Source organism: Gymnogyps californianus, chromosome 3 (assembly GCF_018139145.2).
Source record: "Gymnogyps californianus isolate 813 chromosome 3, ASM1813914v2, whole genome shotgun sequence".
Taxonomy (NCBI): Eukaryota; Metazoa; Chordata; class Aves; order Accipitriformes; family Cathartidae; genus Gymnogyps; species Gymnogyps californianus.
This window is the reverse complement of record NC_059473.1, coordinates 75,578,258-75,832,779: the sequence shown is the minus strand read 5'-3', so window position 1 is coordinate 75,832,779 and position 254,522 is coordinate 75,578,258. Positions and strand designations below refer to the sequence as shown.

Sequence of the window (254,522 nt, the reverse complement as noted above, 5' to 3'; positions counted from 1 at the left end):
ATCATATTGTTGTCATACCTTATATGCAGTGGCTTGAACTTTTCACTGTCTTATAAATAAAAATAGTAAGCAAAACTGGGGACTAGATAGTGCAAAGCCTGATAGGAAAATTCAGGATTCAGGAGACTGTACAAAAAAGTAGAAAAGACTGGGAAAATGAGAGCAGAGCAGAAGGGGAGCAAAAGAATAAGCTCTGAGGAAAGAGTCAATACCAGTAAATGTATATCCTCCTCTCAAGAAAAAAAAGAGTAAAGCACAGATGGAAACGGGAGGGTGTGTTCCTCCAAAGCCACTATAGGAAAGCAAGACAATTGTTCCTTTTTTGTTCTTCACCGTGTTTTAATACTACTTCTATATAGAGTCATGCATTATGACTGTTGAGGGAAAGGTATACCTAGAATTTAGATAGGCTCTTGAAAGCAAGCATATGCCATAGAAAGTGTCATGAACCACAGAGATAGGAAATAAATGATGGCGGTCATTTCTAGAGAATTCGTGGGCGTTCTGAAAGCCAGGGATCAAATTCAGACTTGATCCCCCAATTTAGTTAAATAAGCTACAATTGTTACCAGCAGGTTTGTTTGCTTGTGAGTCAAATTTCAGTCTTACCTTTGCCCTTTTGTTTCAGTGGAAGACCAGCATGTACATATGAACACAGAACTATTTTGTTTTCTGTAATGATCAAACCCAAATGTTATTTTACCTTTGCCAGCTTTGTGTAGGGTGATGTGCCATCTTGCATATTTATTTTCCTGGAGTGATTCCCAGAAGTATGCTATGCTTTTTCTTGCTCATGTCTCACTAGCTTTATTTATGAGTTGTGTACACCAGGTTTTCAGTCCCTGGGGACAGGCCTACACAGGAAATCTGTGGGTGATATTTAATACATACAAGTATGAGACGAGTAAAAAAGCAGCTACTGAATGGTACTCCAAATTGATCTGATTCAAGATTTCAGACTAGATTGTGGGTAGGTTAGTGTCCGTGGTTTAAACTACAAACACCTTTATCTGTTTTGTCATATAGAAGGAGGAGACATGGTAAAGATTAGTAAGTTGGAAGAAATGTTACTTAACGCTCACTGATGCTCTTCAGCTGCTATTTGAAGTCTCACAATAGACCTTTGTAATGGGATTATGTGGTGCTAGATGAGTGAAAAATGAAGTACCATAGCCTGATTTTCTGTTTGGAATACCTAGCTCCAGTATGCCTCATGTTTTCAAAAGTCTCCTGTAGTTCTTGGGGAATTCGAGGGGTTCAGTTTCTTAAAACCGGGCACACAGAGCTTGCAACACACAGATGTAACATAAAAACCATACTGGCTTTTTTCCTTTTTAGTTGCTTCCTAGAATGAAATGATTTTTACCTGAATTGTTTTAAATGTGAAGTGGGGGAGAAAAATCCTTTCATGTCCAACATCCATACCTAATCTGAAATACCAAACTTGCAAGTAGAATTGAAGGGAATGCTTTGGGGGAGTATATTCAGTTCAAAATACCAACACATGATTAAGGACAATGAGCCAACATTTCCAGGAGTCTTCCATGTCAAGTAGAAACAAAATCATTTAAAGAGCAAATTTTCACTTGGTTTACAGAATTAAAATTCTGTTGTTCCCTTATGACTGAGTCTAATAGCAGTATTGTTATTGTTATTGATTCTTACTGATTGCATAGAAAGTATGTTTTAAAGATACCTTTTTTCTCACTATTAAATGCATGAATTCCCTTTGGCTGTAAAATAAATCAAGATAAGGCCCTCTTTCTCACATGCCATCACAACTGATGAGAGCTGATTGGTATCATATTATCCCTTCAATTACACCTGTGCAATTCGATTAATTGAAAAATAACATGACCTGGGGAAACTTAATGGCTAGTAGTGGTGCATAGGAAAACTGATATACAAAGCTGGATGTACATTTTAAACTGCAGTTGTATTTAAGGTTGGCTGCTTGAAAAAAACACAAACAGTTTTTACCATCCCTTAGGACTTCCATGAGATGCCATAACCGCTGGACCGTTCCTCAAAGCAGAACTGATGGATAAGTATTCTGATGGGTCAAGCCAGGGAGCAAGGCATCCCCTCCGCCTCTCTGATGCTCTGATTCATTTGACAAGTCACTTTGATATTCATGTATGCGTTCTTCATCTGGCAAATGTTTCATCCCTAGGTCTCTTTATAACAGCTGCACTAGGTGTGATGAGTCTGTCATCCCACGTAGCACGTTAGTATGTCAATATTGTACTTCAAGGATGCTCCTAAGCATGCCTCTGGGCCATCTCTAGTGTCCGTGCAAACTGCAAGCACAGGATCTCACTTGCAAGGTTGTCTGCATGTCTGTGCGTGTCTAGTGGTTTAATACATTGATAGTCAGTGAGGTGGTTTAACACGCTGCTCCGTACAATGGACAGGCGATGTGGGGCCGTTCGTGCGTAGGAGAAGCAGTTGGAGGGGGGAGCACAGTGAGATGCCAGCCGTAACCAAGATCATTCTCCAAAGCGCTGTGCAAAAGCAGCCTTGTGGCCATACAGGCTTTCTAGTGATGATGCACAGGTGATTGCACTTCTTCTGTGCCAGGCTGGACACTCTTGCCTTGTGCAGTACGGCTGCTGAGCAGGAGGGAAATGCAAGGGCTGTAAGTGCGGTGGAGGAATTAGCACTGCCAGTTTGGTTCCACCGCGTGCCATTGACAGATGTCAGACCTACTGGTGATGTGCAGGACAGACCTGCTGAGGTGACATGCTGTTTACCACCCTTTACCCTCTTGTTTCTCCTGATACCTGAACTCCCAAAGCAAGTCACTTTAAGGTGATTCTCCCAGTGACCCTAAAGAGCTGATTACTCAGTGAGATGATATGGAGTGAGGTAGCCTGAGGACAGGTGTTACTGGGGGCTGGCTTTGCAGCTTCTGCCATCTCAGCTACAACTTTGTAAGGTCTGGAATCTGGACTGGGGGAAACCCAGTGTCAGTAAGTAGCTAAAAGGAAGGGCATTATCCATGCCCCCACTGCCCCTTTGCTGAATTAAGGGTCCCAAGTAAAACCAGTTACCTCACTTAGAGCCCAGCGCTTGTGTATCTCTCCACATGCTGGCTGACAGCAGTACCATACTCAGCTGACACGGTTGCCCCCTCTGCCCTGACACCTGAAAGTGCCAGCGGAGCTCCTAGCCCTTTTCTGCATAGCAGAGACTTTACAGATATTTTAATCAGGTATTGGACCACCCCAACATGCGTGTCCTGGTGCAAACAGCTGTTGCCCATGGTAGCAGGAGCACGTAGTTATTGCTGGTCAGGGAGCAGAGGCTGTTGGGGTCTTTCCCTCATCTCAGTCCCAGGACCTAAAGAAGACTTTCTTGAAGGCACCCCATCCATCACACGTGCTGCAGCTGACACCTGGGTCAGGGATATACAGCACTGGCCTTAGAGAAGCAGTGCCGTAATTTATGCTGACTGACGGGGCAGGAACAAGTACATCCCATGCTTTGTCCCTGAGCCAGGATGCCTTTTTCAGAGGCACTGTAGCTTGTTATGTGGAGACAACTTGGGAGAGTGGGATAAAGACGAGAGGCTGTGCTGCTGAGAAGGAGAAACAACGAGCCACTAACTGGGGGTGAGGAGAGAGCATAGCAGGTGCTGGTATCTTACCCTGGTCATTGGTTCTACAGGTATTGGCCAAAACTGCAAGGCATACTCTTGAACATGGCCTGCTGTTTGACCTCTCTCACTTGCCAATGAAATGAGGTTTACCCTGTGGTGATTCAGGTTGACTTAGATTTATATTTTTTAAACAAATCGAACTAGCATATGTTACTTGTGAGTTTATGCTCAGTTTTTGTTTGGTTGGGTGGTTTTTTTGTTCGTTTGTATTATTTTGTTTTCTTTAATAAGAAAGAAATCACTCAGAAGCATGACTAGACTTGCTCGCAAGTGGTTACATTTAGCTGTAATCTGCCTGGTGAGTTGTAGGAGGAAAATTGCACTAGTTTGAACTGGATTTAGTAGCAAAGATTTTTTAATTTGGGGCAGCAGAGAAAAAATTGTATAACACTGTTGTGCTGTCCTGAGTAGGAGAAGAAGCCAGTGAATTGCATGATTTTTCCGTCTTTGTAATCAGTTTGTTATGCAGAGAGCAATGCCGTGGGATTCAGCATTTTATCTGCTGGGTTTCCCCTGGCAGCATCTGAAGAAGTTCATTATAAGTGTTTATCACATGATCCACTTAATCAAACCACTGAAACTCGGAGAATAAGTCATTCTAACAAGACCCTTCAGAGCTGCCTTATAAGCTACTTACTGATATACTCTTCCTTGGTGAGCGTACAATGAGTTTCCTTGTATCCCGGTCTATGATACAGGAAGTTCATTATCCCCAGTCCAAATTCAGACGTAAAGAAAGGAAGCAGGGCTTACAAAGAAGCGACAGATAATTTGCAAAGGATTTTAGTTAGCCGCTCGAATCCCAGATAGAGTCAGACTGTAAGCTCTTCGTAAGAACAGCCTTCTGGTTTTCAGCGTTAGGCACAGAGCAGCTATCTACGTAGCTGGCTCTAATGTTGTAAAATAGACGACACGTGAGAAATTACTCGTTTCTTTTGATTAGAGGTTAGCTAATGGAAGCATGTGAGAAAAAACAGAAATCAGAACTGAAACCATGCTTTTAGCTGGGCGATAGCACATATGCTGCATAATAGTAGCAGAGCCGATATCTGGGCTGATGCAAAATGCCTTGAAAGCCTGCTAAATCCCAGCGTGCACTAGGGCTCGAGATACCGAGACTTGTCTGACAAGCTAGGAGCTCGCAGACATGCTGTTTGCAACCTGTGTTTGTACACTGTACATCTGGTAGGATAAAATGCATTTCCCTGTGATGTACCTAGGAACTGTTCTGGTCATAGGGAGCAGGTAGGTCGAGGGCTGCTCTGCTTCCTTGAAGGCATCTGTTTTACTGAGCTCTGTCACAAGCAATGTGACACCAGATTTTCTGGCACTCACTGATGCTGCTTCACAGACAGTATCTTGTAAAGGCTTGCCTTCCTGCTATCTGCTGAAGACCAGTTTGGGTACCACCACAGATGGAGGCTTGGACCAACCTTAATGTAGAAATGCCCTGGATAATTTTCCCAAGCACCACCCTGTCTCCATATGACAGCACTGCTCGGCTACACCTCTTCTTTCACCTCCCAAGCTCGTGTGAAGGCAGCACAGGGTCACATCAGACCGAATGTTGATTTTGTGCAGGGACGCACAAGCTGAGCCTGATGTGGGTCTCCAGATGAACCTTTTTTTGTACTGGAAGCTTCCACTGGGACAAGGAGAATCAGGCAGTTCAAGACAAGCTACTCGGTAAGACATCAAAAACAGGAAAGTGTGCAGGACTGAGAAATATGGGCAACAGGAACAAAAAACCCCGAGCTGGTTTGATGGGGATGATGCTTTTTCCCTAGCATAGCTCCAGTGAAGCAGATCACAAAATTCATGCCATTGTCCGGGCACCGCTTTGAGGGAACGGCGAAACCCGTCTCTCCAATGCTGAAGTCCGTCCAGCCCAGAGCTTTAAAATTCAACCTGTTAACTACTCCTGGGAGTAATTAACTCCAGCCTGGAGTGAGCAATGAGTCTGGACTGCATCGATCAACAGATGTGAGGGTTTGAGATGTGCAGTTTTCATACGTTGTGTTAGAGGAAACCTCTTTGTTTTCCATGCACTTTGTACCTGGCTGTCTTGTCTTGATGCAGCTGTCGGTCTCTTGACTGCTGATATACCGATATACCAAATTGACGTCAGTATGGCTGTGTCCTCAGGAGGGACTGTGCTGCTTTAGTAGGTTGGTTTCCAACTAATAAGTTAAAACAGGACACAAAAGCCTGGAGGAAAATACTGTTTTGCTGTCTTTTCCCTCTTCATTTTAAAAATAGTAAATGCTAAATTATTTTACCTCTTTTAAAATAAAGCATGAAGCCAAAAAAGATGAATCTATGCTAGCTGGTTAGTTTTGCTACTTCATTCAATTTTATTACAGTATAGTTCCCTTCCTCTTTCTCACTTCTTTATTGTACTCCCTGTCTGTCATGTTGGTTTCTGTTGTGCCTGTTTAAAGAGCTCCCCTTCATCTCTCTTTTGGGACAGTCTTACTGCTGGCTTTCTGCTGTTTCAGCTTCTACACAGCCGGTGCTTCAAGCAAAAAGTGTCTCTCTTGTAAGGCTGGGAGGAGAATGGACCCATAAAAATAAATATTGTTTGTATGCATGTAGTACTTCAATCAGTAAGTCTCCAATAACTTTACTAAGTGGCCAGTTTGCTATCATCTTGGCTTCTTAGGTAAGGAGACTGGAGCAGAGTGAGTTGATAATTTTCTGCTGTCTGGAACAATGCAGTAGTAAAGTGGAGAATAAAACTTCTGTTTTCCAAATGATTTTTCAGTGCCTGACCCACTGCCCTGTACACAGGGAAAGCCAGTACCGAGCATCTCGAATCATTGTTAGTAGGGATATATTTAGTCTACTGTAAAGAGAAATGGTCAGTTGTCCGCTGCGTGCTGTTAATTTGGCATTCAGGAACCGCTAATGCCCGTATCGATGCTGAGGCTGGATCTCAGTGTCTCTGCACGACCTGCTTGGAGGGTGTCGTGGTTTAACCCCAGTCAGCAACTCAGCACCACGCAGCCGTTTCCCCCTCCCCCTCCCAGTGGGGTGAGGAGGACGAAAGCAAAGGAAAAAAAAGTAAAACTCGTGGGTTGAGATAAGAACAGTTTAATAACTAAAGTAAAATATAATACTAACAATAGTAATAATGAAATATAATAATAATAGTAATGAAAAGAAATGCAACAAAAAAAAAGGGGGGGGGGGAAGGAAAAAAAACCAGTGATGCACAATGCAATTGCTCACCACCCGCTGACCGATGCTCAGTTAGTTTCCGAACCGCGATCTGCGCCTCCCGGCCAACTCCCCCCTGTTTATATACTGGGCATGACGTTCCATGGTATGGAATACCCCTTTGGCTAGTTCAGGTCAGCTGCCCTGGCTGTGCTCCCTCCCAGCTTCTTGCACACCTGCTTGCTGGCAGAGCACGGGAGACTGAAAAGTCCTTGGCTTAAGATAAGCGCTACTTAGCAACAACTAAAACATCAGAGTGTTATCAACATCATTCTCACACTAAATCCAAAACACAGCACTGTACCAGCTACTATAAAGAAAGTTAACTCTGTCCCAGCCGAAACCAGGACAGAGGGAAGATCTGGGAGGAAGACTATGATGGGTGTTTTGTGCATCTGGCTGCGTGCATTCACACTTGTGAGGGAGATGCACACAACGCCCACTGAGAATTGAAGTGATGCTGCCAGATACTAACCTGACTGGGTTTGGTCAGTGCCACCAAGCTGGGCTCAATTCTCTCTCCCAGTTTAGGGATGAAAGACTCTTTAATGCACTCGCTGCTCCTGGGCCATTCAGCTCAATCCCCAGTAGCGTTATCTGTTTAGAAGTCTTTCTCACTAAATTGCTTCCTTTGAAGACTGCAGGCTTTTTAACAGTGGACTGCAGCACCTGCTGCTTGCTGGAAATCCCGAGGCTGGCACATGAGAGCATTGCAGTGCTGAATGTGCCAGTCACAAAGCATCACATTTAGCAGATTTTCACTGGAGGTAGCTGACGAAAAACAGAACAGGCATGTTGTAAGGACTGTCAGCCCAAGTAAAGGAAGGTAGCTTTGAAGAAAGCCTCCAAGATAGTATTTCCAGAATACACTCCTTTACGAAAAAAGTGGAAAATCCAAAGAATGGAATTCAGCCAGAATGAGCTCACTGCAGGTGGTGCTGGTCATGATTTTTTTAAATCAATTTTAATTATTAACAATTTTAATCATTGTTTTTTGTCCAGTGTCTGCCATTACGGTACCTTTTTCTGCAGCCCCAGAAAACCCACACTTTTGTGGTTCTTCGGGGCTTTCCCACAGCATGCATTTCCCCCCCACCTCAGGAGACTGGTGACGTCCAACAGAGAGGACTTCATCTGCCCAACCTGCAAACTAGGTGCTGGGCAGTCGCCTACTCCCTGGCAGGATTTGGGCCACCCCTTTCCCCTCCCACAACAGCCAGTCCTGCAGGGATTTATACCCACTGGGTGCATCCATGTTTCACCTGAGATTCCCTGGATCCGTCCATTAGCCCCACGGGCTCGGCGGCTGCAGAAGTTGCTGCGAAGCTTCCCTGACCCGAGGGTTAGGTGGGCAAGTAGGTGCTTGCCTTCTCCCCCTCTGGAAATCGGAGAAGTCCCTGATACCTTTCAATGAAGAACAAATGTTTAAAAAAAACCCTGCCTTTGCTTTTGGTGGCATTTCTTCCGGTTTGCACAGATCTGCACAACACCGTGCAGTGCCCAGAGCCACGATGGAGGATACGTGCATTTATATTTGACTGGTCCCATTTACACCAGCAAGCCCTTGAAATATAGCCTAGCTGGCAGATCTGGTCAGGCTTGGAAACTTAGTTTTAGATGTTTTTTTGTTTGTTTACAAGTGATCTTGGCCACAGACAGGGACACACAGCTGGTGGTCTGTGCACAGCTCCGTGATCAGGCTGAGGCAGGGCTCCGAGCCTGCAAAGGCTGGAGTGGGGCTGAGCTCTTCCAGCTTACTCCTGGCTTAATTTGGAGCCAGCGTTGGAGAGGCTGCTACTCTGCTGCCTCCTCCTGCGGGCTGGCATCTCGGGGCCTGGTTTGGCTTTGCCTGCACGGGCAGCAGCATCCAGTGCCCGTCTATGGCTGTGGCTCAGAGCAGGCGCAGGATGGATGCCTCTGCTCGCTCCAGACGTGCTTCAAAGCTCACAAAAGTGGCTTTTGTGAGATGTTTGTGTGCCAGTGCGGTTCGTGCTGGCTGCGGGGACCCGTGTGAGCAGCTATTGGCACAGCTCAAGCAGAAATGACACAGTGGAGATTTCTAATGATACTGATGTGCTGCATGCCAGCCTTGAACTTCAGAAGACCCGTGTCAGGGAGCGGGGAGAAGGAGCAGCGCCAGCCCATCGGTACTGCAAACCCGGTATTAAGGGAGTGCTTTCCTGCAGCAATGTCGTGATAAAGGGTGGTGGAGGGGCAGACTGCTGAAAGCCGTGACCTTCCAGGCAGGACCTGTTTCCCAAATGCGTTAAACAGTGGCAGACTCCCGCAGGTGTGGGCATGGGGGAACCTGTTAAATTAAAGCCAAAGTGTAACACCAGAGATGTTTGCTTTGGAAGATAACGTGCACCTGTTCTGCACACCGAGGGTGACGAAACTCTGAGAGACGTATTTTCCTTCGTTACCACAGTAGACCTTTTGCACTGCGAGGCCACATAGCTCCCCCTTCTCCCCCTCCATTACCTTTTAAGATCAGGTATCTTCCTCTGCTTTACCAGCGTCTCCAATCCGACAACCCAGGAGCATGATAAATGGTGGCAATTGCTCCTCTTCCTCCATCAGTACATCTCATTGTGGAGCTCCCCTGACCACACCGCCAAAGTTTGCTGCCCAGGCTGATACTGTTACGAAGATGCCCAGGTCTCCAGTACCTGCAGCCCTGTCGCTGGCTGGAGACAAGGGAAGGACACGCTCCTAGCAAGGTGCCCTTCAGGGGGGCTGCTCTAATGAGCCAGCTTCGTTATCTGCCTTGCTGCTGGTCCCAGAGAGGCTGCAGGGACGTCTGCTGCTTTATTTTCCTAAATGGCACCAAATGATGGCAGTTAAGAGCCTACTAGGAGAAAATGAGCTCTTAGGGCAGCATTTCATGTCTTGCGTGCAAGGCTTTATTGGATTAACTTTGTACGAGAACCGCCGTACACTTCCCTCACTGGAGAGGCCGATCTAGCTTAACTGTGGGATAAAAACTTTACAACGATATTTTTATCACACAGGTGACTTGCATAAAAAAATCTTTACGTGCATTAATGTCATCTGAGCTTTGGCAAGCCCACAAAGCAGGCTCTTTTTCAATGATCTCTGTCTCTGTGTTAATGCTGCACTCATTCCAGCACTAAGTATGTAACTCTCTTGCTTTGCTTCTTATTTTCCATGTTAGGGACAGTGTATTTCCTCTCCCACACACCTTGCAAATGTACAGGCGCTGTGAGAGAAACCCCCAGCGCTACTGTCGCCGTTCAAGCGATGCCTTTGGCCTCTGTGGGCACCTGCCAGCCTGCGGGAGGGAGACTTGCATACTTTCAGCTACTTCCCCATTATTTACACATGAAGTTAATAACTGACTCAAGAGTTCATCTACAAATATGTTTTTAGGGCTGCTCTTGGTAAATTTTTCCCCTCTTGGCCACAAAGCTCTTGTTTTCTGTAATTTCCTTCCTATATTTTCCCTTAACCCTAATCCATTTTAACATTAACGTGTTAGTTTTGAAACAGCTGGTGTATTCTCCCTTACCTGCTGATTATTTCTTTTTTTCACTGTCCTCTATCCCTACTTTTGTTGTTTGCAAAAAACGGCTTTTCTCCTCCCTCTCCCTCTTCACAGCTCCCACCATCTGTCTCTCTACAAATACAAAGCTTTAGGGGAAATGATTCACTAGGCTGCTAGCTCATTACTCACACTCTCCCCATCATGGTTTCTGTCCTTGTAGGATGCTCTAACTAATGTAAAGATCAATGAATCCTGGGAATTGTTATTCAATTAAAAAAAAAATAATGCCCCAGCAGTTAAATAGATTGGGCTCTTTGTACTTCCTAAACACCACTGCTTAGTTTTTCTTCCTCGCTCTGCTAGCATTGGTTTTCAGAAAAGGATCATTGAAACAGAAGAATAGAAATGATCACTGGACCATTTAATGCAACCTTGTGTATCACATGATGCAGGAGTTACTTAATGAAATTCCCTGGCCCAAACCAAGCAAATCTGCGGTAAATCTAGAGCACATATTTTAGGATGACAGCCAAAATGATGAAAGGAATTTACTACCCAGCCTCGCTAATCATTTTGAATGCTTAACTGCGCTCCCTAATATGCTGCTTTGCAAGCAGCAAAACTGACACAGCCTCATGCCCTACAGATTTCTCCCCTCCAGCCTTACCCAGGCTGCGCACCCTGAAAGCCCTCCCAGCCCCCTGCCAGCCCCATCCAGGGGCAGGGTGGCCAGCTCCGACGCCTGTGAGCACTGGCTGGCCAGCTGCCCACCTCTGGGAAGAGACCTCCACAGGCCTGAACCCCCACTGCCTCTCCCTCCACAGCATGCAGGTTTGGGGCTAGCTCTTTGCTCAGGTAATTGTTTCCATGAAACTCGTAGGCACTTAATATCTTTGAGCTTCTCCCTATTAAATGTGGTAGAAATTGGCTAAGGGGCTCAGAAGCCATTTGAGACAGACTAGTTCACAGTGTTAAAACACTTCAGATATCTTAAAATACCAGAGACAGCCATATTGAGTTGGCAGATATGCCGTAGCATTTCAGGATGCTTGCTCAACCTGGACACTGAGCTCAGTACTGTAGGGCACTCCAAGTGACCCTAAATGTTGATGTTTGGGTACCCACATCCCACTCCTTTTGTCTTCACTTTGTTGACCTTTTAAGAAGGACTTCTGTCATGATTTTAGGCTTGTCACCATATACTAGAAAGTTATTTTCTTATTTGGAAGCTTAGTTTTTCATTTTATCACATGGAAAATGGACCTCCCCTCCCCACACGCAAGTAGGTAACAAGAAGTACCACTACCTAACACAATTTTATTGTGCCTTGTCAGGAAGCTGCTGGCATGGCAGGTATTAGCCTATTATTTCAGTTGTTGAGCTTCCCTTTAGAAACTGGAGTTGAAAGAAGCACAGCAAATACCACAGTCAAAATTATAAGGTTTGACAACACTGGATACAGCCTTCTCCCAGTTCTCTTAAATGGCTGCAACTCTTCATGCAAAAGCCTTCTAAAGGAAAATCTGAGTATATCTGCAATGTGGTTCTTCAATTGTTTGTCACTGAAGTACCACAAAGCACGTCCTGTATCAACACACCACACTGGCACCACCTTCATGGAAAGCTAATTAAATAGTTCGGGTAATGTAACAGGAGTATCAGTTTCTGGGCTAATTTACTTTTCGGCCTACCAAACACATGTACTTTTTTATAAAGCTGTGTTTGTGTCATTCTATAACAAATAATAAAGCTGAGGAGGATCTTGGAAAGAGCCTGCATTGAGCAGGCATGAAGTGCTCTGTGTCAGAGCAGGACATTCTTGTACGACTACTCTAGAGAATAAAGGCTGCAGAATTTTAAGTCAACTGGGTCCACGGTTACCTCAGTAAGGCTAAGGCAGTTTTAAAAGAAGAACCCTCACCAAAGTTGTACTTATGTGCTCTGTAAAAAAAAAGTTCAAATTTTAGCAGATGTGATGTTGTTGAGCCTTCCTGGTTGCCAACACCCCGTGGCTCTCCAACATCTTTGATTATTTTATGGTTCCATACCGCATACAAGTTGTAGGAGTCAATGTTATTTCTCTTAACAATCACCGGCTTTCCAAATGTCCTTTGACACGCTCTGTTTTCAGTAAGGGCTGAAGAGCAGTAATGAAGCTAAAGGCCTGCTATAAAAAATACTGTAGCGTTCCATGGTACTGACAGCACACACGTAGTCATGCGTTTAGCTCTCCTTTTGTGGACTATTGCTGCAACACGCTGAAGGTGTTAGGGGCCGAGCTGTAAGGAAATGGAACTCCAGAGATTTCAGATCTGAGAGTCCTCTAATTGAAGACAGTTTCTTTATGCAAGACAGTCTAAGGAAAACTTGCGTTACCCAACAGTCACCATTCCTCCGTTGTTCCCAGCAATAATAAAAGCTGACACAATATATAAGGTTGCCTTACAAAAGGCAAATATATTTAATAGTGTATATACAAATTAACTGTTCGATAATGCTATACAAGGCAGGAATATCTTTAAAGAAACCCTGAGCAAAAAGGAGGATGTAATTTTTATTTTACACTTACTGCAACATTATTTCTGGTATTTGTTTGCTATATTGACTAATAAAGGAGTATGTTAAAAACAGATGTTGAAATAAAATTGGGCATTCTTTCCATTTGCAGCTTATTTAAAAAACTAGAGAAAAAAGTTCTGCCCTATCAGCTTCAGAAATAGATGTTTAACATGGTAGAGAACAAGCCGAGCCTGAGTTACCCAAGACAACCAATTCCTTTAGCAGAAAGAGTGTCTTCTGTCATCAGACAGAGCCATCTGGAAGAGCGTTGGCTCCCTGCCAAGAACAACCCTGTAACAACTGCTTGTCGTGCGCTTTAAGTAACAACGTTCATAATGGCACAACCTGGAGCGTTGGTAAAGGTCCTACTGGAGGAGCAACATACTCCTCCTCCCTCAGTAACCGCAAAAGGATGTTCTTCTTATTCTTTGGCCAGTTATAAATGTGAGTGTTCTGCAGCCAGGTAGGCACGTGTTCCTGAAAAACAAGGAAAAAAGTGTGAAATCCCATAAATCCTCCTGAATCTGTACCAGAACCTTGCAGATTCCATCAGACCCTGCCAAGCAAGATTTCATTTTGTCTGTTCTAGGCACTTCCCGTAACAACAAGAAATTTTACTTTTGGCTTCGGAATTGTATTTGGGTTCCTAAATAAATGAACTTCGTGTGATCTCACAGCTTGCCTGTCTCTCTTTCTTTTCTGCCATCACGTTGGCTAATTTCACCACATTTCAACAGGAGTCTGATCTCAATGACAGGCATCTAAAGGCTTGTGAAAATAAACACTGAGAAGAGAAGGGAGACATTTCAGTGCCCCTACCAGGGAAAGGCGGCCACCTTAGTAGCTGCTGAAGGATCCACACAACATGTTCAACCTTGAGATGAGAATCAATAGGGAAAGAGCAGGACCCCAGGGGAGCATTTCTCATCCTGGTAGCCTTCTCCCCCCTCCCCTTGCACCTTCCTTCACCAAGCATGGTGTCCTCTGACCACCTCCTGAGCAGGAGGTTGAGGCCAATGCTGAGCTCAAGGAAAGGCTAATGCATCTCCAGATTAGCAGGGTCAAACCTCCACCACTCCCTGCATCCTGGGAAGGATGCAGCCTTTCAGAGGGGTTGGCTAATGCCCATTAACATAATGAAGCTGGGACCACCATGGCCCTGGACAGTGACAGCGCACTGATGGAGAGGAGCCTGCTCAGACTTCATGTTCCCATGTCTTCACAGCCTTGGGAGGTTTCCATATGGACAGCCTGGATGTGTAGGGGTGAAGGGCTATTATCATACCACTAATTAAAAGAGGATCAAAGACTGATCCTTGACCAAAACCAGCTCATGTCCACTGGAGATGGAGATTACTTTTTGGAGAGCTGTTGTTGGAGACACCAGAACACAGCCAAAGTGAGACAGCAGATAAGCAACATGAGCAGTCAAGACATCCAGCACTTGCTCCCTGGACCTCTTATTTAGCAGGGCAGTATTTTCCCAAGGTGGCCCCTGTTAGGAGCAGCACAGTTCCTGTCAAGCCAGTGGAGCTAGCTCCAAGAGGACAGAGTAAAAAGCTGCTGGCGTGCTCCACGTCTCTGGCGCCTCGCCAGGGGATGCCCTGGCATGGGCAGCACATGTCCTGCCTGCCAGCAAACAACCTAGCTGCAGTCCAAATCTTTCACTCCCAAGCCTCGTGCTTCTCAAATTGGCTGTCTTTTCCTTGGCCTGTACAGCTGTAGGAATGAGGCTGCATCGTTTCCACTGCTCAGGGAGCCATTTGTGGTAATTGATGCAACCACTTTGTTAGATCTATAGGATTTATGTATAAGAAGGAGGTAAGTCACATAGGCACCTACAGACACATTAGTCTGACCTCACCTAGGCTTCTGAACAAGCAGCTTGGTGAGTGGCAGAGGTATCTATCAAGCCTGGCCTTCCTCTTTCTCCAGTGGCCGAGAAAGTATAGGATTTGGTCAATGATCTCCCCAAAGTGGAGGTTTTAAAATGTTGCTGTTCCAGGTGGACACCTCACTGCCCAACAAGGGTAAGATCCCGCAGCGTTCCCTTTGGTAGGAGCATAAATAAGATTTCTTGCCTCCACCTGCAAGTCTGATTTTGCATAGGAATGGACTTTAATCTTTGTGAACTTTACTCCTTTGACAAAGCTGTTTGAAATTGGCCAAGAGATTCAAATGTTACTGGGAGAAAGACAGACAACTATGTTTGCGTGCACGTGCACACCCTTATGACGTAAAATTTGTTTCTTCACTAAATCTTGTTAAGAGCTATAGAAAAAAATGCAATGAAATACAGCAAGGGTTTACCAAATGAGCCCTCTCTCCATCTTTGATAAGAAACTACATTTTTTGGAGGAAGGAAATGCAGTAGTTGTAGTCAGTCTGGACTTCAGTAAAGCATTTGATATAGGTCCACATGGGAAATCATTAGTTAAGCTTGAAAAGATGGAAATTAGTGTGAGAAATGTAGGTAAGAAACCAGCAAGTGGGGATATAATGAGAGAGGCACTATACATCCAGAGACAGGCTCTGCGCTTTTCTTCCAGAACTGCTCCTGCGGACAATTTCATTTAATATCCTCTATAATGAACTCAGTGCAAAAAGCACCTGCACGCTCATCAACTCTGGCAATAATTTTAACGTGAGGGAGGTGTGTAGGGGTAAAGGGGTAACTATAGCTGCTATTTTGATCTAGAAGGAGAGCAGAGAAAATGAGAAGGGGGCTTTTCCTTGCCACGTGACACCAGCTGTCATTGCGGGTAGGAGTAATGGGAAAATGGTTACCGCCCTTTTCATTTTTTTTACTCGTCTGTGTAGCTGTAAGCCGAGAGGAAATTCTCTCTACGCCATAGAGAGAGTATTTGGTAACTCTGAGGATCAAACCAGTAGGAAGAGGGCAGAGCGTATTAGTGCAGAGGGCAGGCCTGTGCGTTCAGGGCCGTGTCGGCGGAGCATGGTTTGAGCTCTCCTGACTTCCCTGGCACCGACCCTGCTCACCTCACCCCTCCGGCTGCCTCCGCTCTGCCAGAGGGAGCCTCCAGCATGGGGCAATCATGGCTTAATGCTTTGGTCATCGGGTGACCAGATCAGGAGGACACATTTCTGTGGACTGGTTCGATGCAAGCCTTGAACCAGCAAGACCCAGGTTTCCTTTAGCAGTGTATGATGGGAAGCTGGAAATGCCGGTTCCACCTTAACTGTGTGTTGTCCTTTTACCCCTCATTATTCAGTTTCCTAATGAACACTCTTTGGATCACACAGATCCCTTCCTGTTGGAGGTTGACTTTCACATACCAGCAGTGCTTTATGATGTGCTTCGTATGAGATTAACTCATCTAATAGCCATGTTCCCAGATGAAACCTTCCAAATCTTGCCTTCCTGCTCTTTTCCACTGCCAGGTACAGTAGTACTTGAACATGTAAAGGACAGTATAAAAAAGACAAGTAATTTGCCTGCCAACATCATCCAATTGTACATGTACATGGCATTTTTCAGGTACCTCACTTCCTCTGACTGCCCACAGACTTCATTACTGCAGCTCGTTCAGGCTTTGGTGCTTTCCTTCCACCCATGATGTCCTCAGTTATATTATCATTAACTAGTTAGATGAATGTCGATGACGTACCAAAGAAATGTGTGGAGAAAGAGAGCAAAGCTTAACGGCAATAGAAAATGCTGATCTGCATAATTTAGATGAGAAAGACACCTCTCGAAAAACTGAAGGGTGATGTGGACTACAGAGGATGGGCAGGAAGGCTGCCTGGAGCGTGATGCTTTGATAGGAGCAGCTGAATAAACCAACCCTGGAAATTCCTTATAGATCACTGTCCGAGAGAACTGCTGCTATATGCTAAATAGTCTTCTGATACATAAAGTTCAGCCAAAATTAACATAAGTTTATTGTTCTTGCGTCTGCCTCAAAGCCCAAAGGCAGCTATAGTGCCTGCTGGGCCGCTTTTCTCTGCAACCGTTAAGGTGCCAAGTGGCTGCAGGCTGTATGGTCTGTTTGCGTGGCAGGCACTCAAGGAGTCCCCAAGGTTAGGAGCAGTCCTGCCCTTTTTCCCCCAGATCAAGCTGCAAAGACTGACTGAAAATGCTGACCAGTTCCCTGCCTTCGGTCTGCCCAGTTCCCACCAGTGCCGTCTCCTGGCTTTTCACACTTAAGGCAAGTACTGGACTGAGATCATTCAGGAAGGGAGCTGAATGACATGAAATAGCAGAGGTACCATTCATTCCAAAGGACCTCACATATTTTACAAACCTAGGGACATATTTTCAAATTTCTGAGCTTATATTAAATCAGTGCCTAAATAAAGAACTTCGTTACACTAAAATCCACAAGTGCAGTGGGACTTCACAGCCCTACAACCATTGATAACATTGTTTTGACTGATGTTCCAAAATTTGGGCACCCGAAGAAATATAAAGAACCTTTCCATACTTTTCCAAAATGCAGCTGTACCTAGGGCTAACATGACAGCTACCCCACAGTGCGCACAGCATTTAGCGACAAAAAGTGAACACGAATACAATACATCCATTCTACGTTTGGGGAAGAATGCAATTTCTCAACTATAACTGAAGCCATTTAACTTTTCTGGCCTTGTAAAAATCCAAGAGATTCTCTCAGAGTGAAGAAGAAGAGACAGGAATCTGTTGCATTACTTATTTCTTATTGTCAAATGAATCTTCAAAACTAATAAGGAAGGCAGATGAAATTGCAAGTCCTAAAAAACCTTATAGTTTGCCTTTGATGAGCCCATGAAAGTTCAAGCAATGGCCTAGTACTTTAATATTTATTATCCTCTTTATTTTTATATTCTCAACCCACCCTCTTCCAGATCCTCACTTCACATCAGTCATAAATCTCTCCCATCTCACTCATCGGCATTACATCTGGACAAAATTATAAAAGGGTTAATATAAAAAGCATGCTTGCTGGATAGATTGTCTCTCTCCATTTAAATTCTTTCAATGCTCAAGACAATTTGAGTTTTAGTTGTACATTCATCATCAGAAATACATTTATGCACTGATTTATATTGTGGATGAAATGTTTTTTATTTGTATGTACATAAAACTATAAACTTTTCATGTAAAATGTAGCTTTGGAATATTACTAGTGGGACACTAAGAACCAAGAAATTGAGGGTTCGGGTTTTAAGATTTCATCTGGTGCACTGTGATCAAAATAATACGTGCTTAATCATGTGACAAGTATATATGCATGTATGTATGTTACCTTTTTGGCATTTGGAAAAAGCACAGGGATGAATCTGAAGTTCATACTCCCTTGTTGTATAAACTCGATCTGCATCTAGAATAGAACAAATTGCCAGATTTATTGTAACGACACATTAATTTTTCTTTGCATGCGTCTGAATCCTATGCGTAAAAACATTTGTTGCTTACTTAAACTGCTCTTCTGTTACGTGATTTGATCTATTGCTGGTGGACTCGGTATCGTTTTGTTTGGCCACTTAATCTGATTCTTCATTACTACAGAAAGGATACAGGAAAGATCTGTCAACATTTCTTGAGCATTAAGTTCTGTGGTGTGAAATAATTGTGGGTTTAGCTGCAGTTGCAATCCTATGAAATCCATCTAGAACCGATGAAGCTTGACTTGACTAAGGCCCCTGTTCAGTCTCCAACAGGGTGAAAGATTTCAGCCGGAGGCTACCTCTGTGTCCAAGCTAGGACCCAGCCTGTTCCCCAAGTCCCAGCTCTGCATCTGAGCTGGGACCCAGCCTGTCCCCTCTGTCCCCTGACACAGGCATCCCAGGGGTGGTAAGGACAGCAAAGTACTACTGAGAGCTCATCTGTTGATGACAGCTTCTGAGAAGTTTGACTGCAGGATCAAACTGGGAAGTCATATGGGTTATGGGGTGAGAAAGGCAGCAAACTGCGAACTGAGGGAGAAAGGATGAGTTTCACAGCTCTGTGGGCTCCTCTGGGCTAGATGTCCATCCTGTGACAGACTGCGGAGATGGGCGTCTGTGACCCCCACGGGTCCCCTGCCACCCCGCATCCCCCAGGAGCCCCCCTTTGCAGCTCTGGCCTTCGCTCTGCAATTCTACCTATCAGACAGCTTTACCGCTGCCCGAAAAAAGACCTCAGTTACAGGATGGCCGAAGTGATAGCGGCTGATTTATAGGGAGGAAGGTCAGGCACTGTTAGATAAGATTGTGCTCAGGGCAATACGACAGGGCAACACGACAGGGCAACAAGGGCTCAAGAAGGTGAAGGAGGGAAAAAACCATCGAACAATAAAGAATATGGAGAAATAAGATGAGCATGTTTAATAGGATTTTTCTTCCTTGAACCTCTTAGCAGATGTTAATGAGCATACGGAGCTGATGAGAGGGAGGATTAATGAATTCCAAAGGGGGGTGTTTAACTATGGGGATTAGGGAAAACAAAGCAAAGAACCTGCCATTTGGAGACAGATTTGTCTTTTGAGAAGAAGAGACAGAGCCTTTGTAAAACAGCAAATGCATGTCCTTGCTTACCATCCTGTGGATGTATTTAGTATGTAAGCCATGTTCATCCCTGTCCAGCTGGGATTCAGCCCCCTCCACATCCTGTTTGTATTTTGGACTGATTGCTATGATTATCATCACCGTCTTCTGTTAGGGAGAAAAGCACTTTTATGAAATTGGGAAATGCAGCGTGTTTGGTAGAGGCAGATCGGAAATCTGCCAGTTTGTGTTTTAAGTGATCTTTATGTTCTTGGCAAACATTAGAGGATCTCATTCATTCTGGCAGGAAACACAGGAGAACTCGTACACTCGTTCTCCTCATTATTTCTCGAGATCTCATAATATAGAAAATCTAAATGTCAAGAGATATATTAGCAGCTACCAGTTTACAGTTGGAATCCCTGTAATAAAAAGCTACTTTTTATCAGTGTAGAGTGTCTACGTACTTACACAGAAAAGTTTTATCTTCAAATTCAGACCTAAATGTTTTCCAACAGCGTATGTAAAAGTGCATCTATTTAACCATCTCTGGCTTTTTATACATAAAGCCACTGAAGGCAGTTGTCTGTGGAAGCTACCTCTAGGGCTCTCGGCAACAGAAATGACAACTTTTCTTGCTGATCTTAGCGGCAAAGTGTGCAGAGAGGTGGCTGTGCAGAAAGGTGGGCTGTTGTGGACGGCCTGGGCACGTTTAGGGGTACCTAGCAGCTCTGTCCCACCTTGCCGCAGTGGGCCAAAGGCAATGCTCCTCGCCTTGCCGGGACAGCCCGGATCCTGCCTGTGACCTGTTTAGTCCCAGGCCCCACTGAGCTCAGGTTTCCACAGAGGGGCCATCCTTCATATCTGGGAAACGTCTCTCCTCCTTAATGGTGGGCCAGTGAAGAGGCTCAGCAGATGAAAGCCTCCTACTTTTGTTTACCTAGGGCCTGTCTTTCATCCCTGCCACATCAGGCTGTGTAAGGCTTCCAAGTCTGTGGCTCATAGTCAGCCTGGCACCTAATTAACTCTTTCCTTCTGCGCAATATCAAGGGAATTTGCCCCACCAGAGGGTCAAATACGGTAAGGAGCCATTATCGCTTACACTGACTTAACATACTCCAGAATTACTTTTGCTTGTGCCTGACATGCATGTAAGCACTTACAGATGTTGAGAGTCTGCAGACACATGCCCAGTTGCACACATCCCCCTGCTTGTGTCCAAGCAGTCCCTTCTTCCTCACATGTGTAAGGGTTTTGAAGTTAGAAACTGCCTCTACAGTCAATGGAGGAAAACGAACATTTCTGGGGTGGGCAGTCAGAGAAGGATCCTCATGTGGAGGCAGGGAATTGCTCTCTGCACATACTGGTCTCTCCTGCTGACTGTGCAGGAGTCCCAAAGGAGATCTGCCAGTTTGTATTTTAAGTGATAATGATGTTCTTGGCAAAAGCAAATTCACCATGGCTTCTAGTTTCAGTACCTCCATTACACACGGTGAGCCCAAGCCTAATTTGTCCTGACGAAAGCCCCAAAAGGCATGACTGCATTGCCACAGCAGAGGCCCCAAGCTGGGTCTGCATGCAGTAGTACCATGCCTGCGTGGTAGTGCACTTGAGCTAAGGTGTCCTGCTGGACATCTTTAGGAAACCTGTGTAGTGCTGTCCCAGATGGTTGAGCTTCCTTGCTCAGGTGGGCGAGAGCCCACCACTTTGTCATCCTGTTCCCAAGCCATGGAGATCTGCCCAGAGTGAGTCAGAGGCCCAGTGGCTACCCACGAATCAAAGGAAGCCACCCCATGATGGCATGTGTTGAGTGACAGAATCGCTAGTTTGTGTCCAGCTGTGGGGGTATAATGGGACCAGTTGGCTTGATCCTAAAGGAGATGTGCACTCGCTGCTCAGCTGAACTTCAGAGGAAGTTGTTGCTGCGGGGGACTGCACTGGCAGCAACATAAATCTCTATTTTACTGCTTAGATAGATACAAAGTGTTGACAGCAAATCTATCATTCGACTAACAGAATACCAATTTCCAGTTTACATATAGGATGGTTTATCCAGAAGAACCCTTCAGTGTTTTAGATAGCAACGTAAAAGCTTCAGGTGAGAAGCAGGATGAACATTAGCCACTACTATGCAGCCTGGGATGAAATACAGATAGCATTTTAAACAAGCATAGCTAAAAGACACTATTTAAAAATGAGATGGAGGAACAGCTTGTCCAATGGCAGCTTCAGGCTGAATGTAACAGCCAGCACTGGAATTTGGCAGGACTGCCAGGATTAGCACTTCATTTCTTAAAGAAAGACCTTTGGGACCATAAGATACAGAAGCAAGTGAGATTTGCTTATGCTCTCTCTGCAAGGCCTCTGCCATTTCTGTAGGGGCAGGGAAGACGACAGTAGGGTCTTGCATTTTGATTCTGCTCCTGTTGCTATTAGAATAATTCAACCATTTTCCTCAGGTCACCTCTGCCATGAACAAGGTTAAATTGCCTTTACATACATCACCTAGGTAGCGCTCCATCCACTTAATGATGTCAATACCTCGTACCGTGTCCTCAAATATATCAATCTGCAAGAGAATGAAAGTCTGTGGTAAGCATCCTTTCACCTTTCTGCCCCATTTGGTGGCACTGAAAAGGCGCCTGCTCTTTTCCCTAGTTTCTAACATGCATGCCTGATTCCCTTAGGAAAGAGACGTGTGCATGCACAACTTCTCCCCTTTCCCTGCAGTCCAGAGTCGAGCTGGACAGGCACCCCAGGCAGGTGGAGGGGGGCCACTGCAGGCACACTGCTGGGCTCCCACTCAGCCGGCCATTCGATCGACCGGCCACCCTGCCCTGCCACGTCCCAATGCCCAGGCGTTTTTTGCTCAATGGAACAAGAAACAACCGCTGCCGGTGAACGTTAGATATGCGAAGTTTGCAAAATGGCTTTTTTGCCTCTCTAAACACCTCATGAAGGCGGATGGCTGCCCACCTTCTCTAGCTGTACAGCGGCAAATGTCCACTATTTTCTGGCTGCAAGGGTATATACTGACTGTCAAGTTTTAGCTTCATATTGAACTAAATTTTCAGGGTGTGTGGTGGGAAGACAGCCAGGTCACTGATACTGGGTGCAGTAACCCAGACTTCAGCGACAGCAGAGAGGTGGAGGACTTCATAGGACTGAATATGACCAACACCGCTCACTTCCCTGCACGCTCAGTAAGCCCAGAAACTGGCAATCAATGACTGTGACCAATGCAGTAAGTATTAACTTCTCCAAGCTTTTTATAGAAGAGTCATATTCTGCTCTCAAGTCTTTCTTTTTCCCTTTTTGAAAGAAGAGAGCATGTTTGTTTCCCTGCTTTGGGGTCATTTTGCTATATTTATTATTCTGCAGCAGGCTCCAAGAATTGCCTGTCCAGCAAAGGTGCTATTAATGAGCCTTCTACTCCATACCTCTATGGTGCCCAAAGCTTTCTTATGAATTGGTCATAGTACAGAACTGCTGGAGAGAAGTGTAATTGCAGTCTCTGGAAAAAAATCTTTGATTCGTGAAAATAAATAAGTGTGTGCAAAGCCTCCCACTGAGTCTCATTAAGTTTAATGATAGCCATTTGCTTAAATGCTTTCCTGAATTGAAGCCAAAGAGTGAAGGTTGAGGGGTCAGATAGCATATGCACTTGAAATAAGAAAATATGAATCAAGGTTTTGATGAACACTGAATCCTCGAGCCTCTGTGGATGGTTCCCTCAGAGAGGGCCGTTATGATGAAGCAAACTCACGAGAAGTTAAATGAAAATCTGGAAGGCTTATGGGATTAGACAGTAGGACACAGACCTTTTCAGGCCAGTGATTTTAGAATCCCTTTTAGAAGTATAACAAAGCAAATGAAACCATGAGATGGGCTGTTTCATTAAGCTGTGTGAAATACACTGATTTTAGATCAATTTTAACAGAAAGGTATTCACATCTGAAGAACCAACGATGTAATAGCATCACAGAAAAAAAGCTGGGATGGGATGAACATGAAAATTGACCTTTTTTAATATTGATATTACAGATCAAATATGAGACAATGTTAATGGAATAGCTCACAAAACCTCATACTATTGCCCATCTGGTATCAGGTGTCATGAAATGAAATTTTCCAGGGTCATTATTAAAACACATTTCAAAGCATAAAATTCAGTTAAAATATGAGCAAATGAAAAGGCACATAATTTAAGTTACAACTTTTAAAGCCAAGGCTAGTTCATTCTATTTGTATCTTCTTTAACCTACAAAATGCAATGATAAAGAGAAAAACATTTAAATGGACAGTGTATTGCCTCTGCTTTTTAAAAAAAAGTCTCTTTTCTTCCCTGGTTGAAAGTCATTTTCTCTGGAAGGAATACTTACAGCAGTTTGAAATCCATTTACAAGCAGGAAGTTCACAAATTTCATAACCTCCACCGCTGTGTCCACCGAATAGGTTATAAAGACCTTGCCTAGGAGAGAGAGTCCATATGAATATGTGATGCATTCAAATACACCATTCGGAGGGTGACACTTTCACAGCCCTCCTTTTCCACCGCGCTGCAGGTTCTGCCCACCTACGTCTCTTTGGATTATTTACAAAATGGATGCGGGATAGCGCAGTGGCTTGGTGTTGAACTCAACCCCCTGTACAGAAACCTTGCTCTAGATTGAAGCTCCTACTGCCGTGCCGCTGGCGAGCGCCCCTGTGGAAGCTGCAGAGGGTAACATCACTCTGCTGCTCTCCCTGCCCTGCTGCCAGGGCTGCTTCTTCCCCAGCCCTTTGGCACACGTGAGGCTGGGCCCTCACCCAGAGCTCGTGCCACCTGCACCGGCTGCAACCGGCACAGCTTTCCTCCAGACCTCATTGATCTGACCGAGAGCCAGAGGAGCCCTTATGCATGCCATACTGCCTCACCTTATAGCAGCATTAACCCCCTGTGCAGGCAGGATGGATGGCTGATGACAGCAATGTTTTCAGCTGTCCTTGCCATCGTGGAAGGAGTTTTCGTACTAACTAAAGAATCATGGATTTGCAGGTCAGGGTAAACCAGCTGGCTAATCTAATCCAGCTGTGCGTGTATCACAAATGACACAATTTTATCCAGTAATTCCTGTATCTAGGACACACTAACTGATAAAGTAGGGTCTATCCAAGAGTGGTATCCGGTGTCATAACTCAATCCTACCGGCCAGAGAGATGCAACTCTCTGGACTTGAAAGGTGACGTGTAAAATGAAGAACAAAGGAAAAATCAAAACCTCAGGAGAGATGTGGAGGGTTCTTAGCAATGGTATATCTCACCTGCTAGCCAGCACGGCATTAAGAAGGAAGCCAGTTTTCTGAAACCTGACTTTTCTGTAAGAGTTGAAGGGTGAAAGCATTTCAGGGGCTGGTGGCCGGGGAAGCACCTCAGCCAGCACCTGTGCTGCCCTCAGCCCTCAGTGTGGGCTCCGGGCCCAAAGTTCTCTCCGCTCACCAGGTCAGGGAGAAACTGAGGTTGAGACTCGACATATTTGTCTGGTTTGGGACAGGCAGAAATGCTTTATCCGTAGGGCTTTGTTTGTTATTAGTGTTTTACTGTAAGCCTCAGTGCCTCCTGCCTCAAAGGGACATCCTGTTTAGCAAGAAGTCATGAAAGCAATCTAAATGGTATTCATTTTTTGTAAACAAAATAACAAGCAATTAATGACAACTATGTTTTCAGGATTCAAGGCTATAATTCCATCCCACCAAACATAAATGCTCACACCCTACAGATGTGATGACACTCAGTATTTTCTTTTCTTATTGTCTTTGTCTCTTAATGTCGTTCCCCCTGCCTTCTCCCCCCCGGAGCTTTCCCACCTAAAGCTGTCAGGCTCCGCTGTAAAATCTTGCACAGAACAAATTTGCTAACCACTTACGCAACTCCTCCGGCAAATTGCTGGTTCTCAGAGTTCCCTTTGCTGCAGGGTTACTGAGAGGTCTCGGGATGGCAGCTGGAGATGGAAAATTGTCAGAAGGACAACAGCATGCTTCATCTGGGCCACATGCCTTGGGGGGCAGCTGACCATTAGGTAGCTGGTTGTATAGCTGGTTTCTACAAAGAAAAGCAAGTGAGGATTTAAAAAATATTTCTTTTCAGGCAAAATTCAGATTTTTTTTTCTTTTAATAACACACTAAGAACTTTATCTGCGTTTTAGCTAGGAAAAGTTCCTGTAGAAATGCTTGGCTTGGCATTTCTACTTAGTTATTACAGCACCTTTTGAACGGATACCTTGGTGACAGTCTACCAGAAGCAGCAGTTTATTGCAGAAGCAACATTATCCACAGGAAGTAAATGCACGTCATAGCTGAAAGCTGTTCAGTTTGCAATTAGCAGAAGCAAAGGCTGTTTCTAAGCAAGAAATAATGCCATGTCGTGGATGTTGTTACGCACGTACGGGACCAGAGTGGTACTTGGGTAACCTCTTCCCATTATCTAAAGGGTGCTTCATGGCACCTCAGATGCTCTCAGGATGTCCTGTGCAGCACAGCAGGCGCAGCACAAGGTGGGGATTGGGAAAAATGGGGATGGGGGTACAAGGGCACTCCACCTCCAGCTCTGGCACAGCTTGGAGGGTCGCCAGTTTTGGACAAAACTAAGTTTTGCTAAAGGGAACAAAGTTAATTTCTTGACCAGCAACAGCAGACCCAATGAGGGTTTCTCATGTCAGGGATCTGCGCTCCAGACCTGCAAACACCTTGCCTAACGTCTTCTCCATTGTAACAAGTAGAGAGAAAGGGATGATTTTAGGAACCTTAGCAGTTCTTGTCCTACTACACTTTGACTTCACAGTTTAAGTCAATAGGAAGGGAAATCTATAGAGATTTTTATGTGAGGTGTGCTTTGAATCTGCTGGGTTGAATCTGTTGGACGAGTGTCAGGTTTCTCTGAGAGCTTTTCCCCACAGAGCAGTGATGTTTAGTCAATCAAGCCCACTCTCTTTTTTTTTCTTTGCCTTCCTTAAATGAATGATGACAGGCTGGTCACAGCATGTTTTCTGTTGTCACATTAAGATTTGGTTTATTCATTTCAGTACAGATGTTTTCTGTTACAAAATACTCTATAGGCAAATATTACCAACATATAACTGCCGTTCCTGGAATCAGCATGCAAACACCAGCCACGCAGCCGCAGGACAGACCCCGCATATTCTGGATTTCTTTTAGCAGAAGAAAGGACCAAGAAAAGCAACATGTACCTCATCAACGGCCACAAAAAATTACCCTGTGGCTAATTTACAGATCTTCCCAAAACTTCACCTTATCTAACAAATGCACCAAAAATTAGGAGTCTGTTTTTAAATTTTACTACTGCAAAGGATACCCACTATTCCTCAGTATTTTTACATTTTCATACAAACTCTTCAGTGCAATTATCTCTGCTGCAGGTACTGCCTTATCTTGCTGTCACCTTTCTGTCATAGCCCCTAACTTTTCACAGGCCAGAGCAGTGCGGTATTTCAGTCGTCTGCCCTCTTTTGTCCCGCCTGTTCTCCCAGTTTTCTGCCAAGAGCATGTTACGTGAGTGGACATTTTCAAACACAGATGCCTGTAAGTTTAGCACCTCTAAAACTATTGTGGCACTTCTTAAATAAAAAGTCTGACTTCAGATGTTCTCAATACCTGAAGCTTCAATTTGTCTTCAGGTAGCAGAGTCTGGAGAAAACCCTGCATGGATAATATTTCCCATCTGTTAATGACATACTTATAAGGAGGGAGATATAAGGCCTGGTAAATTAATATTTGAAAACCAGTCAAAAAGCCCTGGATGAAAAGTGCTAGACATGTAGTGTTTTATTACTACATGAAAAATCATAGAACAGGCTGCAAACTGCAATGTAGAGATATATCAGAGACAAGATTTTCTCCCTTTTTCTCTGCACTACAGAAGAGATAAGAAGGAAATCACTGGAAGCCAATGATTGAGGCGTCCCAGGCTGCTACAGCGTAAAGCTGAGGACCGCAGTGAGCCGCCGAATTGACCTTTGCTCTTGAGCAGGAGAGCTCTAAGGTTTCAACTGAGATATTTTTCAACCCCTCATCCCTTTAACCTTCAAGCATTTATCTTCCTTAATGCGTACATTTCAGGGTGCGCTGTAACAACATATCAGGTATCCGGCTTTGAAGTTCTGTAGGGTAAGGTCAGGCCCCTCTTGGATGTAAAATAGCAAATAAAGAAAACTACTCAGCATCTCGCATGTACCCCTGCAGCCCAGGCACGCTAACATTACAAGGCTTCAGAATTATTGGTTGAAAGCCTACAAAATCAGATCAGAGGAGCTTCCACCGCACACAACCCACCCCTCCCGAGGCGTACTTACGGGAATCGAGGAGGACCAGGGGAGGAGCCTGTCCTCTGGGGTGGTCGGTCTCCGGTGCCCTTGGGAGCACGAAGGTTTGAGTAATTTGGGATGACTTGTTGGGCTGGGCGGATAACTCTCATGCAAGGTCCAGGAACAGGAGGAAGCGGTTGCGATGTATGTGCAAAATGTTGGTAAGGAGCTCTGCCATCTGGGAGGGTGAGAAAATAAAGGCAGCAACTATCATTTCAGCCAATACATTTTTGCCTCAGTTTGTGTTTATCCCTTTCCAGGCATGTTCTCCTTCATCTCTCGGGGAAACCGAGCAGTTTGGAGGCATTTGCAGGTATCTCGGTCTGAAAGAAGCCAGACTAAGGAACATTTTACAGTCTGAAGTTTCCTATTTCCCATTCACATACTGCACGGTTCAGATCCCCGCCCTGGGTTGGGCTGTTGGGACAACTGACAATTAAACATTCAGGGCTACTTTGTCCCCCATGCCTCAGTGTTTTTTGTTTGTTTTTTTTTTTAATTTCTTTGTGGCAATAACTTGTGAAAATGAATCATCCCAACGTTCTCATGAAAGCAGATGCAAAATCCTGGAACAAATCAGTTTGCAACACTAAGGCTAAACAGACTGTGATTACTGTAAATTAAAAGAGAAAAAATAATCTCTTGGTTTGTTACTTCACCTTGTATGAATTTGCTGCCTAAGTGACCTTTTAAGGCCTTGCTGCTGCTCCTGGTGCCATCCAGGAGGCTGCAGGGGAAGCCCAAAGTGACAATTTTGCTCAAGTAATTCTGAATAACCTTACTGTTGTTGGCCGTGCACACGTAATGCTGTTTAATAACTAACGTACAGTGGAACTGTTGGCATAAACTGCAAGAGAAAGCATAGTAAGCTGCTTGTTTCCCAAACGGGGAAAACGATTTTTTTTTTTTTTTTTTTTTTTTTAAGTCTTTCTGCTTGCAGTTTTCATTAGGCAGCAGCTCTGCGCACTTTCAAGCTGCTGTGCGCAGATCAAAGTCCAGCCTGGCAGGGCTTATTAGCGCTGCATGATTATGGTGTTATGAGCTGGTTCTGAAAGCTGCAGTACTCAAACACTTCCCCGCCCCTCCCCCCCGACTGTTTTTTAAAATCCTTTTAGCTATTTTGGGGTCATGCTTTCGTTTTCCTAGCAGCCATGAGGACTAAATTTTTTTTTAAAAGGGGAGGGAAAAAAAGAAAACAAAGCTTTGATGAAATAGTCCAATTCCAGGAGCCAATACTTTAAAAAAACCCCAACCAACCCCACAATTGCAAAGAGATTCCTGATGAAATTGTGAGTCGGCAACATCGTATTTGTTGAGATTGTTTTAGGAAATTTTCCTGCTCCCCCTCTGAACTATTTATTTGCAACAGGACAGGGTGAAAGAGCCTGGGAGAACAAAACTGAAAGTAAATGTGGTCTTCTCATGGGTTCCTCATGACCAGCTCTAGGGAAGGTGGCAGGGCTCTGGGAGATTCAGTTTGGTTTACAGGTTTTTAGGCCAATGTTTCACCAGCTTGCTTTGGATCTATCTGATGCTACAGTATTTTAATGGATGCAACCACTGCTGTTCAGAAGCACAGCATGGCCAAGCGTGTGTGCCTGCGCACACCAACAGCTCTCATATACAACTATCTGAAATAATGGTCCCTGGGCACATAGCATTGCTGCGAGGATTTCTTTGACTTCAGAAGCAGTTTTGCTGTTGTATCTCAAATAGCAGGTGTCCGGAGCCAGCTTAGAGCCTACAGGCACAATTGCTATTCCCCGGGAGAGGCGTGTTGCAACACACAAACTGCAGAGCTTTGTTGTGGGTTGCCACTGCCCAACAATTATCTGAAACGCAAGGAGCCGTCAGGAGGTAATTTATGCTGTACCGGGCACGTGAGAAACAGGAGTACAGTTGCCAGCTTCTTGGTCCTGACCAAATCTGCTCCAGCCTTCTGAGTTTATTTTATTCTTTTTGCCCTCTGGATATGGTTGAAACGGTAGTGATTTTTCTAAAGAAAGCCTTTCAGAGTTCCTGCTTTAAAACAAAATGGCCTCATTCAGTAAATGTCCTACTTCTCACCATGCCCGCATGTGGAGGAGGTAAAGGGAGGTAAATAGTGAGGGGTGTTGTGCAACCAGCTCTTTGTCTGCTTAAAGCTGAACTGAAAGGAGAAGGTACGAAAAGAAAACCAGAGGATGTTTTGCAAATGTTCAGCTGTAGACATTGATGAAAGTCCATCTGTAGCCCCTTCCCCCTTACAAAGTCCCAAGATCAGAGGTGAAAACTGAGGCTTTGATACCCTCTCTCTTTCATATACCTAATTGTAGCACATTGCTGGAATGACAAAACTCCTTAAACAGTTGTCATATAAGTGCCGTGGAGTCAACAGAAGGTTTAAAAAAAAAGGGTTATATCAGAACAGGCCTACAGCTTTTTATTACAAAGCCAGCCCAAAAGGGGTCGGGGTCTCATAAGTCTAATGTAATATAAATTATATTAAAACAATGATACTGCTGTTGAACGTTCAAAGCTCACTTCATAACAGATAAAAATCTCAGAGACTGAAAAGGAATACTAATTAATAGCAGGCTGTAAACTGCGTCGTAGTCTCCAAGAGCCAAAACACCCATATTGACGGAGTCACGTCAGCGTTCAGTGATACAATCACCAGCAGCTGAGAGGGCTCCATTTTAAGTAATGAGCTTTCATTTCAGCTGGCAACAGAAAAAAATGAGGATGATGGATGTCACGCTCTTTTCACATAGAAATAAAACACATGGGTGAGTTTGGTCATAATGCTGGGAGATACTATGTTTACAGAGATCAAGGGTAACCTCCCATCCTCATTCTGGCAGGAAATCCTCAACTTTGGGGATCCAAGTGGGGGCAAAGAAATCTATGAAAACACCAGGAATTAAGTTGGTATACGAGGCTGCTGAATGACTGATGCAAGGAGGAAGGAAATGACTAGAATATGAAATAACAGCAGGGAGAAGGCTGGGTATGCTCAGCGTGACCGACAAAGGCTAGTTTCTAGGCAAAATCATTAGCCTTCATTTGATGAGTAACTGTGACCTCTTTAACTTTTTATCTGGCTCAGAGGTTCTGCATCAAAGAGTCTGTCTGCATAACCCGAAAATCTGGAAATATAAAATGGACTGCAAATAGGTGTTTAAAAAGGTTAATAATTGCACGCCGTGCCTTGCCATTAAGTACAGTAGGAAAACACCAGCTTGGTGAACGACGGCTGTGATACACCCGGAAAATCTCCCGTGGGGTGAGCAGTGCTACTCACGTGGGCCCTGGGGGTGCTGCTCTGCCAGGCAGCGGTGCCCGAAGCAGTTGTGGGCTTGTGAGGAGGCGTTGGGATGGGGTAAGTGCTGGCACATAGGGCACTGCTGGTGCTCAGGTCCAAAAAACTCTCTGGAGATCAGTGGTCCTGGGAGGTCCTGGGGGTTCAGGACGGACACCAGCGGTAATGGGGGCTCCAGGTGCCTGATGCCCATGACGTCTCGTGACTGGGAGTTGTACCCCGTGTCCACGGTCCCCAGCTCTGCAGGGGGTCTGTTTCCTGAGGGTTGCTGTGACCATGAACTCCCTTGGCTGCTCTCCTCCAGCGAGTCCTCGGGAGCATCAGGCACGCTCTGCTCTGATTTACCGGAGTTGTGCCCAGTGTCAGCTGAAAGCTGCGATCTTGGCTGCATGCCTGGTTTGTCCGTAGCTACAAGAGGCATCTTGGAGGGAACTACTCCAGCTATTGATTCACCGGGGGAACAGAAGCGTCCGTCTCCATCAGGATCAGTATATTTTGACCACAAGCTGCTGTCTGGCTCCATGGACGGTGCTAACTGATGGTGTGCTGGTGCTCTGCAGAGGCATGATGGATCAGCCACAGGCTGAGGTGTTCGAGCGACACATGGTCTCTGGGACTCCTCATCCTCCCTATCCTCTCCAGAAGGCTGCAAAGCCTTTTCCAAGACATGTTCAGGAAATGGGGACCATGGCATGGATTCATCCACTTCGACTGGTATGCTTCGACCCACAAAAGTGCCTGAAAAAGTGGCAGAAGAAGTACTGTAGATGGACAGCCATACAGACAAATGCCTGTTATCAGTCATCACTCAATGACTGTGAGCTGGAATACTGAAGAGCAATATGTATTCTTTATATTCTTTATATCTTTATGTTTTTTAAAAAGACAGGCAGAAAACAGCACGAAAAGTCTGGCTGAATTTTGGCAAAGCAGGAAAGTAGAGAGTTAGCTGGATTGTGACTAGGACAGAGTTATAATTTGGACTAACCTGACACAGAGGCCATTTCCAAGTTTTGTAGTCGCAGCGGAAACGAGAGTCAGCTGCCTTACTGCGAGGCCAGGATTTTCCAGCAAACTGGAAAACAAGAGAAAGGACTCTTGTGAACATGGTACAATTTCACACAGGCAATAATCCTAAAATAACTCTATCTCAGAGACTGGAAAAGAAATACCGGTTAGAGTTCTGGAAATCGCATTGCGCAAAACAGACGCTTTTATGGGATTTCTGGAACTTACTGTTCCTGCTGAGACTGGAGCAGGGAAAAGCACATGAACTGTCTCTCAGAGGTAATTTCTGCACCTGACAAAAGAGCAGGCTGCTTAGTTCTGGAGGTTTGGCTCAGGCATATTCCAGGGAATACAATCACTTGCAATTATTTTACTCCGGACCTTCTAATAATAGCTTCACACTAATGCCTCGGATCTAAAAATTCACCACACACCTAGCTGAGTAATTTCAACTCCAAAGCTTGTTTCCAAGTGTTGCTGCTTATTTTATCAAACCACTTCATCCAGCCTGTTATCACATGGCTGTTGTTATTTCAAATTGTTGAAAATTAAAAGACAGTTTAGAGACGTTAGTTACTGTTTGGATTTTTTTCCCTTCCTTCGGAATTGGCTTGGGCCCAAACATCAAAATTATTGCTTCCTTTTGGGGGTGCTGTCAGTAAATTTGGTCCAGCCAAGCGATCCCTGATGATGGACGCCTCTGCTCCACCTTCACTCAGAATGACAGCAGCGGTGATGGGTGAACACTGAGTGGGCTTTGGGAAGTGCAGCCATCTTCATCCTCTTATACAGGGGTGCAGATTAGCTTGCTCCCAGCAAATTTTATCTGTTACTGTGGAGTACAGAGAAACAAGCCTGGTGCTCATCATTTCCCCAGCCATTTTCCTTCTATCACATTGGAGAAGCTAAAATACCAAGTAGGAGAGTTATCAATCAGAGAAGAATGGACTAAGCACTCAAGCAACAGGACTGACAACGTTTCGCAACAGAAGCTGGCTTGAAAGCCTGGTAAAGAAAGTCAAAATCACAACATGTTTGAGGAGCTTTTAGTGATCCAAGGATTTCTCCCAACTTCAGTCACAGCAGCTTGTACAGAAAGGTCAAATGAAGAACATATTCAAATGACCACAGTATTAAAAACAGTTGAACAGGATCACAGAGCGGTATAAGGCAGCGTCCCAACCTTTACCCTGGCTCCCACAGAGATTCTGTAAAAGCAAATGCTGTGCCCTGTGCTGTAGGGCAAGAGTGAGGCTTTACATTCATGCTGATCAGATCAAATGACATATATTTCCCCTGAAAGTACCTCTGGCATAGAAAATTCTGGGTGTAACATTTGCTGGGAAGTAGGATAAAAACTGTGCTTTGCTGCTGGGCTGCAATGTAAATTCTCCTCCTCTGTGTTACTTAAAACCCATCTATGCAGAAGATTTACCATATATTCATACATATCCTATGTTATAATAAGCACGTCCACAGGGAGAGTTATCCTGGGATAATTACAGTGGGATAATTACGCTGGTACATTTTCCCATGTAGGCAAGTCCTCAGAGCAGCTATTAGTTGCACCAACAGAGTGAACACGCTGCTGCTCTGACAGCTGCAGCCCCCTGCGTGAGAGCGCCGGGTCGGGTGCCAAACCAGCTCCTTCCCATACAAGCACCCAGGCTTGAAATCCTGACAGTCAGCTTACCACCATCACACATCTCTCCCTGCGGTTTACATCCCTTTTCCTCTATACCACGTCACTGACGCCGGCCCTGCTCGCTGAGTCACGGTTCTCTGACAGTCATAACTGATGTGATGGGAAAGGGAAAACCTCGAGCTCTCATAATCAGCACAGGACCGTGACTGGGACTTGCGCTGCGCTATCCTGTGCGGCGGTGGCAAAACATGCTTTACCTGGGACCTTTGGTCAGATGGCAGTTTAAATGATGACTGCCCTGTGGTGGTGACTCACCAGGACAGTACAGCGCAAAGTCAGATTTACACGAATCAGGGTGTACAGCTGCCGAGTGGTCCCCTGCCAGACTTAGAGAAGCGCCTGTGAAGGTTAGGTGTGAAACTCCCTGCAAGGCATCTGCCTTTTGCTCATCTCAACAGCTTTGTAAACCTGACCCTTGGATCATTTGGCCTCAAAGTGCCTGCTCAGACATGCTTCTACTTGTGGATGTCTCTGTCCGTTTGCTCGTAAGCTGAATGACGCGCACTCGAGCAGCACAAATCATATTGCAAACTCTTATTCCCCCCACTGAACATCTCCAGTGAACTGGTTCCTTGTGCAAAATTCACCCCGGTGTTCACAAAGCACAAGCTCAGCTGTGGGGTACCGGGGTACAGCTCCACCTCCTTAGCCACACGCGTTGTCTGAGCATCCCTCCCATTAGATATAATCCTTAGCAAACACCCAAACATGGCTTTTCAGAAACAAATTAGCAATGCCTCATACACTAAGATGCTTCTTTGATGGTCTCTGAAGTAGTCAGATCAAAATGGTAGAAAATGCTTTGAATTCAGATCCTCTATATTCAACAGCCTTTATTTTAACACCGTGACAAGAAGAACAGATTTCTGCAGAGAAACCGAGAACTCAGTCCAGAGCTTAGTGAAGCAAATGGGAATCTCTCTATTGATTTCAGTAGGTTTTGGATTGGATGTCAGATGGGATTTAAAAGTTACTAAATTCCTTTGGAGGCTACAACCTCCAAAGTTTTTGGTCTTTTTTTTTAGTTGCATTGCTAACATCTGTCTATCTGTGAAATGGATCATGCATAGACTGTGTGAACCTAATGAAAGGCACAACATGGGCAGAAAAAATTCAGACTTGTTCTCTTCAAGTTTGTTATCTAGTGTATTTACTCTGCCTTTTGAAGGAGGGATATTAAGACTTTATTGAATTGTATTTCAAATGATCAGCTACCAAACTCTTCAAATGGCTTACTTCAGAATAGTTAAAAAATGTCTTTCGTATTAGTTTAGCCCTCTGAAAGGATAAATGCCTCTTTATCTCTCAAATCAACTTAATATTTAAATGACAGCCTTATTTCCTTCCTATGTAACATGAGCTAAACATGAAAATTACTCCAAATATCTGAGTAAAAAGAATTTGGTCAGACAGAAGAGAAACCTGATTCCATCACTTGTGTTTTTACCTGCAAAAGCTTCTAGTTTTTTTAAATGTGATTTTGCTCAAACCCTGCTGCAGGATAGCTGAGCAGCAAAAGCTGAGCTTTGATACCCACGCACAGCCCCTGCTCCCGCGGGGCCGAGGTAGGAGGCACCAAGGGGCTGAGGGCTTTGGTGTTAAAACAGACACATCATTAAAAAGGAGAAAAAGTGACTTCATCCTCCTCCTCCCTCAGTAGCTCTGGTTGGAGAGAGAAGCTGTTACAACAGCAGAGCTCTGTCTGTAGAGATGGCCCCGAGGATAAATTAACCCCAGGACATGCTGAACACTTTTTGAGCAATGCTGGCAATGGTATGTGGACGGGAATTCCCAAGAGAAATCCCCACGTTGCTGGAAATGTTACAGATGATTCAGAAACGTCCTCCTCCAACAGCAGTGCTTCAGGACCTTGTTTCTGCGCTGCTGAAGATCCTCAGCTTTTGGAAAAAGACCCAACGCTGAGCCCATTATCCTGGTATTTTATGTTGCTTCGTGCTGCAGAGTTTCATTAGGTTTCCTTTGACTTTTCTAGTTAGCTTATCCTGCAAGTATAGTTACGCATAGGACAGAAAAATCACTCGCTTAGGTCTCCCGTGTTGAAGAATTAGGGTAAAGGAATGCTTCAGCATATTGAAATACCCTCAGAAACCTGTAGCCTGATCCCTTTTCTGGCATGGAGACCGCTGGAGAGCATAGATCGTGCCCAATCTCATTTCCAAAGACACTGCAACTTCAAGTCAGATAATGATATTGCCAGAAAGCTTTGAGAATTTAATATCCCCCCTGCACCTATGACTATGCAGGAGATTACTGATAACCAGCTGGAGCTGTTGCATATATTCCTGCTTGTAATAAAGTGAAGAGGCCCCTCCTAAGGGGTCAGAGTAGCCAGGCCTGGATTGCTCTCAAAAATGTCGAGGGAACTCCTTAAACCACCCTTTCTCCTTCTCTTCCTTCCTCTGCTCATACACCCAGTTCTGCAATGTGCATTAATTCAGCAAATAACCTTCCTGGGTGGGTGCTCAGTGACCCTAGCTCCTGGGAAGAAACCCCATCCCAGCTCCCCTGTGAGGCTTCCCAGACCTGCAGAGGTTCTCCCACTGCTCCTGCCAGGGAGCCGGGAGGGAGACTGCCCAGCCCTCCTGCTCACGGCCGGCCACTGCTGGCGATGGCCGCTCCTGGGAAGCTGCAGGGAGAGCATAAATGAAGGGGAACAAGTTCTTCTGCAGGTCGGTGGAGATAGGCCTGAGCACCCAGGTTTGAAGCAAGGGCCAGACTCCCCCAAAAAACATCCGACGGAGGCAAGGGTTTGGCCAGGGAGAGGAAGGGTGTTGGGCTCGGGCTCATCTGTGCAGTTTTCTTGTGGCTGACTGCGAAATCAGTCAGGTATTTCATCTGTTTCCCAGCACAAAGACTTGTCAGGATGCGCTGTCCCAAAACACACACTAACCGTCTATCTGCTTTTGATTAGAAATCTTCTGTCATGAAGAAACAAAAGAGAGACTCTGCAATGCGAGCATAGCTGCGCTCCCCGTCACTTCCAGAGAGGGGGGAAATATCTTTGCTCTTTGGATCAAAGTTATGTATGTCTACATTGTTAAAAAAGAAAATATTAGGATGAGAAAGAAACCTCACCTTCCTTGGTGCACAACACACAAGGGAAGGGGTTTTTATTCACCAGTCATGGCATTTCTCAAATGGCACGGGTATAGATTAAGGCAAAGCTGAGATCACAAGGGGTGGGGATGGACAGGAATTTCTTGATTTCCAAATAATTCCTGTGTACTTTGGCTCAATCCTTTAAGCTCCCTGGTGCTGCTGATAGCCATCTGCAGGATGGGAGTAAACGGATGCAGAATTTGCAAGCTGCCGTGAGGAGGCACACATTGAGATTGCAACAAATGCTGTTGCCATAGGGTCAGATAAGTGTAAGTGTGTAAGTATGCTTGCCTTAAGTGCAGCTTTCTCTACAGAAACACTACACGCAACTTTCCTCAAAAAACCCCAGAGACAAATCCTTTTAGGAAGAGCAAGTGCAAATGTGGGAACTGTTTTGGGTCTATAACCTAAATAAACACAGCCAAGGAAATCCAAGCTCCAGAGTTTCACACTTCACCATGAAGAATTTTGGCTGCTGTCATCACGGACGCTTACCCTCTCCCTTGGGTATCCTCCACAGTGAAGACTAAGGCAACGTGTCACATTCCTAGCTCAGATTTTAAGACCTCTAGGGCAAGTAATGCTTATTTTCACGACTTCCGGAAAAAGTAGAAAAAGAATATGAAAACAACGTTCCTCTTCCACACTGACTATATGGTTGCTCTTACATATTTTCTGCAGCCATGACATGAAAGTCTACATACGCCAGGAGAACAGGAGGACATACTTCCAACCCTCCTTCAATGGCAAACATCACGTTCCCTTTTGCAGCACTAATGTTGCTTCACTGGGCAATCCATGGTGCAAAGGCTAGTGTAGACCTGATATTTTTCGCTTCTTTAATGTAGACTTTGATATGTATGTAATAGGAATGCTAGGCAATAAGTAGTAAGAAACTAGAAGTGCAACACCCTCAAGCAGGATCCAAACAGGCATCTCACATATAGGCAGCATTCCCTGCCAGATTTCTCATATTTGTGAAATATGAAAATGTCTGCAATGATCTTAGGTATCCTTAAAAATGTGTTTGTTATCCAGAGATTACTTCCCACCCATTTCTGATGCTGATAAAACTCCCATAGGCACTGAATAACCCCCAAACTGGGATATCCCACGGCCCTGGGACATCTAAAAATCCTGGCACAAAATTGGGGCTAGCTGAGTGGGGTTGGACAGGGGGACCACCCCGAGAGGCGTAAATCTCTCCAGCCTGCTTCCCTATAGCTTTGTGCCTTACATTGGAGCCTCCAGTTCCTAATAAGGGAGAATCTCTGGCATTTCACGGGGCTGACGTATCCCTCGTCCCTAACCGCTCTCCCCGCGCCGCAGCGTGAGGGCTGCGGGGTGTGTGGGTGGTGGGAGGGCACGGGGAAGCCTGGGGGACCTGATGCATCTCCCTCAGCTGGCGTGAGAACAGTCTCGCTCACTTGCTTTCATGAAACATGCAGAAATGTATATATCTTTCAGACGTGTACCCTCTGTCAAACTTCAAAAGCCACTGCTGGGGGTGGAGGGCACTGACAGACACGAACACCATAATTGCACATGCCTTCTTTCCTGCCTTAGAAAGACAAAAAGAAAACCCAACGCCATAAAAAAAAAATACAGCATGCCTCAAGACATTGCTGGTGCTCAGCAAGAGCAAGCCCGACCTCAGAGGCTGACGACATCGCAGGCAGCAGCACAATCGGCAGACACTCGCCAGCAGCCGGCGGCATTGGTGAACACTCGCCGGGGCACCGGCCCTGCTGCCTGCACCCCTTGCACCCCCATCTTCGGTGTGAACCGCTGCGGGGCTCACAGCCCTGTCCAGTGGTGGCGGGGCATTGCCGCCCGCCTGAGACGGCATGGACGCGGCCAGGCCAGGCCTTGAACCTGCCCGGGGCTTGCAGGAAGTAGGAATTTCTGGTCTGGTGGCCCCCGGCGGCGGTCGAGGACCAGTGAGCCCAGATCTGCTGTTCCCGTTGCCCAGCCAACACTAGCCCTACACAACCTGCATCCTGAAACAATCAGTTACTGTGTGAAATGGGAGCGGGTTTTATACGGCTGAATTTATTCTAATTAAAAAGAAATACTACCGGCTCGCTCCCACTGTTTCCATACCAACGCCATGGAGAATGGTGCAAATGGGGTCTACAATCCTGTTCTCTTCACGCTTTCCAGCCACCTCTCCCTTGCCAGGTCTGTCGACCTGTCCTATGCAGCCTTGAGCAGCGCTGCGGGGGGAGAGGAAAGGAGAGGGAGAGGGAGAGGGAGAGGGAGAGGGAGAGGGAGAGGGCCATCGGCCAACAAACCACCTTGAGCTTGCACAGCCGTGCAGGGCGGGAGCGGGATCAGGCCTGGCTGCCAGGCATTGCCAGGCAGCTACGTAAATAGACAGGACAACATTTCGACACCAGGCGTGTCCGTTCCCAGTGTTTACCCCAAAACCCTCCTGATTTAAAAAAAAAAAAACCAACAAAACTGCAGTGAAATGGCTGAAACATGTTGCAACCATCTGTGAAACTCAGGCTATCATTACACGAGAGGAGGAGGGGAAAGGGAGCGAGACAACAATTTGAGGGAAAAAAACCCCCACCGAGAGCCAGAAGTGGGTCAACAGCTAATTACAAACAGGGACCGAGAAAGGCAGCATCTCTAACACTTCTTACCTTGTGGGCGAGGGAGGCTCGCACTGAGCTGACCGAGGAAAGCGAGAGGGCTGGCGTGCCTCCTGCGCACCCCGTCGCTCTCTTGGCGTGCCCGGGTCTCCTTCCTCGGCCGGCCGGGCGTTTTTTTTCTCCTCCTTTTACGACACCCTCCCTGCCTCTCCCAGGTAAGCGGCAGAACTGGCTCTGCAGCAGGAAGTGGAAAAGGCAGGCACGGCACGGCTCGGCACAACGCGGCGGTGGGAGAGCCTCCGCAGGGGAGTGACACTTTGAAGCTTAAAACTCTCTCGAAATGCCTGCGTGCGGCTCGCTCCCTCTCTCGTAGGAAGCCAGGCTGCCTCTGCGTAAGCCCCGCACATAAATAACTGTAGGGGAAACCCGGTGTGATTCCTAAGCAGTGTGCCTCGCTGGGAAAGTCATCCTTTGCTTTTAGTCCTTGGTCGCTTACTGTCAATGCCGAATGTTAAACCAACTGTGATTCAGACTACTGAAGACAATCACATGACGGGTGTAAGAACTATATAAAGAACAAAAAAAGGATTTCTCGTCTGGTTTTTTTCTTTTAGACTTCTAGATTCTTCCAGGTTTCTCTCTACACCCTCAAGGAGCAGAAACTTGCTTTTCCTACAAGCTGAAACCCTTACGTATTCACACAGCTCCTGAAAGCCGAGTAATGCCGGTGCTGATGGCACGGCGCAGTGGGGTCCGAAGAGCCCCGGTAAGCCATGCCGGCTGCTTCGTCGGCGCAGTGCCAGGCTCCACAGCAGTGGTCCTGGTGCGCCGCTGGACACAGCTGCGTGTCCCAGCCTACACCGCTTTCCTGACCTCCCACTCAGTGCCTCTCCCTGCCAAGAAGCTCTTCCTGATCTTTAGCCTACATTTGCTTAGTTTAACCCTAGGAGGAGCCTGACTTGGCTGCAAATTGTGCACGGCTCTTCATCCTCCAGGCGTTCATGGGCTGCTGCCACAGGCTGACTTAACACCTGATCAGCCAGCCTGCACACACAGGGACGTCTAAACCACCCCCAAGCTCCTCGCACAGGCAGTGCCACCGCTTCTCCTTCCTGCGCCCTTCCCATGGCACTGGGGGCGGAGGAGGGAGCTGCCTGCCCGGCATTCCTCCCCTGGGACGGGCCCTCTCCAGGCACCCGCTGCTCCACCAGCCCCTCTTTATGGTCGCTCGGTGAAGCCATGACCCAGGCATTTATTTCCTCTTGTCAGGGAATGACTGCCCACATTTCTGGAGGGAAAATTCAAGCGGCTGGGGGCAGCACGTGCCCCCAAGCCGAGCACTAAATACGATTGTATCGGTGGCAGCGCAGTGACGCGCCGCAGCCTGAGCTTGCCTTCCTCCTGGAGAAACCTCACGTCAGCCTGGTCCTCTGGCTGGCAGTCCTGGCTCCCTCCTTTTCTCCTTCCTCCCTCCTCTGCCGAGGTGCAGGCCAGCAGGACACCAAGCCTCCCTTTTGGGGCATCCCAAAGTTGTCCTTCACTGCTCCGAGACTGCCCAGGCAACGCCTGCTCTGCCAGCGGGTCCCAGCCAGACCCAGACATGACGGGCGGTCGATGCTTGTGGCCAGAGTGGCTGCATTACAACCGCAGCCATTTGAGTCAGCTCAAGGTTTAATTCCTCGGGTTTGGACTCAAGCGTGGCAGCTCTGCTACACAGCTGGTTTGTGCCATGAACAAACAGGGCTGCCTGAGCCCCGAGTCGTGCCAAACCCGGCTCCGGCAGCTGCCCCGCTCGCCGGCCTCCCCACCAGCCTCCTGCCCAGGAGCGGTGATGGCCCCACTGCAGCCTGTGTGCCATGGTGGGGAAGGGTGGTGAGGGGCCCAAGGCCACTCAGGAGCCAAAATCGGGGCCTTGGTGAACATAGGCAGGATGGGAGCGGGGAGGGACAGCTGCTCTGAGGAGTGCCTGACCTTCCTGGGGCTTACGCGAAGGACTTGTGTAGTGTTTGTAGTGCATTGACCAGCTCCCCAGGGAGTGTGGGCAGCCACGGCTGGGCATGGGGACTTGGCGGGCAGAGTCTCCCATGGGGATATTGCATCAGTACCCGTATTTGTGGGTTTTTTTTCTAAAGGCCTCTGCCTGTGCAGCCATCAAACACCTCTCCCTTCACTCAGTGGAGCAGCCTCCCTTGCCAACAACAGTTATGGAGAGTCTTCTTCCGTTCTCCACTGGTCATGCTGTGGACACGGGGCTGCAACACCCAGCAAACAACAGTGGCCACCTGCCTCCCCTGTAGACAGCTGCCAGCTGGCCAGAGGAGGGTGGTTGTGGCTGTGACCCACACCAGCCTGCCCCAGCAGAGCTTGGCCAGGGTTCCTGTCTGGTGGCGTGCCCGGGGGCCGACATGCGTTTGAAGCATACGGGATGTGGCTGGACAGAGAAGTCGCAAAGCCTCAGGCTGTTCATTTTCACACAGAATCACACACACAATCACAGAATGGTTGAGGCTGGAAGGGACCTCTGGAGGTCATCTGGTCCACCCCCACTGCTCAAGCAGGGCCACCTAGAGACGGTGTCCCAGGACCATAAACAGATGGCTTTTGAATATCTCCAAGGATGGAGACTCCATAGCCTCCCTGGGCAACCTGTGCCAGTGCTCAGTCATCCTCACAGTAAAAAAGTGTTTCCTGATGTTCAGAGGGAACCTCCTGTGTTTCAGTTTGTGCCCATTGCCTCTGGTCCTGTCACTGAAAAGAGCCTGGCTCCACCCTCTTTGCACCCTTCCTTCAGATATTTATATACATTGATGAGACACCTCCTGAGCCTTCTCTTCTCCAGGCTGAACAGTCCCAGCTCTCTCAGCCTTTCCTCATATGTCAGATGCTCCAGTCCCTTCATCATCTTTGTGGTCCTTCACTGGGCTCTCTCCAGTAGCTCCAGAGATATTTTACTCGGCCACCTAGAAATGCGCCTGGGAATTAATGCTAGCTCACTCAGCATTCAGTCTCCCGGGGTTATTTCCATCCTGACCACTTGTACATATCTTAATTTGAAGTGGTATTTGTGGCCCAAAGAAAGGAGCGCAGAGCAGCCTGGCTCCTAAGGACGTGATGCCTGGGGAATGCGCTGTGAAATCTGGCCCTTGTGTGAGTGCTTCCAGGTCCATAAATCACACCTATGGACCTAATGGTGTCTGCAGCTGCAGCCAAAGGACCAGTCTCTGTCCCCTCTTTAACTTGCCAAACCCCAGAAACCAGCAGGTACTTGGAGCAGTTCCTCTCACTTGAGCTTTACGTACTTTCCTAGAAGCCTGAGAAAGAGGGGAAAAAAAAAAAAGCTTGAAAGACACTCTCTGCTAACTGTGTTAACAGCACTGTCTGCTGAGTGGGTTTCAAAGCAAAGATGAGGTCCAGCCCAAACCTAAGTACCTTCCCACAAAGTTGTAGAAACTGCTATCAATTAACTCCTTTTTGGATTAGGAAACTTAGAGAACAGATATCCAAGTTTATTTCAGCATTTCAAAAGCCTCCCCCATTCCTAAAACTGAGGCCATCCTAATTGCTTTCTGAACTCCTGTTTTATATTTCTGAAGTCTTCCTACTGACTTCGCTGAAAGCCAGATCAAACTCTGAACTCTTTAAAGTCAGTATCTCATCTGTACATTATTTACAAGCAGAATGTGATGCGTCGTATTGGGCCCATCGTAGAAAGTACAGATTAATATTCAAGTGTAGGATGAGTGTTTTCATTGGCAAGGCAACTAACATGGAACTTTTTTATAAAAAGTGGTTCCTAGTCCTTCAGGAGTTGTAATATTTCTTTTTTGATTAGGAAGGTAATGTCAATATCGAGTGCTATTCTTGTATTTCCTACAGCATCTATATATTCAGAGAACTAAATCATAAATGGTTTTGCTTGTGAATGATTAACTGTTCAAATAAAACACTGTCACATTGCTCCACTTTTAACATTGGTGCTGTGAATTAACCTGGAGACACTGCAATGAGCATTTAATCCCATCTGCCTCAGCGTAACGCACACAACACTCTTGCTCCCGTTCTCTGCCGTTGGCTCGCCCCTCGCTGCTTTTGCACTGCGAGGGAAACTGAGGCTTTCTTCCATGTCTTGCTGTTTAGATTGCTAGGCACATGCCTACAAAAACATTTTCCACTTTTTTTTTTTTTAAGGCTCTTGCTTTGGCATTTTTCAGTCACGCCCTGGAGAGACACGTGAAAGGAAAGAAAACAGTACCTGGATGTTAGCTTGTGCAATGCTTCTAATTAAACCTTGCATAATGACAAAACCCCTCCTGCCATTTGTTAAGATTTTCCCCACAGCGTTATACATCCTCTTAATTAAGAGCAGAAGCTAAGTAATACCTATTTTATTCCCCCTTGCTTCCAATTAGTCATCCATTGATCGTTACCCACTCAACATTTGACAATTAACAGAGCCCCCACTCTCCGCAGGACCGGAGTCCTTCAGAAATGACACGTCTAGAATAACGTGAGGGGAGCTGCGTGGGCGAGTAATGGGGTGAGAGGTGGGGGGAAGGGGAGGAGAAGGCCACCCAAGTGGAACAAAAGACGTGTAACATATGCAAATGTTCAGTATGCGGTATGTGTTTTATACACTGGATATATATGAGGTCATATACAAAGCTCAGCTGGCGGCCACGCTGCTTTTGGGAGGCATGGGAATTTGAGGGAACACTTGAGCTCTTGTATGATCAAACGTACCTAGTCCTCTGTCTTTAAGATGCAAAGCAGTTCCTGATTTGGCTCTTTGCCTCTGCTTTTTTAGGAGAGCAGGAGTTAGCATCCGCTTCTCCATTGTCACCAGGACTGTGGGCTGTATCAACACAGTCCCCGCCAAGTCACCCCAAGACCCAGCTGCAGCCACACGCAGTCATGCCCGAGCTGCTGCCGACGGCCAGGAGCACGGCAACTCTGGGAGCCAGAGGGACCTCCAGGGAAGCTGCAGGCCCCTTCTGCATCGCCGCTTCCCTCCGGGAGCCTGGCGCAGTGGCAGGGATGGCCCCGGCCCCGCGCAGTGCCCACTGCATGGGACCACTGCATCCCTTGCCCAACACTGGTACTTCCTGTACCAGTAGCATCTTCTAGCTGGGGAAATCCAACAGCGTAGTGGGGCTGGAAGGCAGCCCAGAGCCTGAACTGCAGCAGTGAATAAAGCGTAGGGGACGCCAGGGCTTTTGGGCAGGCCTCCGGCATGAGGGTGAGCCCCAGGGTCAGTGAGTAAGGCTTACAACACGGCCAGAAAGCTTCCCTGCATGCTTTTTTCTTTTTTCTTTTTCTAGATGAAAATCCATCCATTACAGGGCTCAGGGATTTTGTGTGAAGCTGTGACAATAAGTAGCTGAGCAAACTTCACAAGACTCTGGGTGCGGGTCTCGGCAACAAATACTGATGCACAAAAAAGCAAACCAGAGCCCTCGGCAAGCTCTAGCCCGGCTGTAGAGGAAGGAGGATAATCTCATTTCTTTGCTCTTTGCCCTTTTAGCTATTCACAGAGCTTAATGCCGAGTTATTCCCAACAATGAGCCGAACAATCAAACTTCCATCTGGCCTGGTCAGGCAGATGCAACACTTGCCCTCCAGTCACAGGCACACCAGTCCTGCGATTTTTTTCCCATCTTGAACATACACTATTTATCCCTACCCTGTAACAGAGAAGATGATACTTACACTTGGTAACAGAAACTGCAGTTCATGCTTACCAGCCTGCTCTAATCTGATCACCTAAATCCCTGGGTGCAGCAAAACACAGGCACTGCAAGCACAGCTGGTGCTGCAACCTTTGGATCTCCCTCTACACGACATGACGCACAGTCTACCAGCTAATGACCTGTTTTTCCTGGGAGGGCACTCTTCTCCCCTTTCGGCCCTCCTGCATACTCACACTGCAGGCCCCAAACTGCAGCCATGCCCTTGGGAGAAATGTTTTCTCTCCCCGACTTTGAAATCAGCTGCAGGTTGCTCTTTGCAGTAGCCAGAGACCCACAGCATCACCGGGCTGCCGCAGCAGCGCTTGCTGCTACCACCTCTCTCCTGGCCTGGGAATAGGGATTATAACTGATCACGTAGTGGGAACCATGGGGAAAAAAACAAAAAAAAGAAAAAAATAAAAGAGAAGCTCTTTTGTTGTTAACACCAGTCTGTCCTCTAATCTACTCATGTCCTGGTCTTACATTTTTCTTAAGCATTCAGCTGCAGGGGAAGGATACAAGGAGACAGATTGACGCTTGTGTACGTATAGATGTTTTTGTGTGCGAATTGCATTTTGAGATATATATACACACACACCTAAGAACACTGGCTGTATTAAAAGTCAACAGAAAATATCTCACAGACTTAAGTGAAGCTAGCATTTCCCCTCTAACATTCAAAATGAACCTCACTAACCTGGTTTTAGCTGTCAGAAGTTCTCCTGACAAATTCAGAAGTGCTGAGAGGGAGAGACTAACACCCTATGCCAGTGGCATCCTGGCAAGGGGCCTCTTTCCCTTTTCTGCTGAAAGGACACGGGTTCCGGTTTGGTCTGTGCAGGAAAATCTGAAATTGAAATGCCCCCTTCTTCAGTTAAGATGGCAGGGAATGTGGCCCCAATTGACAGGAGCCCCTTCAGCGATAAAATTTCCCTGTGTATGAGTCACAGGAAATTATAATCACTGCTTACCGAGATTGCAGAACACAATGAGATTTCTGAGCTACAAACAGACTTCAATTATTCTTGAAAGACAGACAGACCCTCAAACTGACACAATTGGAGAAAATAAATATCCTTTTGTCTGCACTGCTGGTGGTAATTTCCCATTAGACAGGAAAAGACTTCTTTGATGAATGAATATTGTCTACACATTAGAAGAGGAGCTACTGTATATCTCCTAATAGCTCTTGCATGCTTGGGCTCAGCCTCATGTGAGGCCCTTAAACCCCTTGGGTACAATGTGGTAGCATTCATTAGTGTACTGCATTTTTTATTGCAGCATTTGAGAAAAGGATGGTGCATATTAAAATAAACTTGAGCAACTACCCACTCACCTTGAAGTTATGTGGCAAGGTCAAATACATTTAGCAATCTGCCTTCTCGGTCTGCAGGTAGTCCTTTACAGTCTAGAGGCTTCAGGAGAAACACTTGCACTGGAGACAGATCTTCCATTTGTGATTATTCTTGTAATTTTAGCAGTTAATCACTTCTCTATTTTGTATTTACTTTGCTTTTCTACAGTTGTAACTAAATCAAAACCATAGTGTCACAAAGAACTAAGTCGAGCACTGTTTGCAGAAGCTGAAGAATATCATGTTAGTGCCTTTGACAAACTTTGGACCTTTTCAAAGACCCACCAAGTCTCACATCACTTCCTTCCCACAGAAATATGTTAACAGGCATTAATCGTACTAACCGTCCCTTTCGTGGCAGTGTTGCATTTCCGCCTGTCATTTTTCCTGGGACTGGTATTGGATTAGGCTTGGCCTAGAGATGCCCGGGTCACCCCAAGGAGTCCTTTCAGCTGCTGGTAGGTCACCTTCTCTGGAACTTCGCCATCACACCATGGATCGGTTGGGAGTCAGGTGGGCTGGTGGGGGGAGCATTTGGCCAACTGTTTTTATCTGGATGGGATTTATTTAGCCTTACATTAAAAAAATTATTGGAGGGAACAGGGGATTCTACTCTCATAATTCTACTTTAACACAGTCACCACACAGCTATTTGTGGTGTATACACAGTGCTTAAGAAAAGGGTTTTATTAATTTATAGCAAAAATGCTAACAACCTTGTTTAAATTTTTGCTAACGTTTTTATTTGAGAGATTAAAAAACCCAAACAACAAAACTCCCAACATTAAGAAAAAGAAGCAGAAGAGCTACCGATGAGAAATGGTCTGGATTTGCCACTCAACAGCGGCACCAGTCTGCACACAAGCCAGCTGCAGGCAGAGATGTGGCAGAGACCAACATGGTACTCATAGACGGAATGCAATACAAGAAACAGCAAACCCAAGAATCAGAAATAAAGGCCATAAAACCCCAACAACGCCCCGTCTGAGTCTTACTTCCAACGAGAAACATAGGCAAAACTAATGTTTTAGGCTCATCCCGCATTACAGATGGAAACTGCACTTAAGTTTGTGGCACAGCAAAGGCTGCTAAGGAACTTGGCAGAATGGCCATGCTTTGCCACCGAGCGCTGGGCTGAGTACGTGACATTTTGGCTTCGCCAGCCCGCTGAGTTACTACGGAGTCCTCAGTTCAGTGGATGACGTTTTAAGGCAGGGGGGTAGCTGTGGGAAAAAAGAGGACCATGACTTGCTTTGTAAGTACTAAGAGGAAGCTAAAAGTCCAACAAGAATTATGGCCTCTCCAGTACTCCACAGCTACAGGTACAGCAACATTAAATATATCATGTACATAACATTACTTATAGACTCTACATGTAAAACGTTAACCAATTTATCATGGAAATCTGGTAACAAGCAACATTGCCATATAAATTCACACTTCAAGAAAGGCTAAGTGTGGAAGCCTCCTTTGCAAGAGGATTTTCAGTCAATGGTTTGTATAGAAAATATTAAAACAATGATGACAATTTGTTCTCTGAATCTCAATTCATTACTGGGTTAGTTTTCAGGAACGGAAAAAGGTTCTCTTTAGAAAATGTGTGAATATTCAGAATATGAATTCACAATCTAAGTATTAAATAATTAAAAAAAAAAAAGTTTCAACTGTCAGGAAGTCTTACTTGGCCACAATATTTTAAAGCAATAACAGCAATACAAGGCATAGAAAATGTTTTCCTACACCACTTGTAAATGTAAAAGTATTCACGTTAAATGCAACAGAACTATTAAAGAATAAACTGCTTGTAGAACAGAGAAATGAGAGACGAGCTATGCATTTAACCATCTTCCTTACAGTTGAACTCCAGCTGTTTAAAAACATATTGACTTCATAATTTGAAAATGATGTCCCATAGGTAACTGGTCTGCATACTCCTATGAAATATGATGCCCCAAATGGCATGACACCCCTTCTTGAAAAGTTTTTATCTCATCTCCACCATTATCTCCACAGTTTAAACAAAAGAACAACTATCCAAATGTAAAATGCTCTTTTTTTTAATTACTAAATTAAGAAAGTTAAACAGTTTTAAAATGTAAACTTGCAAATAAACCATAACAAAATGTAATTAAGACTTTAAAATTTGTAACTCAGTATTAAAAACTCAATAGAAATAGAAAGGAATTTTTTTTTTTTTTTTGGTTAAACGTAAGTAATTCAAGGCTGGTACAGACAACTGAAAAGGTAATACTTTGTTCTGTGCATCCCCCATGAAATGTAAAGAAGTGCATAGTAATTCCACTGGAGAACTTGCAGACATAGAGAAAGTAATTTCATTAGCAGTACAGGACATTTAACACACTTATTTTACAATGGAAAAATGTTACACGTAAAACAGAAAAAACCTAGTTGCATGACCAACAGTTTAGCAGGTGGACATGGCTAAAATGCTGTGATTTTAAGACCATCTGAATGTGGTTACACTGTTTAATAAATCTTTTTGAAACATTGCAGTATACATGTTTTGATACAGGAAGTCCTTGCAGTTTCAATTTTCCAGTTCAAACGGTGATGGTGTAGTTTTCTTGCTTTAAATATGTTCGTTTTAATTTCAAGAACAAATCATCACACACTTGTCAAACATTGGAAACATTACTGTAAATACAGCACATGATTCCTGAAAGAGCAAAGTTACAACCATCTACAGGTACATAATCATAAACAAAAAGTGCAATCCAATTTAAAAAAATCATGCTTGGCAAAAGCCAAAAATTAGATCACTGGCTTTCAGAATCCCACCAGTGTTTTCATGTCTGCAGTAAAATTATCGCTTTCTGGGTACTGCTGCAGCAGGATTCATTCAATTCCAAATGAGTTTCCTCTGCAATAGCACCCATATACTGTATGTACAGGTATGTATATATATTATATATATTTTATATATAAAAAAGCAAAAAACCAAACACCTGTCCTGATTTTTTTTTTTTTTTGTTAAAACATGGAAAAAAATGTTTTAGACAAAGAGGCCACTTCTGGAAAATAATACTTTTAGTTGAATCAGGAGAAGACTAGTTAAAATCACATAGGTTTTGCGTTTTAAAAAAAGGAAAGCACTAGGATCAGTTATTGGCACTGAGTTACTATTTACAATGAACAGACGTTTTGCAGTTTACATAACATCAATACAATGCAGTTTTGGAGTCTTTGATTAAGAAAAAACAAGTGTTTTTCTCCTTTTCATCCAGGACATTCAGATTATTAGGACAAGTGGTCATAGGCAAGGGCTGCAGAAGTTCCCAGCTCCAGCCCCCCGCTGTGCACGGCGGTGCTGGAAGATGCTGCGCTCTGGAGAAGCCAATCACGGAGTTGTAAGCTGAAGGGCAGGTGGGGCAGGGCTGAGAAACGCCTGGTAATTCACGACAGTGTCTGGAGATCGGGGATTTACAGGTTGTCGCCGGGCTGGTACTGGGGTTCTGTTGCAGTGAAGTAGTCTTCAAGGAAACCCTGCAAATATTCGAAAGTTGGACGCTCCTCTGGGTCTTTTTTCCAGCAGTGGATCATAAGCTCGTGCAAGGAGATGGGACAGTCCTGAGGACATGGCATCCGATAACCACGTTCTACTTGCTCCAAGACTTCACGGTTATTCATGCCTGTAAAGGGCAGACAAATCCACACTGTTAAATTACAGGAAAATTAACCCGACTATAACTGTATCTACAATGCACAGGGTTTTCTCGATCATACCGATTTCTTTTGGTTCAGACAAGCGAAACAAAACCACCCCAATGTCCTGTTTCAGCTCTTCATCTACTGCAAGGTAACCTGGATTATTTTCTCTCTCAGTAGAGGGTTTTAGGATCCAGTGATGAGTAAAACGCTGCTCCCATCGTTACCCTCTTGGCTTACTCACAATGGGCAGGGTTTGGTGCTTTCCCTCTCCAACAACAGCAGCCGTGAAATATATTATGTGAAGTGGTTAAGGAAAATAAATGCATTACAACAAATACTATTCAAAATTCTAGAAATTAAGATGAATTTTTGAAACCCTCACACTGAGCGTGGGCCTTGAAGTGCTCTGTGAGGTCATGCTGCAGAGACTTCAAGACAAACTCTGCTACTTTGGGCTACAAGGGATGTCCAGCAGCATTACCTTCAATGTCAGTTCAGAAGCTTACTGCTGATGATGATCTGCACTCCCTCAAACACCATATTCCACTGTTCCATCCCAACCCAGAAGAGAACAAAGTTGCTCAGAAGACAAGTCAAACGCCAAGCAAAACAGCTCCACTGCAGAACCATAGCTCTCTCTCAAAAAGGGCAAAAAGTTATATTACCATCATGCTTGTCTCTAAGAGGCAAGCCAGGCCCTTTGCTACCTTGTCTCTTCTATGCAACCCCTTCAACTCTTGATTCCTCTGCTGAAGTGCTTTTCACTATACATTAATTGCAATCAACCTCAACTTTAGTTTAAATATCTCTTCCAGTAATTCCTTTGGCTTTTTAACAGTACCAAAGGTAAGACTGGCACCGCAGGCATGCAGAAGTATTTCAGAGAAAGTGTGCACACTGACTGCAAGCTTTGTGGCTTGCCAATCAGCAAGCCCTGCCCCAGTCCTCTGCTGAAAAATATCTGCAGGCTTCACTCCCCTGACCTAGTGTGTCCTGCCAAGCAGTTCTGCAGGAGAACTAATAGGGACACGTAATTTCCTCCATGACCAAATCTAGAAACCAGCACCTTGATGTTGTTCTTTCTATCGGCTTATCCTCCCCCTGGCTTCCATGACACCATCCTTCCCTGGGTCTCCTCCACTCTGTTCTTTCAGGGTGTTCTCTTGAAGAATTTTCTTGTCCCACCTTCAGGACCCAGGGGATCGTCTCTACCTCGTATTTTTGGTAAACTTATTTGTGAGAAATAATTCAACCACCTTCTTCAATACAGATTCATTTGTCTACTCTACACCTTGACTAGTGAGAATAATATCCTTACACTGCATAGCATTTAGGCTGGTAACTTAGCTGTATCCTTGGATTTGGTCTTTACTCTGTGTCCTCTTGTCCTGGCTGTGTTTAATTCTTAAAGATGTTTCGAAAGAAGCATCTGCAAAATACAGCCTTTTCTGACCATCCACATCTAGATTCTCCTCTCATGTTAGGATTACAAAACATCTTTTCCTCTTATCTTGACAGGGTAATTTCCTCCTGCTGATATCCATTTGCAGTGCCTCTGCAAGGATCATTTTCCTAGCCTGTTACTGTAACCACCCCTTGCATGGTCTTGCCACTTGCTCCTTGCTGCTTACTATGTAAAATACGAGCTGCTTGTCTTCACTTTCCAAGCCTCTCACAGGCTGCCCCACTAGCATTTAGGCTCTCATTTGGCCATGTCCTGGTTGATTCACAGTTCTGGTTAGCTTATTGCAGCACCTTCAATTTTCAAACAAGCACTGAAGTGCTGTTTCTTATGCTGCCTGTTGTGCATGGAGGAACCTCCCTAGAAAACTGCCTCATCCTCCTACAAACCTCTCCTTACCGTTCCCTTTAGCAGTGATAATTGCAAAAAGAAAGGTTAGATTACTGATTTACACTATTTCCTAACCTGCAGACCAACACTTTAGCACTGGTTTCTTGTGTTTGATTTATCAACTGCATCCACCACTGTATTTTTGGTGTTAGACGTTTCTGAGTAGGAGCAAACACTTTGTATGGCACCTAAAGTGGTCCGTGGTTAGGGGTCCACAGAATGATGAAAACAGAGTAATAATGGTCCTCTGCAGACATCAGATTCTGCATAGAGTTAACCCTAACCCTAACCCTAAGGTTCTCCTGTGTATGGTCATACATAACCTACTGTATGTAGGTTATAGGTGTATATATATAGGTCATATACATACGTATATATAGTCAACATACCTGTTGACTCCAAACTGATGTTGTTAGGTCACACAGGCTCACAACAAACCAGAAAAGCTTGCCACACACTGAACAAACATTTGGGTGTTCCTCATTATCCAACAAGAACATTTTCAAACATATTTTACTTTTTTATTAAATTACAAAACAACGCTAGTGATCTGTTAGTCATCACCAACCCAAAGGCAGCATCAACCCAAACCTTCTGGGCCTTGCTGTTTTCAAGATGCTACAAGAAAAAAATGGGCATTTTGCTTATGTTATGTTCTCAATATTAGTTTTTTTAATTTGTCTTTTGAACAAAAATCTGCACCCTTTTTTCATATCCTTGTCTTTGAATCAGCTGAATTACCTCATGTTTTGGGATAAGAACTTCTGCTGTGCTTTGCTTCCCTTACATATTAAAGGCTATGAAAATAAGTGTTACCAGTAACTCATCTATTGTATACACCTAAACCACAAACAAACTGCATTCTTTGTTTTTATTTTGGCAGTACTCCTTTAAGTACAACATGGGTGGAAGCAACAGCAGCAGAAAAGCTCCTTCCCAACTGATTTGTTATTCTAAGATATCAAATGTTTGGTATTTTTATCCAGTGCATTACTCAGTGCTGCAAAGCACACTCTGAAACTTGATAACAAACTGTACGTTGGAAGAAAAACCCTGAGGAGAGAGAGGGAGGAGGAAAAACATAAACAGCTCTTCACTTCCCTTTTTAAAAAAAAAAAAGGTAGAAAAAAGAACATGAAAGAGACATTGCTGTCTGAAATCATAGTAATTTTTTGTCCCTGGAAAGTCAGTCAAGCTAGGTTTTCTCATCATGGTATAATCCAGGAAAATGCCCTTTTTTTCCTTTCTCCTTTCCCCTCCCTCCCAGTAAAACCCAGATATGAAACTAAACCAAGTAATCCTCATGTTCCTTATTGGAATTCATACATCCAGCAAGGGCTGCAGCACCTAGGATTTGCCAAAGAAATTCTGTCGGTTTTGATGTGTGCTGCTAATTTAAAAAAGGAGTTTCAAATACTTTTTTTTTCAAAATCGATTGGATTATTAGTCAGACTCATAAAAATAGCAGTGTTTCAGGTATACTTTTTACCTCTGAAAAGGTCTGTTTATGTTTACAAACCTATTATCTAGATTCGCTTATCTTATCCTAGAAGTTTTAGTGTTTCTCTTTTGATAGCAGGAGCCTGTTGTATCTGCACTTCTAACACCACAGAGAGAATATTTGAGCAGTCTGTACAACTCCTCTCTCCTAATGAATACCCGAGAGTTTCAACTCTTTTAGTAAATAATAAATGAAATTCTGCTTGCAGTATGCTTCTAGACCCCTTAAAAGTTTATCCTAAAATCCTTAAATCTGTAGAATAAAATACTCAGCAATATTCTTCTGTAGACTACTTCATCTGCTTGAAAAATGAGTTTGTGCTCATGATGTTTCTAGAATTACCATTTGGACCAAGAAGGAAACATCCAATTTCCCAAAGATGGCTTCTCCATTAGCTTTTTATTCCCTGAGAAGACCAAAAATGAAATAACCTCCCACCATCCAGCTTTATTAGTGAAGCCTCCAATAATCTTAGGATGCCACAGGATATGGCCACTTCAATGCTCAATACAAAAAAAAGCTACTGCCCATATGGACTGGGGACAGAAACACAATGCTGCTTGACTTTTACTAGAAAAGCTGCAGTTACTGTGACATAAAAGAGGATGTAAAGTTTCCAGTTGTGGCTAAAGAAAACACTGGAAAGTGCTTTGGAGTGCTCTGAGGAGCTTGATTAGATGGAGCACAGCAGATGTGCAAATAGCACAGATCTGGGCAACGCCGCTCTTCCAGAAGACAGGAAACATTACTGTAACTAGGCAGCATCCCCACATCCAAAGCTAATAAGCTATATAGATTACTTCGGGCGACGTGAAGTCCAGTGAGGCCAGTGATTGTTTTAAGCCACTTTATTCTTGCTTTCTTCTGTTGGACTGAGAATTATGCTCCTTCAAGACCCACTGTACGCTTTTAGGCCAATGATCAAACTAATACAGACACAAATGCTTAAAGCAGGACTCTTAGAACAACAGCTCAGCTGCTGTCCATCCCCAGAAATGCTGTATTTCAGATTCTCCAAGAACGCAGAGCTGTGCCTCTGCTCATGTTCAAAGGTTCCTCAGATGTGGACATGTTGGCCCTTCTCTAGTGCAGTTGAGAAGATAAAACTGTGTAGTCCTCCAGAGGGGCTGGATCACGTTGGCACTCAGAGCATGCTCTCAAAAGAAGGAGGTACAATGGAGACAGGTTGATTTTTGGGTTTTGTTCAGTTTGATCTAGAAGCAGAATTTCTAACTTCCATGGACAGCCCCAAAGAAAAGCCAAAGGTGACGGCACAGGGGTGGGATATAGGACTTAGGCAAGGAGATTATTCCATATGCAGGCATGATAGTGCACTGAAGGGAATAGGAAAGCTGCTCCTACAGGAAGACAACCTTTGAAGCATAATGCTGTTCTTACTGAGTACAATATGAACCTCGTTATTTCTGTGCAAAAGTAGTAACAAGTTTTAAAAATCTGGAATTCATGCCACTTCATTCAGAAATTAAGGCCTGAAAACTCCCAACAACTCCTCATCCTCAAAAGACCCACAAAGCTAGGCTATGAATATCTGTTGGGGTTTTTTGTTTGTTTGTTTGTTTTTTGTTTGTTTGTTTTTAAATAAGTTGTTATTTGCTTGGTATAAGAGATGCAACTTTGAGCTACAGCATTTGTGAGTGGAGCTTTCTTGCTTACAAAGAAACCCACCTGAGCTTATCTGTGCTATGTGCTGAGTACACATCTCTCTCAACTCCTTATCTACCATCCATGATGATGGTACACACACATACGCCAGCTCACTGATGTGTACTCAGCCCCAGCCTTGGGCAGCGTACCATGCGCTCTCTGGCACATGTGGCCCAGCTTCCCCCAGGGATGAGGAGGCTGAACACGGCTCCCCAGGGACTGCAGAGCTGCTTGGAGCCCAAACTCAAAGACCTGCCTGGCCAGAGGCAGCAGTGTGGATAGCATCGTGGTGGCTGTCACACTAGACATAAAATGTAAATGCCCTTGATGTGACAAGTGCAGCAGAAAGCAGAAGGGGCAAGTTCAGAGGTGCTTGTTTAGTGCAGCTGAGATTTTTGACTATCCAAAAGGCAACACGTTAAAAAAAACCAAATTCTTTGACTACTGCTAGAGAAATGCAGCCTCCTACTCTTAAACTCCATTAAAAAAACCAAAACTAAGATCCAAGGGGAATTTGTGAAAGGGGAAAGAAACAGACACTGAAAAAGGTCGACTAAGCAGACTGTTTTTTAAACTTGGCTCCTCTTCTGCCCATATCTAGTTTTTATTTCCCCACTGTAATAGTGGAAATAGAAACTGAATGCCCAGAAAGACTGTGAAAATTGCTTATTTCAATCTGCTGCCTTGTGAAAAGCATGGGAAAGCATTAACGAAGGCTAGGAAAAGCACTAATAAATTAGTTATCATAGTGGTCCATTACATCCATTGACAGAGAAACAGACTTGGTTGAAGGATGAAGATGAAGACACCTGTCAAAAAGTCAGTCTTGCTTGTGGGAGCTATAGGGTCTGGGGCAAGCCTTGATTATGAACTCTACTCTGATCTTCATCTCTGCCAGCAAAATCTTTACTGCTTACATGTCCCACCACTGCTCCAGCCTCTCTTCCAAAATGGAGCATCAGGACAGGAACTGGTTGAAATCTGGGGGACAATGAATGCCAAGTCCCATTCCACACAGTCTGTTCCCCTCCTATATACTGCCTGCCTTCTCCTTCTGTCCTCCTTGTTGTGCTTCTCCCTCCTACACAAGCTTAAAACAATGCCTGCTTCTCCAAGGCACGAGGTACAGTGCCCTGCGGGCATGGTTACCACCACAGGACTGGGGTGTGTGCTATAAATAACCTCTCCAGGCACTAAGATCCTGTCAAGCAAGAGAGCAATCCCTTTGTCTGAGGGCCCCTCCCCGCTCCCCCCAGCCTGCTACAAGCTGTAAGCAGGAACATCAGGACAACATGCCCACAACTGTTTCAGAAACTGGGTATTACAGCAGAGTGGCAGCTCCGTGACCCTCTTTGTTTCAAGGCTGACCCTTGCCAGAGCTTGCAAATCCACATGCCTTGGGTGCCAAAGTGGTTGGCAGTGCCTACAAACTGCATTCTGTCACCTATAGGTTGTCTACTTGGGTGAGGAGGGCTGAGTCTTGCCTCTCAAGAGGCAAGTTCGACCTGTGGTTGAACTCCCATCTTTTCCTCCTCGTGCAAGCCATGCCATGATGGCAGGAAAAGCCCTGTGCGTGCATCTGAACCCTACTCCCTGCCCCAGACAGGGACCTGAATTCACGAAGCTTTATCCTTCCAGGACGTCCTTCCTCTCCCCAGCATGAAGCAGGAGATGGATGATCCTTTCTATGTCAGGGGAAAATAGAGTCTTTTCTGAGGAGCTCAGGAGGTCTTTGTCACCTTGGGAAGTCTGAGCCCTCTTTTCAACCCACATGCAAAGACAGACCCTTCTGAGAAGGCCCCAGCTCCCCTCCACCATTGCCTCAGCCTATGAAAGCTTTCCCAGTTAGGGTCTGGGGAATGAGACCGAATTGAAATCTCTATAGACTTTGGAAACTCAAATTTAAAATAGAGGCTGCCCTTAGGCAAAACTGACAGAGAGCGGAGTGATGGTGACCATGAGAATGGTTAAGGCCTCCTGGCTGAGCAGGGTGGGAGTCCTGGTGGGGAGGAAGGGCCCTGGCGTAGAGCTCGGGCAGTGCATAACCGAGGCAGTACATGACCTTCCAGAAAATAGCTGACTCTGTGATATGTAACACACAAAAGTTGCTTCCAGCTACTTCATGTCTTCCTAGCGCGGGTCCGGGAGAGTGAGCCAGAAGGACTTTCAGTGTGTGAGGGCTTTATGTAGTGAGGGATGAAGGGGGAGCACGGCGCTGAAAGAGAGGAGACGCTGCTAGTTGTCTTTGATGTGCTCAAACTGCCACGTAATAAAACTGTCCGCATTTTCAGGACACAGACCATGTCTGAGATTTCTGTCATGGGTCCTACAAGAAGTTATATATTGCAAGCACTCAAATGCACATCCAGTGGCCTCTTTCTCCTTCAGAGAGGGAAAGGAACACTTGGGAAGTGCAGACATCCTCTGCTGCCATGGCCAACACTGTTGTCAGTTACAAACTTGTGAGTTAACACGGGGCTTAGATGGTCACTTTTGCCCGGAATAATATTTTTCCTGTGTGTGTGTGTGTGTCTGTGCTCATGCACGTGATAAGAGAGAAGGCTAGTCACTAAGCATCTCTGCCCCACCAATGTGGAGCTCAGGGAAAAAAATTCACCTTAACTCTGCCCTGGCTGGAGAGAGCCCCTGTGCACCCACTCTGCTGGTAGTGACTAGGAATTTCCTCTTCCTGCAACCCAGCGAGGAGCATTGCCCACCCTCTGGGAGCAACACCGTATCAGCTAAGTCTTACGCATCTTCTTTCTGTCTTCGACCTTTGCACACCGTGTCATGTCTGCCTTTAACCCTCAATAAACCCACGGAAATCACGGCTCTCCCACACCACTGCCAGTAATCTTCGTGGCAAGAAGACCTTTGTGCCAGCTACTGAGACAGCCACTCCGTGTGGTGGCAACACCCGCTTTTCTTTTAACTGCATGAGGAAGTGCTGGGCAGAGGGACTCGTCCATCCCACAGAAACACATCATCTTGCTTTCTGCTACCTCATTCTGTTGTCACAGTCACAGCTTTGCTAAGCTGCTCCCTGTTAATCATGCGAAAATTCACTGCTGATCATGAGAAGGCTTCCAGTCCCCATATTCTGTTCCCAAATATCAGCTATTGGCTGCTAGGCGCTAGCAAAGTTGAAATTCCTGGTAAAACTCTGGGAGTTTAGTTTTGCTGAGTTCAGCCTTCTGAAGTGGTGTAAGATAGCACAGGATAAACTGAACTCCACCTTGACGTTTCTCCTGCGCAATTTGATGTATGGATCTGACTGCTTGATCACGGCACAGATTGGAAAATTGAAACTGCTTTAGGGCACTTTCCATCAAAACAGCTGCAGCACACACAGCCATACGGGCGAGTATTTAGAGATTTTTTTTTTTATAAAAAGAATAAAGATGCAGCTAGATGTCCTGTTGTTAGTATCTGTGCTGATAAGAAAATGAACGGATTAAATTCTTTTCCATGTAATGCACTGCTTTCACCTCACCCCTTTCCTCTTCACCTGAATGCCTGCAATCTTCAGGGGGGCAACAGAATGAAAAGCTCTTTCTGCATAGGCAGATCCAATCACCCCTCCTACAAATCTTAATCCATCGGATACTTGGCAGGGTTTCAACAAAGAGCCATGGGGCCTCTGGTTCCCCCGTGCAGAGAATCTGGCCCTGCTGTGACCCTGCCATGAGCTCTGGCCTGCACATTACAGAATTATTTTCTTTCCTTTCCATCCATCTTGAAAGCAACGATTGAAATTTAAGAGTTTATAAAAAAGAAATTTGGTAATACCAGACATTCAGACAGTCATCAAACCTTGCAGAGAACCAGACTGACAGAATAAACGGAGTAATGCCACTCTGGGAGTTTAACTGTTGCTATCTTAAAGTGAATGCAATACTGTGGAGAGCTATTTGCTCCACAGTATAGTAATTTTACATTGCTTTCATTATTTGGCTAGAAAGTATATTAATTGAATTGAGAACAATTAAAAAAATTAGAAATTAATATGTTGGATTTTCTGTCCTCTTATCATTTTTATCATGACCATCACGCAGCAGCTTTCAGAGTTAGGACCGTTTTCAAGCATACACAGAACTTATGCATGATAACTGTCCTCCTTCGAGGCCAGTGAAAATAAATAAACATGTCAATTTAAGCACACAGTTCATTCCCACTCCTTTCCCCAGGTGAAGCAGGGTTCAGACTGTTTTCTTACCTGGGTATGGCACTCTCCCTTTTGTTACCAGCTCTGTCAGTAGGATCCCAAAAGACCACACATCCGACTTTATTGTGAACCTTCCATACAATGCCGCTTCTGGCGCAGTCCATTTAATGGGAAACTTTGCACCTAATGAAAGAATAAATAAGTCTTAATCAGAATAGAGACAGAATCAAAGTACCAGTTCGCAGGTGACTGTTGTGTTCTGCAACACGTGCAGGTGGACAGAGCTGCAGGCAAGTGTTAACAAACAGCTCCATGGAGTACAGTCAGAAAGGACAGGCGGATGGAACATGTAGGGCAGAAGGAAAGACTTAGCAGGGAAGGGGTGGGTTTGTCCCACATCCCAAGAGAAGGCTAAGACATTTTAATTCAGGTTTGAAGTTTTATAAAAGAAAAAAAAAAGTTTTAAAAACCAATAAGCCCAATATAATAGAAATTCTTTCTCCCAAAATGTTTTAAATTAACATTTCCCTGTGATATTTGCAAGTCAAACACAGTTAGCACGTATGAATAGAAGTGAGATTTATTGGAAATGTACCTCCCAGTTTCCCTGCTCAAGCTGAGCAAAATGCAAAACAAACAAACATGGTAAAAACATAAATTAAAAACAAACCTAATATTTCATTAGAAACATGCAAGGACTTAAAAATAATACTGCCATTCGAGTTGCTTGGAGTGCAATGATGTCAAGGCACAACTTTGGGCTGTGATTTAGAACTTGACAGTGTACTTTAAGCTCCTGGCACTGAAAAGCCTGTAGTGTCTTAAATACGTGCAGTTCTAATATGCTCATCCATCATCAGAGCTTGTAGGAGCCAGTTGTGGTAAGGATGGTAAGACAACAAGCCTTTAAACACTGATTTATTTGCTTTTCCAATCATTTGCTGTTTTCTTAGGGAAAATATTTTCAGTATGACTTTAAAGAAAAGTCTTGTGGTAATAATTAACTCATAGTATGTATGAAAAAATATGCAGACATTTCCCTGGTGCCTTGTATTAACATACAGGCAAAAGAGTTGCATTGCTTATTGCTGATCCCTAGTGACAAACACTCTTGAATTTGGAAACAGACTGACTTTGACTTCTCACCACCCTCTCATAAAAGTTCCCTTAGCTTTCAGGAGGAGTATACATGAAGTGTAACAACGTGGACAAATCACTCTCACCGAGTGAAGTTATGGCACTATTTACAGTTCCCTGCCGGCGCTCTTCTGCCATCACATCCCGTGCTTGATGCCCCGTATCTTCTGCTATACGCTGCAATCTGACTTGACTCACAGTACAAAGTAAACATGGTAATTCTCATCTCCTTACTTAGTAAAACATCAGGTGTGCTAAAATTTTTCCTGCTCTACAGGTAAGTGATCCTAAGAGAGAACATTACTCAGAAACAAATAAATTTTTCTAGGGAAAACTGCAGTTGCTCAAGTAAGTCCTGCTAAATTAAAAGATGCAAGACAAAGTTTCAAATCCCTAATGCCTGAAGTCAGGAACTTAAGTCTAGTTAAGCATCAGCACATCAGTGATTACATTTGCAAAGGTGCCAGAGGATTTTTGGATGTCTACTCACTCTCAAAAAAGTCTGCCTATTCTGTATTTTCCTTAGTTGATATGCAGGCAGGAGCTAAAATTTGGGTGCTTGGCTTTGGTCTCAATCTCCCTAACTTACACTTCTTCATGGGACCAATCTTAGTTTACAAGACTCAAAATTTACAGAACTTCATCTTCTCTTAAAAACCGCCTTGGCCGTGATGTCCGAGATCTCTGCAGCAGCAGCCTGCCATCACTTGAGCCTCTATCCTGGAAGCTGGCCCTGCTTCAGCAGCACCAGCAGCCACGTGGGGTTGGCAAACAGCTCCCCCAGCCACCGGCAGATCCTGGGGCTATACACCCCTTGCCGATCCCTGGAAAAACTGCAAGCTGTGTATATCTGGTGGTCGGGTTCTCTAGGCCTACAGTGCATGGCTTTAGATGGGCTTATGCAGGCATGCCATGAATATGAGGGCTAATGTCCCTCTGCTCTCTCATACGTGCAGCTGCGATAGTACACACACACCATGCCAGCTGAATGAATAGCTCCAGGCTGGTCAGCAGCCTGAAGGCTTGGATGTTGGCTGGTGGTATGTGAGATAGCCAAGCATGAGGGTTTGCTCGTTTGCATGTTGCACACATTTTATTCAACAAATTTTTTTTTTTCTTTAATCAGCTGTGTTTTTCTGAGAAGCTGAGCCAAACATGGTCTAATTGCCTTGTGCTTCATACTCAGATCCAAAGGTAGCAACCACCTACAACTCATCTTTGGAGGAAAGAAATCTCTTCAGACTCCTTTGCGGCCAACTCCCCTGGTATTTTTGCCTTCCTCATCTACTGCTGGTGTGGCACTGGGAGGTGAGTACATAGTGTGTTGAGGGACCATGGGAAGATGAGAAGCAAGGTAAGCAGGCGAGAAGGAGGGACAATTCCAGCACATCCCTTTTCCTGAGAGCTAGAGCAGTACAAACCCCATTGGACTGTGATGAGCACTGCTGGAGAAGACAAATGGTCTGTGCTGTGGATTTTCTGATGACAGGATAGCTACTCATTACAGTTCTATGTTGCCCCTGCTGTGGGTGATTCTCTGGCTAAAACAACTCATAAAAAAATCACGTGTTCTGCATTTTGTGCAGTATTTCCTGAACTTGGGTTTGAAGTGATAGATGGGAAGGAGGAAAAGGCAACGTTGGCAGAGGCTGCTAGCAGAGCCCTGCCTCATGGTTTTCTGGCCCTGCAATGCATGCTGGAGGCTAGATGGTCCAAGAGAGCCTGCAACCCAGTATGGCAGAGCCATAAGTAATGGGAGAGCAGAGACCAGTGAGATCATACCAGCTGCAGGTGCAATGCATGCACTGCCATAACACAAAGAGATCACACACAGCTTGTGTGGGGGGGGGGGGGGGGCGTGTGTCTAACAGGGATCCCCCCAAGGTGCTGCCTCCCATCTGATGTCTGGCACTGGAGACACAGGCAGTGCACTTCTGTGAAAACACAAAAATCCCCAAACATGTTGACCACCGCTCCGAAGCCTCCCGATTGCTACTGCTATACGAAGCGTTCTCACAGGCCAGATGCTGTGCATGGCTCCTGAGCGACACAGAGTCTCCACGCTTACTCTCTTCCCAACACACCAATTAAACCCACCCAGGCCTCAGCAGCTTATTAAACAAGCTGACTTTGTGCTGCAAACAAATTACAGCATCAGATCGTCAGATAAAATGTGTATTACTGACAAGCATGTTAATAAATCTGATAAGCCAAATTACCCCAGCTGACAAGGCAGCCTATCTCCTACTTTGAAGGCAGATTTTACATCAGTGGGGGGGATTTCTCTTTTTTTTGCTGGAACCTGTTTTATTACAAACTAGCAGGTCAGTAACTCCATGCATACAAACCAACTGCGCACCACATTCATTAGGTCAGGATAGCCTGTCTTTGCCCCAAAGCGAGGTACTAATCTGCAGCTTTTATCTCTGTCCCTTTTTGGAAACATTTCAGCCTGAGGAAAGCCTTTTTTTGGTTCCTGCACTGCTCGCAACCACATCAAGCCAAAGCTGCTCATACAATTTACTGTTAGGGCAGCCAGCCCTGCCTCCTACCTCTGAGGATTTTTGTGAGGCTCAGCCCTGTTCTTGGGACCTCTGCCTGGCTCTGCCCAGGCATTCAGACAGGTTATCTCCCAGGAGGATTTCCTTGGGAAAAATCAATCCATGGTCCTGCTTTAATTCTTTGTCCTCTATAAGCAGGTCATGTGATGAGAAGGAGCGGAGGCGGCTGGGATAATTGAGTGACCTTGACGTACAACTCTCAGCATGGTTTCTTCTGAGGGGAGTGAAAATCCCTCAGAGCTTTGTTTTTCCAGATCTAAATCTCGACAAAGCAGAAACCTCTGAAATTCATGCCCCAGAGCCACTGCCAGCTTGATAATGATCCTGTTTCTGGAAACGTTACAAAGCTGCTACCTCTCGTACCTTAAAACCAAATCCAATGCAGCACCCCACGCTCTAAGACCCAAAAACCAGAGGAACTCTTGGGTTAGCGACCAGAGAACACAGTGCAGCACCGAATTGCTCCTGGGGCTGGAAAGGGAAAGCCGCAAAAGGTAAAAACGATGTGCTGAAGCAAGCATGTGACAGGAAACGAGTCAGCGCTGGTAGGCGATGATGAATGCTGTGTGGGAGGGACTGCGCAATTACATTTTTTGTGCTGTGAAAACGAACATGAAATTACAAGCCTGGCAAAATATCAGCAATCAGAAGCAGGCTCCGCAGGCTGACCCTTCCCCGGGAAGCGGGGGACAAGGGGCGGAACTGCTGGTCTAAACACCCCTCTCACCCTCTGCCTGCGTGCCCCCCTTCCCCTTGCCCTTCCTCTTGACCTGGCCACGCTCCTTGCAGAGCAGATGGTATCTCTGTAGGAGCATATCAGTGATTCCCTTCCGGGACCCTGGGGGCTGGCTGTTGAGAAGCAAGAGTCCTTCCTCCTGTCCACTCCACAGGTGGCCCAGGGAACGGCAGGTAAAGAGCAAGAAGAAAGCCCTGGACGTTACAGCCCGCAGTGCAGTCAGTTGCGAACAAGAGACATCTGATTAGCTGGTGAGCTGGGAGCCAAGTCTCTACAAAAGGACTGGGGAAAGCCTGGAAGGGGGAAAAAAAATCCCTGCTCATTTCTAGGAAATCAAAATAAGAAACATCACTTGTTTTTAAGCAGGGCAGGAAGGAGATATTTCTAAGTGTTAAGGAGGCAAAAATGATCTGAGAGTTTACAAACACGTACTAGAGCTCCCAAAATAGCTCTGACTTGTCTGGAAGGCATCAGAAAGATCCTTATTGTTTCATGTGTGCTTGGAGCGGCACTGCTGCAACTGCTGCCAGTGTATGCAGTAGAAACATGGCCTGGAAAATCACTCTGCTCTTTTTTTTTATTAAGGCACTTTTAAATTTGTATCAGCTGCTACTGCTTAGAATAGTAACAACTCTTCCCCAGCAACTCTGTGGAGCACTCGGCACTCTCCACAAAAATGCCATGTGCTTGGCCAAAACTCTGCATAGCTGCGAACCAGATCAGTGTAAGGGTAGCAGAACTGCATGGGAAATCCTGTGTTGGAGGTGATGGGAAGTTTTTCTCTGTCCTGTAGGATACCAGGAGTTTTAAGTCTTGCCTTACAGGACTCACGCAAGCATCATCACCGATGGAAGGAAACAAGACTGAATGCCTGACACTGTCGGGGGGGGGGGGGAGATGTTGCAACAGCAACAGCCAAAAGAAGCAAGCCCCAATGGTGCAGGCTGCAATACAGTCCACCAGTGTAGCCTTTAAAATGGGCGTCACTTTAACAGGCATGTTTTTCCCCTTTGATTACTCACTTCCTCTAAAAGCAAGAGGAGCCAAATGCTCATTACAAGCCAAGAACTTTTTTTTGTATTATTTAATGGCAGTGTATAGCTGCTAGTCACACATTTTAAATCATTAGTGGCATAACCATCTCTTTCCTTCCTGACGATTGCTGAGAAATGGCAGTGCAGACAACCAACCGCTTTTTATTTATCTCTCATAAATCAGGAGCAGTCAGGCCTCCTTTGTTCAAACCAAAAAGAAAATAAACCGGTCAGTAAAACGTTTCCACCAGGCTGAGTAATACCCATACAGGTTCAGGAATCCTGCACTCTAGCCCGCTGGGGCTCAAAGCATCCCCATCTGTTTCCTTTCAAAATATTTAATCGGAGACAAAAGTGACAGTGGGGGAAGGGAGTAGGAGATCAAGCAAGGCTGGAGAAAACCACCTCTTCCCCACGCCGACAATGAGCTCTGTACTAACACACTTAAGCCAAGAGAAGGACGACTGCTGAGGAGAGAGTGACCAGAGGCTTTAATCTTCAGATTTTGCAAGGCAAAACATTTCCTTTCTCCCACAGGAGCTGCCAGTCTGGAGCGCTCCCCGTCCCCCTCCCCTCTGCTGGCCAGGCTCTCCTCCAGTGTCAAAATTCCCACTGAAGCAGTAGTCAGCTAGATAAACAGAGCAGTCTCCAGATGCATCCCCTTGGAGGCTGAAGTAATAGGTCATGGGAAACAAGCAGAGGCAACCATTTCCTTCTGATACTGTGGTCTCCACCAAGCAATGCTTAAACTGAAGTTTAACTAAACAAACCAGGACTGAATCCCACTTGAAGAAAAATTTCAGTGGCACATTACAAACTACGTTTCTTCCTCAATAAATTAAAGGTCCTAGGCTCACCCTGGCTGCCCAGCTGGCTTGGAAGGCAGGTTAATTGCAATGAAATGTAAATGGAGAGTGTGCTGCTTGGTCAAAAATGCACCCCTCCCGAGAACAAGCTACTACTTAAGAAAGGGTCAAAAAAACATTAGTGAAAGTAGGAAAACCTTTCTACAAGATGCCTGTGATTACAGCTCTTTGGGTCTCTCTTTTAAGGAATTCTGTAGCTCTAAAGGACTTAAGCCTGACCCTGAGGTCAGGAGAAGGAAGTATTGTCCATTGCCCTGAAGTATGGGAAGGATGGGTGACTTCTGCATACTTGCACCATGAGATGAAGCCAGGCAAACACGATTCAGATCTCTGGATCATCAGTGATGCAGGTTAAAAGCCAAACTACTTCTCCCTTCTCCGCCACTTTTTCCACAATACAAGTGATTTCTGCTGTGGAAGAAGGGCAGGAGATACCCACGACTATGCTCCCTCTCCCTGCCAGTCCCAGCATTATGCTTTTCTCAGTTCAAAGTTTTCCCACCCAAAATCCAACAATTTTTATTGTCTTAAAAAATCTAAGCTTCTCCTCAACATCAGTCAGGCAGGTTTTCATGGCTTTCTAACATGTGAAGAGGGCAAAACTATTCTGAGAGATTTAAACCAGGAAGCAAACAGGTCATCAGAGGATTTCCTAGGAATCAGGAGCCTGAAGAGATCTGGCGAGAAGTAGGTCACATACTTGTCTATTAAACCAAATAATTAGTCATGTTAAACTATATGTTGGGTGGTTTCCAAAGGGAACAAAAGACATGGCAGTAAACCAGACAGAAACGGAGATAATATAGGACACTGTTTCAAAGCCATTTTGCAGACTGGATCTGGCTGCCTTGTTCAAGGAAAACTCTTCTCGTTTTACACAGGGGAAGGGCAAGCAGGCAGCCTTCTGTCTACCAGAGCCTGCAGACACTCTTGTTACTCTGGAGAGAATGACACGAGGCTATTTTTTCTAGCAAGGAGCAATTTCCTCCCTCAGGCTGAAATCAATAGTGGTTAACTCTCTGCATTAGTACCTACCACGGGTTCTTCAAGGACCCCCCCAAAATAATCAGGCCTCGCCAACCGAATGTGAAGCAGGCAACTTTTAGGGTGGACACAGGCTGTGGTCCACATCCCTGCGACTAGGTACTGCTGACAGCAGTTCAGAGAGGTGTGAATGGCATAAGAGCTGCTGCTCCCAGGCCAAGACAAGGCATGCTGGAAACTCTCTGGCTCCTTCTGTCAACACTTGAAAGTCACAGAAAGATGTTAGCTCTTTCCTAAGAATTAATGGCAAAATCCATGCTGAAACAGGGACTTCTGGTCAAGAGAAAAAACTCACAACACGAAGGAGTTAATGCAGGTTATGAAGTACTTAACCGACCTGTGCTTTCTGATGACATACAACAGGGTTTAATGGAACACTCCTTGGCTTTGGCACTGAAACGGATGGAGTGATATTTACCGACACATATTGAGCAAGCACTACCAATATACTGCCAACAGAAAGAGAACAAAACTGTAGCTCTGCAAACTTGGACCGACATCTGACAACTAAGCATGACTTGTAAAGAATGACTAACTACAAAAAGCCTGTGTCATGGCTCAGTCTGAATACACACATGCTTTTTAAAAAAAGCTACAACACTCTTTGATACATTTTTATAGTCTATCAGTGGTCGGCTGTGCCCAGCACTCTGTGTGGCACTGGAAGACGGCTTTCCTATTTGGAACTTTTTAAGTTCCCAAAGAAAACATAGTGCTCAGAGAGACAGCTCCATTGCATAGAGACACAATTCTTTGACCTGTTTGAAATAAAGAAAATAAGAACAGCACAGCAATGTTGATAGCGGTTAGCAAATACTAGAAGGCACACTATGAAAGAAATAGCTTACATCGGCTTTTCTGGATTACCCCATTCAGGCTTTCAAGGCTGGTAAGTAAAGTATCCTCTTTGTTATGGCACCATGACGATCTTGTCTTTACCGGCACTTTACCCATCTGTGCTCTCACTCATCTTTGTTTCATTTTGGTCAGTTTTTAAAGGGAAGACAACTAAATAAGACGTTCTCTTTAGGACATGCATTCAGCAGTGAAGATCCGGGCTAGGAGTTAATATGAGTTCAGGATTTACTGAAAGTGACCCCAAAGCATATGAGAGCGAGCTTTTTAAAGCCATGTTCCACTCTTCCCCTGTCACAAGAATGACACTCAGTGCTATGCCCGCTGCTGTATCTACCTTGTCTGGCCGTATATTCATTGTCTTCAATCAGTCTTGCCAATCCGAAGTCGGCAATCTTGCATATTAGGCCATTCCCCACCAGAATGTTTGCAGACCGCAGATCTCTGTGTATGTAATTCATTCGCTCGATGTACGCCATTCCCGCAGCCACCTGCGAGAAGCATGAAACACAGTCGGTGCATTTTAAAATGAACTCAGACATACACGGGCTATAAAATATATACACCTAAGTGCTCAATACTCTGAAGACAGACCTGGGCTGCCATGTCCACCAAATTCGGTAACTTCAAAGCTCTTCCTTCTCCATCTTTTAAGAAATCTAGCAAACTCCCTGCAAATGCAAAGTTGACACAATACAGAGATGTTAGGGAAACAATGACTATTCATGAGGATGGAGATGCAGCAATATGTACAATATTAAAGACAGCAATGTTTCGAGTTCAAGTGGACAGCTTCAAAAAAACCCACTATATCTTAGAACTCTCCTATTATACTTGTTTCACTCTTCTTTAAGGTTGGCTTGCAGAAGAATATGTCACTAGTCCAAAGAGAGTTGCAGGGAAAAGAAACAACATTGTTATAAATTTTCCTGACCATTACTGAGAAAGCTGATCGATCTTAATTTTTCCAGAGCTCTTTGAAACTACATACCTGCTGCTCTCTAAAGGCCTCAGCTAGCTGCAAAGCATCAGCTCAGTTCCAAGCCACACAAGCTATGGAAAAAGTCAGATCCCAGCTCAACCTGCTCCAAAAGAAAGGTCAGCCTGGAGCCTGGTAAGCCCAAAGGGGCTAGCATTAACAGAGGCTGATTTTCCTTAGAAATTAGTAGTGCTCCTTCTCTAGGTAACCCATAACTAAACGTAGCACGAACCACTAATTTTAGAAGATCACTACGCAAAACTAGAGAAGACAAAGCAGAGATCAAATGAAAGCAATTTTAGCAAAAGCAGTAAGGACATAGCTCCCCTGTGCAAGGGAAAGCAAGGAGGTTCCCTGTAGCTTTTAAAAAACAGCCTAGGATGCTATAGCTCCTTTCCCAATCTTGTATTCAGAGAAGTGTGGCAGTCTCCTTTAAATAAGGTCAGTGAATTGGTTTAATAAATAAGGGGAAAAGACTAGGCGTTTCTCCCTTGATAAATCATCAGCCTCAAGCTCAGATCCAAAGATGTAAAATGTTACAGTAAAAACTAGTAAAGTAAGCCAAAATAAACCACGTACTTCAGAAGGATTTTGAGAAGTCTTTTTTTTAAAGGGGAAAAAGCACATGCTTGTCACTGAGACATATGATTAAAGTGTGAGTTAGTCAGGGCTTGGATGCCTCTGAGAAGGGAGGTGGGCAGGCACCTGCCAGGAAAATAAAAATCAACTCCAAATAGACTGAAAAAATGCACTTAAAATTTCAGAGTGTATCCTCCAATGTACAATGAAACTTCCCTGTGAGAACTTATGTTTCCTATTTGGTTCATTTGCTTTTCCAAAACAAGCAGATTTTTTGCTCTGCTCTCAGCACCCTTGCTGGAGATCTGACAGCGAAAAGTTTTCCTTTTCTCATTTTACTACATCGTTACCAGTTAAGTAGCTCAAAGAAAAAGAGAAGGGAGAAGGGGGAAAGGGAAGGGGAAAGAGGAGGGAAAGAATCATGTGTGCAAATCATGTATTAAAATGATAAATGGGGTGGACTGAAAATTAAGCTGTGATCTGAGAACGAGGTGCATGTGACAGAACTCAGGATTGCTAAACGAAGAAATGGAAATCTTAGGCTGACAAGTAAACACTGAAAGAAGATGCCATATGAGCTCTCTGGCGCCAGGCAAAGCTAAGATCTTGGGAAGCAGCGTGTAATATCATTCAAACCTAGAAAATGCAAATCTCCACTTGTCAGGGAAGTTCAGATGCTGATGCAGTTGGAAGCACTTAGGCTGCACCAACTTCTCCCTCCTTCACCTAGTGCAAATTTTCTTTGTACATCTAGTGGATTTCAGGTTTTGGGCCCAGTTCAGAGTGGAATTCATAATTCTTCTGAAGCCAGAGGTGAATTTAGTTTCCTGTTCCCTCTCGCCTTCCTCACATGCTGTTCATGCATCACACTGCACCTCCCTCTGTATCCCCAAGGAGCATCAACAAAGAAAAAATATTGTTATCAAGGGCAGCATCTCTGGCTTCACCTTTGCTCATGTACTCCGTAACAATATAGATAGGTTCTTCAGATACCACAGCATAAAGTTGGACCAATTTGTCATGTTTTAGCTTCTTCATGATTTGGGCTTCCTCTAAGAAGGATTCTGGAGACATAGTGCCAGGCTTCAGGGTCTTGATAGCCACTTTAGTATTTCCATTCCACGTACCTACAAGCACAGATACTTAGTTAGAATAAACATCTTCTGCTCCTTTTTCTGCCCGATGCCTAACGTAACCAAGGAATAAACTAGCAAGGACACTTAATATAATTATTTTTTTAAAGTGTGGTTTCCCATGTTGCCTTATCATTATATTCCTCCCACGCCTCCCTCATATTTTAGTCTTTTTCTATTATACTGAAAAATAATACTCTCATTGACACTGGGGCCCAATCACCGTTGTCCTACTTAGACAATGCTTCCACTGATGTTCACAGAAACCTTCTCTGAGTAAGAAACGCGAGACTGATGAAACCCATCTTCATGTATACCCTTGCTAACAAGTAATTGCTACAGACAACAACACAGCTCCAGTCACAGATTTGGACAACAAAACTGGTTAAACCCAGAACTTTCCATTTGCAAGACATTTTAACTTTTTTTTTGTGTTCTGAGTCAGAGGAAAAAAACTATTCTAAGAAAAAATCCCAAGAAACAAGTTCTGAATTGATTTCGTTTTAGAAACACGGGCGTGTTTCCAAACTGAAATGCATCTTTTTCCTTCCCCTCCTCATCCCCAGAAGCCCAGCAGCTGCTGATTGAAAATGAGGTGGTTCCTGCCCACTTCACTTTGTTCTTTACTTGTGGTCAGCACTGAAATGGACAAGTTGCATCATTTTCCAGCCATCATCTACCAAGCCTTCTGTAACACCTGAAAGCCTGCACAAGGACCTGGAGAGAGCTGGGGAAGGCTGACCCAGGGCCTCCCAAAAGAGGTGGGGCTTCACTTGGGTATTTGCAAGGGGGAAAAGGAGGAATGGAAAGGAAAAAAAAAACCAAAACACCTACCTATGTTAACAGTTCTTTTGGGGGATGGGGGACTGGGGAAGGGAAAGGAAGGAAAATTAAAATGGGCAGAAATATCACTTTCCTAGTGCCTTCTGGTTGTCCCTTGCCCACACTTGCCAGAACCCTGCTCCAGAGCCAGGGCTGAAATGGCTTTGAATGGGACCTGTGATCTGTTGATAGGGAGCTGCTGTGTGATAAGGCAGAACGATACTAAATGACTTCAGGAATTAATCACATTGGGTAAAAATTACTCCTCTGCTTAAGCATGAAGATAGCAGAAGGCCTACAAAGTACATGAAGGCTCAGACTCAGATCTAGTTTCTATAAATTAAGATGTCATCAAAAAAGGTAACGTGTAAAATAAGCCTGGTTTGTCTTTGTTAAAAGCACATTAACAGTTACCAGGGCTCAGCTGCTGCATGGGAACTGGTTAAGCCAAAATAACTTCATCATGAGCTTTTGCAACCTGCCAGAGCACAAAATGAGTCGGATTGATTTTTGTGCAAGTGGTCAGGTCCCAGCTGCCACCTCGCCTAGCTGAGGACAGGGGAGGAGTGGCGAGGGAGCCACTGCCCATGTCGTCCCTCACTTACAGGGCAATCCTCGCAGCAACACACAACGCTGAGGGGGGCCGTGAGGCACATATTAGCCAGAAGTGCGCAGTGCAAGTTCGGTTTTCACTACGCCTTGGTTTTCTTCTGCCAGCTCAGTGCCAGGTGCTGTCACCTCTACCGGTGGTAATGTCTTGAGTTACTACCACTGCTACCCCAGAGTGTTTGAGGACTCTTGAGGTCTTAGTTTCACTCAGTCCTTCAAATCAGAGCTGAAGCAGGACTTTGCTTTAGTGGCACTCCCGTGTAAGCTGAAAAGGATGTGGTTTTGCCTCCTAATTTCCAGCAGGGTGGCCAAAATCTTTTCTCATGGGTGAAAGGGAGCGTGTTTTATCTGGAGCCACTGAGGCTCTGGACTGCAGCGTGCCATCAGTCACAGCCACTTTGCAGAGGTACCGCAAATTATATGAACCAGGAATGAAACCCTAGTTTCACAGGCACCAGGGTTTCTGTCACTGGCATTAATAAACTAGGATTTTACCTAGCGCGTTAACAGGATTAACTGTGTATTATCTGTTTGCATTGCCTTAATAAAAATCCCAGGACTTGTTCTATTACCATGAAGTGTTTTCAGCAGTTCTATTTTTAAATACTTTATGAATTTTTCCAGTTAAAAAAATAAAATCAAACAAAAAGGTTAACTTATCCTCTCAGCCCAGATTTCAGTTTAGACTGTTAAATTTTCTTGTTGTGGTTTGGTATGTTTCTCTCTAATAGAAAATTAGCATAGACTTCCCTCTGAATTCCTCCCATATGTAGTTAGTTACTACTTAATGCATTTTTTATTAATTTTTACTGTGTTAATCTATTCCAATTTGGTAGTGCTTCAGGGCTGTTAACATATTTTTACTATACATTACTTTAAGAAGCATAATGCATAATGTCATAATTGTAATAATAATTTTTACATTTCTGACAGATATTTGGGACTGGTACTTGGCACTTTATTTCTCATAGCTAGTTTGTTTTTTTTTTTTTAAATTGCATTTGCTCCTTTAGCTTATTGTATCAGTTTAAGATCTACAGCACACAAAGCTGACCACTAAATATCAACATCAACTTGAAACTCTTACGTGCATTCAAGATGGAGAACAAGAAGGTGAAACTGCAGTTATCTGGGGATACTAACAGAAAACATAGGTAGCTTTCTTTGCAACAGATCAACTGTAATTCTGTGAAATTCTATAAATTTCTATATTTCTAGTCTATAAATTCTATAAATTTCACAGACGTGCTGCCATGCCCCTTGCTGTAGTCTTGCAATGGAAAACAGCTGCAAGAACCCAGGAGAGCCCGCTGGTTATTTTGCATGTGCATACTTTTGTGTCACTGCAACAAAAAGAGCGGCCAAACTGCTCCACCAAATTTTTCTGAAGAAACAACATATAGCGATTCTTTATTTGAATTGGCCATTTTAAAGAGGCTACACAGAATGCAATTTGGCACAAAAATTGAGCCCACCTCTCATTAAATGGCCACTATATTGTGTTTCAATGCTACGGCCATACTAAGATTTATGTATATTTTAAATTGCTATTGTTTTATAGTCATTAAAAGAATGAGGCCTATAGAGTGGGGGCAGTAAGTACAGTTGGCAAGTGTGCAGGAAACAATGTCAGTGGATTTGGAAAATGCCAGTATTTCTGGACTTCAAAGTAGGAGTTCAGCTGGGCTGGGCAAGTCTTGCCTCTATTGTCCCTGGCCTCTATATCGAGTTACGGGGTTCTGCTGCAGATACAAATTTCAAAACAGACTTAAAGAAGTGGATGCATGGGAAAGCTAGCTTGACAATATCAGTTTGCTGATACTTGTCATTATTTTTAAACCGGGAGAGCAGAAGGAAGCATTTTCAGGGTCTGATCCCATCAGTGCCAAAACACACGAGGAAAGAAAAATGTCTACTTACCAGATTAATTTCTGGTTAGCCATTCTGCCTTACAAGTTTAGCATCATTCCTATTTTAATACCTAGCAATTGTGGAGTCACCCAAATAAACCCAATGCAATTAATTAAGTTTAATGCCCTAGCCTCTCATACCAGTGTGTGCAAATGAAAGGAAGTTTCCCCGTGGATTACTGTATTTAGGTCTGACTGTTTTATGCGATATAGACTAACATTTCATACTATTCTGATCTTTTAGCTTTAAGATCTCTACTTGAAATGTTTATTTCTGCCAAGAGGGCCTTAAAAGATCCATCCAAAGCAAAATATATTCTCTGCCTTACCACGCCACACTTCAGCGAAACACCCCTGACCAAGCTTCTGTTCCAGAAATAATGAATCACGTGCAACTTCCCATGCATCTTTAGCCAATCCAACAGTTTGTGGGGTATTATTCGTAGCAATCACAGTTAAGTTAAAACACAAACCATCAGCTTTCTCTATAGGAGAGGAAATTAATAAAAAAACACACTTATAATCCAAAATTATGCATGCATTGAGAAAGATGGAAGGTGACTTGTCTCTCAGTGCTGCATTAAAGTTCATTTGCAAACACTGATTTTTGGATACTGAAGGTGAGGACTTTTTTGTTAGCTTGCAGAAAAAGGCTCCTTGATATAATTAATAGATTACTATGTGAGCCTTGATTTATTATTAAGACAGTGGTAATATGTCAAAATCAAAACCTTCCAAGGAAACATGGAATTTCAGTTTTCTTTTGCCATCAATTACAGTGAAAGTTGAAGAATAAAGAATTTCAAAGTCAAAGACATGATCTCAAAGACATTTTCCCTAGCACTTTGAGCTTTGCTTTTTTTTTTCTTGTGGGTCCCAGTGTCCTACATTTTCACCTTCCATCTTGTAATCCCCACACAGAGAGCTATTTTAGAATAATTGTTTTGCTCCATACCCATCCATACTTCCCCAAACTGCCCATTTCCCAGTCTCTTGATCAACTGTAGGGATTCTCGTGGAATTTCCCAGACATCTTTGGTTTTGACAGACAGATCAGTAAGCCTTGGCATTCCTTTATGACAGGGGACTACTAAGCGGCAGCAAAGACCTGCAGCTCTCTCTGATGGAGCCAGAAGTGAAGCCAACAGCAAAGGAGAGGAAAGAAAAAAAAGTGTGACATGAAACAAAAACAGTAAGCATAAAAACAATGCTACTCACAACAGCTGTTAGTTGCATACCACAAAGCATCCTGGAAGATTAGAAATTGAACACTGAAACATATTCATTTGAGACAGAACAGGAAATATTTTAGTCTCTGCTTCCACAGCCTGAAATGGAAGGTGACCGCCAATGGTTTCTCTTGTGGACTCAGGATTTCCCTTCTTCCACAATGCTGCATTAAGATAACTTCACGAGTAACTATAGGTATACTATAGTACAGTATAACTTTTTAAAAATCATCTGTAAGTCACAAACTGGATTGTTTCTGTACTGAGTAAAAGAAACACAGAGAAGATTAACTTTTTCTGAAAATCACAGCAAGGAAAATTTGGTGGACTTTTTTGCTAATTTTTTTCTAGGTACCCTGGGAAAAGGTATTTTCTATATTCTACTCTGTGAAAAGGTATTTTTGTAGGTGTCCTGTAAAAGACTTTTTCTGCCATTCTTTCTAGAGCAAATCTTTATTAGCGTATGCAGCCAGTCCTACATCGTTTGGGGCACATTCATTACACCTATCTCCTGCAAAGCTTCACAGAAGACTGAAGTCACAAGATATTTTAGCAGGAGTAAAAACAATGATATATACAAAAATATATCTATACACACATATATTGTTGTGTAGTATACTATGCTGCACAAAGCAGACCACAATATGAAGCTTGCACAGCGTCTTGTATCTTAAAACAGGTGCAGGAACCATGCTGATCTTTACGGAGTCGTTTGGGCATCTTTGAGCTCTCCCTAGAAGTAAATCTAGGCACTCACAAGGCGTTGTGCTAATCTACCTCCCACAATCCAGACTGCAGAGCACGCGGTTAGAGGCAGCTTTGATGTTTCGAGTCAGCTGGGGCTGGCATGGAATGAGGGCTCCTGTGTTCACGTGGGTCTGGGAGACCGCAGGTGAAACCTCTGGAGTGTGGGTCTGTACCATGCCCTCCTGAGCTACCCTACCGGGATCCTACTGATCATGCCTCTGTGTTGCACAGAAATGGCTGTTTCCACATCTATTTGTTTCTGCATCTGTGCACGGAAAATGTACTACCGAAATAATTTGACCACATAAAACTAAAAGTTGACGTATGCCAGCTGGTATAGTGGGGTTGAAAATTACCTTCCTTAGATGTGAGTTTTTATACATTATTTAGCTTAGTTTAATGTAGAGTCACCAGAAACAACAAGAAATTCTCCCAGGCAGCATACAACCATCAGAAATTGGGCGGAGAAGACAGCCAGATGTCTAGTATGAATAGCATAAGAATACAGCAGACAGAATACAAAGAATACAGAAAAAACACCCCACAGAGAAGTTGATTTCCCAAGTAAAAACTATGAAAAGTTTTTGAGCAGTGAGCATTTGGGGTCATCTGTTAATATTATGAAAAGTTAAAGTAAGGAAAAAATAAAAAGCAAAATAATTCAAAATACAAATTTCTGCTTCAAAAATGACCACGTTGAGAAGCATGGCAGTCTTCTACGTAAGAACCAGTTGTCCTATGCAAAGGTTTGGGGGGCTTCAAAGTTGTATCTGTTGTACACCAATCGTCAGTGACAGCACGATGCACTTCTGGGTTGAATAGTGCATGCCACATTTTAATCACAGGAATTTAAAAAAAAAAAAGAGCTTGGTGGGTGGGCACAAACAATGTGCACAAAGAAACACCCACCTTGCCATATTTATTTTTAAAATTAGACCGCTATAATTTAAATGTTAATACTTTGCACATTGAACAGAAATCCAGTGGGAAAATTTGAGTCAGGTAATATATGCAAACCTTTTGGTCATTGCTTTAGGTGACTGAATTCCACAATGCAATTCCCTGTTTGCTTTATTAGCGATAGTGTCCTGCAAAACGGTACATATTAGCACTTGCTGATGCACAGGGAAGTCATGCTTTGAGATGTGCAAGTCAAATTCAGTAATTCTGTTTTCTTAGAAGAGGGAGAGCAGGCAAAACCGTTACCTCAGTAGAGTGCTAGCTTTTAAAAGCTCTGCTGCTGTACACTGTGAACGGCACTCAAAGCCATTTATAAGTGTAATGGGAAAGGGGTAATGGAAGATGCATTACAACAAGCAAGAGACATAGCTCAAATGACTCTTTAGGGCGTCTTACATATACCTCAGCTCAGCAGCAAACACTTTTGTTTTAAAATACTTCAGAGTGCTGTGTATTATCTGAAAAATTACCTGAATAATGTTGAACCAGCTGCTGAAGAGTTTCAAACTGTGCCCGAGTTGTGATATAATATCCACCATTGTCAAGTTTACGAATCTTATAATGTTTGACATGATCTCCTTTCATATCATCCCAGTCTCGAATAGACAGGGAATAGGCACCTGTTCCAAGCAAAGGAGAAATAAAAAATTGTAAGTAGCTTTTAGACACAAAGATTCTGGTTTGCTGGTCAGTTGTTATAAAGTGAAAGAGAAATTGCTTCAAAAAAATGCTTACTGGACCTTGAAAAAGAACAAGTGAATCTAACACAATGAAGTAAGTATCACAGAAAGCTTGTGATGTTCACCCCATGTCCCTTTCACACTTTTCTAGAAAGAAATCAGGACTTCTGTGTAAATGAAAACTCATATTTTAACATTTACTGCTTCAGGCTGTTAAATTGACTTTTCCTATTCTAAGTGTCAGGTTACACTGCAAATACTATACTTTAGGTAAATGCCAGTGGGTGGTAAATATCAAGATTTTCATAGGAAGCACTGGAGATAATGACTTTACATATGTGTAGTGTTGTTACCCAGATGGATCCCAAACTTCTTTATAAACATTAAACAACCAAATTAACATATTTTGTATGTCACAGTTGTTGGAAGGTGGTACTACACCAAGACTGTGCACCAGGAGATCTGCAAGAACTGCATGTTTCACTTTCCAAATCCATGCTGGAGCTTTAGAGCTTACTGGTGGGATTCAGATGCCCAAACACAGGGGTCAAGTGCCACGTGAGATGCCCCAGGACATCCTGCTTGGCAGTCTTCCCACAGGCTGTCACATTTGTCCAATCCACGTGGATGCCCTGCAGGCATTTCAAATTGAGGGGCTGCATTTAGTTTTAGGTGTAGCGGTGGCTGTCTGCAGGTGGGCTATAGGCTTGATTTAGATGCCCATACATGAGCTTCCGGTGCTACTACGGCAGCTGAATCCCAGCCTAGTTTCCATGAGTGTTACAGCACTGTAGATGTCGATGGCGTACTGCAGGTTTGAAGCACTAGGTGTCTGCTGTCGTGGGCAGTTGAACTGAACCCCAGCTTCCCGCCGACTGTAAAGGGAGCTTTGGCCACCTACATGGGGACCTGCGCATTCAGGTGTCTTAATCTGAAGCAGAGTCCTATTCTACACACAGTGATACCCACATGTTGGTTCTCTACAGTATCAAAAGCAAAGCCACATTTTACAGCATAATGCAGTTTCTGAGCAAAAGCATGGCCATTTCAACGGCAGTGGAGAAGACAAGTCTTCACTCATGGCTCAGACAAATGTTGTGTTTACTCAAAGGTAATTCAGGCATTAAAAGGAAAAAACCTGGAGGTAACTGGCAGCTGCAGAGATCTCAGGAAGGCCCTCCTTCCGGAGCCTGGGCTGCTTTCACTGGTAACCATGTTAGCTAAGGACAGGAAAGGAAAACGACCAGCAGACAATTTTGGACAACGTGAAAGGTGGAGTGATTTCCTTACAGGTCTGATAGCAAACAGCACCAACTGCTGCTTATCCCAAGTCAGAGTACTTTTCAACAGACCTGGCAGGTTCACATCCTCCAGAACCACCTCCAGCTAAGCGAAATGGTTTAAAGAACACCCACAGTTATGCGGCTGAGATTCCTGGTGTAAGACATCTTTCCTGGATGTCTCCCCAGGAAGAAGTTTCCCCAACCACATTAACCTGCAACAGGTCGCACTGGCAGGCAGCTCACCGCCAAGGGAGCTGCAGTGAACAAAACGTCTCCACCCTGACCCCAAGGACTTCTCAAGTTCCCCGTTGTTTGTCCTCTAAATAGGAGGAAAAGAGCCAGCAGTTACACAGATGATTCTGGTTTATGCGAATGGGAGACACCCTGAGAGGAGTGACAGGGTTTTTATTTCTAAGTGTAGAAAAATACTGTTTGTTTAGGATATTTTTCTGAGGAGGTTCTCCCACTGAGTAAGTACATCTCTCTCAGCTAGGAGTTCAAAGCTTTGTGGGGATTTGCAAGCACATCTTGTGCATGCTTTGTACCACCACTCTGGGTTGTACACTGTCAGCCTACTTTCAAAATTTTCCAGACAGTGTTCTCCACCTCCGCATTTGTGAGTTTTGATCCACTGGCAGCAGCTGTATTTTCTTTAGTCACGCTCCCTGCCTATCTGGTCACTCTTTTAGATTCTTTAGGAAAATGTAAACAATCTGTGGCTCCAGGTCTGCAATCAGAGCTGTGTGGGTGGCCCTCTGTGGACCCCCGCTGACCTCAGATCAAGTTGCAGGACTGGAGCTTTAGTTCAAGTCTGGACAAAAACAAGAACCAAGATGGATTTCATTATTCATTTATTTAGGCTGTTGGTTATTTATACTATTCATTATTATCTGATGATAAATTCAAATATAAGAGATATACATAATAAAAATTTGGGTAGAAATACGACATTACAATATATCATACTAATGATTTTTAAAAAAAACCAAACCTAAAACCAGACAGCCTTGGAGGGTGGAGATTGAAACCAGGTGAAGGATTATACAGACAAGAGCTGATGAAGTACCTGGGTAGTCAGGCATTGAAAAAATGAAAAGCCAGCTCCATATGATTTATTTTGGAAGTAAGAAGAGAGGGCAACCATGATCAAGGGAGGTTAAATTCATGCTGAAGTCATCCATGATGATACTTTTAACGTGATACTGATTAATTTTATTATTGTTATTATTTAAAGCAGAAGGGACGATTCTAGGGCACAAAACAATTCCTGCCTCAAGCCCAAGATGACTAGCTGGGGTAAGGCATTTAGAGAAGACTTATGGAAGAATGCACCATTCGAGCCCTCCCAGCTGACTTTTTTCTCTTTCATGAACAACAAGCTCCCTCTGTTTTCTTCTAACATACTGAAACACCACAAGGATGAGAAGGGAAATAGGCATTTTTGACAAAAACCATGCATGTTTGTTTTTTTCCAATGGCTTTGATGCAAACTTAGCCTGAAGATGTAGAAAGCCTTAAATTCAAATGCAGAGAAATTAAGCTTGCTGCTGTAAGCCCATCCATGATGGATTACTCCATTTCCCCAATGCTTTTGTGTCTCACAAGAAGCTCTAGAAAATAGCCCTAACTTAGCTAAGTAAACAGCCCTGCAAAACATATCCCCTATCACTGTATAAAAAACGGTCAAAACAGATTAAACTGATAATGTGGTTTAGAGAAACAGTGTTGTGTTTGTTTTTAGAATCCCTGGATGCCTATATGAGTGAGTTTTTAAACTCGGCACAGAGTGGAATGAAGTCCTGCTCCTCGCACACATCACAACAACTGTTGTTGAAAACGAACAAGTGGAGGCTATTTGCAGAAAAAGAGCAAGTTAGAGCCTGTCTTGCTCCTGGTGAGAATGCCTCACTGCTACATAAGGTATGGTGAAGCTGCGGGGTGACAAGATGGGAAATTAGCTGTCTGAAACAACAACATGTCTATTCAGATTTTGCATCAGAAGATCATTTTGTCTTCAGAGTTACAGGCGAAGGAAGAATCCAGTGACTGCAGGAGTCAAAAATGTAAAACTTACAATTTGAGATGACAGAACGCAGCATCTGAAGATAGGTCAGGTAAAGAGGAGCGGGAAGTAGTGCTTCTCTTCTTTAAACCCCTTTACCAGCCATGACTCCAACCACTTTGTATGCTAACTCTAGCTGACAGAGCGTGCTCTGATTAAAGCACTGACAAGTCAGTGCTTTAATTATATGAACGATCATTAGACTTCAGACTTACATGGAATTAACTCTAGTGACTTATGCTTCCCACAGCTATTGTTTTGGATTGCTGGTTAATTGAGAAATGGCCAGGTTTGTTTTCACTTAGTTGCAGGTTTTCTCCTCAATAGTTGTATGAGTTAGAGAGATCTTTTCATACATGTGAAGCTTTGAAGAAGACACTGACAGGCCTTATGAACAAAATGTAACAGCAAAGATAGCACCCACCAAGAAAACTGGAACTCCTCCAATATTTTTAGAGGGAAGGAAGAGAATACCTCCTTCCGCTTGACTTCAACAGAATGGATACAGTTGAATCCTTTATGAATGTATTAATTAGAAATATATTCAATTCTTTTCACTGTTAATCTATGAATTTAAAACTGCTACATCTTCCCCCCCCGCCAAGGATCCACCATTTCAAAGGGGAAAGGCCAAATATCCCCTAATCATCCTAAAATAATACCAGTACCTCCCTCCCCCCAAAAATCTTGTCTTAACATCTTCCAGGCAAGAAGGTTCAAATATTGTGCTTGTTCAGAAGTAAGCAGTAATTTTCACCAAACTAGACTGGAGATTCCCAGCGTCTGTTCACAGTAAGGTAGCTGGCTGTGCCTGGACCCGGATATGGACACCAGGAGGTCTGCCTCCTGTAGCCCCATACCTGCTGTTCTGAGGGGCCACTCTCCGCCCAACTCCATTGCAATAGTAGTATCCTCAACACACGTGTTGAGAGAGACAGTGCGATGTTCAGAGTGTGACAGCAGAGCAGAGCACCCTGCCTGTGCATGATTCACACTGCAGATACCATGGGTTGAGCATGGCATGAGTTGCACTTGGGTTGTTTTCTGCTTTGAACACTCACTTTAAGACCTGGGATGTCCAGACATCTAATTCCCTAGCACACATATATGCAAGATGACACTTATCTCTACCTTCATACCACTGAAAACAGTATTTCACAAACTTAGCACAATTTTTCTCGTATATCTTCTCATTTGTAGTCAGAATAGCTTTGGCCAGCCTACCTTTGGTAGTTTCGCTTTCCCGGATCAGGAAGGTACCTCTGGGGTTTCCAAATGACAACAGCTGCCTCTCGGCATCTTTTCGGCCAAGTTTGCCAAAGTACCACCTTAGGGAAACATCAGAAATAGTAAGACAAATGCTACATAGGATTGCTAGGTAGTGTCACGGAGCTTAGACATGGAGGATTATTTGCGGAAACTATGGTTGCTCAAGTATGTTCAACCATTTTTGTCATACTGTCTCTTTTATTGTGGTGGGAAGCTAAAGTGACAAACTGTGTAGTAGATGTTGTATACATTGTGCAGTAGCACTTTGCATTAAGCCTGTAATCAGTAGATGCTGAGAATGCTTGTTTAGTGTCTTAAGACAAAGGCCAGACTTTGACAAACAGAGAGCAAGACTTGGCGGGGGGAAGTAATAGACAAGCAAAAGGGCAGAAAAATGCGTCACTGCTGAAAAGCAGTATTTTTACAGATGTTGCTATAAACTACATATTTGACTTACATAGTGATGTATTAGTATTGAATATTTTTGTTGCAGCACAACTATAAAACCTCAGTAAAAGGACCAGATGCAACCACTTTACTGTGGTTGTATAAGGCTTTCAGAGTTTCAGTACCTTTTTCCTTTTTTTGGGGGGGTTTCACAATCAACCAAGTACAATCTGAAGTACAGACTACAGTAGTACCTGCTCAGCTATATAAGCTCCTCCAGTGTATCTTTTATACTGGAAATAATACAGATACACACAGCACTCCATTTTTTGCATAGATATGTTGCCATTATGCTGCCTGCTGTAGGCGTTGTAGGCATCCTACCTATTGATAGGTATTTGTTGATACAACGTGCCCTCTTTAATAGACAATTTGCACACTAATTGACTCCAAATATTTTTACAAGTTGGTTCAAGAAAAGCAAGGGCACCTTTCGCTTAAAGCTTGAAATTAGTTGACACTCAAATAAAGGAAGCAGACCTATGTTCCTTTAGGTTTTCTTCCTTTGTTTTGACATTGAAAAAGCACTGAGCTTGTGATTCTTTTGTTACTAATTACCTAATTATTTATCAGTGCAGTTAAGAACTGAAATAAAAATAATGTAAGTCATTTGAAAAATAGCTGCAATCAATCAAAACCAACTCCTCAAACCTCCTTAAAATACAGCACTAATGGGTCTTTACAATGAAAAGAAAACATACTCCTCTGCTTGGATGGAATCGACTGGAGCCACATAATTACTGGGAATGTAACCAGTTTCGCCTGTTGTCAAGGACCGGGCCTCCCACCAGTCTCCTTCCCTGCAGAAACAGAGGTGAGGAGAAGTGAGAGTGAGACACAGCTGTAAAGACAATGATCTGACTTTGCTAACAGCACCCACAGCTGCGTGGCATAAGAAGCCACAGCAACTCATCTCTTTATCACTGGCGTGCTTCGGAGAGAGCTGTTTGCATCTAAACCCCAAAAATATATGTATTTCTTTACACCTATTATTATTTCAGCAGTGATTAGTAATGTAGCCTTCCAAACATAGCCTAATGGCATAAACAGGCATAACAACCCAGTGAAATCAGGTTTGGTGAGGGCTGGATTTGGACTAGAATATTGAAAACTATCTCCATAGCAATTATTCTAATACAGACCCTTGAGAGAGCTTATAGAAAAACTGCCAAACTGAACACTGTCACATCCACTGCTAATTTTAAACTTCTATGGGGATAATTAATCTGAAACCCAAAGGCATCAAAAAGCCATCTATCAACACGGAGTTTCAGATGGCCCTTAAGGACCACACTTCATTGTCCAGATTCCCTCTCCTGGCCACCTAGAGGAGGTATCTGAAGTAGCAAAGGACTTAGTTGCATTTTCAAGTACTTACAAAAAAACATTCTTCTACAACATTTAAATACAAAGAGGTCCATGCAAGACCATCTTATGGCAGTGTTCCACAGGCTTAGCATCAATTTTTGTCGTACACTGGTGCACACAGTGGGACATGGTACTGCCCTTCAGACAATGCACGTTGCTGTAGAATGCGCAGCTTTAAAAGAAGTTTATTTCTCAGCTTTTCACAGGATGCAGCATTGGGATTTAGCAATTTGTATTGCATTATCAGCACCAGATTTAACGATATTTAACTCCTACTGCTACTAATAAGCATTCTCTTTTCTATTTCTGGACTGCTTAGAAACTCTTTCTCAGTTCCCCTCTCTGTAAAACAGATTTGTTCACTAAATAAAACACTGTTATCAAATGTGGCCAGAGAATTCAGCCTCTTCTGTAAGCAAGCAGTTACAGACAACACATTGTCTAAGCTATTACTAGCAGGAAATGTTGTGTCAAGGTGAGCTCTTACTTTAAATTTTCGACTCCACTTTCTTTAACAGTTTGAAGGAGCAACAACTCTATGGAAAACAACTAGAAAATAGCTGTCATTAGTCAAAAAGGAGGCATTTCCAATTCTACTCTTCAAAAAAGTGAAGAACAAGTAGCTTTTCTAGAGGCTGGCAGCTGACACTATTTTAACATACCTTGTGTGCATTAGTATGTCAGGCAAATGGCCCTATCTGTTTGCGTCCCTAATTTTACCAGCTGAAGTGCTAACCCTTCCCCCATATGTTGCTGTAGAATATTTCTGAGAGATTATGTCATACTGTGGCTGATAAATTGTACCATTACATTTCTTCTCCTTACTGTACAGAGAGTCCACTAGGTGGAGGTATTTTATCATATCTAGGGAGGAAAAAATGCAGTCCCGCAGATGATCACAATATCAGGAACAACCCCCTCTGCTTTGACAGAGAAGCTTAAATCTCTCAAAGCACTGCCAGAAAGGAGGAGGAATGCAGACTTTTTTCACAGCTCTTAATTTTAGACACCCAACTGAGGTGGGAGGAGGCTAGTCAATGGGGCTAGCCAGGGTGTGCGGGAGTGGCGGTGGGGATGCAGGGGATGGCCAAGCGTTTCTGAGCCCCCAAGTGAGGGTCTGCTCTGAACCACCCCTGCAGATACCTCTTTCCCCGAGACTGCCCTTGGTATCATTTCTGACTTCAAATCACAGGGATATCCTCTGTACGCCATTTCAGGTATTGCTGTCCTGAACTTTTAATCCAAAGCACAAATCAAATTTCATTTGTTGAGAGCTAAAAAAAAATCCAAACCCCTCAAAAAATTCCAGACAAACTAGTTTTGTGCACATATATGCTTTCTGGTTGCAAGCAGCATTGGCAGACTCTTAAAAAAATGGGCTTCTTTCATATAATTTCTCATATAAGTGAAGAGAGGAAGCATTCTCACAGAAAAGCTGCTTTCTGGAGATTCCCAGCCTGGCTGTCGCTACTCCAGGAGTGTGGTTAGGTCCGTGTTTATAAGCAGACAGGGCTGACTACAATGGGAACTGAGCTTCTATAATCCTACAGGAAAATCAGTGGATGCTTTGGTTTTTTTCTCTTAGAAAACCTTCCTCCAGGCAGTAATCACCTGCATCAAAATGCATGTACTGCAACCGCCCACATGAGCGGGAATCTTGCTGTCCCACCGACTCCAAGTATGATTGCTCCATAAGTCCTGGTGAGCACCCCCTGATTTCATCAACTGGCATGTGTAAGGAATTTATAATGCATGGAATTTCTTCTTGTTTCAAGTTATGGCATAGTTTGTGCAAGGTTAGGAAAGCAGCAGGCAATATGAACAAAAATGGATGATAGGTTAAAAAAGGGTTTTTTTCCAAGTGCTAATTTAGAAGTAGAGAGGTTTTTAAACTGCTGCTCCCTCTACAAGTCGTAACTGAAGTTTCTGTGCTTTCATCTATATCAAAGCTCTTCAGCTTCATGGCTTCATGAAATATTGCACACAATTACCTGTTTTTTTTTTTTGTTTTTTTTTTTTTTAACTTTAATGCACATTGACCCAACTCCAACCCTGGAGTTGTTCTATTAAAATTAACAGGAGTTGCACCAGGGATGAATTTGCCTCACTGTCACATGGTGTAAGAAAAAAAGGTGAGAGCAGTACCACAAAGCCTCTAGAAAGTGACATACTTGGTTGTTAACCCATTTTTACCTCTACATGATAGCAATACTGAACATAACACAGAGCCTTCAACTTTATGTTCTTAGCCAAGAATTACAAGATGTTCAGATATAGGTCAGTAGCACAGTAAGTTTTAGATGTTATTTTTAAATTGCTAAGGGATTTTTTCTATGGGCAGTTAATAAAACTAATTTTAAGTTGATGATTTCCAGGATGGAAGTGTGGTTTTCATGCCAAACACAACTGTACAATGGTGCATTCTCACTTAACAGAACTTCCTAGCATGTTCTGACTGTATCACCTACCTTTAAAAGGAAAAAAAAAATGCTTTTAAACTCGGCATGCAAGTCTGGGTAATGTCTCTTTTGTGAATCAGTTTTTAGCTCGTTTCTGTGTAGAGATACTTGCAGCAGATTGCAAAAAGTGTTAGTACATGCCTTGCAGAACTTCTGTGACTACTGGTAAAGTACAAAGCTGGTACTCTCGGTTCTGAATGTGAGTTTACTGTGAAATGTAAGCAGTGAATCACACAATCTAACGCTTATTTTTGAAGTAAAGCTGCATGTGGTTGAAAGTTTTTTTTTCCAATAATGAAGCACTTTGCAAAAGTGCACTAAATGCAAAGACAAGTAAGTAAGCATAGAGTAAACCCCCTACATATTGTAAATAGCCAACATTAGATTTAATTAATAACATAAGCAGACAAATATAATTGTCAACATTATAAGTTTAAAAATATTAAAAAGAATATTCCCAAGCCTAAAACTTACGAGCTGTTAAGTATTTGAAATTTTTCTCCTTTGTGAAAACTCAAGTCATCTTCTGTTCTTGCTTCATAGTCATAAAGCGCCACAAAAAGAGTTACACCTAAAGAAGAAGATAGGTGAGTTATACTCTGTCACAAAAAAGGGAGGGAAAAGAGCCTCAAGAGATGAGGTGGCTAAGCCAAATGTAAGCTACTCCGGTTGCTGAGGAGCAAAATAAACTGAAGCCTCCTACTTTTTGGACAACCATTCTAATCCCTCTGCTTTTATGCAGCCAGTGGGCACGCCACCTCCTTCACTCTGTACAGTCATCCGTACTCTTGGTTTGGTAGCCACACAGAGCGTAGGAACCCACACTGAGGGCAAAGGGGGTTTGAAGAGAGATTTTAGACATAGCCATGCCAAGTATTTCCTGTTAACTACTTGAGGTGGCTCAGACCACACTTTCCGTTCCCTGACAGAGGGATGAGGCAGGCAGTCAGCCAAATTGGGCATGTATACATAATTTCTCACCCCCCAAGTGAACTAGCACCTGCAAGTTAGCAAAGGTAGGGCTGAAGACCCAGCTCCACCCCTACTTCAGTTCTTTGCACTATTTCATGAAATAACTCTTCCCAAAAGCAGCATGCTGAGACAGCTGTGCCTCTGCTGTAATTATGTGATTGATACTCACTAAGAGCACTGAAAGAAGACTTTGAAACTCACCTGTTCCTCCTCGTGTACGCAGCGTCCCTGTATGAGAGGAGGAATTGACTCCACCAAACACAGTCAGTCCTTGGCCTCCTGTGGCATGGAAGTTGTTGTAGTTTGGGATTGAAGTCACACCAAAGCTAGGATAGTGCTGCGGAGTGGGATCTGTCCCATAGCGGTAGCCTGAGCTTTGAGTTAAACTGCCATCCCTCTCATCAGTCAGTTTTGTTGCTTCTTTATCCTTACATTGCACACAGCCCATTATCTAAAATCCTAGGAGAGGAAGGAAAGGACAGGTCTTCATACGTTGATGCTCACCAGATCTCCCCCAAACCCACATATGACGAGGATCAAATTAAGTTCACCACTCAAAAGTTAAGTACTTTGAAAAAACCCCACAGTGGTTTGAATATAAACAGCAACACGTTGGGGAAAAGCTCACACAAAATCTTCCTCGCAGTGGTTTCCCATCGAGGCCTGGGGAAGGAGGTCCTGCCTGCTCTCAGGGTAGTGGCAGCAATCTGCCCAGCCCTGCCAGGCAACGGCTTGCATGGAGGCAGCGAAAGGATGAAACCCCTCTCGCTCACCCTTCGCCAGGAGAACACGACTGGCAGGAAAAGGACTCAGCCAAAAAGTGCAGCTGGAGGTGTTCAAGTCTGCCCCCCAAAACACAGAGCGAGGCACTTAGCTCACGGTTCATGTTCGACCTTGCCAATTACACAAGAGCTGACTTCACCTAAAGGCAATACAACCTTTTTCCATTGCTGGAGCTCTGCGTGACAGGCAGAAAAGCAGACACAATGAGCCGATAGTTATTACAGCACAGGAAAGTAGGAGGGAGCTATCAGACGGCACAACTAAAACAAAAGGAAGCACCCTTTTATGCAGTACCGAACTGAAGAGTAAAACCTGCTGGTAGCAGAAGGTGGGGCTGCCAAATGTACACGAGATAAGGAACTAGAGAAAGTTCCGGAAGAATTAACATGTCAAATGCAGAGCATCTCAAAGTCCGGATCCTGGACAGGAGGAAACTGAGAGGGTACGGCTTGGAAAAGGTTGCTCTAAGTTTTTTAATTCTTGTAACCTCTTGTTCAGCACCCTCATGGGGCACTACCAGGGCCTGGGTTAATCTCTCTTGATTTTAGGTGCCTACCTCTCTCTAGGTGGAGGGAGACAGAGGGTGATTCACCACATCTTAGAAGCAGCCCTGCAAGGTTAGTCGTGTTAGCTGGTATTGCTTTTCATCTGCGAGCTCTAACATCTTATAATCCATGTGCGGGTGTTAACTGAACTCTTTCCTATTGACTCGAGCTGAATCTAGACACAAAACCTGAATTTCTGAAGCTGGGCATGATGAATCTAGGGAATCAGATACTCGTCTGGATGCACCCTTGATCTGAACCAGTACGGTGACTCTTACATTTAACTTGGCACACAAACAACGTACTCTAAACACTGGGGCTGCAAGAAGAGCAGTGACAACAGAAAAATCTTTTAAAAATTAGACTTACTAGACATACTTTGTCCAGAATATATAAATAGACAGGGAGAAAATGCAGAGAACTGAAAAAAAGGAAAGTATAGCAAAGCACATTTTTCCCCCCCATATTTCTTTTCACATTTCAGCCAATATCCGTCACTTAGGGTAAATAAAACGCCTATCCTTTTTCAAATTTCCTCATTTTTCTGTAGCTGCCAGGCTGGCTATTTTGTATGCCTTACCCCAACATCAACACAGGAAATTGGTTTTGACAAACTCATGGGATTCAGAAAAAGCATATTCCTCTGCTGCTAATGCTTGAAAAATTATGCAGCAGCTCCCTGCTTGTCTGTGACAGTCCACAGTCTGGATGCCTGCTTCCTAAATCTAACCTGCCTAATTAAAAAAAACCTTCTGTTGAAGGGTATTTTCTACAATTTGAAGATACTTCCAGTTATTCTACAAGCCTGTTCAGAGAAACAAGCACCATTTTAATATATTTCCCTGAGCTGTATTGCCTGCAGTTAGTACAGGTCTACTGTCTCTTGCTCTTAGCTTAACTTAAAGGTGCCCTTTTTGCATTTCTTTATTTCCTTCAAGACACCACATCTACTCAGCAGAGTTCCCTCACCAAAACGTTTAAGGTTCTTCACACAAACAGAAACAAGGACTCCTGACTCCGCACTTGCTGCAACGGGTGGCATGAGCTGGGATCCCTCAAGAAACTAAAGCGATAACAGGTCGAAGGAAAGGGGTTTGCAGTCTGGAGGCTGCAACCGTGCTGGCCTCCAGCCTCTGCTTGCCCTGGTAGCTGGGTCGGTGCTGGAGGTGCGGGGTACCGTACTGGGGCTCGAGGCTGTCCATCCCCAAGACCAGCAGTGACTCCAGGTGAGCCCACAGGGACCGCAATGGGTGCAGAGGTGCCCCAGCCAGCTTCGTGTCAGCTGTGAAAAACTGCTTGCAGAGATATCTCTGCTGCTTTTACATGTTCCAACAGCAGGACAGTCTGGTTCTGGAGACCCTCTGTTTGGAGACGTCACTCAGAGGTGAGATTTTCCCGGCTCCTCTCAGAGCCAAGGAGCCCCACGAGCAATGCCAGGGAGTGAAGCAGGACCACAGGGAGAGCGAGGGCCCCACGGGGCCACGGCTCATCTCACTGCTATCAGCACGGGCAGAGCCCAGGGAGGCTTCGGGTGGGAGGGATGAGTCTGGGACTCACTGCTTGGATCCTGCTATGTCCCTCTGAAAGCGTGCCTCCGGTGCATGGAGAGCAAAACACAGGCAGCGAGCAAACGCTGCATGGGAGATGCCACGAGGGAAATCCCAGCTCGAGAGAAAGGGCAGAGAGAGGTGCTGGCCATCGGAACAGGGAAGAGCGAGCCATTAAAGCAGACTGGTTAAAAGGTGCAAGTGCTGGAACATACACTTATTCACCTCAAAACAGTTAAGTGATATGCAGGCTTTACTATTAAAAGAAGAATCTCAGCAGCCTTTTTGTTGGCTTGCAAACTTACCTCCCTGTGAAACTCTATTGCCCCCTCCCTTTCCCCTCCCAGCTCTGTTTCTCCTCTTATTTTTTCCCATGTGTTTTCATGGGAAAAAGTGGAAAAGAAAATGAAAGAATGAAAGAAAAAAAAAGATAGGAAACATGAAATCTGGGAAAGCGGTGGGGGGAAAGGGGTTTTTTTGCTGCACATTCACAAACGTTCAGCTGAGCAGGGAGAAAAATCTCCACTGAAATCTGGGAAGATTTCACATACCAATTTACAAGTGCTGACAAGAGAGCCCTACATGCTTCATTTACACATTGATGAGGAAAAAGTTAAAACGACGAATCAGCTGCAAAAGTAAAACTGTTCAAAGTATTAATTCTGAAAAAAGTGAATAAATATACCAGGAGGTGGTATACATATGTACTGGTAGTTTCAGAAAAATAATGGTCTGGGGTTTTCTTTTTACAAGGAATGATATGAATACAAAACCAGCGAATTATCAGTTTCTTGATTTTTGTTTAGTTTTTGCTCCCTTTATCTCTTTGCTGGCAACGGCAGCACACAGGGAAGGAGAATTTGATGCAAAGTGAATGACTGACAAAAAGGGCTTTTTCTTTCACTTGCCCTCTCCCACTTTGTCACAGTGTCTAGACAATCCGAGTATAAAGACTGCTTGATTGTAGCCTCTTGTAAAATATGACAGAGGGTGTTACATGCACGCATCTTTTCAAGCCAAGTCCTTAAAAGTTGTCTGTTCCTGACTCAAAGAAACCAGCATCATGGGGAACTGGCTAAATGTGAGAGAATACATGTATGCATGTACATGCTTAAAGTGATTTCAGCTAACTCAGGGGTTTCATAGACAATAAATATAACCTCCATGCAGCATTGGCCTTTGTGTCAATGAATGGATTCCAAAAACTAATCTTCTTCAGTATCACAGAGCAGGCTTTTAATATCTGAAAGTCTCATCTCCCTGCATGTCAGCATTTGGAGCTGTGGAAGGCTGGAGTTATTCAGCCAGCTCTGAGATCACCAAACAAAATCTGGAGCTGTTTTACACTAAACTCTCTAGAGACGAGCACACAACATTGTTCATCCAACATGCTGCGCAACTTACAGTAAAGGAAGAAGATTTTATTCATTTCCATTAGGAAAGGCAGCATTTCTCAGATGTGTGAGTTATGGGTCACGCAGCATTATCATAATTTGACCCTGGTATTGTTAAAAGGTACATAACTAGCCTAATTAAAACGAACTTTTCTAATGCAAGCAAGCTGAATTTGTTTATTTTAAAGTTGTGTTTTTATGGGCAATATAAAACATGTGTTTTCATGAAAACATAAAACATTTGTGTAGTTTTTGAGATTTCCGTAGAGACAAATGAAAATAACCATTATGTTATTTGTCTCCTTTCTTGTCCTTCTTATATTTCTTGGACTCCAACATTTACATTGCAAGCAATCCAACATCAGCCTAACCAGAATAGTAGTCTCCTCGCACATGGTGGAAACATTATTCAACGAAGATATAAAATTAATGATATCATTATTAATTATTTATATAGTCATAGCACCTTAATTACTTTCAGTTAGGAAACAGATGAAGGCTAAGGAGATGTTATTAACACTATTATTATTATCGTAAATCACCCTCCTTCAGTTTTTCTGTTGGTTCTCGATACAAAATGGAAGCCAAGACTGAAACACCCGCCAAAGCCAGACATCCACTCCATTAACAGAAACAAAAGCAGTGCTCTGTTAGCTAATCAAAGCCTAGGAAAAGTTCAGGAGTACCAGGAAAAGTCCATTTTTCATACTTCTATTTTAAAAGTAAAAGCTCCAACACGTGATATTTGAAAAGCAAAAAGTATTGATAAGCCTTTGCTTAGTCTAGCTTCTGCAGTTGTAAGCCATCAGGAAAAGACGGATGGGAGGAAGACTGGTGTACATTCATTCCTTCAGAGTATCAGAAGTTTTTCCATAAGATTTTGCAACTTGCAGCTGAAACTCTGAATTATGGTACCTCTTCAGAACCTGCTTTTTTGAGTGTTGTAGGAGAAAGTGGGTCTTTAAAATGTTTGAGAGGGGTACAGGGAGATGCAGGGAAACACCTGTCTATTCTGCACCCTCCTATCCATGCCATGGCCTGTGTCCTCCAACGCCTTGCGTAGGAAAGGAGACCACCATGGGAGAGGGCTCCAACCTGCTGAAGAGACATGGAGCAGGTTCAGACCCAGCAGTGCATATTCTCCTTCCTCTTGGTTTTCTCTGGAATGAAATTTGATGGTATATTTTTAGGAGAACTTCTTTCAGTGGATGGCATGAAAGGGAAAGCCTGGATGACTGGTAACTGTCAACTGTCTTTTTCTGACCAAATCTTACAAATCTTGTCTGCAAAGCACCAGCAGGAAAGCTGAGTTAAGAAACAGTTATGTTAAAAGGGAATCAAAAGAACAAAATCCTTGGCTTTTATTCAGTCTCTGTGGTGAACATGCTTGTTAATCAAACCAAGGGTTGCATCCAGCATGGCTGTGAAAAATATGTTCTCTAAGGGATATCTTCTTGGTATTTTATGTTTTGCTGAAAGCACCACAGAAGTATCAGTCTGTGACATCAAATAAGCCAAATTTCATGAGCTACAGTAGGATTTAATATTCAAAATGCCACATTCTGAGTTACCATGAAGATGCAAGGACAGAAAAGGCTTTCCAACAATAAGAACTACAAGAATTTTTAAAAGAGACTTTAGTTTTCTGTGGAATGCCTCCTGAAGGCCAGATAGGGGGAATAATCAACACAGAAATTTACCCTGAAGTTGGAATGTCTTACTTTCCATGCCACCGTTAGCAGCTCCCTAGAGAGAAACTTAAGGAGTACATATTTTGAAAAACAAGCCTGAGACACATTAAAACCCCCAATTTTCAGAAAAGTCTTACGCACCCACTTTGACTATTACAAGTCATTAGGAAGGCATTCCAAGTTGGGCAACAAGTAGGCACTTAAAACTAGTCCTATGTAGGTCAGTAATTCTCATGCTGTCTGCTTGCTGACCTCTCTTTGACTTACATCTATGCTGATGGGAGCATTTTGGATTTCCAGAATTAATTCTGTGTCAGTTTCAAGCCAACTCAAATTAAACAGATGGAATAAAATAGCAACACTTGTTGCATTATTTTTGTTTTTGTCTATTAACTCCGGGACCTTTTGGAGGACTGCCTTCATTCTAGCTTGACCACTGATTCCACAATTTTTAGGAATCATAAAGCAGGTCCGAAAGATACAACAAATACTTTAAAATAATTTGAACTCTTAGGTGTTATTCATTATTTCTCAGGCTTGTGGGTTGCAGGTTACTATATATATACATATAATTTTTATACTACTGGCCCAATCTAGAAAGAATAGAATTTTACTGCAATGGGATAGATCTGGTTCAGCCTTGAAAGAGGCTGGAGACTGGGGATTTGTATAGAATGCCTGCAAATCTACGTGTGCACCACACCTGTCATATTGCATTAAAAAATGTAAATCAGAGAAGATGCAGTACTACCACTGGATGTCCTGTGACTATTAAAGATATGTAGAAAATCTCACATACACAATGTGGTATTTCTGAACAAAAGGCCAGAAACACCAGGGCAAAACTTCAAGTCAAGTATGTATCAGGATCAATGACTGCATTGAAACAGCATTTTTACGAGAAAAACAGCACTGAAAAATGGCTGGGCTGCGTTCATTTGATTTTTGAAGAGTGTCCTTTAACACTTCACTCCCAGATTCTGCTTTAGTGGGCTGAGCAGAAAAATCTCAGCAGTTTAATTGCTTGTTTGTCTGCAGCAGTCAAAAGTCAGGCCACTGCCCAGTGTCAATGGACATCCATGGCTGGAGGAGTAGGAAGAGCAGTCTTAGATGAGCTCCTGCTGCCATACTGCTCTGGCTCAAAGCAAATGCCTTTTACAGTGCTGGAGTGCTCTTACTATTGCTTCTTGTCAGCATAAAGTTGCTTTGGAAGTCTTCTACAATGGTGGCAGAAGGGATTCAGGAAAAGGAGCAGCTTCTGCTGCCATAAGAGCAGACCCTGAAAGGAGCTTTGAAATGCCATATTCTGCCCTGCTGTCCCTCCCCATTTACTGAGTGACTGAGGATGCGGCCCTGGAAACGACAGCTTCCTGACGCTACAGACAATGTTTAAGTTGTAACACGTCTGCAAAGTATAGCACTGTGCTTGCCTTCGCTCTTTTTCCCCTTTGGGACCTGAACTAAAAGTCAGTTATGAAAGATGAAGATTTGGGCTTTTTCTTGCCTGTTTAATTTCAGCCAGCCTCGGAGGCCAGGACTGGCGAAGGGAAGTTGCATGTTGAAGGCTTTCATTGAACTACAACCAGATCCTTGGCTTCTGCCAGATGTTGTGAGCACAGCTGTCCATGGGGCAGGGTGGGTGGCCACTGAATGCCAGGAAGAAAGAGCAGTGAATGTCTTGACAAACAGATCCATCGTCCTGCTGGTGGGGTATGGTCCCTCTCCGGCAAGAGATTTATTACAATCTAGGCAATCTATTTATTATCTATATAGCTGTACAATCTATTTATTACAAGCTAGAGAGGAAAAAGGAAGTCAGTGTTCCAGCCAGGCAGGAGGGACAATAACCATGTCCACGTGTGGTGCTTGTTTGAGGGACAGTTGTGGCGGTGGGACCAGCCGATAGTTGGCTGGTGGGGAGGTCACCTGGCAAGGCCACAAGAAGATGCATTAGCACAATGCGGCTGTTCGAGCAGCTGTAATCAAAAGCTCCCCAATGCAACCGATGCAAGAAGAGGAGACAAACCCTCCAAACTGCCCACAAAAGGACACATTGCCACCCTTTCGGTTTTCTGCAGCTTCTTTGCCAGCCAAGTCTGTGAATGTCATGGCCTCATCTTTTTCAAAAAACAGTGAGTTTTTTCCACTCTCTGTGATACATCCCTTTCAGCAAAACCAAACCAGAACAAAACATAAGAAGCAATTAAAGCAGAGTCTCACCCTGCAATCTCTTAAAGTAATGGTAACTGAGTTATGCCTTGTACTGTCTCAGGGCTTTTATTGCTTTAAAAAAACAGATGCCCTAGAAAAACGCAGCACAGGAGGATCGGTTCTGAGGAGAGGTTCTTCTGTGTTTTTTTCTTTTCCCACCAACATCCAAACTTTACTTGTAATCTAAAAGAAAGAAGCTTACGCATAGCTAACTTGAGAAGGAAAGCCTGCAGGTTTTACGTTCATAAACTGAAGAGCAAGTCAGACTCAAAACTGCACTTAGGATTTCTTTCTTCTTTTTTTTGTGCTTAAAATGAGTTAAAGGAAGCTTTGAAATTAACAGCTAAAGGCGGCAGCTACACACAGTAAACACACTGCTTACTCTACAGTTAAACCCTCCAAAGGATGGGTCTATCCTTGGTTCCGAGTAACACATGAGAACACCATGTAAATTCAACAGCGTGATTTCAAGCTACATTTGTCCTTCATCAGTCTGCTTATGGTAGCTCTATTCACGAGCAGAGAGAAATGGATGGATGGTCTGCAGAAGCATTTTGAGTTAATGCGCCTAAATTTTAAAGTGCCTTTTAAGTATATAAATTAGAAAACCTGTATGGAGAGAACAACTGCTGCAAATGCCAGAATAATTTTATCTTGGAAAGAGAAGTGAAACAGTGTCTCCACTGATTTCCTCTTTCTTTTCCCCCGTTAAGAGAACAGAAAGATGATTGCAGGTTGATTCACACTGTTCTGATTTTTTTTCTTTCAATTCTTATTTTTAGAATCTATCAGGGATTAATGGGCGTTCATCTGATCCACGGTATGGGAGCAGCATGGAGCAGAATGCAAAATGTGAATCAGGATGGGCAGAGAAGGAAGGGGGGAAAGGGAGCGGTATAGAAGTTCTGCCTGTTTGCTTCTTTGGAATATGTAAGAGGCATAGAGAAAGATTTTCTCTCAAAAAACCCCATTGCTCCCTTCCCACCCCCCTTTGCCTATGCACAAACGAAACTAACCTCTTCTCCGCCTTGTCTGATTTCTGTTTTGTGACTGAAGAACTCAGAGGATGTGACAGCAAGGAAATGGGAGCAAGCTGAGTCTCAAATCAGGAGATGATTTACTTTGAGACCATTCCAGACGCCATTCCCTCCCGAAGGGGCTCTCATTTTACCTAGGTTGCTACTGCTAATATTTTAGAAGTGTTATTTAAATTCCTTTTTTGTCCAGTTACATTGGGGAAAAAAATACTCTCCTTCCTAAATAGGAGTAAAAATTTGCCTCTGGCCAGCTCACAAAGAGATCCCCAGTCTTCTCATCATCACTGCAGCTGGCTTCAGCTACAACAGCAAAGATGCTTACAGGTAGAGATCCCAGACAAAGTGACAACCACATGGTGACAAAGGCCAGTGAGCAACCAGAGTGCTGAAGGTACTGACTACATCAGTAACAGGAAGACATGAAAACGCTGCCTACGCTTACACACACAAAAAAAGGTGCTACTAGTGAGACCTGTTTTCTCAAACCCAGCTGTTGCCACTGTGGTTTCAGTGTATGACAGCTTACTTCTGTGTGACAGCTTAGGTACGTATACTGGGTCTGGATGGGGTTAAGTTTCTTCACAGCAGCCTGAACCCTGCTGTGCTTTAGATTTGTGACCAAAGCAAGGTTGCTAACGCACCCATGTTTTAGTTATTGCTGAGCAGTGCTTGCACAGCGTCAAGACCTTCTTTGTTTCTTACTCTGCCCCTGCAGTGAGTAGGCTGGGGGTGGGCAAGAGGTTGGGAGGGGACACAGCCGGGACAGCTGACCCCAACCGACCAAAGGGATATGCCACACCATATGATGTTGTGCTCAGCAATAAAAGCTGAGTTTTTTGAAAGTAGCCATTGCTTGGAGATTGGCTGAGCATCAGTCTGCTGGTGGGAGGTAGTGAGTGAGTGCCTTTGCATCACTTGTTTTCTGTTTATTTCCTTCGCTTATTAAACTGTTTTTATCTCAACCCATGAGTTCTCTTGCTTTTGCCCTTCCGATTCTCTCCCCCATCCTGCTGGGGGGCAGTAAGCAAGTGGCTGGGTGCGGGCTTAGCTGTTGGCCAGGGTCAACCCACCAAAGTGGGTCATATGTAAGTGATGTTCTTGGTCTGGAAAATAACTTCAGAGGCACACAGGTTAAGCCATGTTAACCGGACAGGCAAGAATTGAGATACTGCCTGGAGATGAATTTATCAGGATTACAAAGATGATACATTACCATCTAGTCCATTTTTAGCACAGATTTTGAAATCTGGAAAATAAGAGAGTGGGAGGCTGAGATGGTAGTGAAAAACACCCTGGACAATGGGATGTGGAAGGAGACAGGTCCTAACTTGCATGCCCTCTTACAGAAGAGTGACAGTGTTGATGCATACAGTCCAGCCATAAGGCCACTAAGACCAGCGATTCTCAACTCTGTTTTGCCAACTACTCTACAAACTGCAGCTCCCCATATTCTACAATCCTGTGCTGCTGCAGGCTGCATCTGTGCCACCGGGGATGTCTTCTAGGAAGTCTACGGTCAGTCTCTCCTTCCTTTTAACCACGCACAGCCCCTAGTTCCAAAAAGCTGAGAAATGCCCCTAGAAACAGAGATAACCTACACAAACCTCGATGGGGCAACCAGCAGAGCAGGAGATGAGTAACAGGAGGGGAATCGAGGCAGAAGCCACAAGAATGGGAGGAAAAAGAGAAGCTACTGTCCCCTTCCTTGGCTTCTGCTGAGGACCAGTGACCCACAGCGAAGTCCCTCTGCCTCCAAAGGTGGATCAATGCTGCTCAGCTCGGAGTGGACCCTGCAGTATCACAAAGCTCAACGAGGTTGCCTAAATCCCACTGTTACCTCAGGGAACTCTAGGAGGTAGTACTGAAACTGACACACATGGACCTATGCCCCAAAAGGCCTGCTCCTCTCTGTCTCTGTCTGTCTTTCTGTCTCCCTCTCCCTCTGTCTCTTGAAAAGATACCAGCATTCAAGATAGCAGCAGCAGCAACAGAGGAACACAAAACAACAATGCTGGACAGATGCCTTCTCTCCTCAATGTATTGTCCTCTTTGTCTTTGCATCAGTGTATATGGTTGTAGGACTGATGAGTTTTCATTTTTGGTGATTAATCTCGCAGCCTGCCCTGACTCTTAGGTGGCTGCACTGCTTGAATTGGAACATCACAGTCTGGAGGAGAATGAGCCAACAAGAAACATGGGAGAACATCACAGGTGCTTCAAGAGTCGGGACTTGGAGTTTAAAAAAGGGGTGATGGTGGGGAAAATCATGAGGGAAGGTCCCTTCTGTTAGCCAGAGAAGATGGGGCTTAAAAAGAGATCAGATGCCAGCTAATGGCCATGAAAAATAGATTTTGCTAGTGAGCATTTTCCAAAGGAAGCCAGCAAACAGCTAGAGAGCCCTTCCACATTGATCAAAATACCTAAGTATCACTAAGCATATGGTTGATCTATTTTTAAGCTTTATGTCCACATCTGAGAGAAAGTAGAAGAGATAATTTGATTTCATCATGAATCTGACGTCATTACACATACTGCTCAGGCTATGCTCTGCAAGGGACAATCATGGGTAGTGACTTTAAGCTACAGGTCCATAATTTGGTCCTTCAGCTTAAAGCTACTGCAGTCTCCTCAGCGCAGCTATAGGAGGTCCTACTTTAATCCTTCATGGCCTAAGCAGGAAGCCACATTGAAATAAGGGACTAAATGGAAGCTGTGGATATTTAGGCTAGGTGTCAGGGAAGAAAATCCTTTCTATTGGCAAGGACAGCAAAACAACCTGGAATAGATTGCCTAAGGCAATGTGAAGGCTAGACAAGTATCTGCCAGGCATAGCACTGCCTCTGGGCAGGAGAATGGGTGAGTCTCTTTCGGTCCAGTTTTCTATTACTCAATGAGTGACCAAAACAGCAGACACACACACTTTTTAACAGCCCCTCCCCTCAAGCCAGAGGAAGTGTGATTTCTTTATTTCTCTTGCTCCCTCATTCATTCTTTCTCAAGGTTTGTACGCTTAGGAGAAGAAACTGTACTTTAAATCTGACCTGTGAATGAAGGTACATTTGCAAAGCTCTAAAAACCCACCTGAAGATCCTGTTAGTCACACAGAACAGAGTGCGGAAGTTTGCCCAAGTGGACATTTGCTCAACCTAGCACACAGGATTATCAACAATGGTGTTCCTCGACTGGTGATCCAGAGAGCACTGGGGCCCATAAATCATCAGGTGGTCCACAAGCCCATAGCACATGTATGACCAAGCAAATACACATCCACTGGATGCTGCGGCAACATTTTGCTGGTGGTGTTTGAGCTCCCCCTCACACTGCCTGCACGCCCTCCCCAGTTTGGTTCTCCGAGCAAAAGCAGTTGAAAAGCACTGACCCGAAGTGCCCCTGAGGACAGCTCCAGCCATCCTCAACAGCAGAATGAAAAGAGCAGTGCATAAAGAAGAGGCAGTCAACAGAGGTTTCTCTGTTTCTTTGTATTTAAGACACAAAAGAGAAGTGGAGGATTGGATGGTAATCTGGAGCAGACAGGCAGGGTTTCACTGGAGGTGACCGTTTTGTGATACACCTCGTGGACTACAAAACTGTTGACAATTCAGGAGATCTGGAGATCCTGTCTGGACTTCCTCCCTGTTTCCTAGCAGAAGAAGACAAAAAACTGAAGGCTGCCGAAGTTAACAACTAGGTGAACAGCACAGGGGACAGACATCAGATTTGTGGATCATATTGTAAAGGGAAAGTGACCTCTTGATAGGGAATGAATGCACACTCTGTAAGCCATGCTAGCTGGGCGAGTCAGGTCAAACAAGCAACCAAAAGCACATTCAGCACAAACCCATGATATCAGGAACAACATTAACCAAAGCAGAGGCTGTAAGAAGATGACCCTTTTCAGTTGCCTATATGCTAATTACAAGCGTCTGAAAAAAGGGATAAATCCTCTGCCTGCAGAGTAGCAATGCAAAATAATACTCCTGAAAAATAATAGCTACATTTAGATTATTGGAATATTAAAAGAAAGAGTTGTAGCCAATTTAAGAAGTCCAAATGGAAGAGGGGAGTTGACAGGCCCTATATGTCACAAATGACGTCTGTCTGAGTGACTGACAACTCGGAAGTAAGTAATCTTGGATATCTATGAATCAAGATACACCCAAGGTAGGGTATTAGTTGGTATCTGTTACAGACCATTGGAATCACTGCAGAGCACAGGATGACAGGCTTCTTCAACACCAATATACAACGAGTATAAAAAAACCCCGTGTTATTTATGCTGGAGATCTTATGTCACTAGCACTAAAACACACCTGTACTTTCCAAAAAGCTACGAATGACAAGTTACTAACTCCTAATTTAAAGGAAGGATCAGCCTTCTTAACCCTGTGAACTAAAGCTCTTGCCAATTAGCTCAACGAGTCTTATGCAATATAGGCCTTGCAGCATCAAAGGGAATGGAGAATTCAGGAGCTGTTCACAGCACGATGACCACAACGGAAGAGCTTGTGGGATGCAGCTAAACTCCACCGCACATAGCTAAACCCCACAGTGGTCACCCTACCACACCACGTGCAGCAGGACCTGTTGACTTGCTCCCTGCCCCAGCCAGGGACAGCAACAGGCAGGAGCTGCAGTGCCAGCACAAGCACAACTTACCCCTGGTGATATGATGTAGCTACACCTGAACTGCCTGTGAGTCATATGCGGTTTAGCAGAGGAGCCAGACAATCCCTGCTCTAGACTTCGTCTCAGTAGGGAGGAAGTGATCACAAACCAGAAGGTTACTGGTTGTTTAGACTGAAAAGGACCGACACTTTCTGTGCAAATAACTAACGTTGTCTGCGATCAAATCCAGACTAGTAAAATTTTATGCAATATATGAACTTACGCTCTTCATATATACATAAATTAAAATCACAGTGCATGCTTTCTGAGAGGCAATTTCACAAAACTATAGCGAATGGGAGTCAAATCAGGCTGAAGACAGAACGTACAGAAAGTTGCTGACATCTGCGGATGGTTTAAGACATTTCCTAAATGCCTACAATGTTACAACCATCAACAGAAGACTGGGCTAGATAAAAATAACACACAATGAAAAAACCCAACAGCTGGGTTTACCAGGGAAGTGAAAAAACATATAAAATGTTATATACAAAAACAACACATGAAGGGGGAAAGGGGAAAAGATAATAACAAGTAAAAAAGCTAAAATAAAGATTATATAGAGGAAGCAAGAGGATACTAGAAAAAATTAAGGCAGATAGAATCAGGTATATAATTTTTTATTTTTCTAAGGAGATTATGAAAGACGAATCCTGAACAATGAAAGTGGTAGAATTGTTCATAACAATATGACAGCGGCAGAAGTTATTCAATAAATACTTCTGATTAGCACGGAGGTAAAAGGCCGGACGATCTGTTTATGATGATGATGAAATAACTTCCCAGCACAGCAGCCCCTGGAGAGGGGACGTTAAGCAGCAGATAGATTGTAGGTGTTTCAGATTAGTTGCTAGAAATAAACTTGTCTCAGAAGGTTTTAGAGAGCTAGCCTTGGAGCTGCGACTGCTGCATCTAAAGCAGTTCTAGGCCCCTGGGGAAGGACCAGGGGCAGGAGGAAAGCTCATGTTGGGCCACTGTTTAAGAAGGGTAAAAAGTGATTACAGGCCAGTTGGCTGAGTTTCCAGTATTTTGCATAAGATAGAACAACCAATATAGGACTCAATTAATAAAATCTTAAAAAAAAAAAGCTCTATAATTAAAGTCAATCAACTTGGCTTTAAGGAGAACAGGTCCTGTCAAACTAATCTGATGTCGGTTCTTGCAAAAATTACGAGTTCACTTGACGAAGGCAGTGTTGTTGACAGTATTACAAGTCTAAGTCATTTGACTTGTTCTGTAGAACATCTTTATGAAGTAACTGAATGCTTTGAAGCTTGTATGGAGTGTCTCCATTTGTACATGGAGAGCAGAACTCCATAGGTGGACAGCACTGTATGAGGTCAGCCAAAAATCTCAAATGTATTTTTTACTGAAGTCACTTCTGAGTCCACAATCATATTAAATGTATCAAAAAGTTGATAAATGAAGGAGGCCAAAGTATAACTGTAAATGGAAAACTATTTATTAGCAAACAGATGGGTTTCTATTGGGTTTCCACAGGTATTGGTGATCATCCCTTCACTATTTCATAGCCTTATCAGTGACCTGGATTAAAGTTAAGTCATTATAGTTAGATATGAGACTGGGGACAGCAAAAACAGACAACGAAAGTACAAGCCTGACACAGAGCAACTGGGGTCTGTAGAAAGATGGGATAAACCAGTTTAGGTGTTAATATGGCCAAGTGCAGAATCACCTTATTAGAATAAAGAATACAGGCCGTACTTACAGGATGAGAGGGAGAGAGAGGACTCTATCCTACGAAGCAGAGACTGAATATGAGACCGGGGGTCCTGGGAGGCAATCAGCTCGACATGAATTCCCCACGCAAGGCTGTGGCCAAAAGGGCTAATGCGAGCCTCAGCTGTACAAACAAATGAAAATCAAAGGATGAGTAGGTAGGTTACACTGACGCTGTATTTGGCTCTCATTCCTCTGCTCTGCGAATAATGTATCAGGTTCTGCTGCTCCATTTTTCAAATAAAGCGTTGGAAAAATTGGAAAAGTGTTCAGGGGAGAGAGATTAAAGAACTGAAAACACTGGGTAGCAGAAGGCTTTGTTATAAACAAAAAGCTTAAAGGGAATTTTGTTATTTTGTTCACAGTATAGGAGTATTCATACAGGGAATAAATCTGATAACAGCGGACTCTAATCTAGCAAAGGTGGAAAACGCATTGGAACTGGAAACTAATCCAATCCACACTGTGAACAGGCAATTTTGTTTTGCTTTTTGAGCAATGAGCTGTTATGAGCAATTAACCAGTAATTAACCCTTTACACCACAGGGTGTGATGTACTGTCCATCTCTGCAAAGTTGTGAAAATAACCGTGCTTGATTTAAAAAGGATGCACACCCATGCAGCTTGGGTTATTAGGCACGAAGCAGGAGCTCCTGCAGGTGAGATCTACTGCCTGCATAAAGCTGGAGGTCAGGTGAGTGGTCACTGCATCAGACAGTGCTTTGTGTTTCCATTAAGAAACAGTCCCTCCCCTCTCAGGGTAGTAATCCTGGCAGCCCTCCTGCTCATGGCCTACAAAATATCTCCAGGGGAAACCGCAAACTTTTGGGGCTGACGTGCCATCTAAGTACCGATGACACCCAACTGTCTGTCTTCTGCAGGATCTGCAGGCAGCCGTCTCTGAATTCCCAGCACCTGGCTCCACACAAAACCTCAAAAAAGCTCCTCACACTGAGATGCCAAGAAAACAACTTTTAGGAACCGATGGGGGTTATTACAGCTCTGCCACTGAGAGAGTACCTGCGACTCCTTGCTTCAGCAATTCACTTCATCTGCTGCCTGCTGCTGGGGTCTCGTCCCAGGGATCTGCCTGGGATCCCATTCCAGGATCCTGCAGCCACAGAAGGTGACCTCAGAGAATTAGGCTGAGGGACGGAGTCCTCCATACCTGACAGATATTTCCTCTCCCAACTTCACCCTTTTGGGATGAACTGATGCACTAGCTATCTTCTTCAGGAAAACAAGTTAGTGCCTTTAAGCAGGGTGAGCGGACGTGAGTACCGCTCTCGCAGGCACCTCCCAGCTCACTTGGGATAGCCACATGTCTTCTCCTTCCCCTTCATCCTGCTGAGGGAACTGGGTGCTGCCAGGAAAGCTTTTGGCTCTGCGTCCCAAGGATGGGGTCTGACAGGTGGGCTCCTAAGGACCACGCACTCACCAGGGGGCCCTGGCTACTGAATTTGCTTCATCCCACAGCCTGCCAATATTTAAGTTTGGTGGTTTTTAAGGATGCAGTGCAAGCTTTTGTCCATGCTGTCTGTCTTAACCTGGGCCTTTGGCCAGAAAGTATTAATCCTGTCAACGTGCAGGAGTGGGGAAGGCTGGGGAGTGTTTGATTTGTGCCAGTTGCTGGCATCAGCTCATTTTAAGCTTCTGGAATGAACCCACTTATGACTGAATGTTGCAGTGTAAATTCTGCAAATAAAACAGATAAAATAATCTCAATTACTTGAACTCAGCATTGGTTCACATATACCACTGCAGAGATTTAGAAGGCATTATTTCATACAAACATTTAATTATATTTAATTATGATTCTACAGATATTTTTCTGTTCAACAGGTGGGGAAAAACCATGTTTTTCAAACTTTCAGTCACTTTCAGTAAGTGATGCCCACTAAAACACAGCATACATAGCATAGTGAAATCCCAGTGCTATGTTACAAACCTAAAAGAAACATCCCATCTTAAGTAAACTATTGTAGTACAAAACTTCTGCAGAGTGAACTAAAGCAAGAAAGCTTGTGAAAATTTTAGGGAGGAAAAAGGCCTGTCCAAGTGTGGTGCATATATATATGTGCACATGCATTCACACAAACCCCACCATCTGGTCTCTGCTATACCTGGTATTCCTATCAACAGATCTCAAGACTCAAAACTGTGATTGGCAACTCTTTAGTCACTACAAAAGCAAAAGTTTTGGGAAAGCTGATCAAGAGCGAGGTTTCAGAGCTACTAATAAAATATGAATCAGAGCCTGCTAAAGTACAGTTTGAATTCTGCATTTTCGCATCTCAATATCTGTCCTCCTGGATGCATTTTTCTCCCTCTTCCTCTGACACAACGCCAGCTACATCCTACAGCATTAGGATGTTCTGTGAAGCACATGTGCAACTATGTTTTTAAGCCCTGTAAAGGCTTGCTTACATCAAAAGATGTACCGTTACAAAGATCACATAGGCTAGACTCCACAAATTTATTTTTACAGATGAGGTAAGTGTGGTAATCTTCCTAAATGTAAATGATAGAAACTACATAGAAGCAAACAGCTTTAATACATGGATTTAAAAAATCTTTTTGAAATATTAAGAAATAAGTCAGATGCGAGGCTTGTCCTTTTACTCCAGACACACAGAGAAAGAATTAAATGGGAGAATGTGAGACTAACCATCCCATCTGCCTTTGTAAGTCACCCAGACCAGACGGAGAAATGCTATGGAAGTTAATGCAATGAACCCCCGAAGTGTCACTTTCGCAAATCTCAAGAGGCATCATTGACCTGAGGCTGGCTGCAGTTTCTGCCCCAATTCCAGTTTAATGTATTCCAGTTTGACCCTCAAGCGACAGTGCTGCTGGAGAACACGCTAAGAAACAAATCCAGGCAATTGCTTTGACATAATTCTTTTGGACGCAGGCAGATCGAATGTGCTGATGTCAACAGAGACCAGAAAAGAGTTCTACCCAATCTCCTTTCCTCACTGAAGAAAACAATAAGAGAAAACAAAGCACAACCCCAAACCTAGCCAAACACATGCCCACTTCTCAGGAGCAAAACTAATACATGCTGTCTAAGAAAGGAAGAATCTAGACAAATGTTTCTAAAGTATCATTTGGATGTATACACAGCATTTCATTTATAGCTTAAATTTACATGACTTGTATATATAATTGGCTCTTTGCACATAACATACACGAAACATCTGTTCTGTAGACGATATTAATGTAAAACCCCAGGAACAGTGTAATTCAGTCCTTTATGGCCATAGCACATTCAAAAGAGTTCCTAACATAGTTCCCTCACCTTAAGCAAACTGCTCTTCTTCCCTTTCTCCCATTCTTCTAAAATTTAGGGGACTGCACAGACCTGCTTTCAATGTAATTGTCAGGATGAAACCTTCCTGCCTTGCCACTCACTTAAATGCCCAAGCTCTAGCAACTTAGAGGCTGCATAGTTTGATGTCAGAGAACATTGAGGCAAGACTGATTTTTCTGCACAGGGACAGCAAGAATGGAAGCTTGGGATATTTCTTCCTTGGGAAGGATGAATTATGGTAGGAAACCAGATCAAGGAAGCCACGATGACTATCTTGAGAGTAAAAGATTAAGTTAAAGATTTTCTTCTCTACCTGGTTGCTGTTGCTCCTGAAATAACTTCTGTATAAAAGGAAAAGAGAAAAAAAATCACACATCAATGGCACAGTTTTTCAGAACTCGTAAGGGAAAATACCAGGCTTGAACACGGCTTGTGCCTTATCTTTATACAATGAAAACAGAACAAAGAAACAGATCCCAAGCTCATTCCCTCCTCCCTTTTTTACCTCCTCTCTTAAGAAAGGCTTCCACCTCTGCTACTCACAATTTTCCTTTTCTCCCATTCCTCCAGCTCCCTGTCAGTCCATGCAGACAGACTATCTGTAATGGTATCATGCAAAAGCCAGAGGAGATCTCAAGGTTTCCCCTTTCTGTGTGCCTAGAGTGCTTCCAAGAAGAGAAAGTCTTGTGAAGAAATGGATTCTCACTTCTCTTTTCTGCAGCTACTTGTGTCGGTCACTCTACCACAATAAAAGTCTGTATCTGCTATCTGACCACAATGGAGAGACAGATAAAAATTACCATGTTGAATGTCCATAAGAAGCATGGTCTCTGAGAGAAGAGTGATCCTGTGTTACAGCCACTGAAACTAATTGATCTAGAACATCAAACTACCTCTACACAAAGAAAAAACAGACTTTTGTCCTTCTTTGTCTACCACCCTTTATGTGATCTGCTCGCAAAACGTGGCCACAAAGTGTGGTCCACACTTTGGCTGATCATCAGAGGCTGCAGAACCTTTTCAGCTATGTTGGAACCTGCGTAAATGGTGTAATGTTCAGGGAATAAGGGTTTTAAGACCACCAATCATCAGGAATTATCAAACACTTTAGTCCCTGGAGTGGGTGGTGTCCTCCCCTTGCGTAATCATCCAGAAAGAATACTTTGGAATCGCTGCTCTAGGGAGTCAGAGGACAAAGACTGATCAAAAATACGACTGGAAGTCCTAAAGAATTCCTTGAATTTCTCATGCTGTTGTGTTTTATTTTTTAAAGCATTTGTCGAGATGCAAAAGTATGGTTGAAACATTTTTCTAATACTGGGAATGAGAAGAAGGCTTTAACCAAAATAAAAGTCTACTATCTACCTTGACTCCTGTAAGGTCTTTGACATGGTCCCATACAACATCCTTCTCTCTAAATTGGAGAGATATGGATTTGATGGATGGACTATTTGATGGATAAGGAATTGTCTGGATAGCCATATCCAAAGAGTTGCAGTCAACGGCTCAATGTCCAAATGGAGATCAGCAACAAGTGGTGTCCCTCAGGGGTCCGTACTGGGACTGGTACTGTTCAATACCTTTATTAATGTCATAGGCAGTGGGATTGAGTGCACCCTCAGCAAGTTTGCAGATAACACCAAGCTGAGCGGTGCAGCTGATACACTTGAGGGAAGGGATGCCATCCAGAGGGACTCTGACAGGCTCAAGGAGTGGGCCTCTGTGAACCTCATGAAGTTCAACAAGGCCAAGTGCAAGGTCGTGCACTTGGGTCAGGGCAATCTTCAGTATCTGTACAGACTGAGGGATGAAGGAACTGAGAGCAGCCCTGTGGAGAAGGACTTGGAGGTACTGGTGGATGAAAAATTGGACATGAGCCAGCAATGTACGCTTGCAGCCCAGAAAGCCAATCGTATCCTGGGCTGCATCAAAAGAAGTGTGGCCAGGTGATTCTCCTCCTCTACTCCATTCTCATGAGACCCCATCTGGTGTACTGCATCCAGTTCTGGGGTCCTCAGTACAAGACCTTGGACCTGTTGGAGCGGGTCCAGAGGAGGGCCACGAAATGATCATAGGGCTGGAACACCTCTCCTATGAAGAAAGGCGTAGTTGGGGTTGTTCAGCCTGGAGAAGAGAAGGCTCTGGGGAGACCTTATTGCGGCCTTTCAATACTTAAAGGGGGCTTTCTCTGAGAAAGATGAAGAGAGACAATTTACCAGGGCCTGTAGTGACAGGACAAGGGGCAACATTTTTAAACTGAAAGAGGGTGGATTTAGATTGGACATAGGAAGAAATTTTTTATGATGAGGGTGGTGAGACACTGGAACAGGTTGCCCAGAGAAGTTGCAGATGTCCCATTGCTGGGAATGTTTAACGTCAGGTTGGATGGGGCTTTGAGTAACCTGGTCTAGTGGAAGATGTCCCTGCCCAGGGCAGGAGCGTTGGACTAGATGGTCTTTAAAGGTCCTTCCAACCCAAACCATTCTATGATTGATGATTCTGTTATTAAATTGGATTCCCTCCTCTGTGGCTGCTGTCACAGTACAGAGATGGTGCAGTTAGCGCAGCTGGGACTTAACAGTGCTGTAAGACAACTTGTGGAATAGGGTTACAAACCTGTATTACTGTAGACAGAGATAAATAAAGCACCTGCACTCTAGGATTAAGGCACATGAAAAAGAGAGGATAAGATACCCTCACGACTTTGTCTAAATGAATACATGATACAAAACAAAAAGCAAGAACCAAATGCACCCATATCTTTACACTGCCATTTGTATGAAGAGTCAGCATTTATTATTTCTTCCATACTGCAAAGCTACAGTTGTTATGACAATCACAGCAGTTATTATGTAGTTCACGCTCACTATCTTTTCAGAGCATGAGAGATCCGATCATCTGCAGGCTTCGAACACTTCCCTCTAAATATGCTCATCTAACATGACTCCAGTTTTCAGCGACAGCAGGTTATCAGTTGTTTGGCTAGTGCAGGCTGTAACAATATTTTTACAACAGGAAATGTGTATTCCATACGTAAGAAGACTACACTTACAAGAAATAATGCAGGAAAGGAAAGTGATCTAATTTCTGTTCTGCTTCCTTCCTTCTGCAGAGTGCTACATTGAGATGTTTGTTCCAATACACAGATACTAGTTCAAGGCCAAGATTTTATTCACCCTGATCCTACAAAACAAGTCTGCAGCTAAACTGCAATTCAAACACCTCAAGCTGTTGTACTGCATTCACATTCATGTAAGTGATTCAGGTAAGTGGGCTTAAAATTTCTGTTTTCAAGGTTATTGAGCCTGTCTTATCCATGGCTGGATATTTGTGTGTCAATGCCATAGTTTTAAAACTCCTGTGAATTAAGAGCACTTCCCGAAGACGCAAACAGTACAGCAAGCAGGAAGCATCAATTTTGAAGGGTCTTTTGTTGTGGTCCTGAACCTCAGTATTGCAGATTGCAAGAAAATGGCCATTGTGCTGCATTTAGGGAAACAGCACACCACCTTCACGAAGCGCTGCACCCACCCATGGATGTTACCCAGCTACCACTGCTAAACAAAGAAACCTGACTGACTGCTATGCTTCACTTCTCTGCTTTTGCAAAACCAATTTTTAATTTAGGAAGTGTGAGGTAGCCTTTTAAGAGGAAACTTTCAAGCACTCTCTTATACTTATCCTATTTATTACTGTGACTGACGATACATCTATATAATAAATTATAAATGGCCACATGCAACTGCCTCCTGCCTGCAAGCTAAAAGCTGGCAAGCAACTCTGTACTGCTACAGGGCCAAATCTGCATCAGGCAGGTTGCTGAATTTGGGGAGTTTTGAGCACCAGCGGATTCGCAAGCTGACCGGTCAGTGCCAACTGTTCATTGCCGAAGTTCTTGGGAAGGGATAAACAGACGGGTCAGGAAAGGACAGTACTCTGAACTGGATTGCATAGCTGTAGAAATAACATCCAGAGTTCATTTTTCTCTATCTTCCATGCTAGAACAGCATGGAAGATAGAGAACCATTAAAAACCATTAAACCATTAAAACCCTCCCCACTATATCCTGCATTTTTGGTGAGATAACAGGACTAAGTCTTTCAAATTTATGTGTTAGAGAAGTAGGGGAGTTAAAAATATAAATAAAATCAAGGGATACTTCAAAAAGTTATGTTTGTTTTGTTTATGATGTCAGTAGTGTACTCTTCTAGCAAGGCAATATTGACTCTGAAATGCAGAAGATTTCCCTAAGGCTGGGCTGGAGCTTCTGCTTTTTGTTTGCATTTGGGCACTTAACCATCTTCAGTGAAGATTTTCTTGAGCGTGAAAAATGAGGCTACATGTTTTCTTTTGTATATATTTTTTCAGAGCAGTTTTTCAGATGCCAGGAGCATAAATGTAAGCAAAAGAAAACAGTCCCAACTTTGTCAGCTTCCCAGCACTATATTTTGTATGCTGGTGCTTTTGTCTTCTTGCAAGTTCAGCATGGCTTTAATGGCAGCACCCTGGATTCCCCCTACCCCCAACAAGTGATACATATTAGTACATCTGTTTTCTCTGTAAAGTCTTTTTGCATTCTTTGCAGGGCACAGGAAGGATGTGGGCTCCTTTTCACATTCAAATGAGGCAAATTAGCCTTTGCCTGGTTCCTACAGTATAATGCTTATTTTACATTTAAGCGTGAGAAAAGGGGAGGAAATAAAACCCAACACGTTAGGTGGGTTACATGTTTCATTTTGGTACAAGCCTCACTTAGCCTTCTTTTGCAAACTGCTTTCCACAGGACATAATTTCAGGATGAGGTTCAAAAGTTTAATCATGTAAAATGACTGAATAGTTTGCACAAAGAAATAGCAGCCACAGATACATTAAACATGAGAAAAGGCTGAAAATGCCAACCTGAATCAGCAGGACTCAAGAAATCCAGGAGATTCCTGAAGTGCATTGATGGTAACTTCCTAACACAGGTGATTGAGCCGACAATGGGAAATGCTGTGCTGGACCTTATACTTGCAAACAAGGATCAGGAGATGTGCAGATCAGGGGCAGCATGGGCTGCACTGACCATGAGATAGTGGACAGTCTTTTTTCCAAAAAGCCAGATCACAACCCCCACAAAGAGCAGACTTTGGCCTCTTCAGGGATCTGCTTAGAAGAATCCTGTGGGATGCAGCCCTGGAGAAAAAAGGGGTCCAGGAAAGCTGGTTGATTTTCAAGGATCACCTCCTGAGAGCTCCAGAACGGTCCATCTCAATATTAAGGGAGTCAACCACAGGCAGCAGGAGGCCCACATGGATGAACAAGGAGCTCCTGACTAAACTCAAACATGAAATGGAAGTGCACAAGAGATGGAAGCAGGGTCAGATAAAGTTAGGAAAGCCAAAGCCCACCTGGAGTTGAATCCAGTGAGGGTTGTCAAAAGCAGTAAGAAGGGTTTCCACAGGTATATCAGCAGCAAAAAGGGCCTGCTGCTGAATGGGGCATTAGTGATGTACCCCAGAAGTCAATACTCGGGCCAATACTGTCTAACCTGCTCATTAGTGATCTACATGACATCCTCAGAAGGTTTGGGAAGAGTGGTTGATATCCCAGATGGTTGTGCTGCCATTCACAGGTACCTTGACAGGCTGGAGAAATGAGTCAACAGGAACCTCATGAAGCTCACCAAAGGGAAATGGGAAGCCCTGTGTTTGGGGAGGAATAACCCCATGCTGGGGGTACATGCTGAGGGCTGACCAGCCTAGAAGGCAGCTCCGCAGGAGAAAATCTGGGTGTTCCAGTGGACACTAAGTTGAACATGAGCCAGCAATGCTCCCTTATGGCAAAGGTGGCCATCAGCATCCTGGCCTGCAATAGAAACAGCCCTTCCAGCAGGCTGAGGAAGGTGATCCTTCTGCTTTACTCAGCACTGGTAAGACATGTCTGGAGTGCTGGATTCAATTTGGGGATCCCTGAAAATTTGGGGTTCCCCAGTACAGAAGAGACATGGACTTATTCGAGCAGATCCAGCAAAGGGCCACAAAGATGGTTAAGAGTTTGAAGTATCCCTCCTATGAGGAAAGGCTGAGAGAGCTGGGACTCTTCAGCCTGGAGAAGAGAAGGCTCAGGAGGATCTTATTAATGTGTATAAATACCTCATGGGAGGCAGCAAAGGAGATGAGGCAAGACCTCTCAGTGGTGCCCAGTGACAGGCAATGGGCACAAATTAAAATACAGGAAATGCCATTTAAACATAAGAAAAAAACCCTTTTTTACCGTGAGTGTGTTGAACACTGGCACAGGTTGCCCAGAGAGGCTGTGGAGTCTCCATTGCTGGAGATACTCAAACCCCAGCTGGACATGACTCAGAGATACCAACTTCAAGTTGACCCTGCTTTGAGCAGAAGGTTGGAGTAGATGATCTCCAGAAGCCCTTTCTAACCCCAGCGATTTGTGATTCTGCCAGGTCATATGTAAACCTGCTGCACTTATTAAAATCCTCCTCTCGCTCCGTTTAGAAACTAGAGACGAATGCAACAATTCAGTAACGTAACAAAAGCACGGTACACATTTTGCAGGGAAATGGTGTGGTTCAAATTCCTAATTTTTTAGAACCTGTGCTCTAATCCAAGTGGTAAAGCTAAGAGATGGGATGCAAGAAAAACCGAACAACTGCTTGGTAAACTGTGGTTTACCACAGGCAGTTAGCACTAGGTGGAAATTCAGTGCACACTCTTTACGCTACAGCAACTTCTTGCACGCTTAATGCATGCTATACATGAGGTAACATACTCCATATACAGGGAACTGTTATGAAGTAGTCGGGTGCTGTAAATTTACACTCAGCTTTACTGATGGCAACCTCCCAGGGCAAAAAAGCCCTTAGTTCTGATGACAGTCATGTGCCAGGTTTGACTGGTTTTACCAAGAGACCTGGAAGAAGTTTTGACACACCTGCTAATGCATGGAAGTGCTTTATCCGGCTTGGTTGCCATCCTCATCCACGGTTCTGGGATGCACCAGTCTTGCAGCAACTGATGGGCTGTGTCCTTGGTCTGGGGACCTGCAAGGCCCATGTCCCAAATCCCTGTTCTGCTCACAAACTACCCCTTGAACTAAGTTACTTGTTTTTTCTTGGTTTTCCCCCTGTTCTGACCTGAGTCACCGCACAATGACCTCTTTTCTCAGCCTGCATGAGCACAGTCCTGCCATGGCCTCCCACTCACCCCTGTGGGAGCCCTGAAGCCTGCTCTGGCTGCAACAGGGAGGCCATGGAGGAGCAGCAAGAATTCCTACTCCCTCAGAGCTGACACTGGTTTTCCAGACACCTGGCTGCCCAAAGCACACAAGCGCCTACTGTTCTCACCCACCTCTCTCTGCCCTCCAAAGCCAAAGGCATCCAAATTGATTAGTCTTGTGGCATACAACAGAACGGCGACACCATTATGTGTGTTGGCCTGAACTCCCTTTCTCCTTCTAGCTCTCTCCTTAAAACAGCAGTGCAAAGCTCCAGCTCAGAGACCTGGCGTAAAGATAATCTGGTCTGGATTTAGATCCAGACTTCCCCCAAAGCCTGAGCTCGCTCAGTGTCACAGTCTGGCTGTCCTCATGTGGTAGGAGCAACGAGGCTGCTCGATTGGACCCTGATGCCTTTAACACTGGTTTACTTCGAAGTGTTGTGCCAAAGGGGTATGTGGAGGGGCCTGAATAATTCAGGAAGTTCTCAAAAACAATGCAAGTGAAAATATATTTTAGGCATCTTAGGAACAGCCAGTTTCTCTCTACTGAGGCACCCTGAGCACTTTTAATCCATAATTTCCATTGTAGCCTGTTAAAATAATGAGATTTATTATTCCTGTCACGTGTCCTTTCTGAAGACGCTGGGAGGGTGTGGGAGAGGGAAGAGAGAAAATTAGTTATCAGTCACCACTTGCCAAGAGTAGATTAAGCACTCAAGAGTTATACATTCATGTATAAATGACTCAAGGGAGTTTCATTTATTCCTTTTCTCCTAGCTTATAGTTTTTTCCTCCTGTCCTGCAGCCCTTGTTCTCCTGTTGTTGTCGGTCACAACCCGCCTGCAGTGGACAAGTTGGAGAGTGGTAAACAATTCTGGATTATTCCACTTTCATCATGAGATTTCATTTGGACTCCCTTTCCCAGACCTCAGAGCACGCCTGCTTTCTGGGAGCAGAACAGAGAACAAGAATAGAGTTAATCTTTAGCAATGTGATAAAAATCACTCTCTCACACAGACAACTGGAGAAGGATTTCAAAAGAGCTGTTGTGCCAAGCACCTGATAGCAAAACCTGAAATGGAAGCCAACCCACACCTTCCTGCTCATAGACACAGCTCGCTCATTTTCTCCCCAGCACTCCCTCTTCTCTACTAATTCTACCTGGAACTAAAACGCAAGTCACCACTGAGCATACTCTCACACCAAAATGCACTGTGCTTTGAGAGGCCACTATTTCCATAACAAAAACACAAGCACTGCCGCATTGCAAGTGGGGTCACCTCATCTCTCTTTCTTTTTTTTTTTTTTTTTAACAAATATAGTTAGTAAAAGCACATTAAGCAATCAGACTGGGGAGATGGGATAGGGGAACAGGACACATGGAGATTTGATGGCTTCGGTGCAATCTAAGACACCTCGGAGTGGGCAGGTGAGCTGAGCAGCTGGGAAGGGAGGAGAGGAGGGGGCAGCAGAAGTTGCAGAAAGGGCTAGCAGCTTGCACTCTTAATGCCAGAATGCCAGCTGGCAGCTACATGTTGCTGGTTGCGTGTGGGCTGTGAATATAACAGAGGAGATGAGCCTTTAGGGGAGGAGCTGTCTGATAAATCATTAATGAATGAAAATATGAAGTAATCTGTCTGCCTAGGAGGCAGAATCGTCTAATGATGAGGATGATGGACTAGGAAGCCGGAGATGAGGTTCCTATCTCACTCACAAGACTGCTGGCACACCAGCTCCTTTTGCTATGCATAAAAAGATACACCCGCTTCCTTACACTGAAGGACTGCTTTCTTAAAATCAACACTGAAACCCCATGATCTAGGTGAAAACATGATAATAAAATTTACAGCACCCTTTGTGAAAACTGCACTCCCGGCTTCTCTTTTGTCGCGGGCAGCACACAAAGAACCAATATCCCTTCTCAGAGACAGCTTTCACTAAAACAGATTTTTTATCAAAGCCATAACAAAACCTAGTACAACCTTTCACCAGCGCCAGCGGCATTTAATTTTAAATCGATTAACTACATACACAGTACTAATTACCCATGGGTATTTTTTTAGCAATCAGACTATTGGTTGGAAATGTAAGGGTATGTCTGTGTGTGGATAGGGACACTCTGCTTTCTCTGTGCTTTCCGAAATGAAGAGGAAAAAGCTCAAGAAATGATGTTGAAAGGTGCACTTGTGTTTATGGGGATAGCTGCAGGGGCACCAGACACAGGCGGCTGGAAAGCGATGAGGTTGTCAGGGGAAGGGGCAGGAGGTTAGCGCGGTTTCTTTTGCACAAAGACCTAGCAGGATGTGTCACGCAGCACAGAATCAATACGGACCCTGCATGAAAAAGTAATCGTCGGTTTTGTACAGTTCTCAGGCTTATTTGGAAAGATCCTCACAAACGTGATTCTTGATTTGTGTGAAGTCTTTAACTATTCTCTTTCCTCTATCTTAAAACCCCTAAATGTTCAGGGATTAAAATAGTTTTAAAATAAACACCTAAGACAGACATGGCACAAATCAATGTGAATCTGTCTAATGTTGGCACATTTGTGGGATAAGAGATACAAGTGCTTTATCATTCAATGTACTTAAAACATGATTTTACAGAGCGAACGATGCGTAGACTGCAACAGAAACCATAAATAGAAGACACATATGGCCTTGACAGAAACTATGTATATAGAAACTTAACCAAACACTTGAGCAGTTCTGTGGCATTTAATGGCGTACCTATTTGTGGCACTGAAGTCCAGTTTAATTATCCTGCCAAACGCCCCTGAGCCACAACAAGGTTATTACAGTTTACCAAAGGACCTGCTCAGGCAATTTTACAAGGAAATTGCCTGTGCCTAATCTAATTGCTAAGAAGTAGCTAAAATTACGTTGGACCTGGAAAGACAAACAAAGAAGCAGGAAGCTCCAAAAGGCTCAAGAAGCTTCATGAGGCTGTTCCTGTAAATCACAGCGGCGGCGATTTGAGGATGAGCTCCCTGGAGAGGCTCCCAGTCACAGTCAGACACTGTTTTCCACCCAGAACAAACATAACGCAGGTGAGATGACTTACAGCACACAAAAGTATGATTTCTCACATACATAAGCCTTCTACTGGTTACTGAATACATTTACATAATAAGTGGGGTTTGTAAATTATCCACTGATGATGTCATACAGATTTAAATAATCTGCAGTGTTGGTCTCTGCTATTTGCAAGCCATATCTGACACTTTAACAGCCTTTGCAAAAGATTTAACTGGGCTCCATTGAAGAATCCTATTTTTCAAGCTTTTGTTTAATCATAAGATGAGCAACACCTAGAAAATTTAATGAATGGATTGGGATGGCTTAGATGTTTCCAGAGCCTTGCAGGAAAACAGCATGCAACATCAGAAGGAATTACTTCTGTAAATTACAGAAGGTTTAATTGGAGATTGCTGGACATGTTAAGCTACAGTCAAGCTTGTTAACACGGTAAATTCGGCATTACCTGCCGAATGACCACAGAAGTACCTTTGGTGAGTCACTTGCTAGTTTATTTCTTGCCTAACAGACCAAGAACAGATTACTGATGGCACTGTTACCAACAGCTATTTCGACACTTTGCGTGGACTGCCACGATTTCAACTTGCATACTGCCTGCTATTTTGCTCATGTGTACTGGGTTTAAAAAAAAAAGGGGGGGGCAAAAAAAAAAGCTCCCTTCACACTCCCTCACGCCACTGACACAGATGAGCCTCGGACAGATGACCTGGACTCAAACTGGTTAAATACAAGAAAGGGCAAGTCGCGAGCAGACAAAGCAAGCTCCAAGGGGATTTCTCTCACAGTTTTCTGATGCTTCAACCAACTCTGACTTGCAGAGCATATTAAATTTGCTGCTCTCCCTGTCCAATATCATTAGAGAACTGTCCATCAAAGAACAGATTTCTACCAGAGCTGGTTATCAACTTGAAGAAACTATACAACTAATTGCCAGCTGTGCCTAGGGTGTCTTCCTCCTCCACCATGGAACTGAAAAGGGTTTTCTATTTTTTTTTTTCTTTTTTTTTTTCTTTTCGTGTTTTAAATAATAAGGAAAGTTCTTGTCTGGGTGACAAGTAGAAGCATCTCCAACCCAGGGGAGCCTACAGCTACACCATAAAGCTCCTGGAATTTATCCCAGACATAAGAGATCCAAAAGAAAAAGAAGATAGCAAGACATTGACTATATTCATGGGTAGCTTCAAAAAGAGGAGAAATATTCTGGGAAAAAAATACCATGAGAATTGCTGGTTACAGTGGAAGTGAAGCAGCAGAGATAATTTGACACAAAAATTCTCTACACAGCAGCACTCTTACAGCTCCTGCTGAAGCAGGATCGTGGCCTGGAATGGTACTGGTCTCTCATAGTATTGAGGAAGAGTTTTCTTAGAGAAGAAGAGGTGGTTAAAAGTCACGGCTTAGGAATTTTTTATTTCTTTAATCAGCAGTACAAATAGGGAAATATTTAATACAGCAATAGAAACTTTTCATGTTAAGCAACAGAAATATTTAATACAGCAATTAAAAGTCCCTTGCAATACACGTGACTTTCAATGATGTCTCAAATATATGCCTCAAAGGAAAAACATAATTTTCCTTTGATTCCTGGAAACTTAAAGGTGCTGTAAAAGGGGTCTTGCAACACCAGAGTAACAGGTCTGTGTTTCCCACAAAATTTAAAACTCAGGTCTCACATACATTCACCCAAATCACACATGCATAAAAGCACGGGTAAAAGCAGATGCAAGTTTGGGGACCTAAACCGGATGGGAAAAGCAACGTAACAAAACCGATTGAGCATGAGCTCTTCTCAAAGACCCCGGCTATGCACAGCAAGCAGCTCGAGTGCTCTGGTCTCTCTGCCTGGAAACAGAGCTCCTTTCTCAGAGCTCTGCCCAACATCCACCTTCTGAAATGCCTTCAATGTGGGCTGCTTTCTACATACTATGCAACACACAGTCCTTTTGCACACTGCTGCAAGAGATGTTAGATGAAGGGTGCTACATCTTCTACTGAGCGTAAGCCACGTGAAACGGCTCAGAGCAAGACAGGAGCCACAGTTACGTGCAACATTCACTGTTGTTGATAATAGTCAATGGCATATTCCACACACAAAACCAGACAAGTTTCTGCAAATAACTGTTTCTGGATAACATCTACACCACATGCAGAGGATGACACACACATGGAAGGCACATGCCACACTAACACTGAAATGATGAATACTTTAGTATCAACATGCAAGAATTCTGTTTTACACTAGCAATGCAGTTTGTGTCTTCGGCATGCTCTTACTTCCTCGGGGTGAGCAAAAGGCTGCTGCAAGCAGCCCCTTAATTCAACACAAGCTTTTCTTCTGCTTTGTCAGCTTTGAATAGTGCTCTCTCTCTCATCTGAAACACTTGGCTTATAAACAGTCTAATCCAAAAAAGAAAACGAAGATATATGCTGTCATTTACAACTGTGCATGCTAATCCCCCAACAACATCTAATGACATACAGGAAAGCTGGTGGTTAGACTCAAACTAAGCCTCCCTGTGTAATTACAGTCTGTTAGAGGGCAAAACTCAAGAGCAAAGCATTTAAAAAAGCAAATGGAATGATCTTGGGCTCCTGCAAAGGCATTTAGCAGATACCAAAATGGACATAAAGGATATTTTAAAAATAGGACTGTGGATGTTGCATAGTCTTCCCAGCCAAAAAATATGCCACTTCACTCATATACAAATTTGTTTCTCTGTGTTTTGACACATTTGGCATAATCACCATGGTAGAAAACAATGAAAAGTCTACAACATCTATCAGCTGTCAGTCTCTATGTTTTCTATATGTCTGCAGATGTATTTGGAGATATCCTGCTCTATAGATAGAGCAGAATTTCATGTAATGGATCTTCCATCAGCCTCTGTCTTACAAGAATAAAGACATGTAGTGGCCTAAATATTTCTCATCAAAAAATGTAAATGGAAAGAAATGGGGGGAAAAGGGGATTATGTTTGATAGTAAATGGCATGCAGAGAGAGACTAATGCCCTAATATTGCAGAATGAGCAGAGGTGGAAAAAAATGGACAAAAACTCCTAAGTGTCATGCACAACCAACAAATACCATAGCAAAATGAGGACTTTCCTAAACTGATGATTCAGTCCAATTACAGCTAACCAGACTCAGCACCCATCACAGCAATGGGTGCTGGTGCACTGATGCAACCACTAGCTTTAAGCATACTGTGCTATAATTTGGTGGAAGTTCCCACTGAAAAAAAGACAAACTTTTAACTTTTGATAAGCAGCAAAAGAGGACAAGAAATGACCTGAAATCCTGTTTGCAAAGTGTGCAGTTGAAGTTTCTTTCCACAGAGTTGTCTTTCTAACTAGCATCTTAACTGCATGAATGGGAAGGTTTGTTAACCAGGGACCAAAGTAGTTAATGTTTCAGATCACATCTAAGTTCTATGTATATTTTTAACTAATAATTTTACAAAGAATCTAAAAAGTCTCGTGCTATTTCTATTTTTATCCTTCTGCCTGTAAAGCCACTTGCTTTAGTTATCATGATTTTTGCGTAAAATAAAATACAAGGCAAGAAATGCAGTTTGATTTAAAAAAGCGCAAAACTTATGTCAGTAAATCAATACGGTCTGAAAGGTTGTTACAGGATTAGATACCACCTTGTAAGACTAGAAAGGCAGGATTCTCAGCACTCAGCACAGCATTCAAAACCCTAGCAGACTGAGGTAGTAGATTTTATATTTCTCACTCCTGCTGTTGCAAGACATGATCAAGGATGCACACAATCTTCAAGGCTTTTCAAGCTTTTGCCAGAGGGAAAATTTCAAAGCAGACTTCTCCCTGTCTCATAATACTAAATGGGCTGGGCAGGAATGACATTTACACAGTTGAATCTTTTATTATTTTCTCTTCCCTAAAAACAATAGGAGCAATGTGACTTGCTATATTAGATCTATTCCTATAGGTGGGTGGAGAACAGGTATAAAGGTCACAAGGACAAAACACTATTTATTAGAAGGCTGTATAAACCTCTGTTAGCTCTGACGTTTTCAGGGTGATACCTTCAGCATGAACACAAACTTCTCATGAATTTAAGCTCACCGGATATTTTCTAAAAATCACCATCAGTGATTTCCCCGATAACGTGTCTCGGGAAGAGCTGACTCTCCCAGCCCAGTGGAGGCTGTGTGGGACCCCTTGGAGCCCATGAATGCTGTTCACCGTTGCTAGCAGGGCTGCTGCAGGACAATGCAGAAGCGCTCCCCAACAGAGCTTTCCACCTCAGCTGACGGAGAGTGACACGTCAAGCAGGAATCTCCCCCACCACTGAGCACTGGTCTTCGAGATCTGCCCATCTTCATTTTTATTTTGAAATGGGTATTGTGATACAGCACTGCAGGCATTCTCAAAACACGCACTAATGCATGATCTTCACACTAGTTTCTGTTCTTGGTTTTTCTGGATTGCGTCCCAGGCTTTCTTTTATCTTTGAGCTTAGCAAACTGATTAATATAAATAACTCAATGTCCAAAAATATTCAGCTTTGGTAATCTGCAATGAGATCTCTCCTCTTCTTCATGCTCCTTTATATGCAGTTTCATTATGTTCGTGCCAGATGAGCATTTAAGCGAGAGGGAGACGTAATGAGAGATGAAGAACTAGAGCAGTGTGCTTACGCTATGAGGTGGAAACAGACACTTATGCCTAGAGATCCATACCAAACTCTTATTGAAGAGATAACTTGCCTATATGCAAAGTATTTAGTGCCCAACATAAAGTTTCACAAAAGGCACAGAGAAATCTCCTAAACGAATCTCATAATTAAATCTTCTGCATCCTATATCACACACACATGTATTCTGTCCTCCATTTAGTTTCAGCAGCCTCTGCTGTGCTTGGCTGCTAAAATAATCTCCCAAATGATTGTAGCTTTAAAATCTATTAAATCCATGAAGTATTGATGAGGCAGAATTAATGTCGAGAGAGTTACATTAACCGCCTCCCTCCCCCTGTATTTCATAAAAGAAACTCTAGAAGTAAAGCAGTGCCATGGCTGTACTACAAAATACAGCACGCTCAGGCCAGGAAAATCTACATCTGTCCACACACCTTAAACTCTACCTATAGATGTATTTATCACTACAACACGCATTCATTTATTAAGAGTCTTATCCACAGAAACGGCCTTATCTGATGCCCAGAAATCATGCTCTCTGTTCTTTTTAATCTCAGGTATGATCTGTGTCTTACACACAGCACATCATGCAAACCAGGCATCGGGTAAGAGCCCTGCCTCTCTCTGTGGCGTTCCTCACTCCCTGCGCTGCGGGGCTCATTAGCTGCGCGTTGAGAGCATTACCTACTAAGACCCTGTTGCTGTCTGATTATAAACTTGGCACAAACAGTCCCCAAGTTTGGCAATATTCTCCATGCTGGATGTTCGCTGGGAGATTTTTTTTTCCTTGCTTTGTTGCTGTTTTGGATTTTTGGCATGACTTCAGCCAAAATTTTTCAAGCTAATTCTGAAACAAGGCATGGGAAACTGGGGTGATTTGTTCATGTTAAAAGCTTCTGGTCACCCCTTGAACAGCTCGAGAGGTTTTGTGATTTAGACCATAAACTTGCAAGGTGTCAAGGCAAAATCTTTGTATTTTGATCTCTGCAGAAAACTCCCTAACATGACTAAATTACTAACCTCTGAAAAAATAAATCTCCATTTGCATGAGCTCACTAAGGAGGTGATGCTTCCTAGCAACTAAATTCCCTCGAGATCCCACCTACAATGCCCCAGGATCCTGCTACCAGCTGTGTGGGACCTGCCTGCTCCAAGCTGCACTTACACTTTATTGTTAAATGATCAGAGCTGGACGTGAAACCAGGTGCAAGGCTGTTCCGTCTCTAAATCTGAACTCATAATGGGTTGGATGGTAGTGGCCCCTGCAGTGTATCACATGCGTGTTTTTATTCAGTTCTCTAGAGGGGAGGAAGGGGAACAGAAGGTATGAGAACATGCCAGTGTGATGGAACAGGAGTTTTTGTATCAACTGCACAGTGACAAAAAACCCCCAATGCACATACAGAAAAGAGCAAAGTTGATGTAACCCTCCCTAAAGCAACATCTGAATTTTCAAATTTAATGCTTTTCTTTCAACAGAGCACTTGGAGGGCTTGTTATCTAGATTTAAAAAAAACAACCAATTTACCACTTGCAAAATCCTATCATGGATCTCCAAGCTGCTGTAACATCATGATCCACTGCAAACATCTCTGCCATTGAGCCAGCTAAGAAAGCTGGGAGGTACAGCTGCCTGTAGTGCTCTGCTCCATCTGCTGTCTTAACTGTCCTTCCCTATTTCTTCTCCAGTGGCAAGTGGGACATCCAGATGGATGGCCCACAGACCAGCTCTCTTTTGCTCAGCAATTCCAATAAGTGGATCACCTCAACTGCGGGGGGGGGGGGAGGAAAAAAGAAAAGCTATACTAGATGGATTACTGGTGACATGTAGGAAAACACTTGGGAAAACGACAGAGACTGAGACACAAAGATCTCTTCTGCAGGAGACTGGAACATAACCTCCCTGTGTAGGATTATCTGATATAATAAACTGAACACAAGCATAACAATGCTTCACATCTCTTAAGACAGCAGGCTAAATCCAACCTGGTCAGGACTGGAGACATGCAGTTCTGGGCAGGGGACAAGCCACAATCCTTAGAAATCTTATCAACCAGATTTAACATTTACCACACCCAGCAGCACCAACATGCACACCTTTCACACAGACTAGACTGGAAGAAAAGAAACAGACTAAAATTGAAGGAATTACAAGCATAGCATAGCAAATCTTGGTAAACCCCAAGATATTTTAAAATGCTTAACCATTTCCGCACGCTTTCCTTCCTAAGGATGCATGATAATCTTCAGCCCATAGAAAGAGATAATGAAGATACGCAACAGAAGCACATTACGAGGTGCATCAGTGCCCAAATTAATGGCTCTGGAAAACTAAAAGCTACTAGAAATAGGACCAAAATGCACCAGGTCAGCCCTAATTACAGAGAACAGCTAATGATTCTGGCAAAGCCTCTTGTGGGCATGGCAGAATACAGGTAATAAAGCAAAAGTTACAGCGGGTTATTTTTGCAGTGAGAGCGCATATTCCAAGCTCTTTGCAGATAATACATAGTTGCTCTATAATACTTTATGTCAGAAACCTGACAAGTGTGAAGAATCACCAAGAGAAATTCAATAGCATTTTTGGTAGACATCAAGGATGTAAATAATTGTAGCATACAAATCGGACACCCAGGAATGCACAGGGCATCACAATCTTTCTAAAGGCAAACAAATCTAATATGCATAAAGATACTGAAAATTTGTTTTTATATAATTTCTTAAAATCAAAGCAGGCACTACCTGCTAATTTTCTGTTTAAAATAAAGAGAGAAGAAAAATCTGATTGTCCTTAATGGGAAAAAAACCAAAACAAAATACCAGATGAGTGTCTTAGCAGCTTAAATCCAAATTTTCCATGATATATCTAAGCAACTAGAAATAGCTGAAACCATTGTTTAAGATGTGCAGTTGCTTCTAATCTACAGAGAAGTGTGCAGATAGAAGCACAGCATCTCAGATTTCATCTGAAACATCAAAAAGCCCCAAACTTGGGGAGGTATCCCTGCCTAAATTCAGAGTGAAAAGAGCAGTGGACTTCCAAGCCCCGAGGTATACATTCAGCTTCAAGGCCTGTGTTTGAAGCATTCACAGCTTTCCTGGGAAGAGGAAATCTATAGGAAAAGGATGAGCACACAGTGGCACACCTGGCGCAGGAAGATGCAGGTCAGGTTTACGATGCAGCAGCTCCTCTATTCACTTCACAGCTTGATCCTCCTCTGACCTTGATGGCTGTAACCAACTACAGGGTCTAGATGGACAGGGACAGAACACCATACTGTACAGCGTAAGTCATGCTTAGAAATATAAAAAACTCTTATGAAAGGCAAGACTTTCAAGGGGAGTCTGGACTGGCAAAAAGCAGTCTGACTAGGGAAAAAAATAAAACACAGATCACTCCAAGGTTTTCTGTCCTACATCAGCCATGCTTCTTGGGACTCCTTGCAGTCATGTAAGTATTTGATGTGGAGGGATGGCCGTTCCATGACTGCCTGCTGAACGCTGTGCTCAACGCAAGACAGGTTGAACCTGTAGTGCCATGCAAATATCTGCTCTGACATCCACGAGGCTGCTTTACAGAAATCTCATCAAAAGAGGTCTCTTCTCATGCTGCTCAGAAAGATATTATCAGCTTAGCTGAGAGAGTTTTAAATTCAGCCAAGATTTCCCTCCCAGCATTCAAGTATACTTCTCTAATCAGCTCCTAAAACCACTATGAATTTTTGATCTGGAGGATGCATGACCTTTTCTAGGACTTTGATACAAGATGAATAAATAACCGCTGAGCCTCTGAGCTCAGCTGCTACGTGAAGATAAATTCAAAACGTTCTCTTGATGTCCAGTCCTTCTTGGATTCAGTGGGTTAGGGACAGAGACTGGGCAAAACTGTTTCCTTGTCTTACCTTTTTTATAATTATTTTTAAACTCTCTGGGGATTTGGAATGCCATAGGCAAACCTACAGTGGGGTCAGAGATATTTCAGAGATCCTGACAGTTGAGAAACTCAAGGTTCCTGATTATTCTACCTCAAAACAAGATTTTGCAAACAGTTTGAAGTGGGAAGAGGGGAAGGAACAGCTGTGAAAACAAGCAAAATTTGCGGAGTCTGTTTACATATTATAATGGCTCCAGGAAAACAATATTAAATTCTAGGGCAAAATCCTGGAGCATAGAGTGGTACAAACCCAGCTCCAGACTGGCTTGAAGAAATTCTAGGATGTTTACAATCCAGCAGTGAGAAGTGTCTCTCTTCACTGGCTTATATGTCTAAGCAAGTCAGGAAAACAGGTAGTTTTCAGGAGCATCAGTTTGTCAGCTAACCTTCTCCCAAGCTTTGAGACTCAACCAAGTCAAGCAGCCAAGCTCTCCAAGTCTGAACATGAACTATAGGTTGAGAAACATCGCCCAAGTAGAACCTCTGTGAACCAGACTGTGAGTTTTTTTCCCCCCATTAACAAGTTTACTGCAGCTGTGTGACACCACGTTTCCTTGGAGCCACAGGAAGCAGCTTCTGTCATTTTGGGGTCTTCTCCAAGACTCCTCTCTCACAGGCAGAGAAGATGCAAAGTCCGCACTGATTGACAGTGAGCAACAACAACGAGAAGCAACAAGGAAACACTTTTTCACTCTGAGGATGGTCAGACATGGGAACAGGTGCCCAGAGAGGCTGTGGAGTTTCCAGCCTTGGCATCCAGTTGAATTTTGAAAATCAAGGCCCTGAGCAACCTGACCTAATAGGACCTGTTTCAAGTGGGGATTTGGACAAGATGAACATCTGGCAGTTTCTTCCAACCAAAATTATTCTATGATTCTAAGAAACATGCTTCTGTCTTTTTCCTCTTGCTGCTCTTGAACTATGCTCTTTTATTAAGGCCAGCCATGGAAACTAGGCTGGTCTCAGCTGATGCATCTTTGAAGGGAAATTAAAACACAACAATCTGACTACTGGGTCTGCTGATAAACTTTTTTTCCTTGGTGTAACACGGCATCACTGTTTCTGAATTATGACTCTACTCCTTGACCTGTGAGCACCATAGCTTTGTCACACCCCACACAAAGATCAGCCAATCTGTAAGGACACTAGACAACTTTTAGGATCAAAGTATCATTACTACCACCAAAAAGAAAACTATATATAGATCTTATCCTCTTTTGCAGTAACAAAAGTCAGCACAAAATCTCATGATGAGACTAATGAGCTCATGTTCTGGTCTGTGGCTCATCTTTGGCCCTACAACTAAATTCTAGTTAAATAACTGTTGTTTGTATTTCCCAGCATATGGATATAGGTGCAAGCTTACCACATGCACAATTGTCAGAAAAGCCAAACTGAAGAGAGAAAACTGCTTAAAAGAATGAACTGCAATAGGGTTTACCCAGGTACCATTGTACAGGACTTTTCATGCGTTTGGCCAACTTTGTAATTGGCCAACTTTCTGATCTTGGTTATCTTATCTTTTCTTATCTCTAAGAGTATACATTCTGCAGAAGGCTAAGCGATCTACATTTAAACATCTGCTAGCTAATCCAGATCTTTCTGTATGATGTAACAACATCTGTTTTTTTTAAATGGCAGAAAAGAACAAGTGTTCTCACAGAGCCAGTCTTTGATTTTCAGTTTTCTACCCTGCAGGCTATCCGACTCTGAAGTCTTCTGCCAGTGGAGAATAAGCCAGTTTTCATCTGCAATCTGCACATGCTGGCTGAAGAAAAGATACCAGTCCAATACCCTGCTTGGCCAAGGGAAAGAAGGGACACAATCTTCTGCTGGCACTTTTTTCCCAAGGGTGACGGTGATCGATTGGCACCAGCCAGAACTGTATATATTGACAGTCTCCTAGAGGGAAAAGCAAGATGAGCCTAAAAAGTGCTCAGGTCTGCTGCTTTTTTTGCAGGTTGGAAGAGTTTTGTCTGGATTACTTCCCTCTAGTTGGGGCATGTCACTAATTACCTCCCGTGCTTCTCTGCCTCCTTTTCGTCACAACGGCACAGCTCAGCAGCACAGACACATCACACATGACATGCCATATTCCCATAGCACTGTAGGACCAGAAGTCTGTAGGAAGCTGGTGCCTCTGGAAGTGTTGCACACACAACAACCAGAGAAGCAGCAAAGCTTGTCATGTGGGATGGAAAGGAGGCATAGGAAAACTGGTACAGCACACAGGAGCACTATCTCCTTATCTCCCAGGCATAAGCAAATCATCCTAGCTCCATGTGGTGGCTAGAGGCAAGTGTGCCAGTCAGACGTTCTGGGAATGGATGGAAAGATTTCAGAGTGATCGGACATCCCCACCACTTCGGGAGGTACGTGCTCCCTCTACATTACTTTTGCTCCTGATTTTTTATACCACTAGCATGCTTTTTTGTTCCCCTTGTTTTTAAATTATGCCTTTGTGTTTCTTCTACTCTAGGTTTTAGCTCAACCACTCTTCAACAGAATATAACAGCTACAAACACAATAAGCAGATGCCACTGGAGCAAATGAAACTACATTCCTCGCCCTGAGGCCTAGCATGCTGTTTTCTGTCAATGCTTCTCATACTGCGAGTCTCCATACCAGAGGAAGAAAAAACCATATAATCAACTATGTCTCTGTATTTCCTGTCAGCTAAAAAAATTAAAACTGAAAAAAGCTAAAACAATCTTTCTGAAATTCTCATTGAAAACCAAAATCGATCAAAACAGCACCACTTACCAGAATTTCCCCCCCAAACAGAGCAAGTTTACATTCACCACATCTCCTCAAAAATGGCTCGAAAACATGCCCTGTAAAATAAGAGAGAAAGAAAAAATTAGTGACTGGAACACCACAAATTATGTTACACTTCTTTCTCACTCTGCTAGCATTTTTCACCAAACTTCCACCATTTTTCCTGTTTTAGGGAAGGAGGTAATTGGATTTGAACCTTCACAATTAATTATTAAATTCCACCAGTATTATGCAAAATATTAAAATAATTGCAGGACTCCCTCAGACTGCTCAGACACATCACTGTCACTGACGTGACAGCTATTCAGACTTCAGGGAGACGAGGTCAACAACATGAAATGCACAGCACCATACAGTAAGTGTGCCAATTATTTTAGATCCAGCCCTAAAAAACTGGTCAACCCAGTATCTCTTAGTGATTTTGCTTTAACGAACTGTTTTTGAAATATGATGCATGTAAGGGTCTTGACAGCCTCCTTGTTTGAAAACTACACAAAGAAAAAAAAGGGTTTGTGCCACACTATGTTTTTAGACTATATTAATTACTTGGCGTTCTCTAGAAGAACAGGGGGAGAAGTAAGTCAACGCAATATCCAGTTTGACAAACACTAGGTCCAGTTTGAAGGAGATGGAGAGCAGAAGTGACAAATGCCATCATTTTGCCAGCCCTGAGTAAATTTCAAATGACAGCTACTCCTTGTTTTTCCTTGAGGCGAAATCTTTGAAAGAACAACTCACGAAGAACAGACTAACAATGATGTTAAAACATTTAGTCTGTAAACTCCTAGAAGATGGAGGAGCTATGATTCTGCTGGTGTTCAGGTTTGGGAGCAGTAACTGTACAGCAAATGGTGAAGGACACATGTTTCAGTGCCCAGGTGTCCACACCAGTGAAGCCAGACTGAATTTGAACTGCTTTAAACTCCCATTCCCCCCCAAGTACATGGCTGAATTTTCCACGAGAGAGGCATCAGTGAAATTACTGCTGGATGAGTAACTTTACAGCTATATACAGATGACTTGGAGCCCTGCATTATTGATCACGGCAACCTGCCTCTGCTGCAGAAGCAGCAGATCTTTGCACCTGCACCTCTCCTGAAGGATGCTGTAGGCATCCACAGGAAAGGAAGGGGGAATGGCTTCTTAGGTCAAATTACTTTTACTGGTCATCATTACATGAAAAGTAGCTACGAAAATAAAATTTCTATTAAAGAATCACCAAATAAATCTTCCTTAAAACATGGCAACTGGATTACGCTGCTCTAAATCCCGATTAGCAAGCAGACCTCTGATCTCATAAGGCTGAGACTTCATTTTGGGTGGAGAGTTCAGGGTGGAGAGAGAAGGAAAAAAAAATATCATTACAAATCAGAGGGGGCTGTTGTGAAAGATTTTAGGAACAGACATTTTTAATCACAAAACTACAAACCAAAGCATCTTCTCCCCTGCTTGCTTTCTTTGTTTAGTGGTTGAGAAAAAAACCTGGGCGTATCAAGGAATAAAGGAAACAACCCAACACCTCCTCCTGCCCCAACACCTTTTGTACAGCTTGGCAGAATTTGTGAAAACACTGAAAAAAAGATGGGTCTTAACTGCTTTGCTCAGGTTCGGGGAAGGTGGTTATTATTCCAGTGCCATCCATTTCCCTCCCTAGCTTCCAGGCATTTGGCCTGGATAGAAAAAATCAAGTCAAGAAACTCTACTTCTGCCTCCGAACTAATTGGATAACATCTGCATGCAGAAAAGTTAGGAGCTTAAGAGACAAGCCAGGTCCAAAACAATCCAATAGCACCTCGACTCCGGATTAGCTCATTATTTTCTTCTACACCAAGAGACTGATTTAATAATTTCCCCAGAGAAGTGACAAATAAGGGAAACTCTGTACTCCATGCTGCCAGTGCCATGAATACTTGAAAGACAGGGGCCGGCACTGCTGCCAAAAGGGGCCGAGCCCCCCCTGGCACTGGTGCGGAGCTTCTGGACGCGGCCCCAGCAGCGCTCCCTCCCTCCCTCACCCCAGCACAAATGCCTGAGCAGCAAACTGGGCTGGGGAAGCAACCGGGACTAAAATGAACTGGGTGAATTCTCTAGCCCAGTTTGCAAAGTAACTGCAAAAAACCATGCCTGTGCTGGCGCTAAGGAAAAAGGGAGGAAAGGATGGACAGACAGATGTAGGATCTGGGGAATGGCAGGTCTGCTTACTTGGCTGCAGTGCTAGTTTCAACCAACACTAGAACTCCACTGTTACGGTACTGGATTGCAGGCAGCTGCCTTAATACATGCTAAAGGAATCTAGTTTAAGCCCTCCGTGAAACAACAAAAACTAGTAAGAGGGCTCGAGTAAAAGGGGGGTCTAGTTAAATCTGAGGCAGAGATACGACTTACCGCGTCTCTAGCCCTGCAAGATCTTTTGAAGTTTGGGGGTGGCAGGTAAAAAGCTTGAAACTTTTCCAGGGGATGGTTTTTGCTTGATTTTAGAAGATGATGCAAAACGCGCCCCACCTCTCTGGCTACAAAGGAGATGAGGTATTTGGGGGTAGAGCGGGGCAGGCACAGAGAAGGGAAGCGAACGTTTTTTGCTGCATAATTGGGGGCAAGGGCTGGACGTGGCTTGCAGAGAAAACCAAAGATTATTCACTCTTTCTTTGTATTCAGTCTGGGGTCTGTACAGAACTCAGTTTTAGCCTTAATGATTTTCATTCTACCTAAGTATGTAAGAGGAATATTCCTTTTTCTTGAAGGCTTTGGATAATGTTACTTATCTCCAAATTCTGACCAGCACTTTTCAGAAAAGCTTTGCTGACTTTGGAGAACACAGCATAGGAAATGCAAATAAATTAATATAGGCTTCGGGGCACACCAATTTTGGCTTCTTTTGCAATTAGTATAATAAATAGAAGAGGTGACAAAAGGTTTGTCTGACCAGAATTACTAATGGAAAAGAGCTTGCCTTCCCAAGTTTCTGTGCTTGGGAAAAATGAAAACCTGGAGGTAGCCATCTGACTGTTTAGTGAAAGGTGCACTTCTTTCGGATAAGTCTATTTTCACAAATAGTTCTTTTAACAGAAGGCATTTACCATAAAAGGTTTTGATTTGCTTCTGTTATGAAGAGTTGGCTATAAGTGTACAAAGGTATACCCTAACATCCAACAGGCTGCTGGCACCAACTGAATGGCATACAGGAAAAGTTTAAGTTTATTTGTTACCCAAGCCAGGGGAAGAGTGGGGAAGGAAGAGAAGTTGCAGGTGAAGGAAAAGTGTTGAGAATGAAAACCTTTTCTGAAAAAATTCACATTGAACTCCCCTTCTGCTTGCCATCTAAAATCAGAATGAGGATGTTTTAGAGTACGATCAATTGAATAGTATCAGATTTAAGCAACATCAGCTTCCCGTAAGTAGCTGCAACATGCTACCCATCCCAGGACAAAACATTTGCAACAGGGTCACCCCAAACTGTGACACACACATCACTGCCAATATGGAAGCAGTGTCCAAATGACAGCTGTCCAAACATCTCCTGCTAAATGGTAAGACACGGTAAAATACTTAGCACACCAACAGACATGAAAAGTTGCTCTGAAGCTCAAAAAGACTTGATTTGAAACTTTAAAGAAAAACAAAACACTCTTGGGAGATAATCAGGCTTATTATCTGCCACGAACAGCCTTTTCCTGTAAGCAGCACCACCTTCAACAAATTGGAATTTTTTACCAAAAACTATACCCTCCCCAGTGTTGCACATACACCAGCAGTGTTTTTATGTAGCCTTGTTTAAAAATCACTTTCTTTTTGTAAAGAAAAAAGTATTTTGTGAAACAGAATGTGGTGAGTAGCATAACGACACGTCATTCGTGTGTTCTGTTTCATGACATTGTCTGCTTCATGAGACAACCCCTGCTTATTCTCATCAGCTTCCAGATACGTTTTTGTCAGTTCGTACTGGGATCAGAATTAAGTTTATTACCACCGGCAAAAGAGAAATCACTGTCAGGAGACATAGTAACTACTGTTTTTTCAAGCCTGCACTCCCAAATCCATTAACATCCACCAACTTCAAGGATCTTTGGATCAAGTCCACTGTGAACAATCCTAGACAAGAACCCACAACACCGCCTTATTTTTCATTAAAGCAAAAATTGTTCAGTGACAATTTACCCACCATTTGAAACAGATAAAAACATTTTTTAAGGCATAAAAACAGTTACATGGAGGATTCTGGTCGGGTACATGTTGCAGTTGTTGCAGTTCATGCAAGCTTCACCCCGCTGGAGGAAGTGGCTGGCTGAAGTGGTCTTAAATGCTTTTCAAATGCTGGTAGATGCAATTCAGTTTATGATACTCAAACACAGAAGAAAATCTACATAACGATAAGCATCTGTCAGTTTTCTATTAGTAACATGCTTCTGCTGCTGTTTTTTCAAACCTCACGTAGAAGCAGGCATCCCTGGTTCTTGGGCTGCTATTTTACTTGACAAAAATTGGGAAGAAGAAGGTTTTTCAGGCTGGAGAACAGTTTACAAATGAACATATCTGGGTCAGGATGTGTAATCTGTAAATGAGCTGGATCCACTTTGTAGAGAAAGTGTTAGTTTGCAGAGCAATAGCCTTCCTTTTTCATATGTTCTAATGTCATTTGTGCTTATTTTACGATAAATCATATTACATAGAATTTGGGCCATGAATTAGTCCAGAAAGTATTTTTCAGTAGTAGGTTACTACGGCCTTACAGTAACAGAGTCTTGAGTCACCCTTTTTAGACAGGTTGAGGACTCTGTTACCCAGGAGGCTGCTGACACTGGTGTTTGAACAAAGGTACAGAGGCGTGCATGTTCAGTTTTGCCTAGGGTGCAGCATTTTCCACCTATTCCCACCACCTTAAGATTCCTAATTCTACTAAAAACCAAAAAAGAATGTAAAAAAAAAACCTTCTAAAAGCAACGTTGAACACAAGAACAAAAACAATCTCCTGCAGGCTGACTTTATATGGCCCGTTTATAAAGGAACTGCACATCTTCACTTAAATAAAGCAATCTTTTACTGTGCAATGCCAGATTACATATAAAGACCCCTTATCCTGTGAACATCTGAAAGCTTTCCAACAATAAAACGTTTAAAGTTTAAGGGAAGCTTATAGGCTTGCTCTTAGACAGAGACAGAAGCCTCCCTGTTAGCCTGAAACTACCCCTTGCTAAGTGAGGGTCCCAGATAACAGGCGCATGATATGAAAAAGCCCGGTCATCAACAGCGGGGGGAGAGCTGAGCAGCAGAAAGAGCGAGCTCCCACAGGAAGCAACTTTTGCAACAAGGACAGACACAACTCTGGACACCAACAGAGGGAAAAAAACCCAGCAACACCATTAGAAGACTCTACTAAGACTAAACACTACCATTCTGGTGGTTCCTCCTCCCATGCAACAGTGCCAAAACTTGGAAAGAGGACAGTGGCTACAGGACAAGCACTCTGCATTTTTTCATGTGAAACTCACTGGATTTCTAAAACAGTTACTTGAAAGCTTCATGCAGTTGCAGGGTGTAAATAAGGATAACTAGGTCCCTCTCTTAAAGGAGTCCCAAAGGAGATTAGTGGCTTCAAAACAAAAATGTTTGTCTGCACCATCAAACTTGCAGCTGTCTAAAAACACATCTTTCAAACTGCTGCCCTTTCCGTTTGGAGCAGGAGGAACTCAGATGCAAAGTCACTGTTGCAGAAGCAACAAGTCCTAAGAAACAGGAAACACAGGAGAAAAACATCAGGAAAACACAGAGGCTTTGCTTGAACTTTTTCTACTCTTATAAAATGGAGCTATGAAGAGAAAAAACCCACAAACTGTGTTAAAGATCATAAGCTGAACTGCTTCTTTTCTTTGCCACTTTAATCTCCTCACACATTGGATCTATTGACTTATCTTTAGCAGACGTGCTGCTGGCAGCTGGTCCCCATGTCCTGTGTGTCCTGTGGCTTCCAGCCCTGCCGAAGCATGCTGCTTGCTCTCCTTCTCCCTGGGATGCTTCACTCCCACAGGCAGTTTAAGCCCCTCGATAGTGCCAGCTCAGTATCGGTGATATTACTACCTTTTTCCTCTCTCAACTTTCAAGCAGGATAAACTAAACTAAATCTTCCTTACATTCACAGCCACTTTTCCAGGCATCAACTTGCTTTGTAACACAGCAGAGAGCTGAAAGCATAAAGGAGCTGGGATCTGAAAACATCAAGGCACCATCTAACCAAGCACTCCAGCATGGAAAGTGCCAATACAGGTAGAGCGTGCGGATGCGTACAGAAAGGTAGCAGAGGCAGATGCAACGAATCAGAAGATGCCAGAAGCATTAAGAAACACTCGGTCGGACAGCTAGCTGTTATGGGGAGCAAGTGGAGCACAACACTGCGAGGGTACCAGCGACAGAAAGGCAAACGTGATGGCACTCACGGCCCATTCCAAAATCCTGCCTCTTGAAATTGTTCTGAGAAGATCCCACAATTTGTGGCATCCGTTGCCACCCGCACTGCCTGGGAGAGAAGCAAGTGTATATCTCTCTGTAAGCTGAAAGCCAGCGTGCAAACTGCATACCTTGGCCGCCCTGCGGGAACTGCCTGCCCCTGTGTCAGGCGGCCGTCCGCAATCACGAGGGCTGAGCAATCAATAGGGGAAGCTATTAGCAAGCTCAATACAGAGCATGCACTTAGACTGAGAACGTTACTCATATATGAGGAGCATGTGATTGGAGCAACATACCTTAGTTCTCAAAACAGTAGAAAAATGACTTCATTAATTGCGGGAAGAGTGCTTGCACTTCTCTTTGCAGAAAAATGAGAAGTACTACGCCCCAAGCAATTTTTTTAAAAATAAATGAATGGAGCCCATAGTCCTAAAAATAGATTGCACTCTGCAACCCTCTGAGCTGGCTCCTAGGAACGCTGCTGGGCACCCCTGGAGCTGAGGGAGGGCACGGGCAGCCAGCAAGGCAGGGACGTGGTGGCTGGAGCCAGCGCTGCGTCCCTCTCCTGCACCCTCAGCCTACACATCCTTACCTGTCTAATATCCCAGTGGCATCAGTGAATCGCTTCTACAGCCAGAAATAAGCACTCACATCATTATGAAAGTTAAAAAAGATAGCAAGGAAAAAAAAGCAAGCATAATGTAAGATTTTAGAAGCTTTTGTTTTAATAATTGATTTTGCAGTTTGTCTCAAAGAAGAATGTTTTTCTTCTGAAGATACAAGGTTGACCCTAAAGCACCTTTAGCAGAAACTGGCTAAACAGCATATTTACAAACCCTCCACAGAAGCAGTAAAGGCCATTTAGAAGTGCAATTACATTGCAATGTAAATATAGGTTTTTATTTACAAAAAATTGCTTTTATAAACAACTGCTTTTATAAACAATTTTTCTCCTCCCCTTTAAGAGAGAATCTTACGTATGCAATAAACATTTTTGTGCTTTAATCAGTGTCCAGGGCTTTAATTAAGGGCATTATATCCATGATATACAATGAAAATGAACACATACATATACTATATATAGAATATATATGCTAATGTTGCAACACTATAGTACCTATAATGTCAGCCATTCCCATTGTGCAAGAAATCATAAATACACACATGGGAAGAAACGGTCTCAACTCACGGCCAATTTACTTCCAGGCTTTAAACCTTTAAAGAATTCAGCACATACCCTATAGTCTTAGGACAAACTGGGGGTGAAAAGGGAACAGTGCATTACTAAGAACTTCTTGTAGTTCTGTCAATTCATAGATTTAGCTAATTTTGAGTATGTCAAATAATATTTATATCTTGTACATGTAATATTTCAATGGATTAATCACTCCATATTTTGTACACTTGGTTTTCCTAACTACTGTAATTCCAAAGTTGTCCGAGAGTGAAACGAAAAGTGTGGCCTGGTCTGCGCCCCACGAGCTGGGGGGCTGGGGGTGGAAGGCAGAAGCTACGCCACCTACACATGGTCACATTTCCTGATGTGAAATACAAAAATGTTGAAAAGAGGCTGAAACTTTGCGAGAGTGAGCTATTTGTAAACCTATTTCTGTATCAAAGAAAGCCCGTGAAGCGAAAAGTAAACAGTGTAAGAAAAGAATATAGTAACACAATTAAAACACAAACAATGAAAATGCTGCACTGTAAAGTAATTATTAACTACTACGAGCTGAAAATAAACTGTTTCCTTTTTGCCATGTTCACTTTAATCTTCTGAGAGGCAGGAAGGGGGAAGACAGGAGGAGGCAGCAGTTTCAGACTTGTGGAGCTTATCAAATCCCAGATCGGATGATTAGAGCAAAGCCAAGAAGAAAACATCCTCTCTCCCTACCTCTCTCCCTCCCCAGAAAGGAAGCACAGCCTTTAGGACCAATCTGCAATGTTTGTTTGTTGCTCTTTAAAGGATTGCTCTGGAGAGCATTTTTCTTAAGCTGTTTTTCTCTCTTTCTGGAAGTTTCAAAATAAACAAGAGTACTGGAAATGGAAGAACAGAAAACATGACATTCTGTTTTGGTTTTTTTTTTTTAGTGAGACAAATAGAGCAAATAAATAAGCTCCTTGGTTGTCATACAACAGAAAGTGGAAGGGAATAAGAACTTTAAATCTGAGAAGCATCATTGTAAAACCTAGGAAAAATCACTGGTGGGCTGAGGGCGGGGAAAAGTGAAAAAAAGAGGGCTGTCGCTCATGCTACTACATTGATTATTTATTTACTTATTTTAATGATGAGATTTCATGTTGGTGAGTTCTATATCCAGGAAAGAAAAAAAAAGAACAACACAAAAAAGTCACTGTGTTTTGACAGTTTACTTTCCAAAAAAACCCCTGCTCTCTAGTGGCTTCCAAAAAAGACTCTCCCATAACGAAAAACAGGAAATTAAATTCTCAGGACAACACACTAGAAGTACAAACGAAAAGATTTTACAGTGACATAATGCTTCGGCCTCAAGCGCGGGATCAAGTCTTTATTATTTCACACTGCCCTTAATAAATACATCAGGTCTCCCCTTAGAAAGCGAGTGTCCCAATGTGAACCAGAATAAACACAAGGTTCATGTAATTATTATTCATGTAATTATTACATGAATATGCACATTAATTATGCGACATTAATATAAACCTCTTTGCAATACAAAAGCCACACGAATGTATTTATTTTGCTGAAATATTCTATGGATTTAAAATATCATTACTCTTCAGTATAACCCCCCCTCCTACTTTTTTGTCTTTTGTTTTTCAAGATTAAGCAAATGCCTCAGCAGTAGAACTAATGAAACTAGATTTCCAGCTTGTTTGGGCTCGTGATGCTAAATTTACAGTGCGAGTCCCTCCTGGGCTGCATCCCAGTGCTCCTGGCTCCCCCACGCCCCCGGGGTGCCCGGTACCTGGCCAGATTTGCTGGGCAAGCCTTGCTGCAGCCGCCGGCCAGCCGCTCCGGGGGAGCCTGCGGCACCCTGCCCCTGCCGCCCCGCACTCAGCCTGTCTCCTCGCAGCAGCTAATGCATTAGAGAAAGGACCAGGAAGCCCGATGCTGCCCCCGAAGCCCCCTCCCTGGATGGAGACAGTCTGCAAAGTTATAAAGAGGAGGACTGGCGTGCAGACACACCGAGTTAACAGCCTAACCCCCACTTCCTCAGGAAACTAGGCTAAAAAATCTGGGTTTTCTCTTGCTATGCCCCCTCCCCCTGCCCCCAACTATGCAGATGCAGTATTAAAAAAACCGAGTAGCATAGACGTAAGGCTTAAGGGCTACACTACATCCCCAAACAGCATCTGGATTACTGTCTCAGGCATGTTTCAGAAGTGTCATTGGCTTCCTGTTTAATATTCGTGTTTTATTGCTGCACAAAGTCAGCCTCCGCTCAAAGAGCAATATATTACTCTCACATCCTCCAAGCAGATCCTTAATGAGGATATTCTGGTTTCTTGATATTCAGAAACCTTCTGTTGGTATCAGCAGAAGTTCAGCATACGCTTGAACGCACAGCACGCAGAGAAGGAGAAGTCAGCTCTCCCTATTAAAACTGAGCCAGAGGATTAAAAGGGACCTTGAATGACCATCTAGGCTGCTTCCCCACTCGAGGCAGGATCAACTGCACTTATGTTTTTCTTTTTATTAGGCCACCTGACCCAGCTGGGGGAAAACAGATATGCTTTGGGGTCCAAGTCCCTTCCTTAGCCTGAAATCTCACCCCTGTGTCGCCCTGGTCCAGCCCTCTGCCATGCCAGTTGGTCTAGTAAGAGATCCCTGCACGCAAACCCTGCCTTCCTTGCATTGCCATGGTTACAACGCTGCTATTACCATGCATGTCGAGCCTATTTTTAAAAGCCTGCAATGACAGAAGATGCTGGTTAAGGCCTTAATCTCCATAAGGTCTAAAATTCCTCCAACGAGTGCTTACTATTTGTACAAGAGAACTGCTGCACTCCGAAAGCAAAAGATGGGTGGTGAACTGCCTGATGCAGGGACTCTGTATCACCTGCATCCCAGGAAAAAAAAAAAAAAGAAAGAAAAAGAGTATTTTAAAGGAGAGTCCTAAAGGACAAGAAGAAAGTAGTCCTGCCAACATTAACAGGGTGGGTTAGGTCAGCAGAAAACCCATAACTGCTTGTTATGGGTTGCTTGAAAGAAACTCACGCGCACTGGAGAGACCAGCATCACAGGCAGCAGGAGGAGCCCCCTTGGAACTGTCTGACAGATAGAAAGTAGAGAGGGAGCGAAAGGCTTTGGTGATGAAGATGAGCACCTTGTGCTGAATAAAGAGGGAGGCAGTAAAGGAACACACATAGCAGGTTATGCTGCTAAAAAATAAGGAAGCTGAAAAAATTCATTTTGCAAAGACATTCTGGACAGATAGAATTATAATTTGAAGAGGCCAGAGAAAAGGATGTTGCATTCATTCAAGACATCAAATGAGCGCTTAGGTGTGAATTTCAGCGGTGTGGTCTGGACAGCACAGGGCATTTCTTAAGAGAAACTATGCAGGAAGAATCTGCTGATCTCGGAGTAAGGACAGAGGGAACTGGGACATGAACAGATTTTGGCCTGACTGATGGCAACAGAGGTGGGAGATAATCGGGAGAGCTGCAGGTGGAGGGAGGAAGGGATATATCAATGGATATCTGTTTAGCCATGCTGAATGAGACTTGATGGCTTGGTATCCACAAAGAAGTGAAGAAAGACTAACTGAGGTTATAGCTCGGACAAGGGGAGAGAGGACTAGTTTTATGTTCCAGTCCTAAGAATCATATATATGCATATCTACATATCTATGACTCTATGATGATTTTTTAATATATATATTTGTATATAAATACATATTTACATATATACATGTAATAGTTCTGTCTGTAGGCAAAGGAATCTGAAATAAAGTTGTAGTCAGAAGAATAGGAGAAGAGAAAGAACATAGCCCTGCACTCCCCGCCAAAAACAGAAGTGGAAAAAAGCCTTTCCCCTTATCTCTTTTTCACAGCATGACAGGTAACAAAGCATGTAGTAGCAAAATGCTTGCCTGTTAACCCCCTGGAAAGTTTAAGCAGTCAAAAAAAATTTTAAAATTATTGTTGTAGCCAGCTTCTGCATCCTGCAGCTCGACAAATCCTTCCATGCTTGGAGGGTGGGCATCCCATGCACTCACACACCTCATGGGATGTGTGAGCAGCTGCCGGCCCTGTCAGCAGTCACTTAGCTGATAAAACACCCCTTACAATACTGGGGATGCGTATTTTGGTCCAGTGATGGATGCGTGTGTAGCCATGTGTCAAATCCGCCAGCACACTGAGTGCTGGAAACAAATGGCACTTTCAGAGCAGTGCATCTGGGTCACTGCCTGCTCTTGCTGTGCCTGCGAGGACCTTGGGGAAGAAGAGCGGAGCAGGGAAGAGCAGGCTGCAGATTTGAGGAGCTGTGCTGGCAGATCTTATCTAGGCCACTGGCCGTAAACTGGATACCCTCACCTTGGAACAAGAAAAGTGGATTTTTGGTACTGTAAGGGTAAGTCTTTTGCACCCCTAAGTGATGAGGTGGCACTGGTTTATTTTCTCTCTACTCTCAGTTTTGCAGGTGTAATCAGGATCATAAAAGCACATTCAACCTCCCCCCCCGCCCCCAGTAAAATAGACTGTAAATCGCTGAGAAATAACACACAGAAAGCACTCACAGGCTCCACTTTTTAGTGCTGTAACTAGTTTGGACTCGCACATTTAGGAAATGTCACATTTGATTTTGACCTAGAATCAAGTTCACTCTGCCTCGCTCAAACACAAGACGCGCCATTCATGCAGCGCCTGGAGTGCAGCCTCCAGCTGCAGAATATGGGTTACCAGAAGCAGGAGACATCTGAGAAGGAGCATTCAGAGCAGCACGTGTGCCGCTTTCAGCTGCGAACGCATTCGATTATGAACTCTGCAAAATGTATGAATGGTACAGGCTGATGGTACAATCCCTGGAAGTACATATCCATAACAATCCTATGGAAAAAAAAAGAGGGATGCCTGAGAGCCACGAAGAGGCAAGACTTTTTTTTCTTTTTCTTTTGAGTATGCAAACAAGCTAATTAATTTCCCCTCCAAAAACCATTCGCACAATCTGGGAGCGGCTGCAAGGGCCAGTTGAGAAGATTTCAACAGTAAACATCATCAGCAACAGCTAATCAATAGTCATATTTTAAAACCACACTGTACATGCCAAAAATGTCAAGTTCACTTCTCTTGCATATACTCTTACATCTAATGGCAAAGTGTCAACAGAATTTGGAACTACGACAGTCCCACAAAGCCACTGGCACTGCAGCTGGACAGCCTATGCAGAAATGCTACCTGCCACATCAACATGCCCTTCTCGCCATGCACCGCACTACTCACCTTGGATGACAACCAGTTTATTTGGTCTGCTTCCTCTCCCCATGTTACATACGTGCCCATCCACTGCTTACTCCACTTTTAACCCACCTACACGGACATACAGCTATAGCAAGTACTTTGAAGCACCTCATGCACGAACGGGTATCAAGAAAGGGAATTGTATTTGACCTTGTCATACATGTGTATGGGGAATGAAAACAGTACAGTCTCCACAAGCAGACAGATGCATTTAAAAAAAGGACAGAAAGTAGGAGAGAGCATGCTTCCTCATAAACACGTGTGTTTTATCAACTGCCTGAACTCCAAATCACTTCCCTTTTCCAGACAGACACCTCTGGGTCACATCTTTCAGCTCTGTTAAAATTTCAACAGCTCACTGGCTGCCATTTCATGCAAAGAGGGGGAAGGGACATGGACTGAGCATCAGATAGTCAAATGCAGAAACGTGTTTAAATGGAAGCAGAAAATCTTCTCCCAAGGAGAGGGCTTCTAGTACCAGGACTGTGTAAGAGGAAGAAAATAAAAAGCTGCAGTTGTGCAGAGTGACAGATGCGTATCATACAGCTGGGACCGTTTATGTCCGTAGAGTTTCCACTGCGCTAGCAGTAACGGAAGACTTTTTCCTCCTGGGCAAGCTCTTTCTCACTCTAGGATTCACAGCGGAGCAATTACAAGCTTCCTAAAAACCCCGTGAAGCTTTCAAGGCTTGCAGTAGCTACAGCTTCTGACCCAGACTGACTGCAAGTGTTAGTAGAGAGCAGGGTGGTAGAAAACATTGCAGCCTAGTTGAAGGTTTAAACACCGGTGAGTGTGGACTTCAGCAAGTTCTGCCCTACTTGCCTTAAAAATGTCCGGCGGTCCTTTTGCTATCAATGATGTAAAAAATTAAAGCCATAACAGGTCTGTTTATGAAGGCTGACTCCCTCACTCTGTCAATGTCACCCTGCAAGGGTCAGGCTTACCTCTCATTTTGAGAGGGGAAGTGCCGGGATCCAAACAAGCACGTACAAAGTGACAAGGGCATACAAAGCATTTTGTAGGCTTGGAACAAAACCCTGTTTGTAGGATTCACTTAGTGAAAGAATTTATGTTAACAGAGCAAGCTATTTATAGCAACTCTCCATAGAAATGAACTGTCTCTTGGTTCCTGTCCTCGTGAAATGCAGCTTTCTAACCAGAGAAACCCTCTCTTTACTCTAAAAGCATGGGCGAAGGGGGGCACGGGGAGAAGGAAGCTGCTCCCCAACATACACCCTGCCACCTCCAGTTATACTGGAGATAAGGTCTCCCTGTGCTGTCGGCACAAAAGGTCACTCATGGTTTGAGCCCCTGCACACTCACACCACTCTTCCCCAGCCCCCTTGGCTGGACAGCCGCGGTGAAAGAGCTGCCTGTGCCATGGCCCATCGCTTGCAGCTCTGAGCTGTGCCCGTCCTGCCGACAGATGCACATAACCGAGATGGACTGCTCTTCCCAGGCTCCTCAAGCCACACATGTTTAATTACAGGCTCTCAGCCAACATTAATCTGAGTATACCTAAGGAAGACAACAGTTCCTTGAAACAGCACAGGGACAAACCAGGAGGGAGAGATCCTGCTCTCTCCCCAGCCAGCCCTTCAGAAGATCCCAAACCAGCGCATGTTCACATATCCTCATGTTTTGTACACTCTCTGAAATAAAAGTATATGTACTTTAATCCTGATCACACGCAGCCAGCCAGCTAGAAACCTACACCCCTGTATACACACCTCATCAGGTTCACAGAATCATCACACAAAATCTCACCTACTTGTTACAAATGACCCAGATCCATGGTCTGCTTACTATCCAAGCTTAATTATTTCTACAAGTTTGCTCAGACAAGAAGCTGAGCAAACTGCAGGCACATGACTTTTCCTAATAAAACAAAAAGCTGTTTTGGGAAAAAAGCAAAACAGAGCAGATGCTGTTTCAAAGTACAAAAAAGTAAATAAACAAATCAGAAACTAAACCACACACATGCAAACAGACAAACCCATAATTTCTTTTGTTTAAATATTTCCACAAATAAGATGCAGTTAATTCTCTACAACCGTATCTGGGAGAGTTCTGCTGCTGGGCTTTTAAATCTCGAGACCAGAGCTACTTCACCAATAAACTGTACCACACTGTTCAGAGATTACAGTTTAGACCTGACTAGTCTGGAAGAAAAGAAAGAAAAAAAAAAAAAAAGATTTTTGATCTACAAAAAGTTTTTACTTTTTGGCAAAAGCTTTATTTCAGACTAAAATAATCTCACTTTTTCCAGCTGGGACCCTACATATCCTCACTGTCTCCTGCCCTTTCCAAACTCTAGACAAAACACAGACCCTCACTGCATACCCTTGCCCCTAAATCTCATCCATCAACAGCTTTGCAATAAAATCCCTCATAGATGGTTCCCTCATACTGCTTCTTTCCAGTATCTCACACCGACACTCTTTGTTGGTTAAAAAAAAGGCATATCTTAAATCTAATGCTTGTACCAATAAACCTAAATTAGACTAATGGGAACCCTGAACTGACAATAAAGCTCTAAAAGCTATAGGATATACATATATCATGAGACTTTATTAAACTATAAATCTGTTGATTACAATCTTATTTTCTAAAGACAGAATTATCTTAAGCCAATTTGTTGCCCAACATAATAGCATTTGGTGTCTATAATGAAAATTAGATAATATCGAGGTAAATTTGTTTATAATTTTAGATTAACAGAATTAGACACAGTAAAGTGTTCACATAGATGAAATAATGAAATGCAATACGTTTTCCTGTTATTTTCATGACATAATATCTGGTACTCTCCAAGTCATAAGCAAGAGTCTTGCTTCACAGTACTTGAAATATTACTTGAAAAGAGGAATTTCTCCTTCTGTATTCCACAAAGAGTTAGATTAAGCTGATATATGACATCACTTATTGTAAAGGTGTAGATCCAATATGAATTGGGAGTGCTGATGAAGAAAAACCCTGAGCTGTTCCTATCCCCTAGATGCAGAGGCTGTTCTGCTGCAATTCCTCACTACCTCAGTTCAACTGATTTCCCTGTTGGTTACATTGCACTGATCGCTGGGTCCTGGAGACACTGGCATTTAAAATCAATCACTCCAAAACGTTTTGTTTTAAATTCTGAAAAAGCGGTGGGTGAGCCACACCGGAGAGCGAGCGCAAGCAGGAACTTCAGAGGTTGGCTATGTCGCCCCAGAAGACCTGTCTTGAACCACAGCCTGGAGGGAAAAGCAGAGAGCACCCAAAGTTTTTACACCCTTGCACTTAATATAAGTAGAAAGGTACACACACTAAAATGTGAGCTGTCTGACAACTCAAACTTGGAGTCCTTCAGACTCACAGATCATTGACTCGGAAACTTTGCACCAACTTATTCATTGATGACTGACCAAATCACAAACTGTATGAAAAATATCATGCAAGCTTCTACACAGCCTTTTCACCACCCCCATCTCCTTTCCCAGCAATGGCTGTGTGATACGGTTGTGTTCACATTGTCCCTAGCTCTTGGTCACAGCTGCATTCAGATTCCTTCAGGAGGAAATGGATGACATTTGCTCTGCCTCAAGCCACAGTTTCTACGTTCGGGCTGTTTGGGAGGCTTGGGAGGAGATGAAGCAACAGTAGTGTGCAACCAAAGCTGCTTCGAAGCTCTTGCCCTGCCCTGCTCAGCCCTTCCATTCTGAATCTGTTTCTTTACAGTGGCTGGAAATCAACTGCAAAATAAGAAAGTTTTCCTTCTGGCAACTGGTATTTTTAATTCTCTCTCTGTCCACTGTCATAGGCAAGGAAGGAAAGGAAAGGAAAGGAAAGGGAGATCCCACTAGCTTCAGTTATTTATTTAGATTTGCTGCAAATAGTCAGAGGTCTCAGTAGCCCTGTTACCCAAAAGGTAAACAGCAATAGTGACGCACTCCAAGAAAGCATCCCTCAAGCCTACTCCGAACAACAAAAATAACTACTGCCAGCACCAACTGTCATGTGTCAAAACTCAGTGCTATTCTTGGAGCAGATGCAGGCTCAGGAATTTTTTCTTTCTTTCTTTTTTTTTTTTAAAGCAAAGTAATTTCAAACCAGTCCAACCAACACATGTGATGTGCATGATGGTCTTGGCAGCCGCTAATTTTCTAAATGAAAGTTACTGGCAGTTTATCAGTCTTAACAGTTCAAGACAGGCAGTTTGACAATGTTAACGGACGCTGCTGAACCAAAATACAGTTCCCACGGGCCCTCTCGTGCACACTTTTTCCTTCCTGCCAGTTGGAGAATTTCAAGTGCTCTGCTATGATCTGGCAAATCCTCACCCTGGCCCTGCACTGCTCCTCAGATCACTGCCAGCGGGGCTCCATTACATCTCCATAGCATACACCATTAAAAAAAAATATTCATTTTTACAATGTATTAATTGTGCCCCCTCTGCCACATGACTGCAAATAGCTCTGGCAAACAACTGCACCTCAATGAATAAAAAGTTTGTTTGACCAAAGAGTAATTGGAGTTGCTTGGCACTGAAGATGAATACAGCAATGCTCCAGCTGACACATCTTGCACAGACAGTCTTATCAGGTCTCCTGTACTTGTATATACAAAACACAGCAAATAACCTTTCTTGAAGCTTTGGACTTAAAAGAGCAAGATTTCTGGGCAAACTGAAATACCACCCTCTTTAGACTCTGAATGACTGAATTTATCTACTAGGCCTTTACATTCAGGAAGCCACAGTAAAGTGTCTTCACAGATGAACTTCGACAAGTTCTACTTTTTCCTGTAGCACATTCAGAATTTTTATTAAACACTTCCGTAGGCACAAAATAAACTGACATTAAATGAATACTAGCAAGGAAAAAAAAAAGATAGCTTTTATACTTTTTTTTTTTAAAAACCTGAAAACTGATCTTCCACACTGCATTAAAAAGCTGTAACTCTAGTCTTGGTTGAGTTGAGCAAGTTAAATCACAGGTACTAAAACTCTGGAATGTCAGAGTGCTATACCCACTTTCAGCCAAACCTTCGGTGCTCCTAATGTTTTTTGCTTCTGCTAAGCCCACTTCATGCCGTTAAGTGTTCACATGATGCAAATAGTCATCAGCTATGTGTGGGTTTTGCCTCTTGCAGGTTTTTACACCCTCTGTCTTTTAGAGTTTCTAACAATAATCTCTCTGTGCCAGCAATTTCAAAGTTTCTGCCACAGAGGAGAAATGTGCTTTTTGTCATCATTCTGCATCCAGAACTCACCATTCTCATTGCCAGGGATTTTATGGAGTAGGATCTTCACAGAGGCGAAGCCAGATGCTTTACATCAAAAGGACCAACACCACTAAGGACTCCTAGCGCGGAAGCTTTGCGTTTGTCTGATCATCCTTCCTGCCAACATCAATGGGAAAATTCCCACTCATTTCTATAGGAGCAGGCTCCCACAGACAGGGAAAAAACACAAAGCACGTACAGCTGCTTCCTACTGTCAGTAAAATGGAAGAGGTTCCTTTTCAGGGGGTAGCAGAATCCACCACAAAAGCTGCATTCAGAAAATCACAAGTATTCTCTTCTAACATAAAAGAAGACACCTTAGTGAAAATATATTGCAGGCCTTCGGCAAGGTAAAATAAACCATTTAACCTTTTTGTTTGAAAACCTCAGACAGGAACTGCAGCCTTTCACTTCACCTTAACGCTACCATAGTGGTCTGAATCCCCAGGCAAAGCAAACTCTTGAAAGAGAAAGAAAGTGAGCCCAAAACCCTGAACAAAAGCAAACTCCAGCATATACTAGAAAAGTAAACCCAGATGCTAAAGAGGGCTTTAAACTAAAGTTGCCAGGGAAGGAGAACCTCAATCCATCCCACTCCTACCAGTTTGACACCAGTGCCAGCAATAGATGCCCAGAGCCTGGAGAGGGATCACAGGTCAGCAGGAGAGCACCTGAAGAGCAGCACAAAGGAATTCCAGCCACTCCAGCCAGTAAGTCAGCTTCATCAGGGGCCCAACTTAAATGCCTCTATGTAAACACATGTAGCATGGGGAATAAACAAGAGGAGTTAGAGACGTGCACACGCCTGCAGGGCTACGATCTTATTGGCATCACGGAGGCCTGGTGGGATGGCTCCTATGACTGGAGTGTTGGAATGGAAGGATACAGGCTCCTTAGGAAGGACAGGCAGGGGAGACGAGGAGGGGGTGTCGCCCTCTATGTCTAGATTTTTATTGATTGACTGATTTTTCTCACAGATACCAATGGTGTTATGAAATTAAATGGTCCCCTTGTGAGTCAGAACATTTTAGATATTGAAGGGAATGCAATTTTTTAAAAAAATTGAATAAAGAGGATTTTTTCGGTCACCCCCTTCCTCTTCCAACACTTCAGTAGAAACATTAGTTACAAAAACCCAAGCAGCGGGAGAGGAACTAAAGAGGACACACACTGGAAGGCAAGTTGATAGTGGATCAAATGTTCATCCCTGTGTAGGAACCTCAGAAGAAATTTTAAACTGTGGAGAAAGAGGTATGGGGTAAAAACCTACTAGTGGCAGAAGGAAGTCCTTAATAGAAGGTGAAGGAAGTGTAATTTCAGTGTAGGTCAACGCCAGGTGATGCTGCCCAGTTAGTGGAGGGAACTTCCAAGATGGTGAAGAAGGTGGGGGGCAGGTGCGGGGGGAAGCATCTCCACACAAAAATCCCCACCAACGCTCCTCCCTCGCACAGCGACACAAGCAGCTTACCACTGGTAGTATCTGCTCTACAAGTGGTTCAGCAGAGATCTGCACAATGCTCCCCTGGTGGGGACCAGGGCAGGGAGGCACCGCTGGCAGCAGGTGTGAAAACCAGCAGGTCAAATATGTATGTGAGTTCTGGAAATACCAAAGCCAGTCTCTTCTCTGGGAAACATGGTGGGACTTTTGACAGAGTCCCTCCAGCGCTGCACACCTCATAACTAAGACTCCAGCAGCTGTATCTTAGGATATCTGTGTGTACATGCACATGCCCTGAATGGTCACAAGGCAGAACCTCACCCAGCAAGAAATACCCAGACTCTGGTCAGGCAATACGGGAAGGCAGAGCCCCCGTAGGTTGGTAAGAGTGCTTTGACAAGCAATTGCTTGAAGATGAACTTACAGCATCATCTACTTCATGCCACCGTTTTCTTCCAGGTAAGTACTCATTCCTGCTACGAAACCGCTACTCGCTTCTTCAGAGGAGTAAGTGGTTTCTGAGGAGGGAGCAGCTGGCACATCCCTCTGGAGTACATCCCTCTGGAGGGGTGAATGCTGATGCAGGCTGTCAGCTGCAAGTCCCCTTTGCAAACACTAGTGACCAGTGCTAGCAATGCCTCTCGCCTTACTGCTCTGCGGAGGCAGGTGACTGCACGAGGCTTTGAGAGGAAGCCCGTGTTGCTGAGGACGCAGACTGTGGCCTCACCTCCTCTTCCACCCCCCAGGCTTCTGGGCAATGAGTAGGGAGAACTTCACCTCGGGGTAGTAAAAAGCAGTCTAACAATTTCATGGCTTCCCTTTAATTTGTGCACTCTTCTGCTCTCATCTCTATGCTTTCACACAGAAAGATAGTTTGTAGCTTTCTCAGCTGTGACAAACTGTGAAGATGAGCATGGCGACTGTCGTTAAAAGATTTAGGGACAAACCCAAAAAAGGTATTTGGGAATCTGGCTTTTAAATCCTATTCAATGTAAGTTTAAATCCTTAAGCTTTGGCTTTAGCCCTACAACTTCAACAGGGAAGCCAACAACATTTTGAGTAATCACGTTCTTTCAACTTTGCGTTCTTACTTTCATGAAAGAAAGTGTTGCATGTTCTTTCTTTTCACGAAAGAAAAGAGCTTCCAGTTTCAAAAGCTTTACTGGATTGCTGTTTCATGGGAGATTTCTATTGACACTAAGATCCCACTGAAAGCACCTGAGGATCTCCTTGTTCCTAACAGAAAATGGTGTCTCAAAAAGGAAAATACTCCATTAAGTATCCAAGGAATCTTGTAGTCCACGTGTTTGCCCAGCTCTCAAGACCAATATTGGAAAAGGGCAAATAATTTGGGATTTCACACATGTGCTTTTCCTCAGGCACACGTGACAATAAAAACTCAAGGCTTCAGTCTGCTATAAGGCTACATGGCAGAATTAAAACAACGACAAAAAAACCAAACCCCAAACTATTCACTGTATATATCCTGGGGAAACAGCACTTACAAAATTTAAAATTGCTGGTCTAATGCTTCCTCAGAGCCTCAAATGGAAAAGTTATGAATCTCCTAATAAAATCCCACTTAAAAAGTTGGTATGAAATGACTCTACTCCATGCTAGCAAAGCATACCCAGTCTATGAAGCACTTTGATGTCTATGCAAATAAGGAATTGAACATTATACAAAACAGCTCTAAACCACTAGAAGAAGTAGGCTTCTAAAAGAAAATTATTTTTTTCATTTTTAAAAAAGTGATTAGTTATCCCAGGCATACAACTTGGCATTTGGATGAGGCTGGATTTTTCCAGGCAGTTTTATCAAATAGCCCCAAGAAGCACAGGTCATTTTGTGATGGCAGCACCTTTGGGTGCCCCATAAACAGTTAGAGATCAAAATCATAAGCATCCTTATTTCTTAGGAAGCCTGATGCAGAAAAAGGTAGTTGGAGAAGAATGAAATCTTAAAAGCCCATCTGAACGTCCCACGAGACACACACTTGTACAGTCAGAGTAAGAATCTAATTTGCTCTCAGATTAGTCACACACTGAATGTGTCCCTACCAGTACCCAATTTGGCTTGCCTTGCAAAGTGTACCTCAAGTGCGGGACAGTGATCTGTGTTGTCAAGGCACTGCACGCCAAACGGCCCTCCTCCTTCGCACCTGAGCAGCAGATTCTTGAGCAGCACTGCAAAAGGCACCACTGCACAGAAGGAAAGCCAAAGACATGAAGCAATTACCTCTTTTTCCTCAAGGCCACATGATTCTCAAGATAGCTACTGTTATTGCACCATCAATTATAAGCTCCTACGCAGGAGGTTAATGGCAGCTAACTCCCTTCACGCTTACCAGTGAGAACCATTTCACAGAAACAGACAATCTTTACAATTTCTCCACCAGTTTCCTTTTACAGTTTAAAAATCGGTAGGCAGTATTAACTCCTATCTGCAGATTTGTCTTCACACAGCTCTGCCTATAAACAGCCAGCTCATTCTCTTCAGCAATCACATTTTTTTCTAGTTACGAGTTGCTGCTCTCATCTCTTGCTCTGCAGTCACTCCAGAAGAAGTAAGATAGAGATATATGATTAATTCAAGATATTGACCGTGTGCCATGAGATCAGAGCTTTTATTCTAGTGCTTCCTCTTCACCTCTACCCCCTCCAAGTCCACCATTACATGTAGTTACCATGACTTGCTCAACAGCCAGTAGTAGAGCTGTGCGTAGGATGGCAACTCTACAGAAATGATCTCTGATGTGCTTCTCTTTTCTTCCAGTAAAGTGAATACAAGTGATTTCTTTGGAACATTTGTTCATGGTTTGCACAGTGGACATTGCACCACAAGTCAGCTTTAGGATTTTCTACAGGAAATAAGTCATCTGCAACTGGAAAGTCACATGCTTACATCTGAAACAGTGCTACAGTTATGCCAATGGATAGCCAAGAGGCAACTCTGCACAAGTGATACTGTGTGGGAAGGAGACAGTTTAGTGTTTGGTAGGGGTGACAGAGTGACACCTTGTAGACTAAAGTCTCCCACTTGAGCACAGAAGAGTTACAGTGAATGCCACCATGCAGGAAGGAGCATCTTTAAGCATGAGTAGGTATTGCCCAGAATATTACTATTGCAACACATCAGCTGAACTTCACAGGACTGAGCATACTGATGTCAGCTTGAACTTAACAGTCAATACAGGCACATGCAAAACCATGTTCACCACCACTTCTACTAAACCATGCGATGACACAGTATTATTTCCAGGTAGGGACAAGACTTTGGTTACTGTAACAGCTCTGTGTCTGGCTTTTGCTAAGGTAGTTGATCAGTATCCTGTGGTACTTCACGTTCATCAGAAGTTGGCTAGATTATTAATAGACTCATGTAATACAAGCTGCAGAGTCATTTATTTTCAAGATGGAAAATACACAAGGAATCGTCTCATAAATAAAGTTTTTGGTGGTTTTGTTTTGTTGGGTTTTTGGGGTTTTTTTTTTACTTATTCTGATTATGGGATACTGATCTCTGAGTCTTTATGCAATTTTTATTATACTTAATAGTATTCAAGTAAATGGAAAAGGGCATTCATGATTGGACGTTTTAAGGAAAGAACATATCAGGATGTGTAGGACTGTCAATATCAGAGCAAAGAATGGTGGCAAAGTTGGGCTAGCTTTAAATTTGCTTCCTTTTTCCTAGCTCCAAATGAGGCTAGGAAATGGGAGACTTGCAGAATCTTCTTTGGCTGCTAATTCATGCAAGACTAAAAATGGAACACTATCTGGGAAAACACCCCAACCAGCTGTACTTCTTTTGGATCACGGAAAGCACAAAACATGAGAAAAATGCTAATTCTTGATAAACACAAACAACATGACACTCTGCATTACAGTGAACTTTAGGGAAAGGACAGTCAGAATTCACTTTTAAAAGACCAAGCTCCTAACTCATCAACAACACTAGATCCATCAGAAAGGAGTATATAGCTGTGATTCTGCATGGTTTATCTATTTGAAAGAATTAGCTCTCTGAAGTATTGCTTTCATTGAAACAGTTTTCATTGCAAAGACTTTCCTGACTTGGCAATCTGAAGTATTTGGAGACTGTGTCAGTAATTCAAACATATGCATCAGACCATTTCCTTCCTTATACCAGCGGTCCAAAAGGTTTTGGGAAAGTGATACTTGCTTTTTCCCCAAACATCCAATAATACAGAGCAGACATGCAGAAATACAGATATTTTGTACAAGGTGCAAGCATGAAAGTGAAATAGGAAGAGAAGAACAGAAAAGCAGACAGATCTGAGATTAGAGAGAGCTCTCCAAAGAAAGCTAGCTTTTATGGCATATAGGCTGAAGAAGTTATCTCCTTTGGTTTGCATTGCAGCAGCACAATAAGGCCTGACCTGAGATGATGTCCTTGTCAGTCTTCCTAAGGACCATGCAGATATTAAAAATAATAATTAAAAAAAAATTGAGATTAATTCAGCAGATGAAGGGAAGTAGTGCTCCTCAAGCCTCAGACACGCTGAATTCACAATCTCAATTCAGTCGGGATGAAGACAGCACACTCCTTCGCTCTTTGGCTAGCATGAGAGAGATGCAGAAGCAACGGTCGCATTCCCTGAGCTGAGATGAAGGGATGTGACTGCCTCAAGAGTGATGCTGTTGGGCTCCAGAGAAGTTACATCAGCGACCTCTGAGGTTGCCACTCATTCATGGGCTCTTAAGTGAGATTAGAAGTCACAGGGGAAAGGAAATAGACACCTTTAACCCCCAAAACTGACAGGATTTGGAAGTTTCTTAGTGAAAATAGCCTCACCAACACTTTGCCAAATTAGCTAGAAAAGGAATTAAAAATACAAATGTCAACAGCGAGGTATCTGGAATTAGAAACCAAGACCAGCCTGGTTCTCAGGCCTTAAAGTCTTAATTCAAACAACTTCAGGCAGAATCTTTTGTGCATCTCTCCTAGGAGCCATTATAATGAAGTCAGTGACTATGAGAAAGCAGATGATGAAATCATTAATATATTATGTAGACAGACACACATGAATTCCTTGGAAATAAATCTCAACTTTTGAACCAAATAAGGATCAGAAATTATGCTAAAAGCTACAGAAAATGTTCATCTGGACTGAGGTAATTTCTGTTCGTCTTGATCCATAAGCAATGAAGAGCTACGTTCAGCTGAGCAGATGCTCTTGAAAGAACTTTATTTCCTGTATTCCTCACTGGGATGTATAATGGGGCAAAACCAAAGAGAAGCCGTGGCTGAAGGGAAGCGCAAGCCCTCCAGCTACTTTGTGGTGCTGCGTTTTCCCTCTGGACTGGGACCAGGCATGCCATGTTCAGTAGGCAAGCAGGCCAGTCAGCCATGGGGTGCCAGACCCAGAGGTACTCACCGCTCTGCTGAGGTGCTGAGGTTCCTGGAGCTCGTGACGTGGAGCGGGACAGGGTTCCCACTGTGGCAAGAACCTCATGCACGAAACTTCATGAGTCGGAGACCTAATCGGTTAAGACCAATATTCTTCAATGTGCAAAGAACAAGCTGTAAACTAGGAAAATATTCTGATCAACTTACGGACAGGACTACCAGCTCAAAATTTACTGTGTTTCAGGTTGCTCACTAGAGGTATTCGATCTATGGTCATCAATTTATCCCACTCCTGATACTAACCTTTTCCAAAGTGATAACAAGGAAAAAAGTATTTCCAGGGCAGTAGGTAATTTTTGTGTTTGTGCAAAGCTCTTCCTTTGGCCACCAAAAATGCCTATCAGGTTATTCTGTTTGCTTTTTAGGCTACATACAATACCTTAACATTCAAACTAATATACCTTCTCTGTATAGCTTTAGTTTGGTGCATTGACAGAGTGAGAAGGTTCCTATTTTACAAGCACTGCCTAGCTGAGCTGTCACACAAAGCAAGCAGTGTAGCAGGAATGACTAATGAATAAATCTCAAAAAAAAAAAAAGGGATGTAAAAGGATGTTTACAGATTTCCACATGGATGTGGTCTATTATGAAGCTATAACTTCCTATCTATTGAGTGATTACTAGAAAGGCTGAGAATTAAGATAGAGTCTTTTGTGGACAGGAAATGATCCAAGGAAAATTAAACAGATACAGCAATTCACCATCAAAATGGGAGGAAACACTTTAATCGCTAAATAACCAAAAGCTTACATGGTACTAGAATACTATTTAAAATTAGGAATAAAGATTTCTCTTAGACATGCACTTCCTCAAGACGTTATGTGAGATTTTATCCAGCCTTCCTTTACTTGATCAGATGGCTATAAGTTCAAATGGGAGTTTGACAAATTAACAACTGTAGGATTAGATACATGTTTAATTAAACACAAAAACACATGATGCGATATGTATGTTTTAAAAGCCTATTCATTTTAAGCATAATTGATGAGATATCCAGAGATACATCTGCACTTAAAAAAAAAAAAAAAAAAGGCATTACACACCCATACATGAACAGAGAACTTACAGGAAATAATATGCAGTAATTTTTCAACCCTAGGCTTGCACCTAATGGTCAAAACACCACTTAATTTTTTCCTGTAAAAATTTCATGAAGTTGCTTTAATATAAACAGACAGCACTGAGCTTGGCGAAGAAAGATATAATCCAGCAAGATTATATATTTAAGATTTCAATATCTGTTTTATCAATTACAACCGAATCTAGATTTTCAAACTGCAGAATGGTATGTTACGTGTGGCAATTTTAATCTAAATTCCACAGGAAAGGCACTTCCCATCTGCAGCTGAGCTCTCAGTACACACCCAAAGGCTTCATTACAAATCTGCTCTCCAGCAGCCAGCAATAGCGCTGCGCATGTAGTCATGCACGCAGCAAACACAAACAGCCGTTAACTATTCATGATAAAGAGAAACTAGCACTTGAAAAGGGACTGAAAATGGTTACATGCAGCCATAAGTGTACTGCTTTTACATAAGTACCCTGAAAGAATACCACGGAAGGGCCTTTCTGCCAAAGAAATTGCACCATCAATGCCTGGTTCGAGTCCCACTGATGTCAAATTAAGGTCTTTCCATTAACTTCACCAAGTTCCCCATCAATCTCCAGATTTTTGTTATTAAAATAGGATGACAAAGAATCTAGGCTCAGCTTATAGCCAAGGCTGGCATTTTATCACCCTGCAACATGTAACGGCCTACATCAAATCTTACATCGTCACAGGAGGGTTTATAGCCCTCAGTGCTGTGAAGGAAGCTCCACGTGGGAGTGCAGTATCACTGGTTCTGAACTGGATATGAGGCAGTTGTTAAAGGTGCTGCTTTGATTTCCACTTCCTGTGTTATGCTCATACAAGCGTAAGTTCATCATATGTGCAAGCATCACGTAGGTCCTGTTACCCAACAAGCATATATTTTGGCCAAATTACTAAACTGCAAAATAATTAAAAAATACGCTAGCAAAATTAGTTTTCATTAACAATCACTTGACAGGGCATCAGAATATTCTGGGGGAAGAAAAAAGGAAAAAGTTTAATTCTCATTCTCGTTTCCATCCTTCCTCTCGTCACTCCAGAGCTAAGCAGTGTTAAGTTTTTGGCTTCCTTACCACAACAAAGCTGAGACTCCTCTCTGTTTTCACCAGGAAAAATGTCAGCTTGACACATTACCAAGGAATGAAACTTGTGCTATCTATTTATATTCAAAAAGGCAATAAAAAAAAATAAAATCGGGTTTTGATTTTAGATTACTGCGAAACAGTGGAAACTAAACAAAACCAAGTATCTAGTTACTTTTGGATTATTTTAAAGTGGGCTAAGTCTTAAAGTTACACATCCAGCATGGCCAGAGACCAACAAACAATGGCAGCTCAAAAGAAGTGAGTGATTAGAATCGGAATCCACATATTGTAAATGATGAGAGACGCAAATTTATCTAGGAGTTGCAAATGTCACGGCCATTTGGAATCGAACTGAACGTGCACACAAAGACAACTACAGTCCTTACCCAGATTAATCAGGAAACATTGTTTACTATGAGGGAAGAACATGGTCTCCTTCAAACCAACCCTCCGTCCTAAAATGCAGATTGCACTATCACAACTACAAGGAAAATGTTTAACACAGACTTCTTTGTAGATGGAAACATAATCTGTGCAGCCCTAATCTCACGAACTTTGGGCCAGAAGTACTACTTTATGGTCCCAAATGCTACATAATAACTTGTGGTAGCTTGTGAACTTCTACTAGAAGGTACATATTGTGTGTTAGCGAACCGCAAGCATACTTTTATCCTGTGTTATAGTTGCAGGAGAGTATGGAGTTACCCAAGGCAAAGGGCTGAGCATATATACAGCAGTTGCTGCAAGCATGCACCCCAACTTACCCCATACTGACTTGTGTCCTCTTAATGCCTTGTTTCTCTTAAGTGGATAGTGCTCCCAACACTCATTTAATGGGGGCAATACTAAATAAAGATCGTGCTGAAATCACCTTTAAAAACTTTTGCAAGCAATTTTTTTCTTGCATGCATGCAGTGATGGCAAATATCTTAGAAGTTAATTTCCCAGTTGGAAGTTACCAAAAGGATGAAACTGTACTCATTAGAATACACAGAAAGAAAGCAATAATCAAAAGCTTCATGCATGCTTAGCAGAAAATTTTGAATTGCTCTTCACCTCGCTGGTCAAATTTAAAAATAAAATTGACTCATTAGAACTTAGATACACAAACCAACCATTTAAATGTACTTTAAAGGTTAAAAATAAGGTTTTAGACTCATACAAAAGATTTTTAAACTAAAAAGAGAAACAAAAATTTAAAAAAAAATCCCAGAGGCTTTAATTAAACACCTGAAGTGCTAATTTCTAGAATAAAATAGAAAACCATGTGGAAGCATTAATAAACATATTGCTAAATTAAAACTTACATGTCAACAACATAAAGGTAATCTCCAGTGCAGTTCTCCCCCAAAAAGAAACAAAATCAAATCCATCCACTAAGAAACTGCTATATGCAACAGGTTTTGTACTTGAAAAACTTACAAATGCTTATGTCGCACAAAAATGGGGCAATCTAGCAATCATTTTGGCAAAGGAAATGCCTCTGAAGTTGTGGCATTTCACATGCATGCAGCCTGCAAGGCTCAGCTTAGGCTGCAGATCAAGGTTGCATTCCCAGGCATAGAGAGAAGACTAGAAAAGCAACCCAAAACAACGAACTACTAGAGGTCAGATTCAATTAAGAGAAATCCTGCTGGCTTGTGCAATGAAATCTCATCAAGCCCCCAGAAGACATTCCCATGTTTCCATTGACTGGTGAAGAAGTGAACAGAATTTAAATTTAATTTGGCCAAACCTAGCTCTGATTAGTACTACTGAAACACACAATAAATTACTGAATTGCTTCAGTAGCCAAGATGATACCAGCTTTCTTACGGCTGCCAGTGACATATGCAGTGGAAGCAGATACCTTCAGCAAATACTTGAGTTTGGTGGAAAACACTATTTCCCTTCTATCAAAGCCGCACAAATTTGGTCTGAATAAATTCACAAGAGGAGGGGTGGAAGAAGCCAATGCTGACACTGAGTTGCTGACTGGGAGGAAGACTGGAAGCTGAGCTCCCCGTCTCGCTGCCCAATGTCCTAATGTGAACCACTAGATAAAAGAAGCCAATTCCTTCGAAGAGGCAAACACTTGCTGGAATTAAGCCCTTCACTTAGTTTCCCAGGACTTGAGAGTCCTGAGGAATCTCAAAAAATACAGACTGATGAGACCAGGATGATGAATAAAGCCTTACAAGAACATTGGGGGGCAGGGAGCAGGAGCACTTTCTCCAACATCAGGCACCACACTAGACAGCCACATCTCATCTCATTTTACAAACTAGTCATCAGTATTGCACTAGTGTCTTCCTTCACAACTACAGAGCTTAATCTCCGAATCCACCCTGCTGCTGCCGCAAGCTCTGCCGCCAGTTTGCACCTCGTGCAGGGCAGAGTGAGCTTCCCCTCCACACCAAGATACCAATCCAAGCTCACTACACTATTTAACCACAGATTTTGTCTCCTCTGCCCAGTTGGCTTCCCAAGTTATGAGATTTAAGACCACTGACAGAAGAGAGGCAGCGGGGGCTTATTCACCCATTTGTTTTACTGTGGCTGCTTCAGCTTAACCTAGGGCTGTCACGTCAGAGGACCGTACGCTTTCCCCTCCGTCGAGCTCGTCACACCCTCTGCAGAGGAAGAGAAGGAGGCTCTTCTGTGGCTCTGGCCACACGCCTCAGCACCAGCTGAGCCAAGCCATAACCACTGGCCTCATTTTAACAGGGTAAAAATCAAAGAGCTAGCCCAAGGCAAAAGCTTGACAGCACCAAGGAGTACATTAGCAAGCGCATCGTTAGAATCTCCCTAACCATTAGAAGCTGAAGTGTCAGAACACAGACTTTATTCAGGCACCACAAATACTACAAAATCAAATGAAGAAAAATTCTGAAATAAGCTGTCTGAGGCAACATAGTTATTCTAACACTGGTTTTTGTATTATAAACCATAATGATACTTGTTTATAGTGTCTTCTGTTTCAAAAGTTTGAAGCGGTAGGTTTACACAAAATTTTCTTTCAGAAAGTGGAAGTCTGGCAGTTTTGACCTGATTTTGCCATTTATGTGACGGCTGCAACACTGAATATCCTGATGAAAGGAATCTCAGCTGAAGCCTATACTCTCTCATTTCTACTTAGAGCTTATTCTGCAGCTCTTCAGAGAGCTCCAAGACATCACTGTGTCTCTACCCTATGAGATATACTACAGATACAGCTGCTTCTTGGGATTTCAAAAATAATTAAAGGCAAGATACACCAAAGGAAGCATGGAAAAAAGAAAAATGTGACAGAGCAATACGAGTCTCTTGCAAACAAATACATGCACATTCAAGTCTGTTAAAAGGTGTACCTTTTTCCATGTTATGTGTTTATCTTACCTACAAAACTAATTTGATGGAATAACCCCAGAGCTCTTTTATTCCAAGAAAGCAACATGGCCAAAGTTTATCCATTTTGTTACAAATTTGCTACATTTCAACACCCTCCCAGAATTTAAAGTCTTCCTATTCTTTTAAAAAAAATTGTGGCAGGGATAACGTCTGATTAAAATTAAAACAAATTCTGTGGTTTTGCTGAAAGTAGATTTATATTTGACAGGATTAAGTTTACAACCACTGTTTTAGCTGTTCGTTATTAGTGGCAGTTCAGAAGCTTCCCCAGTTATATTAAGGAACAAACAAACAAAAAACCAGCAGCAGCAAACCCAACCAAATAAAAAAGGAAGGGAAGGCAGATTACTTCACTGTAGGAGGAGCCGCCCCGACTTCGTGGAAGTCTAAAACCACCTGCAGTCTGTGTGCAGGAGCCAAAGAGCACTCTGATGGAGAGGTCTCGCCCTCCCTGCACATCACTGGTTTAACCCACCCAGCCATCGCAGCAGGTGGTTAGGAAGTACCCTCAGCCTGAGACACCCAGAAGGGTGGGGGGACATAGACACAGCAACATTTAGGCATGGAAATCAAGTATCACACATCACACTCTTGTGGTGTCTTCCTCAACGCCATTAATAACATATGTACCTGATAAGGCAGAGCCTTCTTTTCCCCCAATACACTAGCTCTCCTCAATGAGGGGAGCTCCAGGACCTATGCACACTTCTTGCTACCCAGGTCCTAGCGAGCTGCAGCCAGGCAATGGCACTTCAGACAACACAACACTGAAAGGGAAACCCACAAACAGTCCCCTTCCCCCCATGGCACGCTTACAAGATAAAAATCACTTCTTACAGGAATTGCCTGTATGTCCCATAACGGAGCTGTCAGGGGTATGACAGATGACGGTCATCACTCCCCCAGTCTTCTCCCCCATAGCAGAAAGTTACTTCTTAAGCACTTAAGTAATCACAAACAGGAAGCAACAAGGGTAACGTTAGGCTGGAGATGGAATAATTGCTGCACAGATACCATACTAATGATTAAATATATTAACATAAACATGTATTATTTATGGATGAAATGCATAACTTATCACCACTACCATCTAGAGCATTTACAGTTTCCAGAGTGAGGGAAATGCTCATGAAGCACAAGTAGTGTGTCATTTTATCAACAGCTCTCAAACCTCCAAAAATACTTTTTAACTACATCCATAAAAATTACAGACCACAGCCATGTTTGCCTTGTGATTACTTGAAAGCTAAATAAATCTTCTCTTTGAGGCAGAAACAAGGTTTTTGAAGTTTTTACCAAGTTTTTGGCCACAGATTTTATATATAACAGCACAGATTTAAAACATATTATACCCCGACCAGGATCATTTTTGGAAACACCCTGCTTGCTATTTGGATGGGTTTCCATTTGATTCAATCACAGTAATTGTACAGCTCTCATAGTACTCGGAACTAGTCAGGAAAACAAAGAATATTGCAGAAGTTTCCATTTATAGATGATTGGGCTGCAGTTTAGTGATCTTGCAACCAGGAGTGGGAGAAGTTGTTCTCTTCTTTTCAATATCACATGGCAGAAGCAATTAGAAACAGCCTCAAACTAGATGAATTCTCTTTTCCTGATTTCATGTGTGTGTATACATATATACATCCTCTTATATTAAGCCTTTAGACCACCCTCAAGTCCCCACTCTGAAAAACTAACACTACACTTACATCTTCAGTCCCATCTTTGCAATCAGAGACTTCATTAACTGCATATATACCCTGTGTTTTGTTTGGAAAAATTACTTCAGGACCACGTCAATCCTGAAGAAACACTGAGGCCCAGATTAGCATCCCCTTCAGAAAAGCCCATGTGAAGAGACGGCACTTGACAACACCTGGCAGCTGCAGAACCATCTGGGCAGGTTAGCTGCCGGTGAAGCGAAGGTGGATCACGACTTGTCTCATCTCTGGATATTGCAGCCCCTTCAGGGGCTCAAACTCAGGAAGAAGAGGCATTATGGAAATTAAGCCACAGTAGAAGGAATAAGTTTTCCTATAAGCAAGTAGCCTGCTGAAGTCACCATCATGAGAAATCAGTGGGCCAGGAACACAGGTCCATTTCTCCATGCTCTGTTATACACAGAACAGCACCTAGCTTTGCTGTATTGCTGGTAATGATGTTAGAAGGGCTATTAAGCATCACGTGTAAGGTTTTATTACAGTCTAATTACAAAGGAGGTAAGAAAAGATTCATTGCCTCCTCCCTGTCTCCTGTAGTATTAAAAACCTTTCCCAAAGCACCACGATGTGGTTAAGTCAGAGACTAGCTACTGGATTTGTTCTGCCACAGGTATGACCCAGGTGTAGCAACTCTGGCTTTTGTTTAATATGGAGGAGAAAAAAAAAAAATAAAGGCTATGTGATGGTACCAGCAGAAAAGGAAGAACTGGCCCAAACTGAATTCTGACATGCAAATTTAAAATCCCAAATCTTAAAGAAAAAAAGCAGCAATTTACATTTGGGGGTACCTGTAGCTTCCCAACATGTTGCTGCTCTTTGCTTAGGAAACCTTTGCAACTCTGTAGGCCTTTTGTGCCGAAGTTGTATGCACAAAGTTCAGGCTGAGTTTTCTGAGAAGCTGCAGCCAAAACAACCCAGTCACTTCCAAGAATGTAGCTGGGTGAAAAAAAGGAACCTTTTATTTGGAGAACACAGGGCATTGAAACTTGTCCCAGCGTAAATGCTTTTCACTCCCCAACTTGTGAGTACTTGAACTTGGAATCCTGAGGCAGCTCTTCTGCAGTGTTTTATCCGCGGGTTCATGTAAGTCAGGTGAAATAAAAACATCATCCTGACCACTGTTTTGCAAAACCTTCCCATCTAAAATTAGGTATGAAGGAACGGATGACCACTTTGCTAAATCAAGGGACAGAATTAAGACTCCTCAGTCATTTGATAAGCACAAGTTTCAACAGCACTTACAGGTACAAAAAGATGGTGTTGGAATGTGCAATACTTTCATCTCACAGATGTAACCAAGTTCAACTAAATGCCATCAAGGACTCTTATGAGATGAAGCCTGAAGAGATATTTACTTGAAGGAGATGAGAGAATATATTTATTTAAACTATCACGGTCCATGTAATTTTCTTGAGAAACTTCTGTTTCTACCCATCAAGGATATGAAGTCCATGTATAAAATATACTGTGTTCTACAGAATCTTCCCTTCCGTTCAAAAAGGCTGATTCCCATTTTAATACAAAGCAGAATTAAACTGCGATCTCAGCTTAGCATTAATGGGGACAGCAAATATAGCACCCTAAGATAGAGTGCCTACAACATACATAACTTATCTGTACAGAACAAGCTGGCAGAGCAGTTACGTCTTTAGCAAACCAGACTCAATATAAAAAGGATTTACTTGCATGCAAGAGCATTTGCAGTCTCTATGCAGCTTTACTTTGAATAGATTTAACATTTAACTAGTTCAACCACATTAATCCTTGAGCTCCAGACTCCTGGAAAAGTATTTATCATTTTGCATTTAGAACTAAAAATGACATTTGCAGCAACAAAAGGTGGAATTTCAAAGAACTGTATGCAAATTTTAAAACATCACTATCTAAATAAATATGAAAACCTCCCAACTTTCTCAAAAAAGTAAGATTCATGACAAAGCTACACTTTTCTCATTTATATCAGAATGAGTTTTAAGCTTTAAAAGCCAGAACTTGGTGTAGCTTTTTCTTAGATAGGAAAGCCCATCATTTTTGAAGTGTCCCAATTGCAAAGGGTAAATTGCAGCAGTAATGATGAAATACTCCAGTCAGAAGGAGCTCTAGATTGAAAATTTAAATGAGAAACCAACTCAGTGCAGTTACTGATAATGCAAGTTAATTAAGAGCATTTTTGAACATTTGTCCTATTTCTTCACTGTGATTTCCAGGTTCGCTAAAGAGTTTCCTATTGTGCTGCCCACGACGCTCCAGGGTACGGCAATAGCTGCCCTTTATGCAACTCCTTTATTTGGTACTTTGAATTTTAAAGTTTATCTTGAGATAAAGGCGTAGAGAAATGGATTAAAGAAAAGTGTGTTTTACTGCCATTACCCTTGCTTTCCTAACGGAGATGGGCAGATCGGTGTTTGTATGGCTAAATCCATCTCCAGTTGTCTCCCATTCCCTGCCACTATTCGCTGCCCCCTCCCCTCTGCTGCAGACCAGAGCCTTCCAAAAAACCCCCCAAAACGCAAAAACCGCTCCCTCCAGATGTTAATCCAAGAAAGCAAAAAACCATGAAGCAATTGAGAATAAACACGAGAGCCGTAAGCCAGTACATCCCCCACTCCAAGCTAGTTAAAAATATGCAGAAGTGTTTTGACATTTTACCATGTGTACATACAGACCAGCAGGCAGAGGGGTTGCCATCTTTTCTTATCCTGAGTAACTCCTATGTAAATCGCCATGGCACCTGGCCCGCAGTTCTGGTTCGACGAAGTATAACTTGCTCTTCACCTTGACGTAACTTCGTCCCTCTCACGGGGGAGACTCACACAACAGCTCCACCATCACTGTGGCTGGCAAAATTTCCTTGGAAGCCGAAGCCTCCTCTCTGCTTCAGACAGACGTGAGAGATGACTCTGCCTTCTGCAACAGGGTCTGATTGTTCAAAAATAGCTCATGCATTGGTTTGTGAAACTGAGTCTTAAAGCATGTCTCCTATCAGCTTAATCAGACCCTCCCCCAGTAAGCTGCAGCCCCAGTAAGTCCAGGTCCTCTCCCATTCCCTGGAGAGCTGCAGGAGAAAGGAGGCTGTCTCCTGCTCCCCATATGGAGAATGCCCATCCCTCTCCAGCAGGCAGCACTCCACCTGCCTGTCACTACCTCCCTCCAACAACTTGTCTTGAAAAACCACCAGAACAGCTTGAGCGAGTCTCATCTGACTACTGGGCCTGAACTCAGATACTCCTTCACTGCTCAAATCTCTTCCCTCCCACCTTACCCAAAGCACCTTTCTCTTTCTTTTTCCTTTTTTTTAAATTTTACTTTCCCAGGCAGACCTCAGAAAAATTCCTTGTACAGCAACTTTTGCTCTCTGTGCCACATTCAACTTGCATCTCCCAGGTAAAAATTCTCATCTTTTCTCCCACCAGTTGAAACTTCTGCTGCCAACTCTCCTAAGCACTCTTAATCAAGCATATTTGTCAGTGTACTTGCAAGTATTCACACTGCAAACGTATGTGCTTGGTAAAGCAAAGGTACGTGTAGGAATAAGTTGCCGAACAGATTTATAACTTGAATGAGACATTAACCTCCCTCTTGCTTGCCTCTCCCCAGTTCAGTCCCTCTCCAAGGGCTCATATCCTCCTTCTGCCTGCAGCCACCTCGGCGCCTCTTTTTCTGCGCCGTTGTGTCCTCAGCTTGGTTCAGCATTTTCATATCTCAGCATCTTCACCTCTCTCTCACCAGCCTCATGCTCAGACTGGGACAATGCAAAAACCATTATCCCACTCTTTAAGGACAACCCAGGCAAAACAAAAAGTTCTGCACTGCCACATCCCAAGCAGGCATATTCTGAAATATCAAAATGTGTATTACTGCATTTAAGTATAACACAACCAAACAGCTTTCTGGTCAACGAACTTATGGCATCTCCGGTGGTTTTGTTAAAAAACTTTTTGGCTTCTTGGCTTCAATCCACTCTCATCCGTATTACACAGTACTGTGGGTTTTACAGTTGTTTCAAGAGTATGTTTTTTGCTTTAGCTTCAACATTTCTGCCTTCTGCAGACTCTTTCCTGTCCCGGCTGTATTTTCTGTCTCCCCCACCTCCTCCCTAGAACCTTTTCTCAACCTTTATTAAAAAAACCCACCCATATTCTCTTCCTCACCTCACCCATGCTCAGACTGATGCCCGCTCAAACTCCCGGGCTTGCTTGCGATCTGCCTCCTGCATGCTCTGCTCGAGAGCACTTCCAGGCAGCTCTGCTCCCCCAGGCTCCCTGTAACACACACGGCGGGGGGGGGGGGGGGGACGGGGGACGGGGGGGGAGGGACAGCCAGCAAGCCCCCCCTGTACACTGCTGCTCTTTCTCCTTTACCTTAGAAAAGCAGCACTCCACCAGAGTTATACTTTCCTTTGAAAAAAGGGCTGGCTGCAGCTATGCTCTCCCAGACAGGATCAGCCCACCACAAGTAGAGAAACAGGTTTTATTTCCAAACAAATAAACAACCTCCACTGAGGATGGGAGGAACGCAGCACAGAAAAGGAAATACTGCAAACATAGCATTTCTAGTAAGTCTTTGTCAGTGGATCTTAATTTCTTCACTCCATGCAAAGCCCATGCTACCAATCCACTTAAATGTTATTTTGTTTGCAAGAAACAGCACCTTCTTCCTCACTGCTGATTTCCTGACTTCGACAGGCTTATAGAAGGGTTTAAAATCCCTTTACTGTCCACTTCATTAGCAAGCATGAAGCTTTTCACTTACCACTTCAGCTTTCTGTAAGCTCTAAAGATCAGGAGAGACACTACTAAAATGCAATTTGCTTGCAAGTAAGCACAGAAAGGATAAAGTGGAATAAAAACCTGCAAGTACTGGTTATTTCAGGGCTCATGGCTGGTGCTAAGATCCCTCATTTTGTGGATAAATACTACTTTTTCTTCAAAGATTGAACAGCACAAGCAACATCTCCCCAGACTGTTCCGCTAACACCACTTTTTCCCTGAACACAAAGTAAGCCAACATGGTTTTCACTCCAGTTCGCTCCCTGACATCTCTAACAGAACAGCAGTCAGACATTCCAACTAGCCCGGGTTGCAGCGATTTTTGGGAGTGGAAACAGTACACTGGTATCACAGGCCAGTGGATTGGTGGGGCAGAGGGCAAGGAGAAACATAGACAGATAAATTGAAATCCCTTTTTTTAATCCTTCTGATCCTTAAAAGTGTTTGGTAATCATACAGACATGGCATTTCCTTCTTGTAGGCTTCAGCGGAGTTTTGCAAGCAAGATTTTCATTGTACTGAGACACAACAAGATTGAAGTCTGGGCTTCATTGAGCTCCACAGGTAGAATGAAAGTGGTCTTAATAAAACAACAGATGGCAGATGGCAGAAAATTTCAGTTATTAAAGAAGTGAAACCCTCAATACCATGGGCATCTATCATCTTTTCACAGTGTTTTTATGGCACAGATGCTTTGGTCCCACAATAGTACAGTATGTACTATTGTAATCTTGCTTAAAAGCATCTTTCCTGGACTCTGAGGCAAGTGGACTAGAGCTGTATTTCATACATTTTTTTAAATTGAATAATTTTTCCTTCACATGCTGTTTTAACAGATGAGTGCCTCCAAAATGAATCACAAAACGAGTACATCTCCACAAACATACACTACTGCAGCGAACCAGCACAAAACCAGCACACTAACAATCTCAAATAAAAACAAGCAAAAAGACAGAATAAGACCAAAGGACCATACGGTCCATTTGGGAAATGCTTCCTGCAGCTGGAGCAAGAGAAGCTCCATGCAGTGCTAACATCTGCACAAGCCAGAGGGAGAATTTATTTCCCCCTCTCCCCAGAATGAAACAGAGAGGGAGGGAGAAGAGGAAATGGCAGACGGCAGATAATCTCTATTTTACACCGACAGACAAAATGACAATGGAAAAGACTGCTGTCCTCTGGAGACCACAGGAAACCAGTCACAGGATGTGCCCCTTCCAATTCAGTAAGTTAAGTGTACGCTCTGGTCGCTTGTGTCCTGAAATACAAATGGATTTTTCTTGAAGTTGCAACAACAAGCAGCATCACATTTTGCAGACCCTCTTACTATTTGTATGTTAAAGAATATGAACGTATTCTTAAATAAACATACGTATATTTAAGTCTAGAAGCAATGATACAAAACCTGTTTGATATACATATAGCACTTACAACCTGGTTTACTTTGTTCCATTAAGCCCAAAGAAGAAAACCTCTCACAGACATCTGACCTGGTTTGTTTTCTGTTTAAAGAAGCAAAACCAAAATTGCAAATCCAAGTTCCATCTAAAGGCTTTCATGTAACCTTTTCTCAGAGCACAGTATAAATGTTTACCCACCTCTCTCAAAATGTCATCAACATTGTGTTGGGGACACACAGTATGGGCACTGAACCAGCTTTTATTAATATAATAATGTTAGTGGGCACAGGAAATGGTTGGGTTTTTTTTTTTTCCCTCTTTTGACTCCTTAAAGTGTTTCATCAAGTGCCCAAATACTTCTAACCAAGGGGTTTTTGGGGATTTTTTTTTTTGCTTTTTTATTATAATTCATAAGCAGCTTATACAAGCACACCAGGGATTATATGAATCAAATGCTATTTTGTGGCTTTAAAAATATTTTTACTTCAAATAAAAGTCAATTGCCAAACAAGATCTCCTCTCCCCTAACCTCCTCTCACAATCCTCTCCCCTTTCCTTCTGAAAAACGAGGTGGTAGTAACAAAAAAAACCAAAAGAGGAAAGAAAAATTACTCTTCCACAATAAATAAAATAACTTTTCAAAACTCTATCTGATAATTTATCAAGTCTGTCATGTTTAATCTAAAAAGTCATTATAACACTGAGAAACAGAATTTTTCAAAAAACACAAAGAAGTTAACTTTTCCTTTTTATTCATGTTTAGAAAATTTTTCTGCCTGTCACATTGCCAGCTGTTCAATGACTGCCTTTATGCCTTATATTTCTTTGCACTCTGTCAGTACAAATGACGAAAAAATTTCAATTGGCATTTAACAAAGGATTCATCTACAAACACCTCATTTAGCAAGTAAAAGTCGTATGTAGTTTCTTCCTTGCATATCTTCTGCGCGTCCTATAATCTTGCTTACCAGCACAAGTGCATTTCATAATATCCTATCACCCCCATTGCAAGCATTCCAGAGGTTTATATATTTCCCTGAAGCCTCTTGCTGAGAGTCAGAAAAGGATGATGACGACTTGATGAGTTTGTGCTTTGACATGCAGGGGGGCCTCCAAACAGTTTTGAGAAGTGGTGTACCCACTTATTTTTAAACAGAAGATAGACTAGGTTATAAAGTTAAGAGAAATTAACCTGAGAGTATTAAATCTCAAATGAGATGAGGGAAGTGAGATCATAGGACTGGAGCTCTTCACAGAAATGCATGAAAAGGGGTGGTGATGGTTAATTAAGATTGTGCTGATAAGTGCCAAAAGTCAAGTTCTCAATTTCCCCTACACCTTTCAAGTATAATTAGGTTTAAAATAAAACAGAGTAACAGTGCTGACAGACATGGGATCACTTGTTTATGTTCTGACTCTGCTTTGTGTTACCTGTAAAAGACAGTAAGGTTTAATATTTATCCATTAGAGAGCTGCTTCACATTCTTTAACTGAAGAGCTCTTAGCACGGTACAGACCAGACTCCTAACTATTAGTGTTTAAAAAAAGAAAAAAGCCACTTTGGTCACCCAAAACCACACAGTACGAGCCAGGTAGTTAGAAAAATAGAAATCTGAGTTGTAAGATCCTCCAGGCTGCCAGGCTTCCTCGCAGTACAAAACACACTGTCTCTAACCCACTGAGTAAGCCAACCTGTGGCTCAGAGCATTTCCCCCCCGATGCGTACAACACCGTCCCACCCGCAGGAACAGAGATGAGGAGCCTGCAAACGCCTACAGTCCCAACAGCACCAAATTTCCACTCTGCATTGTGCCTTTCTGGTTTCTCGCTCGCACAAAGGCTGGTTTGTCATCTTTGCCACAAGCGCTGCAGGCAACAGCAAATTAGCGTAGTTCACGTGTGCTGACTTGCAACACCAGTTAGTAGTGAGACCTCTCCGGTTATCGAGCGTGCTGCCTCATACCTGAACAATATAAAGCTTCACTCCTCAGCTGTTGCTCTCCTCCATCTCACTGCAGATTCATATTCAAAGATCAATTACACATATTTGCATGACAAAAATATTAAGCTTATGAAGTTATGCACACAAACACTAGACTTTCCAGAGCTGTTAATGGTTGTGCCGCTTGCGTTTGCCTGCCCTCCCCCAACCTGCCCGTGACTTCACTGTGATGCAGTTCTTAATTACATGATCACACAGAAAAGTTTTCCATAAGAGCACAGTCTCCTTCAGTGCCTAAAATGGCTGGTGCTTATTCAATGTGGTCATTTAATACTTTTTTTTTTTTATATTCACTGTCATTTCACAGAATACTCTTCCCAGCCTGCTCTGAAAGCACAACCAGTTCACTCATGGGTCCCTGCACCGCTCAGCGCCTGAGTTTTCCCTCACAAAGCATGCATTTTTTTATAGCATCCTAAGACACCAGGAGTATTATTGGCATTTTATGACAAAGAGAAGATAAATTCAAAAGTGTTCTTTATTTAGGTGCCCAGTTTGAGACAACCGCGCCTGACTATTCAGTACACTCAGAGCAATGAGTCCATTGACTTCCTTTGCAGTTGCACGTACTCAACACTTCTCCAGTCACCCCACAGTGTATTAGCATGGCTACGCAGCAAAATAAGTCACTTTTCATAACGGTGTGTGCTTAAGTGGATTTTCTTTCCCAGATGCCTAGCAGATCCTTGCCTTTTCCTTCCTACAAACTTCCCCACCTCTTTCATGCAGCACCTCCCAGCTCCTGCAACAGATGAAGCTACGATTCGGCAAGAGCCAATCTCTCTTGTTACTGTCTCTATCTGCTCCTGGTTGCACTGAAGGAAGCAGGGATCTTCTCAGCTGAAAAGCCCGGGATCACATCATGCAACTAAAACCTAAACTGTAATGCACACACACTAACGCTGCAAGCACTTACACATCCTTCACTTAAGGGGAAAAAAAAAATCATGGAAACGGTCTTTGAAATGAGGCTATTTTAAGATTGTTAAAAGCAAATTAAAAGCAAACTAACCTTTCCCATCCCCTGAGAAACTTTCATCACATGAGTGCCTGTGATTAATCAGCAGGCTGATGCACAGTCTCTCCTTTTTAAGCTCAGGGAGAAACTGGAAACTTCATGCTGCTTCTACCTCTGTGCTAACTAGAATCAAGGGGAAGGGCAGGGGGGTACACAACACTTAATTTAGCAACAGATATCATGGTTTGTTGCTACCAGCAGAAGACAGGAACCCAAGCCCTCAAATCCTCAATTCAATTACCTCCAGATCAGACAAACCAGACTGTGGAATCCGCGACTTCTTCCTCAACCTGCTTGAAAGACTTTTCCCTGCCGTGGCCTATGCAGAGAGGCTAGAGAAATTGGTTAGGTTGATTAAAAAGGAGAGAGAATGGGAAGGGAGTACACATGCAGCCCCGAAAGATGGAGAAGGCTTTTACAAAGAGGCAAATTTTGCACAAAGTGACAGTGTATTTGACTAGCATAAGTAATGCAGGTAGGAATAACAGCCAGGCTTTCAGGACCTGTGCCCTTTCAGTCTTGTGTTTCTCCACGTACACTGAAGATAACAGAGATACTCTGTACTGGTATCTAGCTAACTGATGTTAGAAGCTCTCCAACAACTGAAATGCAGAAGAAAGCAGTTGGGCATGTTGGAGATGCTCTTCCCTTGAGCCCTCTGGGATTCAGTAATGACCTGTGTTCATCGTATCCTAACTCATACCGTTAGGGCAGGAATGATTTAAGATCCCTCCCTGTCCTAAGTTTCTACAATGCACAACTTTGTGCCACTCTCCGAAGCTGTCCTCAGAAAAATCAAGATTCATAAAACCTCACCTTGCACCCGCCTGCCCTTATTTCAACATGCCTGTGTGCTTTGTGGTTTAAGACCTAGCCTGAGTCAATGCTGATTTAAACACATACATGTTATGGCAGTACTGAATACAGACACTGCAAAAAGCCAAGTGAGATACTTTGTAGAGATTATGGGCAGGCTTTCCTCCCACTTAGCACCCATTACTGAACATTGCTGATGTTGCTCTAACAGCAGCCAGAAAGCTCTCGGCACGTGTTCGTAACTGAGCTGGCAATAAAAGACTATTCTTTGCCATACCAGTACTTAGGAAAAACAATTTCCCTTACAGAAGCAGTAGGTTATTAGTACAGAAGTATTGGCAATGCTTTAGGAGTAACACATCTCCAAACACTTCACTCTCCTTTATGAGGCGTGTAGCAAGTCTCTCTCAAAAAGCAGCAGAGCTATTGCAACTGCAAGCTCCTAACTCTCTGAAGTAGCTGTGAAATGATCTGTTCTGGACATGTATTAGCAGCCCACACAAATATATAACACAGGGAAGATAATAACATTACTACGTACATGATATTGTCCTTCTAGACACTTCTGCGTAGCAGTTTAGGTGAAGATGACTGGGAAGAAAAGAAGAGGTTGTGCTGGATGTGAGCACATCCACAGCTAAACCTACTGGAGTTTAGGGTGCCATCATCTCTGTGGTGAGTGTAGATGTCCACACCATAAGCGCCTGCAGCTCAGCCAGCCTGCAGCTGTCAGGATGCCTTTGCACTAAAATGTCAGCCCAGGTACTCTAGTAAGAGCAGTGTGGACAGACGGACAGACACCTACACCCCTCTTTACCCTTTTTGCCAAGAGCAGGGCCAACACCCCAGTCTGAGCAAGCTGCCCAGGCGTGAGCAGCCTGCGATGGCCAGACACATCCCTTCCACCCTCTCGCAGGCTCCTGTACTTAACAGGAGGGTAGAACCAACACCCATGCCTCAGTGTAACTATAAGGGTCCAACTCGGAGCTCTGTACAGAAGAGTGCCACTTCATCGCGCCTATGAGGGCGGCAGCCTCCGGCAGAAGGGCAAGCCTCAGACCAGTAACTCATTTGAAAAAAAAAAAAAAAAAAAAAAAAAAAGCATTGTCAAATCTTGAATATATCCATTATAGCCCTCACACGGGCAGATAAATCCCTTTCACTGTATCAGTTTAATAAAAGAAAATATCAAATTAAGCCAAGGTGGCACCATTTGTCCAGCCCTACTCAGTAAGAACTAATGCAAGACGCTTACCCACAAAAAATGAAAAGAGTAAGAGATGGTTAACAAAACTGACAAATCATCCGATGTTTAACAGGAACTCCCAAGAAACACCGAGTCTCTCACCCTCAAAAAATTGCAGCAATAGGTTTCTTCCTCTCCCCCCACTCCTTCTTCCTTCTTTTTCTCTAGAGGATGCATTTATCTTGAAGTCCAGTAAAAGCAGAAGTGCAGAAGAAAGCAGCATGTTGACTGGTACCTTTGCTGCTGTTGAAAACGCAGAACAAATATGAAGGGTCAGAGCCTGATACTCTCAGAGGAAAGGGCTGGCCCTAGTCAAAACTGCTAGATTAAAACACAGAGATAGAAACCTCAGCCTAGAAACAGAACAAAAAGCTTTGTCTGCTCCCCTTTCTTCTCTTTTCAGCCCCAAATTTCTCTTATACCAAGTAGTTTCCATAATTGTCACTGAAATCAGACTGGCAAGACCTTTAAGGGACCAGGCAGACAGTTCCTGGAATGGAGAATGGAAGAGATACAAATGAAACTTCACTTTTAGGAAGTTAAAAGTCCCTATTCCTAGGAAGAAGAGATTGAAAATTAGTTCTACTTATTCTGCGTATTACCCACATGAATTTAAATATATTAAGGCATTATTTCTGGTTACACACAAGTCAACCATTTTTCTGACAGACTTCAGGAGGAACATTACTCAGACGCAAATGCAGTCAAGTCATGTCACTAAAATGCTGTGACTGGCTGGTAGAGCAAGTCTGGGAGATTGCTGGGTATGCCTAGAAGGCAAACTGGGTATCAGGTTTTAAAATCCTCTGTTGAGCATTGTGAGTTCAAGCAGCTTGGGTTACTTTTGCTCTATAAAAGCCTGATAAATAAGTCTACTGACAAAGATTCTGCATTTTAAAAAAAATTGTTACTTCAGGTATCGAGCGGCTACAGTCTTGAACTTCCTAGAAATAAGGGTCACTGAATTTAAATACGAAGTTGTAACCAGCAGTCCAACAAAGCTTTGTTTCCTACCAATGCGTCTTCCTGTTCCCCCCCTTACTTTCTAGTCACTTAGATCCTTGAGCCTTCCCTTTCACCTACCCTTTTCTTCCATGTCTCCTGATGCTCTAAAGAGATGAGAGAAGAGCTACAGCTAGCTGAGCAAAACACACATGCTGACTCAGTTTGGCAGCACTCAGTTGTCTGACATCCATAAGCACTGAGTTTGACTGTCCCTCCAGGAGGGTTAAAAGCATAGGGTCTCTTCTGCATACCTGCCTCTCCTGAAAAAAATTGGTCATGAAGATCATTCACAGCTGTCTTCAAATTTACTCTGAGAGATCAAAAGGCTCCAAGTTTGACGGACAAGTGAATGAACTGTGTAAGGCTTATGCCTACAGGAAATCCAGAATGTACAAAAATCCATGCTTTTAACATTTATTTCTTTTCTATATTAAAAAACACACTATATTCTTTAATACTTTTTAAATTTTGCAATATACAGTCCACTGTATTGTGTGGTCTCTCACACTACAGCAAGAGGGACAGGAGACTGCAGGTACAGTTTCAGGAAGCCATAAAAGTGGCACAAATCTTCAAGTACTCATTATGTAGACCTAAAGAATTTATTCTACTTCATATTATTAGGCTTAGTCTGTTTGCTAAATATTCTTCCTAAAGAAAGCAAATTTGTATATAGGGAAAAAATGAAATGGTATTAAAAAACTGAAGCAAAGAAACACAACCCACAGGTGCCAACAAGGAACTTAAAATTTATTTTGGGAATTCTGGCAACTCATCATAAATGAGCTCTCATAGGAATACCAAAATTAGGTTAGCAGTTTCTTGTGAACATCAGGTAAAGAAAAAAAAAAAAAAAAAAGAAAAAATATCAAGAACTACTGCCAAGAAGGTTTATGCTGTTTTTTCAGGGCTCAGCCACTGCTAACTAGTAAAAATCATCATCCAGGTCTCTCTCCCCTTCAGTCAAAAAGGGGTCAGATTCCTTCTTTAACATGTTCTCCCACTCCCCAAAAAACCAACCCCAAAACCCAAAGAAAAAACTGTTCAAAAACAGTTATCTACATATACAGGCAATGGCACATACTATACCTCTAGTGCAAGCATGTGGCACATGCTCAGATTTAAGTGCACCAGCAAAGGTAATTTGCAAAATGAAGGTTTAGAGATTAAGTTGCTTGAGACCCTCCCTACCCCTTTTGTTTTGTTTTAATACATTGTATCCCTTGCTTTGCCTCTTTAGCAAATGTGTTAATTGGTTTTAATTTACTAAAAAGTAATTCTTGACAAGATTGACACTTGGAAATTCCTACAACAAAGTACCAGAGGGAATAAGGAGCCACCTCAAAACAGCAATCAATATATGAGGTGCTTAGGGTCAAAAACTAAGGAGCTGCTTTTCAAGCGGTAAGCCACCACAAGCTCGTGAATAAAGTCACGAGATGATGGGGAAAAAAAAAAAACCCAACCCTGACTCACATCTATAACATAAAAGGACTATTTCTGACATTTTTGGTTCATACACATATTGCACACAGGCAGCGGGTGTGCTTGAACAGCCCAACGTCAGCTATCCTGGAAGGCATCCGCATCTTCAGGAAGGTATGATATTTGGCTGGGAGCGGGGCAGAGTTGGTGGGCTTGTCTGTTTGGGCAGCACTGCTAATGCTTTAACTATTGCAAAACAGAGGAGAGAAAGTGGTTTTAAATACTTATTCCTCCTAAACAGCACACTGGGATGGCCTCAAGTGCCTCATACTGAGCAATGCCCCACTCCTTTTATAGAGGCCTTTGCTTCTTTAACTTTTTTTTTTGCCAGAGAGATTAAAAACGATATACAAAGAAGCCAGTGTATTGCTTGGAAACATCTGCCAACATTAACAGAAGAAGAAAACTGAGAACATCTTTAGGATCAGCCTCTATTACACCCATCTATGTACCAGCAATTTCAAAACAGCATATATTAGCCACAAATCAACTCTACCAACTAGTCTTCCAGACAGGGCAATCAAAATACATATATTAAAAAAAACTGAGTCACACTGGTGGAACCAATCTCCAATGTGATTTGAATATCTTAGATTTAATTAGAATGTGTTAACAAGCACACACACATATATTCCGTAAGAAAAAGACAGCAACCTTTGAGATCTTCAGCAGCAGCTCCCACCAGACTAGGTTGGATCTCGGTGGCCCAGTGAACCCATGTAACATCTCCAGCTCCAAACTCCAGCCCTTTCTTCCTCTCCTCCAAAACCACTGCAATATTTAAACATTTGAGGTTGGTAACACTTGCTTCCAGTCCTGCCACCATCCAAATTTTACTCAAATGAGCAGTCAGGGACCGGATGCAGCAGACTGAAGGTGCTGGCACTGTCTGGAGTAGGTACTGATCTCCCATGCTCAGTGCTGTTGCCTCATCTCCCAGAGCTTCTACCAAAATAATATACTTTACACTCTTTGGAGAAGGACACCTTTTGTGACTTCTCTAGTTTGCTAACAATAACCTAAGCTATCTTGCATAACCCGTGTAAACAAATATTAAGTACGAGCTGATATACATCCCCCTCATCTTCCCACTGAAACTATTTTACTCAAGCTGCCACCTAACACCAGAAAGCTGGTGAGCTTTTCACACAACTTAAATCAAAACTGGAACAAAAATTCAAAATGCTTTAAACTCTCACCATCTCCCCCATGAGAGCTTATATACAGCACGACGTGACCTCAGTTTCTGAGTAAAATAAAAGCACATAAATAAAAGCATGCACCCTCCCAAGATGGTCAACCTCACCTGAGCAGCCATGGCGAGAGCCGTTCTCCAGCACTGCCAACAGTACCTGGGGAAGGTCTGTGTCCCCAAGGGGTCCAGGGGGTGCATTTATTACCGTCAACAGGCAAAACTCCACATTTCTCCATATAATACAGGGATCAGTTTAGCAGTAAGCCTCCAATTTGGTACAGCTCTTGCACATCGTCCGTCTGCTACACAATGATGCCTGGGTAACCCGAACGAGCTGTGTAACCCAAGGTTCGTTTCTTTACCAGGAGGGGCTTCTTACTCACCTCTGAGCCCCAATCAACTCAACCTACAGTGACAACTGTACAGAGTGAAAATATACAACTAATTCTCTGGGGCATGGCAAAAAATAATCCATCTTTTTATTTTTTAATCGCCGTGAATATAAGCAGTTCTGCAGCATTATGATCGGAGCACTGTGAATACCCATTAGCTCAAGGATAAACAGCTCGTTCGTGTTGGGAGACAAGAGGATTTGCAGGCAAGGCAAGGAAGGTGAGCAACAGAGAAGACTGAGGTAAGCAAGCATGAAGACAGGATTGCTGTAAGCAGGGTTATGGGAACAGAACAGGTGAAAGAGGGACCTCTAAAAGAGCCTCTGGCGGCCACAGCCAGTGCCACAGAGCTAGAACAAATACCCAAAGAAAAATCACAGGAGGAAAACAGTGGTGGCAACAGCCAGAGTAGGAAGGGAGACTGAAGAAGTTCCCTGGTAGGGACAAATACTGAAGCGGGGGGGGGGGGGGGGGGGGGGGGGGGGGGGGGGGGGGGGGGGGGGGGGGGAAGGGGAGGAAAAAAAAAAAAAAAGCCTGACAATTCCCCTCCCTTGTCCACCTTCCCAGCTTAAACCTCTCTACCGATGCTTCCTTTTACACCCACTGGGCTTTTAAGGCTTCTTCCTTCTTTGGTTGTACCAAGATAGCCAGGAGGTCCTCAAGGCACAGCAACTGCTCAGCCCAGCCACCTCCCTCGCCACCAGTCGGCCGAGCAGCAGACAGTATCCACTCAACACCCCAGACACTTACCTTGCCACAGCTTTTTGGGAGCCAGAATTTCCTAAGCTAAATACTAATATCTTATACATTAAAGCAGGCATATGCATGTAGAAGATTTACGCCTTCAGCTGCTCTCCCACACTGGGCTGTGAGGACGTCTGAGCTATGTGATGTGAGCCACACACTCCTCAAAGCAGCAGCGACTGCAGGACAAGTCCTACATGCACGGGCTTGGTGGTGGTTGTGGGTTTCTCTTGTATTGCAATTGTTCTGTTTTTTTTCAGGCAAATATTAATTTAAGTACTTAAACCATTAATCATAAAATTTTCATTTTGTGTATGTTTGAAAAAAATATAAAAAAATAAAAATCAAATAGCGTTGGAAGATTAAACCTTTAAAAAGCACAGACTATAGCTAGTCACATGTACTTCAGTCACCTGTAATAGTGCAACTCGCAATGACAGAGTCTCAGAAATCTAGTGGAGAAGAAACATCTTCTGGGTATAAAATCTTAAGCACAAGTTATTGTCCCACAGCTCCCATGAGGCTCAGCTGGGTGGCATGCCTGTTATTTCAATTCTCATATTTGCTACCAAACATTAACTTTAAAGTGGGTGACTTAGCTAATAGCTAAAGTACTGCCAGAAAAACAAACGGAATATACACAATGCATCTCTTTGCATATGCTGTTTACTATGCATTTTCTCCACTGTTTTACCAAAATAATCACTGTGATACAATCTTATTGCTTCAGGTTACATTACCGTATGCAGCGTGAAAGCCTGGTGCAAAAATTCACTACAGGGAAATGGAAACCTTTGCAGTTTCGTGTACGTAAACACTGGTTTGGTTATCTGCTTCTTGCAGTTGAAGCAAAGGGCCATCTCTGTTCCAGCTCTTTTTGAGGTGACAGAGAAGCCTACAAGTACTCCCTTCCGAGGGAGAGTTTCCACCACTCCAGCTTGAGGGAGGTGAAGACAACTGACAGCAACTGAAGATCTGGCACCAATTAAGCAATTTAGTTAGCCAGCAGGTGGAGGGAAGTAATTATTCCTCTCTATGCAGCATTTGTGAGACCCCAGCTGGAGTACTCGGTCTGCTTTTGGGAGTCCTGGGAAAAGAAAGATTGACATACTGGAGTGAGTCCAGTGGATGGCCACCAAGATGCTGCAGCACTTGACGTATGAAGGAGAGATCGAGAGAGCTGGGTTTGTTCAATCCGTCCTGGGAGATACTCAAAACCTGACTGGACGAGGCCCCAGCTTTGAAGTTAGACCTGGCTTTGAGGTTAGCCCTATTCTGTGCAGGGAGATGATTTCCAGAGGTCCCTTCAAACCTAGATTCTTGTGTTTAAATTTGAAAAGGAAGAAGAGCTCATCTCAGAGAAGTTAGAAGGACTATTAAAAAGTAGTTTAACAGAAGGACTATTAAAAAGTACTTTTAGAAGAGAAGTCTGTTAGCTCTAGAGAGAGCTCAGTTACAGAAAATAAATTTTTACAGTATGATTGGAGGAAGAAAAAAAAACAATAAAAAAAAATTGTAGGTGATCATTCCTTCAAACAAAACTAGGGTTTTTTTCCCCCCCTAGGTTTAACGGATGATATGAAAGAGTCCAAAGCTACATACTTGTCACATTATACACAGGTTTAGCAAGTTCCCATACCAACAATCATAAAGTAAATCTACATGATGCAGTTTGACTGCCATTTTCAAGACATTTTCTCAGAAATTATACCTCACAGTGGCAACATATTGCTGATTACGGAAGAAATTCTTATTATCACAGTTTGGGGTGACTACATTATTGGCAAACACAGATCTTATTTCCCTTGCAGAGTTGTTCATACCTGCATTCTCTTAAGATCTGTGATATTTCACTTTTGGAAGAGAGTGTTAACAATGGTCCAGCGGCACTAAGAAATCCACAGAAATGTATTAACACTTCAAAATTAAATTTGACACAGCAAGCCCTCTAAACCAGTTTACTTTGAAAAGATCTCACTCATCAAGAAGTACTCTCCCACTCTCATGGTGACAAAATTTGAATGGCGATTGCATCCCGCTTTAAAAAAAGAAGATTGAAAATAAACACTGTATACAATTGCAGCACCATGTCATTTTAAAGCTTGTGGGTAGCTGTTATAGATGGAGCTCCCAAGGAACATAATCACTCTTCTTCAGTGGGACAGATAATGTAAAAACAAACAAACAAACAAACAAAAAAACCACCACCAACAACGAAGAGGATTTCTTTTAAGTTTAGTAGTAATTTTTTAAAAAGCTAGTTTGAGTAGTCTTTGGTGCTGTGAAAATGAACATTCATCTAGTTAATCCACTCTTTCAGGTCATCGCTCTCATGTCTCTTCTTTTTTGTGTCTCTACACACCTCACATTGCTGCACAGGTACACTCACAACAACTATGAACACATCATGGTGGTCCTGGAAGCAGTGCAGGCACATAGCACGATGCTCCTCCTGGGCTGCTGGGGCTATCCTGACTCTCACACGCGAGCTCTTCTGTCCGCCTCGGCACAGTGCCGTGCAGATGCATCCCAAGTCTGAGGCCTGTTCTACCCAAGGAAGTAAAACCAAAGCAATACTTTTTTGACCCACCGTCCACATTCAGGTCCAGATTATTCTCAGCACGGTCCTGCTGTGCCACATTAGCTCTAAAAGGATGACAACTATCTTTTGTAAGACACAAACTTACGTGGCAAATTGTGGAGGAGTTGACCACAAAAGCAAAATTTGGCTGACTCGTTTAATACCTACAGCTATACAGTCAGCTTCATAAAGCAGAACTAACTCTTTTGCATGGGGAGGAAACAAAAAAACCCTAAACAACGTAACCTTACAACAGTTCAAATTAAGACTTGCTGAAAATGTAGCAAGAGCAGAGAAAAGGTCACCTCACCCTTAAAGAGGTCACTGAATCACACTGATGCCAGAGGAAGCCCACAATTTAAAAAAACCCAACCTATAAATGAAAGAAGTTTTTTAACGTTTTACAGGACTGGCAGCAAATTGTTCTGATTGTCAAGTCATTAAGTGGTGCAAACCAATGGTCTCCCTGTCCTGCCTGCAATGACTGAGGAGGAGGAAGAGGGACACAGTCTTCCCTGCGCACTTTGTCTGCAGCCCTATTTGTTCCTTTTTGGCAGCCCCACTTGAACATTAGGACAAGGAGTTCTGCAGTTTTTAAGCATGTCAGTAATGCTGCCCTAAGCAAGAAAGACAGTCAACGCTCATCTTCTACCTCCCCCAATGCACACAAGGTCATTTTTGACCTTCAGATGTAAGGGATGTTTCTTCCACAAGGTCACACCATTTAGCAGCTCTCTTCTCAAGCCAAACTTTTGGGTTCGTTACATTTCCTACAAAAGGGAAACTCCTAGAGAGGTGGTCAAAAGAAATTGAAGCCAACACTATGTGTGGTTTTTTGAAAGCATAGAGCCTGTTACGCTGAAAGTTAAATCTGGCTCTTCAGCTTGCCAGCTTCTGTACACTGACCTTATGCCAACTGTAGGCTGATGGGCTTACAAAGTTTTTCAACAGTGATTACAGCCAATAAAGTGGGTTGCATTAAACACGTGTTTGATTTTTTTTTTCTTTTAAAGGCGGTTTGCCTCAGTCTTTCTGAATAAAATAGAAAAGAGATTAAACAATAAAAATAAAATAAAAATGCAGTTGCTATTCCTCCTTACCAGTCCAAAGTATGAGGTCTTATGAATATAAGATCACTGACCATTCAAAGACACCTGGAGAACTTAATATTTGGAACAAAAGGTCTGCATATTCGGCTAAAGGCTTTAAATGAAAATTATGAATGACCTCAGATACCGTGCTATTCAAAGGATTAGCTTTAAATAGTTTTATTCCTTCCTGAAGAGTGAAACCAGCAAAACATTATCAATGAATTTGGAAATAGGACCTACAATGTCTCTTGCTGAAATAGCCAATTCAAATGCTGCCCGGAGTGATAACAACCAGAAATTTCATCATCTATTGGCTATCTCACAGCCAAATCCCAGAAGGAAATTCAGGAGTTTTCAGTTACTTCCCAGGAAGGCAGAGAGGCAACAGAATTGGCATTTTTGCTGGTCTTCAGACAAAAGTCTTACTGAATGTGGGCTCCCCCTCTGTAATCTTATTATTCAGACCTGCCCATTTTCCAACGTTATTAGCATACAGTGACAGCGTGCAAGAGGACCTCTCCACAGAGAGGCCTAAAAACATGCACGACGTCATTAACCTCCCCATAAAAAACCCCTCCACCATTAACCTCCCTGCTAAAAATAAACACTGAGCATTTACATGTAGTTTAAGGCAAGAAACAGTCTAATTGCCTAGTCAGACAATAGAGGTTTTCATTCCGAGTCTTAGAGATGCTTATTTTTCCTGGAAAAAATATATCATTGCTTCCTAGTGAGAGGCTGCCCACAAAGAAAAACCCAGTCCCAGGAACAAACAAATATTCTTTCTTTTAACGGTCTGAGAGCTGCTTTCTCTTACACCTGCTCTCCTCCCCCCAGGGTAAAAGCAGCTGGCTGTAGGACGCAACCATCGCCATCTTCCAAACAGGGGTATCAGCTGGTCTTATGCTAAGTCCTAAGAAATGACCAGGTATGGGATTAAGTTGTCCCAGAAGAAGGAAAAGTACTCCTGTGGAGAAGCAATACAAGTCCAGAAGTTAGAAAGTAACAGACAAGCTTCTGCTGTACTTTTTTTTTTGGACAGTTAACACAGCCCCCAGTCGCAGGATGTTGGTTGATACAGAGATAGCTACAGCCCTCATTAACATAGTCGTGAAGTTTGTACAGGCTAAAAAGAGAGAGAAAAAGTCCGTGAGCACTCTTACTGTGCGCCTCACTGGTGGCCCAGAGCCGACACGAGCTCATTCACCAGCATCGCTACTAATCTCAGCTCCAGCTAGGTGCCCAGCGCTTTCATCTCCCAGCACGATGCTGCGACGCAGCACACTGTCGCAGTTTCTGGCTTGGAGAACTTCTGAACTAACCAGCAACAAGTCTTCTCAATTATTTTGGGCAAGAGCATCAGCTTCAATTATAATCTCCAGGGCAATTCTGCAGTTTAAAGGTCAGGCACAAAAGGGAAAAAAACAACACATTTGTAAAAAAAAAAAAATTTTAAAAAATCAACTATTATCTGTACACCGATATCAGAAGCCAAGATAGGAACTGCATAATATTCCAAAGTCATGCCAGGAAAACCTTCAGAGCTGCCTCTTTTGTAAGTGTTACAGCTGCAAGTCAAAGATCAACATTACGTGAAGTGCTCTTTCACACACAGGTTGTTCTAAAACAAGGGAGGTTGGAAGGTCTTTATTAATACAATAAAAAGCCTTCATATGAATGTTGAAGTTTATTTGTTTAAAAAAACCCACAAGTAAAATAATAGAAATTGTAAGAAAAGGATGCTAGGAACCACCAGATACGGTCATTAGAGAACTCTCACGGAACAGAAAAGTTTTTCTTAAAAAAAACCCTGAATGGGTATTTAATATTAATCTTCATTCTCATATCCGGTTTAACTTCTCTGTATAGCTTCATATAGCAAACTGAGGCCTGACAAGATAAAAATTATCTGGCAATAATATTTTCATCTTGGACTATACCAAAAAGGCTCGAGAACTATTTTGGTCAAATCTGTTGACATGGGAAAACTGAGGCCAAGAGGAAAAGGACAATTTCAAACAAAGAAGGTATTTCATCCAAGTCAAGCCAATCATTTGAGGTTTCCTCCTTCCTCCTCCAAAAATCGCTAAAACAAGAGTTATTTGCAAGTTTAAGTGGTGCCAAACACTTAAAATGCCCTCACACACACACGAACGAGCAGCTTCCTCTGCCTGCTTCAGCCAGCTCTTCCCTTGATGTGTTCAATGTCCCTCCACCCCAGGCACAGCTCTGCTTCTTCATATGTTGTGCTGGTGCCATTACCGTCACTTTCAGCTCCAAAACACCTTCCAAATTCACCACTGCAAGTGACATAGCTTTGGTGAATAAAATAACATTTTTCAAGCGTTTCTGGAAGCTTCAGTACTGGTGGTACCTTTTGCCTGAAACGTAAGGTCTCAATTTCAGGTTAAAATAAATTGTTACAGCCCTTACACAGCCAAGGCTTTAGATGTTTATCTGTCTTTGAGAGCTCCCAGAGCTGTTGCAAGGCAGCATCAAGGATGCGAGGAAGCTCCTCCCCAGGCCACCCCAAGAGCTGTGAAGCAAAGCGTACTACACGAGGTAGAGCCTTTGTTCAAGGCTGGCTGCCGATAGTGCCACCGACTATGGGGCCATGCGTTTTGGGGACAGCCCAGTAACTGCTCTCACAGCACAGGATCCAATACTATTAAAAGTAGCTCTGGCTCCTTTGAGGAGCTCTGGCTGGTCTGCTTCGTACTTCAAAGCACTGAGCATATCACTTGACAGACACTTCTCAACATCCCTCCTTTCTCGTTGTAGACACAGGGTACCTAAAGCAGGATGGGACAAAGAATTTCCCTAGGCTAGAAAAGGCATCCAGTCATTGCTGCCTCCTAAAACCCCCACCAAAATAAAATAAAATAAATAAGCGTAGAGGGGTGACCTTCTCTGTTCCCATCAAAACATTCTCACATTGCAGCTGCCTTGTATAGTTCATCATATTAAACCATGTCTCAATGTGAAGAACATCAACTAAGTTGCTCTAAGGATTTAGGTTACTGGCTTAATCAAGTATGACTTATTACTCACAGATACTCTAGAAAATTATAGTGTGGAAAAAGCAACTTTCAGAGGTGCAAGACTTCCCTGAATCAGGAGAAGCTGAGCTGGAAAACGTGGGGTAACCTCTCTCCATATCACCTTGTCACAAACAACATCAGTAGATCCATTCAAACTGGGATGCCTTTGATACAAAAAAAGGAGCTGCATTTTGGGAAGGAGAGCAAGTTTAAAATTCATTTGCTGTCCTCTTCCCTGTTTAAAAAAACTATTTCACTCAGGCCATCTAATTCAAATTATCTGATATTGCCAGGCTAGCTTTTTGATGGCTTTTTCAGATGAAAAACACTCATTTAAATTCATGGTATACAAGGAGTAGAGCTGGTCAGGAAAAATCCGACAGTCATTTTCTGCAAGAAAATTTAGTTCTATCCATATCTAAAAGCTCCGTAAAACTGTTGCTGATTTTATACTTCAGTAAAAAGTCAAGATGTCAAAGGTTCTATTTTGTTCCAAACAGGTGCCAATATTTTGAGTTGAAATCCTTGCTTTCATAGCAAGTTACCATTCAAAACAGTCAGAAGCAAGATGAGGCGACATGTTTTGATTGACTTGAAGTAATTTTATTTTTCACTTCCCTCAGTAAAAGTGCTGATATTGTTCAGTTTTGTTCCCGTTCCAAGTGAAGGAAAGTTCCAAAAATCCTTTACAAAATGCCATTGTTTTCCTGCAGCCAGTGGTAAGAGAACAACGGGGTGCTTCTCCTTGGCTGCAAACTCCGGTAAGGTCAGGCCTGTTTCTAGTTTCAGGGCTCAAGGACATCTCTCACAGACAGGTTTAACTTGACCACTCTCAAACTGAGAGGCAGCTTACCTGCCTGAAACCAAACCAACGTTTCAGCACGTTAAGAAGTGAGACTGCCCTACAGCACAGCGCTAATGAGGCCCATGCGCTCCTTAAGGAGTGCCGTGCGCTTCTCGGATGTACCAAAACAACTTAAACCTTTCACGTTTCATCTGGACCTGTCATTTCTCAGTCTAGAAGCCAGGCACTAAGGGCAAAACCCATGAGGGGATGCAAATGCTAGAGATCCTGATTCTTCTACACCTGCACATTTGTCACCTATTGAAATACAAAATACAAAGCTTTTCTTTCTTTTTCTTTCTTTTTTTTTTTTAATTATTACTATCTTATCAAAAGGACGTTAGGGTTTTTAAACTCTAACAGCAAGCCACTCTGGTGCCAAGTGAGACACCCAGCAGGCAGGCAGATGCAGCACTGGAGTTTCACCTCCTTCTGAGGCACTTTGCATTGGGTGGCCCTGGCAGCATTTCCCCCGGCACACCGGCCTCTGGGAGTGCAGCTCTGAGGTGCACAATGTGTTCAGCACGGTACAGCAAGCAGCTACATCCCTCGCTCGGGGTGCGAGATCCACAGGGGTCGCAACTGCCCTGGTAGCAAGGCCTCAGGATGCTCCACACTGAAGCACGCAAACCCTCTTGTGGGTTTCGCCCCAAGTAAATTGCCGATTTGCACGATACAGATCTGTAGGCCTTTTGTCACCAAAGGAGTCCTTAATTGCTGGATTTCAATGAGACTGTTCGGGTGAATTAGATTTGTCGGTTCAAGTCCTGTTTTTGGAGTAATGGGTCAAAATTACTTGTGAAGACACTTCTGTGGGAGCTGCAGGGATGGGAAAGGGACAGGAGTTATTGTTTTTCTCCCTCTCAGAGGAAGGTCACTTTGACAATACACACTGCCAGCAGCAGACCTGCCCATAAAGCAAATTACAAAGCGCTGTCCATGACACAAACGAACGCCATTATTATACATTCAAAGTAGTGCCCAAACTGAATTAAGCAGAACTTTACAGAACAAGTTTGAATCAAATATTAATGTGCACCCCAGAGAGAAGGAGGAAGGGAAAACACATGCGTGCAACTCTCTCTCCCTGAAGTAAAAGCACTATAATGCAGCAAGACAGCAAAGTGAAGACGCTGGTTAAATAAAAGTAATCAGGCATAAGGTGGCCAACAGCTCTAAGCCTTCCTTAATACAACTAAATATATGATATTGCAGATGTACCATATTACAGTGTTAAATTATCACAAAGGCACCGGACAGTTTTCACTTGTCTAGCCACAATTTTATTACACCGTAAATCCAGTGCAGACCATACCATGTCCAGACTAGTATATTCAGCTTAATTCAGCTAAGCCATAGGGCCAGGGGCCACAGAGGCCCCCTCTGTATCAGACTCCACCCGTGCATTTCAGATGACACTATTCAGGCATTTCACGTACAGGTATTGTGAAATCTAGTATAGTATCTCAAAAATAACTAGTTCCTCAGCAATGCTTTATCTCACTCAAATGAAACAGAAATTTGTCAATGGGTCCTAACTTTTAAATATACTTAAAATGAAAATAATTAATAAGCAACTTCTCTGTACTACCTTCTTCGCTTCTGCCTTACATTGACTGCCATGCCCATATGCCATTGTTGTTTATCCCTCACTAAAGACATGTATTTATTCAACATCAAAACAATTTCCAGAGAAGCCTGTTCAGAGTTTTATACTTAACTGGTATTTCATGCCACTACATCTTCCACCAGCAGGCAACACAGAATTTCTGAAACAACACGCCTGAAGCGTAAACCACAAAACACCACAGCCAGTGGCCTACCATTAGACAACTTCATATTGGAAATTCTTATTTTTGCCAAAGATGAGCCATACAGATGAGGCAGTAACGTGTTAGAGGTGAAGAAGAAGCAGGCTTACAGGCACCCTCTAAGAAGCATCTGAACGTTTCAAGAAACTAAGAGAAATCTGCAGCCTACTACCAATGAAACAAAAATTTTGAAGGCATTAATTAGGCAACCTTCCTTTCTCTTTTTTCATCAAAATCACAGCTTTCTGGGGTAAAAAAGGCTCAAGAAGGAACCCATTGTTTTTTCCAAGAGATTCCCTTCCTAAAATTGTTCTTAAAAAATTGCAAAAAGGCACCGATCTACTGACATTCATCAAGTGTTGCCAGTTTTCTGAGCATATACATCAAGGTGCTGAAAACTCCTGTATCACTGGGGGGAAGCTACCAGCGTTTCCACTTTACTGATACTAAGTAAATGTTCAATTGTAAAAATGAACTTCTCTCCCCTCCTGTTTCCCACTGGGTCAAGCAGTGGCTGCAATGGATGTAACTGAGAAGTTGGAGATGCTGCCTTCCCTCCCTTCCCACTCTGGTATTTTTCTTCTGGCCTCCTTTGTTCACTTAACAGAACTTTGTTTGAAGTGTGTTTTTACTCCTTCACTGCATGACAAACCCACACAGTCAGAAGACAGACTTATAAAAACCACAGATCTCCAGCAGGGAGCTCGACGGTGGGTGTAATATTGGACACAGCTCTCCATTCATCATGCACATTCTCCGGATTTCAAGTTGACAGTGTCCCTTTAGCTTACTGTTCCTCCTCATGGGAGATCAGACGAGTCAACCCTAATGAAAACACTTCCTCCACCACCATATAAACAAACAGATCTTCACCTGCAATTGTTCTAAGTTTTGGCCACAGAACGCTAGTTAAAAAGATATCAAGACCAAAAAAAAAGATAGGGGTGTGGGGAGGAGATACTGGAAAGTGTTACAGCTGCAGGGATGGTGGAAGGAAGGATGTGGGAGTTAAGGAGGTTGTATACAAGGAGGAAAATGACAAGGTCTCAAAGGCATTCCCAGTCCTGTGCATGCATTTCAAAAGCCTCATCCGTTCCCACTTGTTATTTAGCATTTTAAGAATCGGAGCATATCAGAGTGATTGATGAACAACTGCAGAGGGTTGCTTTCCACTCAGCCTAAACCTTCCCCTCCAGCACCGACTCAGCCCTGCCCTCCCCGTCACTGCTGAATGGACCCAGATATCATGGTCTTGTTTTCACAAAGTGACCCCCTTACCTCCCCAGCCCTCTCCTAGCGCTCACGCACACGCAAAATCCACACAGAGCAGAAATAAGGCGAGTTCCCGAGGAAGCAGAGACCCAACTGAGTGCTATTAAGGAGGTCGGGCAACACATACACCGTAGCTCTGCAGACGCAGCAAAATGCTGGCACCCATGGTGTGGCGTTTGGTATCTCTCGCTAATCTAAAATGTGGCTGGAAAGGAACTGGCACCAGATCAGCGGCCTCATTTGGGGAGGAACAGAGAGGCTCTAGGGGAAAGACAAGAAACAAGCCTCTTTTCACATCCTACCATCCTTGGGCATTTTGTGCGTCCCTTCTTTCTTCCCTGAAAGAGGCCTTTGTCACAGACGCGCAAATCCTATACGATCTATTTCAGAGGGAAAGAAGGTCTTTTTATTTATTTCCCCCCTCCCCTTTTTCGCAGTTCGGCGGCAACAAATACAGCCCTGTGCTGCGCCCCCTCCCCTCTCCCCAGCCGGCGGCCGCGGGGGTGGGCGACACGGACACGGGCGACCCCCGGGCACGCAGGGGCGCAGCGCCCGCCCGCCTGCCCCGACCCCGCACAGCCGGTCACCGGCGCTGCCCCCGACTCTCACCGCGCTGCAGGCCGCGGCCGGCGGTTCCCGGCGGGGGAGGCGGCGGCGGGGAGGTGGGGGTGTGCGTGGGAGGGCTGCGTGGGGGACACCCGCAGCAGCGCGGCCGCCTCCCCTCCCCAGCAGCCCCCGCACCCCATCACCGCTCGGGCGCACAAAGGAAACAAACGCGCCGCAGCATCCATCCCCCCCCCCCACCTTCCCGCTCCCCCCGGGCGGCGGCGGCGGCGCGGCGGGCTCCGGCCCCTCCGTTACCTGAGGCAGCTCGGCTCGGCTCAGCTCAGCGCAGCGCGGGGCCGGGGCGGCGCCGCCGCACTCACATCCTCCTCGCTCCGCTCCTCCGCCGGCTGCCCCCGCCCGCCCGCCCGCAGCGAGGGGCGCCGCTCCGGGCGCCGCTGCCTCTCCCCGCGGGCAAACGCGCTGCGCCGAACCCCGGCCGGGCGCGGAGGCGGCGGCTTCGTGCGGCGGAAGAGTCGCAGCCTGGGCAGGGATGAGCTCGCACGGGCTCTCCGCGCTGCTGCTGCTGCTGCTGCTGCCGCCTCGCCTCCGCTCTGCTCCGCCCGGGTGAGCGCGGCTCGGGCGCTCCCCTCCCACCGGGGCTCCTGACAGATGGCGCAACCGCAGCGCCGCCGCCGCCGCCGCCCGGCCCCGCTCGTCCGCCCGCACGGAGCCGGCAACCGCCTCCCCCCTCCCGCCGCGCCCCGCCGCGGGGGCGGCTCCAGACTGGCAGTGCCGCCGGCCTATGGCAAGGCGCGGCCGGCAGGAGCCGCCGTTCTGATTGGTGGGCGGCGGGGGAGGCGGGGCGGGCGAGGCGGTGCCTCAGCGCCCGCTGGCCGCGGTCGCGGCCGCGGTCAGAGCAGGGCGCGGTTGCTGCCCCCGGGTACCGGCAGCCGCTTCGGGCGGTCCGCGGGAGCCCAGCGGGGCCGTGCCGGTGGCCGTCCGGGGCTGGCCGGGAAGAGGAGCCGGAGGCGAAGTGGAGGGAGAAAGAGGAAGAGGAGGAGTGGCCGGGCCGTGGCGGGGGTCGCGGCCGGCAGCTGCCACCGCCGGAGCGGTTCACGTTGCTCCGCGCCCCGGGCCCCGCAGCGTGCACCCCGCCGGGGCGCCTCGGGGAGGCGGGAGGCGTGAGCTGAACGTCTCAACATTCCCGATGAATGGGAGAACAACCTTAAGCAGATTATGCGTCTTTGTGAAAGACCATGTCTTGTTTTATTATTATGATTTTTTATCCCTAATTCTTGAAATTGGCAATAGTGCTTTATAAGGCAATGGGGGTAATGAACTACACGGAGGTTTTCCAGAGTTATGTTTTTATTCCATTTTTTGTGTTTAATCGCAGAGTATTTCAGCTGGCCGCGTTGGGAGGAGTGTCAGCCCCACCATGGCCGTCTTCCAGGGGTGTACCTGCTGTCCCCACAGCACGGCTGAGCACCTTTGCTGAGGCTTTGGTCTTGCACTGTACCCAAAGACATGCAGGCTTTGCTGTCCTCCAGTCGTGGTGCACCTTGCTCCACGGGCAGCTGATCGGAAAAGGTCTCTGTACACTTTGTTCCCTTCAGGTCCTCAGCAACGCCATAACTCCTCCTGGCATTTCTCAAGGTGTTCATGTCCACCTCCAACACCCACAGAAAGCACCGCACGCTCCAGCTTCAGGTCCCCTCTGCAACACAACCCTGCCCGTGACCTTGGATGCTCCCATGTTGACAGATTGGCACATCTCGCTGTCACTCGTCTCCTAGGCTTGGAAAGCTCTTTTGTCTTAGCACTGAAGAAGTCGCAGTTTAGGCTCCAACAAGAACAGGAGAGACATGTAAAATACAGATGCAGAGGGAGAGAAACTTAATAAAACTTGAAATAGCAGAGAGAGCTATAATACAAGTTTTCAACAAATAAGGTTTACATTTCTCTCTCCCTTCTCCTCCCTGGATTTCATGTTTGGCTGCCGGTATTTAACCAGAGAATCATTTCATCTTGATGATTTGATTTCCTGATGAAATTACAGTTTTACAGGTTCAAATGTAACCTTGTTTCCTATCAGGATGTCTACAGCCATGTGTTTACAACAAACAAGTGTTTCACTTCTCTGTCTAGGTGACCGTGTAGGTTGTGTGTAGGTGAGTCTTGATCATTACATTTCAAGACCCTACAGAGTTTGTTCCACTAATTCATATAAAGACTTTGGAGGGGATGGGAATTCCAAAAGAAAATGTCACTCGTGTCACTTGTCATTTAAAACCTTATTACAGATGTATAAACAAACAAAATTTTCAGGCTCCTAGGTAGCTCATTTTTAGTTTCCCTCCTGGTCTTTCCACACAAATTGATTTAAAAAAAAAAAAAAAAATTTACCATATAGAAGGTATAAACAGCACAAGAGTAGAAATGTATAGATCAATTGAAAAACCAATTTTTGCTTTTCATCCTGTTGGGCGATAACAGCAGCTCAGTGGAGAGGTCTGGTTCTGCCTTTCCAGAAACACTGGGTGGGATCCTGATCCTATGGACTTTGAGGAGCTCAGGCAGCAGCCACTGGGCCAGCGGCAGGCACCAGCTCAGGCAGAACAGAGCTGCTGGCCAGAGACCAGCCTCAGCTGGCCCAGCGCAGTCTGGAGGGAGAGCAGAGTTATGGACTTCCAGCTTGGAGACTATCATCAGGACTGCAAATGGTGCCTTAATACTCCAGGCTCTTCAGCAAAAAAACAGCGCCTGGCTCTAGGAAAAGGTGCATTTTTGCATGCCCTAAGTTTGCCTTTTTTATGGGGTTATGCATAACCTTACCTCCCCATAAGTCAATAGAGGTTTATATACTTGGGGATCTTAGGCATCTTGGAAATTAATCAAAGAACCAGATGTTCTTCCTGCAAAAGCTATAGGAAAGCAATGCACTTAATTTTATGATCAAGAAAGTGGGAATAAAGAATCCTTGTCCAAAACTTTAAATGCTCTTGCTGTGAATTAAAACCAGAATGGCACAAAGAAAAAAAGACAAACAAACAACAACCTGCCACTCTTTTTTGAGCCAAACCAGAAAATAACCGATTAATCAATGACAGCAGACCAAAACAATATCACACATCAGCCACAGAGCTGCTCTAAGCCTGGGCAGATGAACTGGCTTGGCAGCATGCCACAGAAAGCCTGACGCTCTGAGCTAGTACAGCTGAAGAGGAGCGAGGTGTGGAGTCAGAAACCAAGTGCTGGTAGTTGCATGGGAAGCATAGGAAGAAGCCTTGGTTTTCCTCTTTAGGGGAGCTGTAATTTCTTTGGGACCATAAAGACCAGCAGAGCTGCTGTGAGTTTCTGTGGCCCCCGTGGCAGAGGTGAGACGTGCTGGAGTGTTGCCTCTGCGTGAGTCAAGCCCGTGCATGCCCACAGCAGCTACTTCTTGCACACGTCTTGTTCTTTGGCCCTCACCACCATGGTCTGACCATATTGATATCTGCCTTCAGGAATCAGCCAGAAAATCTGACAGGCATCCTCCCAGCTAAACAGAAGAAATGATTAAATTTACCTACATAATACAGGAGCAGCTCTTTACATTCTCCTCTTACTCCCTCAACTTTTCTAAGCATCTTAGCCTTAAGCCCATAATGCTGTTTTCTCCCACCTTCATCTATGTGGCCTTCCTCCTCGTGCCAAACTACTTTGTTCTTCTTTCTCAAACCTCACCTTAAAACACTTATTCATTAAAATCTTGAAATAATGTTCACTGAAACGCTGCTTCTCCATCAGCCGTTTTCATGGAAAACATGAAAAATACTGTCCAAACCTTAATTCTGCAAACAGTCACATGTGCTAAATGATGTGGTGTCAAGATTTTCCCCTTTCCTTCCTATTCCCTGCCTGTATCTTCCTATAGAGTTGCAAAAAGCCATGCCATTTTTGCAGTTGAGCAATATGAAAACTACGGAGCCTGATTAGGATTTATTTGTATTAATAATTTAGCATCTGGGAATGCAGTACAACAGTCACAAAATGACATAGGAGTGCCCGTCGGACTTCTCAGCGGGCAAGAAACCAGTGCCATATCATGAATGTATGCTGAATAAATAATAGCCACACTTTGCACTGAAAGGTAATATTTTGAGAAGCAAAACATGCTGAAGTTTGTAATAGCAAGGAGATGTAAAGGCAGCTCTTTTGTAGAACAGGGCAGGACATCAGTTCAGTTTTCTTGGTTGTTTCAAACCGCTGTTGGTAAAACTAGGCTGCCTCTCAGAAAAACCCATCAGCATTACTTGCTGGATTCTTCTGAGCCATAATTTGTAAAAGTGAGAACCTCAGAAACTTGTATTTTAAAAGATCCCCAAAGTGGTAAGTTTTACAGTGCCTTTTTTTATCACAAACTTTTTGATTGAGACTACCTTTCAGAAGGATAACCAAATGTCATGTTCAAATTCTTCACTCAAACCAGTACACTAATCACAGACTAATAGGTCACTAATCGGCTTCATCATTTTATGTCCTCTCTTACGCTTCCTCTCTTTCTACATTGCTAACTCGGCGACGCTTCCATTCGTTTTGGTTTCGTCTGTGTGTATTTTACCAGCTATAGCCTGTCATGTATAGCATATTATAATAATAATTACAGAGTAGTGGGGAAAAAAAGGGATCTGAACTTGCCTACAGTATTTTAAGAGGCTGACAGTATTTGCCTGAAACATCCCACTGTGTTTTCAGGAGGTGCTTCAGCTGGGGAGTGCTAAATGGGTCCTGCTGACTCACGGGTGATTACTGCTAGGGGATGCTGAGGTGGCAGGCCTGCCTCCCCGGGGAGACCGTCTTCGAGGTGGGAGCAGCAGCCTGGAAGCGGAAGGGAAGGGTTTGAGCTGAGCTCTTCATCCTGCTCGTCAGCGCTAATCACGCTAATACGCGGAAGCTGAAGGAAGGGTATTGGCAGGGATAGGAAAAGAGCGCTTTGCATTTTGTGTAATAGATAGACCATTTGTGGGAGCAGGTAGACAGAGGAAACGATCACAATGATGTCTTTAAAGAATAAACAGAAGAGGCCTTCCTTGTTGCTGTAGAGGGCCTAATCTCAAATGTTTACGTTCATACCAGCCTGGTTTTCTTCTTGTCTTAGAATGTCCCTAAAACACGAATTGGAAGAGGTGTTCCCTCAGACACTGCACAGAGGTTTTCCCAAACCAGCAAAGCAGGTGCTAGACTGTAAGAATAACATCTTCAAATGGGATCATGCGTTTTCTAAAAGTTAAATTTCTGTGTTTACAAGCTCCGGATGTGTTTGCACTCTGTGTGGCTACACATGGACACGGGGGAAAAAAACACACATGGGGCTACCTGAGGAAATCCAGAAATAACATAAAAATATCAAATCCATCTTTTCTTAACTTCCAGACTTATTAAAAGTTGCATCCTACTAAAGTCAGAAAAAAAAAATCTTACTCTTATTTTACTTACTGAAAATTTTAAACTCTCTGTGAAAGTTGGTATAATGTATTGACTTTCAGTGAAAAAATTTTTTAAATGACAGTGAGGAGCCTGTGGGAGAAGGACATTGCGAACAGCAGTGCATCTATAATCCAGCCAAGGAATATATTCATTCTTTTTTGGGGACAGTATCTTTTTGAAGATACAGGAGGCAGTGCGTATATTACATTCCATAATTTTGTAGAAATGAAGAACAGTTAATACAGTTAAAGGTGCCTCATTGTCCTCCTTCTGCTGTCAGCGTTAGCCCTCTGCTGAGCATCAGAGGAATGCTGGGAAGGCTGGCTTCCTATGGTGGAATAAACCTGGAGCAAAAAGCCCGAGTTTATGCTTAAATATCACTTTCTTAATTTATTTATATAGACCAACCCCGCAGCAGATGCATCGATATATTGCAGACATATACTCCGTCTTCCAAAAAATAGGCCCACGTAGGGCTTTGTGATTCCCAGAAGCATACACTTTCCAAAGAATTATCCCCAAATGCCAAAAAATAAAAGTAAACTGTTTCTTGTCTGTCACTGTTTGTCTCCAAGCCACATTGCATAACAGAACTAACATAGCAGTCTTCAGGTCTAAAATGTAAGCGGGTGCTAAGAAATAGCTTACCCCATAAGGGTACCTCAGATTACCCGAGGAAAAACTTTGATTTTAGTGCTTCCATCACCAACATATAAAATGGGGATAACAATGTCTTCTTACTTGTGCAGCATGAAGATGAATTACTATTTGTAAAGAATTAAAAGATCTTCTGGGCAAGCTGTACTGCAGAAGCCCATGAAGAAAATTAATAATTCTGTTTCCATTGTGGGGCTGGATTTCTGCACAGTGCCACCTCCTGAATGAGAGGAGAGCAATATTTCTATTTTTCTCTTTAATCCTTTAGGCCATTACCTCACCAAATGAGTCAGGATTCTCTGGAAAAAAATACCCACGATCCTGTGACTAACTGCTGCATCCACTCAGGGAGGCTACAGCAAGGTTATGTAAACCATCCCAGTTCTGGCATTACCCAACTGTTGAACGCTTGACCTTCCACTTCTCATATTCTTTTCATCTATTTTCGGATGTGATTTCCCAGGGTTTTTTTAATGGTAAAATAACCCAGAGATCTGTCATATGGAAGTAGTCTGGTTCCATATGTATCGTTAGCAAAGACATATGCTAATGAGTTTATTAGAGGGTTGGGAGAGTTGTTTGGCTGCCTGCACTCCTCCTCCTGGAGGCTGCAGAGCTACCACCCAGAAGCAGTGGGCTGTCATCGTCTGTCTGGGACAACGATTAGGAAGGTACACAGTGCACATCTTACCCACGAATTTCCAGCTACCTGCTGACAGTGGAGTGCTGGTGGGTGGTCCCACGGTTTGGGGCAGGGGTCCAACTTCTCATAGATTGTCTTGCTCACCTTCTTTCCCAAATCTCCCCCTTTCTGCTCATGCTCATAGAGGCTGTCTTCACTCTAGTGCCCCATCCATTCATCCCTGTCACATACCTAGGGTGCTGAAGTACTGCTTTACTGATACTAACCCTATTTCTAATGACATGCTGACTTGTGGACTGGATTCCAAGTAACGATTAATAAGATTCGCATTTGCTTTCAGCTTATTAATCGGAGCCTCTCCCGCTGCTTTTATCTCCAAAGAAAACACATCCAAGCCAGCAGTGTGCTCATCATGCTCTTTGCCCACAGTGTGTCTGCTGGCACCTGCAAACGGATGTGATTCAGTGTGAATCTCCCACGAAGCAGCCATCACCTTGGCTGTCATCACGTTGGCAGCACCACGGGCTGCTGTTGTGGAGCTGCAGGTTTGAGTGCCAACGCCCTCATTTTGCCCTGTTCTCACCTCTTGTAGTATTTTGAATTGACTATTTTGTTGACAATGTCAAAGTAAACGCGTGCCCTTGTCGGCTTAATTTCTAACTGGGAGCCTTTTTTGCTTGGGAATTGTAATGGCATCCATCATTAAGGATGAATTCTGGATCCTTCAACTAAAGAAAAAACAATAATTATGGCACCGTGCCATAGCTGCCTGTATGCAGATAGACCATGCTCATCATTTGGATATTCCCTAGCTTGTGATGGAAAACACATACAGGATGTAGTGAAGCCAGGCAGAAGGAGAAACAAAATAAATGCAGCCACACTGCTCTCTGAGATAGACATGCAGCTGCGTGCTGAACAGATGCATCAGCACTAAGCCGGTGAGTACCCAAGTGAAGATCTAAAGACTATTTCCACCCAGAAAGAGTATCTGCTCAGTGCATGCAACCAGAAGACAGCAACAGATGATCATCTTGCTGAACAGTTCAAGATTCATGTCATTATCAAATCTTAAAGGACTGTCGTGGTTTAGGCCCAGCCAGCAACAAAGCAACACGTGGCCGCTTGCTCACTCCTTCCCCCGGCAGGATGGGGAGGAGAAAATACAGCAAAAAGGGCTCATGAGTTGAGACAAGGACAGGGAGGGATTACTCACCACTTATGGTCACAGGCAAAACAGACTCGATCTGGGGGAAAAATAAACCAATTTAATTTGTTACCAATCAAATCAGAGTAGAATGATGAGAAATAGAACCATATCTTAAAAATACACCTTCCCCCCACCCCTCCCTTCTTCCCCGGCTCAGCTTTGCTCCTGATTCCTCTACCTTCTCCCACCCAGCAGTGCAGGGGGGCGGGAATGGGGGTTGCGGCCAGTTGGTCACACGCTGTTTCTGCCACTCCTTCCTCCTCGGGGGGAGGACTCCTCACACTCTTCCCCTGCTCCAGTGTGGGGTCCCTCCCACGGGGGTCAGCCCTCCACGAACTCCAATGCGAGTCCATTGCATGGGCTGTAGTCCTCCATGAACTGCTCCAGTGTGGGCTATCCCACGGAGTCACGGCCTTCTCCAGGCCCAGCCACCTGCTCTGGCGTGGGGTCCTCCACGGGCTGCAGGGGAATCTGTGCTCCACCGTTAACCTCCATGGGCTGCAGGGGGACAGCCTGCCGTCTCACCACGGGCTGCAGGGGAATCTGCTCCGGCGCACCTCCTCCCTTCTCCTTCTTCACTGACCTTGGTGTCTGCATGGTTGTTTCTCTCACATCCCACTCCTCCCTTCCCTGTAGCTCTTCTTCTTCTCCCTCTTCCTCAGCACTCTTCCCCCTTCTTAAATATGCTATCACAGAGGCGCTGCCACCATTGCTGATTGGCTCGGCCTTGGCCAGAGGCAGGTCTGGGTTGGAGCTGAGGAAGCTTCTAGCAGCTTCTCACAGGAGCCACCCCTGTAGCCCCTCCCTTGCTGCACAAACCCAACACAAGGACTTAATCATAGAATCATAGAATCATAGAATGGTTTGGGTTGGAAGGGACCTTAAAGATCATCTAGTTCCATCCCCCCTGCCATGGGCAGGAACACCTTCCACTAGACCAGGTTGCTCAAAGCCCCATCCAACCTGACCTTGAACACTTCCAGCGATGGGGCATCCACAATCTTTCTGGGCAACCAGTTCCAGTTCCTCACCACCCTCACAGTGAAGAACTTCTTCCTTACATTTAATCTAAATCTACCCTCTCTCAGTTTAAAGCCATTACCCCTTGTCCTATCACTACATGCCCTTGTAAAAAGTCCCTCTCCGGCTTTCTTATAGGCCCCCTTTAGGTGCTGGAAGGCTGCTATAAGGTCTCCCCGGAGCCTTCTCTTCTCCAGGCTGAACAACCCCAACTCTCTCAGCCTGTCTTCATAGGAGAGGTGGTCCAGCCCTCTAATCATCTTTGTGGTCCTCCTCTGGACTCCCTCCAACAGGTCCATGTCTTTCTTATGCTGGGGGCCCCAGAGCTGAATGCAGTACTCCAGGTGGGGTCTCACAAGAGCGGAGCAGAGGGGGAGAATCACCTCCCTCGACCTGCTAGCCATGCTTCTTTTCGTGCAGCCCAGGATGCAACTGGCTTTCTGCGTTGTGTGTGCACATTCCTGATTCATATTCAGTTTTTCATCCACTAATACCCCCAAGTCCTTCTCCGCAGGGCTGCTCTCATTCCACTCATTGCCCAGCCTGTATTTGTGCTTGGGTTTGCCCCAATCCATGTGCAGGACCTTGCACTTGGCCTTGTTGAACTTCATGAGCTTCGCAGGGGCCCACCTCTTAAGCCTGTCAGGGTCCCTCTGGATGGCATCCCGTCCCTCCAGCGTGTTGACTGCACCACACAGCTTGGTGTCATCGGCAAACTTGCTGAGGGTGCACTCAATCCCACTGTCCATGTCGTCGACAAAGATGTTAAACAGTGCTGGTCCCAATACCGACCCCTGAAGAATGCCACTCGTCACTGCTCTCCACTTGGACATCGAGCCGTTGACTCCAACTGTTTGAGTGCGACCATCCAGCCAATTCCTTATCCACCGAGTGGCCCATCCATCAAATCCATGCCTCTCCAATTTAGAGACAAGGATGTCATGCGGGACAGTGTCAAATGCTTTGCACAAGTCCAGGTAGATGACACCGGTTGCTCTTCCCTAATTCACCAATGCTTTAACCCTGTTGTAAAAGGCTACCAAATTTGTCAGGCATGATTTGCCCTTAGTGAAGCCATGTTGGCTGTCACCAGTCACCTCCTTATTTTCCATGTGCCTTAGGATAGTTTCCAGGAGGATCTGCTCCATGATCATGCTGGGCACAGAGGTGAGACTGACTGGCCTGTAGTTCCCCGGGTCTTCCTTTTTTCCCTTTTTAAAAATGGGGGTTATGTTTCCCCCTTTTCCAGTCAGGGGGAACTTCACCGGACTGCCACGCCTTCTCAAATAGGATGGACAGTAGCTTAGCCACTTCATCTGCCAGTTCCCTCAGGGCCCGCAGATGCATCTCATCAGGTCCCATGGACTTGTGCACCTTCAGGTTCCTTAAATGGTCTCGAACCCAATCTTCTCCTACAGTGGGTGGTTCTTCATTCTCCCAGTCCCTGCCTTTGCCTTCTGCAACTCGGGCGGTGTGGCTGGAGCACTTGCCGGTGAAGACTGAGGCTAAAAAGTCGTTGAGTACTTCAGCCTTCTCCTTATCCCGGGCAACCGGGTCTCCCGTTTCCTTCCGGAGAGGGCCCACATTTTCCCTAGTCTTCCTTTTATCACTGACATACCTATAGAAGCTTTTCTTGTTGCCCTTGACATCCCTGGCCAGATTTAATTCTATCAGGGCTTTGGCTTTCCTAACCTGATCCCTGGCTACGCGCACACCTTCTCTATATTCCTCCCAGGCTACCTGTCCTTGCTTCCACCCTCTGTAAGCTTCCTTTTTGTGTTTGAGTTTGTCCAGGAGCTCCTTGTTCATCCATGCAGGCCTCCTGGCATTTTTGCCTGACTTCCTCTTTGTTGGGATGCTCCTGAGCTTAGAGGAGGCGATCCTTGACTATTAACCAGCTTTCTTGGGCCCCTGTTCCCTCCAGGGCTTTATCCCATGGTACTCTACCAAGCAGATCCCTGAAGAGGCCAAAGTCTGCTCTCCTGAAGTCCAGGGTAGTGGGCTTGCTGTGTGCCCTCCTCGCTGCCCTAAGGATCTTGAACTCCACCATTTCATGGTCACTGCAGCCAAGGCTGCCCTTGAGCTTCACATTCCCCACCAGCCCCTCCTTGTTGGTGAGAACAAGGTCCAGCACGGCACCTCTCCTTGTTGGCTCCTCCATCAGTTGGAGAAGGAAGTTGTCATCACCGCATTCCAGGAACCTCCTGGATTGCTTATGCCCTGCTGTGTTTTCCCTCCAACAGATATCGAGGTGGTTGAAGTCCCCCATGAGCACCAGGGCTTGTGAACGTGAGGCTGCTCCTATCTGTCTATAGAGGGCCTCATCCACTCGGTCTTCCTGGTTGGGTGGCCTGTAGCGGTCCTCCACTATAATGTCACCTGTCCCTGCCCTCCCTTTAATCCTGACCCATAAGCTCTCAGTTAGCTCCACATCCATCCCCAGGCGGAGCTCCATGCACTCCAGCTGGTCATCGACATAGAGGGCGACACCCCCTCCTCGTCTCCCCTGCCTATCCTTCCTAAAGAGCCTGTATCCTTCCATTCCAACACTCCAGTCATAGGAGCCATCCCACCAGGCCTCCGTGATGCCAATAAGATCGTAGCCCTGCAGGCGTGTGCACGTCTCTAACTCCTCTTGTTTATTCCCCATGCTACATGTGTTTACATAGAGGCATTTAAGTTGGGCCCCTGATGAAGCTGACTTACTGGCTGGAGTGGCTGGAATTCCTTTGTGCTGCTCTTCAGGTGCTCTCCTGCTGACCTGTGATCCCTCTCCAGGCTCTGGGCATCTATTGCTGGCACTGGTGTCAAACTGGTAGGAGTGGGATGGATTGAGGTTCTCCTTCCCTGGCAATTTTAGTTTAAAGCCCTCTTCACCAGATTGTCAAGCCTATCACCAAAGATGCTCTTCCTCTTCTCTGACAGATGGACCCCATCAGCCCCCAGTAGACCAGGGTTTTCAAAGCGAGTCCCATGGTCTAAGTAGCTGAACCCCTGGCTGTGGCACCAGTCCCATAACCATTTGTTGATTCGCCAGATTTGACTGGCTCTTTTAGACCTCTTCCCTTTGTCCGGGAGGATTGATGAAAAAACTACCTGCGCTCCAGAGTCCCTTAACGCCACTCCCAGGGCTCTGTAATCCTTCCTGATACTCCTCAGACTGCTCCTGGCTGTATCACTGGTGCCCACGTGAAAAAACAGCAGGGGATAGTAGTCAGCAGACTGTACAAGGCTTGGTAGTCTCTTGGCGACATCCCTGATACGAGCTCCCGGTAAGCAGCACACCTCTCTAGAGAGTGCGTCGGGTCGGCAGATGGGTGCCTCCGTACCTCTCAGAAGAGAGTCACCTACTACTATCACCCATCGCCTTTTCTTAGTTGCGCTGATTGTTATACAGGGAGCAGATCGGGCTGCCTTACTCAGCTCCAGCCTCTCTCCTGATGTGACAGGTCTTTCCTCTTCAGTCTGCAGAGCGGTGAAGCGGTTCTGCAAGGGCACCTCAGGCTTTGGGGGAAGTCTCTTCCTCCTGCTGGTCCTTGCCATTGCAAGCTTCCATTCTTCTGCATTATTGGCCCCCCTCCCTTCCATGTGTGCCAGCGGGGAAGTTTTTGGCTGTTTGGCCGTGGGCTGTGGGTCCATTGCGGACTGTGCTTGGAACCAGCTATCTAAGTCCTTCTCAGCCTCCCTGATGTTACACAGCCTTCTCACCGCCTCCTGCAGCTCAGCCACCTGCTGCAGGAGGTCCTCCACCTGGGCACAGCTTTTGCAGGCAGGTCTGCTGCCTGTCCCTGCCCCAGGAGAAAGGTCTAGGCACTTCCTGCAGCCTGAGGTCTGCACTGCAGCCTCTCCCTTCAGCAGCTCCGTCTGGGTGGAGGCATGGGCCACTGCTGGGGTAGATGCTGCAGACACCCCAGCCGGAGCTGCCGCCTTTGCTCTCAGACGAGTGCCCACCATTCTGCCTTGAGGGTCAGGTAGGACGAGTGCCCTTGGCCTGTGCAGATGGTCACAGAACGGTGCCCGGTTGCTGGGTTATGTGGACTTCAAGCCTCTCCACTCGGCCAGTGGAATGGGCCTCCTTTGAAGAGGCGCCCTCCGTGCACGCCCTGCTGCGCGCCCTGCAAACTGCCGTGCCACGCCCTGGCTGCCGCGCCACGCCCTGTTCGCCCGCTCTGTTCGCAGCGCTCCTGCGCTGCGAGTTTTAAAGACCTAAAAGAAGATTCCGCAACAAGCCTCCGAAAGCTGGAGCTGTACGTAAGGGTAAGGCGCAGTTTCCCATGTAAATGCGAGATTTAAGATGGACCAGACCTAGAATTGTTCATCCAGTAAGTAGGAGAGAGAAAACATGAAAATGTACCTATATGAATGCAAAAACCAAATGCATAGAGGTAAAAAAGTAAACAAACAAAATTAAAAGGGAAACATGAGTAATCTGAGGGGTAATAAAGGGTGCTCTGCATAAAGACTTTGAATACAATAATCATGGAAAGAGAAGTAATTGAGATCAAATGTACTGATAAAAGAAAAAAATATAAAATAACATTCCCAAGGAGGCAGGAAGTAAGACCAAGAGTGAGATTTTGCAGGCACATAATATTAATGCAGTGTAAAGGTGTGGAAAAAGAAATGCTGCTGTAAACCTCAGACAACTTCATGATACAAATACACGATGGCACCAAAAAACCCTGCCCCAAATCAAACCCTGTGATACAAACAAAAAACCCCTCAGGAAATCAAATGCAAAACAAGCAGGAGGGCGGTAGTAAATATGTGAAGAGATAAAGACTTCCTCAGCGTTGTTTGAGAGACGAACTCAGTCAACCAGAGCCAGCTAGAGTACTATAATGGTGGTAGGATGGTACAAAATTCAAGCTGCCATCATTATTCTGAGTCCCTTGAGGGTGAGGTCAACAGGGCTGTCGTGGGTGTCACCATGTGAATGACTGTATCAGCTTGGGCAGGATAAGCATCTTTCGTTACACAGATCATGACGACTCTCTGTGCGTGAGTGTTTTGCTGCACCCTTCTGTTGTGCACTTTTCCTACCCAACAGGATGCTCTTGCTTTTCAGATGCCTATGCTTTGCTTCGCTTCAGTGCTTCCTTCATTTGAGAGCTTAGAGGAGTTGGCTGGTAATCAAACTACCTTTGCCCAGAAGTGCCTTTTGGGTGTCCCTGAAGCACTTCCGTGAGTGTGCTTCCACTTTCCCCATGCTATGACTGGATGAGGAAAAGCTAGACAAGCACCGTAGCCAGACAAGCTGCACATTTGCAGACAACTGGAGTTCATGACTAAATACCTTCCTGGATGAAGATTATCTACTTTGGAGAAGCCGAATGATTCCCAGTGCTTCATGGCAAACAGTGGTAATGGCAAAAGCACTCAGGTAAGTCAAACAGCTCTTCTGTAAGGTTATGGGCCTCATCTAGATACAGAAAGTTGGGAATGGCATTTAGGATTCCATCTGCAGAAGAAGTGAGTAATGCCTGTCAACAACAGGAGTAGGATTAGTTCGATCTACCAGGAGCAGCATGTATCTCATAACCTTCTGCTGCACCAACAAGGAAACCGCATGGCAGCAGCTGGAGCTGATCATGGCCACAACCTGTTTTGAAAGAGTTCAGGAAGTGGATTAAAATGTGGCTGAAAACACAGTAAAATGCACTTTTCTGCCATGCCATTCACAGGCTTTTGCTGACTTCTCAAGGATTATGTGCCAAAGAGGTAAAAGCAACACAGCTGCATCTAAAGATAATTTCTAAAGGGCTTTAATATTAGGTTTTTTAATTAGCTGACATTATTTCTACTGTTTTTCCACCATCAGACAGCTGCTGACTTCTGAAAAAAAGAAAAAAGATAGCATAGACATGGTTACCACATATAACCATTACATACCACCAGGGAACAGGTGATCATTTATCCTGTCCCAAAATATAGCAGTATGACTGAAAAGGCAACCACACGATGTGATGTTAGTGAGTTGTAGTTTGGAGTACCAGTTCCTACAGCAGAGACAGCTGGTAGCTTTTGGACTGAGTTCATTATCACCACAGAACCAGGAGACACCCAAACCAAGAAGAAATGTCTAGCAATCATGTTCACTGTGAGTCGTTTCATCATTAAGTTTGAGGACATAAAGCAACTGAAGTAGAAAATGACACTAAATCACTAGAGAGCATTTTAAAGGAGTTATTGCTAGTGACTCTTCATGACGCTGAAACTGCAATGCTACAATTTTGAGGTACACAACAAAAAGAGGGAATTAGATATACATAGCTGACTTCATTTCCTGGTCATGAAAGTAGAGCAAATGAATCAAAATATGAGATCCTCAAATTGCTAGAAAAACGGATAACAGAAAGGCACAGAAAGCAATCAAGCCAATTATTTACCATTGTCAAGAAAGCGTCTGAAAGGAATCTGAGAACAAACCATATGAAACAAGTGCTCATATTTATCATTTTGTAGAGCTGGGCACATGCCAAAGGAGAACTCCCACCCACATGCATAGAGTACTTGAATTATCGAGACAGTCTGAGCATACGAGATAGCATCATAGTTAAAGGCAGTTGGCTCGCAGCACTTGGATCACAGAAGCTTCCTCAGAGCGCCTTCTGAAACTGAAGTGTGTCTCCAAAAACCTGGAGATGTCACTGTTTGGCAGACATGACCAGGGATATCAAAGACCTGGTAAACAATTGGGGTTCATATGGGACTGTGCAAAACCAACCCAAAGCTGATGAAATGTACATAGCATTTGGTTTGTCTGTGCTCTAAATAAGGGACAGCATGGGAATGAACTTGAGCATTGGTAGCACGTTGTCCACACTGTTTAATTGTCACTCCTGGCTTCTCTTGGATGACTCAAACTTAGCTTTCTTTAGGACAGTCTTCTGTATAGGTGACTACCCTGCAGATGGGTGGACATGATCTAGTCTGTTCCACTTGGAAATTGGGACCAGGTGTGAGTCCCTGACCCTCCCTTATTCAAGGGTGTAGACATAGACAGTTACAGGTGCCCCAGACAAAAGTTAAAGCTTGCTCATCCCCTCCCATCCACACCGCAGATGCTTTCCACTACTGCCTAACAGAACTGACCTAACCGAGGCCCTGAAATTGCCTTGGCTGCTCATCCCTCCCTGTCTGTGCACACATTGCGGTCTGTCTTTCAGGCTGCTGGGAAGCAGATGACTGCCAGGCACTGCACTGACCACAGCAGGAATCATTTCAGCAGGCCTGGTACCCTCAGCCTTGTGCTTTCAGATAATGGTCCTGACTTGGGCCACTCTGTTCGGATGATTTACCTTGGAAGAAGAGTTCTACATCACCATCATGTTACAATGACAAAGCTTAATCGCTGCTTAAAATTGCTGCAGCCCTATTAAAGAAAGCTGCTAAAAAGAAAACATATGTCAAACCACTCCTGAATGGAGAAGCATTCCCTGCAGAAAGTGTTAACAGCAGTCTGGTAAAAATGCTTGCTGTCAAGGTGAATATATACCTTTGGTACTTAGCTCCAGCAAACAGCAGTGGTAGTAAGAGCAAGAAATAGGACAAAAGGAAAACACCTATGGGCCAAAGTCTGCCACTGTGGGCAAGCTACAGTCCTCTGAGAACTTATGTTAAATTGATAAAGCCAGACAAAAAAGTATCAGCCCATAATGACTAAATACCACAGCACCAGAAGTGCAAGGCCGTTGATTGTCAGTGGGAGAAAAACCTGATACGAGTTTCAGTATCGAACACCTGACTTTTTACAATACCTCACAAACCCAGGGGATTTGTAGCCAAGCAAGCAGATCACCCAAAGAGAGATTATCTTTACAGATAGTAGGTTAAGTACTATAATGTAAACAAGGAGCAGTATTCACACACTCATTTTTTGGGACAAAATGAAATGTTACAGGGAAAATCGCCCAAGTAGGGGGCATTATACCAGGACTGGGTGTGGGATCGCATCTAGGGACCTCGAAAACTCAACTCGTAGTGTTTGATAAATGCAGAGAGCTGCAGTGTAGCTCTTGGCTACACTGGTACTGACAACTGCAGTAGAGTGGGAGTAGCTGGGGAAGGCTGGAGTGCCTGCCGAGGGCTGCCTGGAAAGGGGGGCCCGGTTTGTTCGCTGCACCGCTGCCACGTGAACCGCTTCGTGCCCCTTGGCCAGCACACACAGCGAAGGGATTGGAGCCGAACAGCTTATTATCGTGTCTCTCCCTCTTTCTGTCTGTGCTTGTGTACAGAACAAGAGGCATGATGTTTTGGAAGGACTTGAAGGCCAGCCAAAATGAAAGCGAGAGAAATCATTGGAGCAGTCAACGGGCTACAGCACGAGGAAAAAGGGGACACTGAAGTAAATAGCAGTCTTTCCATTAATTTCAGGGCAGGCTGGATCAAACCTTTTTAAGCCCAAGGCTAGAAACAGGAAATGTCATGCTGAATATTAGGAAACAAACTGTGGCAGTGAGTGCAATCAAGCAATTTGTGCACAGGGAGGGAGCAGAGCCTTGCCCTACTGTGGATGGTGACGTACTATTACAGCACTCTAGAATCCTTTAGAATGAGTTCTCTCACTGTTATCTCATTATTAAGTTTTTTTTTTTTTTGTTTTAATCCATTGTGCTCTGAAAGAAAAATACAAAGAGAACCCTCTTCTTCCCTCCATCCTTGGGAATAACAGTCTGTTTCAGGGAAAGAAACCTCTGACACTTCAAACAGCAGCAGTAGAGCTAACATTCTTTAATGAATTATTTGGTGACATAACATGACAGTGCCCAAGAGATTCATACTTTGAAAAATATTTTTGTTATTTAAATTTAAAGAAGGGAAAATTTAAATCTCAAGCCAGGAGTCTCCCTTTTCTCTTTGGGGCCTGTTACTTTGTTCTGCTTTGAGGCGTGCAGAATTAACTTTGACATCCCTTGGTTTTGGAATATTTTAAGTGAAAGCTGATTTTTTGACAAAGCAATCTAATTTTCAGAGGTTTGTGTTTCAACACCTCACAGATGCTTGGAGTCAAATGGGCCAGATTCTCAACCCTACAAAAAGAGCAAAAATCCATGTTAACTGCCCGCTGAGGCGGTTGCTGTAGGAAAAAGGGAATCCTTAGGTTCAGCACAGTGAAAAAAACAAGGGACTTCACTATGAACATCTAAAGAAACAGGATCATTTTATATCACACCATGCATGGTGTGCACTTCACTCACTCACAGTCTTCTCCTGAATCTCTGTGGCTGGTTTTCTCTGCAAAACACGCATTGCTACATACTATCACTGAAAAAACTAGAGCTGGGAAACCCTCCATAAACAATCCCCAAATGCCCAGAAAATCAGCAATCTACAGCTTCTCCCGCTTGTTCTGATCTGGGCTATTCTGTCGAGCTGTTGCTGCCACAGTACTTGGGTAGTGTCCCACATCTTTTTTAAGTGCAGAGACTCAAGATCTAATCAGTATTAATGACACTAGGAAACTAAGGGTGTTACCACTTAACACTGTGCAGTGCAGCACACTGCAGAGCTCTACCAGTTAGCATCACATGAGCTCTTCTGGAACGGGAGAGCCATATGATTGTGCCGCTTTTTTCGAACAAATTTGCTACTTTGGTGAAGCTATGCTGCTTTGGGAACCCAGACAAAGATTTCTGCTAGGTGCTTCGTATGCCTCATGCCATGCACCAGCAATTCAGAGCAAGACTTTTGGCATCTGGTGGGTTCAGGCATGTTAATGCTATGCTCTTTGGAGTAGATCCACCTGCAATCAGAGCTGCTAAATGTAAGATTCTCTTGGAAAAGAAAGGCAGACACTAAGATTGGAGGGCTGGCCTAGGTAAAAACTAAAACTTGCCTATAATCATTATTTTGTCCATACCCTTAATAGAATTTAATTTCTGTTCTCCTTAATATCAGTTTGGAAGTCAGCAGCTGTGGTGACATGTATGTGCTGGGATAGCTTTGCTAGATGGAGGGAGTTCTTCGTGGAAGTCTGCTATGCTGCTCATGTAAAAATCTGAGAATAAGCAGCACATTTGACCCAGCTGTGTCTCGCACCCTGGGCAATAAGGAGAGGCAGATCTGCTCCTTCTCTGGCCTCCTTATAGAAAGCATGAAAGGTCCCTCTTTCCTTTTACTGACTGGAGACGATTATGAGCTTATGGCCTGAGATGAAAGGATGTCTGCAGGAGATGCTGTGCCTGGACGGACCTAGAAAAACAGCGTTTGAATAGTGCCTCGCTTATTCATGGTATATATCCCAATTTGCAATCAGCCTGGCTGTTGAAAAAAGAGCCCTCGGAAAAGCTCTTGCTCCTTGCTGCCATTTGTGTGGGGAAGGAGCACAGGAGGTACCTACCATTCCTCCACCAGCTCTCTCATGCCTCCAGAGCCAGTTGCTATCCCTGTGGTAGCCCTGACTCCGGCATGCTCACCAGGCTTACTCCAGATATACTCACACTGCAAGTGTAGAGGAGCCTTTGCAGAATTACAAACCCAGCCAGCTTTCCTAGCAGTTACACCAACTTGTACACCAAAGAGCAAAGTTGTCTTGGAACCGCAGTCAACAAATGCGGTAGGTGGTATTATGTTGCATATCTAACGTGGTCATTTTCCAATCTAAGGATCAGTTATTGACAGTGATATAATCTGTGCTAGGACAATTATGGAGCAGTTTCAAAGTTGCAAGGAAGGAAGTGAACATGTTGTAGCAACGTTGGTTTGGTTTTTTTTTTTTAATTAGTAGCTTGTCCTGGTTTAGGCTGGGACAGAGTTAACTCTCTTCTTAGTAGCTGGTACAGTGCTCTGTTTTGGATTTAGTGTGAGAATAATGTTGATAACATGCTGATGTTTTAGTTGTTGCTAAGTAGCGCTTATCTTAAGCCAAGGACTTTTCAGTTTCCCATGCTCTGCCAGCAAGCAGGTGTGCAAGAAGCTGGGAGGGAGCACAGCCGGGGCAGCTGACCTGAACTAGCCAAAGAGATATTCCATACCATAGAACATCATGCTCAGTATATAAACTGGGGAGAGTTGGCCAGGAGGTGTGGATCATGGCTCTGGCATTGGTCAGCGGGTGGTGAGCAATTGCATTGTGCATCACTGTTCCCTCCCCCCCCCTTTTTTTGTTATATTCCTTTTCATTACTATTATTGTTATTATTATTATAATATTTCATTATCATTATTGTTAGTATTATATTTTACTTTAGTTATTAAACTGTTCTTATCTCAACCCACGAGTTCTGTCTTCTTTCCCGATTCTCCTCCCCATCCCACCGGGAGCGGTGGGGGCAGGACAGGGAGTGAGGGAGCGGCTGTGTGGTGCTTGGCTGCTGACTGGGGTTAAACCACAGCATAGCTGCATGAAGTTACAAATGAAATGCTGGAAATAGTTCTCAGGAGTGTTTGGTCGGTCAAAAGCTGGGTGAGATGCTCAAAAATGTCTGATAAATACCATTTGAGGATGTATCACATATCTAGTAACTACATTTACATTTTATATTTAAACATTCACATAAGAATAAAGGGAGTGGTAGAAGTAGCTGTGAGGAGCTTGACCAACTCATGACCTAGAATAGTAATATGAGGCTTAGGCACAAATTCAGGGGACTCCAGGATACTTGACAGATAGCTAATAAAAGAAGTAGGGGACCAAGAAGTCCCTTGCCTCATAGATAACTCTTCTCATTCACCTAAACAGCCTCTGTTCAGTGTTAAAAACACATGAGAGAGCTGGGCTGGCCACCTGGACTGTGCAGCAGGCTGTTGGAATTGCTTCATTGGGCCAAATGAAGGGGGGGGGGGGGAAAGTAAATTACTTTCTTTGACTCCAATAGTTAGTGTATACGGAGCTAGCCATCTCCGCTTCTACGTAAGTGGAGCTGCTGTTAGAGAATGGGATGTCGGTGTTTGCACCTTCACTGGTGGCCAAGGAGAAACGTGCTCTGTGGTGAGCCCTCACTCCAATACAGTCCATGCTGGCAGCCCCAGGGTCCTCCATTGCAATGGCATTCAGACTTTCTCCTGTGAAAGAAATTCCCTATTTGGGCTGCAATTTTGCGCAGTATGTTGCATCTTATTCTGAAAAAGTTTTCTCTTTTAACATATTTCCCTTTAATATGTACATACAAATTGAATGTGTACTTACATTTATACAACTATGACTAATTGTACTCATTCATACGAATCTGTGATTTTTATTGTTATGCAGCATGGGTTTTTCATATGCAGTTTTGGAGTACTGAAATCTAGTAATTTCTTTATTCTTCACCAAGGGTGTTTTCCTTGATCAAAAGTATTCATATATCAATGGTAAGAGCGTTCAAAGACATTCAAGCCCCATAAATTATTCCACACAATACAAACACACAGCATTCACTTTTCCTCATTCATCTTCACTTACTGCTGTCATTTAGCTACGAAGCCATTCTCTTTCCTTCTTTTTTTTTTTCCCCTTCCCCTCCCCTTTTTTTGTTATGCAAACTTGGCAGATTTAGGCTGTGTATTAGATACGTTTGATGATTATGCTTTCGCTTTGTACTGAATGGACTCAAACCCTAGTTTCCTGTTTCAAGAAAAAACCCTAAGAACTTAAAACTACACTTGTTGGAAACTCAGGCCTGTCCAGCTTTCCAGTTGAAAAAAAAAATATTACTAAGTTGCATGTGGTTTATGAGAGACTTAAGTAGTCCATAAAGCCTGATGAAAACAAAAGTTTCCTGATTTAAAGTTGTTTAAAGAAGTACAAACCATTCCAATTGGTCAGACCTGAGTTTAAGGCTTACACTAGTACCAAAATACAGGGGGATTTCCCCAAGTCTTTTGTTTGCTTCTGAATGAACTTTGCTATTTGTGACAGATTTGAATATGTTGGAAAGGAAAGGGAAGCATTAATTGCTATTAGAAATCCACTTCCCATGGCTTGAAAATCTTGACTGTTAAAACAGCCTGTATGCCATTTTAAGCAGTCCTTTCCTTCTTTATCTCCAGTGTACTCATAACCTCTCAAATGCCGTTTTTTCATCTACTCAGCTACTTTTCATATAGTATCCCAAAACTAGCAATATTCATCTCGGAAATGCTTTATTGTTTTAAATATTTTGACTTTGCTGTATGCATTTGGAAAGCATATCAGCTTTATAAATGAAAAAATATAGGTATTCTCTTTTTATAAAGTGTCATTCTGCAGCGAGTAGAACTGTGAAGTGCCTTTAATTAGTTGTTTTCTTCTCAATTATGGCTAGAGGCTTTCAAAAAAGGTAGCATCTAAATGATAATTGATGAGAGCACTTTCAGAACTGATCATGATGTCACAGTTGGACTACACTGATGTGCACTTGCTATATTTAGTGGAGTTGCTCCCAGTTTATAATAGCGCAGACAAGAATATTCACAGAAATAAAGGCTGCGAAGCCCTTAGAAATATGTCATCTTATGTCTGTGCTGTTTTAGACCTCAATTTTCCCATGATCTGAATTGTGCTGTGAATCTCAACAGTTCATTAAATCCTGTGTGCCACTGAAGTCAGAATTTGGAAAATCTGTTAATGAGTTGGTATTGGGGAAGGCATCTGAAGATGATGGATGCGGCATTGGATTTTACTGAAGTAACAGTGAAGAAGATTTAGGAAGCTTATATAAAAGTACTGGATGATTTAAGAAGTAAAGGAAATTAACTGGAATTCTGAAAGATGGTCCGGTTGGCCTTGCAAAACAGACACTCTTCTTGTTTCTTCCGTGGGAAGGGGGATAACCCAGCAACCTCCTCCCCCTCCCGGATACTCTAAAATCCTTGTGCATGGCATGAGACATGATAAATTGAGACTCCATGACCTGAACGGTGATCACATCTCTAATATTTTTAGCATAAACATTTATGGCCAGCTTAATTCTCTCTTCCTTTCTGTACGTGGTCCTTAAACTTCAGTTCAGCTTCCTAGAGCTCGGATTTTTGTGTGCCTGTTTTGTTGTTTTTTTTTTTTAACTTCTACTTTAAGCTTTGAATCTCTTCAAAAAAGATTCTGAACATTTTCTAACACAACCCTTCGCTCAGCCAGCCAGTATATGCACTTCCTCTCCTGAGGCCCACCACTGGGACAGATATGAGAAACTCGATGAGGTATCTGAAATGACTCCAGCACCCACCCAGCTTATCCCCCTTAAGTCACCTTTCTGAAGTCAACATGCTTCTTAATGCTGCCTACGAAGTGATCATTTATATTAACTTTATGCAAAATGAAAGCAGAACAGATGACTCTTTGAAGACTAAAGCACACCTCTAGCTCCCCAAAACTTGACAATGTCCAAAGCCTTTTTTTCCACTCTTCTTTTCTTGAGATAGCTTTGTTTGTAATACTCAATATTTAATCCTCTCTATCTATGAGGCACATTATCACCAAGTATTAAATAAATAGCACTGGAAGGTGCCTTGAGGAATAAACTTGTCCACAGTCCTTGCCCACAGGCAGGTCCAGCTATACCAGAATGATTCCCAACTCACATCTGTCACATTTGCTCTTAGAAACCAAGAGTGATGGATATTCCATAACCTCCCTAGGCAACCTTTTCAACTGCTTACTGTCCTTATCACTAGAGGAAGCTGTCTCTCGCACCAACCCTCAGTCTCTCTTGGTGCAATCAAAATGCATTACCCTTGTCCTATCATCTCCAAAGAACATATGAATAATTTCTGTTCTCCCTTTTTGCATCTCTCTTGTCCTTAAAGGCTCCTAATATCTCTCCTTAGGTTTTTTTTTTTGCTAGACTGATCAACTTCAACCTTTCCTAGCAGGTCATGTTTCCTACACCCTCACATTTTTGTTTCTGTCCGATTACTCTACATCTTCTTTGAAGCTTGGTGCCCAAAACTGGTTGATATTCTCCAGCAGAGACAGTATCAGCACCAAATAGAACAGTAAGATTATTTTATATGTTTTAATAACAATTCTTCTGCATGGCTTACTGGAGTCCTTTGGAGCCCATGTTAACTTCATCGGTCTTGTAAGCCCAAGTTTCCGTCAAGCCGAGGTGCAAGTCACTTCCTTTGATGGACTGCTCAAGCTCACAAAGACCATGAACAGAGGTGCTATTTGAAGATGTAATAAGGAAAGCCTGGAAACCAAACTGAAGGAGTGGGGACCCACTACAGGAAGCACTGTGCAGATAGTCCCTCTGTGTTTTCAATCTGTTTGGATCCATGGAATATAAATGAGTTAAGAGATCTTGACTTGTCCTAGAAAAAACCCCCGAGACTGATAGCGTATTTAAGATGTAGATTTGACAAGTGCTGAAGGGATTCAAGAAGTTATCCAAAATGAAAACAACTGGAGTCATCCAAGTCTGAAACTGCCAAAGCGTGTAGGGAGTGTCAGAGAGTGTGACACAAGTGCTCTGGTTTTAGCAAGCCAGAAGCAGCAGTGGAACAAAAACCTATGATGTGGGATGCTGAACTAATTCTGGGGTGAATAATAAAAACAACATCATTCTTCACTTACATACATTAGAGAAGCGAGCCAAACATTTAGCCACTTACTGTGGATGAGATAGTTTGTCCAGAGAAAATCCAGGCACTACCATCTGACCTGGAAAAATGCCTAAATGAGAATGTTAATTTTTCAGATGTTTTAAATTAAGAACTGTGTCTGGAAGTTAACTTTTCACTTAACAATGAAACCTCATTTTAATCCAATGCCTGTCTATTGTAAGCAGAGCTACCACCAGTCATGCCTCTCTTAGTGCAGTGCTGACTTTATGAGTTGCACATGGTTTGTAAATGAGGGGATAAATAGGATATCAAATGCTCTGTGCAAATTTACCACAAAGACATCTGGATCTGAGAAACTCCCAGCAGGCAAGTTGCTAATGATCTCAAATGTTTCCTTCAAAGAGAATGACTTGGTTGGGTCTCTGTATTCTTTAAAGATCTACAGGAAGTTCAAACAGGGAAACGGCATAGGTTTATTTTTAGTCATGGACAGAACTTCCTTCAAAATAATACGCATCTCAGTCTTAGGAAGTAACCTGCTTCTTGGTGTTGTGAACTCTCAAAATGCTCATGCCTTCCTGCCTTGCAGAATTAATAGTATTTCTATTGAAATGGCAGTATTTCAGCATGACAGTCATGAATGTCCCTGTTTTATGGATTCTCTTTTGGGAGGGGATATGTGTCCCTAAGGGAAGCATAGTTTGGGTAACTTTGCTTCAAGGATTACCTTTCATCAGCCTTGAGACTGAGGAGGGATGGGGCATGGTAGAGAGACAGTGATGCTGTGGCAATTCCTAACCACTGGTTCAACTAACTGGTGCAGTTCAGCAGATCCTGCTTGGTCGCTCTTCAGGACCAGCCACTACCAGTTTGACTTTCAGCCTTAAGGCATTGGCTCAGTTTCTTATCTCTGCCCTAGCTGGACTGGCTACATGGAGAAGTCACAGCAGCTGATCAAGCCAGCTTTCTGCTGCTCCAGTAGAAATTAAGGGGTGAGGACATAAAAGCCTTAGGGATCTGTGTAGCCATGGGTGTCCTAGCCCAGGTCCTGGGAGTCTGAATAGTCTGTGTGTCCCTAAATCACTCACCACAGCTTTCTCTGAGGACTGGAGCAGCAGTCCACAGCGTTGATAGAGATGCAGTCTGGTGCAGGATCCCATGGCTCCAGGGCTTCCCTGTGCATTGAAATGCCCAAGGCTTTGCTCAGTCTAAATAAATATGTTGCTAAATATTGCTAAATACATCACTAGAGTACTCAGGGAGCCCTATCTGTTTAGTCTGTAGAATACCTTTTAACTTTTTTTTTTTAACCCACAAGAGGGGTCTTTGCCTTTAAGCCCAGTCCATGCAAACATGAACAGAAAGTCCCTCTTTTCCCGGAAAGCAAGGCCCCAGGATGGAGGATGTTGACATTGGAAAGATTTCCTAGTCAAACTGTTTTCCTGCTCTGATTCCTCTCTGGGGTCCCAGGCATGATGTGCATGCAGTGGTAGGGGCAGAGAGAGGAGGGAAAAAAAAGCCTTCAAAAGGCTTTGTGCTGCGAGTTGCCAAGTTTTGTGTAGTAACTGGCTGCAGAAACCGAGCTTCTTTTAGAAAACCCTCCTCAGGGAGATCCCTCCTTCCTCGGGAGAATCAGCCCAGGCCCATGCTATAGCTGAATCACACTCAAAAAAAGCAGAACTACTCAATGCCAGCAGTCTGTCCTGCTGTTTTCCACCAGCTTGTGTTTCACGTTGCCTGTGGCCTTCTTGGGGTGGCTTCAGGTGGGCTTTGGTTGCTTTTCCCCTCTAACTGTGTGGCCAGCCAGGCTTTATCATCAACCTTGTATGAATCCCATGGCACCCTCAAACAGAAAAGACCACTGTAGTTGTGGCACTGGCAGTGAGAGCCCATAAAAACTCAGTGTAAATCTGATGAGGCTCTTTAATTGATGATGAGAGAGGGTGGTGGCTGGGGATCCTTCCCAGGGTTAGTACCAAATGGTGTAAAACCCCAGCTTTCCTCTCCCCTCTCTGAATGGTTGCATGGACGGTTGAGACCAAGGAGGCTTGCTGAAAGGAGAGAAAGGCGAAAATGGCTCAGGAAAGATGTGGCTTATTACTCCGGCCGCCCCTCTCAGGATGCAGGCTCCTCTATTTGCAGTTCCCTTTGTTCTGCCTGAAGTGGCTGGGTACAGCAGATATCCCCAAGCAGGTACTCTCTTCTTTCCTCTGACGGAAATGGTTTTGAGGCAAACAACATTAGTTTGGCTACAGGGCTTTTGATCTGTGGAGAGAAGTTAAAAAAAGCCCAGTATGACAAGGGATATTTCTCCGGCACCAGCAGTTTGGCAATGACACATCTGGGCACGTTCCCTCTGTGCCCGAAGTCTGTCTGTCCATCTGCCAGCTGATAGCCAAAGGTTAGGGCAGATTTACTCACTGGCCAGAGTATCACATCTCTTGCCTGGACTAACTGAGGCAAACAAAGCAAAATATGGCCAGAAATAGGTGTGTGCAACCTCATGGAAATCCTGGTTTGGATTCGGTGGTGATTTAACCTGGGGGTGGAAAGTTACTGCAGTTGTTGCTTAGGCAGAAAAGTGCAGGAATAACAACACAGTACAATCTACAGTCAGACAGCATCAACGTGAGCTCTGTGCTAAGCCCCATGATGATCCCTTGGCAGCACTCGGGTGCTATGAAAAACAAGGGAGGGGATTCCCTCGCCAGGGAGGCAGGAGTGAGTTGGCATAAAAGCTCTGCGCTAGCCCTACCCAGCCCCTGGGATGTGGTTTAAAGCAGCCCGGCAGCAAATGTAAAACAGGAAAGCAGCTAACAAGATAAGGTCGCTTCCACACCCTATTTTTACGTATGCCCAGATACTTCACAGTGCTCCCAGGTCCGAAGCCGGAGCTGACGGGAGCAGCCAGGAGCTCTGGTGACCTCAGTGGAGTCACGTCTCTTCCTAGCGTTGTTCATCTTGCTATTCCACTCTGTCACACACACACAGGCATGACTTCCCCTGCCTTTTACTCCCTCTCTAGGTTTGCATACAACTGACGCAGACTTGGCGGTGGTAAAAAATAGGCAGCATATCCCTCATGCAGCTGTACCTGGGATTTATGCTTGGACCGCTGGTCGCCCATGGGCAGAAGGGCAGGAAGTGAGCTAGAAGGTGGCCTCCCGTGATGGAGCCGACAGGAGCTGCTAAGCTTCTTCCAGGGCTATCTACATCTTTTCATATTCATACCCTCTTGTGAAAGATGGGACTCAACCTTTTAGCCTTCCACCTCTTCTACCTAAGCCATGTTTTCTTCCTCTTTCTTCTCTGTGGGACTGCTATTCAGGACAGTGTCATTCTAGACAGGCTCCCCTCTAAACAAATGCTTTCGTTTGCTTGGGGAAACGAAAACAGGAATTTTAGACCACGTGGTAGGAACTGTCACTGGGAGAAGTCCAATATTCCATGTTCAGGGATGTGAATATCTCCCTCCTATTCAATTAAAGGGCTGCCATTCTCCTATGAGAGTGACAAGAGAATCTTAAAATTATTCCAAAATAATACACTTCTAAAATTATTTACTACTGTAACTCCATACCTCTTTGTGCAAGTTTTGAAAAAGTGACTAGAAGGTAGAATTGACCTCAAAATGCTGTTTGGCTATACTTACAAACCAGCAAAACAAGGCAGCATTCACTGATGCTGGGGCCAGGTGGTGGGAGTGGGTAAATTCCCCTGCTGTCCAAAACAGGGTGGCCCCATCCAAACTACATTGGGGAAGTGCTCCCGGGGACCCATGCTCCCCTGGGAGCATGCTGGGTGGCACTAACCCTGGGCTGTGCCATGTGAGTGCAGGAGCGGGCCCATGCCTGTGCCACGGCAGTGCTTTGCTTCTCAACACGGGTGGACGTGACAGCTCAGCGCACCCCTGGCTACGGGGGATGAGGAGCCCACGCACGGTGCAGCCCCGTGGAGCATGCATGGTGGCTCTGCCCTGCAGGTGATGGAGGCAAGGTGGTCCTTGAAGGTGTGCTGTTTGCAGATCTAAAAATCCCCTCACGATTGTTGATGAGCCTGGATCAGTTTGAAGATATGAAGGCAGGAGGCACATCAACGCCAAGCTCTGCACCACAAGGCACGTGCGAGGGATGTGGGGGCTTCTCTTCCCTTTGGGTGACTTACAAGGCTGTTTTTTTGGGATCATATTAACACCGCTAAACTGCTCTCTACAGCTTTGGAATCAGCAGTGCTGCTCAGAAACTGTTTTTCTGGTCAGCTTTCCTTTGAAGCTGATTGTTTCCACTTCCAAAATATCACGTCAGGGTGGGTTTTGATCCCTGCGAATGGATGAGGATGTTTGTTGCTCCCAGCAGGACCCCTGCAGCATGCCAACTAAAAGGAAAGAAAACAAATCCCTGCACCGCCATCAAAATCGGCTGTGATAATAAACATCACTGTCCTGAGGGGTGAGAGGGGAGAGCAGTGGGTTAGGAAGCACGGGAAGCCGACAGCTTAGGTCAGCTTTTCAGATCACCCTGGCCAAGGCTGATTCTGCATGAGCTGCAGCAAGGAGTCTGCTCCAGATAAGAAGGGAAAATGTTCAGTCATCCTGAGGCTTTTCCACAAAACTCTGGTAGATCGAGCTTCGAAAGACAGCATGTTGAGAAAGAATGTGTGTGATGACCAAAATTTGAGGGGAGCAGCTGGTTTCTGCTGTGAGTTGCAGCAAAACTCCTCTCCTTCCAGCCAGACGTATGGTATGCCAGCTCACACAGATGGGTTGTCCTGAGTGAGCTGGCCTGGTACTTATCAAGCCTTCCTCTAGCCCAGCAGCATCTTCTAAATTGTATCATCTCGTACTCCCAGTTGGCAAGCTATTTAGCTCTTCCTTCTTTGCCATCCCTTTTACAGCATGTTTTCCCTTATGAATGACATCCCAGTGTGACCTGTTGTATAAATCCTGTGTTTAGGAAAAGCCTCTTATGTTTATTTGAAAGCATCAGCAGAGAAGTGAAGGGCTTTGATCTGGGATGTAGGAAGTCGGACGAGGAGGCCGATAAACTCTGGGTTCTCTCTGGATTATGTAGCTGAAGAAGAGTATTTTGCTATGTACTATGCTGCAAACTAACCAGATGAAGTAGACTGTTTAGATGAGCCAAATTCCAGACAGGTATAATACAACTACACATTTTACAAATGATGCCATTGATGGGCTTGTCAGGAAGGCAGATGGATACTAGATGTAGACAAATCCAGAACAAGGACTGTTTCTTTGTTTGTTTGAACAACTCCAGCACTGGAAGTCTCCAAATCACCCCTCTGAGGGGGCTCCCAAATCCTACAGTGCTAGAATTGTGCAGTCAGAACAAGATGAAACCATTATCTTAATTTGTTATGAACCTCTGTAATTGCAATGGAAGATGGTATAGGTCTGGTGAAATCTTTATTTTACACTGTACAATGATGCTGCTGCTAAGCCATGACTGCAAGCTGAAGGCCAACTTTCTGGTGTGGTCTTGCCAACTAAGAATGAAGTGAATTTGGATAGAAACCAACAAAAGGATTCGATTTAAAGATCACTATTTCTTATGGAAGAATTGCTTTCCTGCTCTGTACATATACTTCAGACTAGGCCCATGTAGACCCCAGGGGTCCAATGTTTATCAGATTTCTTCTGCTATCTTTTGGTTTTGGAAAGGAAGAGTTTCATTTTGGGAAACTTTTATACCCTGCAGTCTAAGTTCTTGCTTTCAGTATTGAAAATTTATATTTTAAACACATACTTCTTTACTAGTGCTACCAGCAATACCTGAAATTATTAAATTTGAGATGAGTTAAAAAAAATCTCCCTTTACATTCTGTGTTTGTTTCTCGGCTTGAGGACGGAAATGCAGTTTTCAATTTGGGTAGTTTTGCTGTTAGGTTCCTGGTGCTGCATTGTTTGTGCTGTGGCTATTACATAGTAATGTAAAATTTATTTGCCTAAACCCAGCTGTTTTTACTGGAACAGAATCCCCTGCCCCAATAAACCTTTTAAAATATTTCTGTTTACTTCAAGTTCTGGAAAAAAAAGAAAAAAAAAAAAAGAGAAAAAAGAAGAGGGCCATCTGTAAGCTGACAGTAACCTTTTAAATGTAATGGTAATGGTCCAGCTAATTGCTGAAAGTACTTTACTGGTGAGAGGAAAACTTGTGCTGCAGGCAGACACCTGGGGACTGCCCCGCACGAGGGCTGTGGGTCCATGGCTGCCCCTTCACCCTCTCGCTGCGGTCCGGCAGCAGGGCTGGGAGTGTGACAGGCCGGCTGTGCCTGCGCCCAGCACCCGCTGCACCCCGGGGACAAGCCGGTGGAGCAGAGGGGGTGCATGGTTCCCCATCAGGGCAGCTCATCAGCCCCATCCTGCCTTCCTCAGGGCTGGTGGCAGAGCCCTGGGCTACTGGTGCATTAGGATCTCCTTGCCTGTCATATGCCCCGTTTATTACCTTCCTTGCCATCCTTCATGGTGGAGCTTTCCTTCTTCCCCCTGCACCCCAGAGCAACACCCCAGAGCCTTTTGGGGAATATTCAAGTTGGATAATTCACTGTTCAAGTGGAAAAAGTTTGTCCAGCTGTGTACTGAGTGTTTCTGAACACCAGAAGGGAAGAACTTCCCTGAGTATTTTTTAGTACTTATTTTATTTTTACTATTTATTTCAAAGTCAGTGCTGCTGGCAGCTTCCTTATGGGGACACTCCATCCCCTGGTTTGAAATCTGGACTTTCCTGTCAAGGTCTTTGGGAATGCTTTATTGAATATGTGGCCATCCTGCATGGACCTGAGATGCTGATGCTGCTGGAAAGGCACGTGGGACCAGGGTGTCAGTGTGTGCTGTCGGCCCCGTGCCAGGAACTCTGGTGTCCCCAGTGTGCAGCAGGACTCTGTCCTCAGTCCTCATCCTCCTGGGAGTGCACAGCTGCCCAAAAACACCTCAGCAAAGCCTGTGGGCTTCGAATAGTTCTTCATGCCCATCCTCTGCATCATGACATGCTAGCCCGCCTGCTGCTCCTGATGGACCAGGGCGAAGCCAGCCCACGTCTGGGGAAGCAGCCGCTGTGGCTGAGCCGGGGGCGGCACAGCCTGTCCCCTCTGCAGGCCCAGGCTTCGCCTGCATGCGTGCCCAGGACGCTTTACAGCCATTTGTTCTTCTTGCGAAATCTCTCTTAGCTGAAATAGCTCTCCCCTCCCCCTGATGCTTACCCCCACCCGGTGTATTTATAGAGAGCAGTCGCAGTCCCTCTCAGCTAGACCGAGACTGTTCAAACCTTGCTACGCTACCGTCGTCTATGCTTTGACAGCCTGCGTTTAATAAAAATTCAGCCCCTCAGCTCCAAGTCTAGAGCTCACATCAGTATGCAAAACCAAACGCAAATATGGGAGAGGTCTTGCTGGTTGACGCAGGTGATCAGAGGATGGTGCTGCCCTTCTGTTCATCTTTTTCCTGTCTTGGCTTTCATTTTTGACCTTATTGCAAGTCTCGGCTCTGGACTTTCCACTGCCTTTTCCTGTGGCATCCCTTGTATAAGGACAGAATATGTTAGCAATCAGATTCAGCATCGTTTTTTCCACTCTGTCTGGGACTCTGCAGCTCTGGGGTGTCACCTCTCCCACTGATTGCTTTGAAGGTACTTTTTACCATCTCAGAGGTGTCACTAAATTTTGAGACATCTCCTTGTTAGGAAAGATAGGGAGATGTTGCTGTTCAATTTTCTTTCCATTTCTCCACTCAATTATTGCTCAGCACAACTCATTATAATGTGCAATCATTCTCTTTCTGACCAGCGTGGATTCCACCCAGTTGATTTCCCATCAAGTGCAATTTTTGCTATTGCTGCACTTATCTTTTTCTTTTTTTAAGTGTATGTAACACATAAGATTCCTACAAAACCATCAGTACAATTTTCCAGCCTATTTCTGTAGCTTCTTTATTGGTATCTAGCAATATTTATGTAATGTTCATTTTGAATACACATATTTTAGAGCCTGAGTTTTTGGCAGTTACTTTCCACATCTGGGTCATCAGCTCGTTGTTAATTTTTGGACAGCTGCTCCTCTGTCACATTTTAAACACTGGTTTTGGTTAGGGATGGGCCAGCCAATTTATTTCAAGCAAGAACAGATCGGAGCCATCATTCCTCAGGCGGACTCGGTGGGGAACAGCCAAAACCGTGGGAATAGGATAGATTTTTTGCCCTGTGGCTGCAGAGGAAGTTTCATTTAGGAGACTCACTCTGTTCCTCTTCAGATGTCAGTCAGGTAAATTGTTCCTTCAACCTGGCTGGCATCTTTTTTCTTGGCTGAGAGCAGGCACACAGCTCAATCTAATTGTGCAGAGAGGTTAGCCTGCTTTCCCTTTTCAAGTAAAACAGGTTTATATGTGTCTGTGGCGCTGGCTGAACAAACAACAGGTGGATCTAAAAAAGCCCTCTGGAAAATCCCTACAATTGACGCACTGGGAAATGGAAGAGGAGTGCGTTAGAGCCACCCCCCTCGCTAGGGTAGCCTGTGTCCTGCTAATGCCCTGAAAGAGCAGGGAAGGGGAGGATGGGGACAGTGTTGCGGGCAGCCTGAGGACAGAGAGCGGGTCCTGAAAGTTTAGGCAAACTGTGGAAGAGTCAGGACTTTATGTGCTTGTCCATATTCAGCCTCAAATCTCTGTCTCGCTGAAATTTCTAGGGTTCTGCGAAGAGCCCACTTTAAATATAGACGGGCATTTGTGTGCTTGTTATAAAGATCAGTGCGAACAGGGAGGTGGCCATCTAAAAATGGGACATGATGACTTTTCACGGAGTTGCTAAATGAAAATGTGACAGCAGTGCAAGGTGTTAAATTACTTGGTTGTCTTTGAGGATAGTCCCACTTACTGTCTTAAAAAATGCAGTCTGTACCTCTTTACCTTACTGCCTGTACTAGGTCTGCTACTGGGGTAATGGGACCAACCTCCAAACAGGACTGAACGTTTGTGTTTTTTTTAAATCTTTCAAGAGGAGCTTGCAATTGGATCAGATTTCATTCTCAGCCATTGATCTCTAAATTTACTACAGCCTTTTTCCTCTTAGGCTACTCAAGGGGAGGAAGGGCAGCCTGAGTGGTCCCCACTCAGGACTGTGGGGTGAGCAGCAAAGGGCAAGGAGGGAGCCTGCACCCCCCATCTGCTCCTTATGCATCCAGGTAAAGAAACAGGATTGTGAGTACCTTAGGGCAGGCAACTGGCCTGGTTTGTAGGTGAACCGAAATACCACAGGTCTTTTGTATTAAAGAAAAAACCCAAGCTAACCCAAAACAAGTCAAACAGCCCCTCTAGTTGGAGAAGTTTAGCCCTCTCCAATAGGAAACTCATTTGGCAGCATTTGCCCCGGCAGTGACTTGTGCTGGTACACAATGGGAGAGACTCTTTAACACCATGGTGCTGGGCCAGGAACAGGATGGGTTTCTGGACACAGGCTTTGCAATGATGAAAAACGCCCCCCGCATCTCGTCAAACACACGCTTCTGGTTTTTGCTTGTCAGGCACCGCTGCGTGGTTGAACCCTGGGCTCGCACCCCTGCCCCGCCAGCAGCTCTGGCCCTGCCTGTCTGCCTGCCTCCCCCGGTGCCTCCCTGCCTCTTTTTGTGAGGTCTGTTAAATGATGCAAAGCTCTCTTCTGTGATGCTCGGAGGCATTTCCTACTCCCCTGGAAACACAGCTGGAAAAACCCTACATGAACAACTGCTGCTCCACAACGTGTGCCTTTGGTTGCACCATGATGCCCCAACTCAGCATGTGTGCCTCTATTCCGGAAAGCAATTCACACTTTTATCAAAAACAAGGGCTGGGAATCCATAAATCTAGGCTGAGACAGTGCTACGTCCGGTCCCCCCGTCCCTGCTTTCTGCCCTGCTACCTGCGGTGCCATCTCCCTCCCTCCCTCCTGCCCTGCAGGTCCCCCTCTGCCCAGGGCCAGAGGACATAAAAGCCACTGTCCTCGCGTGGCCAGATGGGGCTGGTGACTTCCAGTGTGCAGGGAGCTGTGTGGGCTGACACCAGCAAAGGGGCTGGTTCTTGCTGCTACCTGGTCTTACTGCTCTGATGGGTACTGCCTACTTGAGAGCAGGGCTACCTTTGTCACGGTTGTTTTCAGGTGGACTTGATCCCTCTAAGAGGTTTTTCTCCTCATAGTGAGACAATAAAGTACCACCCAGCCAAGTGCATCTTCACGAAGGATTTTCTGCAATAGATGGATTTCTGTCGTACGAGAAAGGCCCTCTGTGAAATAGCTAATTTGTGGTCATTTTTGGTGTGCTGTGTGTGGTACTTTTTTGCTTTAATTAGTTTTAACTTTTGCTAACAGTTCTCTGGTAAGCATCATTAAAGCTCACCATGAAAGCTGTAGTAACCTTGTGTGATTCGCTCAGTATGGAGCTGCTCCTGGGAGGGATCCACAGTCCTGTGGTTCAGCACAGCCCGTCTCTGGTTTCTCTCCCTCTGAGTCACAGGGCTGTGTCACTGGGAAGGTCATGGGACTGCAGAACATACCAGCGGCTGGATTTGGGGTTTCTTTCATCATAACCTCAGCTGCTACCTCTTCTCCCTCAGTGGCCTCCTGCAGGTTTTTACAAAATCTAAGCCATATGCAGTGTTGACGTATAACCATCCAGTTGATATTTAGGTTCCCGGGAAGCATCCCTTCCATGTGGATGTCACCAAGTTTGGTACCCACAGATCAGTTTCCATAGTAACTAATGTGCTTCAGTGAGAGGGGGAAATCAGAGGAATTTGAAAGGTGAAGACTAACACTGGAAGGGAGCAAGTGGAACAAACAGCATGCAGCTTGGAGCACGCCACAGGTTTTATGATGTGTGTTTTAGGAAGACTTGCATGGTTTGTGAACTGTTCCTTTCCTCATGAGACATGCAGTCGTGCCAAAAGCTTGGCGGTGCAAAGTAAAATGGTACTTCACACTATTGCACACAAACAAATCCCATGTCAGCTTATACTTATTCACACACTCATGAGCACATGGAGGCAAGAGGAAAATGAGTTTTTATTGGCTATTTCAAAGAGAATTGTCATACCAATATTTTACGGCCTGTGGAGAAGCAAACACGCATTCTTCCGACCCTCCTTCCTCATGCCTGCTGCAACAATGGAAGATGTCAAACAGTGGAAAGGAACAGGACTCAGGCAGAGCCACTTTCCAGCTTCTCATTTATTCCATGCTGTCACAAATGCCACCATCAGTGGGTATAAAATGATGATGCTGCTAACTTATATATGCTGGACAGAGTCACTACTACTCATCCATTTCCGCTTGAGCTGTTGGGAGGACTAACTTTAAGGGATCTGATGAACTGGACAGAAGCGTATATTCTCCTTCAGCCATGTGGTATAACTCAGGGAACAAATATGTTGTTTAAAAATATATCTGAAATTCATTTATGACATGAATCCAGAATCCAGCACATCGCAGATTGTATGGCATGACATATATCCCTCTGGAAAGCAAATGTTCAGAACATTAATTCTGCACAAATAATCATTCAGAATTCGGGAACCCTCAGCTCAGAAATGCATAGGAAACTCTGCATTAGTACATTTGCACCAGCAATGTACTAGTTTGACTGACAACGTGCATATCACACTGCCTTGTCCTAGGACTCAGTAAGCTAGTTAGAGGCAAAAACACATAAAGCAAGATTCACATCACCCAAGTTTAGCTGGGTGAAGATAGTTGTCTGAGTTAGTCCTCTTGGCTCCATCTTTAATTAGTGGATAGTAACAGATGTCTCCTGTTTGTGACTCACCCCATCTATTTTAGGTTGCCCATTAGAGGTTCCTGTTTCTGTCCCTTTACTAAGGAGGGAGACTAATGATTGCAGTTTAGATTTAAACAGCCAAAGGCTGGTGAGGTGAAGCCCACCCTGAGATGTACATCCAGTGAAGGTCAGAAGGCAATAATTCTACAGAAAGGAGAAGTTTGGCTCTGTAGTCCTTAGCCCCATCCACAAAAAGGGCTAGGATCCATTTGCTGTCCCTGAGGCGCAGCATGGGCTGTGTTCATATAGCTACACATTTCACGCTCCAGGACAGGGTAACTGCACCCACTCTGTCTTTTAGAGATGGCCCCTGCCCAGTGCTAACCCTAGACCGGTCCTGGGCACCATCCGGGAGAATGCTGTGGGGCACAGGCCTGAATCGTGCTTCTTAACCCCATTGACAGTTTGACAGTGTGGAAAAACCCCAGGAGAGGAGCCATGACACAGTATTGCTTAGTTTACTGGTGGAGGTGTAGCCAGTGCATCGAAAACAGGACCCCGTTACATGGAAAGGCACAGCGACCGGTGTGACATTATGTCTGGTAGATAAGGAAATGACTAAGAAATCTGCTGTAACTTGGGCAGCACAAGCGAGGGCTGTGACAGCATTAAAAAGGAAAATCCACACGGGCGGTGAAGATCTGGGGCGCACACAGAGCACGGCTATTCTGGGCCTGGTGAGGCTAACAGCCAGACCCAGCATTTTCTGGCAATGTGCTCAGGAGCGGCGGCTTGATGTTCAGTTTAGATGTACAGCCACTTCTTGCCTCCATAGCCAACGCAGGTAAGAGCAGCCGAGCGGGGAATGTCACACCATGCAGCTCCCTGTCTGCACGGTCCTTCTCCTTCTGGAGCGATGTTCAGGAGGAGGAACCAAAATCCCCCAAAGGAAAGGCAAGGCGAGGAGGCGTCAAACACCCTGTGGGGCTGTGGATGCAAGAAGTGCTTTCCAAATGCTCCTCGTGCTCTTTTCCAGGTGGGTCCATGTTCCCGGGGCAAAAGGGTGAGCAACCGAGCAGGAGTTTTCATCTCTCAGTGCCCTTGAGCCCTGCTGCAGGAAGGCAGATACACCAAAGGGAGAGAAGAAAGGTAGCTGCCAAGACGTGAGCGTCTCGAGAACTGCGTGAGATGCACAAGGAGGGGGCAGCCCGGCCGGCACTGTTTCCTGATGGCGAAGAAAAACCAGAATGCAGCCCACAGAGTGCTGCTACCTCACAGCAGCTTGGGCTTTAATGCATTTCGCCCTGTGATAAAGAAATTACACAGATTACAGCTGAACATGGAAAATATGATTCATCCAGTCTGCAGAGCACCGGTTCCTCCATTCATCAAGCCTGAAACGTGCAGCTCGCCGTCCGCAACCGCGCTGCTCCTGCAGCGGCTGAGGCGAGGCGAAGGCCGCAGGCCCTGCGGCGTCTCTGGGGAGCTGTCTTGTTAGGCTCCGTCTCCTCCCGACCTGCCTCCCTTCTTTCTAAACACGGACGACAGGATCCTGTACGTGCTAGTACGACACGGGGGGAAAGTTCCGAAGAGCCGGGCAGTTGCGGGGATACCTCGGGGTGCTCCTGGTGCTGGTGAGCCGGCCTGCCGCGCTGTGTGAGCTCCCCCTGGTGCCTGCCGGCCTCCCCAGTGCCCCGGGAAATTACCTGTATTTTCCTCCTCCTCCTCCTCCTCCTCCTCCTCCTCCTCCTCCTCCTCCTCCTCCTCCTCCTCCTCTCGCCTCGGCCTGCCATTTTCTTCCAGTGCCGTGGTGCAACGTGAATGCCTACAACAATGCCTAAACCCATCCTCTCTGATGAAAGTAAGGTGGTGTGTTTCGTGTGTCGAAGTGCTATTGAGAGCAGACAAAGCGTAGCGGATGTGCAAGGGAAACTATGACTTGCTTTGTTTGTGTAGATAAAAGTAACGTCCCATTTGCAAAGGTGCGGAGGTTTCCTGTAGTAACATCGTTGTGGTTAAGCCTGTATTCAAAAGGAGAATGCTGAAGTTACTTAGTTTGCTTCCTGAATGTGCACAATTGAAAGTATTAATTATTTTATTGAACATGAAGGAGCCACATCCAAAGCATCTGTATAACTCCACTTGTAGCTCAGGTATAGCCATATACATCAGCTGATTTAGAGCTGGGCAAATGAACAGTTTTTACTTCTTATCCACCAGCACTTTTAATTACAGTAGCCACATGAATTTGGAGACTGCAGCAAAATGCTATAGGGCTTTGCATTCCTTGCAGGAGTTAAAGAGAATTTTAACTGGGGAAAAAGAGCCAGATAAGACCTGAGAAATTGTAGTAGAAGCTTTAATATTTGAAAATTTTCATTTATGTCTGATTCATTACCCAATTGTGTTGTCATAGAAGCCTCAGGATCCATCAAGGACTCAGAGCTTTTAGGTTTCAATTAAAACACCATCATTTCACGTGATACCGTAAGAAATAAGTAGCTCATTGTTCAGGTGTGAAGGAACAGACAGCACGTAATCATGTTAGGGCAAACTAATTTTATACCTACCTGTCAGCCGAGCTGTTGATGTGCCATTCATAGCCTTCCCCAGCACAAGGTAACATTGCTGTACTAAGCTTCAGTGAGGGTGGATTAACCTAAGGCAGGTTTACTCTGCCGTTGGGCAAGTCTAAGGGCTTAACCTGCCCCCTCACCTCAAATATTTGCATAGCAAAAACATATGGAAATATAAGATTTTACTGCCATTTCCCTCCTACATTCTCACCCAAGCCATGTGCTATCACCCCTTTGTTGGGAGCAATTAGCCCAGCAACTGGGTCAAGGCAGGGACCTTGGGGGCAATCCTCACATCTCTCAATGCAACGTCCAGTGATGAAGCCTGAACTGCTGCAGGGGATGGTGTGAGCTAATCCAGGGGGCTGGGCACTGAAAGATGTGTGCCTGTGTATGTCCTACTCTGCTTGCGTTGCAACGGCAGGTGGTAGCGAGGGACAGAGAGGTGGTGATAAACAGTGTGGAAACAGATGATAAACAGTTTGAGAAGTGCATGTGCTCTGTGAATATTGCACACAACAAGAGCAGCATCCCAGCAGATTGGCAGTAAATCCTAAAGCCACTTCTGGATGCACACTCAACTATGTGCCCATGCCCTGAGTCCCAGAAAAGTGAGTGAGTGATGCTGAAGAACTCAAGTCTGGTGGTTTATATGCCTGTCTTTAGAAGACCGAACTTCCATTTCTAGCTCTACCTTGGCCTCTTGTACGCTTTTGGGAAAATTGCTTAAAGGCACATTTTTCAGAATAATGCATTGGAAACTTCCTTTGATACAGCTTCCATGAGTATCTGTGAATTAAATCCTAGAAGCTGGTCTGTGAGAAGGTATTTAACTTGTGTTTGATGGCGGGACACAGGAGAGTTTCCCAACCCAGTCAGGACAATGCCTGGACACTGGTAACTCCCTTTTTGCTCTCCATGATCTGGTTTCCTTCAGAAGGAATCTTTCATGTTGGGAGGGAGAGACAGCTTACTCCACTCAGCTCTCCATCATCTGGACCAACCCCAGCTTAGCCTCCCTGTGATGAGGCTAAAATACCTACTGATGCTGATGGAACAGCTCGACCATAAAGTGAGCTTCTGCTAGGGCACTCAGGATTGGATTAAGGGAAACTGCTCATAAGAAAGTGTAGAGAGAGCCCTAGAGACATTAAATATTTTAGTTACACAGTCTGGTTTGGGTGTTTAAATGCATGCAGGGATTAACACTTTAACACTGTCCACCCAAACTCAAAATGTCAGCCTAATAAAGTTTGCAAAAGTTTATGCAAATATTGAAAGTGGAAGATTAAAGAAAGATTATTGGAAATAGAGACCTTGAATAAGTAAAAGAGTTTTATAACTTGTTACTGTTATTTTGACCTTTCAATATGTTTTCCTAAGTTTTATTATGAGGCAATATTATGTTTGGAAAGGAGGTGTATGACCTGTGAGGTAGTGTTCAGTGGGGAAGATTGCATAAGCAGTGAGGAATCAGCTAGGTCCCTCTTCCACACTGGGTAAGGTAAAATAAATAAATATTTTAGTCATCTGGTTTCCTAACTCACTTTGCTCTCCATGGCCCAGCACACACACACATGCAGAGCAGCCATGAGGTTGTAAGTTTGTGCAGTTCTGAAAGGAGAACAAATGACCAAATCCTTTTTTTTAAAGCACACGTGACTTCTTCCTTCCTTTGCAAAGCAGAAAGTTGGGAATGCAATCACTGGCATTCTTGTCAAGCAAGACCACTAAGCCAGATGACCCTTTTAGCCTCTGAGCTTGAATCTTTTGCTGTGTTTGGTCAAAGTACTACTGTCGTCCTTGCAAGTAGTATCTCCTGCTGACTGTGCTTCTTGGCTGTAGCTCTGTGTCTGGTTTTCTCCGTGGATGTGAGGCCCATTAGAAAAACATTTAGTCGTCTCTTCCCTCAATGGCAGCATCTCAGGCGGTGCCTTCAGTGTTACCCTGCACTAGTAAGAGCAATCCTCAGGCCCTACAATTTTGCTTGTAGGTGGGTATTCTCCATGGGCACCCAACTTGCACAGCTCTGGGGGTATCCCTTGAGCCTTTTTGTTACCTTTCCTTCTGAACCAAAACTAAACTAAAAACTAAAATGGAAGACTGCCCTCCAACCTTCAAAATTCCTCAGACTCATGTTGCAGTCTATTGTACAGAAGAAGTTCATTGTAAGTATGATACTCAATAGAGTAAAGTATGGTCTTGGGATGGTAAGTCTCCTGCTGCTCATCTGCATTGACTTAGTGGATACTCTGTGTCACAAGGTAGGTCATTCTCACTGCGTTCAAGCAGATCCCATGCCTATTGCTGTTAGTGTCTTTATGGGGCATCATGAATCATTTTCAACTCATAGCAAGTTTGTCTGTGTACAACTACTACTGCTATTTTGTTTGTGCATGACTGTGAGACCAGGGGAGTTCTGGCATGGAAGCACACTTGTCTGTGTTTTACGAGTCTTTATTGGAAATCTCTGGGCTCATTTTCTTTGGAGCATTCATTTCTTTTTTATAATATTATTACTACTCTTCGGAGCCTAATTACTTTTAGTTAAAGATTCTGATAGCGAAGGCATCGTATCCTGACTTTACTGCATCTTTAAAAAGATTAATTTGCTTCTCTTATTGCTATATTTGATTTCCTAAAGGTCATGTTCCTTGACTGGTAGTAAATGATACACTACTTGTAGTTTCGGAATAGATACTGCTTCTTAGCTAAGGGCTGCTTCTTGTGGGCTAAAACTCAATGGGGAAAGAAGAAAGAAATACAAGCATTTTCTTAGCAAATACTGTAGCCACTGGTGGACATGTTGGTATTGACTGCATCAAGTTCTTCAGGTTATATTCCTCTTTTGCATTTTGTCCACCTCAAAATAATATATGCTATAGAAATTTCTTGTCTGGGCATGTGCTTAATTTTCAAATTGATCTTTAAGTTCTTGCACTTGCACCTTGAAAATCTTCACTTGTTCTTGATTGCACACAGATTAGAGATAGGCAACGTTCTTGCTAGGTGTGCAGTGTGCTTCAGCCAAACACATTGATAACCTGCAGCAGTGGCAAATCTTTCTTTTTTTTCCTGTCTGAACGCGGTTTTGTCTCTTTTGATCCTTGTCCAACTTGCATGCTCTCTAATAATATTGGTACTACAATTACCACTTGAGCAACCTCTTCTAGGAATGTGGTTGCATGTCAATATTTCAGTTTTTCTTTGAAAGTGATGGTGTCCTTTATGTATTGCAAGCTCTTGCCCTGGTGTCCACCCTAGAGCCAGTCCTCATTCCCTTCTCGTCTCTCCTGAGCCACTGTAATTTCTGATTAACTTGCTATAATCTTTATAGATGACCAACCTTATTATGTTTTTCCAATACCTTGTGGAGAGGGAAATGATGTTTTTAAGTATCTGGGGAAATGATGTTTTATCTGGATTGTGTCTGATGCCTCCTTCTCCTGTAGATGTCCCTATGCTGCATCTGTACTTGTGCAGTTTGTTGTGCCCCAGTTTTATGTTACACTCCCTATTGCTTGTGAGTAGCATTAATAGTTTACCTTGTGCTTCTTTCTAATTTTACCAGGGCTGATGATCTGATTCCCCTCTGTTCCTCTATTTTGGCATATATGTTTTTCTTGCACAGATGTTAGGACAAAGAATATTCTTTTGAGATGACATCTTTGAAACTGAACTGGAAAATGGTCATCTGGCAACTCGTTCTCCAGTCCGAATAGCAGCAGTGGGTACAGTAACACTCAGTATGTAGCTGCTGAGGAAAAGTTTTTGTGTAGAGGTGTTTTTCTTACAAACAAATGAATCAAAGTAGCTCAAGCTCTGTGCTTCTATGGACTTGCCATGAGAGACCTGTGCTTTTTGGTGGATTTCTTCATCTTTTTACCCAAAATATTTTAGAGAATGAGTTTGGTTTTAGATTGCAGACTGTTTATCTCCTTCAGATGCTGTGAAGATCAGCCCCGTTAGCTCCTTCCATTGAGCTCATTTCTCTACAGTGCTTTGCATTTAAAGTCTGTAGGTAACATTTCTTGCACTGTTCTGCATGAAAGCAGTAGTAAATAAATTTCTTTCTTCTGATATGAAAAATTATCTTGATTCAGACTTCACAGAAATGCAGATTGACATGGGTCCATGGCGATAAGTAACGGTTTTCATTAACAAACTTTTCAAGACTTTGCCCTCAACAGCTCAGCTAAAATAGAAGTACTTCATGTTAGTGACCAAGATGTCGTATCTTCTACCCTGCGTCTCTTAAACAACTTGATTAACCAGTCCAGTTGTACATAAATCACATACAGAGAGAATGGTGATATTGTTAGATTAGACACAGGCTTTGGAGGTATTGACTTAGCTGCTGCCATCCTATTGGGAAACTTGGGTGACCCATTAAATTTTGCTTTTCTTTTTCCTCCGCACTTATTAGGGCACCTGGTACTCCCGTGTTGCCGCTAATACTTGTAATATATACTTGTGGGCAGGGAACACATCCCCTGCCAGTGCATGCAGCCTGCTGTAGGCAGGGAGTCCCGGGACCATGCCGTCAGGCTTTCCTTCCCTGTCCATACCGCCTGGCTGGGCAGAGGGCTCACTCCGGCCATGTAATGTCATTTCCCTTGCTTGCGTCATGCTTATTCCCAGCCTGGAGATGAGGGGTGTGCTTACCCTGCCCTTGCTGCTGCAAACTTCTTGGTGATAGTCTAATAATTAATTATCAGAGCCCTTCTTTTCTTACAAGAGGTGACTTTTTATATCTGATGTGTGACACCAGGCTTTAGTGCCAGCTGGACTTCTTCAAAATGCATTTACAATCTTAAGCACTTTATAATAGAATAAAGATTTGTTTACCAAGTCTTCCCCTCCCACCTTTTTTAAAGATTAACTCCAATTATTGGTGCTGGTGGTGTCAAAGTGCCATGACAGAGCCCACAAAAGCAGGCAGCATAGGAGGGGGGGAGCCACATGTGTGCCAGGGGGCTAAGGTTCCGCCAAAGCGAGATGAGGCCTGATGGAGCTCCTCTATGGCATGAGTGTCCGGCCATGACCAGGGGGTGAGGCAACGTCCTGCCAGTGTGGCATGGTGGTAGGTCAAGAGTAGTCATCCACTGAGAAGGAGTTGATGGTTCTGTTTCACGCACGCTGTGTTACACGGGCATGGGGGATAAGATGGCATGGGTCGCCTTGTCCTGTCTCCATAAATCCTGCATCCCTGTGGCCATGGAGTTGCAGTTTAGAAATGCCCCATGTCTGTGGAAAGTGATCTGGGCACTGAAAGCCTTAGAAAAAAAATCATCTGTTTGCATCACATCACTTGTGAGCAGAAGAGTCCCTTACATGTTTTATTTTAAACTGAGTACCTTTGCATATTTATGTTTTCCTTTGTTTTCTACTAAGAGCACATAAAGGCATTGGCAATGCAGAAGTAGAAGCTAATTACAGGATCCTTACTCCAGTCAGAACATCTTGCAAATAAATTAATGAACTTCTCCACAATCCTCTGAGGCAGAGAGGCTTTGTTAATATTACCCGTCACAGATAGCTTGCTGTTGTTTTGACAGGTTTTCCACACACGAAGGACAGCAATATGCTTACAATCAATACACTTTTATTTTAGTCAGGGAAAAATGGGATGGGAAAGGAGGAGTAGCAGGTGAGAGCCAAACTAAAGTCTTTATGAGGATCCATACAAAGGATTTCCTTTGTAACGTGGGGCATCTGCATGGCTTGGCTGAATGGTAGCCTGCATACCTCCGGTCCTTCGCAAACAGTGGGGGAACCTTCCCTTTGCAGTCCCAGAGGCTTGGGAGCCTCCACAGCCTAAGCCTGTGCTAACTACCAGTCAGTGAACATAAAATTGAAAATGGTTTGTAAATGTCCCTCTGAGAAAACTTACTGCTCAAAGGACCTCTCTAGTCGTCTCAGATCTTTCCAAGGGCTCCATGCTAGCCGTGCTTGCCGTTTCCAGTGAAGACGTCTCATTAGGATGGTGGCCAGCACATACTGCTCAATGGAGCAGCACTCTGGGGCCACATGAACCTCTTGGCTATTTTCATACTGTGGAGACAGATCAGTCCTCTAAACAGCCCTAGATTATGGGGGAATCAAAAGTGGTTTAGAGCTTCCTGTCCCAAAAGCCTGAGAATGTCCCAAATGACTGAGAATTAGCTCTGTGGTTTCTGGGTCTGTCTGTGCAGTCTGGTATTAGTCTCCAAGAACTTTCCAAAATCATCCTTGGAAAACAAGGAGACGGTTATAAGGAGGCTGGTGTCAGGCCTTTAACATTCTCAAAAGTCTACCCGGGAAAAAAAATAAAGCCAAAACCATTCAAACAATGCAGTCCTGCACACAAATCTCCACGACTCAGCAGTACACCATGCTAAATGTTAATAGTGATTCATTTAGCATCCAAAAATTCATCAGACACCTCCATCCAGCCCCAAGAAGCGTTCAGCCAAGTGACATGATGAAATTTTGCGTGTGCAGTTGCGATCCTACTCCTTGACATCACTTGAAAACAATGAAAACTTTCATCCTTACAAATACCGTGTGAGAGCATGACCTCGCTCGGGGAGAAGTGCAGCGTGATCAGACTTATCCACTGGGGAACTTGGATAAAGCAGATGTGGAAATCCCGGCCCGGAAAGGACCTCGGGGGTTGCTAAGGTCAGGCCCCTGTGCTTGCAGGAAGCTGTGCCACGAATCTCATCCCAGCTCCATCTTAAAGCTAACTAGGGGCTTTGTCCTTCCTCCACTCCTGTTTCAGAAACTTTTTAATCTGACATTAAAATTATTGTTTATATTTGCACCCACGTATCTTCATGCAATCCGGGTAAATCAGTGATGAAGCAACACATGTTATGACTCATTTATGCTTCTTTTTATACACAAGCTTAAAATTTCTGTAAATGCAAATGGGAGATAGGTGCCCAACAAAAGTATTATATAAAATGTGGAGTTGAAATATAATGTATCTGGCTTCTAGGCTTACCAGAGTCTTCCAAACCATTCCTTTGCAGGATGAATTTGTATGAATTAGAAAAATGAATGAAGGTACCACACTACTTAGCCTGCTTTTGTTTTATGATTAAACTTGAGAAACATTCCTATTGTGGTCTTCTGACAAATGCTCTGCCCTCCCCATGTGTCATGTGCACATTACCAAAAAGCTTTCCAGAGAACAGTATGATGATGCTCATGTGCAAAATTGTTTCAGACTGCAGGGTCCCAAGTACTTTCAAATAAAGAACAGGAGTAGCGGCATAAGCTGAACAAAACGTGTGTGCACACAAGTTTAGACCCCAAGAGGAAGAATAAAGAGCGCATGTAGATTCAGAGCACGTACAGCAGCCCAGCTTAGAAATGGAGACAGCTTCTGGATTTATTGCATGTAACAGCATCAAAATACACCCAACCTTAATGCTGTCTCCACTGTTTCTTATGACACATTGAAAAGGTCAGCGTGAACAATAATTTATAAAAGCATTTGAAAGAAAGTCCCTTTGAGAAAAATTTACAGTCTGAAGAACTGATTTTCAGACTTTTCTCCTCATGACCTTGTTCTTCCGTGGCCTCAAGTGGCAGTGTCACTGGCACGAGTGCTTCCAAGCTCATGGCTCCAAGAGAGGGAACCGTTGACCTGGAAACACCGTCTGGCCAGCAGCTCTGAGGCAACCCCCTTGCTTATTATTTATTTGTATTGCAGGGAGGCCTAGAGAGATGCTGCAGGGTTAGGTCCCAGCAGGGCGCCTGGCAGTCGATGACAAGGAGGGGAGGATGCGGTGCGCTGGCCACAGCAGGCCAGTTGGCTCACCATTGCGAGACTTGGGGTAGGCAGTGCGGCAGAGGGGGGGTTGAGGGAACATGAGAGAGGGCAACGCTGGGCTGCTGATGCGGTTGCTGTGGGGACTTCCTTTCACAGAAGATATACGGCCGGGCAGGAAGCGTTTATGTATTTGCTAGAAAATCTTTGCAATTATTGTGCAATACTGGGGGAACTATGCTATGACAGGAATTCCTCCAAATGACCAACATATTACAGTCTGCTGACTCTGTGCAAGGTCTGGAAAAGAATTGGTCTTCTACTTTTCTTTCTAGCCTCTCTGCATTTCAACAGTATCACAGCAAGGTTATTTTCAATTACAAAGAAGTGTCAGGAAGGTAATGGACATGACCAGAGACATTTTGGTAGAATGCAATCTTATACTACGCAGAAAACACTCATAGTTCCAGATTGCTTCTTCCCAAAATTTGCTCTAGCACACTGCATGCTTTATATAACAAATGCTACTTTAAATGAAAATTATTAGACTGAAATAAAACATGATAATTTTTTTGAAATGAATTTTTCTTGGGCAGGGAGAGACTCATAGCAATGAGATTAAGGTTGGAAACAGTCCAGCCTTATAGTTTCTGGTGTATACAAATTGGAAACGGATACTCAAGTAGAGGTAGGAAACCTGGGAAATGATCATGCTGAAAAAGGCATAGGAGAAACAACAGACTCAGGCAAAGGATGAACTGGACCTGAAGCTGTAATATGAAGTAGCTTTAAAAAGCTGACCATAAGTTTCAGTTGCAGATGTAAAGCCTAAAAGGCCTAAAAGCATATCAAATGTCAGAAGGAAAAAAATAATTTGCAGGTATTTGAACAGTGTTGCCACTGGAGATGAAGAGAAATTCTTTGGCTACCCTTAGCTGGGGAAAAGAGGCAAAAAAGGAAGACTACTTAGGGTAAGAAAGATGATAGCTACAAAAGAAATATATAAAGCTGGGTGTCATGGAGAATGTTTTGGCAGAAAGCTGTACAGGGATGGGGTGATCTGTGCAGAAACTGATTAGACATTAGGTGGCTTCTGTAGTGGTGATGGGTTCGTCTCTTGGTGTGTGACATCTGACCAAGATGAAACATGAGGGATCATACAAGAAGTTAGCATGGAGACGGGCTAGGACTGTGAGATGAGCTGATCTGGTATCATGGCCGCCCACCACGAAAATACCTTCCGTTGTCATGTTCCTGCTTGACGTGCCATTTGACACAAGAAAAGAACAAAATTGTGAAAATTAAGTGAATGGAATAAAATAATGCCAGAAGGATGTGAAATACTGGAACTAAGACTGAATAAGGAGAAACAGCTGACAAAATATATTGTTGACCACTGTGATAAGACATTCCCTGGACAGGATGTGCCACGTGAAGATGTGCAAAATCATCAGGAACCATGGTTCCTATAAAGGAAACAAAACAGGAAACATGTCATGAATCATCAGCAAGCAGGCCCTGAACAGGTTACATGGCTCGATCCTGAATGAAATTAATAATTTACGGAGTTGGGAAGAAGATATTTAAATAGCATCATAACATTATGACACAAGCTTAGAAAAGACAGACTGAAAATTCAGGCTGATCATGTCTGCTCGGCAACAACATGCGAGAGAGAGAAGTTAGCACTGCCGGAGTGTGGGATGTCTCATTAAATAAACAGTCCCAGACACTAATTAAGGGTATACAGAAACAGATAAAAAAAGGCGAGCATGCTTGGAGACTCAGGAAGCCTCAGGATAAGTTGACTGGCACATGGTTAGCAGTGACAATCTCTCTACAGGCAGCTATTTCATCAGCATCCCACCTGTAATCCTCAACTAATTACCCAATGGTTTGCATCTCTGATTTGTATTAAAGTGCCCTGTGTCCATTTATTACTGGCACTGTTTAGCAGAACTCAGATGTGGGAGATGAAGGCAGCATTGGGCTTTTGGTCAAGATAAGCCAACCCAGTAGTATCCCCTGCAGAGAAAAAAAAGGCAAAAAAAAAAAAAAAAAGAAATGGCAAGAGGACCAGTGTGACAGAAATCCCACAGGCTGACATAATTTTCCAGTGCCAATTAAACAAATTGAAACCGATGAAAGTGAACTGGTGTTTCAAAATAAAGGGTCCCACACCTCTGTCTTTATTCCTTTCTCCAAACATCTGAAGATCTCTCAGTTTTCATCTATAGCTGAATAGCCCTTATTCAGTGATTCTTTACATTTGATGAAGTACAGTATAATTCAGTTAGCTGTTGCTTTTCGTTATGAGTCACCTTATAATAAGGTGGAGAACAAACCCTGCCTTACCTGTTAGCTAGCTCTTTCCTTTATTATAGCAGTGACCTCTAGTGTACAGCTTTCAGTATCCAGACCTGGCATTTCCAGCTTACAGAGCAAGGCCATTTTCCATCTCATGGGAAGGAAGTAGCCTTACAAAGTGATCTTTCTGTTTATTTTGGATTCCTTTCAAAGAAAATAAAAAATGGTCCCTTGAGGCTTTGATAGTCGATAGGAGAGTAACAGCAGTATGTTGGATCTGTGGCTGCCCAGCCGTCGTGCTCTAAAGCGTTTTCATTTTGGTGTGGCTCAGGGAGAAATTTTGCAGCCTGTAGCGCTGCCTGTACTGTTATTTTATATTTTGACAAGGTAGATTACCTGCACATGAATAAATCTTTGTTAGAAAGCTAAATCTCGGGCACGTTTTAGTGCAGGACATACTAATCTAGTGCCTAGTAGGTAAAGTCAGCTGGGATTTCTTGAAATGAAATGTGCTAATTACTTGTAAGATGAGTTACGTTTAATTTGTTTCTGCTGTAGAAATTCCAGGGGAATCACTAGGAGACACAGTAATAATCCTTCTCTGGCTCTGAGCTCTGTTTTTGATGGAGGCCAACACAGGATGTTTCACCACTTGTATTCCTGTAGGAATATTGTGTGTTTCATCGTGTGACGCTTCTTCTTGACACCATCTTCCCAGTCAGTGAGGATGGAGGTTGTCCTATCCCACAGTAGCTGCCTGAAGGGAGGCGTCTCACACAAGCCACTTACCTGCCAGTGCAGAGGGGTAGGGTGACTTGGGGAGATCAGAGAGGTGGCCCTGAGGTCTCCCTCCATGGATCACTGAGGGCTCCCAGAGAACTGGATCTTTACCCCTCTCCCTGGATCACCCAGAAGACCTACAGCCACCCCATCCTTATCTCCCCTGCAAGCAGAACTGGATGGTGCTTGGAGAGGAGCTTGCCAGTGGCAAGTGATGGGCACCAGGGATCTCTCCAGGCCTCTCTCTTAGCCATAGAGGGGCTGGGATACAGGGCGAGGGCCACAGGAATGGGCATGTAGCCATGGGGTTTTCATGCCCACAAAGCCAGCCCGGGATTTGCCCCTGACAGAGTGAGTCCCATCATCCAAGGTGTGATGGTTTATCACATCTTCTGGTGATACGGCAGCACAGGGCACCTCTGAACACCCACCAGCAAATTTCCCTGATTGCATTTTCATATTCAAGGGCTGTTGATAGTTACCAATACTAATTTAGCCTAAGGACATAAATGACCATGTCAGGAAAACAACTCTTCCTAAAAACACGATTGTATTTCAATCTGTCCATCTTGACAGGTATTTCCCTTCAGTAGTCATAGATGTTTCAACATAATTGATAAAAAGAAACCATAATCCGAGTAATGAGGAGGTGAATGGTGGCTGGTAGGGTCTATGCACTGTTATAAATAAGCTAACCTCACCTGTAAATTGCTTTCTAGTTGGTGAAGTTACAGAAATTCATGGAGGAAGGGGTCAGGAGCTTGCAGGAAAGTGAAGAAAACACATTTCAATACAGTTGGCTTCCTGCTGCAAAACATCCAGCCTTACTGCTGAAGTGTTCCAAAAATAGACAAGCTTGCTCATTAGCCTTATGAGCATTTAAATAGGAGAGGGATCGTTACCCAAATTATATTCCTTAAAAGGGACTTTCACACTGGGGTAAACTTAAAAAAGAACATTTACGCAAAAAGCAATTTTCTTTGCCTGCAATCTTCTGTATTCCCCTAACTCTCATTGGAATAAAAAACTTCCTCCCTCTCCAGCCTGATTCTCTTTTTGATTCTCTTAATCCAGCTGTGAAATCATAAAGCTCAGTGTTTATGACAATAGTTTGCTACCATGGAAACAGTTATGTCGTCATAAATTTAGCCTTCTGATATGACCTCCCTGGCTGCAGGAACAAGTCAAAAAGGAAGATATGTTAGAAACGAGACCTTGTTTAATCAGAAATGTCTATTTTAAATCCTTTTGCATAGCACACTCAGCAGCTTTTTAATAAGAGGACCTTTGATACAAACTGTGTACCTAATTACATACTGCTTTATTATGCCATTTGAATTGCTTTGAATGTCACCTTTGAATGCGAGCTCTCTTTTTATTGTTGAACATTTTGAATTCCCAGCGTCCTAACACAGTGCTGCGATGATTTCTACAACTTCAGATCATTGCCCTTCTGCGCAGTTTACTGTGCCCTGTGGTCTTGCTTGTTTTCTTCTTTTCAAACCGAACAAAATTTCTTAAAAAGGAAAAGAAAAATCTATTATTGTGCAGATGTTGGAGTGAATCTATTGGGATTCTGGGACACCTCCTGCCGCCACACTGTATGTGCGGTCCTCTCATTATCGCTGTACAGAGGAAGGGTCTTTTGTGCATTGGCATAGCCAGACATTTAAAATCTGACGGGCATCTGTCACGCCTTGCCGCAGTATCCTCTGCCTCCAAGTGAGATAACCTACACATGCACAAGCGCACATGTGGTTTCTAATACGGAAGGTGCTCTCTAAATATAAAAACTAAACAGCAAAGGGCCTGATGAAAGACAAAAGCAGCATGACCTTCACTACACAGAAGCAGACATAAAATTTGGCAGCCGAAGCCATATACAATCTAGTCCTCCTGTGTCCTTGCTCACTCAGCCTGTATGATGTTTCCCCGCAGATTTCTTGCTGTCCAATGAATGAACCAGTCTGCTTTTGTCACGCAAGCCCAGCAGCTTCGGGGAGCTGAAAAGCATCGGGGGGCTCCAAGGGGCTTCCCACTCCCCAGCCTCTGAAGGGAGCTGTGGGAGGAGGCTACTGCATAGCATAACCTTCCCCCTGAGTAATTAAAAAAAAACTTTTCAGAAAATCCACATTACAACATTTGGGAAAAAAATTAAGCCCTGAACTTAGGAAAAGGGTTACAAATTTCTCCTCAGCATTTCGAAACAGCAGCCCACCATTTCTGCTAGAGACAGCATTCAGGTCCGACGCGGGGCAGAGGGGCCCACTGAAGGTGTCACGTTGTGGGAACGTCTCTCTGCACCTCTCTGTGCTGGCTGATGTGTTGCTTTGGAACTCCCCTCAAAAGAAATTCACATTATTTCAGCGTAATACCTGTGATATAAACCAAGAAAAATTAAAGTCTCTGTAAGCAAGATGAGTAACATTTTAAAGTGCCTATAGTTATCAGTAAGCAAATCCCGCTGAGGATAGCTGAGTTGAAAATCCTTGTTAAAATAATTACACTGAATGATATGTGGGAAACGTTATCAGAGGGGCAATGGGGCAAAGCTCCGGTGGGTAGAAGGGGAAGGGGGCTTTGAGTGCCCAGCTAGCACCAGCCAGAGCACCAGCACCCTGCAGCTGCAGGAGCCGGCGGGGCTGCACTGCTGTATGTAAGCGGCGTGGCTGTGGTCTGCCCACACTAGCTTCAGCTGGGAGCACAGACGTGCCCAGACTACACAGCATGTCCCATCTATTTCAACCAGTTATGGCAATTCTGCATATTTTCTTAAAAATACATATAATTTTACCCTTGTTTTCTCTTCTTATCCCCTGCTTCTATTTTGTTGTCAATAAATGGATAGGGCAGTGGTCTGTGCAATTGTAGAAATACTCTTCTACACCTCACTGACCTCTTTGGACATCTTCCTACCCCTCTTGAACACACTCAGTTTCACCTTCAATTGTCAGATTTTTAAAAATTTTTTGTCTTTTTTTTTTCATTCCTCTCTTTGAATTTCCTCCAACATTTTTCTTGTCAGTTCTGACAGAAGGATGCCCCCAGATGAATGCTGTGTTCACACCAAGACCTACCTGTGGCAGTCTAGCTCAGGGAAAGCCCCCACTTGTTTTATGCTTGAGTAATGTTCCTGCTTGGGATGCACTTGCTTTTGTGCCAGTGCCTCCTGTATGGCCCAGGATCTGCTCTCCTTCTAGGCTGTGCTGTGCTGTGCAAAAGCAACATTTCTCCTTTCTGTGTTTATGCATCTGATGTTTCCCTTAGATAGGAAGCATTTTGCATTTGTCTTTTTAAATCTCAGTTTGGTTGCACTCTATTTCTGCAATTTATCTAGCTCACACTGTATTTTAAGTCTCTCCTCTAAATCACTCCTCCATTTTCTATCATCCACAAACTCTACTGTATACATTTTCACATGGTACTTTCATACAGTACGAAAGTATCGAGTAGAGACGAACTTGAGGCTTTTATAAGATCCATCGAGGCCCATCTCATCATCTTCACTCTTTGCAATACTGACTTGACTATGAAAGTTGTCTTCTCTGGCAATTGCAGCGGAATGTTTACCTCAAGAAAGGCTCTTAGCCCTAAATAGCCTTCATGTATCAGACTGCCCCAGTGTCTTCTATGCTTAGGTACTACAGAGCCACTAGAGTATTCCCACACCACTCCTTCAGCCTCACATCCGTTTTGGGGTGGCTTGTCAGCTGCTGGGGCCTCCTTTCAACATGCTGCTTTTTTTCCCTCCGGTGCTAAGCTAAACATGAAGGGCTCAGTCCTTTTGGTTGCTGGCTGTGGCTTGCAAAATGCAGATGTACAGTAAATGACAAGCCTTGTGAGGGGTGTTGAAGCAGTGGTGGGAAGCATTTCAGTTTAAGGAGAAATAGTGTGGGTGTGGTGCAGTACTGAAGGAAAATTGGATAGAAAATGAAATTGGGGAGTGAAAACCTATTTTTAACAGGGCTTTGAAAATCTGGCTGTGGCCAGGCCCTGTCTGAAATGATTTAGAGCCATAACTATTTCCTGGGGCTTGCATTTTCCATAAGGGAGAACATCTGATCGCAGAGCAAGAGGTTTGTTCTGAGTACAGCCAGAGAAAGCCTTATCGTTCTTATGGGAGAAAACAGAGGACACTTGCTACCCTGCACATAGCACAGATGTCTGGCTATTCTCCATGCCATGCGAGATCTTCTGGGCATGCAGGGAAAATGAGAACTCGGATGGTGAGAGATGCATCCCTTTGCAGTAGAGAAGAGACAGCATCTCACCCAGGCTGACATCGTATTTGATGAAGAACTGCCAGAAGATAGATAGGCATAAAGAGATGATGCATGTAATTACTATATCCACTAAGTTTATCACAAAAATATACATTTTTGTTTCTACAATCCGGATTCTCTGTGCTTGTTTTTTAGATCAAGTTGTTCACTCTTAAAAATAGAATAAAATAGAAAGCCTGCTTACTGTTGAGCATTATGAGCCTGGGAGAGGACTTGGGCAGGAGTTGAGTGAAACTTGTACCATGGTAGCCAGAAAACATAAACACAGAGAGCAATGATACCATTATGCCTACTGGCCCTCTGCTTCACCACTAGCAAGCTAAACTTTCTCTTGAAATACCTCACTTATTCAAACTTCCTGATGTGGAGAGACCCTGTCCTACAACCCGCTAAAGAGGAAGGACTCCTGACTATCAGGCTCATCTTTATACCAAGTCTTGATCACGTTTAGCTACGTATTTCCCTGTTCCTACTACTGACCTTTGGGTAAGTAATCTAAACAAATGCGTTTTATCACCTTCTATTTAATGAAAATTAAGTTGCGTAAGTAGCAGTGTGTGCAGAGACTCTGCTTTCCATTCTGTAGTCTTTCTTGGAGAGTATAAGTTAAGAAGCCTATAGAGTTGACTAAAATGAAATAATTCTGTGTATGGGTTGGAAAAAAATCTTTATGCTAATATATCTAATCAGCCATCTATCAGTAAGAGTTAAAATAGGTGGGTGTCTCAAAATAAAAGGGTGGGTAGCTGTATTTGGTGGACAGTTTGACAGACATTTTCACTTACCAGAAATCAATGAGAAGCTGATAGATGAGATTTGCTGGTCTCTAATGCAGCAATTAAACTTTCTTCTGCCTTTTTCTTATGCTATAAAACACGTGAAGCCTTGCATGTCAACCTCCCAGAATATGATCTCAGTCCTTTAAGAAAATCTGTAATTCTCTCTAACAAAGGGTTATCAGCAAGTTTCATGAAGTCGCAAGTGACCAGTTGACTAATTTACTTATCAACATAGTTTGGCCCATTGCAATCTAAGATCTTGGTGGTCACTGTTAGACTAAGATGCTGCAACAGGATGAGAAGCAGCAGCAAAAAGCAAATTTATGACTGAGGAGATATAAAACCAAGGAAATAAATTATCCTATTGTTAGGCGTTGTCTTTGGATGAGATGTTACTGCTTTGGTGTGTTTAACTTCTGGCGCTCCACTGGGACCACAGCCCAAATATCCCAGCATTTGGGAAAAAGCCAGAGGACAGCATAGGATTTGCACACTCAAAACCATCACATTTCAAATGGCTATTGTGACCTGGCCTTCATGAGGGTGCTCACAGGAGGGAAAGCTGCACTGTGCTAAAAGCAGATCTCCGTGCAGTTCCAGAGTGGGGGTCCCCGGGAGCCGGGAGGGGTATTGGGGAGCGCCTGTGCTGCTTGCATGGGACCGCACACTGCTGGTGCCTATTGCTGCCCTGGGCACCCCATGCTCCCCTTCCAGCTGAAGAACAGAAGTGGATGCTTCTTGCATGTGAGTCATCTGACCTGCTTAGACTCCTGCTTTCTGAGGAGACGAATTGCACCCAAAAAGTATTTATTTTCCACTGAGGACAAAAGGAGGGTGGATATCCTAGATGTGCATTTGGAGCGGACATCTGCCTCGTTTGCAAATGAAGACCTGCAAAAAAAAAAAAGACCTACAGACAGCTGCATCTGGTCTGACAAATTACAGCCCCGAGCCTTCCCGGTGGAGGAGCCAAGCCCCAGCAGGCAGGAGCTGGTGGTCAGCTGCGGTACACGCAGATAAAACCCCACGACAGGGACAGAGGAAATGGTTCAGTGAGCAGCTCCTGTGGGTCACCACTGCCCTGCACACCAGCAGAGCATTTAGCTGCAAACCATCTCTCCCCGATTACCAGACACTTAGCAGCTGTGCAGCATCACTGAGAGCATCACTAAGTCTTTGAGGAATTTTGTTCTCAGGCCTCGGGGCAGTGGCCGGCTGCACTCAGCTGCGTGCCGGCGAGCTGGCTGGCAAAGGCTGTGCCTGCAACAGCCCATGCTGCTCCCAGTCGGCAGGTGATCCTCCAAAATGCAGCAAACCTCACCCTGCAGTGCTTTGGGGGGCCATTTCCACTGAACCACAGCCCTCATGCCCAGCATGAGTGACTCGGCTGCTGGCACCGCAGGTACCTGTGCCCAGGTGATGGGTGCCCGGCACTGCTGCTGCCTCTCTGAGAGGAGCCTAGCCTCTTGAAATAACATTTTCAAGAGCTTCTCTAAGCAGTCTCCTCATAGGGATGTCAAGGGCAGATGGTGACATCCCTGGGGCCAGGCTCTGGCTTCCCTCTGCACAGCCTCAGCGCGCAGAGGGACCTGCTGCAGGTGGAAGCGGCTGCTGGTGCTGCCCTTGGGGGACCTGGGTTGCTCTCACCAGCCCCAGGGGGGTTTGGACAGCCCTGAGGTCACTTGCCTTTATGCTGAGGGTGATGGGAGGATCTGGTTTGCCCTACAGTGAGGGAAATGCAAACGTGGTCTGAAAGCTGGGTGCTGAGGATGGCCAGAAGAGCAGCAGCATCCAGTTTTCACACAGGCTACTGAATATAAGATTTTTAGTCTGGACAGAGAAACTTCACATAGCAGAAGGGCAACCCTCCTGATAGCCTTTGGCACTTTCTGCCTCTGGACAAGCAGTGAATTTGACCTTGAGGCTGTAGAGGGGGACCCAGCAACCAGCCGGTGTAATTATTGTGTACGTTTGTGATAGCATCCTCATGTCTTCTTTTCCTTTTTTTTCTTTTCTTTTTTTTTTCTTTCTCCTCTTTGTTCACCTGAATAATAACTACTAACAAGTTAGATAGATAGATATACTGTGCAACACATCCATAGTAGTGCTGTGTATATGTATACACACAGCAATCTTCTATTTCTGGTACAGTTAGCGTCCTTTTGAAACGCATCTTTTACTGCTAACAGCTATTTTTTAGCTGTGCATGAAAACCGTGACACTGAAACTTCCTTCCTTCCCTCTGCACGCACTGAATCCGACAAGAGGACAAACAGCAGAAGCAGCCTTATTGCTGATAATCCAAGGTAAATTCAGGCAGGAGAAGGAGCCTCTCAAGTTGAAGTGTATTCCTTATCTCCCCATGCCTCAGGTTTCCATAATGCCTGAATGTCTGAAATCACTCATGTTCAGGAGGGAAGCATTGCCCTTTTGGCTGCTGCTGTATAAAACATCCTGCATTTGGGAAGGAGCGCGCTCCTGCCACGGTCACGCTAAAGCCAGTGTGCACATACTGCCATGGTCCCGAGTGCCAGATGCCTCTCAGGTGAGTGCTGTTACAGCACTCTTTATTTATTTCACCTTCATCTTCTTTACGAGGGGAGAATCATGTCCCTGTTTGTCAGCTGCCGGCTGATAAAATGGAGCTGTTTTGGTCTTTAACCTTTTAGCAGGGTTCATTTCTGGGGCAATTTTGGTACGTGTGCATGCAGTCCATGCACAGTGCTCCTTATGACTCTCCCAGCAGGGCCTTGCAGATAGCGCTGCAATACTGCTCATTTTCTACAAAGACAAAAGCTCTGACTGGGGAAACTGTCAGTGCACCATCAGGAGAGCTTCAACTGAGAAATACCAGGGCATCTAAAAGCCATTAAGGTGGATAGCTACCAAGTATCAGGCTGGAGAAATGCAATATCCTCCAGTCTCTAAGGAAATGTTTACCCTCAAAGACATTTTTCCTAAGCAAATATTCAATTAAACCATCAGGGAATTATTTTAAATTCATATATGGGCACAAGTAGGGGCAGACACTGCAGCTACAGAAGGGGGTACAGCCTGGATTTCTACAAAATGCAAGCTAGCAGAGGGAGCTGCGGTCACCCAGAGTCACCACCACCTAGACTTCAGGTCCTCAGGGTCAGCTTGATTTGCAGACTGGTCGTATGCAGCTTTCCAGTCAGCCTGCAGTGGTAGTGGTGTACTGGAGGTAGGAAATGTTGGGAGGATTTGGCTCATCAGAAATAGTTTCTTGAGGGGAAGGGAGAAGATGGAGACGTGCTGTAGAACTTCACCGTCTAAAATTGGATTTTCCCTTAGGTCTAACTAAAAATAAATTAGCTAATAGTATATTCAATTAATTTTGCCAAATTTGAGCAATTCTTTTAATTAGGAGGGAAGAACTTAATCTCACAGAAAACAGACAATTTCCAGAGGCTGGCACAAGAGTATGCCACCAGAGTATGTCCCTATGAATTGCTGTGAGATGAGGAACACACAGACTTACATAGAAAATATAATTACATGCAACTAGCGGAGAGAGCAGTGCAATGTGAGATATTTAACCTTGAGGAAGTGGCATGTGCTGTTGGGAGGACAGGTACTGTGTGGAGCTTTTCATTTCTTTTAGTGAAAGAGATTGGCAAGCTAGAGTATTATGATAAAATCAGAATTTCATTTTATTGCTAAGGCTAGGCACATTAATCAAGTGTCCTTACACACGTACTGGTGAGTGGAAGAGGAACTGCAGCTTTCACGGTTGTGTTTCTGAAAAGCATATTTGTCTGTAGCTTAGCAAATGCTGCAAGAAGTTTATTTATTAAACTAGGGGGAAGCAGGAGGGGAGAGACCTGGTGTGATCGTGACTTTACTGAAGTTACAGGGCAGTGGCACCAGTTGCAGATGGAGATGTCAGGGCACATAAAGGCATTGGGATGGTTGTGCCTTTTGCCTCCTTCCCAGCACTCACCAGCATGAAAGGCCTCATGATGGCAGACACACAAACTCCACAGCTTTAAAAATGCCTATGTTGGGTCACTTTTAATGGCTGGTACCATATATTCATACATGCTCAGGCTTTGGAGAAGAGGGTATTTAATTCTGATTTCTAGCTACTCCTCTCTGCTGTCTTACTGACAGCGCAAACAGAAAAAATGCGAAATAATAAATTTTTTTGCTGCTTCCCGTTTCTTATTAAGGCAACTGTTAACCCACTGGCAGTAAGCTATGTAATTTTATTATTTCTTTAACCAGGTTAACAGAACTGTGTGTGGGATTGCAAATGAGAAAATTTGACAAAACTCTTTTTACCTATTTTACAAACTCATTTTTCCTGCACTATGAGTTTATTTCCATTTTCTGTCTGTCCAGTTGCACAATAAAAGAAGCCAATTTTGTATTTACTCCACTCTCATGTTATTCGAGAATCTGAACTAGGGAATAGACAGGAGTCAAAGTTTCCCAGATGAATCCAGCTGGATAGGCAGAAAACTGCCTCTTTCTGAATGCTCCCTGACATAGTCAAATTCTGAAATGCTGAGTGTACAAATACTCTAAGTACTTCAGGTACCACACTAATCAAAAAAAAAAAAAAAAAAAAGAAAAAAAAGTTAAAAAGGAAATCCAGTACTCAGTTCTTCAGGAGTTTGCATAAAACCAGAGAGCATTTCTGAGGATTTTGAAACCATCTTTCTCCGCAGGCTTACATGACAAATCATGTGTGATGCCAAGTCCAGAAAATTATCAGGAGTCTTGTGATCTTTAGTGTTTTTTCTTAAAGTCTCAGTTTCTGTGACTAAATGATTCCTTGACAAGCTTGGCTTTCATTTTTGGAAAAAGTTTGTAGCCCTTTGGCTGCAGAGCTGACCTCAGGGACCAGAAGTCTAGAGACTGACTAAACAGAAAAATAATAAAAAATGTTCATTTTTTTTTTAATCATGTGCTTTTCAAAACAACTTTATGAGTTTTGAGGTTTGTGGCTTGATTGTTGAGCGTGTTAATTTGGCAGTGTTGATCCACGTTTGGGAGGATGCCACTCTTCTTCCCCTGCACGCCAACATGGGACTGCTCCGTCTGCTGGCAACGAATTATGGGCACTCAGGTGATCCTCCAAGGAGTCACGGCCCTGTGGCCCAAACCTGTAGCTTTTCCAGGAAAACTGTGGAGTTTTGTTGTCCTTTCGTGGCAGAGAGCTGGTGTCCTGCTACCCTTGATGAAAAGGTGGGTTGGGGCATCTAGCCCAGCTGCTGCCCCTTTATTTTGAACACAGGTCACCCCTTGGCCCAGAGCTGTCGCGGAGTGAATTTTGGCCAGTTTTTCAAATGAAAGAAATTTGGCTTTTTTACTGTCTATTTTTCTGCAACATTTTGCTGTTTGGTGTGATTCCTGATGTGCAGACACCTTTCCCGTCCAGCCCTTGGGGACAGGGATGACAGAGAGCCCTCCCCAAAACACCTGCAGGGATAACCAGGAGCGAACGCCAGAGCCACCTCAGGTCCGAGAGAAATCGGGGAGTCTGCGTTTTCCTGGGACTATGCTGGGCACTGCCCGGGGGGCATGCGCGGAGGAGAGCCCCATTTGCTCTGCCTGGCGCAGGAGGGGGTACCACCGCTGGCTGTACAGATCTGATAAAGCCCGAGCATGGTCTTTATCTGCACCGCCAAGTTTGAACATATACTAGGTAAAAGAAGTTGTATTTATGGGGCCCTTCAGTATTTATAGGATCTGATATAAGAGTAAGGGCTGAGGGAGAAAAGGCAGAAAACATGGATAGGTGTTATATGTATACCACAAAATATCTCCTAAGACTCATACCTTTTTTTTCTTTTGAAACCACAGAGACGGTCACAGTAGAGACACCTCTGTAGCTTCAGTGGCACGTTACAGCTGCATTTAAATTATACGTATTTCTGTTCTTAGCCAAATTAACACATCGTTGTCTACATCTTTTCCCAGATTGCCACTGGTCAGATGAACAGCCTGTTTTACTAACCTATTTCCACTCTGATAAGCATCCATTCATTATTAATATTTCTTGTCTCCCAGCAAATTTGGAGCTTATACCTTCTTCTTTACTTACTCAGCTTCTGAAAATGTCTCTGGGGCAAATATCATAATAATTCCTTGCTTCCCTCTGACTGTACCAAGTAAGCTGCTAGATCAAGGGCAGCGTGTACTCCTCTTCTATAAATTGCCCTGGTTGCCTGCTTCTGGCTGGCAGCTGCCCGAAGCCCTGGCTTGTGTCACGGGCACCCTCCGTATCGCCACCCCACCGCCTCCTGCCCGTCCCAGACCTGCCTCAGCTCTCCTCTGGCACTGCGGCTCTATGCCTTCTCCTAACATGAGGCATGTATAGCGCAGCTATAGGCTGGCTGGAGACAGGCAGAGAAAGGGCAACCCATCACCCGGCAGTAACAGTCTCTGAGCTGGCACGCTCCCACCCATTACCCTTGTAAAAAGCACATTTTCACCCTCCATGCTTGACAGCGTGAACCGACAGTTGCTTAGGCAGTAGCTAAATAGCTTTTCCCTAGGAACAAAGTGTTCAAAAAAAGGTTCCCTCCGCTGCAGGGAGCGCAGGACTGCACTGTCCACGTCAGCTGTCCTGTCTTTCTTCATTAGGCAAGGCAAGCAGCGGTCTGCCTGCAAATCCTACTGCAAACTTTCCTGGCCAAGCCATGTTAGAATCATAGAATCATAGAATGGTTTGGGTTGGAAGGGACCTTAAAGATCATCTAGTTCCAACCCCCCTGCCATGGGCAGGGACACCTTCCACTAGACCAGGTTGCTCAAAGCCCCATCCAACCTGGCCTTGAACACTTCCAGGGACGGGGCATCCACAGCTTCTCCGGGCAACCTGTTCCAGTGTCTCACCACCCTCACAGTAAAGAATTTCTTCCTAATATCCAGTCCAAATCTACCCTCTTTCAGTTCAAAACCATTACCCCTCATCCTTTCACTACAGTCCCTGATAAAGAGTCCCTCCCCACCTTTCCTGTAGGCCCCCTTTAAGCACTGGAAGGCCGCTATAAGGTCTCCCCGAGCTTTCACTTCTCCAGGATAAACAACCCCAACTCTCTCAGCCTGTCCTCATAGGGGAGGTGCTCCAGCCCCCTGATCGTCTTCGTGGCCCTCCTCTGGACTCCCTCCAACAGGTCCATGTCCTTCTTCTATCCATGTCTTTCTTCTGTCCATGTCTTTCTTCTGTTAATGCTGCCCGTGTGATGCATGACCAGGCCTCACAGTGCAATGGGAAAAATGTCCCTCTGGGAGTTTTGACTACCGAGTCATGATGCTTCAGGGCGGGAAAGGCAACGTTTACCTGGATGCACCAGTGCTGCCTTTTCCTCTCCTACCTGCCGATGCTAAATGTGTGGCACCGCACAGAGCAGAGTCACGTCTGGAAAGATCTCTTTGCAAGAGCTCCCCCTTATCATGACCCAAATTCTCAGTCCCCATTAGATGACACTGGAGCTGTTGTTCCTATTAAAAGAAATCTTCAGTGGTTGCCTCTCCGAGCTGTAGCTGTCCAAGAATATCACAACAAAGTCACTTTCGTGTTTGCTGCAATTTTTTTCCTGATTATCAGAATTTAGTTCCCTCCACAGTGCTTTGTTTGGCATTTCCAAAATGGCATTAATAACCCAAGTGGTGAGAAATGTTGGAGCTGCTGAACTTGATGCTGGATGTGGGGCAATGGCTCTCTCCTGTCTCCCACCAGATATCCCACCTTCTGCAGAAATTATTTCTGCTATGTGTAAGATCTTGGCAGGACACAAAGGGGACTGTGAAACGTGCCCTCTTCCCCCAATACTAAATTCAGCCCAAACTCCCCTCCTGCTCCCCTGTGAAGGAGAGCAATGGTTCACAGTGCTGCCATCCACACTAACCAGACAAAATAGGCAGCCTCAGGAACATGGGCTTTTAGAGTCTCCTGCCAAGGCAGCTGCCTACGAGAGCCTGGACAAAACCAGGTAATGACAGTTGAGTCAAAGCCCTGATCTCCAAGTGGCCACGGTCAGGGAGAGCCACTGCTGCACAGCCTCCCTTGCTGCTGCTGGGTGTGCAAGCACCTGTGTTGGGCTGGTTCATTGCCTCTCTTCTTTTCTTTTACTAACCCTACATTTCAGTCATTTCCCAGCCCATGAAAAAAAACAACCCAACAACCAGAGACAAGAGAAAAAACCCTGACTTTTTCTTTCCTCCTCCAATTTCAAGGAAGACTGGTTTACCTAAAAAACAGTAATTCTGAAAAATCCCGAGCTGGGAAGCAGTGACCGGCTCCTTTGCAAGTGCTGCCTCTGGCTGTGGCCAGCCCGTGCCGAGGCTTGCTGGGGTGACGATGGGAACAGAGGCAGTCGGGCCATCTCACAGGGCACTTCTGCTTTGGGCTGCTGGGAAGCAGCTAGCCTTGGCTGGGGGCAGTGGCTGAGTCTGTAGAAAACCTGTAGGAGCCTTTTGTTATGTTATTGTTTTTCCAATAAATGCCATGTTGCTTTGACCCCTTAAGCGGTAGTTGTCCAAATCACTGGCAGTGAGTTTCCCTGATGTAAGCACGTGGGCTGTTAACAAGACCATTTCACTGAGGGCTTCAAAATTACTGATGTGTCCTAAGTAAAGGGAGGGGTAAAAAAAACAAGAACAAAGAAAATATGACCTGGACATATTTCTGTTCCTTCCCCCCCCCATTTAAAGAAAGAGAGCATCTCTTAGAGGAAGAAACACAGCACTTGGAAAAAAGCTGCAGCTTAGGTGGCCTCCTATTTTATTGTGCAGCTGACATGCATGGTCATTGCTGGGAACAAAGAGTCACTCTCGGGAATCAGTGGCTGGGAGAGCCTGGGCCAGAGGAAGCCCCTCGCCCAGCGCAGGGTTGTTCCCTGGTACTCGCGCTGGCAGGAGCCCACTCCATCAGAGATCAAGTGTGAGCTGAAGCACAAAAAGAAGACTAAAAGGCTGATGGAGTAACACTTACCATGAGAAAATGAGAAGGCAAATATAGAAGAAGATGCAGCAAGTCTTGTAGCCTGTGCAAGAGAAGATGAATGGGAGAGTTCCTTATAGGCTATAAGTAAATGCCTGGGATACATTCAGAGAGGAGTCAATATGTCAATATTGAGAAGGAGCAAGATAGTCAAGTTGTTGAACTTCAGATTCAGGCAGCCTGGGGATATGCGTTGGACTTGTTTATGCAGGGGAAGAGGATTCCTCAAATCCAGACTGGATACTCTGCGGACAGAAACACTGTAGGTCAACAGGAGGTTTCTGTGCTCAGCTCTGTAGCTATCTGGCTCAAAATAAAGCTCTGGGTGAGGTTGAATATGAGGATGTAGGAGTCTCAGAGATTTTAAATTATGGGTCAAGCTTCAGGGCATAAATCAGGAGGGATTCCCTTGTTCCTTCCCTGTGTTCATCATTGCACAGCTGGACACATATAGTGTGAGCAACTTGACGGAGCCGGGGATGTTTGCATCCCTCTGGATCGTCAGGTCTTGACGGGACTCAATTAGTCCGACCATTTAAGAAGAGCTCCTGCGTTCTTCTGTCATAGGGACAGAAGTTACCGGTCATAAATGGCTTTTGATGCTGCTGAGTGCCTCAGCTTCAATTTTGTCCAATCAAGATTGAACTCCTCTGCTACTCTTACTAATTTTCTCCAATTTTCTGTGCTCACCAGGTCAGGCTCCAGCCCTGCAAATACCTAGGCACAAACCTTTATGCACATCAAACAGCCCCTCTGCACAACTGCTCTGGGCAGATGAAAGCACGTCCTGAAGTCTTTGAAGAACTGAGGCCAGAGGTCCTGGAGGGCAGATGCTCTTGGCTGTCTTTGTAATTCCAGTCCAACATTAGGCACTCCTACGGCATGATGAAAATACTAACAACTGGTGTTCAGTATTGTTTATTTTCCTGCATTGTGTGTGTTTTTTCTAAACGTTTTGTAGCAGCACTGATATTCAGGAGAACTGCAACAAAAGCTGTTTACTTTCCAAGTGCAGTAATTTCTCCAGTCAGAAGGAAAGTCATGAAGGACAATAAAGCCAGGTAGTTTCAATAACAGTAATTACTAGCGCGACAGCCATCTGCAGAAGGCAAGGGGAGAACTGCAGCACTGCTGTGCCGAGAGCTGCTCCAGCCACCAGCAGCGACACGTCTGTGTCCTCATTGCTGGGGGCTTGCTCTGATTTCACATCAGGCTTACACAGGTCTCTGATCCCAACGGGCCTCTCACGCCATGGGCTTACCCCTTTTCTAACGTGACTAGTGATTTTAGGTCTCAGGTTGATGCTTTAAGAGAGTGGGGCAAGCCAGGTTTTCTTTAAGCCCAGTCTGTTTTAAAGAAGTATCCATTAGATGCTCTGAATGGTTTGTCACCTTTGGAAAGGCAAGCAAAGATGTCCTGCCGGGCCAGATTTCCATGCTGCCATGGCAACTCTGTTTGCAGGACCCCAGCTACACATTTTAAAGGTGCACTTGGTATTTCCATGAGACCTACAAAGGGCTGACAGTCACGTAGACACACTTTCAGTGTGCACTTGAAGGCAAAAGTTGGTAACTGCCAGACGACTATAAAACTGATTGAATAAAGTGATTTTTAATGATTGTAATTTCCCAATTTAATGCATAGTAGGAGACTCTACTCTAGATCCTGTTAGCAGAAGGTACATGGAAAAAAGATCAGGTACGTTTTAGACCCAGAGGCTGTCTCTCCACTGTAATAAAACAGACCAGAGACCATTACCTGGCCCTCAGGCCAGCGGGTGCAGCACAGCTCATATCTGTACTGCTAAATTCACTTACCCCCAAAACTGGATCAGTGTCTCCACCCTAACTACTGCGAAGGGTGTCAGACCCGTGCTGACCTTGAACTGTGTCTGGGAGAGCGTGAGTGGCTGGAGGTCCAGCATCACTGAGGAAAGGTCCAGGTTGGTCCAACGCTTTGAAGATGCCTGGAGACCGTGTGGGTTGTGCACAGAGCTGAGGTGTTACGATCCATACGTGACCTGCTTAATTTAGATGGTGTGGCCACCCTGCCTGAACTAGTGTGTCTTTTCGTCCTCCCCTCCAGCCTCCTCCATGGCTGGGCAAAGTTCAGGCTGCCCATACACGTGTATGAGCAACGTGGATGCTAAGTGAGACTTTGCTGAGATTTTAATTGACAGTTGAGCTTTACCCCTCCATACCAGTGTAGTTACATCCTCTGGGCTATGTCTGTGAGAGTGCATTTGCCTGTGGCGAAGGTCGGAGTGCATGTTCTGCAGTTCACTTAATGTCACCTTCTCGCTACTGTCATAACTCAGGCTGGGTGTCAGGCAACGTCGCTCATCCATGCGTGTTCGCCACAGGCTGTCTCCCAGCACACTGCGACCTTGCCTTGAATCAGATACATGACTCAGGGAAGCATTTTTGCCTGGGTTCTCCATTATTTTTGTCAGGCTCCAGCTGCAGTTGGGGTAGGACCAAGTTCCCTGAGAGGTTTTGAATGAGTCCATTGTGGGGAAGAACTTCTGGGGGGTGGGAAAACCTCTCAAGTGCAGACTAGATATGAGCTTTTTCCTGTTGTTTCTGTTATAGTATAGAAAACCCACGGCATTATCTGCAGTGGTTTCCTTTAGCTGCCTGCTGGCTTTCAGAGAGGAAATTTGCCTGTGTTTTGACACAGCAGTAAGAGTTGCTGTGTGGAACTGGACAAGACTATTGGAAGAACAGTGCAAGCTCCCCGCTGTGAATACACCAACTGCTCTAAAAATCCTAATTCCAACAGCGTACTTCAGGGAGCATCTTCTACCACTGTCTGCAGTTGCAACAGCATCTTGAATAAGCAGTTTCTAAACCCTGCCTTTCATATTTTCACAAGAAAAAAGATCCAGTTGCCAGTTTAACTAACCTTACCTGGGTCCCTCAACAAAAAACACTTGGGGCTTCTTCTCTGTTGAATGTAGCTTAAGTATATGAAAACAGAAGCCAGAGTGCTCATTTCTTCTGTTCAGAGCGAATGAGTAATGTGAATATAATCAAAATCATCAGAGGCTTGAATCGGAATGATGGCAATGAACATATCCTCCATGCTCAGAGGCTCTCTGGGAAGTCTCTTTTCATTTTTTTATTGAAGCCCTCTTCATATTGAAAGGAAGGAGCTGGTAGTGGGTGCTGTGCTGGGCGCAGCTGCGGAGTGAGTGCTTGCTGGGTAGCTGCGGCTGATTTCTCCTGTGACTTGACACTGAGCACTGCCAAAGGGGCATCCCCTTCCATTGCCCTTCACATGGAGCAAGGAACCAAAAGCACTTTTCAAGGTCATCCAGATCATGGGCTGGCCCCGACTGCCTATGCCAACCCCATGGCAGGCTGCACCATGCCTATGGCTCTGCTGTGGTGCCAGCCCCAGAAACACAGAAAGCAAGGCCAGAAGGGACTGTGAAATCACCTGAGGATGTCTAAGCATCAAGTTTTACACTGCACCTGGTCACCTTAGCTTTGGGCATCATTATTTGTGTTTCGTTCAAGTGGTTCTGCCAGAAAGTGGCCTAGACACAAAAGGCACACTTCTCTA

At 44.1% G+C, this 254,522-nt stretch overlaps 2 protein-coding genes across 8 annotated transcripts; both read right to left on the bottom strand.

Moving 5' to 3' along the window:
• Positions 1-12,817: 12,817 nt before the first annotated feature.
• TRAF3IP2 (TRAF3 interacting protein 2) lies at positions 12,818-32,138 on the bottom strand. Of its 4 annotated transcripts, none has more exons than XM_050894705.1 (9): positions 32,059-32,138; positions 31,053-31,808; positions 27,758-27,947; positions 25,315-25,490; positions 23,792-23,880; positions 21,910-21,978; positions 19,461-19,577; positions 18,191-18,265; positions 12,818-13,421 (listed from the first exon to the last, which is right to left on the bottom strand). In XM_050894705.1, exons 1-9 carry the CDS (start codon positions 32,072-32,074, stop codon positions 13,275-13,277), a joined length of 1,635 nt encoding a protein of 544 aa, XP_050750662.1. In that variant the 5' UTR covers positions 32,075-32,138; the 3' UTR covers positions 12,818-13,274. The 4 variants fall into 4 exon arrangements, with proteins under 4 accessions (XP_050750662.1, XP_050750663.1, XP_050750665.1 ...); XM_050894706.1 differs by having other exon boundaries at positions 19,461-19,574; XM_050894707.1 differs by lacking the exons at positions 12,818-13,421; positions 18,191-18,265 and having other exon boundaries at positions 19,472-19,577; positions 21,915-21,978.
• A 16,760-nt stretch (positions 32,139-48,898) lies between these two features.
• FYN (FYN proto-oncogene, Src family tyrosine kinase) lies at positions 48,899-187,640 on the bottom strand. 4 transcript variants are annotated; one of them, XM_050894710.1, is made up of 14 exons: positions 187,593-187,640; positions 127,719-127,789; positions 102,779-102,913; positions 87,378-87,635; positions 86,679-86,775; positions 83,079-83,177; positions 81,886-81,989; positions 77,107-77,256; positions 74,656-74,820; positions 70,174-70,353; positions 68,263-68,339; positions 68,006-68,159; positions 59,487-59,618; positions 48,899-50,233 (listed from the first exon to the last, which is right to left on the bottom strand). In XM_050894710.1, the coding sequence occupies exons 4-14, from the start codon at positions 87,622-87,624 to the stop codon at positions 50,025-50,027; spliced, it is 1,614 nt and encodes a 537-aa protein (XP_050750667.1). In that variant the 5' UTR covers positions 87,625-87,635; positions 102,779-102,913; positions 127,719-127,789; positions 187,593-187,640; the 3' UTR covers positions 48,899-50,024. The 4 variants fall into 4 exon arrangements, with proteins under 4 accessions (XP_050750667.1, XP_050750666.1, XP_050750669.1 ...); XM_050894709.1 differs by lacking the exon at positions 102,779-102,913; XM_050894712.1 differs by lacking the exons at positions 74,656-74,820; positions 102,779-102,913 and adding an exon at positions 74,030-74,185.
• Positions 187,641-254,522: the final 66,882 nt, after the last annotated feature.

Coding starts and splice junctions, on each gene's coding strand:
- FYN (XM_050894710.1), bottom strand. CDS start 87,624: ATGGGCTGTGTGCAATGTAAGGATAAAGAAGCAACAAAACTGACTGAT. Junction 83,178..86,678: donor TTTCAAATACTTAACAGCTC/GTAAGTTTTAGG, acceptor CTGTTTCTGCAG/GGAAGGAGACTGGTGGGAGG. Junction 70,354..74,655: donor GTTTGGGGAAGTATGGATGG/GTATGGAGCAAA, acceptor CTGTGCTTGTAG/GTACGTGGAATGGAAATACT.
- TRAF3IP2 (XM_050894705.1), bottom strand. Junction 23,881..25,314: donor CAATTTGCCGGAGGAGTTGC/GTAAGTGGTTAG, acceptor TCTCTCTCCTAG/GCAAGGTCTTTATAACCTAT. Junction 19,578..21,909: donor TGGAGCGCTACCTAGGTGAT/GTATGTAAAGGC, acceptor TCTCCCTAACAG/AAGACGGTGATGATAATCAT.